This window comes from Podarcis tiliguerta, assembly GCF_965153285.1.
Source record: "Podarcis tiliguerta genome assembly, chromosome: 17".
NCBI lineage: Eukaryota > Metazoa > Chordata > Lepidosauria > Squamata > Lacertidae > Podarcis > Podarcis tiliguerta.
This window is the reverse complement of record NC_139550.1, coordinates 30824639-31065344: the sequence shown is the minus strand read 5'-3', so window position 1 is coordinate 31065344 and position 240706 is coordinate 30824639. Positions and strand designations below refer to the sequence as shown.

The window sequence follows — 240706 nt, the reverse complement described above, 5'->3', positions numbered from 1 at the left end:
ACACTTAAAATATAAATCCGGGGACATTAAATGAAATCCGGGGATGTTCCGGGGACAGATTTTGTCTGGGGACAGATTTGTAAATCCGGGGACTGTCCCTGGGAGACGGGGACATCTGGTAACCATAGTGTTTACCCACGGTGCTGGGAAATAAATAAACGATTTAATTCAAACCCGGGAATGGTGGGAGAGAGCTGGAGAGTCCTTGTGGCTCACGAGGAGACCCTCCCCAGAGCCTAAGAGGATGTCAGTAAGGGCAGAGGAAGCCTCAAATAGACTCAAGGCACAGCGGGGCTTTGTATAGGCTGCTCAGCCTCCCCACCTAATAGCTGACGTGCAGGAAAGTTCAGCAACAACTGTGCTTTCTTGTGCGTTCTTCAGCCTCCAGCTGGTCCCCGGAGCTTCAACTCTAGATATTTTAGTCTAGATTGGAGAGAGAGCTGGAGAGCAGGAAAAAAGCAGGTGTTTAGGTGCTTTTTAGCGAGTGCTCCCCATTTTACGTGATTTCAGTTATGAGCACGGTAGGCCAGAACATAACCCCTGCATAGGTGGGAGGGATGGGGACGGCGTTGCCTGTATATTGTGTCTTTCCTCCAAGTTTCTCAAGGCTACTTACATAATCCCCACTTCCATTTTATCCTCACCACAACCACTCCAGATAGGATTACTCTGAGAAATAGTGACTGGCCCAGGGTGCTGCATGGTTGGGTGGGCATTTGAGCCATGGTCTCCTAAGTCCTCGTCTGATGCTCTAACCACTATACTGCACTATACTAGTGTTTAGTGTATTTTTGGTTTCTATGGAAGCCGCCCAGAGTGGCTGGGGAGGCCCAGCCAGATGGGCGAGGTATAAATAAATTATTATTATTATTATTATTATTATTATTATTACTACTACTACTACTACTACTACCACTACTACTACTACTACTGCTGCTGCTACTACTACTACACTGGCTCTTAAATTGATGGCTTCACATACTCTGTAATGGAAAGGATATTCCAGCATCTACTTTAAAGAGGGCTATGGCACCTAAATGAATAAAATTAAAACAATAGCATCTTTCCTTTTAAAAAATGAATAAATGATACCAGGGTGGTTTGTTAAAAAGAGAGAGGATAAAATGAAATCAGTGTTAAGACAAGAAAACAGGACACAATGGTTAAAAACAGCAGGATGAAAACTAGCCGTTTCTTTTTTCAAACCTCTCTCAGTTTGTATTACTCACACCTAAATATATGTGAGTTTCACTTCTCCTCCTTTCTCCAGTCTTAAATTCCATTCTCTAAATTTTGCAAACAATTTGTGTGTTTTTTAAAAAAGAATCCTCCTTAAAATTCATCAACATTTGATGAATTTCTAATAAATGTGCCATTTTGACTACTGTATCACATTTTGGCAAGCAATTTCCCCATATGTAATGCATTTTTTGTGCCATTTTCATGTTTATGTACACTTTCCCCGAATATATGCATTTTTGTAAATACTGTCTGGTTGCCGAACTGCATAGCAATATTCAGCTATGTGCGAATTTCAAAGGATACCTGCACCTGCATTTTGGTTCACAAAGTGCAAATTTGACAAATTTGGCTTTAAATGGGTCCTGAGTAGAATTTCTTCACCAACCCCACTTGCACCACCCAAAATTATGTTCTGCGATATTTAACACACCTAAGAATGCAACCCACACTTTCCTGCGAGTAGGCACTATTGAATAGTGAGATTTTATGTGAGTCAGACATGCACAGAGTCGCTATGTACATCTTGACATATAAAAAATGAAAAGTCACTTTGCTGCTTCATCACATAGCCTGTATTTGATTCTTCTGAGAGGCTGAAGAAGGGATCAAGTTCTTCAGAAGATGAACCTAGTGGGATGATTCTAATGTGTTGAAGGGATCAAGGGAACAGAGTTTGTGTTCAGCAGGCTCCGAAATCCACCCCAGAAATCCAGCCTGCCCATTTTCCTGTTCCCACATATCATCATGGACACATCTGTCAACAGAGGTACACAAAACTGCATCTGACAGAGAATTTGAACACCTCATAAAGAAATCCAAGTTTCCGGTTCAAAGGGAGCTCCTTCCTAGCTCTCATAGTTGCTACACTGCATTTGAATTTGTGTCAATAGTATCTGGGGAGAAAAACTGTAGTTCAATGTAGTACCTAAGCATAGTGAACTGGGGTGTGTGGGCATCTGTGCAAAATTATATGCAGAACCATCCCAAGACATTTTGCTGCCTGAAGTGAAGGACAATACAGTTGTACCTCCACTTGCGTAGCCCTCTGGATATGTAATCTTCAGGATGCAAACGCGGCAAACCCTGGAAATATTTTTCCAGGTTTCACCACGCGCAGGTGCACTGAAGTGCTCTATGTGCCGCGCACATGTGCAGAAGCAGTCCTCTAGTTGCGAATTCTTCGGGATGCAGCTGGACCTCTGGAATGGATCCTGTTTGCAACTGCAGCTAGCAATGTATGGTGTTCCTGTGAGAAGTGGACTGGGCTGGTAGTTGACCTGAGGGCAACAAACTAAGTATAGGGCAAAAGGGACGCAGGTGGTGCTGTGGTTGAAACCACTGAGCCTCTTGGGCTTGCCGATCAGAAGGTCGGCGGTTTGAATCCCCGCAATGGAGTGTGCCAGCTCCTGCCAACCTAGCAGCTCAAAAGCACACCAGTGCAAGTAGATAAATAGATACTGCTGCAGTGGGAAGGTAAACGGCATTTCCATGCACTCTGGTTTCCATCACAGTGTCTTGTTGTGCCGGAAGTGGTTTAGTCATGCTGGCCACATGACCTGGAAAGCTGTGGACAAACGCCGGCTCCCTCGGCCTGAAACCGAGAGGAGCACCACACCCCATAGTCATCTTTAGTCATCTTGGACTGGACATAACCATCCAGGGGTCCTTTACCTTTTTTAAAAAACTTTTTTTAAGATACAAAGTGCAGGCCCAAACTGTTCTGATAGCACCGGTATCTCCTAGCATGCACTGCCTGAGGTGACCTCACTTTACTTAAAGGTAGGGCCGGTGCTCCCAAATGTGTGTGTGTGTGTGTATGTACACCCACACCCACACACTGTATTATACAGTCATACCTTGGGTTAAAGTCGCTTCAGGTTGAGTGTTTTCAGGTTGCGCTCCACGGCGACCCAGAAGTAATGGAACACATTACTTCTGGGTTTCGCCGCTTGCGCATGCGCATGCGCTCAAAATGATGTCACACACATGCGCAGAAGCGGCGAATCGCGACCCGCGCATGCGCAGACATGGTTTGCGTTCTGCTCAGGATGCGAACGGGGCTCCGGAATGGATCCCTTTCACATCCAGAGGTACCACTGTACACACAGATGGGCCAAGTCAATTGGCAGCTGCAACTTCCATTTCCTTTAGGCTGGCATCCTATGCATGCTTACCAGGGAGCAAGAACGCAGCAGCCCTCATAACCAGGCTGATGATGAAGCTGCACCTTTCCTTCAGGGCCTGGATTTTTATTTTAATGGTTTAATGAAAGTTTCTGCCTCACTATAACGTTATAGTACCATTGACCAGCTCATGCCAGAAGATCGATTAAAACAATAAACCCCTCGATCTCACATTTGAAGGGAAAGGGAGGAGCAAGCCATGAGTAGAATTGTTACGTTTTTGATCAATTTCTAGAGGACTTAACATGGTTTTATTTCAACAAATGTTAATTTTCAGCAGTTTATTTTGGTCTCTGTGTTTTAGCGTACAGCAAGAGGGAAGCGGTATATAGATTACGCTGGCTTCTAGGACTTGGGAGCTGGGTCCAATGGTCTCTGTGTTCCCACCCAGTTGGGCCCTGCAATTGCCTCCCTGCTTCCTTCTCCCTGTTCCTCTCTTGCTCCCCTCTTACTTCCTGGCCTCCGCCTCCATGTTTCTCTCTGGCAACAGAATCTGAAAACTCAAAACGCCCTGTTCAGGATAAAGGAGGCACAACTCTGGACGAGGCAAGTGTTTTTTTAGTATGCTGTAGTGATTAGCAAGGGACGCGGGTGGTGCTATGGGTTAAACCACAGAGCCTAGGACTTGCTGATCAGAAGGTTGGCGGTTCGAATCCCCGCAACGGGGTGAGCTCCCGTTCCTCAGTCCCAGCTCCTGCCAACCTAGCAGTTCGAAAGCACATCAAAGTGCAAGTAGATAAATAGGTACCGCTCCGGCGGGAAGGTAAACGGTGTTTCCGTGCGCTGCTCTGGTTCTCCAGAAGTGGCTTAGTCATGCTGGCCACGTGACCGGCTCCCTCGGCCAATAAAGCAAGATGAGCGCCGCAACCCCAGAGTCGGCCACGACTGGACCTAATGGTCAGGGGTGCCTTTACCTTTACCTAATGATTAGCAGACCTCATTCTGAGCAAAGAATCAGGTTTCTTTATAGTGCAGGATTTGGATCAGGGAGATTTGCAGTAGAGGATTGCCCCTATTCTAAATAGTAAGACTCGGAGATGTACGTGAGAACACCCTCAAGTCTTCTATTATGGGCTCAATTAATTCCAACTGTCAATCATGATAAATGCACACGGGACACAAGCTCTTTCTCTAGGTCTCTCCCATCATGGAGCAAAGGTTCTGGCTTCAACTGCCCTCCTTCCTTTCTTTTTGCATAACCACCGCACCACCAACGCCCCACCTAAAAGAACTGGAGATGACCCACCCCCCAGGGCAGCAGAACCACGTCACTCCCAAGAGATGCCACCTGTCCCAACTTTGCTAGCAGTAGGGCCGGGGCCATGAGAATCCGGCTGCAAAGATGCTCCGCTGCCTGCCCCCTCCTCCTCCTCCTCAGTCCAGCATCCCATCGCCGAGAGCAACTCGCCAGCCCCATGAGCCGAGATTAAGAGGCGAAGTCCGCCTGCTCCGTCTTCCTGGCAAACCGAATCTGCTTGCTGCTGGGCTGCGAAGAGCGAGCGCCAGCAAATCTGCACCCGTGTCTGTGCGTGTATATACACACACAGTGACAGACACACCAACAAACACAGACACACACATATCCCTGTGCCACCATCAGAGTGTGTAACTTAGCAACGTGGCCTTTAAAACAGAAATGCAGACATATATATATATATACATACACACACAGAGAGAGTGAGAGCCCAGTAATTGTCAAAGCTATGACAATGACTGTATGGATAACTGGGGTTTGGGGTGGGGGGAGAGAGGAGAAGGAAACAGAAAGAGGCAATTGATGCTTCGAAAACGGAGAGCCTATTTGACAGAGGATGAAGTGAGACTCTGCCCCCCCAAGCCCCCCCCCGCCATCACATCAGCCCCACAGCCCAGCTACTGCATCTCTCACCTTCTGTATGTCAGTGAGTGTTGTGTATTTTTTAGGCAGCAGCCATGGCTTCCTCGGCCCACATCCAATCTCTTCTCCTCCTCGCTCTCTTCCTCCTCTCCTAAGCAATTTCAACGGTCTGCAGGATGCAGCGGAGAATCCATGCTGATCATGCCAATATCCCAATTAGAAGCTGGACCGCTGGATTAAAACGTTGTTTCGTGTTAGCAGCTGGAGCCCTTCCAGGGAGAGGAGAGGAGGAGAGGGGGGAGCGACACACATATACACATGCATGCACGCGCACACACACACAGGGAGGAGAGAGGGGAGAGAGAGGATATTTCAAGGGGGAGAATTCATTGAAATGCTGCCTGTGTCCGCTCTGGGTCAGAAGGGCAAGAGGCGCAACCTAGACGGCTTCGCTGAAATCCATTCGATTCCCTGTGTCTGCGACCAGCCTGTACTTGCAATTGTGTTGGCCTCTTTCGCTCTGCTGTTGAAAAGTAACTTCCAATAGCTACGGGTTGCCCTCTTCTCTTGCCCTAAATGGTCGAGCCCTGCTTGGGAATTTCTTCCTATTTTACAGATGGGAAAGTTAAGGCACCAGCTGACCGAGCCTGGCTTACTTACCAGGCATGTACCAAGAGCAAGTGCCGAATCTTCACATTGTCAAGCTAGCACATTTGTGTCGAACCGAACAGTAAACTCCAAGGTTTAATTACCCCAGAGTGAAAACCGTAATTCAGCCAGGCACTGCGAATTAAGTTGGTATGAAAAGAACCTTCATCTTCTGAACTCTCAACAACAAGGCTTTAATAGGGCTTGCTGATCAGAAGGTTGGCAGTTCGAATCCCCATAACAGGGTGAGTTCCCGTTGCTCGGTCCCTGCTCCTGCCAACCCAGCAGTTCGAAAGCACGTCAAAGTGCAAGTAGATAAATAGGTACCGCTCCGGCGGGAAGGTAAACGGCGTTTCTGTGCGCTGCTCTGGTTCACCAGAAGCGGCTTAGTCATGCTGGCCACATGACGCAGAAGCTGTAAACCAGCTCCCTCGGCCAATAAAGCGAGATGAGCACCAGAGTTGGCCATAACTGGACCTAATGGTCAAGGGTTACTTTACCTTTACCTCATTTTAGCGCTTTAGCAAAAAATAAAATAAAAAAATCATGCCTCAGAAGCAGGAATCACCCTCTGGATACAGCACTCCCAAGGATGGGGCAAGCTGGACTCTGTCTTAGGGAACGTAGTTAGGGATCCAATTCTCTTGACTCCGATCTGGGAAAGTATTTGAGGTTGTTGCTTTTAAGAGCAACACATGGAACCCAGTTATGGAGAAGTTGCCAGAGGGATCAACCCTGTTTCCTTGGGGATCAGAAGGGTCCATTGGCGGAAGAAAGTAACTACCCTGACCAGAGAAAAATGGCAAACCAAGTTGGTGGACTATGCCAAAATGGCAAAATTAACTGGAAGCTCAGAAATCAAGAAGACAAGAACTTTAAGGAGGAATGAGGAAAGTTTGTAATGTATTTACGAGACCACTGTCAACAGGTTAAAACGTTAGCAGGATTTTAACCACACTTATAAAGTAATCACCTGCCAACCTAGCAGTTCGAAAGCACCTCCGGGTGCAAGTAGATAAATAGGGACCGCTTACCAGCGGGAAGGTAAACGGCGTTCCGTGTGCTGCGCTGGCTCGCCAGATGCAGCTTCGTCACGCTGGCCACGTGACCCGGAAGTGTCTCCGGACAGCGCTGGCTCCCGGCCTATAGAGTGAGATGAGCCCACAACCCTAGAGTCTGGCAAGACTGGCCCGAATGGGCAGGGGTACCTTTACCTTTACCTATAAAGTAATGGAAAGTATGGATAAAAATACTGTGAGGACCCATGGAAGGGATCGTGGGAAGTCAGGAGATTCAGAGCAATTTCAACATTTGGATTCGGAATTGCTTTTTGTTGTACGTATATACAGTGGACGCTTGGGTTGCGAACGTGATCCATGTGGGCTGCACGTTCGCAACCTGCAGCATTCGCAACCCGTGTCTGCATGTCTGCGCATGGGTTGCGATTCGGCGCTTCTGTGCATGCGCAACCGCCGGAATCCGGAAGTAACCCGTTCCTGCACTTCCGGGTTTCTGTGGTCCATAACCCGAAAAAATGCAACCTGAAGTGGCTGTAACCCAAGGTATGACTGTACTTTTAAAAATTAAAGTGTGTGTAGATAGATAGATAGATAGATAGATAGATAGATAGATAGATAGGTAAAGGTACCCCTGCCCGTACGGGCCAGTCTTGACAGACTCTAGGGTTGTGCGCTCATCTCACTCTAGAGGCCGGGAGCCAGCGCTGTCCGCAGACACTTCTGGGTCACGTGGCCAGATAGATAAGATAGATAGATATAGATATAGATATAGATAGATGATAGATAGATAGATAGATAGATGATAGATAGATAAACAGACAGATAGCTAGATAGAAGGGCCCCTTGGCATCCCTACTGCCACTGGGGGAACCTGCCTGGTTGTGCTGCACATTGATACACACACACACACACACATATCCAGGAAAGATCCCTGACTGACGTCACCAACAGAGCTTTGAAGTGGGAGGCAGGTTGGTGTGTGGCTCCAATGCATGTTGACCAGTCACCACCTCTGACACATTAGTAGCCCCTTTGCTGCATTTCAAGTCACATTTTTATGTTGCTGTAGACACCAGAGAGGTGGGAGGGGGAGTCTTTACCTGATGTGCCTTACTTAATTTGTTTCCCCCTCCCCCCCAAAAAAGCTCCTCCTCTGCAAGGAAGACGCCATCTGTGCGCAAGATTTTCTCATGGCTCAGCGGCTGTGCCTTGCCAAAATCCGATCCTACCCGCTGAATCGGACCTTGTCAGATGAGCAGAGCGTCCAAAGAGAGGTTTTACTTCAACTGAGTTTCAGTTCAGTGGGTGAGAGGGGACTTTGACAAAAACACAGCTGCAGAACAATGAGAAAAGCTCTCAGGCCCGGGGGGAATTAATTGGTACACGATGCGATCAAAATGTGGGTCAAGCAAAAAGTGTGGATGAGCTCATATGAAGTGGAAAGGCAAGATAAGGATAAGAGCAGAAATCTTTTTGTAATCCAGCTTCTTAGAAGCAACCTGACTCATCGTCACTCAAAGAGGTGAGGGGGGAATCCTTTGTAGGGTGGGGTCCAGAAGCAGAAGCCATCGAGAGAGATACAGTGGTACCTCGGGTTACATACGCTTCAGGTTACACACTCCGCTAACCCAGAAATAGTGCTTCGGGTTAAGAACTTTGCTTCAGGATAAGAACAAAAATTGGGCTCTGGCGGTGCGGCCGCAGCAGGAGGCCCCATTAACTAAAGTGGTGCTTCAGGTTAAGAACAGTTTCAGGTTAAGAATGGACCTCCGGAACGAATTAAGTTCTTAACCCGAGGTAGCACTATACTCAACATCAGAATAGATCCCAAGGCTGCTAAATTTTAAGCACAATCAAGAGAGGCTGAGAGGACAAAAGTGTGAAAAAATAACCAAAGGGAAGAAGAATCAGACCACGCTTTAAGTAGAGCAGAAAATCCCTCTTTGAAGCAGAAATAATGACATAAAGGTTAAAAAAATATGTTCGAAGGATATTTGGGGAAGGTAGATTCCACCCTACAGCTCATCAGAGGTTTGGGATGTGGATTCCCCTATGATGGATAGGATATTATGGGGTACTCAGAAGGCCTGGAGACAACTTGGGGGATTGCAAAGTTTGCCCCAATGAGCATTCCCAAGTATCGCAGAAAAAAGCAGAGACGATTGACTGCAGGCTGGAGACAGGAAAAGCTTTTGACACTGCTAAGTCCAAGGGGGAAAGCAAAATGGCCCGTTTAGAAGACCTTCAGGGAAATCTGGAAATAGAACGGAATGAAAAAAGCAGCAACACCTCCAAAGAACCCAGCGGAGTTTCCCACAGGCTTCTAGTTGGCCACTAGTTGTTCTACAGTAGTACCTCAGATTACAGACCCTTCTGGTTACAGATGCTTCAGGTTGCACACTCCGCTAACCCAGAAATAGTACCTCAGGTTAAGAACTTTGCTTCAGGATGAGAACAGAAATCGTGCGGCGGCGGCAGTGGGAGGCCCCATTAGCTAAAGTGGTACCTCAGGTTAAGAACAGTTTCAGGTTAAGAACGGACCTCCGGAATGAATTCAGTTCTTAACCAGAGGTACCACTGTACATGCAACAACTGAATTAGACGTGCCTGAATGATGCAAGATCATGCGCACACACACACACACACACACACACACACACAGAGCACCTAACCTGGAAATAGCCCTCAAGTGTCATAAAGACGTCACACAAGAAAGGTCGGGGTGCGCTTATGCGTGCTATGCCACATGGGGGTCTGGAACATAACCCCCACACAAAACAAGGATTGGCTGCACTAGATGGGCCACTGGCCTGATTCCAGCATGCTCTGCTTATGTTGTTAAGGAGAGCATTTGCTTTGAGTGCAGAAGTCACAGGTTCCATCCTCATTATTATTAATTGAGTCTATATACTGCCCTGTGGGGACACGGGTGGTGCTGTGGGTTAAACCACAGAGCCTAGGACTTGCCGGTCAGAAGGTCGGCGGTTCGAATCCCCGCGATGGGGTGAGCTCCCGTTGCTCAGTCCCTGCTCCTGCCAACCTAGCAGTTCGAAAGCACAAAGTGCAAGTAGATAATTAGGTACCACTCCGGCAGGAAGGTAAATGGTGTTTCTGTGCGCTGCTCTGGTTTGCCAGAAGCAGCTTAGTCATGCTGGCCACATGACCTGGAAGCTGTACGCCGGCTCCCTCGGCCAATAAAGTGAGATGAGCGCCGCAACCCCAGAGTCGGCCACGACTGGACCTAATGGTGAGGGGTCCCTTTCCCTTACTGCCCTATACCCGGAGGACTCAGGGCGGTTCACAGAAAAGATCACAACATATACAATCAGAATAAAAACAACAACCCAATAACACCCCCCCAAAAAAGAGCCACATTCTAAAAGGGTGTTGGATGTCAATAAGATCAGCCAAAGGCCTGGTTAAAAAGGAACGTATTTGCCTGGCACCTAAAGGTGTGTAATGAAGGTGCCAGGCGAACTTCCCTGGGGAACGCATTCCACAGATGGGGAGCCACTGCAGAGAAGGCCCCGTTCTCATGTTGCTACCCTCTAGAGGAGTGTTATCTCCACGTAAGGCTAGGAGAGACTCCTGCCTGAACCCCCCCCCCCCCCGAGAGCTGCTGCCTGTCAGTGCAAACAATACTGAACTAAATGAGCCACTGGTGTGACTCAGCATCAGGAAGCTTCCTATGTTCCTCAGCCAATTTGCATAGTCCTATTTCCCGGAGTAAACAAGAGGAGCAACCCACGCAAGGACGCCTTGGTGCATTGAAAGGCAGTTCCTTAACTCAGATCCCGCCTTTCCGCTGTTCAGACCAGCGCAGAAAGCTAAAAATAGTAAGCTGGTTCAAGCTCATTTTCAATGCAAAGGCACTTAAGGAAAACAAGATAACTTGACTAGCGAGTAGCCTTCTTTTCTTGCTGTAGCCTCGGCTCCAATGCTGGATCGTTAAGCCTTAATAATAATAATAATAATAATAATAATAATAATAAATTTTATTTATACCCTTCCCTCCCCAGCCAGAGCCGGGCTCAGGGCAGCTAACACCAGTAAAATTGCAGTAAAAACATAATGGTGGGGAACCAATTTAAAATACACGTTAAAATGCAATTTAAAATGCAGCCTCATTTTAAAAGTAGCCCATAGATCAAAAGGGGAGGGAAACATAAGGGTCAGACTAACTAAAGGCCAGGCGGAGCAGCTCTGTCTTACAGGCCCTGAGGAAAGATGCCAAGTTCCGCAGGGCCCTAGTCTCTTGTGACAGAGTGTTCCACCAAGTCGGGGCCAGTACTGAAAAGGCCCTGGGCCCTAGTTGAGACCAATCTAACCACCTTGCAACGTGGGACCTCCAAAGTGTTGTTATTTGTGGACCTTAAGGTCCTCCGCGGGGCATACCAGGAGAGGCGGTTCTGTAGGTACGAGGGTCCTAGGCCGCATACGGCTTTAAGGTCAAAACTAGCACCTTAAACCTGATCCTGTACTCCACCGGGAGCCAATGCAGCTGGTAAAGCACTGGATGAATGTGATCCCATGGCAAGGACCCCATAAGGAGCCTCGCTGCGGCATTCTGCACCCGCTGGAGTTTCTGGGTCAGCTTCAAGGGCAGCCCCGCGTAGAACGAGTTACAATAATCAAGCCTGGAGGTGACCATCGCATGGATCACTGTGGCCAGATCAGGGCAAGAAAGGTAAGGGACCAACTCCTTAATACGGTGGAGATGGAGAGATGCCACCTTTGCTGTGGCTGCAACCTGCGCTTCCATGGGAAGGGAGGCGTCGAAGGTTACACCCAAGCTCTTGACAGAAGGTGCTGGCACTAATTGAAGTTCACACCACACTTTAAACAAGGGAAGTAGTGTCTAGTGGATGGAAAAGGCACGAGTGGGGACTAAGAGGCAGGGTTCAGGTACCCACTATGGGGGGGGGGGGCAGGAATGTAGCTGACCAGGTGATCCCCAGCTGCCCAATAGCAAGGAGCTAGGGAAGCTATGGTTTTCCCAGTAGTGATGTATGGAAGTGAGAGCTGGACCATAAAGATTGCTTTTTTGATGCTTTTGAACTATGGTGCTGGAGGAGACTCTTGAGAGTCCCATGGACTGCAAGAAGATCAAACCTATCCATTCTTAAGGAAATCAGCCCTGAGTGCTCACTGGAAGGACAGATCCTGAAGCTGAGGCTCCAGTACTTTGGCCACCTCATGAGAAGAGAAGACTCCCTGGAAAAGGCCCTGATGTTGGGAAAGATGGAGGGCACAAGGAGAAGGGGACAACAAGGACGAGATGGTTGGACAGTGTTCTCGAAGCTACCAGCATGAGTTTGACCAAGCTGCGGGAGGCAGTGGAAGACAGGAGTGCCTGGCGTGTTCTGGTCCATGGGGTCACGAAGAGTCGGACACAACTAAACGACTAAACAACAACAGGAAAGGTCCATGGCTCAGGGGCAGATCACACACTCTGCACACCCCAGGGCTCCTAGTTCACCTATAGACATCTCCGGATGGGACTGTCAAAGACCTCTGCTAACCAGTGTGCAGGTGATATTGTGTTAGGCGAACCAAGGGCCTGAGACTTGGTAGAAAGGAGCTTTCTGGGTTCCTGTTCTAGTCATGTCCAGAACAACCTTCTTTCCAAGCAGCGCGGTTTAATTTCATCTGCACTGTCCATAATTCAGCCCCCAGGAAGGTGCCAGTCTTTCCAGGTTCCTGAGTTGAGTCTTGCTCTATACCTAAAAGACAGGACCGGAGGTGCAGTTAGTCTGCCCGGCGCCTGAGTCTTATTCATTTCTTTTACTTATTGCATTTATGCCCCCACTTTTCTTCTTCTTTTGTGTATAATTTTTATTAAATTTTCTGAGAATATTCATTTAAACGACTTTAAAAGGTCAATGACTTCCCTTCTTCTCTTTCCATGGTTCATTTTGCATAACATAAATCCCTGCATATTTTACATAAACTAAACCGTTCAGTATACCATTATTACAACCATCAAAACTTGTACTGGCTGTTGAATTTATTTTAATACTGCCAACGTTTTCAAGTGTACACAATCCCCCCCCCCATATATTCAATAAACATTTTCCAATCTCCTTTAAACGTATGTTCTTCTTGTTCTCTTATTCTATAGGTTAAATCTGCAAGCTGCACATGTTCCATCAGTTTAAGTTGCCATTCTTCGTTAGTTGGGACCTCGCTTGTTTTCCATTTTGGGGCTGGCAAAACACAGGGCGCAGTAGTGGAATACATTTAATAGTATTTTTTGACACCTGGGAATTTCCCTCTGAATTATCCCCAACAGAAAGGATTCTGGGTTTTTTGGAAAGGTACTTGAACCCCCCCCCCCCAATTCATTATATATCATTTCCTAATACTCTTTTACCCTTCCTGTTCCCCCACTCCTCAAACTGGCTCTTGCATTGAGAGTGTTGGGTATAAGCAACCTGTATACCTGAAGGAGCGTCTCCACCCTCATCGTTCAACCTGGACACTGAGAAGTGAAGTTACAGTGAACCAGGCAGAAGGCCTTCTCGGTAGTGGCGCCCGCCCTGTGGAACGCCCTCCCATCAGATGTCAAGGAAATAAACAACTATTTGGCGTTTTGAAGACATTTGAAGGCAGCCCTGTTTAGGGAAGTTTTTAATGACTGGTGTTTTCATGTATTTTTAATCCCTTGTTGGAAGCCGCCCAGAGTGGCTGGGGATGGGCAGGGTATAAATATTATTATTATTATTATTATTATTATTATTATTATTATTAATCACTTAGGATGAGGAGGGAGAGAGACGAGAAACAACCTGTGGACTTGAGGCATCTGATCAAGGCCTGTATTTTAAAATGAGCTTAAAGATATATTTGCAAATGTTTGTATGTTTCATGCCAGGCAGAAACCAGCTGGCTAAGTACTCTGGCAGTTGTTTTTCTTCCTGCTCTCCTGAACAAGGCCCCCCCCTGATTTATAGCAGTAGCAGGAGACAAGTTTCTCAAAGTTGTAAAAGGGAATTACAGGTTGGGAGCAAAGGTTATACTGACCCTACATATTACAGAATACAATCAAGCTGCAAAAACACTAATTAAGAGTTGGTAAATAGTAAGATTTATTGTTTAACAGAAAATAATACCATGTGCCTCTCATCAGATTCTAGCCATATTTCCCCAAGGTTTAAGGTATCCTGAGAAAGTTAAAGGGCAATAAATTTTGGGAAGGGCTAATGGGAAAAGCAGCTGGCTGGGAAAGGGGGGTGTAAACTGAAGAGGCTTCTTTTTATTGAGTTCCTTTTTACTTTGCAAAGGCCTTTTCTTCTAAAAAGCTATCTATGTTATGTATGAGATTTATTGGCTTAATGTAATTATGCAAAGGATTTAGAAAGTAAGAAATGTTAGATTCTTATGGTTAGATTCTTATTTCATTGATGGTGTGTGAGAATGTGAACCCAAGATCTCTGTTTAGATAGAATTTAATACCATGAGCCATTTGTTTTAGTCATTTGTTTTGGAATGCAGGGGCAAAAGGTGATCTGGTAATTAAGGTGCCTTGTTGAGGCAAATGTAAGATATGGCTACTTGTCTGCCATTTATGGATAGAAGGAAATATAGCTCTTTGTCTCCCATAAAAGGTAATAGGAAATGGGTGTATCTTTTATGATTGGTTCTAGCAAACAGCCAATAGGAATTTCAACCAGACTGATTGGACAGAGGCAGCCAAAGTAGGAGCAAGGGGGCTGGGCTGAGGAAATATAAGTGCTGGCCATCAGGGCTGGAGTGTGCAGAGCTTTGGTAACCATATACCACTGTGTCTATCATTTATTTGTCTGACAAATAAATTATTATTTTAATTGCTCTATTGCTGCGTTGAATATTTCATTCCAGCTAAGCGTTAATCACAAGCAAGGTGCTACAGACTCACCTCTGCATTCTACGAGCTGTGCTCTGAGCTACTGCGGGCCTGATACAGGGCTGAGTCCGATAAAAAGGCCTCAGGTGAGCTAGATTTCCGGTGATGTCGGCTGCCCCGACCTGTAAAAAGATCCAAGAGAGCTTTTTCCTCAAGCCCTGAGCCATACATGGCTGAGCATCTCACCCCTTGCCCCTACCTTTCCTGGTGTCTTCAAATCAAACTAAGCAAGACTTGCCTATTCTAGCACTTTCCTTTCCTTTTGACATCCCCTCCGCCCTTTCCACTAATTGTTATCACCAGAATGGTCGATACACACCTGTCATGGAATTCTACTCAATATTGATCTAGAGCAGAACTCCAACGTATAGTTAGCAGAGTAAAAACTCGAACACGTTGCGGGATTCCCAAAACATAGACGAGAGACAATTGCATTTCATCAAGCAGAGCTGTACTGCTACTGAAGGCAAATGAGCACAATGGTCACAAATCTAATACATTCAGGATTAGCACTGTCCATAAGAAATCCAGTTGCAGCAGACTTAATAAGAGTTGCAAGGGACTGCGAGGGCCATCTAGTCCAACCCCCTGCAATGCAGGAATCTTTTGTCCAACGTCCAATTCTTTCTAATCCGGACCACTGCTGCAACTTACCTTTCATCCTCTGAGACCCCTTCTTGTCACTCCAGATGCTGTTGGTGAAGGAGTTGCGCAGCGTGTTGACAGCTGACCTGTACGGGAGGAAGATACAAGGACCTCCATGTAGATTGCAGGGCAGAAACATGACCCACCCATTCATGGGTCTTCATTCCCCTTTGGTAGCTAGTATGGGAAATAAACTCTGCAGGCTAAACCCAGGCTCTCGATCACCGTGGTCACCAACGTCTAGCTCAGGGGTTCTTAACCTTGGGGCCGTGGCTAGGCCTCAGAGGGGCCATGAACTGGGTACAACCCCCCCCCATTTGCTTTCTTTCCTATTCTTTCTGCATCCTTGCGTGCATTTTTTTGTGACCCATGGCTTGCATCAGGTTCTCAAAGGAGTCTGTGACCCAAAAAAGATTAAGAACCACTGATCTAGTTGATCCCTCAGACCCAGACGACTTTACATTTTCATAGAGAAATCCAAGGTATGTATGTTGTAATGTAAAAACAGTAACTAGCTTCTATCTATCTATCTATCATCTATCTATCTATCTATCTATCTATCATCTATCTATCTATCATCTATCTCTATCTGATGCATGTGTGTGGGAGAAAACTGAGCCTTTCGTTTCCAGATATGTGTACACATTGATCCAAAATACAGGCAGATCTTTATGCGGAATTTGGATCTGCGTGTATGAAAATGTGAGGAGCAGAGGTGGAACTTCCTCGTACAGGAAATTCAAGTCCTGTGTCTCATCAGCCTACAGAGTTGAACAAGGGACACAACACCAAAGTCCAGAAAAGTTGAAGAGGGAGGGCTGTCCTTTCACCCCTCAAGGCAGCTCATATGGGCACGAAACAGAAGGACAGGGCAGGCTGAAGCTTTACAAAGTGTTTAGTGTGGGATTTCTTGACAGGAATCCCCAGATGGTGTACTTACCAGATATTGTTCAGCTCTTCAGTCACAGGCTTATTATCTGCAGGTTCTAAGGCATCGCCTGCTGTTCTGCACTTCAGCTGGCCCAGGAACTAGGAAGACCAGGGAAGGATACAAGTAAGGAACAAAACTGGGAGGACGGCAGCCAGCAGCTACCGTATTTTTCGCTCTATAGGACGCACCCAACCATAGGACGCACCTTGTTTTAGAGGGGGAGAGCAAGAAAAAAAATTCTCCCCCTCTCTGCTCAGCGCCCCTTCAGCGAAGCAGCAGGAGAAACGGAGCCCCTTCCATTTTTCCTCCCACTTGGCTGAAGGGGCGCTGCGCAGCTCTCCCTCTCTGCTGAAGCCAGGAGAGTCTTGCTCTCCTGGCTTCAGTGAAAAGAACCTGAAGCCTCCGGAGTGCAGCACGAGTTCCCACTGCGCTCCAAAGGCTTCAGGCGGCTATCCCTGAAGCCTGGAGAGCGAGTGGCGTCAGTGCGCACCGACCCCTCTCACTCTCCAGGCTTCAGCGAAAGCAACGCGAAGCCAAGGAGCGCAGAGGGAGCGCTCCCTCTGCGCTTCGGAGGCTTCGCGTTGCTATCGCTGAAGCCAAGGAGCCTGCATTTTCTCCATAGGACGCAAACACATTTCCCCTTAATTTTTGGAGGGGAAAAAGGGCGGCCTATAGAGCTAAAAATATGGTATTTCCTGCTGTCCAGTAGGGGTGCTCCAAGGAGGCAAATCTTTAAAAAAGGTAGTATAGACACTGACAACAGGGAAACAGTGGCTTGTGAGTGCTGCAATTGGAGAACAGCCTTTACCAAAGGCTTTGAAGACGCTCAAACTCAGGAAGAAAGGGAGAAATGTGCTAAGAGGAAGGCACGCTTGGCAAACCCTCACCGTGATCAACTCCCACCCAAAAACCTATGTCCCTACTGTGGAAGGATGTGTGGATCCAGAATTAGCCTCCACCGTTACTTACAGACTCACTGTTAGAACCATGTTTATGGAAGACAATCTCTCTCTTTTTTTTAAATAATATTTATTAGAAGTTTAAAAGTTACACAAAAAGGAAAAAAAGGAGAAAAGAGAAAAAAAGAATAAAAAATTACATAGAAAAAAAGCAAAAAAACACAATACATCAAAACACACACACACAAAAAACAATACATAAAAAACACAATACATCAAAATCCTTGTCTTTCATTAACTTATTTCCTCGACCTCCTCACACCTCCCATTTTTGTATTCCAGTTGTTAATTATATCAGCAAATCCTTTCCGTCTTTCACTGCTTTCTATCTTTTAGTTACCTTAATTTATTTTTACCTTATCATCAAAACCTTAAAGTTTATTTATACCTAACTCCTTATAATATTTCTACTAAAGTCATGTGATTTCATTCCAACATTTCCCAACATTCATTAATTTTACAATATTGTAAAATTAAAAGACAATCGCACTCAGCTACGAGTGATCACCAAAGAAGAGACGCTTCAAGGAGGAGCATGAATTTCTCAGGCTTATTGCCACAAGATCCATGGCCTGGATGGCCACACATCGAACAGGACACAAGTGTTGTGTGATCCATACGACACACACTTCGTCCCCCATCAAAGGAGCCGGCGCTTCCCTGTTTTCCTATTCAGCTCCTATTCATCTGGGTCAGAGATCTCCATCTTTGGGTCTCTAGGATCCTCAGAACCCCAGGTGGCCGCTTAGCCTCGGACACTACCTCACAGATGACCTATTGAAATTAATGAACCTATGTTAATCACAGCTGTTACCGTATTTTTCGCACCATAGGACACACTTTTTCCCCTTCAAAAATGAAGGGGGAATGTGTGTGCGTCCTATGGAGCGAAGACAGCATAGCCCCGCGACCCTCTGCCTGCTGGAGAGGTGACGCGCCGCTATGGCGCCACCTCTACAGCAGGGAGAGCGCGCACGGGGCTAAAGAAGCCCTGCTTACCCTCTCCCGGCTGGAGAGGTGACACGCAGCTATTGCAGCAGCCTCTATAGCCGTGCGCCACCTCTCCAGCCAGGAGAGCGCGCGCGGGGCTAAAGAAGACCCCCGCGACCCTCTCCCAGCTGGAGAGGTGACACACAGCTATGGCAGGAGCCTCTATAGCTGCGTGCCACCTCTCCAGCTGGGACAGCGCGCATGGGGCTAAAGAAGCCCCCCGCGACCCTCTCCCGGCTGGAGAGGTGCCATGCGGCTATGGCAGGAGCCTCTATAGCCGCGCGCCTTTGCGCTGCTCCCCAACCTGCTCTTTGGGGCTGGGGGTGGGCTTCCCCCCGCCAGCCCCAAAGAGCAGGTCGAAAGGAACCTGAAGCCTGGGGAGTGAGAGGGGTCGGTGCGCACCGACCCCTCTCAATCTCCAGGCTTCCAAGGTAGCCGCCTGAAGGCGTCTGAACGCACCTTAAACGGCACCTTGTTTTAGAGCGGGAAAACAAGAGGGGGGAAATTCTCCCCCTCTCTGCGCAGCGCCTCCTGCTGCTTCCCTGAAGGGGCGCTGGGCAGAGAGGGAGAGAATTTTTTTTTCTTGTTCTCCCCCCTCTAAAACAAGGTGCGTCCTATTGTCCGGTGCGTCCAATGGTGCGAAAAATACGGTAATTTATTTGAGTCTGCCCTGAGCAAGTTAGTTGAACACAACCCATTAATCTACAGTTGAAGGCAATGGGGTGTTGCTTCCTTTGATGCAGACTTGTGCAACAAACAGCACCGGCTCCTTGCAGAGGTCCAACAAACAAACCCACCTCTCGATGCTGGAATTCTCAGGAGAAGCTACTCACCTTGGTGCACTTCAGCTGATTCGCCTGCATTTTCTTAATGCTGACCAGGTTCCTGGTGATATCAACCTCCTGGTCCTCTACGGTAAGAGTCCAAACACACTTGGGTCAAGATTTCTCCCTCTGCATTTCAACATTTCTGTTTCTTGCCCAGGAACTGTGCACCCACGCCCTCCTTCTGCCAGCTAGACCCTGCAAAATCCACTTCCGTCCTACGAAGGAGGTGGAGTTGTGCAGTGGGTGGAGGCCAGCCCCACGCGATTGGGGGGATTCCTGGCCGCGTCACCCCCCTGGCCGGCCAATCGGCTGGTTCAGGGAGCATGGCCTGCCCTATAAAGGCAGGACGCGCCGGCTGGGGATCTCCCTCTTTGCTGCTCATCAGCTGTTCTGGTTTCCCATCCTCTTGCCCTGTAAGGTTTTTCATTCATTGACCTTGCTATGGACCTTGGTTGGTCGCTGTTGAGGGGCCTGGTAGGAATTTTTTCCACTTGGCAAATTGGCACCAGCCACTTGGTTTTCGACTACCTCGTAGCAAATCCTCACAACTTTCTGGGGTTGGCAGTTAGGCATTGGTATAGTTCTGTAGATGGAAGAGGGGAGATAACGCCATCACCTGCCCCACATATTGAAGGGTAGTCTGTTAAAGGATTCCGGGGGGCATGGCCTTGTCTGAAGCATAGGGAGGTGAGGGCCTAAGGCACGCCCCCTAACGGTGACTCCGGGGGAGTTCCTAGCTGATGTGCATGCCTAAGCCAATACAGTAGTACCTTGGGTTACATACGCTTCAGGTTACAGACTCTGCTAACCCAGAAATAGTACCTTGGGTTAAGAACTTTGCTTCAGGATGAGGACAGAAATCGTGCTCCAGCGGCACGGAAGCAGCAGGAGGCCCCATTAGCTAAAGTGGTACTTCAGGTTAAGAACAGTTTCAGGTTAAGAACAGACCTCTGGAATGAATTACGTTCTTAACCCGAGGTACCATCATCACCTGTAACCAATAAAGTTGTGACATTTTTTAGCCCATTAAACTTAATACTTGTGCCATGTGTCATTATTTCCATGGGGGGGGGGGACTCACCACGCAACAGCCACATCCAAGACCCCCAGCTGGCAGTAGAGGCCTGAAGGTTTCTGGAGTCTGGTGCCGCAAGGACCCCTTGCTTGCGCTCTACTAGATGCAAAGGGGTGGAGTGCGCTTAACCCAGAGGGTCACCAATGTACCCATCAATGCCTGCTATGGTGCCCGCCAAGGTCTCAGCAAATAGCCCCTTCAAATTCAATGATGCACAAGAGGTTGCTTGCTCTCAGCTCCTGCTTGCATTGGCTGGCCTCTCCTGCACCAAACTTTCCCCGTTAAACATGCCCACATTTCATTGGATTCTGGGATTGGACACTCATCTTCCCGTTCATTTGGAACTGGGCAGAGGGGCAAAGAGAGGTGCAAATGATATACAATGAATTGAAAAAGATGTTCAAAATACCGTATTTTTTGCTCTATAAGACTCACTTTTTCCCTCCTAAAAAGTAAGGAGAAATGTGTGTGCGTCTTATGGAGCGAATGTAGGCTGTGCAGCTATCCCAGAAGCCAGAACAGCAAGAGGGATTGCTGCTTTCACTGCGCAGCAATCCCTCTTGCTGTTCTGGCTTCTGAGATTCAGAATATTTTTTTTCTTGTTTTCCTCCTCCAAAAACTAGGTGCGTCTTGTGGTCTGGTGCGTCTTATAGAGCGAAAAATACGGTAACTTTTATTAAAAACAACAACCTAGAAGCTTTTGTTTTGGGAATTATAGGGACAGAACTATCTAAATTGTATAGAAATCTACATCAGCAAGAATGCTACTTGCCCAAAAATGGAAAGAAGGAAGAAGTCCCAGCAAAGGAAGAATGGATACAAAAACTTCTGGAATATGCAGAAATGGTGAAACTTACCGGAGGAATAAGAAATCAAGATAACCAACTTTTTTATCAAAGAATGGAAATGGTTGATTGAATATTTACAGATAAATTGTAAACAGATAAAAACATTAGCAGGATTATTGTAATAACCTGCAGTTTTATAAGAGTATAATTAAATGAGCAAGATAAATGAATTTGCATATGCAGAAGGTATTAAAAAATAAATTTAAGGAACCGCAGAAAGAGGGCGAAGGAAGTCAAATTTTGAAATGATAAATTGATTGTAAAACTAATAAAATGTATAAATTTGAAAAAAACAAAACAAAAACACAACTCCTCTCCGAGAGTGAATGTGAAGATGGTGGTGGCAGTTGACGTAGGTCTCCCCCCCCCCCTTTGGTGGTGGGGCTACATCGTTCTTTTAGAGGTGGCAGCCATTTTGGGACGGGCTCCCCATAGCGCTTCCTCAGAATTCCCAAAATTCCCACCCGCTGGTCCCTAGCTTAGCCCTTCTCTAGAAAGCAGAACAGCTATAGCAAGGGAGGGGAGGCAGGCCTGCCTGAATCTTGACACACATATACAAGAACCTAGTAGACAACATGGGATTTGTGTCATTCAAATCATGCCAGCATCAACATACCGTATTTTTCGCTCTATAGGATGCACTTTTCCCCCTCCAAAAATGAAGCGGAAATGTGTGTGCGTCTTATGGAGCGAATGCAGGCTCCTTGGCTTCAGCGATAGCAACGCGAAGCCTCCAAAGCGCAGAGGGAGAGCTCCTCCCATGTTCCAGAGGCTTTGTGTTGCTTTCGCTGAAGCCGCCTGAAGCCCCCGGAGCGCAGGGAACTCCCGCTGCGCTCCGGGGGCTTCAGGCAGCTATCCGCAAGCCTTCGGAGCGCAGCAGGAGTTCCCAACACGCTCCAAAGGCTTGCGAATAGCCGCCTGAAGAGCGAGAGGGGTCGGTGCACACCGATCCCTCTTGCTCTCCAAGCTTTGCTTTGCTGGAGAGGCGCTGCACAATTTCCCCTCTCTGCGGAGCCCCTTCAGCGAAGGAGGAGGAGAAATGGAAGGGGCTCTGTTTCTCCTGCCGCTTCGCTGAAGGGACGCTGAGCAGAGAGGGGGAGAATTTTTTCCCCTGTTCTCCCCCTCCTATGGTCCGGTGCGTCCTATAGAGCGAAAAACACAGTAGTTTCCCCTTTGTTAAAGTCACTGGTGGTTTAACAACAATCCTCAGACTTAGGAAATACAGTTCCAATCAAGGAAGAGTGGCAGATAAAATTAACGAACTATGCTGAATTGGCAAATCTTACAGGAAGAATTAGGAGCCAGGAAGAATCAAACGGCCTCGGTCCAGTTAATCTGAAGGAGCGTCTCCACCTCCATCGTTCTGCCCGGACACTGAGGTCCAGCTCCGAGGGCTTTCTGGCGGTTCCCTCACTGCGAGAGGCCAAATTACAGGGAACCAGGCAGAGGGCCTTCTCGGTAGTGGCGCCCACCCTGTGGAACGCCCTCCCATCAGATGTCAAAGCGATAAACAACTACCTGACATTCAGAAGACATCTGAAGGCAGCCCTGTTCAGGGAAGTTTTTAATATGTGACAATTTAGTGTATTTTTCATCTTTGTTGGAAGCCGCCCAGAGTGGCTGGGGAAACCCAGCCAGATCGGCGGGGCACAAATAATAAATTATTATTATTACTATAAACTTTAATAAAGAATGGGGGAGGTATATAATGCACTTGAAAAACTATTGTAAATAGTTATTGGTATCTGAAGAAGTGTGCATGCACACAAAAGCTCATACCAATAACAAACTTAGTTGCTCTCTAAGGTGCCACTGGAAGGAATTTTTTTATATTGTAAACAACGACATTTATTAGTAGGTATGACAGAAAAGCTGTATTAAAATTTGAAGTATGAATGAGGACTTGTAACATTTTGAGTTAGTGAAGAGATGCAGAATGAAAATTAAAACATACGGGTCTATAAAAAGGGGGGAGAGAAGTCAAAGGGAAAATGATGTTTGTATTTTGTTTCTTTTTTGTTGTAAAATTGAAAACGCAAAAATAATTTTAAAAAATAAAATAGCAGCCTTTTCAGACCCAGGATTGAATTTGTTCTAACATGTTGTGGGGGACCCACATCTCAATGACCCCCTGACACCCCTTTTGAAGGGTGATTATGCTGCTACTGCAACCTACCTTAGGCCTACTAGCAAAGATATGGGACACATCCAACTCCCACTGTTATGTACTGAAGTTCTCACCCTGGGCCAGCAGGGGGATACTGTAGATAGTTTTCACTGAGGTCCACGTCAGTTATTTTAGGCGGGAAACCCTGGGTTGTTGTTGCTACAATGTTGACAGCCGGCTGCCTATAAAAGTAGGCCGGCTGAGCTGTTTGCTGTTCAGTACTGTTCCAGCTTACAAAATAAAGAGCTGCTTTGGAGAAATCGCTGTGTCGTCTGCCATGTCTACCCACTATTCAACACCCACCCTCCTTGACCATTGGCTGGGCCTGAAGGGAGGTGGATCTCAAAATCTGCTGGTTCCCCATCCTTGCCCTAGTGGATCCTGACTTGAAGGCGGAAGGGAGGCTGTGCCAAGAGTCTCAATGTCTGGGGTCTCGACATTGGTCACAATTCTCCTAAGCAAACCTGAGATATGTAGAACTGGGGGGACGGGGAACCTCCTGCAAGGGGAACAATTAATTTAAAAACCACATTCCAAAGGTCAACCGCTGATGTTACAAAATCAAATGGAAGACAGGCGAATGAGAGAGTTCACCGCTGAGGACGAGACGAGATTAAGCAAGAGTGTTAAATTAAAGGAAATCTTTCTAATTAAAAGGAGCAGCTCGGCGATAGAACAAGTCGCTTTGGGAGGCTGGGAAAGTCTCCTTCCTCCAAGATTTTTAAAGCAAAGGTTGCAAAAGGTCCAGAGAAAGCTTTTAAGTCTATAAAATATTCAGTTGTAGGAGGGAGAGTTTGGCTGAATGAACACATGTGGACTTGGGAGATTTTAATTCTATTACCCTAGTTGAGTGGGGAGGGCAAAGACCCTTCCCCTCTATATACCCTGAAGGTGGCCCAGCAGACAGAGTTAGGCTTGAGTCCAAAGCCATTCACATTTGCCACCTGCTCAGATTGTGGGAGGATAACGGAGGGTCTGCTATAGAGGAAGATTCTGGATGGCTTGAGTTTGCAGAAGGTAAGGAATGCTGGCTGGATTCAAGTAAAGAGCCCAACTAGCAGTCAGAAGCAGCAGATCCTTCCACTAGTGCAAAGGAGCTTTCCTCCTCTCTCCTCCTCTGTACCTCCCCCCCCCCAATATATATATATATAAAGGTAAAGGGACCCCTGACCATTAGGTCCAGTATTGGCCAACTCTGGGGTTGCGGAGCTCATCTCGCTTTATTGGCCAAGGGAGCTTCCAGGTCATGTGGCCAGCATGACTAAGCCGCTTCTGGTGAACCAGAGCAGTGCAGGTAAACGCCGTTTACCTTCCCGCCAGAGCGATACCTATTTATCTACCTGCACTTTGACATGCTTTCGAACTGCTAGGTTGGCAGGAGCAGGGACCAAGAACGGAAGCTCACCCTGTTGCAGGGATTCGAACTGCTGACCTTCTGATCGGCAAGTATTGGTGCTGTGGTTTAACCCACAGTGCCACCCGTGTGTGTGTGTGTGTGTGTGTATACACACATATATATATAATTAAATTTTCTAATTTACATTTCAAAATATTCATTTAAACAACCTTAAATCAATGACTTCCCTTCTTCTCTTTCCGTGGTTCATTTTGCATACCCAACATCCCTGCATATTTTACATGAACTAAACCATTCAGTAATCCATTGTTACATCCATCAAAAGTTATTTACACTGTTGAATTTATCTTAATGCTGCCAACGTTTCAAATGTACACTATTTTCACCCATATATTCAGTAAACATTTCCCAGTCTTCTTTAAACGTATATTCTTCTTGTTCTCTTATTCTATGGGTTAAATCTGCAAGCTGCACATGTTCCATCAGTTTAAGTTGCCATTCTTCTTTAGTTGGGACATCACTTATTTTTCATTTTTGGGCTGGCAAAACACAGCTGACACCTGGGAATTTCCCTCTGAATTATCCCCAACAGAGTGGACCCTGGGTTTTTGGAAAGGTACTTCTAAACATTTTTTCCAATTCATTATATATCATTTCCCAATACTCGTTTACCCTTCCTGTTCCCCTACTCCTCAAACTGGCTCTTACATAGAGTGTGTTGAGTATAAGCAACCTTGCATGGCTCCAGCCAGCAGAGGGTAGGGTTCCAGGGCTCAGCAAACTTTTTCAGCAGCAGGCTGGTCCACTGTCCCTCAGACCTTGTGGGGGGCCAGACTGTATTTTGAAAAAAAAACATATGAACGAATTCCTATGCCCCACAAATAACCCAGAGATGCATTTTAAATAAAAGGACACATTCTACTCATGTAAAAACACGCTGATTCCTGGACCGTCTACGGGCCAGATTTAGAAGGCGATTGGGCTGGATCCGGGCCCCGGGCCTTAGTTTGCCTACCCATGGTTGAGATTAACAGATAGTCAAGGCAAATACAGTGGTGTCCCACAAGACGAATGCCTTGCAAGACGGAAAACCCACTAGACGAAAGGGTTTTCCGTTTTGGAGGTGCTTCGCAAAACAAATTTCCTATGGGCTTGCTTTGCAAGACGAAAATGTCTTGCGAGTTGCTGCGATTTTTTTCTGCTCCCCACCCCCTTTTTCTAAGGCACTAAACTGCTAATAGCCTTTTAGCAGCTAATCCGCTAATCCCTTAAACCTTTAATAGCCGCTAATAGCCGCTAACCGCTAATAGCACTAATCCGCTAATGGGGTTGCTTCACAAGACGAAAAAACCGCTAGACGAAGAGACTCGCGGAACGGATTCTTTTCATCTTGCGAGGCACCACTGTACACTGTGTGCTGTCCCACTAAACACCTAAGCTACTCTCCTTCCTTCTGCGTGTTCTCTCTCTCTCTCTCTCTCTCTCTCTCTGCTGCACAAGGGAACCTGGAAACCTCCTCCCACAATCCAGACTCAGAATCCAAAGCCATCCTTGCAAATATTTATTTATTCGTTCATTTAATATAAAGCACAGTCAAACCTTGGTTGTTGAATGCAATCCATTCCAGAAGCCCATTTGGCTTCCGAAACGTTCGACAACCGAGGCACAGCTTCCGATTCGTTGCAGGAGCTTCCTGCACTCAAGCAGAAGCCGCGTCAGACGTTCGGCTTCAAAAAAACATTTGAAATCCAGAGCGTTTTCGTCTGGGTTTTCGGCATTCAGGAGCCAAAACGTTCCAAAACAGAGCCTTTGGGCAACCGAGGTTTGACTGTAACAGGAAGTAAAGAACCCTTTTCCCCCTTTACAAATAGGACCCTTGCTTAATTTATTTTACCCTTTTTAGCAGTGCTAGTGATGTGTGAATGGGTTAGCTCCGGTTTCCAAGCTTCTTTTTTCTTTCTCTGATACACACACACACACACACACACACACACACATACATATGCAGTGGTGCCTCGCAAGACAAAAAGAATCCGTTCCGCGAGTCTCTTCGTCTAGCAGTTTTTTTGTCTTGCGAAGCAACCCCATTAGCGGATTAGCGCTATTAGCGGCTTAGCGGCTATTAAAGGCTTAAGGGATCAGCGGATTAGCTGCTAAAAGGCTATTAGCAGCTTAGTGCCTTAGAAAAAGGGGGTGTGGAGCGAAAAAAAATCGCACGAACTCGCAAGACATTTTCGTCTTGCGAAGCAAGCCCATAGCAAGTTCTGCGAAGCACCTCCAAAACGGAAAACCCTTTCGTCTAGCGGGTCTTCCGTCTTGCGAGGCATTCGTCTTGCGGGGCACCACTGTACAGTGGTGCCTCGCAAGACGAAATTAATTCGTTCCACGAGTTTTTTCTTCTTGTGAATTTTTCGTCTTGCGAAGCACGGTTTCCCATAGGAAATGCATTGACGGTTTCCCATAGGAATGCATTGACGGTTTTAAGAAAAAGGCGCAAGACGTTTTCGTCTTGCGAAGCAAGCCCATAGGGAAATTCGTCTTGCGAAGCAACTCAAAAAACAACAACCTCTTTCGTCTTGTGAGTTTTTCGTCTTGTGAGGCATTCGTCTTGCGAGGTACCACTGTACATATACATATATACACAGAGAGTCATATCTCGGGTTACAAACGCTTCAGGTTGCGCATTTTCAGGTTACGGACGCGCTGAAACCTGGAAGTACAGGAACGGGTTACTTCCGGGTTTCAGGACTCGGGCATGCGCAGAAGCACTAAATCGCTCTCTGCACATGCGCAGAAGCGCCGAATCGCGACCCGCACGTGCACAGACGCGGCGCTGCGGGTTGCAAACACTGCGGGTTGCGAACGTGCCTCCCGCACAGATCACGTTCGCAACCCGAGCATCCAGTGTGTGTATGTGTGTGTATTATAAGCCAACTCATTTTATTTTTGAAACCTAGGAGGGAAGGAGGAGAGGGGGGAACGCTACGGGTGCTGCAAAGGACACAAGGGAAATGAGCGGAGCAGCTACATACTCAGTTTCTGATGAATGCGCCGCAGTTCGCCCTGCACGGCTTCCAGCTCCTCCCAAAGGAACTTCTTGCTGCAGGTTGAGGGAAGGTGGGTAGGGAGAGGGGGAGAAAAGAAAGAAGGGAGACCTTCAAAACCCAGCAATGGAGACTCACTGAGAAAGTGAGAGAACAACACTCTCTTCCAGCACACTGTCACTCCAATTTGGTCTGTTGAAGGTCTCCAACATAGAATCATAGAATCATAGAGTTGGAAGAGACCACAAGGGCCATCGAGTCCAACCCCCTGCCAAGCAGGAAACACCATCAGAGCACTCCTGACATATGGTTGTCAAGCCTCTGCTTAAAGAACTCCAAAGGAGACTCCACCACACTCCTTGGCAGCAAATTCCACTGTCGAACAGCTCTTACTGTCAGGAAGTTCTTCCTAATGTTTAGGTGGAATCTGCTTTCTTGTAGTTTGGATCCATTGCTCCGTGTCTGCTTCTCTGGAGCAGCAGAAAACAACCTTTCTCCCTCCTCTATGTGACATCCTTTTATATATTTGAACATGGCTATCATATCACCCCTTAACCTCCTCTTCTCCAGGCTAAACATGCCCAGCTCCATGGTGCATGGCACTTGTTCTAGAACTACAACTCCCATCAGCTCCAGCCACTATGGGCATAGTCAAGAATTATGGGAGTTGTAGTCCAACATCTAGAGTTGTAGTCCAACATCTAAAGCATACCACCTTGGTTACATCTGGATTAAGATCATCCACCAAACTCCTTCCACTCCAACCTGACACCTAAGCCTGTTTAGATGTGTCAGTGGGTCTATGGAGACCCAGGTCAGCCAGGGGTGCCCTTCATCAAGTCTTCCTCCCAGTATTTATTTATTTATTTATTGAATTTATATACAGTCCTATACCCTGAGATCTCAGGGCGGTTCATAGAAAAGATCACATTCTATAAAATCAAAATAAAAACAATAACCCAATAACACCCCACCCAAAAAAAGAGCCACATTTTAAAAGGGTGTCAATCTGGTCAACCAAAGGCCTGGTTAAAAGGGAACATTTTTGCCTGGTGCCTAAAGGAGTCTAATGAAGGTGCCAGGTGAACTTCCCTGGGGAGAGCATTCCACAGATGGGGAGCCACTGCAGAAAAGGCCCTGTTCTCGTGTTGCCACCCTCCGCACCTCTCAAGGAAGAGGCACACGAAGGAGGGCCTCAGAAGTTGGTCTCAGGGTCTGGGTAGGTTCATATGGAAAGAGACGGTCCTTGAGGTATTGTGGTCCTGAGCCATTTAAGGCTTTGTAGGTCAAAAGCAGCACTTTGAATTGGGCCCGGAAACTAATTGGCAGCCAGTACAGTCGGGGCAGGATCGGATATGCATTGGACACTGCATTGAGGACTGTGAAATATGACCTCGCACTCCACCCAACAGCCCCTTCCCTCTTCTCCCACCCCCTGTGTTTTCTCCCACCTCTCGAGGACCTCTTGTGAGAGGTTCTCCATGGAGCTTTCCTTCTCAATCATGGATCCATGGAGTCCTTGGACCTCTCTGGTCATGACTTTCCATACATCCTGGATCCTTTTCTGGATGAGGCTATCAAACATCTCCCCATGAGGTGAGCGGGCAAAAAACTGCACCTCCTCTGGACAGGAAGAGACAAAGGAGTCGTTGGAGCAGAGCTTTCCAAGACCACCAAAGGAGAGGCAGGACAAAATGGCCTGCACTAATCTGAGGAGGCGGCAGGTATGCAGCACACCTTTGATCGACCTGCGCAAGTGTGGGGTTTTGCATCAGGTGCAGAACTTAGTCTGCCAACATTCTTGGCTTTCGTTTTTTTTAATTATTTGGTTTCTTGTCCTTATGGCTGTGGAGAGAAGCTTGAAAATATATTGGTCTTGCTAGGAGAGCTGAGCAGGGTGGACTTCAGGAGGCTACAAAGTTCTTTGTAGAACGGATGCAGAATAGAAGAATTTGGCCTTTCCATCATATTCAAAAATTTGAATAAGATGTAAAAGTATGTTTAATTACTGTTGAAAATGATATGTTAAAAAAACTAATAAAAATTATATTAAAAAAAAAAAAAGAATTTGGCCTTTCCGTGGTGCAGCATTTCAGGTTTTCCTTTTAACAGAGTAGGGTAATTAATTTACAAAATCAGTATCAACAGGCTATATATAGAATTGTGAAGAATACCCAACTCATTAGCACACACTGGAACACAGAGCATGACCTGCGATTAACATGGGACATTGTAATAAGTTACTTTCTTCCAATTGTTCAAAGTCTTAGTCGTTATAGACTTGGGATCCTAAGGAAAACTGCATTAGGAATTTTTCCAGATGGAGTTACACTGAAATGAATGGATATTGCGATCCAGTTCACTTCTGTGGTGTTTCTGTAGAAGGCGTGCAGAAATTTCATAGCCATCAGGACCAGACACATTAAGACACCAAGCTTCATGGGGAATTCTGAACACACAGAATCCCTAAAGGTGATCATCATTCCTCCTTTGCACAGGTAAGTGATGCCCCCTTTGGAGCTATACTAAATACTAAGCAGACCACATTCTGCAAAGCTGTAAGCAGCACCAATGCATTTTAAAGCCATGCTCCAGATTGGCTAGTGCTTACGAGTCTCCACAATTCTTACCTTCCAGCTCCTTGATCCGACCTTGTTGCTGGTTGCTCTCCTGCTCCAACAAGGTGATTGAGTGGCTCAATGCCTGAAAAGCCTGGCAGGGAAACATGGCACAGACAGGGTTAACGCACACAGCCACTGCCTTTGTGTAGTAGTAGTAGTAGGGACATGGGTGGCGCTGTGGGTTAAACCACAGAGCCTAGGACTTGCTGATCAGAAGGTCGATGGTTCGAATCCCTGCGATGGGGTGAGCTCCTGTTGCTCGTCCCTGCTACTGCCAACCTAGCAGTTCGAAAGCACGTCAAGTGCAAGTAGATAAATACCGGTGGGAAGGTAAACGGCGTTTCGGTGCGTTGCTCTGGTTCGCCAGAAGCAGCTTAGTCATGCTGGCCACATGACCTGGAAGCTGTACGCCGGCTCCCTCGGCTAATAAAGTGAGATGAGTGCTGCAACCCCAGAGTTGGTCACGACTGGACCTAATGGTCAGGGGTCCCTTTACCTTTACCTTTAGTAGTAGTAGTAATATTTCATTTATACCCCCCCCCCCCATCTGACTGGGTTGCCCAAGCCACTCTGGGCAGCTTCCAAGACACAAAAACATAATAAAACAATCTGATCCAATACAAAAATCACAATAACTTTAAAATAATCAACTTATATCAAACAAAGCAACATTCAACAATCCATCAGTAAACTAACAGAAACAGTAAAATTAAACACCAGCAAATAATAATTAAACAGTTCAACCGCAATAAAGAATTACCAATCTATAATCAACAGAAGTAACAGCAAGATCACAATGCATAAAATACCGCAAAACCATGTAAAAGGATCAAATTGAGAAACAAAGAAGCACAATTTATAAAACTATTTTTTAAAAAAATATCCCTGAACTCCTCTCTTCCCAGCTGCTGCTGCTGCTGCTGCTGTTCTCAAAGTCATAATCTGGGTGTAGCCTTATTGGAGTTCACCGATTGGGTCTGTGTTGCTCCGGGACAGGAGGAAGGAAGTCAAAATGACACCGAGGTTGCTTCAAAGAAAGAGTTTATTCTGCTCTCCGGATAGCAGAAGGCACCTGTGTGGTGAGTCCACAGCAAGTACAAAGAAATGACAAGTTTCTTTTTAAAAAAAATAATAATAATTTTTATTAATTTACAACAAAAACAAATCATACATTATTTTCACATCCAAATTTTCACAAAATCTTTCTTTTCTGGACTTCCTTCAGCTTTTCCGTAAATCTTTTGTAGTCATTATTGGTTTACGCATTTCTTATATTTGTATTGTCATTGTTTAAACCTTTTTTTTCTCTATTCCCTTTAAACAATACCTCTCACGTTTCACAGTGCTTTTTTAAATCCCTCTAGCGTTATTTGGCCCTCACTTATACTCTCCAGGTATTCAACAAATTTTCCCCAGTCTTCTGTGAACTTTTGGTCTCTTAAGTATCTGATCTTCCCAGTCATTTTATCCAACTCAGCATAGTCTAGCAGCTTCCTTCTCCATTCTTCCATTGTCGGTATTTCCTGTTGTTTCCATTTTTGCGCCAGTAACACCCTTGCAGCTGTCACTGCATATTGTAAGAACTTACTATCCTTTCTCTTTATCTCTTTTCCTAGAATGCCTGACAGAAAGACCTCTGGCTTCTTTGTGAATGTATATTTTAAAATCTTTTTCAATTCATTGTATATCATTTCCCAGAAGCCTTTCACTTTCTTAAATTCCCACCAAAGTAATGACAAGTTTCATGCAGTATATATATCCTCCAGGCATCCTCTCCCCCTTCCCCAGCCACGTCAACTTGTATACGCAGGTTGACATCACATATGTTCCTGCTCTGGTACTCTCAACCATAAAAGGATCTTCCTTCCTGTACTCCTGACCATAAAAGGATCTTCCTCTTTCTACTCTTATCTGGGAAGACGTCATAATCTCCGGGAACACGCTTTTGGCGTTTTTCCCGGACATTGGTCTTGCTCGTATTTTGTGGTCAGCACATAAGATAAAGTTCTGACATGTTTTCTTTGTTCCCCTGGAGAGCCAAGGCCATCCCTTGCCTGTCCTGATAAAGGACAGAACTGTTTATGCAGTTGTGTCCTTATTATGGTTTTGCTCAACAGTTCAAGTTTTACGCATTTAAAAGTGCTCTCTTTTGAAATAACAAAAGGGGGAGGGTTTGAGTCAGTTTTAAACTTGCTACACAGAAACCCATTCCTTCATGGGAAAGGCTAGGTGGGGCAAGGCAGGTGGTAATGCCATTGCCTGATGAGGAACAGAAAGTCTCTCTCCTCTGTGTTAGGGTACCAGCGCGGGGGAGAGAAGAGGCTGCAGACTGGAAGACAGCCCTGGATGATTGGCATGAAGACACAGTCCTCTTGTAGTCAAGGTCCTTGACTTCATCACAGAGCAGAGAGAGAACTCTTGCCTTCATGCTCTGCCTGTGAGCTTCCTGGGGGTTATCTGGTAACAACTACTATTACCACTATTATTGTTATTATCATTACCATTATCATTATACTCCACCCATCTGGCTGGGTTTCCCCAGCCACTCTGGGTGGCTAATAGCACATTAAAAATCGCAAAAAATTAGACATTAAAAACTTCCCTAAACAGGACTGCCTTCAGATGTCTTCTAAAAGCCAGATAGTTGTTTATTTCCTTGACATCTGATGGGAGGGCGTTCCACAGGGCGGACACCACTACCGGGAAGGCCCTCTGCCTGGTTCCCCGTAATCTCACTTCTCGCAGTGAGAGAACCGCCAGAAGACCCTTGGAGCTGGACCTCAGGGGGTGGAGACGCTTCTTCAGGTATACTGGGGCCAAGGCCGTTTAGGGCTTTAAAGATCAGCACCAACACTTTGAATTGTGCTCGGAAACGTACTGGGAGCCAATGTAGTTCTTTCAGGACCGGTGTTATACGGTCTTGGAGGCCACTCCCAGTCACCAGTCTAGCAGCCGCATTCTGGATCAGTTGTAGCTTCTGAGTCACCTTCAAAGGTAGCCCCACATAGAGCGCATTGCAGTAGTCCAAGCTGTTGGCCATGTTAGATACATTTTCGATATTAACTGTGGTGGAATAATGTGGGAAAGGTCCCAGATTAAATTCTTCCAAGTCTCCAAGTAGGGCTGGGAATGTTCTTTGCCTGAAACCCTAGAGATTACCTACCTGTTGCTGGAGCCAGTGCTAAGCTCTATGGACCGACCAATTGTCTGGCTCCTTCCCTTTCTACTAAGCCAAAGCTTCCCAACTCCAATGGTTAAATGCCCAGTGCTATCCCAAATGTACCTGGATCAGAAACGAGCATCTTCCACAGCCTTAGCTCCACCCAAGACCTTACCTTGGTTTGAGCATGCAGCTGAGCTTTGATAAGATCCACTTCGTTTTTCACCATCATCTGGGATTCTGGGACCATCACTGCAAGAGAAAGGCAGCAGCTATGCATAAGAAACACCAAGGGTGGAATTCAACATCTGAAGCTCAGGCTGAAGATCAGAAAGCCCAATTCTCTCTTTTTTATATGAAATTATTTATTTGGTTTTTCAAATTAAAATTTTACATATCCAACATACAACATAAAAACAAGAATCCAAAGAATCTCCTGGATTTTCCTCCTCCGCTTTGTTGGTCCTATTGTTAATCATTTCCTCCTGAATCTTTTATGATAATCCAAATCTTTTACATCTCCATTGTAGCCGAAATTCACCATTAAGCTACAAATGTTATGTCAATCTTACTAACAATCTTAGCTGTTTACAGTGGTTTTTAAGATATATTATACTGTATTTTTCGCTCGATAACACGCACCCAACCATAACATGCATGTAGTTTTTAGAGGAGGAAAACAAGAAAAAAAATATTCTAAACGAAACAGTGGATGTATGATTTTTGTGGTTCATGCTGTGGCCACAGACATGTGATCTGACGGTGAGTTTGGGGTAGCCCAATGCAAAAATCCTGAGGATCCATGTGGATTCATGTTTGTAACCACGTTTTTGCACCACTGCAGCCCCAGGGAACAGAGGGTGCGTGGTTTTTTTTGGTGCAAACTGTAGCCATGGACATGCTATGTGATTTGATGGTGAATTTGGGGTGACCCAGTGCAAAAGTCCTGAGGATCCATGTGGATCTGTGCTTTGTAACCACGTTTTAAGTGGGGAGGGAAGGAAAAGCACTCAAGGGACAAGAAGCACGCGTGGAGCAGGCTCTGCTTCTCTCCCTCCTCCCCCACCCCCTTAGCGAGCTGAAAACCTTTGCTGGAGGGACAGAGAGCCTGCTTGCTTTAAAGGAGCCTACTGGACAGGAGCCGCTTACACGAGTGTAAGCGGCTCCTGTCCGGTAGGCTCCTTTAAAGCAAGCAGGTTCTGCTTCTCTCCCTCCTCTTCTTCCGCTGGAAACCACGGAGGAGGGAAGCATTCGCTCCGCAACACGCACAGACATTTCCCCTTACTTTCTAGGAGGAAAAAAAATGCGTGTTATGGAGCGAAAACTACGGTAAATTCCCCCCATTCCTTATTTAAAAAATTGTCTTCCTGATTTCTGGTTCTTCTGGTCATTTTAGCCATTTTGGCATAATCCATCAACTTAATCTGCCATTCTTCTCTGTTAGGGACTTTATCTCCTTTATCTTCCATCGGAAGCCCAATTCTCATTGCAGCTGGAGCCTGGGACTGCAATCCAGAAAGTGTTGGTCCAGCTCTGCTGTTTTCCCTGCTTCCTTCCAGATCACCTCCAAGCGGGAGAGACACTTGGCCTTTCCACATTTATCCCCATTTGATAAATTTGACGTATTGTTTTCGATATGCGCAAATGGCCGCAAATTAAAGGAATTAAATTATCCCCATCACCAGTCAACTAAGTTTCTGCAAGGTCACAAGGCAAAGAGCATCGCTTACCAGTTGGCTTCATAGTAGCTGTCTCAAGCTGGGTCTGGGCGTGCTGCACAAAAAGGAGCAAAATAATAATAATAATAATAATAATAATCACCATCTGCCTCATTCCAATAAGCTAACTCCTTAACAATTGTCCACAAGAACTCCAGACAACCTGGTGGAGGCCTGTGGGATGGAATCAGATGGCCTGGCACCCAGTGCAAGCAGAGGGTTTTCTCTGAAGTTCTGCCAGCAAAGGTACCTCTATTATACAGGATTCCTGATTGAAAAGCCATGCAGTTGTTATCCCTCAATTCATACGCAATGTGTGGGGTGGAGGGAACAGGACTACATACATTAAACCCGCTCTTCCAACATTCACATGCAGTCCAGCTCTCCCCTTCTGACAGCCGCCCATTCGACAAATCATCAGGCAGGAGAGACCGTGTGAATATCTTCTCTACTCACTCGATAGCCTTCTGCATCCCAGATTCCCGATGAGTGGAAAGCTTGTGTGTGGTCAGCTGTGTATAACATCAGTTCTGCACCTAGTCTGTGTCAGGAGACAAGCACCTTTGCCTCCCGTCATGGAAGAAGGAGAGGAAATGTACGAAGTAGAACAAATTCTAGACTCCAGGATATGAAGAAAGAAGTTGCAATACCTGACTGCGTGGAAGGGCTATGGCCCTGAAGAAAGATCATGGGAATACACAGAATATGTCCATGCGCCAGACTTGCAAAGGGTGTTCCATACACGCCACCTCAACCGACCGAAACCACCAGGTTGGGAGGAAGAGGGCTCTGGAGAGGGGGGGGTGATGTCAGGGACTGGGCAGAGGAGGAATAGTGGAGACACCTCCCCATCCTGACTTGATGGCCTGGGAATCCGATTCAGAGGCTGAACCGGAGGAACCCCAGCCTGCACAGGAGTCCCCGCCTCCAGGGCCGACTGAGCTGGGCCGGGCCTTGGATCTGAAGCGCCTGCACCTGTGCCGGATCCTCAGGAGCAGGCACCAGGTGATTCCACTCTGGCTCCGGAGGTGATTGAGGACACAGTGCCTACAGGTGCGCCTCTCCCAGCCCGGTCAGGGGGAGGTGAGTCTCCCCCTGGGTCCAGTAACCCTCCAGCCTCTCCTGAGCTGCAGAGGCTCAGGGCAGAGAGGCGGAGGGAACTGGTTTCTCCCAGGAGGAGTGCTCGCCTTAAGGCCAGGAGAGGTCGGTCTCCTGGGGGCCAGGACCGCCCCTGGCCTCAGAGAAGATAAAGGCCAGTCAGCCCGGTCCCAGGTTGCGGGAGCAACGTTGCTGAATACCTGCTTCTGCCCGGACCCAGACCTGTCCTTCCAGAGTTCCCGTCCCCGCCTGGCTTCCTGCTTCAGACCCCGCCTCGCTCTTTGTGAACTGTTTCCAGACTCGTGACCCAGGACCAGACTTTGACCACGCCAACGGTAACCTTCCTCCTGGGATCAGCACACTGACCCTCCCAAGGAGGAGGGAGCGGAAAACAGTATAGATTTGCACCGGGGCCTTGAGGGAAGTCACAGCTCAGAGGCAGATGAGGGGGAAAGCTGGGAAATCGTGGGAGAGCCAGAACAACACTCGGCTGACACGTTGTCATTAGAAAGCATTCCAGACCCTCCACCTCCCAGATCCCAGGGAGCCTTAAAAGTCAGAGAGCCAAGAGCTCAAAGACAGAGGGCATGTAGCAGCACCCGTAGAAGAGATGAATGAGGAAATAGGAGAGACTGGGGGTGGAGATTCATTTGAGACAACGCCATTTTCCAAGAGGCTGGGTTCTATAGCCTCTCTCTGTTAGGATTGAAATAAAAAAGGACAGTAAGAAACTTTTCCTTGTCCTTATACTTTCCTGGGCGACCAGACAGGAGCCGGTGATAGCATTCTGACCGTCAGGAACTGGGTTTCTCATGGGATGGATGCCTAAATCTTATAGGTTGTACAAGCATAAGCTATCCTTTCTAGATGGAGCAAGCTTGTTTTCAGAGGACAGGATGCAAACCAATGCCTTCAAGTTACAAAAAAGGAGAGTCCCCCTAAACCTCAGGAAACATTCAGCAGTGGAATGGATTCCTCTGTAAGTCAGAGGCAGTGCTAGAGGGTGCAATCCTGCTTCTTCCTGCCACATAGAGGGATAACGACTGAGCATGCCACGGTTTATAGAAGGGTGGATTTGATTTAAATCAAATCGATTTAAATCATGATTTAAATCACTAGTCAGTAAGACTTGATTTAAATCAGTAAGACTTGATTTAAATCAGTAAGACTTGATTTAAATGAAGCTCCGCCACTGAGCATCCCCCACCCCACCCCCCGTGGCCACATGTCCAACATCGGTAATGTTGGCAGTATAGCTTGGTGGGTGCAAACCTGCCTCCCTCTCACACATATGTCAGGGATAACCAGAACAGGCTTGCCTGCCCACCCGCAATGCCAGGACTGCAACAAGAAAATCCAAGCTGGCAATTCAAGCCACCTTCAAGCCAGATACTCAAGAGCCCAGGCTACAGTTCTGGCTTGTGGGTCACTTGTAGCTTTGGCAGGCTCTCTATTTAAGCAGCCCCCACCAAGGAGCCAGGATTGCCACTCCCAACCTTCCCTTAGCAGAACACAAGCGCTTTCCGCCAGCCTCTTGTAGCCCACCCACGACACTTACCATTGGCACTGTGCTGCCTGCCCGAGACAGGCACCAGCTAGGAGAGAGGTTTCGGCACATATCATTGTGGGAAACTGGCATCAACAATGGCTCCTGGGAGAGAAGGAGGCAGGGTTTACATTTGATTTGGCAGGAGGGTCAGAGAAAGGAGGCCCAGACCAATTACCAGCAGAACGCTGGGACCTGAGCAGTGAGTCCCTACAGTGCCCCAGTTTCTTGGTTTCCAAGCCCCTGGATTGGAGGTCTGAAAACTTGCCAATAGGTGGTGATGCAAGTTTCTATTCCCAGGGCCTACAACTGAACATCAGACGGACGCGGGTGGCAATGTGGGTTAAACCACAGAGCCTAGGGCTTGCCGATCAGAAGGTTGGCGGTTCAAATCCCCACGACTGGGTGAGCTCCCGTTGCTTGGTCCCTGCTCCTGCCAACCTAGCAGTTTGAAAGCACGTCAAAGTGCAAGTAGATAAATAGGTACTGCTCCAGCGGGAAGGTAAATGGCGTTTCCGTGCGCTGCTCTGGTTCGCCAGAAGCAGCTTAGTCATGCTGGCCACATGACCCGGAAGCTGTACGCCGGTTCCCTCGGCCAATAAAGCGAGATGAGCGCCGCAACCCCAGAGTCGGCCACGACTGGACCTAATGGTCAGGGGGAGTCCCCTTACCTTTACCTTACAACTGAACATCAACTTCAGCCAGTTCAAAGTCTGGAGAAGAGAATCTCCTGCACAGTTGTCTTAATATATGTACAAGTAGAAGGGCTTAAGAGAATTAGTTTCAATCAATTTAGAGAAAGGCTTGTTCAGAGAAACAAATATCCCACTAAGCTATTTGAGAGATTCCTCCTCTTTTTGCCTACAGGCCTGACTGGGTGGAGGTCGTGTGCATGAAATTAAGTATAAATAGGCAGCTACGGCAATTTGTTATTGTTATTGTTAAATTGTATAAGTTGTATCTTTGCTTTCGATGTGCATTGTGATGTTTTATGCACTGTGAGTAGCTGTTATTGATTACAGTTTAGTACAGCGTTTCCTGAAGGGGGCAGGTCACCATTTGCTCTGATTTATGACTAAACAGCGGTTTCCCCCTCAAAAACATGAGTCAAGCAGAGAACTGCACAGGGTCCCTTCTTTCTAGGCAAGGGAGACCTCAGAAGTGCTTCTTAAAACCGCCTGAAACAGGCAAAGAGGCAGCAGCTGCCTTGGTCAGGCGCCTCTCCCAATCAGCAGCAAATTCCTTTTGGGGGTGAGGTGTATAATTTTTATTAAGTTTTTCTATTTTACATTTTAGACTATTCATTTGAACAACCTTAAAATATCAATGACTTCCCTTCTCCTCCTTCTATGCTTCAATTTGCACGCCATAGATCCCTGCATATTTTACATAAACTAAACCATTCATTAATCCATTGTTACATCCACCCAAACTTATTTACACTGGTGAACTTCTCTTAATGCTGCCAACGTTTTCAAACGTACACAATTATTTCCCATATATTCAATAAACGTTTTCCAGTCTTCTTTACACGTATGTTCTTCTTGTCCTCTTACTCTATAAGTTTAGTCTGCCAGCTGCACATATTCCATCAGTTTAAGTTGCCATTCCTCTTTAGTTGGGACATCGCTCGTTTTAACATTTTGGGGCTAACAAAACACGGATGCAGTAAAGGGACCCCTGAAGATTAAGTCCAGTCGTGGCCGACTGGGGTTGCAGCCCTCATCTCACTTTACTGGCCGAGGGAGCCGGCGTACAGCTTCCGGGTCGTGTGGCCAGCATGACTAAGCCGCTTATGGCGAACCAGAGCAGTGCACGGAAACGCCGTTTACCTTCCTGCCAGAGTGGTACTTATTTATCTGCTTGCATTTTGACGTGCTTTCGAACTGCTAGGTTGGCAGGAGCAGGGACCGAGCAACGGGAGCTCACCCCGTTGTGGGGATTCGAACCTCCGACCTTCTGATTGGCAAATCCTAGGCTCTGTGGTTTAACTCACAGCCAGCTGCACCTATTCCATCAGTTTAAGCTGCCATTCTTCTTTAGTTGGGACCTTGTTCGTTTTCCACTTTGGGGCTAACAAAACACGGGTGGAGTGGCATACATAAATAGCCTTTTTTTTTTTTTTTTTTTGAAACCTGGGAATTTCCATCTGAATTATCCCTAACAAAAAGGACTCTGGTTTTTTGTGTTGTTGTTTCCATCTGAATTATCCCTAACGAAAAGGACTCTTTTGTGTGTGTTTGTGTGGTGTTGTTGTTGTTGTTGTTGTTGTGTGTATGTTTTGGAAAGTACTTTCCCAAAAAGATACTTTCCCAACCACCACCAGCTTCCATGGCTGACCGAGTGCCTGGGATGGACGTGATGCTCAGAGCTTCAGGAGGAGAGCGCCCCTTGATCCGGATCCTGCGCCGCTTCTGGCCCCCCAGATACCCTGTCCCCGGCGGATGCTATTCTTTCCCACCCCACCCCCCAGCCTCGCCCCACCTACGGGGATCATCTCCCCCTCTTTTACCGTCGTGGCCAACACCACCTCCTCTCTCGAGTCCATCGCGCGGCTCTGCCCGAGCGCCCTCCACTTGCCCTGCCGGGCGCAGACAGGAGCTGCCTGAGCGCAGCCCGTAGGATCCCGCGCGCCGCCTCCAGGCGTGTAACAAAGGGGCGTGGCCCCTCGTGGCCTCGCCTCCCTTCATGACGCTGCTGTTGAGCACAGCCACACACCCCCAATTGCGACCCGCCTCCGTGGGGCGGAGTCTTGGTTACCGTGCTGCGGAGGAGCTCGGCCGCCAGGGCGGAAGAAGCGCATCAGGTAGGGGAGGCGCGATCTCGGGGTCCGGCGTGTAAGGGGACGGGGCGGGGGTGCAGGAGCATCGAAGCCCCCCTTTTCCTAGCCCCCCTTTTTTTTAGGGGGTGGCGGGGAGTTCCAACGACCCCACCCCCGATTTCCCTCCCGCCTCCTTCCGATGCAAATGCTACTGTTGGGACGGGGGCTGCAGGAGCATGGAAGCCCCCTTTCCCTCTCTCCCCTCCATCCAGAGATGCACCTCGTCTTGAGATCGATTATGCGGGGCGGGGTTTAACTGCGCCGCCCCAATATTTCATTTAATTCAAGTTGGCATCCCTGCCCCCACCTCTTGTAGGGGTGCGGGGGTGGGAGGGGTTTTCCAGCAGCCCCCCCCCTTGCTTTTCTTACTCCCGCGGGCCAGCAGCCCGGCGCCCTTCCTTCCAACGCTCGACACGCGTCTTTCTTGCAAATACCATCAGAGGCTTGAGCTGCTGTCCTGGTGTTGTGTTGTGTTGTGTTGTTTGCGCTTTCTCTGGAGCAAGCCTCGCTGAAATAGCAGGATCTTGCCTCCGCTGACACGAGCTGGGTTTCGTAACGACCAGACGGCTACTGGCGCCTCCTGTTCGTGGTGGCATTACAGTGGTACCTCGGGTTACAGACGCTTCAGGTTACAGACGCTTCAGGTTACAGACTCCGCTAACCCAGAAATAGTGCCTCAGGTTAAGAACTTTGCTTCAGGATGAGAACAGAAATCGTCCTCTGGCGGCGCAGCAGCAGCAGGAGGCCCCATTAGCTAAAGTGGTGCTTCAGGTTAAGAACAGTTTCAGGTTAAGAATGGACCTCCGGAACGAATTAAGTACTTAACCCGAGGTACCACTGTAATAATAATAATAAATTTTATTTATACCCCGCCCTCCCCAGCCAAGGCCAGGCTCAGGGCAGCTAACAAGCAATAATAAAAACCAGGTTGAATGAATACAACTTAAAAACAAGATTAAAATACCGCAAAAGCGGGTCTTAACCCCATTTCATTTACTGCTATAGAATGAGTTGGCAACCTCCCACAAGGGGGTGTTAATATTGGGGGACAGTAGGTAATCATCGCAGAATTGATCACATGACATAGCACACACATACCATTTGAATGGCAGTGTCCATTAACTTTTTTTGGAGGGGCGAAGACACACCAGCCCCCCTAGGAGTTGGCTCCTATGTTCCCACCTGCCAGCCCACCACCTTCCTTTGTGCTCCTGGCATGCAGGAAAGTGTCTGCCCTTTGCGTTTGGACTTTATCCCCATCCCTTCCCCTCCACTCACCGCCATGCGCCCTGCACAGGAAACATAGCACCCTTGGGTGGGGAGGGCCAGCCAGGATCCCTGGGCTCCATTCCAGCAGACTTCTATAACTCTGGGGCTGTCGGCCTCTTCACCCCCTGCCAGACAGCAAGGTTTGTGTAAACCAGGGGTCTGCAAACTTTTTCAGCAGGGGGCGGGTCCACTGCCCCTCAGACCTTATGGAGGGCCAGATTATATGGGGGGGGGGGGGAGAATGAATGAATTTCTGTGCCCCACAAATAACGCAGAGATGCATTTTAAATAAAAGGACACATTCTACTCATGTAAAAGCACACTGATTCTCAGACCGTCCGTGGGCTGGATTCAGAGGGCAATTAGGCCGGATCTGGCCCCTGGGCCTTAGTTTGCCTACCCATGGTGTACACACTTCAAAGCACATGCTTCCCCTCAGAGGATTCTGTGAACTGTACAGTGGTACCTCGGGTTAAAAACTTAATTTGTTCTGGAGGTCTGTTCTTAACCTGAAACTGTTCTTAACCTGAAGCACCACTTTAGCTAATGGGGCCTCCTGCTGCCGCCGCGCCGCTGGAGCACGATTGCTGTTCTCATCCTGAAGCAAAGTTCTTAACCCGAGGTACTATTTCTGGGTTAGCGGAGTCTGTAACCTGAAGCGTATGTAACCTGAAGCGTATGTAACCCGAGGTACCACTGTAGTTTATTAAGGATTGCTGGGAATTAACAACTAAGGTTGTGTCTGCGTTGTTTGAGAAGGGAAATGTGCTTTCAAAAGGCACACTGCTCGGTTTCCTTCAACACAACAAATGTGACTTTGGAGTAAACGTACGGTTTTTGAGCTGGGAATGGAACAGCTCTGGCTGACATCCAATGGTGTTTTTGTTTTGTTTTGAAATGGGAAAGCAATTGCGGAATCCTGGGATTCTACAGAACCGAATTTTGGGCACCATCCAGACCTCCCTTAGGAGAAAAGAGCAAAGGCTTTTGGAGGCAGTGTGGGCTGTTGGGAGTGAGTCACGTGAAACTCCGTCAGGCTTGCATTTGTGTTGTGCTTTTGGCAGAGCCAGGCTCCCATGAGGTTGAGTTAGGTGGCTGCCTTGGGGGGCAGGGGAGCAAGGGTGGAGAGTTGGGCAGAGCAGCGTGTGCCACATGGCATGGCCATTAAGCTGGACTGCTTCCCTCCCTTGTGTGTCCCTCCAGGATGCACCAGTATATTGAATGGGACGGGTGGAACACTGTCTTGATAATGGATCTATATAAGGCTTACTTGCCCAAATGCCTCCTAAGAGGTTTACTATAAAAGCAGTTACAAAAAAATAGAGCAGCACACCATTAAAATGCACAATAAAACTAATTTGTTAAAATAAGCACCCTTCATTAAAAAGTAGGGTAGGCCATTATCATACGACGTAACAATTAGAACAATTTAAAACAAGTGGTTAAAACAATTAAGACAGGAGGTTCGTGCATGAGATCAGGGTAATGCTTGTCCGAAGCGCTACGTCTTCTTTCAGACAGAACTGATGGGGCCTCTCGCATTTCAGCAGGGAGACTATTCCACAGCATTGGGGCCACCACAGAAAAGGCCTGCCTCCATGTTACCCCAGGGTTAGAAACTGAGACATGAAAGCTAGGAGCTAAATGGTACCTTAAACTTAGGTTATGGCTGCAGCAACGGAATGTCAAGGCGTGCTTTTTTATAACAAGAACACAAAGCTGGAAATGAACAAACTGCAGCTAAAATATTAACTTCATTTTTCACATGGTCTAGTCCTTCCCCTGCCCATCCCCCCAATATTCTTAAGAGGCTCTCTTCTCTGGTCTTCAGAGAGTAGCTGGAAGTGGGGAGGCAGAAAAATGTCCTTTCCTTCCCCTCTGCAGTTTTACTCTTAGGCGCAGTACTGCACCCAGAGCTCAAAAATTGCTCACTCTCGTGAAATTCCCTATCGCAAAATGAGCCTAGAATGGGAGTTTTGAACACTGTTTTACCCCAATCATCCAGCTGTGGTAGAACCACTTGTTCAACTACATGCCCTTACGATGGAGGGGAGGAGGGTACTGCCTGTTTTGGGTAAGAAGGCTTTATATGAGGGTAAAGGTAAAGGGACCCCTGACCATTAGGTCCAGTCATGGCCGACTCTGGGGTTGCGGCGCTCATCTCGCTTTATTGGCCGAGGGAGCCGGCGTACAGCTTCCGGGTCATGTGGCCAGCATGACTAAGCCGCTTCTGGCGAACCAGAGCAGAGCATGGAAACACTGTTTACCTTCCTGCCGGAGTGATACCTATTTAGCTACTTGCATTTTGACATGCTTTCAAACTGCTAGGTTGGCAGGAGCAGGGACCAAACAACGGGAGCTCACCCCATTGTGGAGATTTGAACTGCTGACTTTCTGATTGGCAAGTCCTAGGCTCTGTGGTTTAACCCACAGCACTACCCACGTCCAGGATCTTAAGACTGGATTGGTGGTTAAGAGCCAGCCACTGTGACAGATCCTGTAATGTTGGTGTAATAGGTGATCGATAATGGGCTCTGCTTACCAGCTAGGTTGCGGCATTCTGTGCCAGCTGCAGACTCTCCAGAACAGCCACAAGGGAAGCCCCACGAAACACACATTACAGTAGTCTAAATGTGAGGCTACCACTAGAGCTGGGTGTCATCAGCACACACGGGTGACACTATTCCCCAAACCTCCTGATGGCTGCTCCCAGTGACTTCATATGGTGGCACTAGAGACAAAACACCTTGTTTGTGGCATCTTGTTTTCTGAGGCCAGCCATGCAGGTATGAGTGGAACGACCATAAAACAATGCCTTCCGACTCCCAACCAGTTCAGGAGCATAGCATGGTCAAGGTCTGCAAAATGCCTTGAGTCTGCTCTGCTTTTGAGTATTCAAAGTACTTCACATCTCCCATATTGTCAAGTAAGTTAGTCTTATGATCCCCATTCCATGGATGGGGTCAGTGTTAGAAATTAAGATATAATAAGGGAACATTCTTTCATATGTGGTGGACTTATAAAAGGGTAAAAGAGTATTGGGAAATGACCCATAATGAATTGAAAAAAAAGTTTAAAAGTACTTTCTCCCCCCAAAAACCCCAGAGTCCTTTTTGTTGGGGGTAATTCAGACTGAAATTCCCAGGTGTCAAAAAAGGTCATTTATGTATGCCACTACTGCGGCCTGTGTTTTGTTAGCCCAAAAATTGAAAACGAGTGAGGTCCCAACCAAAGAAGAGGGGCAACTTAAGTTGACAGAATATGCACAACTTGCAGACTTAACACATAGAATAAGAGAACAAGAAGAACATACGTTTAGAGAAGATTGGAAAACATTTACTGAATATATGGGAAATAGTTGTGTACAGCTGAAAACGCTGGCAGCATTAAGATAAATTCAACAGTGCAAATAAGTTTTGATGGATGCAATAATGGAATAGTGAATGTTATAGTTTTTGTAAATATGGAGGGATTTGTGGTATTTAAAATGAACCATGGAAAGAGAAGAAGAGAAGTCGTAGATATCTTAAGGATGTAAAAATGAGTACTTTAAATTGTAAAACAGAAAATTTACCGTATTTTTTGCTCTATAAGACTCACTTTTTCCCTCCAAAAAAGTAAGGGGAAATGTGTGTGCGTCTTATGGAGCGAATGCAGGCTGTGCAGCTATCACAGAAGCCAGAACAGCAAGAGGGATTGCTGCTTTCACTGCATAGCGATCCCTCTTGCGGTTCTGGCTTCTGAGATTCAGAATATTTTTTTTCTTGTTTTCCTCCTCCAAAAACTAGGTGCGTCTTGTGGTCTGGTGCGTCTTATAGAGCGAAAAATACGGTAATAAAAATTATGTACAAAAAAAGAAATTCAGATATAATGGCTCTTTAAAACCAGGGTTACTGTTGCCAGAACACAATGCCTAGTTGACATTTACGGGCCAAAGGTCGTCATTTCAATAACAACTTTTTGGTTCCTGACATTCCAATTGTACAGATGAAATATCACAGACGGAATTCTACAGGATGTGTTGCTAGTGTGTGAAAACGGTCAAGATCCAAGGATCCCCAGGCATGCACTTCCGGATGGTGGAGACGTCAGGCGCCATCTTGGCGCCCGGGCATCCTCACTTGGTCACAAGTGGGCAATAGCCAAGTGCAAAATGCACCTGGCAAATTTTGAATGCTGGGTGGTAGAAGGGGACTGAGGCTGGGGGTGGGGAGGGGAGCTTGCCTAAGACCACCTGGCGAGATCATGGCAGAGGTGAAATTCAAACTTGTTCGCTGTGGCACAACTGCTTTCAGTAAACACAAGACCAGATCGCTTTGCACGTGACTCCTGTGTGGGGCCTGCCTCTCCCATCTCGTCTTATCACCTTCTGCCAGCTGCTGTTTGGAACAGTGTGGGGAAGGCAGTAGAAACTTACCCAGGCCTTCTGAGTGTTTGTTTTTCAAATGCTAATGATTTTTAATACTGTTAGCATGATGTGAGCGGATGATTTCATTCCCAATGCCGTTACAATACATGATTCACAGCTCAGTAAAACATACAAAAACAGAAACATCTGTTCTTCGAGCCAACATGTTGAAAATAAAATAAACGAGGAGAAAAACAGTTGCAATAATTAACCAAAATATTGAAAGAACTTCTGTACTGTTGCTGATTCCTTGGCTAGTCTTGATATACAGTGGTACCTCGGGTTACAGACGCTTCAGGTTACAGACTCCGCTAACGCAGAAATAGTACCTCGGGTTAAGAACTTTGCTTCAGGATGAGAACAGAAATTGTGCTCCAGCGGCACAGCAGCAACAGGAGGCCCCATTAGCTAAAGTGGTGCTTCAGGTTAAGAACAGTTTCAGGTTAAGAACGGACCTCCAGAATGAATTACCGTATTTTTTGCACCATAACACTCACTTTTTTCCTCCTAGAAAGTAAGGGGAAATGTCTGTGCGTGTTATGGAGGAAATGCCTACAGGTGGCATGCCTACGGATTTTCCTCCTCTAAAAACTATGTGCGTGTTATGGTCGGGTGTGTGTTATAGAGCGAAAAATACGGTAAGTACTTAACCCAAGGTACCACTGTACAGCACATCCAGTTATATATCCATAGTAGTCTCTGCTCATCTTCCTCTCTTATCAGGAATTGTGTATATATTTTTAAGCTCTTGCGTTCTGATTCATGGGGTATTTCCTGTGTTGCAACTAACCATATCCCCCTATCTTGGCTTGCCATAGCACAAAGAGCAATGCACTTTTAGAGCACAACAACGTTATACTGATTACGGCTCATCTTGCCAGAGAGCAAAGGAGTCGCCTGAGTAAGAGTTTCCTGCTGTCTTTGGGCTGGGGCTGAAGTGAAAGATGAAGGGCATTGTGCTAATATCTGCGAAAGCTGTCACAATGCATAAGGCTGCCCTGTTGAACTGACCTGTTCCCTGCTTCCTTCATTTCCATCCATGGCAACGGAGTTAAGAACACGAGAAGAGCCTGCTGGGTCCAGCCAAGAGCTCCCTGTAGCCCAGCATCCTGTTCTCGCATGGACCAACCAAATGCTTATGGGGAGCGCATAAGCAGTATGTGGGTCCAACTGCCCTCTCCATCCCTGTGGCTCATCGCAGCAGATACTCAGAGGCATTCTGCGTCCGACACCGTTATGTTAGGCTGATTGAGACTTGCCAGAATCCCTTTCTAGATGTATCTTGAGGTTCCATGTCCCGAGTTCTTTTGAGTATTTCTGACCCTGTTAATTTCTGGAGCTGACTGCCATCCTTCTGTGATGAGGCTAAGGTCGGCCAAGTTCCCAGGGTAGACTGCCGTGATCACCATAAAACACACACACACAGAGAGAGAGAGAGAGAGAGGTCCGTATGTCCTATTCGTTTACAATGGTACCTCGGGTTACAGACGCTTCAGGATACAAACTCCACTAACCCTGAAGTAGTACCTCAGGTTAAGAACTTTACCTCACGATGAGAACAGAAATCATGCAGCAGGTTAAGAACAGTTTCAGGTTAAGAACGAATTAATTTCTTAACCAGAGGCACCACTGTACTGCTGTTCTCATTCCTGAAGGAGCGTCTCCACCCCCATCATTCAGCCCGGACACTGAAGTCCAGCTCCAAGGGCCTTCTGGCGGTTCCCTCACTGCGAGAAGTGAGGTTACAGGGAACCAGGCAGAGGGCCTTCTTGGTAGTGGCACCCGCCCTGTGGAATGCCCTCCCATCAGATGTCAAGGCAATAAACAACTCTCTGACTTTTAGAAGGCATCTGAAGGCAGCCCTGTTTAGGGAAGTTTTTTATGTTTGATGTTTTATTGCGTTTTTAGTGTTCTGTTGGGAGCCGCCCAGAGTGGCTGGAGAAACCCAGTCAGATGGGTGGGGTATAAATAAATTATTATTATGATTATCACAATCATCTTCGTTTCTGTCTGCCCAGTCTTAGGTCTCTTACCGCAGAGATGGCAACAGAGGGGGACCCGAGCAGCTATGTCAAAATCATCCAGCTTTTTGTGCTCTCCACTGCCTGGGGGATGCAGATATGGGTTACCTTTATTGCAGGTACGTTTCCCTGGGGTGGGATGGGGGTGGGACAAAGCTTACTTGAATTTTTAGCCTGCCCGGGGAGGAAATGGTATGTGCTTCTCGGATCCTTTTCTTCAATGCAGCCCTTCATAACCTGGTGCCCTCCAAATGCTTTGGACTACAAAGCAGCTGCTGGAGAAGGCCTCTGTAACACATTCGTTTCAGATCTTGTTGTGCCCACTGCCTCTCACTTCCAGAACTCAGGGCTTATTCACACCTTTGTTTGCCCTGCTGCTTTGCCCAGTGCCAGATTTACGTATAAGCTAAACAAGCTATAGCTTAGGGCCCCACTCTCTTGGGGCCCCCCAAAAAAATTTAAAGGAAAAAAAACTGGGTGTATATTTCCAAAATATAAAATAACAAATAAAATAAAACCTACATACAGCAACAGTGTTTTGTATTGTATAGGCTCCTGTGATGTAAGTCATGGGCCCTGCCTGCTAGCCTGCTCCCTAAAATACCACTGGTTTGCTTATTTCTCTATACAGTATAGGGTGCCTACGTTTTGCTATTCCGAATTATTAGTAGTTTGCATCGTATATTTACACCTATTATTATTTAATGTTATAGCAAGATTCTAGAGACTAGATGATGAGTCTTTGTAAATTGTGTTTCTAAAGGAACTTTTGTTATTGCCAAATGCCAACGTGTTTGCATTACTAAGTTTGTTATGAATAGAAAAGCATTTTAAGTTAGAGCTTAATAATTATTTCACTGTTAATATACTTCTTAATTGCATTTCAGTTCAACAATTACTTTGATAAAATACATATTTTGTTAGGTGCAAATGGCTTTAGATACCTATTAGGTCCATAAATTACCATATAGCATATATTCAACACGAAAAACAGCAACAATTTGTTGTTTACAGATGGACATATAAAGGGTCCCATTACCTTCAGTAGCTTAGGGCCTCATCAAACCTAAATCCGGCCCTGGCTTTGCCCTTTGGTTTAGCAATGAATTGGGGGGGGGGGGCAGCCACTGGGTTTTCCATGGACTGCTGTTTGTTCCGATGTAGCACTAAATAGCAGGTTTTCCTGGGCGCAAGCAGTGAGGCAAAGGCAGAATCACTTGGACACCTGCCTTAGAAAAGCACAGGACAAGCGAAGAATCGCTCGGACCTGTGCTCTCCAGGCCCGGGACAATTGGAAGTGTGGACGAGCCCTTTGTCCACCTGCCGTAACCCACTCCCTTCTGTCGCCTGCACAGGGTTTGTTCTCTTCCGGGGTGTGAGCCGCCATACCTTTGGCCTGGTGCAAAGCAAGCTGTTTCCTTTCTATTTCTACACCCTGCTTGGCTGCACCTTCCTCAACCTGGCCATCTTTGCTTCGTACCACCCGCGGGAGCTTCTCAGCGCCTGGGATACGGTCCAGGTAGGTACCAACCAATCATCTACAAATCTTGCAGCTTTTCGTTTAGGGCCTGTGGGCAGGAAGTGCTCCTTCATGTAGCTTCTTGAGAATGTCACAAGTCAACTATGGACCTGCTGTCATGGTCCGGTTCATGGGCGATCGAAGTCCTGGCTGGGGTTGTCGGGACCAGGGGCAAGATGGCGGGGAGGGAGCAGGAACGGGAGTCCAGAAACCAGGAGTCAGAAAGCCAAGAGTCCGAGGGAGGTCGGGGGGTCAAGAAGCCAAGGGTCAGGGGGTAAGGAAGGAAGGAGTCAACGAAGTCAAGGGTCCGAGGATCAAGAAGCAAGGAGTCACAAAGGCAGGGGTCCGAGGATCAAGAAGCAAGGAGTCACGAAGGCAGAGGTCCGAGGATCAAGAAGCAAGGAGTCAAACACAGCTGTGGCAAAGGAAAATGCTGACCTTATATACCTTCCCAGCTCTTGCCACCAGGTGCTGTGAGTTACCAATCAGCCTCACCTGTGCAGCCGCGCCTTGCCTCTTCAGAACAAACTTAGGAAGGCCCCAGTCCTGCAGAGTCCTATTGGTCACAGTGGCCTGGCTCCTGCACCCACACCTGACACCTGCAGTTTGAAGACGTGAGCCCCCCAAACCTACAAGCCAGTGTTGATGCTGCGAAAATGCCTTCCTCTGTGGAATAAGTCTGGCCGCTTCACTGTTCAATGTGGGTCTCTTAGAAGACCTCCTCTTTCCGCCCTTCGTATTGTGTATGGAATTTCCCTCACCCTGCAAGGCCTTTCTGTCACGTGATCCTTTGCAGGGTTTATCCGTGTTCTTCCGGCCTCCCTAGTTCCATCGCAGCGCAGGCAGGCTTAGGCCTAAGGCAGGGGTTCAGCAAGGTTTACCTTGCCTGGCCCAGTTCACTCCAGCGGAGATCCCTCCGTGGGCCAGATCGCGCCCGAGATTTCCGGTGTCTGCGCAGACGTGATTTTCGGCACTGCGGAAACGAGTCCCCGTGCTGTGCTGCGCCGGTTTAGCGCAGCGTGCAGGGACTCGCTAAGCAGGCGGCTCAGTTCGGGGGCGGCTTGGGGGCCGGTTAAACGACCCCCAAGGGCTGCTTGTGGCCCGTGGGCCTTAGGTTGCCGACCCCTCGCCTAAGGCAATCACAATGCATTTAAAAGTTTTATATTTATAAAGGAACCCCAGATCTATTCCTTATTCAACCCTGCTGCTACACAAACCTCTGCCCACCCCCCAAACACTTTAAAATTGTTTGTACAGTGGTACCTCAGGTTACATACGCTTCAGGTTACAGACTCCGCTAACCCAGAAATATAACCTCACATTAAGAACTTTGCTTCAAGGATGAGAACAGAAATCATACTGCGGTGGGGCGGCAGCGGGAGGCCCCATTAGCTAAAGTGGTGCTTTAGGTTAAGAACAGTTTCAGGTTAAGAACGGACTTCCAGAACGAATTAAGTTCTTAACCCAAGGTACCACTGTAATTAAATCTTGGGACATCATTTACCAAAAAGACCATTGTGTCTTGTGCTTGGCAGGGGGTTGGACTCGATGGCCTTTGTCCTTTGTGGTCTCTTCCAACTCTATGATTCTATATGAGGAAGGTGGGGAACAAGATATAACATTCCAGCAAGGAAAGCAGTCAATGTATCTGGGAGGCTGGTGTGAGGAGGAAGAGGAGCAGTTTTCACCTTGTGTGCTGTGTCCAGAGGAGGGCCACCAAAATGGTCAAAGGCCTGGAAACGATGCCTTATGAGGAACGGCTAAGGGAGCTGGGCATGTTTAGCCTGGAGAAGAGGAGGTTAAGGGGTGATATGATAGCCATGTTCAAATATATAAAAGGATGTCACATAGAGGAGGGAGAAAGGTTGTTTTCTGCTGCTCCAGAGAAGCGGACACGGAGCAATGGATCCAAACTACAAGAAAGAAGATTCCACCTAAACATTAGGAAGAACTTCCTGACAGTAAAAGCTGTTCGACAGTGGAATTTGCTGCCAAGGAGTGTGGTGGAGTCTCCTTCTTTGGAGGTCTTTAAGCAGAGGCTTGACAACCATATGTCAGGAGTGCTCTGATGGTGTTTCCTGCTTGGCAGGAGGTTGGACTCGATGGCCCTTGTGGTCTCTTCCAACTCTATGATTCTACTCAAGACACAGCAGGTTTCATGAACAGCTACCTCCCTGTTTCTTAAACCTGAGCGCATCAGGAAGAAATGTGAGCAGTCCAGCTCTGGAAAAACCCGTTCAGTTGGTAAAGCACTGAAGTACAGCCTGTCCTTTTAGAGGACAGGAGGTGGAACTATTTGATCTACCAGATAGGAGCCATAGGTAAAAGGTAAAGGACCCCTGGACAGTTAAGTCCAGTCAAAGGCGACTATGGGGTTGCGGCGCTCATCTTGCTTTCAGGCCAAAGGAGCCGGCGTTTGTCCACATAGCGTCTTTAGTTTCCACCAAATGTCTTTTGTTCCAGTAGTTCTTATCCATTGAAGATAGGGTTTTTCCATCTGTTCCTTATCGTGGTGGACTTGACCTTCCACGTTGTTTCCTGTGACGTGACCAAAAGCATTTTATTTGAAAATCCAATTTAAATTTTTAAGAAATCTGATTTAAATAAAAAAAAACTGAATTAAATTTTAAAAATCTGATTTAAATTAAAAAATTGAATTAAATAAAAAAATTTGAATTAAATAAAAAAAATTGAATTAAATAAAAAAAATTAAATTAAATAAAAAAATGAATTAAATAAAAAAAAACTTCTTGATTTATTTATTTTTAAATAATAATTGATTTTTATCCACCCTGGTTTTACCCCAGAATTCCAGAAAAGGTCACGGTATACTTTGTGTCTCCTCTGCAGATTGTGTCCTTTTTTATTGGCCTCGTTCTGGCGGCTTCCAATGCTTCCTGGCTCTCCCAAGTCACGACCAAGACCATGTTCAAGATGCAAGAAATTGAAAGGGAGCATGGCCTCGGGGATGAGGTGGGGCTGTCGGCTCGGCGGGAGGCTTACCAGCTTCTGAAGGAGAAGGATGCCAAATACCGGGGCCTGCGCCAAAAGTTCTTCAAGTTCCATGGCCTGTCCTCTCTCTGCAACCTGGCCGGCGTCTTCTGCACCGGGGTGAATTTGGCATGCCTAGCACTGCAGCTGGACAGCCTTTAGACTGCAGGGGGCGCTCTACCCATCCACTCCTCCTGTCGCTATAGGATTGTTTTCTAAGACAAAACCGAACTTTCTCTCAAAGCAAAGATGACAGCCTGTATTCTGAGCTATGATTGACCACTTGGAGAGAAGGAGTTTGACAGGGGCCAGAAATCAATTCATTGGAGTGAATGGTTGTGGGGGAAACTATCCACTCCCGAAACAGCCAGATTTCCCCCCCTCCCTAAAGGACAGAATTGGATAATCTGTGTTGCAATCTAGAATAAAGCCTGTTTGGTCATATTCCTCAGTACCCAGACCTCTGGGCCCCTTCCAACTCTTTAAGATTCTATGATCTTGTTTTGGACACTTTTGCATAAATAAAAGCCATTTCTATTTCTGCATCTCGGATTGCCTAGCAGCCATTTTTTTAAAATAGTTTTTATTAAGTTTTATATCCTACACAAATATCATTATCACAAAATACATACAGTGGTGCCCCGCAAGACGAATGCCTCGCAAGACGGAAAACCCGCTAGACGAAAGGGTTTTCCATTTTGGAGGTGCTTCGCAAAACGAATTTCCTATGGGCTTGCTTTGCAAGACGAAAATGTCTTGCGAGTTCCTGCGATTTCTTTTCGCTCCCCACCCCCTTTTTCTAAGGCACTAAGCTGCTAATAGCCTTTTAGCAGCTAATCCGCTAATCCCTTAAACCTTTAATAGCCGCTAATAGAGCTAATCCACTAATGGGCTTGCTTCGCAAGACGAAAAAACCGCTAGACGAAGAGACTCGCGGAACGGATTATTTTCGTCTTGCGAGGCACCACTGTATATAAATCCCAATCTCCCCTCCCTCCCGTGACTTCCCTCAACTTCTGGTTCTTTAAATATTTCCTTCTCCTGCCTGCCCTATTCTACCTTAATTTTGTAATCTTTTAGTTAAATATTGTTATATTCTTATCATTTTTGTACCATATTTTTTCAAATTACACCTTACATTTTGTTATTTTCCCTATTATTACATCCTGTTTCCTTAATTGCAAGTGCTTACTGAAACTCTGCTGGTGAGTCCACTTCTTTACAATGTTTTTGTAAGTACAACATAAATGGTTCACAGTCCTTTTTGAAATCTCTATTGTCCTTCTCTCTTAATTTTCCAGTTAGCTTCGCCATTTCATTGTATTCCATCAGTTTTTCTTGCCATTCTTCTTTCATTGGTGTCTTGTCGTCTTTCCAACTTTGGGCTAGTAACATCCTAGCCACTGTTGCAGCATACATAAATAGTTTTTTTCCACACTTTTGGCAAGCCTTGACCTATAATGCCTAACAAAAAAGCTTCTGGTCTTTTAACAAATGTTGTCTTAAACATTCTTATCATTTCCCAATAGTTTTTGATTATTTTACAATTCCACCACATATGATAAAACGTGCCTTCTTTCTCATTACACTTCCAACACTTAATTGGTGCTAGTAGCCATTTTTAACAATAAAAAATTACTGAAAGTCCTCTAAATAGAGGCCGCTTAAATGCCAGCCCATGCTTGTTCCAGTCACAGAGTCCTTTAAAAACCAAAAAAAAGATTCGACCCTGCTTCTGATAAAATGTCAGACTTCCAAAATTTGCGCCCACCTAAATTAGGGGCAGTTGATGGTGAGCACCGAAAACCAACACACCAGGTATTGCGTGTTGCAGGTAGGGCAATCAGCAGCTACCAAGATTAATAATAATAATAATAATAATAATAATAATAATAATAATAATAATAATAATAAAATTTATTTATACCCCGCCCTCCACAGCCTAGACCAGGCTCAGGGTGGCTAGCACCAGATATAAAAACAATTGATTAAAATACAACTTAAAAACAAGATTAAAATACAACATTAAGGTGCAGCCTCATTTCAGTAGAGACTCGAATCAAAAACTTCCTGGGGATGAAAACGTCAAATCTTCACCAAGGCCAACTATCCAGATTGGTCCTACATGGGCCAGAAAAAAGCCAGGGAAGTCCCCAAATAGGAGTTCCATCACAGAAGGAAAGAGGTGAAGTGGATCAAGTTGATTCCAAGCCAAAGGCCAGGTGGAACAACTCTTGTCTTACAGGCCCTGCGGAAAGAAATCAAATCCTGCAGAGATGACCATTGATTGGTCAAAACTACCAGAATGGCAAGCCGTGTCCCCTACAGAAATCAAATCTCATAGAAAGCCTGAAACTAAATAATGCGCCAGGTGAAAATATGATGCCACCAGAGAGCTCTTTAAGGCACACACAGATGGCTGGCATCCCATCCTGGCTAGGCTATTACCCATATAACACAGCCCAAATGCCAGCAGGCTGGATATCGAATATCATTGTCACAATTCATAAGAAAGTGTATACCCTGCCCCCAATTATCGTTTACTGGGTGTTCCTTCCAAACTCTTGAGTTAGACACCCGCTTATCAAACTGACAGATTTTGGCTCCATGAAAATAACATCCTATATGAGGAACAAACAGGGTTTAGAGCTAGCTATATTAGCGAATACATTAAGCAAAATAAATGCAAGCTTTATGATGCCTTCATTGAGCTATCCTACCTGCCCCTCTATTTTTTTGAAATCATTTTTACTGGTTTTACAAATGTAAAATTGTAAGAATCCTAATACATATCCATATATAGAGATTCTGAATCTCACAACTTCCCCCCACCCCCTTTGTGGGTCTTATTATCAACATTATAAACTGCATATTATTCCATAATCTATATTTTATATCAATCCATATTATCCATGGTATTTGTTACATTACAAGTGGGATTAAATTCCTACTACTATTTTCATCTGCTTGCAGTGGTCTAGGTAAATTATGAATTTTTCCCATTTTTAAAAAAAGTTTTTGTCCTCTTCGTTCCTGAGCTTTTCAGTCAGCTTTGCCATTTCGGCGCAGTCCATCAGCTTAGCTCGCCATTCCTCTCTGGCAGGGACTTTGTCCTCTTTCCAGAGCTACCTGCCACTTTTGACTCAATCAACAGATTGTGGGAGGTGTCACATGTACTTAAGAACGTAGGCTGACCCCGCTAGATCAGACCAGTGGCTCATCTCATCCAGCCTCCTTAATGGCCAGTCAGATGCCTATGGGAAAGCCTATAAGCTGGATCTAGTGCAACAGCACTGTGCCCACCTGGGATACCCAGACATGAGCATTCAGAAGCGTGCAGCCTCTGACAGTTAAGGTAGGGTGTAGCCATTTTGACGTGTAGCCATTGTTAGCCTTGTTCACACTTGCCGTCTTTCGTTGCCAGAGTGCCTCCTTCCTCAGCAACCTCTCTCCGTTGGAAGTGCAGCATTCCTTCCCTTTTTTGTCATAAAACAGCTGTTGGGAACTTCTGGCCTGCTGGGCCTCAATTCACAGAGACCATCCTACCTGCCCATCACCTGACATCAGGCACAGGCCAGGTAAACCCGCAGGGATGTACAGGGCTGGATTTAGGTTTGATGGGCCCCTAAACTACTGAATGTAATGGGGCCCTTTATATGTCCAGCTGTCCTTTGTCAACAACAAATTGTTGCTGTTTTTATGTGTTGAATATATGCTATATGGTAATTTATGAACCTAATAGGTATCTAAAGCCATTTGCACCTAACAAAATATGTATTTTATCAAAGTAATTGTTGAACTGAAATACAATTAAGAAGGATATTAATAGTGAAATACAATTAAGAAGAAGTATATACCAGTTCATGCAGAATGTAGGCACCCTATACATAGAAATGAGCAAACCAGTGATATTTTAGGGAGCAGGCAAGCAGATGGGGCCCATTACTTCCATCATAGGAGCCTACACAACCCAAAACACTGTTACTGTATGTAGTTTTATTTTAGTTGTTTTTTATCTTATATTTTGGAAATGCACATCCAGGTTTTTCCCCTTTAAATTTTTTGGGGTCTCCCAAGCGAGTGGGGAGGGACACGTGTGGCACTGTGGGTTAAACCACAGAGCCTAGGACTTGCTGTTCAGAAGGTCGGCTGTTCGAATCCCCGCGACGGGGTGAGCTCCCATTGTTCGGTCCCTGCTCCTGCCAACCTAGCAGTTCGAAACCACATCAAAGTGCAAGTAGATAAATAGGTACCGCTCCGGCGGGAAGGTAAACGGCATTTCCGTGCGCTGCTCTGGTTCGCCAGAAGCGGCTTAGTCATGCTGGCCACATGACCCGGAAGCTGTCTACGGACAAATGCCGGCTCCCTCGGCCAATAAAGCAAGATGAGCGCCGCAACCCCAGAGTTGGTCACGACTGGACCTAATGGTCAGGGGTCCTTTAAGCGAGTGGGGCCTTAAGCTATAGTTTGTTTAGCTTATACAGAAATCCAGCACTGGGGACGTATTGAAACGAGAAGAACCAGGAGCGCACCCCTGACTCTTTCACTCCGGTTGCTGGTATAATTTGGCACCCCTTTTCTGACACCTGTTCAAAACGCGCTGGATTGCAGCTGGAAAGAAGGAACCTGGAAGTCACTTCGATCTCGATTCTCCGTTTGCAGACCCGGCTGTCGCTTGGATTTGGGCTGCGGCTGCAAAGCGATGTCAGAAAAGGAAGCACGTCTTTTCTGCCACCAGCTGGGCTAGCAGCTCTGCCTGCTTCCATGATTGTCATCCTTGTCTCCTGACAGAAGCAATTGCCCCAAAATGCTTCCTGCATCCGCTGTCTGACCGGGGCCATGCAGCTCACCAGATCCCACTAGCGCATCAGCTCTGGCAAAAGTCTTTCCTTCCTGTCTGCAAAACCTGACAGCTTTAACGAAAGGCCTTTGACTCTCGGGGAAGTTCCCATCTTTCTTAGTTTATAGGGACACTGGTGGCAAACTCTGGGAGGCCTGCTACAAGTTGGGAATACAGCCTTTTCCCACAAGCCTGCGCCCACCTCAGCCTGTGTGAGACAAGCTTTCAAGTACCGTATTTTTCGCTCTATACGACACACCAGACCACAAGATGCACCTAGTTTTTGGAGGAGGAAAACAAGAAAAAAAATATTCTGAATCTCAGAAGCCAGAACAGCAAGAGGGATCGCTGCGCAGTGAAAGCAGCAATCCCTCTTGCTGTTCTGGCTTCTGGGATAGCTGCGCAGCTTGCATTCGCTCCAGAAGACGCACACACACATTTCCCCTTACTTTTTAGGAGGGGAAAAGTGAGTCTTATAGAGCAAAAAATACGGTACTTGCTGCAGAGGCAAGTTTGCATGGGAGAGCCTGCCATTGCAAGGCACACCAACAATCCATCTTCCCTCTCTTTCTCCTCTTCCAGCCCAGGGGCGAAACTGGGCTTCATTTCTTGCCCAGTTTCGTTCCTGGGCTGGAAGAGGAGGAAGAGAGGGAAGAGTCTTGATGGCACAAGGATGGAAGAATGAGGAAACCATGACAAAAGAACAGCGGCAAGAGAAATGGATGAACTATGCAGAACTGGAGAAACTGACATACAAACTGTGAGATAAGGACAACTGTGACTTTAAAGAAGAAGGGGAACTTTTTACAAATTATTTAAAAGGACAGCGAAATGAACTGGACTCCTTGGCAGGTTTTGAATAAACATACACAAATTTATTGAGGGTTAATATAGTAGACAGATAATAAAAGGATATGTACAATTTTACAGTATGCAGAGAATAACATGAGAAATCAGAGAGAGCTGAGGGGAGTCTTGGGGGAAGGGAGGGAGGAGGGGGAAAAGGGGGGAAATAATGAAGATGATTTGTTTTGATAATTTGTTATGTTGAAATTGTTAATAAAAAATTTAATAAAGAAAAAAGAAACAGAAACTGGGCTTTATTTCACCAGGGTCACAGACCCAGTTTGGCCCCCTCATGTGCATTTGTGTACAAACACACACACACACACACACACACACACACACACACACATGCCAGGAGCCTCGATGGGGCTCTTTGCAGGCTTTGACCAGGGCTAAAAAACCTGCCAACTCCCCCACCCCACTCCCCGTAGCTATAGCTATGCTCCAGCCACCAGTAAGTTCCCTTGAACAGCAGACAGTTCTGAAGAAGAAAGATTGCAGCACTTTAGCGCTGCGTAAGAGGAAGCTGCAAAAGCTAAATTCCCGGTTGCTTCCCTGGGGATGATCTGAGATGGATGGAACGCAGTGGCAACGATCACATACATAGCAGCACATTCATCACAACTGCTGGGCACAATTTCCTGTTTCTCTGAAAACAGCTGGTGACTAGTTCCATGTTTCTTCTTTGCATGATACACAACTCAATTAGAAAACTTCAAAAAAAGAGATTTATCTCCCTCAGCCCCAGAATAACCTTTGGCCTATCCCATATCATATCTCCATGAACAGGGGCAAGTCCACCGAGATCCACAACACTTTTCTCAAATCAAAACTGTATAATTGGAAAGGAAATTATATTCCAACCAAAGAAGAATGGTTGAATAAATTATGCGAATACTTGGAATTAGCAAAGTTGACTGATTTGATAAGATAAAACCCAAAAAATATAATCCAGAAACAATGGAAATGCTTAAATGATTATCTATGTAGGCAAGGATTAAATGCAAGTACTGGTTATGTTTACAATAGATTTATGAGAGATTTAGAAAACGTATTGATTAGAATATTTGTGTGAGATTGGGAAAAATATGGTATAACAGATACAATCTTGCTTAAAATGTATATAGGAAGTGTAGTGTAAGCAATGGAAGTCAATCAATGAAATTTTATTACTATTATCATATTGAGATATTTGTAGAATAAAGAAATTCTTCCAACTTTTCTTCTTTTTCCCTCTTTCTTTTTTCTTCTCTCCCCCTTTTTTGTATATATGCGCTTATTAGAAATATATATATATATATATGTATGTATTTGTAATATTTTGCTTATATTTTGTAACAATTATGTTAAATAAACAATAAAATTATTAATAAAAAAACCTGTTGTATTTGTGCGTTGCTCATAAACGCATGGTGATCTTGGATGACAACAGCAAATAGGGAACTGGGGGTGTGAACCCCGTAACACACTTGGGGCCATGCCGAATCTTACATCCATACCTCTAGGAGAGCTCCCTTTACGAGATGCCAATGAATTACACCTGACTTGGTGCTTTTCTTGGGTGAGACACACTGTTAGGGCTGTTTGCTCACACAAATAGTAGCCAAAAGAATAAGGAATTGGAGGTGTACACCCCCCAAGCTAAGAGGTACATGGGATGAAAACAGGGGTGGGGAGAGAACTAATGACTTATGGGAAGGCATTTACAGTAAACACCCCGTAAGCAAATTAGAAGGAATGCTCATTGTCATAAAACCACCCTTTAAACAAATCAGAACGGGGGCTCAGTAAAGGCCAGACATAGTCTAGACACCACGTAAGCTTTGTACAAGCAAATCAGGATGAAAGCTGATGAAATATGTTGCCTGGAGGAGTCCCATGAGAGGCTTTGAAGGAGAGATCCATTTCCTAACCATTAGCTCCCAATGAGGAAAAACAGTAGATAACAAGCAAACAAGTACCGTATTTTTCGCTCTATAAGACGCACCAGACCACAAGACGCACCTTGGTTTTCGAGAAGGAAAACAAGAAAAAAAATATTCTGAATCTCAGAAGCCAGAACAGCAAGAGGGACCGCTGCGCAGTGAAAGCAGCAGCCCCCTCTTGCTGTTCTGGCTTCTGTGATAGCTGCGCAGCCTGCATTCGCTCCATAAGACGCACACACATTTCACCTTGCTTTTCAGGAGGGAAAAAGTGAGTCTTATAGAGCAAAAAATACGGTAATTTACAACATGGAAAAGTGTTCCTCTTTCTTTTGTGTGAAAGTGTGCAGTACCAATGAGTGTGCTTGCCTTGGCACTATTCTGTGATTGTTGGTGGTCCCTGTCCCCACCCCCCCGAATTAGGAAATCATTTTTTGCTATGGAGCAAAGAGATTCATTTGACCCATTCCTCTTATGCATTGTTTGCTGTGTTTTATCACTATACAAAGCAGATGATTGTTTGCACACTATCAAAAGTGAATTCATACTAATAAAGTTTTCAATAAAACATTTGCCCATCATTTGTAGGTCAAGTTTCTAAATATGAAAAATATTGGGATGTATGCAGTGATGCGGGTTTCCCAGCAAACTTCAGAGTTGATTTTTCCCCCCTATGCAAATTTGAGAACTTTCAGTCTGCACTGAAAATTTTCAGTTTGCTGCGTCCAGGGATTAAGTGGCTGGTACCCAGTTAAGCACCCCGAGCCTTGATTAAATTCTGACACTTACTGGATCCAAGAATGTATTGGAGTCTGGCACACACAAACTGACTGAGTTGTGTGATAACACAGTGGACAATGCAGTAGAAAACCCTATCAACATTGTAAGCTGGTTGAAATGTACCATATTTTTCGCTCCATAAGACGTACCTGACTATAAGATGCACCTAGTTTTTAGAGGAGGAAAACAAGGAAAATATATTCTGAACGAAACAGTGGATGTATGATTTTTGTGGTCCATGCTGTGGCCACAGACATGTGATTTGACGGTGAGTTTGGGGTAGCCCAATGCAAAAATCCTGAGGATCCATGCTTTGTAACCACGTTTTTGCACCCCAGGCAACAGTGGATGCATGATTTTTTGGTGCAGGCTGTAGCCATAGACATGCTATGTGGTCAGATGGTGAATTTGCGGTGACCCAATGCAAAAATCCTGAGGATCCATGTGGATCCGTGCTTTGTAACCACGTTTTAAGTGGGGAGGGAAGGAAAAACACTGAAGGGACAAGGAGCATGTGTGGGGTGTGTGGAGAAGGAGGCGACTAACAATCCAGGAGAGGAGTTTAAGGGGAGGGAAAGAAAAAGCACACTCGCTTTAAAGCAGCCAAACTGGACAGGAGCCACTTACACCTGTGTATCAGAGAATCAGAGAATCATAGAGTTGGAAGAGACCACAAGGGCCATCGAGTCCAACCCCCCTAAGCGGCTCTTCTCCTCTCCCACTTTGCTGCTTCAAAGTGAGCCACGGAGGAGGGAAGGAAGGGGAACCATGGATCCTCTGCTTGCGACTGCAGCGGGATCCCCCCGCCATCTGTAGGCATTCACTCCGTAAGACGCACAGCCATTTCCCCTTACTTTTTAGGAGGAAAAAAGTGTGCCTTATGGAGCGAAAAATACGGTATATATTATCATCCCCAAATAGATCTAATATAGGGACAAATCTATATTAAACTGTAAATGAATACACCATAAGAGGCCAGAAATGCCTTTTCAAGTCATTTCTACCAGTCATTTCTCTATTAATGCAGTGACAGACCTGCATTACCCAGTCTTCTGTGTGCAACCTCTTATGATAGAGCTGGCTTTTGAGTGACTGTTTTGCTGAAATTGCTCAAGCTGGGAAGCCAAAGCCTGCAGCAGCTGTACAGTATAACTGTCACATGTTGTAGATGCTTTCTTTCCGGCTTCTGTGGCAGGAAATATGTCACGTGTGAAGAGGTCCCTCAGATAACTCAAGACCAGCGATAAGCTATAGCCAGGAAGCTTCTTGAGCCAGCAAAGATTTGAACTCAGATCTTCCCAGTGATGCATAAGATTGAATGGTTACCATCTTTTGTCATGATCAGAGCCCAGTGCACACTTTGTGTTCCATTTGCTGCACAGAGGCCACACACTTTCCCTACAGTGATGATGTTGCAAGGTGAAGTCTGTGCATCACATCTTATTCCTGGAACACTGCACCAAAAATTAATACATTCACTGGTAGCATAAATCTTCCATCGGATATGATTGTGCAAATCTCCTGAGCACCGAACTGGCTGCAATTTCTGATGCAAGGAATGAATGTCACAATATCCCCCTCCCTGACCAATGGTTGCTTGAACATGCTGCATCTTTTTCATTTATCATTTCTTCGCAAAGGCCCAAAGCGAATAACAAAACAAAAATTATTATTTTTTAAAAAAAGATTACAGTGGTGCCCCGCAAGACGAATGCCTCGCAAGACGGAAAACCCGCTAGACAAAAGGCTTTTCCGTTTTGGAGATGCTTCGCAGGACGAATTTCTCTATGGGCTTGCTTCGCAAGACGAAAATGTCTTGTGATTCCTGGGGTTGTTTTTTTCCGCTCCCCACCCCCTTTTTCTAAGGCACTAAGCTGCTAATAGCCTTTTAGCAGCTAATCCGCTAATCCCTTAAGCCTTTAATAGCCGCTAAACCGCTAATAGCACTAATCCGCTAATGGGCTTGCTTCGCAAGACGAAAAAACCGCTAGACGAAGAGACTCACGGAAAGGATTCTTTTCATCTTGCGAGGCACCACTGTATAATTAACTGAACAAACCACCCAATCAATTCAAGTGCAATCTGAAATCTAACAATTTGCACAACTAGTACAAAACCTTAGCAGAGATTAAGACTTCCTAACCTCCTTAGGCAGGGTCTAAAAAAGGTAAAGGTAAAGGACCCCTGGATGGTTAAGTCCTGTCAAAGGCAACTATGGGGTTGTGGTGCTCATCTTGCTTTTTGGGCCAGGGGATCTGACATTTGTTCGCAAACAGCTTTCCGGGTCGTGTGGCCAGCATAACTAAACCGCTTCTGGTGCAACGGGACCTTGTGACGAGTGCCAGAGTGCATGGATACACTGTTTACCTTCCTGCCACAGTGGTGCCTATTTATCTACTTGCACTGGCGTGCTTTCGAACTGCTAGGCTGGCAGGAGCTGGGAGAGAGCAACGGGAGCTCAACCCCCTGCATGGATTCAAACCACTGACCTTCCAATCGGCAAGCCCAAGAGCCTCAGTGGTTTAGACCACAGAGCCACCGCTCCCCTAACAGTGCCTAAAGAGTAATAGTAGCAAGGGTTCTGCTGTTTAAAGAATTCGTGGATCAGGAAAGAGGCCTGCCAAATTGGCTATAAGTGGGAGAATTCTTAATCAGAAACCACAAAACCCAATATAAAAAGAGGGGTGCTCAAATTTCAAATGTGTGTCATATTTGACTGACAGCAGTGGTAGCTGAGCTTTAAAGAACCCAATTATTGCAGAATGAGCCACAAGAGATACCAGGGAGAGCATTAATGCACAGCAAACGTAGTTTATTCTGTATCCAAGATCCACTTACAGTAGAAAAGGGCTATTATCTAAAACCCAATGGCAACTCAGCCCTCGTGACTCAAGAGCTACTCCTGGGTATGAGGTGCAAGCAGAATTTGTTGAAAGAGTGAAGCTAAAATTGGAGGTTAAGAAGACAGGGAAGCAAAAAACAAGACTGTAAATCAAAAAGGAAGAAATGAAGTGGGATGGATGAGAGGGCTGAGAGCTGGAGGAAACTGGGACCAAGCAGGAAGAGCTCTGAAAGCAGCATTGAGGGATGCAGCAGCAGCAACAACAACAGCAGCAGCAGAGAGCAGAGGCTTGAGGAGCCTATCAGCCATAGATTGGCAAGGAACACCCTACATTCCCCAATTCTGGCTTTACAAAAAAAAAAGCAACAATACTCAAACTTCCACTTCTTCCACATCTCTGGTGCTGAGTGCACAGAAGATCTGCAGCCCCTAACTTGTTGGAGGGACGACATTGTTAAATTATTTTTAGTATATAAAATGTTAACATCAAATGGGGGCGGGGGGATGATACTTCAGCAATAGGGAAATGTTTTCTACTTCAAAATGATTTCCACTCTAAGCACCACTAGGTGGTGCTATACAGCTGTATCCGGTTTCTTCCGAAAATTGCTACAGACCTGCAAACAAATATTTGCTTAGTTAATGAAAGCCTAGTCAGCCTTCCTCAATGCTTCAGGTTTTCTGCTGCTCTGGGTCTCTCTGCCCCTCATCTCATTTTACTCTTCTTTCAGAAGCTGGCGACTGAAGGTCTCAACTTGCCTTGACCAGCCTCTGCACCTGTGAGTTTAATGGCAAAGTACAGCAAGAGACAACATTGACCACTAGATCGTGAAGAGCACCTGCTGATTTGTGCAAAAAAACTGGCTGCTAAAGGCAGAAGAGCAAGTCAGTTAGCAAGCCAGGCAGTCTTCACAATCTGGACACTGGCTGAGCTGAGACCTGTTTAGGGCCGAGCAGTGGATATAAGGAGCAGTGGTTTCCAAGCACAATTCAAAGTGTTGCTAAAGGTAAAGGGACCCCTGACCATTAGGTCCAGTCATGGCCGACTCTGGGGTTGCGGCACTCATCTCGCTTTATTGGCCGAGGGAGCCGGCGTACAGCTTCCAGGTCGTGTGGCCAGCATGACTAAGCTGCTTCTGGCAAACCAGAGCAGCGCACAGAAACGCCGTTTACCTTCCCGCCGGAGCAGTACCTATTTATCTACTTGCACTTTGACGTGCTTTCGAACTGCTAGGTTAGCAGGAGCAGGGACTGAGCAATGGGAGCTCACCCTGTCACGGGGATTCGAACCGTCAACCTTCTGATCGGCAAGTCCTAGGCTCTGTGGTTTAACCCTCAGCACTGGCCTTTAAAGCCCTAAACAGCCTCAGCCCAGTATCCCTGAAGGAGCATCTCCACCCCCATCGTTCAGCCTTGACAGTGAGGTCCAGCTCCAAGGGCCTTCTGGCAGTTCACTCACTGCGAGAAGTGAGGTTACAGGGAACCAGGCAGAGGGCCTTCTTGGTGGTGGCACCAGCCCTATGGAATGCCCTCCCACCAGATGTCAAGGAAATAAACCAGTATCTGACTATTAGAAGACATCTGAAGGCAGCCCTGTTTAGGGAAGTTTTTAATGTTTGATATTTTATCGTGTTTTTAATGTTCTGTTAGGAGTGCCCAGAGTGGCCGGGGAAACCCAGCCAGATGGGCGTGGTATAAATAATAAATTATTATTATGGGCTGAAAATAACTTGGCATTGGTCACCTGTAGACTCCGATATTTCACGGTGCTAGACAGCTGGAGAAAGGGCCACAAAACATCATGTCTTTATCCCACAGCAAAGTTTGGTCTTTAAAGGCGTACTCCCCCCCCCCCCAAAAAAAAACACTGTCTATATCTACACTATCAATTTTTTATTTTTATTCTTTTAACTATTCCCCCCAATGTTTTGAGCTGCTCTTATTTTTATCTGTAAGCCGCCTTAAGTCCTTGTCTAGAGGAAAAGGTGGGGTATAAATAGAATTAAATAAAATATGAAACACCTGCTGGATTTTGCCAGCCACTGGCAGTAACTAATGGTGCCGACCTAGCCATCTCTACTCAGAAGGAAGCCCTACTGGATTCAAGTGCGCTTACTCCCAGGGTCAGCAGGGTAAGGATTGCAGCTTAAAGCTACAGGTTGTAAGTTACTCTGGGTTGCCCTGGACATGATAAAGTGACTTAACAAATCTAATAAATAGTAAGAAACCATAAAACCTCTCTCTCTCTCTTTGCAGGAGAAATGGGTCCACCCTGTGCAAGTGGGGATAGGAGAACCTCTCCGATTGTAGGTCTGGCTGAAGCAAAGGTACAGCGGGCAGGGCTGGCCCATCTTAGCAGCAAGGTGAGGCAACTGCCTCGGGTGGCAGGATCCACAGGGACAGCAGATCTGGCCACGAAGCGGATACTCTTTTTGGTGGCCAGATCTGCCTCCTCCTCAGCAAACTACGCCTCTACAGGGCGCCCCTTGTTCCTGATGTAGATCTTTCTTCCCCGCTTGTTCCGTTTTGTGTTCCGCCTCGGGCGCCAAAACGTCTTGCTCCAGCCCTGACAGCAGGCTTCGCCTTGGGCGTTTTCTGCAGCCCGGCTCCTGCTTGCAGGCGGCGCGCATGTTCCCAACATTAGCCAAGCCAAGACATGGGCGAGGGCGCACGGACGAAAGCAAGCAAGCAAGCAAGCAATCAGAGAGGCAGGCTGGCTGCGCGCTTCTCGCCGCCGCCGCCCTCCCCTCCTTACCCGCTCCGGGAGGGAGGGAGTGGCTGGGTGATGTGGAAGGTCGATTGCTGAGGTCTGCAGCGGAAAGGCAGCCCGGGCACACCTTCCTCCTTTCGCCAGGGAGGCTCCGCTCTCGTGCGCGCAAGCCAGGAGCTGCCGCTGCCTCCAAAGACTCCGACATCCGGCTGGGGAGGCGGAGAAGCAACTTCCAGCAGCAGCTGCGGCAGGAAAAGCCCCAAAAGGCTCCGCGCCCCCCGCAGCAAAAAAGGTAACTTTGCTTCTTCGTTATGGTTATTTTTGCTTGCTCATTCATCCTGAGGGAGTTGGGAGTGTGGTTTGTTTTTTGCAAGGGGTGGCGGCGAGGCAGCTCTTCCCTGGGAGACCAAAGGCGAGGTGATGCCAAGCCAGGGCTTGGGGGGTTGCGTCGCGCAATAGCGCAGCCGGCTTTGGACCTACCCGCCTGCCCTGCGCGCTGGTGGAGAGCCGCCTTGCCCGGGTGAGAAACGCCTCCTTGGAGACTCTTCGGGCTGGATCCGCCAGGCGCAGCCGGAGGAGAAAAGGCGTTGGTTTTTTGGGCAGCGGAGGCGAGCTCCGGATTAGCGATTATGTGGGCGCGCGGGTTTTCTCCCCTAATAATAATAATAATAATAATGCGGTTAGTGGGGAATATTTGGGCAGCACGATTTAGAGCCCAAAGATAAAGAGATCAGGAACGGGTGCCTGAATGACACTGTCTTTATTTTGAAGCTGGGGGTGCGTTGGCCAGCGAGGTTTCCGTGCCACCCCTCTTTTTGGAAAAGATTTAGGAGGGATATTAATTCTGCCCCTGGACAATGTTGGATCCAGTTCAGCACCTGAGTCAAGAAACAAAGGCAGTGTGGGCTTTACTCCAAAAATGAAGGGGGTATGAGTTGGCCCCTCCTTTTTAAAAAAACAAACAAACCCCAGCCTCTGCTCCTGTGCTTTTGGCAGCAGCCGGGATGTGCAGAGGCCAGCAGGTGACAGTGCTTATCACCTGCTGAATTCAGCCCTATGGTGCATAGAGGTTCACCTGCTGAGTTCTGTCGCGAAAGGCGTAGGAGCAGGACGTGCCTGGCCTCTTGTGATTAGTTGGCAACCACTTCCTATAGCTAGGAAGGTGGTTTCAGGAAGTTGAACGTCTGATGCTCCTGGCAGGTGGCCAAAACTTGCTAGGCAGTAGCAAGCTAAATATATATGTAAATATATAAGTTCCAGGCAGTGCTCACTGGGGTGGGCAGGGCACCCGCAGAACTGAATTCCTCTTCCTGGCTTTCGGTAATTCAAAGTGGCATTCCCAAAGCCAGGACAGCTTGGGTGGGGTATACAGATAAGCCACTGTAGGTATAGGTTTATGCACCTTTTTCGTTACCCTACACTGCAATTGACATTTAGGGCTTCGACTTTTTTAAATTCCTCATTGCGGTGCTTTCCAGATGTTGTCAACCCCAACCAGCATGGCCAAAGCTCAGGGATGATGGGGAGAGGTTTTGTAGCCTGGCATAATCTGGAGGGCACCACGATGGGCAAGGCTTGGCTACAGCTTGAGAGCAGTGTTGCCATGCACACATACAAAGGCCACGGCGACAAATTGGAGAAGTATTAAAGCATTTGTTTATTTGTTTTATTAAAGCCCAACAAAATGAGCCCAAGTCTAAGGCCTTCTTAAAAGGTAAAGGGGCCCCTGACGGTTAGGTCCAGTTGCGGACGACTCTGGGGTTGCGGCGCTCATCTCGCTTTATTGGCCGAGGGAGCTGGCGTACAGCTTCCGGGTCATGTGGCCAGCATGACTAAGCCGCTTCTGGCGAACCAGAGCAGCGCACGGAAACGCCATTTACCTTTCCCCAGAGCGGTACCTATTTATCTACTTGCACTCTGGTGTGCTTTCAAACTGCTAGGTTGGCAGGAGCAGGGACCGAGCAACGGGAGCTCACCCCGTCGCGGGGATTCGAACTACCGACCTTCTGATCGGCAAGTCCTAGGCTCTGTGGTTTAACCCACAGCGCCACCCGTGTCCCTTACCCAGGTGTTAAAGCTGCATCTGTACTGTAGCACTTCAGGCAGTATGTGAGGTTTTGGAAAACTTGAATACCCATAATAAAAATAAATCCCTGAATGTCCTGTTGGTCAAGCGGGATGTATGTATGTTCTAATTTAGCGTCCTTGTGCTTTTGAATGGAGAAGCATTCTGTCATGCATTCCCCCATCTGCTAGCAGAAGTGGTACAGCCCAGGCACATCTTCAACACCCCTGTAAGATCCATGCCTCAAATTCTGCCCATTTGCTTCACTGCAGTTCAGTAGTTCAGAGATGTCATATTTGCCTGGAAGTCACAGTCTCCTTAAAAGACTCCCAATTCAACCTGTTTGCGCTCTGGTTGTGGCTGTTTACTGGAAAGGCATGTTGCACCTACCATGTCCCTGGCATTGTGATCAGGTTCAAATTAAGCCCTGTTACCATTTGATAACCATTTGATAAGTTGGGCTACCTGCACAGTACACTCTCATTTTAACTCGGTGCCCCCTCCCTAAATGACGGGGTCCTCGCCGCGGGATCACATTCACCCAGTGCTATACCAGCTGCACTGGCTGCCGGTGGAGTACAGGATCAGGTTTAAGGTGCTGGTTTTAACCTTTAAAGCCCTAGGATCCTCTTACCTATGGGACCGCCTCTCCTGGTATGTCCCACGGAGGACCTTACGGTCTTCAAATAAAAATATCTTGGAGATCCCAGGTCCACAGGGAGGTTAGGCTGGCCTCAACCAGAGCCAGGGCTTTTTCGGTTGTGGCCCCGATCTGGTGGAATGCTCTGTCACAAGAGACTAGGGCCCTGCGGGACTTGACATCTTCCCGCAGGGCCTGCAAGACAGAGCTGTTCCACTAGGCCTTTGGTCAAGGCACAGTCTAACCCCCTCTCTCCTTCTGTAATCCTCATAGAACTCGAGCCCAATGGTTGCCATTGATTTGATTCTGAATTGATTTTAGAATGTGTTTCAATTAATTGACTGTGATTTTATGTAAACTGTGCTATTTTTACTGTTGTTAGCTGCTCTGAGCCCAGCTTTGGCTGGGGAGGGTGGGATATAAATAAATAAATAATGATAATAATAATAATAATAATTAATGCACAGTGGAGCATTCCATTGTCAGTCATAGACAAATGTGCACAGCAGCCTTCATCTACTTCCTGCCATAGAAGCTATCTGTGGCAATAAGGAAGGCCTGGATTTTGGTTAGACTCCAGCCGTGCAGAAGGAGGGGGTCTGCTTTTCACAGCATGGCCCTGTGACACTTTTTGACACTCAGGTTTTGCCACTGGTGTTTTGCTCAGTGGCAATCCAATTTAATTATCTGCTGTGGAGCTAAGCAGCGTCCTGGGGGAACCAGTCTTAAATGGTTAGCACTAATGCCTATGGGCAAGGGTCCACAGTTCCTCTCATCATTGTGCTTCCTTCCGGCAAGCAGGATGAACCTCACCTCAGACTTCCAGCCTTGGGGGCTGGAGAAGCAGTCAGGGGATTGCCCTGCAGTTTCAAGTCCACACTGGGAGCGCACTGGGCTTGCTTTCCTTCTGCACTCCTGAAGCATATGTTGCAAGTGTCTCGGAAGCACAGCAGCCGAACGTTCAGCCCTGCCCATCATATCCCAGAGTGGAAGGTCAGGTCTTCTAGTTTGGCTTTGCCCTCCTGTGGCCTCCAAGCATCCCCACAACTGCAGCAAGGTAGCGTAAAATGTAAGGGGCGATCCTTGTCTCCCTTTCCAGCTCCAGATTTCTATTCTGCCTGTCGGGACCAGTATCCTCATCAGGCAGTGTGCAGAAACAGTCACACAAAACCGACAATTTAAAATCCACGACCACACCTCTTTTAAATGAGCAGTTAATCAGAATTAATGAAAATCAGATTGAATAAAGGCATCATGAGAGTTTCCATGCTCCGAGTGTGCAACACAATTCTACCAGTGCAAGGGGTTGTTCTCCAAAATGCAGCGTTTTAATCTGGTTTTACCTTGTTTTTGATTTTAATTATTTGTGAATGTTTTAAATACTTGTTTTTAAACCCCCCACCGCAATAATTTCTTTCTTTCTTTCGTAATCCACCTTGAGGTTTTATTACAATCCAGAGGCATGTAAAATAAAAATAGGGACAAGATCCCACCCTTTGGGGTAAGGGGCCTGGTGACCACAAATTTTTGGTCGGTCACCCAAACCAGTAAAAGGTTTTAGAATATGGCTGTGGGATTTAGAAGAGCTACCGGTAAATGGACAATATGTATCAACAACACTACGGTCGTACCTTAGTTCTCGAACACCTTGGTACTAGTCCGTTTTGGCTCCCAAATGTCGCAAACCTGGAAGTGAGTGTTCCAGTTTGCAAACGTTCTTTGGAAGCTGAACGTCCAATGTGGCTTCCACGGCTTCTGATTGAGTGCAAGAAGTTCCTGCAGCCAATCAGAAGCTGCACCTCGGTTGTCGAACGGTTCCAGGAGTCGAACGGACTCAAGTTCGACAACCAAGTTTCCACTGTACTGTATAACCCTTTGAGATCTGTTGGAAAGACCTGTCTGAAACTCCTTCATTGTGCCATGAGAGATCTCTGAAGGTTCATAGGAGGGCCATCTACATAAATTTCTGCCCACTGGCCCTGAGGTTGGCCATATTTAGGCCATATAGTTTTTTTCTCTCAGGTATGCACTCTGAACGCTTAATTTGGCTGCAGGTGTTTAATTTTATTATAACTGTGTGACTATACAGCTTTATAGCTGTAGGATTATTTTTAATTGCATTTCTTGTTGAATTGTTGTACGTAGGCTCCCTTTACTACATCTTGGGCCTCTGTAGAAATGTGCACCAATTTGGTTATCCTTTTAGTGCTGGGTGAAGACCTGTTAGATGTTATACTGAGAACAGATTGGATCTTAGTTGGCTCTGGTTTTAATATCTGTTTCTGTTGTTTTAAAGTTAGCATTTTTGCTTCTGATTTTCATTTTTAGAGGATTGTTAGGTGTTCTGGGAGTCGTTCACAGCTGAAGTGTGGGACAGAAAAGTGTAGAATTAATTTCAAAACACACACACAATATATATATGTTCAGCTCTTTGAAATGCACTGTCCCCAAGATGCTTTACAAATGCAGATTTACTATTTATGTAGCACTCCCCTATGGTGATTTATACATTGTCAGCGGTTCCTCAAAAAAGTGAGGATGCTCCAACCAGTCTTATTCCTGCATGTCCTTCTGTTGCCCATAATATGTCCAAAGCTGTAGTCCAGTATACTTGTAAGTTACTAGATGCTAGAGACAAACAAACAGGGAAGGGCAGATTCATCTCAATCTGTCTGGACCAAATGTTGAATTAGATAGATAATAATTTTTAATAATAATTTTATTATTTATACCCCCCCCCCAATCTGGCTGGGGATCTTCTTATGTGCTTATAGAACAATTTAAACCAGTTCCAACTCTTCTGCCCCACTGCCATTCCTGCTTAATCTCCTTCCCAGATCCCTGCACATAATTTCTGCTTCCAAAAACCACTTCCCCACCAAATTCACCTTCTCACAATATCCCCCCCCCCTCATTCATATTATGCCACCATTTCAATGTTTCTGCAGCCCAATCCAGAATGCACCTGTTCTCTTGATGATGTGTTGAGCCTCATTTGCAGCTAAGGAGGGTGTTATGTATTGACGTTCTCACCCTGGCCACCAGGGGTATTGTGTATATACCGTATTTTTCACTCTATAGGACGCACCCGACCATAGGACGCACCTTGTTTTAGAGGAGGAGAACAAGAAAAAAAAAATCTCCCCCTCTCTGCTCAGCGCCCCTTCAGCGAAGCGGCAGGAGAACGGAGCCCCTTCCATTTCTCCTCCCGCTTCGCTGAAGGGGTGCTGCGCAGCTCTCTTCTGAAGCCAGGAGAGTCTTGCTCTCCCGGCTTCAGCAAAAGGAACCCAAAGCCTCCGGAGCGCAGCAGGAGCTCCCACTGTGCTCCGGAGGCTTCAGGCAGCTATCCCTGAAGCCTGGAGAGCGAGAGGGGTCACTGTGCACTGACCCCTCTCGCTCTCTAGGCTTCAGCGAAAGCAAAGCGAAGCCTCCGGAGTGTGGGGGGAGCTCTCCCTCTGCGCTTCAGAGGCTTCGCGTTGCTATCGCTGAAGCAAAGGAGCCTGCATTCTCTCCATAGGATGCACACACATTTCCCCTTAATTTTTGGAGGGGAAAAAGGGCGGCCTATAGAGCGAAAAATGCGGTAGTTTTCACTCAGGTCCACGTAAGTTAATTTAAGTGGGAAACTCTGGGTTGTTGTTGTTACAATGTTGACAGCCGGCTGCCTATAAAAGCAGGCCGGCTGAGCTGTTCAGTTCAGTTACAGCTTACTATAAAGAACCATTTGGATAAATCTCTGTGTCGCCTGCTATGTCCACTCACAACTTAATAGAGGGGAACTGTAGGGCTTCTTCCGATCTGCTTTGTTCCGCTTGTCACTGCTTCTCCATGATAAGGCACATAAGGGCAAGAGGTGTGGCAAGAGTGGCACAGTCCCGGTCAGCCCTGGCTCAAAGAGGGTTGTACATACTCTGCTTCCTAGAAAAGGGGCTAGCCTATTTTGACAGAGAGCTCACATTTCAAGGTCTCCCTTTCTGTGCTCAGAAGAGAGCAGACCTATTGCTTCATGTTGTTATGGAGGAGCAGGCAGGAAATGAATCCTGCTTGCCCTTTTTGCAATATTGTTTTGCACATAGCTTGAGAAAAAAACAAACCTGCCCTTCTCAGCCTTGCCCTATGCATGTACAGTACTGTTGTAACTTGATTTAGGTGCTGCATTTACATAGGTTATATTTTTCTGAAAACTGTTCAGTGTTTGTACTTGGGATTGGAGGCAGAAGAGGCAGTGCGTTTTCCTATTAGTGCTCTGTGTGTATAAGAAGCCACAAGTGTCTGCTCTGCTGCAGAATCATATGAGCGTCTCTGGATTCACCAGTGGAAGTTGCAAGTTGGTGGCCTCGCCTTATTGGGGGTCCTTGATGAGGAGTTCTCAAATGACCCTAGTTTGTTTCCTTCAAGGCGCATCTTCAAACAAATAGAATCATAGAGTTGGAAGAGACCACAAGGGCCATCGAGTCCAACCCCCTGCCAAGCAGGAAACACCATCAGAGCACTCCTGACATATGGTTGTCAAGCCTCTGCTTAAAGACCTCCAAAGAAGGAGACTCCACCACACTCCTTGGCAGCAAATTCCACTGTCGAACAGCTCTTACTGTCAGGAAGTTCTTCCTAATGTTTAGGTGGAATCTTCTTCCTTGTAGTTTGGATCCATTGCTCCGTGTCCGCTTCTCTGGAGCAGCAGAAAACAACCTTTCTCCCTCCTCTATGTGACATCCTTTTATATATTTGAACATGGCTATCATATCACCCCTTAACCTCCTCTTCTCCAGGCTAAACATGCCCAGCTCCCTTAGCCGTTCCTCATAAGGCATCGTTTCCAGGCCTTTGACCATTTTGGTTGCCCTCCTCTGGACACGTTCCAGTTTGTCAGTGTCCTTCTTGAACTGTGGTGCCCAGAACTGGACACAGTACTCCAGGTGAGGTCTGACCAGAGCAGAATACAGTGGCACTATTACTTCCCTTGATCTAGATGCTATACTCCTATTGATGCAACAAGCCAGGAAGCACCTTAGGAAAAGGCAAAAAATCTTCCCACCCTTCTCCAAAACTTGCTGTCCTGCCTGCATGGTTTTTTTTTTTTAACCCAAGTTCAGGCTCTGAGAAACTGGAACAGATGCAAAGCCATCACTTCAACAGTAGTGAGAACAGGTGGACATAACAGAACCAAGCTAAATAGCAAGGAAGTTGCCGTTGGGAGTAGCAAGAGATGCAATTACTATGAGGGTACGCGGGTGGCACCGTGGGTTAAACCACAGAGCGTAGAACTTGCCGATCAGAAGGTTGGCAGTTCGAATCCCCGCGACGGAGTGAGCTTCCATTGCTCAGTCCCTGCTCCTGCCAACCTAGCAGTTCGAAAACACGTCAAAGCACAAGTAGATAAATAGGTACAGTGGTGCCCGGCAAGACGAATGCCTCGCAAGACGGAAAACCCGCTAGACGAAAGGGTTTTCCGTTTTGGAGGTGCTTCGCAAAACGAATATGCTATGGGCTTGCTTCGCAAGAAGAAAATGCCTTGCGATTCCTGGGTTTTTCCCCCCCTCCCCCCCCCTTTTTCCAAGCCCCTAAGCCGTTTAACAGCTGATCGCTAAGCCGCTTAACAGCTGATCTGAGACGCTTATCAGCTGATCTAAGCCGCTAATAGCCTTTTAGCAGCTAATCCGCTAATCCCTTAAGCCTTTAATAGCCGCTAAACCGCTAATAGCGCTAATCTGCTAATGGGCTTGCTTCGCAAGACGAAAAAAACCGCAAGACGAAGAGACTCGCAGAACGGATTCTTTTCGTCTTGCGAGGCACCACTGTACCACTCTGGCGGGAAGGTAAACGGCATTTCCGTGTGCTGCTCTGGTTTGCAAGAAGCGGCTTACTCATGCTGGCCATATGACCCAGCCAATAAAGCGAGATGAGCGCCGCAACCCCAGAGTCAGCCACGACTGGACCTAATGGTCAGGGGGAGTCCCTTTACCTTTACCTTTACTTTGAGGGGAAAGGATAAATTTGAAGGTGCCCACATCTGCTGGAGTGTGGTGGCAAACTGAATTTCAGTAGGGACAAATACAGCATTCTGCACTTAGGCAAAAAGAACCAGATGCGGGACATTTGGCTTACTGGTTGTACATGTGGAAAGTATCTAAGGGGTCTTAGTAGACCACAAGCTTAACATGAGTCAACAGTGTGATCAGGGCTGGATTTAGGTTTGATGAGGCCCTAAGCTACTGAAGGTAATGGGGCCCTTTATATGTCTAGCTGTCCTTTGTCAACAACAAATTGTTTCTTTGTGTTGAATATATGATATATGGTAATTTATGGACCAAATAGGTATCTAAAGCCATTTGCACATAACGAATAGGAGCCTACACAACACAAAACACTGTTGCTGTATGTAGGTTTTATTTTATTTGGTTTTAATCTTATATTTTGGAAATGTACATCCAGGGTTTTTTCCCTTTAAATTTTTTGGGGGCGCCCAAGTGAGTGGCGCCCTGACCTATAACTTGCTTAGCTTATACGTAAATCCGGCACTGAGTGTGATGCACAGGCAAAATAAGCTACAGTAATGCTATTCCAGACTGCATCACAGATGTATTGTGTCCAGAGTGAGGGAAGTAATGGTGCCTGTGTATTCTGCCTTGGTCAGACCACACCTGGAATCCTGTGTCCAGTTCTGGGTGTCACAGTTTAAGAAGGATGTTGACAAGCTGGAAAGTGTGCAGACAAGGGCGATCAAGATGATCAAGGGTCTTGAAACCAAGCCTTATGAGGAACAATTGAAGGAGGTCTGGGTATGTTGAGCCTGAAAAAGAGGAGATGGTGTGATGGCCATCTTCACATATCTAAAGGGCTTCCACATGGAAGATGGAGCAAGCTTGTTTACTCCTGCTCTGGTGGGTAGAACTCGGAACGAGTGGCTTCAAATGACAAGGAAGGAGATTCCGAGTAAATATTAGGAAGAACTTTCTGACAGTAAGAGCTGTTTGACATGCTGGCATGTTTAGCCTGGAGAAGAGGAGGTTAAGGGGTGATATGATAGCCATGTTCAAATATATAAAAGGATGTCACATAGAGGAGGGAGAAAGGTTGTTTTCTGCTGCTCCAGAGAAGCGGACACGGAGCAATGGATCCAAACTACAAGAAAGAAGATTCCACCTAAACATTAGGAAGAACTTCCTGACAGTAAGAGCTGTTCGACAGTGGAATTTGCTGCCAAGGAGTGTGGTGGAGTCTCCTTCTTTGGAGGTCTTTAAGCAGAGGCTTGACAACCATATGTCAGGAGTGCTCTGATGGTGTTTCCTGCTTGGCAGGGGTTGGACTCAATGGCCCTTGTGGTCTCTTTCAACTCTATGATTCTATGACATTGGAACAGACTCCCTTGGGAGGTAGTAGACTCTCCCTCATTGGAGGTTTTTAAGCAGAGGTTGGGTGGCCATCTGTCATGGGTATTTTAGTTGAGATTCCTGCATTGCAGGGAGGTGGACTAGATGACTCTTGTGGACCCTTCTAACTCTATGATTTTATGATTCTATGACTCTCTTTGCCTGCCTCTTTCCCTCATTTCATGTACATGTCCTGCTGCTGTTCTTTATTATTATTATTATTATTATTATATTATTATTATTATTATTATTATTATTATTATTATTATACCCCGCCCATCTGGCTGGGTTTCCCCAGCCACTCTGGGCGGCTTCCAACAGAATACAGTGGTGCCCCGCAAGACGAAATTAATTCGTTCTGCGAGTTTTTTCGTTCTACGAGTTTTTTCGTCTTGCGAAGCACCAATGTGTATTGATGGTTTCCCATAGGAATGCATTGGCGGTTTAAAAAAAAAAAGGCACAAGACGTTTTCATCTTGCGAAGCAAGCCCATAGGGAAATTCGTCTTGCGAAGCAACTCAAAAAACGAAAAACCCTTTCGTCTAGCGAGTTTTTCGTCTTGCGAGGCATTCGTCTTGCGGGGTACCACTGTATTAAAATACAATAGTCTATTAAACATTAAAAGCTTCCCTAAACAGGGCTGCCTTCAGATGTCTCCGAAAAGTCTGGTAGGTGTTGTTCTCTTTGACATCCGGTGGGAGGGCGTTCCACAGGGCAGGTGCCACTGCCGAGAGGGGCTGAATTGTGTGTTGTCTTGAGGGGATGCAGAAGATCATTTCAGCTGTCCTCTCTTAGAATTGCAGGCTCAGATCACGGTCTTCTTGAGAATCATTTCATTGAAAGGCAGGGTGCAAATAATCAAATTAGACGACAGAGCATTTTGAGTGCACTCGCAGCTGCACGCCGGAGCCCGTTCTTTGCATGGAGAAGGCCCTAAATTTGACCTGAGCATTTTGGGTAGCAGGGCTGAGAAAGTCCTCTGTCCCAGGACTCTGACGGCCACTGCAAGTGCCAAGCTGGATGATGAACCAACATTAGTCTAATTTAGTATAAAACAATGTCATAAGTGCAGAGCACGCAGAACCTGGTTCATCTTTATGCAGACTCATCATGCAGTCATTCATGCATTTGCCTAGATTACATAATGTAGTCTGAGTATCATCTAAATACTGTACATTTTCCAGCATTCAACCTGTGAGCTCCCAGGGACACTGTTTGCATGGTGAGGACTAGAGCAACGCATTCCTTTTTTTTTTTAAAAAAACTATTTTTTAAAATAACACGAGTCTGAGAGGCATCCAGTATTAAATTAGGCATTGTACCGGCTTTCTCTCCGGGATTAACCAGGAATACCTTTTTAGATATATCACCCGGGTCCCATGAGGGCCCTTGCATTGCAATCCTATACATATCTGCATAGGAGCAGAGTCCATTGAGTTCAATGGAATTTACTGCCACGTACATTTATATGCCCACAGACCTCAAGAGGCTTCCTGACTTTGGAATTCTGTCCTCTAGAGATTTGAGTTTTGTTTTTAATTTTATCAGGTACCGGATGGCAGTGTGATTTTGTAAAGGTTTTCTTTTTCTTTACTATTTATTTGTAATTGGACACATCAAACAGCATTCCTCTGGGTTTTTAAAGAGGATGATCATAGAATCATAGAATCATAGAGTTGGAAGAGACCACAAGGGCCATCGAGTCCAACCCCCTGCCAAGCAGGAAACACCATCAGAGCACTCCTGACATATGGTTGTCAAGCCTCTGCTTAAAGACCTCCAAAGAAGGAGACTCCACCACACTCCTTGGCAGCAAATTCCACTGTCGAACAGCTCTTACTGTCAGGAAGTTCTTCCTAATGTTTAGATGGAATCTTCTTTCTTGTAGTTTGGATCCATTGCTCCATGTCCGCTTCTCTGGAGCAGCAGAAAACAACCTTTCTCCCTCCTCTATGTGACATCCTTTTATATATTTGAACATGGCTATCATATCACCCCTTAACCTCCTCTTCTCCAGGCTAAACATGCCCAGCTCCCTTAGCCGTTCCTCATAAGGCATCGTTTCCAGGCCTTTGACCATTTTGGTTGCCCTCCTCTGGACACGTTCCAGTTTGTCAGTGTCCTTCTTGAACTGTGGTGCCCAGAACTGGACACAGTACTCCAGGTGAGGTCTGACCAGAGCAGAATACAGTGGCACTATTACTTCCCTTGATCTAGATGCTATACTCCTATTGATGCAGCCCAGAATTGCATTGGCTTTTTTAGCTGGTTCTGTCACACCAAAGGGCCACAAGAACCCAGTTGGTGCTACAGTAGTTGTGCATTGTTCTTATAACAGTTACTCCAAAAACTAATTTTATTTTTAAAATCATACCTTGTTCTTTCTCCTGAAGGAGCCAGATTTTGTGATAAATCTTACAGCTCTCGGAATGCGTGTTCCTCTTCCCACTATGAATCCTTCGTCCTTGTTTATTTTTTTTCCTCCAGTTTACCTTATCTGTAAACGAGAACCCACCCCTTCTCAATCAAAAAGTTAGTTTGTGCTGCCATCATATGCCAGCAAGTTGCTTACAGTGCAACAGATTTCAAAATCTATTTCTGGCTTATAATGCAGTGGTACCTTGGGTTAAGTACTTAATTCGTTCCAGAGGTCCGTTCTTAACCTGAAACTGTTCTTAACCTGAAGCACCACTTTAGCTAATGGGGCCTCCTGCTGCCGCTGCACTGCCACTGCGCAATTTCTGTTCTTATCCTGAAGCAAAGTTCTTAACCTGAAGCACTATTTCTGGGTTAGCGGAGTTTGTAACTTGAAGCGTATATAACCTGAAGCGTATGTAACCCGAGGTACCACTGTAAATAGGATTCCCTCCGCCCAGCCCCCCCCAAAAAAATATTTGAGGCCTTCAGACGCTACTTGTGCCATGTGTGAAAACTGCTAATACAGGACAGAATGTGGAGAAGAAAACTAATGCACATTCTCAGCAGCGCAGGTTTTGTATTTATTGATTAAAAAGAAAATACCCCATTTAAACCTTCCCCACCCCAGTTTGTGCTGATGCTGAGATCTCCAACCCCTCTGGCTCCCTGCTCCTCTCTGTGATGTGCGAGAGGTGATGAAGCAGCAGGATTATCACAGCGCTGAGCTGTGCCGTGTTGTTGCCAAGAAAAGACGGATCTGCGTGGCTAGTTAAACTGACTCCCATTCCATACTGCAGCACTTTCCCCGCAGGTTTGTGGCTCTTAAGTAATGTATCTGGGAACACCTAATGAGGAACAGTTAACATCTTACCGCACTTAAACGTTCTAATTATTAGAGTGGTTAATGATTTCACGGGGTGTTCAGCGTGGCTCACATTCAGCAAAAGTTAAAATAGTATTCCATGCTTCACAGTGCTCTAAAAAGCAGCATTTTAAAAAGGTGTGTTTGTCCCTTGCACTTTGCTTGAAGAGGAGGGGATGGGTCAGGTTATTGGTTGAGCCTGAACGTATCCTGGCAATTTCACAAGCAGAGGACAGAGAACAGTGAATGTGAGTGAAGTGGTTAAAAGAGCCAATGGAACATAATACATTTGCGAGTTTGGAAGATGGAAAGGTTTGTTTAAATGGTCTTCTAACAAATTCGGCACTTCTCACAAACTGTGCATGCGCAAGTCTGTTGAGCCCTCTAGTTTTCTTCTAAAAATACCAACCACCTCAAGCTAAGAGGCCTTGTGCGAGGTTTATCCTCTACAGTCAAACCTTGGCTACCAAACGCCGAAAAACCTGAAGTAACTGCTCCAGTTTTCTAACGATTTTTGGAAGCCAAACGTCTTCCAAGGCGCATTTTTTATTTTTTCCCATTGACTTTGCAGCCAGCCATTGATCCTCGGTTTTTGAACTTTTCGGAAGCCGAACGGTCTTCCGGAAGGGATTAAGTTCGAAAACCAAGGTTCCACTGTACAATGATCTGTGTTGATGACATAGCAGGTCGCTCTTCGTCTCACGTTTATTTATTTCATTACATTCACGTTTTGCCTTTCTTCCAAGAAGCCAGGGGTGGTGTTCTGCCCCCTACCATTTTATGCTTACAATAACCTATGAGGGAGTTTAGACTGGGAGCTAGGAGCTGGCTCAAGAAATGGCCCAGCGAAGATTTGAACCTGGGTCTCCTCAATCTTCGTCTGATGCTCTAGCCGCTATTGTTGGCTGTTTTCATCAATACTTGACTCGTCTTTTCAGATTCAGGCTGGATGTAGTCACAGCAAAAAAGCTTTTCAGGAAAATGCATTGTAAAGTGGAAAATCGCATTGTAAGTGGAAAATCATGTCGGCGGAAGACGGGACTCCACAGCGCTCTCTGGTGTCACAGTGTTATAACACATTAAAACGCTTTTTCTTTACTAATGTAGCTGAGTCCCCAATGTCTCTCCATGTCTTATTTCCTCAGCCTATTCCCCCCCCCCCAGTCACCCAGTTTGGAGCCTCCCTCCATTCCTTCAAGCCTTCTCTTGTCTTACCTGTCTCTCTTTCATTCCTTCTCCTTCTTTCTTCTCTGCATTCTGCCCCTCAATCAGCTTCTGCGACTCTCTGGGGGTTAACTATATTAATTATATACATATGTATATAAGAGGGTGCCCATATTGTTTTGATTTTGAAGATGAGTGGCTTAGGATGGGGACAGTCAATGGTGATTTTATTCTTAATAGAAAAATGGTTAAAAAAAATTGACATTTCCTTGCTTCCTCCCCCCCCCCCCCCGCTCACCCCCACCCCAGATTCAGAATACATTAGGATTCAGGCCAGTGAAGCTTTTCTAACAAATTTAGAACACAGAACCATTTCAGTATAAAACACGTCATTCATATTTATTTATTTATTTATTCATTGTACTTACGGCTCATCTGACACCAAATGCCCCAGGGCAGGTTACAAGAAGATCCTAATTAAAAATAAGTATAATTGACGTTAAATGAAACCACAAATAATGATGATGATTTGCCTCTAACATTTCTCCAATGAAGATAGGGATGTTCTAAGAAAAAGCGGGACATTTTGAAATCAAGTAAGTACCGTATTTTTTGCTCTATAAGACTCACTTTTTCCCTCTAAAAAGTAAGGGGAAATGTGTGTGCGTCTTATGGAGCGAATGCAGGCTGCGCAGCTATCCCAGAAGCCAGAACAGCAAGAGGGATTGCTGCTTTCACTGCGCAGCGATCCCTCTTGCTGTTCTGGTTTCTGAGATTCAGAATATTTTTTTTTCTTGTTTTCCTCCTCCAAAAACTAGGTGCATCTTGTGGTCTGGTGCGTCTTATAGAGCGAAAAATACGGTAACTAAAACAGCTTCTGTAAATCCAGGACTATCCCTGGAATATAGGGACACTTGGAGGGTCTGTCAGAGATGTGGAGTGACTTTTATGAAGTGATAATGAAAGGAAACCAGGAAAACTTAGAAACTGAATCTGGGTTCTCACATACAAAACATATGAAAGGATTCTTGCAGTGCAGAGATGATTTAGTGGCAAACCGGTAGTAAAATGTGAAGTGCTAAGTATATTGTCTCATTCTTGTCAGTCAGTAGAACTATTGGTAGCTGAGTTTTTCTACTCAGCTGGTTATTTAGACGAATCTTAGTACGAGGGATTTAGTTGGTAACAGTTGGTTCCAAACATAAAAACTTGTGGGGGAATCTGCTGTAGCTGCAGAGAAAAAAGCCAGGACTCGATTCAGAATTCAGGGCTAGAGGCTGCCTGTGTCCCAGGTTTTCTTTGGCCCCGAACTGGATTTGTTTCTGTTCAGAAACCCTGGAATCAGTAGGCCTGGGTGCTGATCACACTTGGGGAACTGGAAAGGTGGCTTTTCTGAGCAGCACTTTGCCACAGAGAGCTAAACCTGTCAGGCTGGTTGGATTGCATGCCTGCTCTATGGGAAGCCTGCCCAGAGAGGAAGGACCAGGTAAGGCTCAGGTGTATCAGTGCGCTCATGCATCTGCATCACTAGCATACTGGGAAGGCTGGCTAGCCTAAAATATAACTGTGAGTAGACAGTAATGGATAAGAAGATTAAATAGTTCAATAATTATTATTTGTACCCAGGGCTGAATTAAGGTTTGATGAGGCCCTAAGCTACTGAAGGTAATAGGGCCCTTTATATGTCCAGCTGTCCTTCAGTATGCCCATTACCTTTCCAGTGAGAGAAAATCTGTTAGCTCTCTCTCTTCCAGTTCTTCTTCACTTTGCTGTTCAACCCCCAGTTCTTCCCAACTTTTGTCTTCAGAACTATGCCCTTCTGCAAACCACTGTTCCAAATCTATACTGTCTTTCTGCTCCTGGGCAGCTTCAGGATCCTGGTCGGGGGGGGGGGGTGGAGGCTCCCACCATTCCTCATCAGAGCAGTACTCCTCAGCCTGGTCTCTGACACCAAGTGAAGATGCCCGGGTGCCAAGATGGCGTGTGATGTCTCCACCATCTAGAGGTACATGCCTGGGGATCCTTGGATCTTGACTGCTTTCACCCACCCTGTAGAACTCTATCAGTTACATTTTATCTGCACAATCAGAATGAAGTTCAGGAACCCCAAAATTGTATTGAAAGATAAGACTTTCGTGCCGTCTGGCCCTGAAGGGCAACTAGACATTCTGTTTTGGTGGCTGTAAATGTGGTTCAAGGGGCCATTTCGCGTCCAGCTTATATAACACTGGCCACTGACTCTGTTTGCAAAGAGCCATCAGTCAATACCTTTCTCTGAGACAGTGGAGGTGGGGCTTTGCCTAAGGAGAAGCAGTATAAAAAAAGGTAAAGGACCCCTGACAGTTAAGTCCAGTCGCAAATGACTCTGGGGTTGCGGCGCTCATCTTGCTTTACAGGCCGAGGGAGCTGGTGTTTGTCCGCAGACAGTTTTTCCAGGTCATGCGGCCAGCATGAGTAAGCTGCTTCTGGCGCAACAGAACACTGAAACCAGAGCAGCGCACGGAAACACCATTTACCTTCCCGCCAGAGCAGTATCTATTTATCTACTTGCACTTTTGGTGTGCGTTTGAACTGCTAGGTTGGCAGGAGCTGGGACCGAGCAACGGGAGCTCACCCTGTCGCGGGGATTTGAACCGCTGATCTTCTGATTGGCAAGCCCAAGAGGCTCAGTGGTTTAGACCACAGCGCCACCCGCGTCCCGGAGAAGAAGCAGTATAGTGACAGCTAATTTCATAAAGATATTCTGTCATACCTGAGCAGGGTTCTCCTCATCTTCCGACTGTCTTAGGTGCCCGTAGTCATGCCAGGGTGGGGCTCCTTCTGGGTGGATGTTCAAACACAGCTGTTTGCTATTTAGGATGTGTCGAGATGTGTCATAGTTTGGTGGGGGGTTGCACTCGCTTTCACAACAGGGAAGAACTCGGTGACTCCTTCTGTGTGCTTTCTTAGCCTGAGGTGACACACCTGAAGAGGGATTCCGGATGTGGTGAGGGACCGGAGCTTTACTGCTCCGCCCTGTCAGAAGGAGGTGGCCGCCTCTGCCTCCTGGATTTCTGCACTGTTTGGTCTGCAAAGAGAAGAGGAAGAGAGGCTGTTTCTTGCACCAGCAGCTGTTGAAATGGGTCTGTTTCTCTGTGTGTGAATATGTGTGCGTCAGGGGAAGTAGACTCTGCTTTGGATTTGACAATCTACGTAACTTAAACGGGAAGTCCAAAGGCTGACAAACCAGTGTAAGTAAAGTAATGTATTTGCTAGGGGCAACCCAAGGGCACAATGCACTGTGCAAGCTTTAGATTTGCACAGTATGCTTCTTGAGCGTAAAGTTGTTGGGTTTTTTAAATAGCCTTTCTTAAGGCTTGGCGTTGGGGGGGGGGACGACCCAAAGCACATGTTTCTAAATGAGGACAAGGTTTTAAAAGTTCTTGACTACACGGGTAAGTCCTGTTGGATTCAGTGGGGCTTAAAGGTAAAGGGACCCCTGACCATTAGGTCCAGTCGTGGCTGACTCTGGGGTTGCGGCGCTCATCTCGCTTTATTGGCCGAGGGAGCTGGCGTACAGCTGTGGCCAGCATGACTAAGCTGCTTCTGCCAAACCAGAGCAGCACACGGAAACGCCGTTTACCTTCCTGCTGGAGCGGTACCTATTTATCTACTTGCACTGTGACGTGCTTTCGAACTGCTAGATTGGCAGGAGCAGGGACCGTGTAACGGGAGCTTACCCCATCACGGGGATTCGAACCGCCGTCCTAGGCTCTGTGGTTTAACCCGCAGCGCCACCCGCATCCCTCAGTGGGGCTTACTCCCAGGTAAATGGGGTTAGGTTTGGAGCCCTCTTTGCAGGTGTGAACAGAATTGCAGCCATCAATAGGTTGGATGTGGGTTTTTTGTGGTAAGGTGGGGTGTGGAATGTCAGCCCCCCCCCCCCCAGGGCCTCCCTCAGCACCCTTCCCAGGCCACAATCCTCACTGCTCCTCCTTGAGTGTTTCTGCCTGTCTGGAATATGCCCTTGAACTTGGATATTGGCTCTTGATTGCCCGGATGAAGGATGGAGGCTGGTGTCTGTAGAAACGAGGCCAGGCCACCGTGCAAATGTCAAATTTGCATGCATTGTTCTGCCCACTTTCAAATCTGACCCTGCAGAGAGAGCTTATATTGAAAAAGGTGGAGATCAGTGCTTTTTTTCTGGGGGTTCTCAAGCATACGCAGTACTGGCACTTTCTCCCCCCCCCCCCAAAAAAAAAAAAATGTTAAAAGTGTGTCACTTATTGTAAAAACTTCATGCTGAGTACCGGCACCTGTTTCCCTAAAATAACAGATAACACTGGTGGAGATCAATTCTAGAGAGCATGCTAGGCACAAAACTGTAGAAACCAAATAGGGTGGCACTATTTAGTGCTTTGGTAGGGACGCAGGTGGCGCTGTGGTCTAAACCACTGAGTCTAGGGCTTGCTGATCAGAAGGTTGGCGGTTCGAATCCCCACGACGGGGTGAGCTCCTGTTGCTCAGTCCCTGCACCTGCCAACCTAGCAAAGATGTCAAAGTGCAAGTAGATAAATAAGTACCGCTTTGGTGGGAAGGTAAACGGCATTTCCGTGCGCTGTTCTGGTTCGCCAGAAGCAGCTTAGTCATGCTGGCCACATGACCCGGAAGCTGTCTGCGGACAAACGCCGGCTCCCTCGGTCCGTACAGTGAGATGAGCACGGCAACCCCAGAGTCGTCCGCGACTGGACCTAACGGTTAGGGGTCCCTTTACCTGTTTAGTGCTTTGAGGCAGAGGTGATGCCTCGGGCCCAACGTTTTGGGGGCTCAGCGCCGTGCCACACCTTTGACCTTGCACACCTGTGACGTTGTATATTTTGGTTCTCCTGTCATTTCGGAAGGTATGGGTAGGTTCCATTTTAAATGTGAACCCAACTGAATTTGTCCCCGTTCCCGGTAGAACACCTGCCTTGACACGTAAGTAATCCTGCAGATATCGGAGCCAGCCACAGGATGTGATCTAAAGAGTCACACAGATTGCCCCCAGCACTTTTCTCTGACTGATGGCCCTGGTTTTTGTCCCTGGCTGCCTATGATCTTCCAGAGCAGGGATCAGCAAACTTTTTCAGCAGGGGGCCGGTTCACTGTCCCTCAGACCTTGTGGGAGGCCGGACTATATTTTGAAAAAAAAAAATAATGAACGAATTCCTATGCACACTGCACATATTTTATTTGTAGTGCACAAAAAACAAGAAAAACAATACAATATATGGGGAGAGAAAGCAAATGTGAGAGCGCGGCGGGATATACGCGGACAAGATGGCGGCTGCTCCCAGAGGGATTGACCAAGCAGGCGGCAGGGTCCACGGGCCGTATTTACGAGCCTGGTGGCCTGCATCTGGCCCCTGGGCCTTAGTTTGCTGACCCATGTTCCAGAGCGTTCAGTCTTCGGGGTTATAACGCAACCTGACACATCGCTCTAATATTATAGCCGCAGGGACAATGGGAGTCACTAGGTGTGGGCATGTTCCTTTGCAAGAATCGATGGCAGATTGCCCAGAGCTAGTTATGCAGGTGTTGCTCTTTTATTGCCACCAATGGCAGGATGCGCTCTCTATCTCCTACCACAATCCCTATGTCTACTGCCAACAACTATGGATTGAACCATGTGAAGGGCAGGGAGGCACGTGATGCTGTTTGGGGACACTTCCTTTTAATCAAAGCTTCAGAACAGAGTCTGTGAGTTCTGCCGTCTTTAAGATTTGAGAGGAGGGGGGGTCAGGCAAAGCCCCCTCGGTGGGCCCCCTCCTACAAGTGGCATGCATACCATGGCTGTAGCCAGGATTTATGTTGGGGGGGGGAGGACACCCACCTGCTGTCATCCTCTGCCTGGCTCTGTCTAGCAGATTTGGAATGAAATGTCTCAACAACAGTTGTTTTAAATGGGTGGGGTATAAATACATTCGTACCTCGGAAGTCGAACGGAATCCATTCCGGAAGTCCGTTCGACTTCCAAAACGTTCAGAAACCAAGGTGCGGCTTCCAATTGGCTGCAGGAAGCTCCTGCAGCCAATCAGAAGCTGCGGAAGCCGCATCAGACGTTCAGGTTCCAAAGAACATTCCCAAACCGGAACACTCACTTCTGGGTTTGCAGCCAAAACGTTCAAGTCGCAAGGCATTTGTCAACCAAGGTACAACTGAATAATAATAATAATAATAATAATAATAATAATAATAATAATAAGTTGTTAACTTTCTTTTGACCCCAAGTGCTCAGGAAAAAATCTGTCAGACACTTCAGTCAATTGAAAACTAGTAAGTTTTTTTAAAAAAATTAATATCAGGGAGTAACTTTTATGCGGTTAATGAGTATATTTTGCAAAATTACAAAGAACATGCACCTTTTTAAATCCTGCTTTTAAAACAAGATTTATTGGATTGGATGAAAACCTTTCACAACATTATCCAAGTGACCTCAGCAAGCATTTCAATTTCAGATATTCTGATAATTTATACTTTGAGTTAAGTATTTTGTATTATTATTTACTTGATGGGGTGGGCATCTGCCCCCTACACACACAGCCTCCCTGCTATGCCCATGATCCATACTGTAGGGTTGCCATATTTCAGAAAGTGAAATTCCGGACACATAAGTTGAGTTGAGTTTTTTTGGCAAAATCGGGGTTTGAGCTGTTTTTTAAGAAAACCAGCAACCCCCCCGCCCCTTCTGGCATGGGTTGCCATACGCATGGGTTTTCTTGGACATTTAAAGCAGTTCCCGAAAATTCTGCCCGGACACAATTTTTGATGGCTAAATACCAATGATTTCCAGAAAATTCTGGACGTATGGCAGCTCTAGAATACTGAGGCTTCCTTCTCTGCATTAATCCTGATCTTCTTGGGTACCTCATGTAAAGTGCCACTCCTGGAGCAGTGAGCAGTTTGGTTAAACTCGAGGGCCAAACAGACACCTTGACTCTCTGGAGCTGGTTTTCTCTGTGAGCTCTGGAAAGAGCGGTGGGAATTTGACCCTTGGAGTTTGAACTGCCTTCCTCTCGTCTCACAGATGGCCTCTGCAAATGACACCCGGCAGGCGCCCAAAGATGCTGCCGACCAGAATTTTGACTACATGTTCAAGCTGCTGATCATCGGCAACAGCAGTGTAGGCAAGACGTCGTTCCTCTTCCGATACGCTGACGACTCCTTCACTTCGGCCTTCGTCAGTACTGTGGGCATCGACTTCAAGGTCAAGACTGTCTACAGGAATGAAAAGAGGGTCAAGCTGCAGATCTGGGTAAGAAACCATTCTTGGCAAGGGGTGCACAGAAACTTGGCCAGTTGTATGTATCCTATGCAGTAAAAGGGACGCGGGTGGTGCTGTGGGTTAAACCACAGAGCCTAGGACTTGCCGATCAGAAGGTCGGCGGTTCAAATCCCCGTAATGGGATGAACTCCCATTGCTCAGTCCCTGCTCCAGCCAACCTAGCAGTTCGAAAGCACATCAAAGTGCAAGTAGATAAATAGGTACTACTCTGGCAGGAAAGTAAACGGTGTTTCCGTGCTCTTTTCTGGTTCTCCAGAAGCGGCTTAGTCATGCTGGCCACATGACCCGGAAGCTGTATGCCGGCTCCCTCAGCCAATAAAGCGAGATGAGTGCCGTAACCCCAGAGTCGGTCACGACTGCACCTAATGGTCAGGGGTCCCTTTACCTTTTTTATGCAGTAAATATGTCAAATTAAATTTCTATTCCAATCCCAGGGAATCCAAGCCCTGCAGGTGTCCCTTCTTTTGCTAGGCTTTTGCTTTTGCACAGGTGAGAGCCGAGTGCAGCTGGGAACCAAAGGTGAACAAACTGCCCCAGAAGGAGCACGGTGTGTCCCCACCCCTCCCCTAACACACCCCCACCCTTTGCCTGGGCCCACTGTAAAGTGGTGCCAGAAAACATACTGTTCTGGTGTGCTGTTTTTGGAGCTCAAGCTTTCTTGGAGCATTGTTCCAGAGCGTTGGCTGACATGGGAAAACAAGCCACTTGGCAGCTGTGCGATAATCCTGTACAAATACTAGATACAATGGGTCTTTTGCAGGTGGCGGCAGCAGCAGCTGACACTGGTCGCCAAACGGGTCAGGGCTTGGTGGAGGGGGCTGCGTGGAGAGTCTTCCTCCCTAATGGGCCTCTTATGGTCTCCAAGGTAGTGACATCCAGCTGCGTAGGGACCAGCCATTCACACAGGATTGACAAAGAAAGGCATCATATGAGGAAAGGGAAACTCACTCAGGAAGCTGTCCTTCGGTTGGCACAGAATGACTAAGGCCAGATTTACTCCTGAAATACGGTGCAGACACTGACTCCAGAAAGGTGTTGGTGCTGACCTTTAAAGCCCTAAACGGCCTCAGCCCAGTACAGTGGTACCTCGCAAGACGAATGCCTCGGAAGACGAAAAACTCGCAAGACGAAAGAGTTTTTCGTTTTCTGAGTTGCTTCGCAAGATGGATTTCCCTATGGGCTTGCTTCGCAAGACAAAACGTCTTGCGCCTTTTTTTTTAACCCGCCAATGCATTCCTACGGGAAACCGTCAATACGCAGTGGTGCTTCGCAAGACGAAAAAACTCGTAGAACGAAAAAACTCACAGAACGAATTAATTTCGTCTTGCGAGGCACCACTGTATACCTGAAGGAGTGTCTCCACCCCGATCATTCAGTCCAGACACTGAGGTCCAGCTCTGAGGGTCTTCTGGAGATTCCCTCCCTGCGAGAAGTGAGGTTACAGGGAACCAGGCAGAGGGCCTTCTCAGTAGTGGCACCCACCCTGTGGAATGCCCTCCCATCAGATGTCAAGGAAATAAACAATTATCTGACTTTTAGAAGACATCTGAAGGCAGCTATGTTTAGGGAAGTTTTTAATGTTTGATGTTTTATTGTGTTTTTAATATTCTTTTGGGAGCCGCCCAGAGTGGCTGGGGAAACCCAGCCAGATGGGCGGGGAATAAATAATAAATTATTATTATTATTATTATTATTATTATTATTATTATTATTATTTTATTATTACTAATAATGGCACCTACCTGCTGTGTAGGTGGCCTTAGCATGTCATCTCTACCTTAGACCGGAAGAAAGAAGCCCACTTTAGAGAGGGACCTCATGTGGTCCAGCTCATGGGATGTACAGTCACTGGTTGTTAGAAAACATTATCTGCAATGTCTCTTCAAATGGGCGAAAGCATCTCTCTGTGGGAAAAGAGTGAGTCTGTGTGGATGAGCTTTCTCAGTCCTCCTCGCTTCTTTTGCCCCAGGAGATCGTTCTGGGATTGGGGAGATGGCTGGTTGTTGGGTAGGATTACTCTTTCACCATCTACAAATATAAAGAAAAAAGAAAACATAGAACCACAAAAGGGCCCCAAAGTATTCCCCACAAAACCACAGGATAGAATGGCTTTTTAGAAGACTGTTTTGTGGACTGTGGCATGATTACTCGTCAGCAGTGGGGAGAAATCTCCAATCCTGAGAATCTCTTTGATCAAGACTTGGCTGTTTGGCTCCCAGTTGTCCTTCCAGCTAAGTCTGCTGCCCTCCCCAGAGCTTCTCCCTGACTCTTGGTCCTTGGGTGGTGCCTGGTAAGACCTCGCTTTCCTTTTAAATGCTCCATTAAGCTTTGCACCTCTTTAAATTTTAATAGCAGTCAAATGGCAGTCCTTACGCACATCAGAGCCATCATGGAAACTCTCCCCTGAGCCTGCTGTCAGCATGAAAGGAAACCTATGTCATAGCCCTGAAAAGTAAGCTCTGGTTTCCACAGTAACGGCAAGTCTCCGGGCTGCAAGGGAGCAGGTGTCCAGGAAGAAGCAGGGACGACTCTTGTCTCCAAGGCTAAGCAGCTGGGGATGAGCTATCCTTCCACAGCCTTTCTGCATCTGTGCTTTATGTGTGACCTTAGCTCTTGCTCCATATCTCACTTGGTCATCATTGTGTATTCCTTTAGTGCTCTATTAGATGTATTTATGAGTCATGTTTCCCACACAGAGAGGGCTCACAGTGATGCACAAATAAACATGGTGGCCTTAAAATTAAAATATAGATTTCCACCCCAAATGAGAAGCCTGACCTCTCGAGGAGTTACAAAAAGCCAAGTGTATAAAGCTGGGCGGGTATGGCATCATCTTTCAGCCACAAACCAGTCTGGAAGGTGTATGGCTGGTCAGGCAGTAACTGATTCTGCTTGGTTGTGTGGGTGGAAGGGAAGGTTTCCGTGTTTGGGGAAAGTCGGAGAAATTTTCTTGTCACTTTGAGAAACAGGTTGCCAGACAAGATGGAAGCTGCCTAGAGTGGCTGGGGAAACCCAGTTCAGATGGGCGGGGTACAATATTATTATTATTATTATTATTATTATTATTATTATTATTATTATTATTATTGAGTTTTGATCTGATTCAGTAGAGCTCTTAGGATTCCTTGCAGTGGGTGAAGTGAGATGGATCCTTCCTGGGGATTTTGGCTGAAAAGACTGTATTCTTACTGGCTAACCTTCTTCTTTCTCTCTCTTTTTTAAATATATTTTTTATTAATTTTTCTGTTTTACAATTTAGAATACTCATTTAAACATCCTTAAAATATCAGTGACTTCCCTTCTTCTCTTTCCATGGTTCATTTTGCATAGCATAAATCCCTGCGTATTTTACATAAACTAAACCATTCACTATTCCATTATTACATCCAGCAAAACTTATTTGCACTGTCGAATTTATCTTAATGCTGGCAAAGTGTACACAGTCTTCCCCCATACATTCAATAAACGTTTCCCAATCTTCTCTAAATGTATGTTCTTCTTGTTCTGTTCTTCTATATGTTAAGTCTGCAAGCTGCATATACTCTGTCAACTTAAGTTGCCACTTTTCTTTGGTTGGGGCCTCGCTCGTTTTCCATTTTGAGGCTAACGAAACATGGGCCGCAGTAGTAGCATACATAAATAACCTTCTTCTCTTTCTCTAAGGACACAGCCGGCCAAGAGCGATACCGGACGATAACAACAGCCTATTACAGGGGAGCCATGGGCTTCTTACTCATGTATGATATTTCCAACCAGGACTCTTTCGGTGCTGTACAAGACTGGTAAGGAACGCTGCACAGAATCCTAGGATGAGACTGGGATCTGTGTCTTCCTCTTTCCCAGGATGTGGATTTCCAACCTTACCTGTGTGCCTTTAAAACAGAAAAGGTGGTGTGCTCAGGTAGAGGTGTAGCAGGGTGTGCCTGGGGTCCTTTCTTTCATTATGGCCAGTGGATTCTCTACTTTTGTATCGAGAGAACTGTATTCAAATGCTATGACGCAACCCACTTAGTCTTCGGCTTGCCTACACCCAGTTCCCAGGAAATGTATGGAACAGGCCTTTATGGAAGTGCTCAGTGCCAAAGCCCCTTCTCCAGTGGGCCAAAGGCACCATAGCTCAGTGGTGAGATGCATCCTTTGCACCCAATGGTCTCCAGTTCAGGATATTGGATAACAGAGCTGGGGAAGACCTTTCCCTGTTTGAGGCTCCAAAGAGACACCGACTGCCTGAGTAGACACCACTGATATAGGTGGGCCAATGGTGCGACTTGGTTATAAAGCAGCTTCCTATGTAGGATATATGTGCTATATAAATGTCCCTGTGCTGTCGGATAAGGTTCTGGCATGTATGGCAAAGTCCTTGAAACCTGTAAAGACCTGGCATGCATGAAGAGCCAGTGTGGTGTAGTGGTTAAGAGCAGCAGACTCGTAATCTGGTGAACCGGGTTCGCTTCCCTGCTCCTCCACATGCAGCTGCTGGGTGACCTTGGGCTAGTCACACTTCTCTGAAGTCTCTTAGCCTCACTCACCTCACAGAGTGTTTGTTGTGGGGGAGGAGGGGAAAGGAGATTGTTAACCTCTTCGAGACTCCTTCGGGTAGTGATAAAACGGGATATCAAATCCAAACCCTCCCTCCCTCCCTCCCTCCCTTCCTTCCTTCCTTTCTTGTGCCTATGCAGCAAAGCAATGGCAAACCTAGATAGCATTTTAAAAAGTAGAGACATCACCTTGCCAACAAAGGTCCGTATAGTAAAAGCTATGGTTTTCCCAGTAGTGATGTATGGAAGTGAGAGCTGGACCATAAAGAAGGCTGATCGCCGAAGAATTGACGCTTTTGAATTATGGTGCTGGAGGAGACTCTTGAGAGTCCCATGGACTGCAAGAAGATCAAACGCATCCATTCTTAAGGAAATCAGCCCTGAGTGCTCACTGGAAGGACAGATCGTGAAGCTGAGGCTCCAATACTTTGGCCACCTCATGAGAAGAGAAGACTCACTGGAAAAGACCCTGATGTTGGGAAAGATGGAGGGCACAAGGAGAAGGGGACGACAGAGGACGAGATGGTTAGACAGTGTTCTCGAAGCTACAAACATGAATCTGACCAAACTGCGGGTGGCAGTGGAAGACAGAAGTGCCTGGCGTGCTCTGGTCCATGGGGTCACGAAGAGTCGGACACGACTGAACGACTAAACAACAACAACAACATGCAGCAAAGCATTGGGTTACCCTTTTCCAGGGTTCCAACCCCCGGGTTCCTCAAACTTACTCCCTTTTTATGGATGGCCTTTTAGAAGAAGAAGAAGAAGAGTTTGGATTTGATATCCCGCCTTTCACTCCCTTTAAGGAGTCTCAAAGCGGCTAACATTCTCCTTTCCCTTCCTACCCCACAACAAACACTCTGTGAGGTGAGTGGGGCTGAGAGACTTCAAAGAAGTGTGACTGGCCCAAGGTCACCCAGCAGCAGCATGTGGAGGAGCGGAGACGCGAACCCGGTTCCCCAGATTACGAGGCTACCGCTCTTAACCACTACACCACACTGGCTTTTAAAGGAAATGAGTTGCAAGCAGCTCTTTTTAGAGCCTGCTGGGGCAGGTCTGCATGGGGATTTTGCCGCGGCTTGAACTGCATGAAATCCTCACGGTACCAGAGCCATCCCCTCTGCTGATCCCGGCTAGTCCTCCAAGCCGACTAAGAGACTTGTTGGGTTGGACTGAGGGTTAAAAGTTGCAGCATCCTGCAATCAGTCACTGCTACTCTCACTTCTGGCTTGATAACTAAAGCCCCCAAAGCTCTTGCACAGACACACCCAGGAGGAGTTGCAAGCCTGCTCAGGTTTTGTTGTGTTGACAGAGATCTTTCAGGCATCAGCTGCTTAGCTGCAAGCCCATCTCGGTTTCACGTCTGACGTCTGCCTTGAGAAACATCTGGAGTTTATCCACCTGAATAATTATTGTATCCCTCAAAGCATCCAAGAGTGGTGTCTGTACATATGATGCCCAGAACCGATAAAGAGGACTCTGGTCCCTGAAAGCTCAAACCCACAATAAACCTGTTAGCCCTTACGGTTCCACAAGGCTCTTGGCTGTGTTTGTTGCACCAGACCAGGATAGCTAAACACCCCTGTTAAATTTCCAAACAGAGAAACCACATGCGCTCTTGCCTGTTTATCCTCATTCGTTCTTAAACAAATAGTGTGTGGCAAATGATGTGTCTGTCTACATTCCACATGCTGAAGAGTTCATTTAGCCTTGTTTGGTTGGTGCATTTGACAATGCAGTATGCTACGTGGAAGCATCTTTTGCATTACTTTTTTTAATGCTTTAAAGGTAAAGGTAAAGGTACCCCTGCCCATACGGGCCAGTCTTGACAGACTCTAGGGTTGTGCGCCCATCTCACTCAAAGAGGCCGGGGGCCAGCGCTGTCCGGAGACACTTCCGGGTCACGTGGCCAGCGTGACATCGCTGCTCTGGCGAGCCAGAGCTGCACACGGAAACGCCGTTTACCTTCCCGCTGGTAAGCGGTCCCTATTTATCTACTTGCACCCGGAGGTGCTTTCGAACTGCTAGGTTGGCAGGTGCTGGGACCAAACAGCGGGAGCGCACCCCACCGCGGGGATTCGAACCGCCGACCTTTCGATCGGCAAGCCCTAGGCACTGAGGCTTTAACCCACAGCGCCACCCGTAGCCCTTTTAATGCTTTATTAACCGTAATTGCAGCCATGCATCAAAGACATTTTATAATCTGTAAATCAAACTTATCAAAATAAAAATCCCAACAAATATACAGTGGTACCTCGGGTTACATACGCTTCAGGTTATATACGCTTCAGGTTACAGACTCCGCTAACCCAGAAATAGTACCTTGGGTTAAGAACAGAAATCGTGCTCCGGCGGCGTGGCAGCAGCAAGAGGCCCCATTAGCTAAAGTGGTGCTTCAGGTTAAGAACAGTTTCAGGTTAATAACGGACCTTCGGAACGAATTAAGTTCGTAACCAGAGGTACCACTGTATATATAAGTCTTCCTAGTATAAATTTAGTACATAAATTTGACTTCCCGTCCTTCTCAACATCTTTTCACTCTAATAAACCTATTATCTAAACTTATCAACGTATTCATAATAAAATAATAATATACATCTATGTATATGTATCTATTTTAACCCATTTAACCTTTATTTGCAGAGATTATTCCTGGAACACAGGAAGCTTCTTGTAGGGGAGACCAGATAGCCTTCACCCTTGGGTCAGTGGCCACAGCAAGAAGCCAGCCATGCTTCTTCCATGATGCCTGTGGTCAGGGATTGTGTGACTTGGCAAGAGCAATATGGGTGGCTGGAAGCAGGGATCAGGAAAGCTGAGAGCATTCTGTGTACACTCTGATGGCTCATTCTGATCTCGTCCATACTCATACAACTCTCAGTTCTGAGGTTTCTATAGGCCAAGGATGGGGAATCTGTGCTGGCTAGGCCTGATGGGAGCAGGAAACAAACAATATCTGGAGGACTTCAGATTCTCTATCCCTGCTGTAGGCGCTGAAACTGGAATCCCATTCTTTTTAGCCCAAATCACTATTGTTTTTCACAAGATTGATGTAGTGAAGGGCAGCGGTGCTGTTGTGTGATTTTAGAGTTGGGTGGTTTCATTTACAGTGGTACCTCAGGTTAAGTACTTAATTCGTTCTGGAGGTCCGTTCTTAACCTGAAACTGTTCTTAACCTGAAGCACCACTTTAGCTAATGGGGCCTCTTGCTGCTGCCACGCTGCACGATTTCTGTTCTCATCCTGAAGCAAAGTTCTTAACCTGAAGCACTATTTCTGGGTTAGCAGAGTCTGTAACCTGAAGCGGATGTAATCTGAAGTGTATGTAACCCGAGGTACCACTGTACAGTGGTACCTCGCAAGACGAATGCCTTGCAAGACAAAAAACTCGCAAGGCGAAAGAGTTTTTTGTTTTTTGAGTTGCTTCGCAAGACGAATTTCCCTATGGGCTTGCTTCGCAAGACGAAAATGTATTGCGCCTTTTTCTTAAAACCGTCAATGCATTCCTATGGGAAACCGTCAATGCATTTCCTATGGGAAACCGTGCTTCGCAAGACGAAAAATTCACAAGACGAAAAAACTCGCAGAACGAATTAATTTTGTCTTGCGAGGCACCACTGTATTTATTTCACAAAATTCAGAGTGGCTGGGGAAACCAGCCATAAATATTTTTTTCCATTATTATTATTATCGTTATTGTTATTGTTATTATTGTTATATTTATTTAGATACCACTTGACCATAAAGAAACAAACTCAAAGCGTTTGTCAAAAAAAGAATTACAAGATCAAAAAGTCCCTTTCTCCTAAATGCCTTCTCTGTCCCTCTCGCAGGGCAACTCAGATCAAGACTTACTCATGGGACAATGCGCAAGTGATTCTAGTCGGGAACAAGTGTGACCTGGAGGATGACCGAGTGATACCCACTGAGGATGGCAAGAGGCTGGCCGATGAGCTAGGTGTGTCCTGACCTATCTACACAGCTCCAGATTAGATTGGACCCCTCCCTCAACACCCCACCCCTCAAAGCATTTCGCCACGTAGCACATAGTGAACCATGAAACTCTCTCGCACAGGAGGCAGGGATGGCCAAGAACTTGGAACAGCTTAAAGAGATGGTTAGGCAAATTCACGGAAGCTAAGGCCAGAGGCAGAGCTAGCTGCTCCGGCACCCAGAGTGGTGCGAGTGTCCCGGGGAGTGGGGCAGCGATGTCCCTGTCAGGAGTTCAGCCTACACTCGAGTAGGACCCTGGCAGAGACACATGCCCAACTGGCATGTTCCCTCCCTCCTGGTCGATCGTTTGGGAGCTTCAAAAGCTTTCTTCTGCCCGAACATCACAGCGACCGATGCCAACTGACACCGGCACACTTAGGGATCCGCAGAGTCTTCACAGCTTGTGTGGCAGAACCGCAGCAACTCTGCATTTTGGCTAATCTACTTTATTTACATATAAACACACACAGAGCACTGCAACATGGCTCCCTCTCTCTCTAGCATCAGACAGCAAAGAGAAAAAGAACAAAGGACAATAGTCTCACTTCACGGAACACAGTAACTCATACATCCTGTCTCCGTCACTTCCCCCTCTGTGGAGTCAAAACATATACCGTTATGTGAAAGACAACAATCCCGTGACTGCAACCATGGAGCAGGAATTCTAACAGTCCCCCCCCCCCCCAGGGATGACACCTGGGGCCCACCGCCCCCCCTTCCTCCACCAGTGGCTAACACTACTAGCCATACTTCTAAAAACCAGTTGTTGGAAACTCCAGGAAGGAAGAGTTTTGTTGCTCGCAGGTCCTGCCTTCGGTTTTCCCGCAGGCATTTAGTTGGTCACTGTGAGTACAGGATTCCGGATTAGATGGGCCATGGGCCTGATCCTGTAGGGCTCTTATTTTCTGTGCTCCTCTGGCCCCCCTCTTCTTCTTTTTCACAAAATGCTTTCCCCCCCCCTTTGCAGGTTTTGAATTCTTTGAGGCCAGTGCGAAGGACAACATCAACGTCAAGCAAGTCTTTGAGCGCTTGGTGGACATAATCTGCGAGAAGATGAACGAGAGCCTGGACGCCAGCCCTGGCATGGCCAACAACAACCACAAAAACACTGCCCTGAATGAGACCCCACCTGCACAGGCCAGCAGTTGCTCTTGCTAGAAAGGACTGTGCCCACCCCTTGGACCCTGTAGCAATTCATTGTCGTACATAGAGAGGAAGGCTCAGCAGCTGTGCACCTCTTCACCTGACCTCTGGTTGGCTGATCTGCCCTGTTTGCCTCTGGCTGTACCTGTTTTGCCTCTGACAGCATGTGCCAGCTGCCCAGTCCCCCTCTGCCCACCCCCACACCCCATAGCATGATTGGCATTTTCTAACAGAGGAGCATGATTGCCTGTTCTCTCTGCCCTTCTCTCTCTCTCTCTCTGAGACACACACATACACCCTCCCTCCAGTATACAACCTGTCTTTGCATCCCGGGTGATGCTGACCCACCTGAGTGGAGAACTTCCCCCAACTTCTTTTCAAGTCTCCAGCCAAACTCCAACCGTTTACATACATTACCAGCCAATCCTGCCTGTATCGCTGAAGAGATGGGGAGGCCAGTTCTCTTTTTGCCAACTTCAGCCTTTTGCCAACTTCTCCGCTATTTAAAAAAATAAACCCAGTGGCAGTTTGATGACGGGTATCCTCATTCCCTGAGCATTTAAGGGAGGGAGAAATACAACTTGAAGGGCTGTCACAGTGGGGTGGTGGAGGGGCCTGTTCCTTTTATTTTATTTTGGTTTTTCCGGAATTTCAATACATACATGCATATTCTACATATTTTCCTTCATCTGTTCCCTTTAGACTTCTCACCCCACACTTTTCTTGTTTATGCTGCATATTCTCTGACAAGAAATTAGCACCCATTATTTTTCTATTCATTAACCTAGTTGGAGGGGCCTGTTCCTTTCAGGGTGATTCATAGTGGAATGGATGATTGATTGATTGATTGATTGATTGATTGATTGATTTTACCAACAACCAAAACACAAACAGTGAAAACAAACAGTGGAAAACCCCAGGCAGCTGATACATTGGGTATACATAACCAATAATAACATATTCAAATCAACCATATGTGCAATTCTATATACCTTAACACTCCTCCCTCCACAAGGTTTATTTAACTTTTAACATTTTAATTGCTGCTTGGATAATAGACAAACAAACCTGTTTTTATCCTCACCTGTTGGTACACACAAGGAATAAGATATGTCATTGAAATTCTACTCAATATTGATCCAATGTATAGTTAGCAGAGTAATAACTTAAACACAATGCCGGGTTCCCAAAAAATAGACCAGAGGCAATTGTATTTCATCCAGCAGAGCTTTACTGCTACTGAAGGCAAGTGAGCATAATGGTCACAAATCCTGGCACTGTCCATAAGAAATCCAGTTGCAGCAGACTTAACTTAAACTTACAATAAATCATAATAAGACTAAACCTGAACACTATCTATGTGCAGAACACCACACCAGAAGGAAAAGAGATAGAAAGAGAAAGTGAAACCCAGACTCCTTGTCAGACGGAGATAAGAGAACCAGTTTAAGCCAGCTGTACTCCGCTTCTCTGAAGGAATAACCCAAACATCAGGAACCTTCTGCTTGTTTCTTTCACACAGAGAAGCTTCCAGAAGAATTAAGTAGAATAGAAACGATCTCTACACACCAGATCAGGGAACTTTCTGCTCTAACAAATGCAAACTGACAAGATATTGGCAGGGCGGGTAAGAGGGAGGCAGTTTGACCTTGTGCTCCTTGTTCTGCTGCATCCTTCCAAATTGAATGTATGCAGGAGACATCTCCAAGCCTTGCTGATTACTCAGTGCTGGCTTGCTATGGAGGCATTCCTTTTCCTTTTCCAAGGAACATAAAGGTAAAGGGACCCCTGACCATCAGGTCCAGTCGTGACCGACTCTGGGGTTGTGGAGCTCATCTCGCTTTATTGGCCGAGGGAGCCGGTGTACAGCTTCTGGGTCATGTGGCCAGCATGACTAAGCTGCTTCTGGTGAACCAGAGCAGTGCACGGAAATGCCGTTTACCTTCCCGCTGGAGCTGTACCTATTTATCTACTTACACTTTGACGTGCTTTCGAACTGCTAGGTTGGCAGGAGCAGGGACCAAGCAATGGGAGCTCACCCCGTCGCGGGGATTCAACCCACGACCTTCCTATGCCCCACAAATAACCTAGAGATGCATTTTAAATAAAAGGACATGTTCTATTCATGTAAAAACACACTGATTCCAGGAGTGTCCACGGGCCAGATTTAGAAGGCGACTGGGCCCCCAGGCCTTAGGTTGCCTACCCCTGGTCTAGCCCTAAGCTGCATGGGGCAGCAAGGGATTCTGTGGACTAGAGGGAGACAGAAACCTCACCCATTGCATGAGCGCTGGTGCCCATTGGGAATGGTGGGGTAGAAGACAGGGAGAAGGAGAGTAGGAAGAGTCAGAGCCAAATACAGTGGTATCTCAGGTTACATACGCTTCAGGTTACAGACTCTGCTAACCCAGAAATATTACCTCGGGTTAAGAACTTTGCTTCAGAAATCGTGCTTTGGCGGCGTGGCGGCAGCAGGAGGCCCCATTAGCTAAAGTGGTGCTTCAGGTTAAGAATAGTTTCAGGTTAAGAACAGACCACCAGAACGAATTAAGTTCTTAACCCGAGGTACCACTATAATGTTCATTGCTTCTGCATCCTTCTTCCTGCTGACTTCTACAAGGACAACACTGAAGACAAAAGCGAAGGAAGCTAATGGGCAGTACCACCCCATGGCAAGGAAGAGGGCAGGCAGGTGGGGACTGGAGGAGAGGCAGTGCCCCATTGGCTCTATCAGACCAGCCTGCACTGCTAAAGGACCTTGGTGTGAGGATGGTCACACAAAAGGTGGGCTTCCTAGATCTACTGGGGATGAGAAGGTAACCGAGGAAGCCACATTTCTAAAGCAGGACAGATCAAATGCTACTAAAAATGGTTTCAAATACAATTTCTGTAGGTTTATCATCACAGTCCCCTTCCTGGGCAGACCCAGGAGGGAACCAAAGAGGAAACAGACATGTGTCAATATGCTTGAGGAACCCTGTCAAGAAGACAGGCATTTAGTATTCCACCTTTTCTTTCTTGGCGTTCAGAAGTTTAAAAGATCTAACCCTGCAAGTTTGTTATCAATAAAGCTGGTTTGGTATAGGTCTCCCCATGAGTTTATGTAGCGGAGAGCCAAACCCTACATGACTGAGGACCCTGTTTTTCAACTGTGTGCACAATTCCTTTGTCCCCTCTGATCAGATAAGCTCTTTCACCTCCCTCCAGAAAACAAAGGAAGACTGTCTGGGCTCACAGGAGCGACAGGAGTTTCAAATCAGCTTATTACGTGTATGAGGATGTCTGCTAGAAACTTCTCGTCAGCTCAAATACAGGATTTCTACTAAGTAGCCAAACAAGTTTTAAGTCTATCTCTGCCCCCCACCCCTCTCCCTCTCCCTGTGTGTTTGTGTGAGAGAGAGAAGATAAAAGACATATTCACTATTCTTAACCACAGTAAATTGATTGTCAACCAGCCAAGATCAACACTCAGGAAGGAATCATGTGAGGTGTTGGTGCACAATGTTACCAATGATGGCTCACAGGTAATAGAAAGGGCAAGCAAGTGCTCATTTTGGGAATGCTGTTAAGCTAGCCACTGTTAAACTGTGCCTACAGGTTCCAGATTTTGTGAGCTGAAGAGCTCTTGTGGTTTTTGAAAAAGGCTTTGCTGTGAAAGTCGAACCTCTGCTGTCAGAGACACATTAAGGGTGCCTACAGACATTTTAAAAAGAGTCACATGGCCTTTTCTCCAATGAGGCGATCACTCCAGAATGCAAAAGACTGACAAATAAGCAGATCAAACAATCATTTCATCAGTTAGAGATTATCCACACTTACCTTTTGTAAGGCAAAGGTGTGCACTTTAAACCTCTGTGTCCAAGTGCTGGTTTTGTTTCTTTTTGGTTTTTGCCCTATAGCTTTGCCTGTGAAAACCCACTCTTTAAAACTGATTTGGAGAGAATGGCAATCAGCAGAAAACCCAAATTGCTATTTGTTGTGCTTCAGCTTTAAAGAGCAGGTTTTCACAGGGAAAGCTATGGAGCAGAAAGAAAGAAAAAGCACTTGGACACAGAGCCTGGAAAGAGCAAGGCAAAAGGTAACTGTAGGCAAGCCCTCTCCTCACCCCAGGCAACCTGTCCTGAAGAATGCTGAAGAAGCTCTCTTGAGACGTTCTAATACATGGGGAGGAGGCTACCAGTGTTATGCCCCCTACCTGCATATTAATATTAATATTAACACCTAGAATCATTACATCCCAAAGTGGGGTCCACAGCGAGTACAGTGGTACCTCAGGTTACATCCGCTTCAGGTTACATCCGCTTCAGGTTACAGACTCCGCTAACCCAGAAATAGTACATCGGGTTAAGAACTTTGCTTCAGGATGAGAACAGAAATAGTGCTTCGGTGGCGCGGCAGCAGCGGGAGACCCCATTAGCTAAAGTGGTGCTTCAGGTTAAGAACAGTTTTAGGTTAAGAATGGACCTCCGGAACAAATTAAATTCTTAACCCGAGGTACCACTGTATATGCCTTCACCTTCAGATGAGGCTGATCTAATGAGCACCATTTGACATTATTTACTGACTATTTGCAAGATATCCATGTTGTCCAGCTTCTTCTGGAAACTTTTCATTTGAATAGCTAAGGATAGATGCTTACAATACAGTATTTGTAGGCCAGGGATGGGGAACCTGAAGTTCACCAGATGTTTCTACAACTTGCATAATCCCTGATCATTGGCCATGCTGACCAGGACTCATGGGAGTTGCAATCTAACAACATCTGGAAGGACACAAGTTTGCCATCCCTGTCATTGGACCTTAAGTGGCAGGTCAAAAACCCCATCTGGCCAATCAGGCGCTGTGAAGGATTTGCTTAATTTATGCAGTCCCCTCCCCTATTTGTTTTGAGTGGAGGGCCCAAACCACACATCACTTAAAGGGCTCAGTGGAGAAGCAGGGGTGAGTGCCTCCTACTCTTCCGTGCAATTTCCAAACAGGGAAAGCTAAGGAGCTTTGAAAATAGGGGATGTTGTTCCATTAGTGCTACAACCTGCACACATTCAAATATCTTTGTGCCAAACATGGATTTTTAGAGTTAATCATCTTCAGTCATAATTGTATTTTTGTTAATCAGGAGCTGAAATGAGTAAAACACAGGGTGACTTTCTCATTGGGTTTTGTTATGCGAATTCTACAGTGTGCATCAAGGCCACATATCATGTTTTGGAAACCCTTTTTAAAAAAACTCCAGGCTGAGTCAGATGACCTTGATCTAGGAATGTACTGAAGGTCTCACCATGCCAAGAACAACACACTGCTCCAAATCACTCCAAAGGCAGCTAATGTTCATAACTCCACATTAACAAAGTGGTTGTGTAAGGTCTGGAGACACACAGGCTGGTTGGGTTGACTAAAGGACGCTTTATATTTATCGACTGAATTATGGATCAGCCACTTTTCTACATTAAAACCTCCTGTAAAAAAATGAGCTGCAGATATGAATAATAGCTCATTAAACTTTAAAGCTAAAAATATAGCATAATGAATAACCAATCAACTAAGAATAGCAACAATAAAGGCATTTGCAGCAGCGGGCACGGAACCAAAGTCTGTAAAACATATGTGATCAGACAAAGCACTCTACTTGTCAATGGAAGCCTCCTAGATATTGCCAGGCGGAAGTACCCTGCAGTTATTTCACTGCTTTAACACTGTAAATTAGATGACGCAGGACAAGGCCACAGACATACATTAATGTATTATTACACACCAGCCTGATCTCTGAGCAGTGCAAGATTCCAGGGATCCAGGCACTTACCCAGGGTATGTGTTTCCTTTGGAAATGAGGCACAACGGATGCTGTGGTGACTTTATGATAGATGGTTTATTTCAGGGGTCCTCAAACTTTTTTAGCAGGGGGCCGGTTCACTGTCCCTCAGACTTTGTGGGGGGGGGGCGGACTATATTTTTAGAAGAAAAAAATGAACGAGAGATGATGAGCGTCGCACAAAAGGGCTCTGGAGAGGGGCTGCTTTAAATGGCGGCTGCTCGAGAAGGGGGCGCTCAGCCAACTGCGGCTCCTGTGTCCTATGAGCAGCAGGGGCTGGCGATGGAGGGATGAAAGGGCTCCAGAGAGGGGCTGGCACCAACAAAGCCCAGCCCCCTTCCTCCTCTAGGCAGGGCAGGGAGAAGCCAGGAGGAGGGAGGGAGGAGGCGCCACCACTGCCGTGTGAGGGAGAAGGCGGGAGAGGGAAAGAACGCACTTGCTGGCGATCCATGCACTGGCGATCCACATGGTGATTCCCGGACTGTCTGTGGGCCGTATTTAGAAGGCAATTGGGCCTGATCCGGCCCGCGGACCTTAGTTTGCTGACCCATGGTTTATATATACCGTATTTTTTGCTCTATAAGACTCACTTTTCCCCTCCTAAAAAGTAAGGGGAAATGTGTGTGCGTCTTATGGAGCGAATGCAGGCTGCACAGCTATCCCAGAAGCCAGAACAGCAAGAGGGATTGCTGCTTTCACTCCGCAGCAATCCCTCTTGCTGTTCTGGCTTCTGAGGTTCAGGATATTTTTCTTCTTGTTTTCCTCCTCCAAAAACTAGGTGCGTCTTGTGGTCTGGTGCGTCTTATAGAGCGAAAAATACGGTAACTTGAGCCTAGATGGAGAATCCCAACATTGCACCCTGAGGGTCCTTTGCTTCTCACATAGGTGCAGCAGGCTTGGGTCTGCCAACAGAGAAATCAGTCATGCTGTCTGTGTCTTCATTACAGCCTGTCTCAGCCAGCTCATGTAGTGTTCCAGCCCCTTTCTCCATCTTGCAAAACTAGCACTTCCTCCCCTGTTCTTCCTGATGGCTCCTCTGCCAGGTAATTTCTGCCAGCCAATTTCCTGGATATGGAAAAAGTGGCTTAAACTCCTGCCCCTACTGGACCTAAGGATGCAGGGGTCAGCAAACTTTTTCAGCAGGGGGCTGGCCCACTGTCCCTCAGACCTTGTGGGGAGCTGGACTATATTTGTAGGGGGGGGGGGAATGAACGAATTCCTATGCCCCACAAATAACCCAGAGATGCATTTTAAATAAAGGACACATTCTACTCATGTAAAAACACAATGATTCCTAGACTGCGGGCCAGATTTAGATGTTGATTGGGCCGGATCCGGCCCCTGGGGCCTTAGTTTGCCTACCCATGATTTAGGGGGTTGCTTAAATTCTAACTCTTTACTGAATCCTGAAATTTTTGGGGAGTCTTGCCCCCACAAACTTATAACAGTATATATAGCAGGAGACAAAGGTATTCAGGACTCCAGCCATTTCTCAGAGCAACCAGGACTCAGAATCAATCTCAAGAGCTGACTGGGAGTCAGTGCAGACAGTTTGTTCACTGCAACCCCCACTGTCCACCAGCATTTTGACCTAGCTGAAACTTCTGCCTGCACTGTCTTCAAGGACAGCCCCACATAAAGTACATTGTAGTTGTTAAGTTGTGGGCGAACATAGTAGATGACACAGTGATTTCTCCAGAGCAGCTCTTTATTGTAGCTGGACAGAACTGAACAGCAAACAGCTCAGCCGGCCTGCTTTTATAGGAGCCGGCTGTCAACATTGTATCAATAACAACCCAGGGTTTCCCGCCTAAAATAACTGACGTGGACCTGAGTGAAAACTATCTACAGTATCCCCCTGTTGGCCCAGGGGGAGAACATCAGTACATAACAGTAGTAGTCCAGTTAGATTACGACTGCACGGGTAACTGTAGCCAAACCCAATTATAAAAGTAAACAATGAGTGTACAGTGCTGACTACCAAATCAGCCCATTTTATGTGATTGTGTGGAGGCTGCTAGTAGCCAAGGTATGTGGAGAAATAAAGGGAAGTGGTAGACTGAGATATCCCTTTTTTCAGATAATTAAGGAAGAATCAGGTTAATCACAGCCCTGGGCCCAGTTTTAAGGCTTAAAAGGATGGGTGCTATAATTATTCAAGCTGAGAGCTAGAACTGTATTTTCTAAGTGCTTTATTTCAACTAACTTTGTGGCTAAAGCTCTTCCCTGCAGGTGGAAACATTAACCAAAGATCCATTTTTCAGTGTTGGCTTTTGATTTTATCTTGGCATTCTGCTGTTGCATTGTTTTATTATGACATCTAGTGCTTTTTTTCTGGGGGGACGCAGACCCCTAAACATTTTGTGACTCTATAAGTTTGGCCTCATTGAGGGGCAGCATTTTAATATGAGTAGGAAAATGAGAGTACAGTCATACCTCGGGTTACAGACCCTTCAGGTTGCGCGTTTTCGGGTTGCACACCACGCCGAAACCAAAAGTACCGGAACGGGTTACTTCCGGGTTTCGGTGCTCGCACTCGTGCAGAAGCACTAAATTGCACTTTGCACATGTGCAGAAGCGCCAAATCGCAACCTGCGCATGTGCAGACGCAGTGCTGCGGGTTGCAAATGTGCCTCCCACGCGGATCACATTCACAAGTGATCCACAAGTGTCCACTGTACCCCTAAACATTTTTTAAGAAAAAAAGCATTGATTACATTTGTATTAGTGTAATTTAATTGTGTCCTGCTTTGGAAATCAATACGATTGAACATCAGGCTAAAAATATAGCCTAAATGAATACAATTAATATATTAAACTAAACACCAGCCAATGAGGCTCTTCTAGGTGCTTTGTTTCATACTAACCAAATATCAGGTCTGATGACATCAGCCATCTCTGTTGCTGAACAGGAAGTGCACCTTTCTTTTTTTACTACAGGTGTTTGTCTTTTCATTAAATATACATCAAAAAAGCTTGGGCTGCACAGGAGCAAAGCTTTATTTGCTCAGTGGAAACACAGCTGTTCTGCAAATACATTCACAGTGTTCTTGTCAGACAAATCATATTCTCCCAGACTGAACTCAGCGAAAACCACTTCGCAATCATCCCTAGGGCCCTTTTTCAACCAAAAAAAATGTACTCTTTCTTTAAAAATTAGACAAATCTATAGTTTAACTGAATAAATGCAGTGTTTCAGGAGAAGGAAAAAATAAAGACAGGCTGCCTGAGGCCTGGAGAGATGGGCAGGATCAGGGATGGGGAAGTCTGTCAATTTAGGGCTTATTTCAGTATCTCCTCTTTCCAAATTTCTAGTTTGCCTAATTTCTCTATTAAGTTGTGTGAGGGGGGAAAATTGTGCTAGTATTCCTCTGCACTTCCAGGCACATTTTCCCTAAAATAATGCGCTCTTAGTGCTGCTTTCACATATGTATAATTTTTATTCACACTTTCCCACAATATACAATTTTTTTCTGTGTGGTTTTTTTTTTCTTGGAGAATTGCACTGCAAAATCAGAAGTATGACTTTCCAACATTATAACAATACCAAATCATAATACAGTTGCTAATACCAATTGTTCATATACCAAATTATATTATTTAGGTGGCCTCCCATGTGCTAGAATTGATGGTTTGATGATTTTCTATTTGGGTTGGCAAAATGGTGGAGAGATGGGAACCGGGATGTACCAATAAGAAGATAAATGAGCAGTTATACTTCCAATTAAATTCCAAGTACTTTTAGCATTATTCAGCATGTGCCTGTACTTTAGTCCAAATTAAGCTCTATTTAACAGGAGAACCTGTTTCTTAATGGCGGCGTAGGAGGGTTTTTGGCAGGTGAAGTGCTTTTGCACTCAGCGCCTCCCTGCCTCCCGCATTCCATGCTAGAGCGAGAGCCAGGTACTGAGATGAACTGCGAGTGAAGCCCACATCCTGGGGGGGGGGGGACTTTTAAGGATAATGACCCTCAATCATCCTTGTTTTTCCTTCGCCAGTGATCTTCCACTATCATGGGAGCTGCCTCCATTAGGACAGACCAGAACCGGAAGCCAAACAATGGCACTTCTAATACAGTCTCATAATGTGTCAAAGCCAACCAAGCTTCCCTGCTTGCCATGCCGAGGTTGTTTGGGTCAAACAGGACAAAATAATCTCCTGGGGCAGGGACCACAGAAGAGGGCCTGGCTTGAAACAACGAGGGAGTGATGGAAGCATGATGTCGGGTGTTCTTGTCCTCTGTAGTGCTCCAAGGATTGGTGCATCTTGCTTGGATTGATCAAGGGAAAACAGATTGGACTTGATTGTACTTTGATGGACGTGGTGGTTATTCCTCTCCGATCGGTACATCCCAGTTCCCATCTCTCCACCATTTTGCAAACCCAAGTAGAGCTTTTTGCCCAAGATTGAAAGCCAGACTTGTATGTTACATTCCCTCCATCAACATACATTTTACTCAAAGAAGGTAGAACTAGACACCCGGTACCTCAACACATCAGGGAAGTTCTGGATTGAGATCATTAAGGGAACTGACGGTTATTATTTATTACACTGTAATAAAAACACTTTTTTTTTTTTACTTTGTTATGTGGATAAATGAAGTCATATAATACATACAGATTAGCTTCCCTCCTATCAATGAGCAGGAGCCTTCACTAATTAAACATTTCAACAAAGTATACTGAAGTTCTGCTCATATGAAAATTATTATTTGTTAAATTTGTATGCTACCCTTCAATTGACAGCTGGTTAATCAGCTAAGCATACTTTAATAAGCTGACACCCTTAAATAACTAATTTCTGTACTTTCAACAGATATTGCCTGCAACAATCTCAGTTTATTAAATTTGAGATGGAATTACAAATTATGGGAATGAAATACATTTTGGCAATCTGGGAAGGGCCTGGGAGCAGAGGCAGGCAGGCATGGAGGAGAAAAAGTCCACAGAAATTGCTCTGCCCAAAGGGCATATGCAGCCTCAAACAGATTGCATAGCTCCCTTCCCTCCCTGAAATCACAGGAACTTTGCAGTGGCACTTGTGCATCTGTCATGAACGAGCCAACCCCCAGGGAAGGTTTGCAGCCAGCCCTCAGGGAAGGGTTGCTGCCAATTGAAGGAAGCAGCCAGGAACAGAGAGGGTTAACTGCCATGCAGGGTGAGCATCGTCCCCCGCCCCTTGGAATGCAGGCTGATAAGGCAATGGCAGGGAGCCAGCTAGAACACAGTCAAAGCTCACCGGAAGCACACACAGGTGGGAAAGAGTTAAGAGACAGCCTCTCAGCGAATGGGGAAGGGAAGGGAGCTGACCCCCTCTCTCCTGAGGTCTCGGCGAATGGGAGGGCTCCAAGATAGGAAAAGAAGTACAAAACGTAAGCTCAGTTGCATCTGGTATCGCCGGAAGCAGCTTTCAGAAGGGTCATCATGATTAATGAGAATGGCGGCATGTTAGAGTCATCTGGAGAACTCTGTTTTTGCAATAAATCTTCCTTTTTAGTTAACCACGCTTGCTATGTTATCAAGTTGGAAACTGGGACTCCTGACAGCATCCCTCAGCTGTTGGGAGGAAGGCACATGATGATGATTGTCCCTTTGTACCTTCCATCTTCCCCATCACCATCCTGCTCCCCTCAGCCTGCCGCACATCTGAGAGTACGGCAATTGTGTGCACCGATCAGCTGGGGACTGGGAAGAAGACAAACAAGCGATTTGCTGAGATCCTACCTTGCCCCTCCCCACTGCCCAGCTGATTGGGCAGCGAGCGCTCCAGTTGAAGAACAGCCTTTACCAAAGGTGTCATGGGCTTTGAAGATGCTCGAACTCAGGATGAAAGGGAGAAACGTGCTAAGAGGAAGGCACGCTTGGCAAACCCTCACCGTGATCAACTCCCGCCCGGAATCCAATGTCCCCACTGTGGAAGGATGTGTGGATCCAGAATTGGCCTCCACAGTCACTTACGGACTCACTGTTAAGACCGTGTTCATGGAAGACAATCTTACTCGGCTATGAGTGATGGCCAAAGAAGAGGAGCATTGCTGAGTGATATACTCCTCAGCTCTGTCCAGCGCCAAAAAACTGGGCTGCATAGAAGCATGAGAAGAGATCTCAGCAATCTCTTCATGTCTTCTCCCCACCTAGCTGATGAGCATGCTGAAGCTAGTGTGTGTGTGTTCATAAAACAGTTGTTGGTGGGGTGTTATATGTGTGTGTGTTTGTGTGCATATGTGGCTCCCGACTCACTGGCTCATCCTCATGTGGTCTTCAGGGCCATCAAAGTTGGTCCACCCCTGATTTAAGGTCCCATTGCTGCACACAGTGGTACCTCAGGTTAAGAACTTAATTCGTTCTGGAGGTCCGTTCTTAACCTGAAACTGTTCTTAACCTGAGGTACCACTTTAGCTAATGGGGCCTCCTGCTGCTGCCGCGCCACCGGAACACAATTTCTGTTCTCATCCTGAAGCAAAGTTCTTAACCCGAGGTAATATTTCTGAGTTAGCGGAGTCTGTAACCTGAAGCATATGTAACCCGAGGTACCACTGTATAGTTTAAATCTCCCCTTCACTAAAACTGCACACCTGATCGCCCTGCATACCCAATAGCAGGCCTGTACAGATCAAAACACAATTCAGCCTACATCACAAATCAGAAAGCAAGAATGCAGGTTTGAGGTTTCCCACAATCAAGCAAGATATCCCTTTTACAAAGTAAAATAAAATTTTCATTCTCTATTACACCAGAGCCAAAGGACCTTAAAAATGAGACGTCTGCCCAAATTATAGCCTCACAAATGAGACACATTATTATGTTGAGGGACAGATTCCAGCCAGGCAAAAGAATTCAGGGAGGGTGCAGAATAGGGCTGGCCTGAGAGAGTCCCAAGGGAGAGATGGAGAGGCCTGGGAGGCCATATTTAGCCCACAGGCTGGATGTTCCCAACCCGATATAAAGGCTACCCTGGATTTCCCACTACGTAAGGTAAAGGAAGCACAAAACAATAGGTGTACATAATTTTCAGGACATTTTTTTTTAAGCAAGTACTGTTAAACTAGGGTTTAATGATTAGTGATGGATTAGTAGCTAATAATTATGAATGAGGATGAGGATCATGTCGCTCTTTTGATCCAGTAAAAGTTATTGCCACATCTGCTCTTTGAATAAGGATGCTTGCGATGTCTCTTTCATGGCTGGTGCAGAAGCCAAGAGCTGGAGCCAGAGCTGTGCGGTAGGTAGCCAATTTTGCTTCAGGCGTATGTACCAATCTGACAGTACAGGATCAAGGAGACAGCCAGGGCAGCCAGCTAGGGGGCAAAAGGACAGGTGAGACAGCATTTTACACACAGGACCCTCCTTGGAGACATGGAACAATGCTGTTGGCCATTTTTACTATCTCGTCACGACGCTAACATTTCCTGCAAACACATCAATTGGGAACCGGATTACAGGAGGAGGAGGTAATAGATTGCACAACGTTCACATGGAAGTGATACTGTTTATATACACATCCTGCACCGTCTCGCAGAAGAGCCCACAGCAGCAAACTTGTCAGTACTAGAACAATACAGTTAAGACTCCTAAAAATAGTTTAAAACTCCTAAAAGCAATCACCTCCTTTCAAACTAATCATTTCAGGGTTGCCATGGACATAACTTTCAACCATCAAATATCTGGGTAAACAGGAGTGATTTTAAAGTTCTCCTAAATGTTAGTACAGTGGTACCTTGGTTCTCAAACTTAATCCGTTCTGGAAGTCTGTTGCAAAACCAAAGTGTTCCAAAACCAAGGCGCGCTTTCCCATAGAAAGTAATGCAAAACGGGTTAATCTGTTCCAGACTTTTAAAAACAACTCCTAAAACAGCAATTTAACATGAATTTTACTATCTAACGAGACCATTGATGCATAAAATGAAAGTAATAATCAATGTACTGTACTATAAAAGAAATAAGACAGTATTGTAGATGATAAAATTTAAAATTATTATTTTTCCCTTATCTGCATTTTTCCCTTATCTGCAATAGTCATTGTTTGGATGGGGGGCTTTTATCCATTTCCGCAGTCACACAATTTATCAATCAGTAGCTGAACTGGGTTCCACAAAAACAAATTAATCGAAAAAAGCCTCAAAAACAAAAACACAAAATAAATAGTAAAAACAAAAGTGCCAAACTTAATCCATTGCGGAAGTCCGTTAGACTTCTGAAATATTTGGTACGAAGAGGCTTTCTAAATCACATTTTTAGAGGACCAATATTCCAAGTATGGGAAAGAAATAAAAATCTATTGGAAAGGAAGACACCTTGGTGGATTTCACCAATAGAGGTTTTAACTGTCAAAAAAATCAATATGGAAGGGAAGAATGCTACCTATGAAGAACTTACGCGCAATACTGATCAAGGCATCAAACTCAGACCATATGAAGAGATAAAAAATTCATTTACAGGGTGGTTGCAATAAAGGTAAAGGTACCCCTGCCCGTACGGGCCAGTCTTGACAGACTCTAGGGTTGTGCGCCCATCTCACTCAAAGAGGCCAAGGGCCAGCGCTGTCCGAAGACACTTCCGGGTCACGTGGCCAGCGTGACATCGCTGCTCTGGCGAGCCAGAGCCGCACACGGAAACGCCGTTTACCTTCCCGCTAGTAAGCGGTCCCTATTTATCTACTTGCACCCAGGGGTGCTTTCGAACTGCTAGGTTGGCAGGCGCTGGGACCAAACAGTGGGAGCGCACCCCGCCGCGGGGATTTGAACCGCCGACCTTTCGATCGACAAGCCCTAGGCACTGAGGCTTTAACCCACAGTGCCACCCGCGTCCCTGGGTGGTTGCAATACCACCAGGTAAATGATGTGTTAAAAGAAGATAAAAAGAAACTAGGATTTGAAGACAAAAAAATCTAAATTTAATGTGGAAATTATAGAAGGTAAGAACAAAATATTGTCTAGGTCATACGATATTCTACTGGAGTGGTACACAAAAGACGAGGAGGTGAAGGAGGTTATGACTAAATGGGCGATAGACATTGGTTATAACATCGACTTTGAGAAGTGGCTGGAATTGTGGAATACTAATATGAAGTTCACAGTGTGTACGGCACTATGGGAAAACTTGTGGAAAATGATCTATAGGTGGTATCACACGCCAGTGAAGTTGGCCAAGATTTATAGGTTGAAGAACAAAAGATGTTGGAAATGTGGAGAGGTAGAAGGCGACTTCTATCACATGTGGTGGTCATGTAGCAAAGTGAAAGGCTTTTGGGAATCGATTTATAACGAACTTAAAAAAAATTTGAAATATACTTTTCCCCAAAAGCCTGAAGCTTTTCTGCTAGGAATGACAGGTAAAGAAATTAAAAAAGAAGATAAGATATTATTTCTATATGCCACTACAGCCGCAAGAATCATGTTAGCACAAAATTGGAAAACGGAGGTTATACCCAATATAAGTGATTGGCAGGTTAAAGTGATAAATTATGCCGAGCTCGCTAGAATAACAGGAAGATTAAGGGATCAAGACGAACAGAAATTTCATGATAATTGGAATAAATATTTGATCCATATTGGAACCAAATTTCAGACGACACTGGCGGGGTTGAAATAACTCTAACAGTAAGTGATTTGTAAGTAAAAGAGATAAAATACATGACTGTAAAACCTATCTGATACTTACCAAAGGAGTGGAGGGAAGTTCAAGGCTCGGCAGAGCCTAAAACAACTTTGTATTATATTTATGATTTGTGGAGTGGATATGATATGTGCAAGTTATGTAATGGATTTTGTATATGTCTTTATGTATATATATATGTAATATCAATAAAAATTTATCGCAAAAAAAGAAAATAAGAAAATGAAGGCGCAGCTTCTGATTGGTGCAGGTGCCCCGGAAACAATAGCCTACAACCTCATCGGATGTTCGGCTTCTGAAAAACTATTGAAAACCGTAACACTTACTTCCAGTTTTCGGCATTTGGGAACCAAGGCGTTTGAGAACCAAGGCATTTGAGAACCAAGGTACCACTGTAGTGAGGAAGACTGATGCACCTTCCTAGAGAGGGCATACTAAAAACAGAGGACCACCACCTAGGAGGCCATGCCCCAGGTCTCTGCCAACCGGGCAACTCCTAATGGCAGCACCACCAATGGGGCCTCATACAATCTACAATCAGTCCAAGGTGGTTGATATTGGGGGAGGTACTGAGGTCCCAAACCATTTAGGGCCTTGAATGCCAGCAGTGCAGTAGCTCAATAGCAAGCAGTGTAGTACTCTAGGGACTAGATCAGGGGTCAGCAACCTTTTTCAGCTGTGGGCTGGTCCACTGTCCCTCAGACCTTGTGGTGGGCTGGACAATTTTTTTTGGGGGGGGGGGGAATGAACGAATTCCTATGCCCCACAAATAACCCAGAGGTGCGTTTTAAATAAAAGGACACATTCTACTCATGCAACAACACGCTGATTCCCAGACTGTCCACGGGCTGATTGAGAAGGCAAATGGCTTAGGTTGCCTACCCCTGGACTAGAGAAACATAGTCCCATTGGACTATGTCTGATTTTTATTGAACATTTGTTCCTGTTTCTTTAAGGGGTGGTTTTATGCCAACGAGCATCAATCCTGATTTGCTAATGGGATTGTTAAGCATCTCCCCATTAATCATTTGTTCTTGTTGTTGTTTAGTCGTTCAGTCGTGTCCAACTCTTCGTGACCCCATGGACCAGAGCACGCCAGGCACTCCTGTCTTCCACTGCCTCCCGCAGTTTGGTCAGACTCATGTTTGTAGCTTCGAGAACACTGTCCAACCATCTCGTCCTCTGTCGTCCCCTTCTCCTTGTGCCCTCCATCTTTCCCAACATCAGGGTCTTTTCCAGTGAGTCTTCTCTTCTCATGAGGTGGCCAAAATATTGGAGCCTCAGCTTCACGATCTGTCCTTCCAGTGAGCACTCAGGGCTGATTTCCTTAAGAATGGATGCGTTTGATCTTCTTGCAGTCCATGGGACTCTCAAGAGTCTCCTCCAGCACCATAATTCAAAAGCGTCAATTCTTCGGCGATCAGCCTTCTTTATGGTCCAGCTCTCACTTCCATACATCACTACTGGGAAAACCATAGCTTTTACTATACGGACCTTTGTTGGCAAGGTGATGTCTCTACTTTTTAGAATGCTGTCTAGGTTTGTCATTGCTTTCCTCCCAAGAAGCAGGCATCTCTTAATTTCGTGGCTGCTGTCACCATCTGCAGTGATCATGGAGCCCAAGAAAGTAAAATCTCTCACTGCCTCCATTTCCTTCCCTTCTATTTGCCAGGAGGTGATGGGACCAGTGGCCCATTTGTTCATCCTACCCCTTTTTCAAGGCATTTCCCTGGCACTTTCCAAAACCACAAAAAGCTCTTGTTTTGTGGACTTGTACAACAATGTCCTTTAATCCGCTTTAAACTGCACAAAGCTAATGTTCTGGTATGCAAAATGCTGACATTCTGGAAGCACCTGGGGCGATCAGCCATATATGTGTGAGCTTACCTCAAGGGCTCCAATAGCTAGAGCCACCCCTCCAACAATTTTCCCATTGCGGCTCAGAAACACCTGGAATTCATTCAGGCAGCCCTGGAAGGAGACATAAATACATTATGCAAAGGAGATTGCTTCAGAAATATGCTCACTACCACTGATACTTCCATCTTAAGCTTACATATCTTGACTTTTAGTAATGCTATAGACACATCAGTTCTTGGATCAGGTTGCCAGCAAATGTAACTTCATGGATTTTCCTTAATAAGAAGAATAGGGCATAACAGGAAAAGACTTCTAAAAGGCTGCAACTTTAATGGTAAAGTGTATTATTATCTGTCTGGTAGAAAAGAGTTGAGGTTTTTTGGGATGAGCTGATAGATTCTAATGACTTTGATTTACTTTCGTTTTGGTATGCCTAAGAAACTTGCTTTCCTTTTTTGTCTTTGTTAATATTCTGAAATTCAATAAAAGCAATTTGGAAAAAAGGATATAAATTACATTTTTCTAACTATAAGAAATTCATTTTTTAATAAAAGGAATTATTACGTGTCTTTAAAGGCACCACGTTTGGGAGCTCTGGAACATAAAATATTGCTTTGAGGGTTAAATTGGAGGATTATGCGAAGTTTGTATGTTTTTTTAAAATTGGTTAATGCATGTTGGCATATTGGCACAGACACCATAGAAGCCAGTCTGTTTCTTCTGCTGCCCTGACTTTGCCTCCCTTGCTCATATGGGGAATAAATATCTCTTTGGTGTGTCTGTAACAGCACCCGTGGTTGGTGGGGTATGTTGTGTTTTTGCAATTATGTTGACTATCCATTCTGAATACTGCCAGATCATAATAACCTCTGGAACTCATTGCTACAAATAAACCGGTTCATTGGTTAGCAGCACTATCAGCACCATTCAGAAACATGTAAGCAGCCTCCACGCTCTTCTCCCCCATTGTAACACACGGATGATTCCAACTTCAGCCCGATCAAAAAACTACTTTGGCCTCTGATCTTCTCTATTGACAGAAGAGAACTCCTACTATCATTTCTTATTTTCCAGATCAGTCGTAGCTGACCCAGAAGGTTCTGGCTTGCCAGTTTTTCCCTGCCACAAAGATTGATGGGGCTGAATTTGCTTTAAGCTCCTTGTGATCCCATGACACACAATAACACAAATACATGGAGTCTGTGCTCTCTGGGAAGCCAAGTTACCTGTTTGTTGTGGTCTACTTCGGATTCTTGGCACTCTTTGTTGTCTGAGCAGCAAAAGGAGGGGTATTTCTCAGTGTGTGTTTGATAGAAGTAGGAATTGTTGAAATCAGTGTAGTTGTTGAATCCACAGCATTTCAGCTGCAAACAGAGAAATGACCATCTTGTTTTATAGTAGCCGTTTTATATCGCATGCACATTTGAGATTGGGAAGCAGCTGTTGAACAAAAAAGAAATTCTTGCACAGTGACATGCAATGGGGTGACCATCCAGATGTGGACTACAAGTCCCATTAGTCCCTGTCAGCATGGCCAGCAAGGATGATGGGAGATGGAGTCGTACAACATCAGGAGGGCTGTAGGGATATCACGGAGTGGACAGTGAGGTCCGGAGGGAGCACACTCTCCACCAGCAGGTAGCCACGGTCTGCCTGCACATGTGACCCTGGGGTGCAGGAAAATCTCCCCCTCAGACAAGCCACAGGTGTCTGGAACATGGTTCCCTATGTCTGACCTTTTGCGGTCTCAGCAGTCAGCGGTGTCCTGTCTGTAACCTTTGTCCCTGAGACCTTTTGTCTCCTTCGTCATACACTGTGCAAGGGGAAAATGACGCTGTGGAACAGGTGCCAAAATAACTTTGTACCACCCCACGATCTCGGGACGGAAGATGTGTAAAGGTCACAGCCCCAAAATGTATTTGCCTGGCTTGCATATTTGTCTCAATAAAAGGAGGCTCCACAGGAATGGCAGCAGCTCGCTTCAGCCCACCTGTGCGCAGCTCACATGATGATCAACACCTGCCTTGGGCCTTCACTTCAGAGGGCAAATGATTTCCCCACCCCTGATCTAAGGAGAGCAGTTGTGCAGAGCAGCTACCTGCTCTGTTAGCTTAAGGCAGGCACCCCCAAACTTGGCCCTCCAGATGTCTTGGGACTACAATTCCCATCATCCCTGACCACTGGTCCTGTTAGCTAGGGATGATGGGAGTTGTAGTCCCAAAACATCTGGAGGGCCAAGTTTGGGGTGCCTGGCTTAAGGTGTACTCGCATTACTGCCTTAAAGTGCAATGAAATTGTCCCCCACAACATGTTTCACAGCTCTACCCCCCCCCCCAGCACTTCACAAAAGCACAGCTTCAATTTATTTCTGTCTGTGTTCACACCAGGGGATGCTGTCAGGGCAGGAATGCCTTTATCGATTGCAAAGGTGTGCACACCTTGGCTATTTGAATTAGGAATGACTTAAGGACTCCAATCCTTGTGAAGCTGGCTTGAGAAACAATAAATCAAGCAGCAGTATCTTAATCAAAGTACAGTCATACCTCATGTTACGTTTGCTTCAGGTTGCGCGTTTTCAGGTTGCATCCCGCGGCGACTCAGAAGTACCGGAGAGTTACTTCTGGGTTTCACCACTCGCGCATGTGCAGACGCGCAAAATGACGTCACACACATGCGCAGAAGTGGCGATTCGCGACCCGCGCGTGTGTAGATGCACAGAGGTGGGTGGTGTTCTTTTCAGGTTGCGAATGGGCCTCCGGAACAGATCCCGTTCTCAACCAGAGGTACCACTGTACAAGATACATAAACATTTTGGGCAATGTCCCGTGGAAATGGCTTAAAAAACCCAGCACTGGAAACACAAGTGAGTGCACAGTAAATGGAAGTGTTGTGAACACGGCCTTAGAGTTGCAGTACAGGAGGCGCCAAGAAAGAAGTTCGCTGTAATTTTTTTTTTTTTTAAAAAAAGCACACGTGTTCATCTTCCTTCAGGCACAAAACTGGTTACACCAGCTGTTCAGATGATAGTTGAACTGCCACAAAAATCAGAAGGAGACCAGTTAAGGACTATCTGTTAGGGAGTCATTCATCCAGAAACAGGGAGAAGATCCCAGAACAGTCGTATGTAAGTGGGAGTGGTACTTCAGGCATGCGCAGCTTCAGCTGGAAGTGCCGATAAAAGAACTTTCGTTTTTTATTTTTGCAGGTGACTGACCAACAGATGCTGTCTGCAGACTGCTGCATCATGACAGTGTCTGCCTGTATCTTGCTGTTCAAAACAGAAAGAGGGACTGAAACTTAAGTATGCCATTAAAGCTGTTGCTATAATGATTGTGGGACGTGGGTGGTGCTGTGGGTTAAACCACAGAGCCTGGGACTTGCCAATCAGAAGGTCGGCGGTTTGAATCCCCACGACGGGGTGATTGTAAATAGTGCTACTGTGATGCGTTTATGACCAGTCAAGCAATAAATCTCTTGACTGCGTTTTACGGCATCCACAAAGCTCAAGGCACATTTCAAAACATTTCAAAAAGTATTTGGAGGCTCTTTCAAAACCTCCGTCTTACAACACCAGAAATTAGGATTTATCCCGAGATAGATGGATGCCCCCAACAACAAACTTCACTCACCTCTTTCATTGTTGTTGCCCAAATGCCTGTGATGTCCTCTTGCTTGCCGTAGTCCTCTTTTAAAGTCTTCAGGGCCCAATTTTGCAAGTGCTCAACAAATATATCTGCCTGCAACCAGGAAACAGGTGAGTAAGAAAATCATAACTTCCATAAAAAACCATTAAACCAGGACTTACTTCCACTCATGTTTTATACAATAGGTTAAAACTGTTGCTTGCCCTTCTTCTCTGACACTGGATGAGCTATGGAAGTCATGGAATGTTCACAAACATACTGAATTTAGCAGATATAATGAAACAGAATGTTGGGGGGAAACACAGCTTTAGGAATAGTAAGATCAATTTGGCTGAAGAAAATAGTGCCCAGCCAAGAAGAGTGCTGTAGCAGGAGGCAACACAAATATAGGGCGCACTTGGAGGCTGACAGCTAGGAAAGTAAGTGGGGAGGAGGCCCAGAAGAGAGGCTAAAGGACTGGGGAGACAGCAGGAAGTCAGGAACCACAGGAAAATATGAGTGGATCATGCACAGACTTGAGGAACTGACAGCACTCCCAAAAAAGAGGAGAGATGGGGAAAGGTTGACAAGACCTTTCTTGTTCAGGAAGGACTATTTAATGTTGGCAACAAGTGAGAGACCTTGCTCTGCATTTCATCATTTTCTGTAGCATCATTTGAGCATGGAGCAAAGACGTTTTTGTTTTGGTGCCCACCTTATGGAACTTCAGTCCACAGGAAAACACACTAGCCCTTCCAATACCCTCTCCTGGTATGCCCCGCGGAGGACCTTAAAGTCCACAAATAACAACACTTTGGAGATCCTGAGCCTCAAGGAGGTTAAGATTGGTCTCAACTAGGGCCAGGGCCTTTTCATCACTGGCCCTGATGTGGTGGAATGCTCTGTCACAAGAGACTAGGGCCCTGCGGGACTTTACATCTTTCCGCAGGGCCTGCAAGACAGTGCTGTTTCGCCTGGCCTTTGGTTTGGACTCAGTCTGACCCTTATGTTTCCCTCCCCTTATGGTCTTGATTTATCAGCTACTTTAAAATGAGGCTGCATTTTAAATTGCATTTTAACCTGTATTTTAAATTGGTTTCTTTTCTTTTCTCTCCCCCCTCTCTTTTCCCCCCATTATGTTTTTGTTGTTGTTTAGTCGTTTAGTTGTGTCCGACTCTTCGTGACCCCATGGACCAGAGCACGCCAGGCACTCCTGTCTTCCACTGCCTCCCGCAGTTTGGTCAAACTCATGCTGGTAGCTTCGAGAACACTGTCCAACCATCTCGTCCTCTGTCATCCCCTTCTCCTTGTGCCCTCCATCTTTCCCAACATCAGGGTCTTTTCCGGGGAGTCTTCTCTTCTCATGAGGTGGCCAAAGTACTGGAGCCTCAGCTTCAGGATCTGTCCTTCCAGGGAGCACTCAGGACTGACTACCTTAAGAATGGAGAGGTTTGATCTTCTTGCAGTCCATGGGACTCTCAAGAGTCTCCTCCAGCACCATAATTCAAAAATTATGTTTTTACTGTGGTTTTATTGGTGTTAGCCGCCCTGAGCCTGGCTCTGGCCGGGGAGGGCGGGGTATAAATAAATTATTATTATCACTATCACTATTATTATTATTATTATTATTATTATTATTATTATTATTTAGCTTCTGCTGGCTACTAAGTGCCACTCTTTGTTGCTTATGCTAAGGGGGTGCTAACCCTCCCCCTTTCCTGGGGCAGACTTTTGTAATATGGAGTGCTGAGAAAGGATAAAATTTGGCACCCTTTTCCCTTTCCCCTTTCATACTGTGCATGCTCTTGTCCACTGTATCATAGTTTTGCATACTCTTGCATGCCCTGTGCGGGGGAACCGCCCCCATCACCCTAAATCTGGTGCTGCCCACCCCCCGGCCTTTTTCAGAAGCTAGTGGGACACCTTAATCCAGAAACAATGTGAGAATTAAGAGGTGGTGTTCTGTTGCCTCCTGCTGGTAAACAACACAGATTCTACTTCTAGTCAGGGATCCTTTTTGCCGCAAAATTCGAATTGCAGAAGCCACAAACTCCAGATGCCAGCACTGACTTACCACAGAAGAGAAGAGAAGCACCACGATAGCACCGGCCACTTCTGCTATGAAGAGAATCAGTATGACCACAAAGAACTGGAAACAGAGGGAAAGGGAGGAGGAATCCACAATTAGCAAAAAAAGGAGAGAGCTCATAAATGCCAGGGGAGAGATCACCTGAGGGTGCTATTCAATGAAGATTTACTCAGAGGAGACTCATTGAAATTAATGAATATAATGAAGTTGAGCAAGAACTGTGAATTAAACTTAGTTGAATATTACTTGGAGCTTGGGGGACTCAAAGTGGAACGGTTGCCCATTCTCTTCACCATTCAGCATATAATGGCCTACAACTTCAGGTTAGAAAGCCTTTGAAAAGGTTTGTTCTCGTGGTGCCTTTCTTCCTCTGAGGTAAACCAGGTTTTTTGGTAACATCTGTCATAGCCCAAATATTTCCACTCTGCTTTCATGCTGTTTTTAAAGTCATCAACGCAATTTGAGGTCATGGGCAAACCTGGGCACATCACCTCTAACATCTAACCCCAGATAATTTAATAGGTTTAAAAGCATCAGTCCCCAGTACAGATCTTAGTGGACCATAGTTTAGTACAGAGGTGGGGAACCTCAGGCCTGGGAGCCAAATGCAGCTCTCCAAACTCCGTTATCTGGCCCTTGGGACTCTTCTCAGGCTACACCTCCTCTGCCACACCCCTCATTGGTCCTATTTCACATCGTCAAGTGTCTTTGCCTGACTGGAATGTGTCTTTGAACTCTGATGATACCCGTTACTTCTCTGGGTGGAAGATAAAGGGGTGCATTTGAGTGTGTGTAAAACTAGCCAACATTAGGTAAAGGTAAAGGGACCCCTGACCATTAGGTCCAGTCGTGGCCGACTCTGGGGTTGCGGCGCTCATCTCGCTTTTTTGGCCGAGGGAGCCGGCATACAACTTCTGGGTCATGTGACCAGCATGACTAAGCCACTTCTGGCAAACCAGAGCAGCGCACGGAAACGCCGTTTACCTTCCCGCCAGAGCGGTACCTATTTATCTACTTGCACTTTGATGAGCTTTCGAACTGCTAGGTTGACAAGAGCAGGGACCGAGCAACGGGAGCTCACCCCATCACGGGGATTCGAACCGCGGACCTTCTGATCAGCAAGCCCTAGGCTCTGTGGTTTAACCCACAGTGCCACTCGCGTTCCTAGCCAACTATACAAAGGTGAAATTTAGATTAGTTGCTGTCACTCTGAAAAAGGTTTCCTACCCATTGTTTAGCACGAGAGCAAGCTGTAGTGAAATTTGGATGAGCTATGGAAGTCATGGAATGTTCACAAACATGCTGAATTTCGCACATATAATGAAACAGAAAGCACAACAAAGAGATCAGAAGTTTTCCCACAACTGCAGCTAGAATTTTGTTAGCTAAGAATTGGAAATCACAAGAAGTCCCGGCAGTGGAGGAATGGCAGACGAAGATGATGGACTTTTCGGAGCTAGCTGACCTGACTGGAAGAGTCCGCGACCAGAAGGAGGAGGAGTACCAGGAGGAATGGATGAAATTTAAAGACTATTTAGTTAAATATGCTAAGATAGCTTAATTGGGAAAACTTGCAAATTCCAGATAGGCTTAGGATTTAATTATGTAATTTTAGAGAATAATATGTTTAAAGTTAAAATGAAAACAAAGTAAGAGGTTAACTGATTAAGTTAATTTTATGAGAAAATAGGTTTTGGAAAACTGTTACAATGATATACACTGAAATTCAGCCAGGGGAATTTGAGGAAGTCACTTAACAATGTTACTAAGATTGGATCAAGAACAGTTAAGATGTATGTATGTTTGTCTGTCTAAAAATTTTGGAAAACCAATAGAAAAATTTTGGAAAAAAAAGTTTTCACCACTGAATTTGAAAAAACCACTGTTTAGAATGCCACCCAGCTTCTAAACTATGGTTAATCTTAGCTATGTAGAAACAAGCCAGCTTCAGAATCTTATGGTTTTAAGCTGGCTTGTTTTAAACAAAGATGTACTGCAATTTGCCTGGGGGAAGAAAAACATTGCCATTCATTTTCACCAGCTTCCAAGCTCCTGCTTGTGGCTGCGCTGGAATAGGGCTGGGGGCACATACACCAAAGACAGCTTGTTCTCGAAATGTTAAACAAATGGTTTAGCATAACATCTGCAGTTGCCCATTACGTCACCTATAAATTATGTCTGACCCTTTACCTCTGAAGTTTTAAAACTCTGATGGTTATGATCTTTTATAAAGAACTTAGGTTGGAGAGGCCTTTGTACCACTTATGAACATTTTCAGTGAATTCAAAACTTCAAAGGCAGTCGGTTCACCGCCCACCTGACCAAGGGAGTCTTGTTAACATTGGTTAAATCTAATTAGTTCAGCCGTCCTGGGAGCCAAATGTAGCAGATCCTAAGCTCTTCTTTCAAAAGAGTCTATGTGCACCTATGGAAAAGGTCAGATTTCACTCATTCTCAATATAACTGAAAGTTTAAAGGTGCTTCGGAAAGGGAAGCCTTATATCACAAACGAATCATAAAGATCAGATTTTTCTGTGACAAGTTTCTTCCACCTTTGCACATTTCTAGTTTTTTTAAGCCATGGATATTAATTGCTATTCTGCGATGTCATCCCTACCAACAAGTGAAGCTTAACAGAATGTACGTGGGCTGTGTTTTTTAGGCCCTTCCCTCAATCACTCCTTCCCAACCTTCAGGATAATTTCTCTGCTCTGGGCATGCATGCATGCATGTATTTCTGTACCTGTAAGTGTACACCTTTTTTAAAAAATCCCTGGAAGTGCACAACAGCATTGGTTATCATGTTTCACACTGGGCAAAAATTAGGTTTTTGTGGGAGAGCAACATCCATTTCTTTTTTACTTCTACTTTTTAATTCTGAGGTTTTATTTGACTTGTGTAACATGAACCCTCCTCCTGTCCCCCAAGATACACTAACAAGTTTTCAAATTGTCAGTGACTATATGTATATTGAGGGACGCGGGTGGCGCTGTGGGTAAAAGCCTCAGCGCCTAGGGCTTGCCGATCGAAAGGTCGGCGGTTCGAATCCCCGTGGCGGGGTGCGCTCCTGTAGTTCGGTCCCAGCGCCTGCCCACCTAGCAGTTCGAAAGCACCCCCGGGTGCAAATAGATAAATAGGGACCGCTTACCAGCGGGAAGGTAAATGGCGCTCCGTGTGCTAAGCTGGCTCGCCAGATGCAGCTTGTCACACTGGCCACGTGACCCGGAAGTGTCTGCGGACAGCGCTGGCTCCCGGCCTATAGAGTGAGATGAGCGCACAACCCTAGAGTCTGTCAAGACTGGCCCGTACGGGCAGGGGTACCTTTACCTTTATATGTATATTGGGTTTTTTTTACATGTCAGAATTTTACACATCAGATGTTTACATGTCCCACGGAAGGGAAATGGGGCTTAAATGTAAAAAAAAATAGGCTGACATTTTTATGATGACTACATCATGTGGACTCTGTGAAAAACATGTGCATTCATGAGCAACACTGATTCCACAAAAAATACTTCCACATGAAAGCACTCCAGGATAGCTGAGCACACCATCAACCTTTTGCTACCTTTTACAGTGGTACCTCAGGTTACATACGCTTCAGGTTACACACTCCGCTAACCCAGAAATAGTACCTCGGGTTAAGAACTTTGCTTCAGGATGAGAACAGAAATCGTGTTCCGGCGGTGCGGTGGCAGCAGGAGGCCCCATTAGCTAAAGTGGTGCTTCAGGTTAAGAACAGTTTCAGGTTAAGAACAGACCTCCGGAATGAATTAAGTTCTCAACCCGAGGTACCACTGTATTCTCCTGTTCAACAACTGCCTGTGCTGGTTGGTGGATTTCATCTCTTGCGGTGCATCATATACATTCTTGATTTAAAAGAACTGAGTGGTGATACTGCAGCTCAAAGCCATCCATGCTAAATGCTCTACATGTTACTGACCTGAGAGGAATGTGTGCAGGGAAGCCTGGGAGGAACTCCTGCAAAGATCAGGAAATGCAGGGACCAGTGCTTTTTCCTGGTAGTATGCAGTACCAGCAACCCCCCCCCCCCAAATCAGAGCCTCACACCCAGTGGCGTAGCGTGGGGGGTGCAGGGGGGCCCGACCGCACCGGGCGCACCATCTGGGGGTTAGGGTTAGGGGGCACAAATCCACGGGTTAGGGGGCGCAAATCCACGGGTTAGGGGGCGCAAATTACTTGCCTTGCCCCGGGTGCTGACAACCCACGCTACGCCACTGCTCACACCTCTTTCCCAAAGCCCGCCCAACTTTGGAAAGGAGGCAGGAGGGCTGCAAGATCTCCTGTCAGACATCTCTTGCCTCTTTCACAAAGCCCGGGAAGCTTTTGCCCTGCTTAAGGAGGGAAGCGCAACGCTCTGGCAGGGTCCAAGAGCCAGTGGCAGAGCGACATCTCTGGCACCCAGAGCAGCGAACAGGCGGGGGCGTGGCTCCCGTCACAGGAGTGCGCGGCAAGTGGTGCGCATCACAGGGGGGGGGGCGGCCACGATGGAACCCCTCGGAACGGCACTCCCCCCGCCTCCACGTTCATCCGCCAGTGCCGAGAGCCCTTCCTTGCCTGGTGCATACCAGCACCATTTTGTCCTAGAAATAAAGCACTTTCAGGGACCTTGTTCAAACGCATCAACCCCTTAGGAGCCCCTAGGCAAGATAGTATATTGGAGCTACTAGCTCAGGGGTCAGCAAACGTTTTCAGTAGGGGGCCGATCCACTGTCCCTCAGACCTTGTGGGGGGGGGGGCAGACTATGTTTTGGGGGGGGAGGGAATAAATGAATGAATTCCTGTGCCTCACAAATAACCCAGAGATGCATTTTAAATAAAAACACACATTCTACTCATGTAAAAACACGCTGATTCCCAGACCATCTGCAGGCTGGATTTAGAAGGTGATTGGGCCGGATCCGGCCCCGGGCCCTAGTTTGTCTACCCGTGTACTAGCTGCTGCTAACACTCAGAGACTCGACCCAGATGCACAAATTTCACTCAGAATGTGCAAAAGCCCTTGTGTAATCCCATAGCCGAGCAGAAGAAGAAGAAGAAGAAAAAGAAGAAGAAGAAGAAGAAGAAGAAGAAGAAGAAGAAGAAGAAGAAGAGGAGTTTGGATTTGATATCCCGCCTTTCACTCCCCTTCAGGAGTCTCAAAGCAGCTAACATTCTCCTTTCCCTTCCTCCCCCACGACAAACACTCTGTGAGGTGAGTGGGGCTGAGAGACTTCAGAGAAGTGTGACTGGCCCATGGTCACCCAGCAGCTGCATGTGGAGGAGCGGAGACGCGAACCCGGTTCTCCAGATTACGAGACTACCGCTCTTAACCACTACACCACACTGGCTCTCGTTCCATGACACCCAAGCCTGGCCCAGGGAGAGTTTCCTTCCCAATTTTAATTAGGGCACTTACCACAAGCAAAAGGCATTTGCTTTCCTTCATGGCCCCCCAGCATCCCATGAAGCCCATGAGAAGGAGGAAGGTGCCAACAGCAATTAGCAGGTAGCCCACATTGATCAGCTGCATTAACTGTGGAGCTGCGGCTCCCAGGACCTTCGCAAAGGAACCACCGTCCACCTTCACCCAGATGCCGATGCCCAGCAAAGCCAGGCCCCCCAGCTGGACAGACAAGGGAGAGAACAGAGGTAAGAAAGTGCCATTTTTCATCTAGGAAGCTGTCATTCTGCAGTGAACTCTGTCATTCCGCTAGCTTTTGTACATATAAAGAGGTTTCCAGCTTCCTTAACTCTTAACATCCACTTTTGAGGATGTTAACATGTTAAAACATGTTTCTAATCACATGTTCCTGCCAACCTAGCAGTTCAAAAGCATGTCAAAGTGCAAATACAGTGGTGCCTCGCAAGACGAAATTAATTCGTTCCGCGAGTTTTTTCGTCTTGTGAATTTTTCGTCTTGCGAAGCACGGTTTCCCATAGGAAATGCATTGACGGTTTCCCATAGGAATGCATTGACGATTTTAAGAAAAAGGCGCAAGACGTTTTCGTCTTGCAAAGCAAGCCCATAGGGAAATTCGTCTTGCGAAGCAACTCAAAAAACAAAAAACTCTTTCGTCTTGCGAGTTTTTCGTCTTGCGAGGCATTCTTCTTGCGAGGTACCACTGTAGATAAATAGGTACCGCTCCGGCGGGAAGGTAAACGGCGTTTCCATGCTCTGCTCTAGTTCACCAGAAGCGGCTTAGTCATGCTGCCCACATGACCCGGAAGCTGTACGCCGGCTCCCTCGGCCAGTAAAGCAAGATGAGAGCAGCAACCCCAGAGTCGGGGACCCCTGACCATTAGGTCGAGTGGTGGCCAACTCTGGGGTTGTGGCGCTCATCTCGTTTTATTGGCCGAGGGAGCCGGTGTACAGCTTCCGGGTCATGTGGCCAGCATGACGAAGCCGCTTCTGGCGAACCAGAGCAGTGCACGGAAACACCATTCACCTTCTCACCGGAGTGGTACCTATTTATCTACTTGCACTTTGACGTGCTTTCGAACTGCTAGGTTGGCAGGAGCAGGGACCAAGCAACGGGAGCTCACCCCGTCACGGGGATTCGAACCGCCGACCTTCTGATCGGCAAGTCCTAGGCTCTGTGATTTAACCCACAGCGCCACCCGCATCCCATCCACCTTGCATACTCACCATCCACCTTGCATACTCACAAATATTATGCCGTTGAATACAAACATCATCACCTTCAGAAGGGAGTAGCAAACCATCTTTCTGCACCTGTAGCAGCAGAGATGAAGCCATTGCTTAGCCATTGACCAGTCCTGAGTTTGTCATCTAGGTGAAGAGACCACAGAAGAGCTGACATTTGCACAGGTAAGTAATGCTGGCTTTGGCTAGGTCAGCAGCAACTACTTCTACTGGCTTTGGACAGGAATACGTTTTGGAAGGTTAACTACTCATCCCACCCCCACCATAGGAGCCAACTTCTAGAAGCTGAGATCCCGTCCCCCATAAAATATTTGACTGAGCCGGGGGGCCCTAAAGTTGATTGCCATTCAAGTGGCATTGCCATTCAAATGGTGTGCATGAGCCGTGACATGTGATTGATTGTACAGGGTGGGGCTTACCTGCCCCCCTATTTTATTCAGGTTAGCACCCCTGACCCCAACTCAACATCTTCCATTGCTTGCTAGCAAATCAAGCAACCATTCTCCATCTTCACCCTCCTACTGCATGAAAATTGGAGTGAGGTGAGAAACAACAGCACTTACTAGGGAGAGTGGGTGCTTCCTCTTCTTAAGCGTTTGTTTTCCTTCCTATCTGCTCACTTTGACCCTTTCTTCTCCAGGAGTGCAGTGGGGGAAAGGCTGAGTCCCTAAGCTGCCCACCACTAGGCTAGCTGCCCATACATGTGCTTGCTGGGTTAATTGCAGGTTCCTTCTAAGGCAATTCTTTCAGGATGCTGAAAGGGATGAAGCTAACCCCATGCTTAGCCGTTGACTAGATCTGAGATCGTCACTGCAATTGCTTCATATTGAAATTGCAACGGAGTTCCAATCTGCTGCATAGACCACACCTGATACCTGCCATTGACATGATGGCCAAGAGAGGACCCAACATTTAATGTTTCTTTTAATTTGCCATGTGGTTACTTAAAATAAAATTTAAAAACCAGCAGGGTGAAGCATCAGCCAGCCCTGGGGTGTTCTGCTCATGAAGAGTTTTCAGAGGCAGCTGCTTAGCTGAGCACCCGCTAGTTGTGACTCTGCAGTTTATTTTGAGGGATCCGCAGCTTGGCATTTGTAACGCTAATCAGTATTCCAAAGCAATTCTCTGAATCTAATTTGAAAATTATAATTAAATCTGAAATTGACACTCAAGTTCAAGGGGAAGCATGCGGGCCGACTCCTAGGGGCTGAGGGGGTCTTTGGGACCCCCATAAAATATTTGAGGGGACCCCCCCCCCAGGTGATGGGCACTGCCATTCAAATGGTGTGTAATCGATTATGTGCCCCCCCCAATATATTATTCAAGTTGGCACCCCTGCAGGGAAGGACGGATGCAGGATAAAGAAAAGTATTAGTGGTGGCAACATTGAATATTGCTAGCAGTTAGAAGTAGGAGGAGTGTCTCTACCCCCATCGTTCTGCCCGGAAACTGAGGTCCAGCCCCAACAGCCTTCTGGTGGTTCCATCGCTCCGAGAAGCCAAGTTACAGTGGTGCCTCGCAAGACGAAAAGAATCCGTTCCGCGGGTCTTTTCGCCTTGCGGTTTTTTCGTCTTGCGAAGCAAGCCCATTGACGGAGTAGGCTATTAGAGCTATTGGCTAAAAAAGGGCTAAAAACGGCTTTTTAACACTTGGGAGATTAGCGGTTTTGCTGCTAAAATGCTTTTAGCAGCTTAGCGATTCAAAATAAGTGGTTTTGGAGCAAAAAAAAAATTCATTTTTTTTCGTCATTTTTCGTCCTGCGAAGCAAGCCCATAGGGAAATTCGTCTTGCGAAGCGCCTCTGCAGACGGAAAACCCTTTCGTCTTGCGGGTTTTCCGTCTTGCGAGGCATTCGTCTTGCGGGGCACCACTGTACAGGGAACCAGGCAGAGGGCCTTCTCGGTAGTGGCACCCGCCCTGTGGAATGCCCTCCCATCAGATGTCAAAGAGAAAAACAACTACCAGACTTTTAGAAGACATCTGAAGGCAGCCCTGTTTTAGGGAAGCTTTTAATGTTTAATAGATTATTGTATTTTAATATTATGTTGAAAGCCGCCCAGAGTAGCTGGGGAAACCCAGCCAAATGGGTGGGGTATAAATAATAACTTCTTCTTCTTCTTCTTCTTCTTCTTCTTATTATTATTATTATTAAGGAAATATGTCTGAATCACTCAGCAAAAGGGGTTGCAACCACATCATCCACTGAGCAAAGACACAAGCGGCAGGAAAGGCCCTCGATGGGAATTAACATGGGAACAAACCTTCCACGCCAGCAAGCAATGCTGTTTGGGGACTCTCTCTCTCTCTCTCTCTCTCTCTCTCTCTGCTGAGTCTCCAGTATCACAATGTTGTGACTACAACTAAGACACATAGCACGTGGGGCTGACCCAATCTTGATGAGTTATGTTTTCGTCTGCAAAGTTGGTAGCAGAAATTACAGAGGACAGATGTGCCCAGTTACCAATCAGACAGGATTTCATCCACTCTGTGGTGGGAACAAGAAAGTTGGCTATGAGGGTGGCGCTGTGGTCTAAACCACTGAGCCTCTTGGGCTTGCCGATCAGAAGGTTGGTGCTTCAAATCCCCGCAACAGGGTGAGCTCCCATTGCTCGGTCCCAGCTCCTGCCAACCTAGCAGTTCGAAAGCACACCAGTGCAAGCAGATAAATAGGTACCACTGTGATGGGAAGGTAAATGGTGTTTCCGTGCGCTCTGGTTTCTGTCACAGTGTCCCGTTGCACCAGAAGTGGTTTAGTCATGCTGACCACATGACCCACAAAGCTGTCTGTGGACAAACGCTGGCTCCCTCAGCCTGAAAGCGAGATGAGTGCCGCAACCCCATAGTCGCCTTTGACTAAATGTAACCGTCCAGGGGTCCTTTACCTTGTTTACTTTTTGTCACTGAAAAGTTGGTCAAGTGACATCACTGCTATAGCTACTCCCCAGTAAGTTTGTCAGGGCCTCCCTTTTCCTTTTGACCATGTCTTGCCACTCCTGTATTCAGTTGGTATCCCTTCCCTGGGATTTCCAACCTGTTACAAACCATTTCAGAGCCAGGGACGTTATACCAAGTGTCTGTGTAACTGTCTGCACACATCAGATTAGTTATCACATATTGACCTCCTACATGCTTAAAGGTAAAGGGACCCCTGACCATTAGGTCCAGTCCTGACCGACTCTGGGGTTGCGGCGCTCATCTCGCTTTATTGGCCGAGGAGCCGGCGTACAGCTTCCGGGTCATGTAGCCAGCATGACTAAGCCGCTTCTGGCAAACCAGAGCAGTGCAAAGAAACGCCGTTTACCTTCCCGCCGGAGCGGTACCTATTTATCTACTTGCACTTTGACGTGCTTTTGAATTGCTAGGTTGGCAGGAGCTGGAACCGAGCAACGGGAGCTCACCGAGTCGCGGGGATTCGAACCGCCGACCTTCTGATCGGCAAGCCCTAGGCTCTGTGGTTTAACCCACAGCGCCACCCGCGTCCCCTCCTACATGCTTATTGCACAGCAACTCTGAAAGCAAGGCAAACAGCTAAGTTCTAGCCCTCACATGTGTCAAGCTCCTCATATCTTCCTCGGAAGATTTCTCAATGGTTGTACGACCCCCTCAGTCAAGGCTGCAGTGGCTGTACCTAAATCCAGACATGGAATGTGTTGGTTCTGGATTGAGGTCTCCAAGAGGGTGTGGACAGCTTGCCACCAGACTGCTGGCAACAACAGCATTTGCTGCTTTGCTGGGCCATTTTGCCAGCGTCCTTTTGTTGTTCAGCTTGGGCCCTTGTTTTCCTTGTTGCTGAAGACAAGCCGAAGCTGTTGCTTAGCAGCACAGCAGCAACTGATCTTTTCTCGGAAGTGCCTGGCTTTGGTTTCTCAGAGGAATCTCCACCAGGAGCCTTCGCTGCTGAGCACACTTGGTGCATCCTGCAGACCAGGAAGCAGAAGCCTCAACCGGGTGCCTGGCTTGGAGGCCTGAGAAAGGAAGCGTCCTTTCGCAGGGTCTCTTGGAGTGGAACTATGCATTATTTTATAGCATTTTATTAATTACATTTCTAATCCGCCCACGCTGCCAAAGGAGCCCAGGGCAGCAAACAGCGAAGTGGTAAAAGCAATGCAACGAAAGACAAAATTCAAACATATTTTAAAAGGTTTTAAGAGCATTTAGAGGCACCATAAACATCTAAAAATATTCCCTTCCCTTCCCCTGACTTTACATTCCCCTAACTTGCATTCCCTTGACGGACTCCTAAAACACCTCACTAAACTCACACAAATGTCAACCCTTAAAACTGCTACTGAGAGAATTACATATCTGCTCCTTGCAATATTGGGGCTATATGGGATGACTCAGTGATGAGGCAGGCAAACCGGTTAGGACCAGACTGGGCACTAGTTGAGGGCCCAGTGGCTTAGAAGAGTCCTTCACTGGCCCATCGCAGCCATGCCATCATTCATAGCTTTCCCTGCTAGACCACTGGGTGCTTTTCAGTGGTGGCTGGTGAATAGCAATGCCCATCAACTTTGGGGGAGCAGCACCCTCAAATATTTGGGGGGGGGGCTCCCCCTTAGCCCCTAGAAGTTGGCTCCTATGAACCTAATAGAATCTATGGGACAAGATTACAGTTCCTAGTTTGTTATCTGTATAAGAGATTGGAGTACAGCTCCATTGGAAAACTTAAAAAGGAACTGTACCCCTACTAAAGCTTTGGCCCATTGCATATTGCCATAGCCAGAGAATTCTGGCCCAAAGCTTATTGTGGGGTGCACAATCCAGTTGCTTATCCATGTATACACAGTCAGGCTATAGTAGACATGAGATGCTGTGCTTGATGGTATGTTGTAACTAAACAAAGCACTGGGCCAAGCACAATTCTTTGTCACATGTAGAGGACTCTCTCCTGTAGGAGGGGTACGATATGGAGCAGCCCAAACCTTAGTTTGGCTTGCACACTCCCAGTTACTTATTTGTAAAATGTCATGTGCATCCAGGTGTGCAAAACCAATTATTTTCATTGCTGAGAATGGTTGTGGATCTCAAAGGGGAAAGTCTGCCAGTTATGAAGATATATGATATGAGGGGGACAAAGCTCGTTTTGGGGTGCAGGTGCATATAAACCTCAGTTCCTCACGAAGTGTCCCTGCTGAGTTCTGTTTAGAACTTTTATGCTGATTAATCAGCAACTTTAGCTTTGTAGCTAGAAGTCTAAAGCTGCAACGGTTGACTGGGCTACACAATCATTGACTGAAGTCTTAGTATGCTGCAAGCAAACATTAACCAAACTCTGACTGAAGAATAATTCTGGATAGTAAGTCCTCAAGCCTGATCCCATCTATTTGAAGAAAGAGAGGGTGCGTCTCTGTGAAACTGCTAGTTCAATCTCTCCCCTGAGCCAGCCAGGCTTAACCTAAAGCACCCCAACTACTGCATTGATTCCCCAAGTTAGACCAGGACTCTGAGAAAGGAAAGGACCCTGAGAACCTCAAAGTAGGGCTGCTTGATTTGCACCCCTCACTTCTACTTGTTTGAGCTGCAGAAACCAGCAGGTCAAACTTAACAAAGCAATGTGATGAACATTATCACCTGTTAATATCTGCAGATAAAGCTACTATTAAAGGCACATCTACAGGGGCTGGGAAGGAAGCTGGTAACTCTACTTGAGAGTTGGCAATCTCACAAGCACCTTAAACTGCTCCGGAGGCCAGATACTGGTGTCAAGAAACACTGACATACCACATATCAGTTCAGTTTTACAGTTCTCCCTTGCTGCCACCTGGATGGGGGATAAGTATAGGTAAAGGTACCCCTGCCCGTACGGGCCAGTCTTGACAGACTCTAGGGTTGTGCGCCCATCTCACTCAAGAGGCCGGGGGCCAGCGCCGTCCGAAGACACTTCTGGGTCACGTGGCCAGCGTGACAACGCTGCTCTGGCGAGCCAGAGCCGCACACGGAAACGCCGTTTACCTTCCCGCTAGTAAGTGGTCCCTATTTATCTACTTGCACCCGGGAATGCTTTCGAACTGCTAGGTTGGCAGATGCTGGGACCGAACAACGGGAGCGCACCCCGCCGCGGGGATTCGAACTGCCGACCTTTCGATCGGCAAGCCCTAGGCACTGAGGCTTTAACCCACAGCGCCACCCGCGTCCGGATGGGGGATAGCCTTGCCTTTATTAACCAGCTTCTGATGGGACCCCCATCCTTAGGTAAAGGAAAGCAGTTATCCATGTGATAACAATCCATGTCAACCAGAGATCAGATTAGATGTAGGATTGGGCAGACTGGGTACTGTGCCTTGAATCACAGTGTCCATGAAGCTATTTCACTAAAATTCATCGGCAGCTCCTGCTGATTTTTGTCTTATCATACAGCTCTTAAACATGGAGGTGCTTCGCTGCCCTTCTTTGCGTCCGGGCACTCTAGATCTGGCCTAACACGTCTTTCGGTAGAAATTCAACACTTTGCACTCATTTCAACGTATCCAGGTGAAGCAGCTGTTCTACTCAACTTACCTTTAGATGGTTTTCAGCTATGAAATGTGCTGCCGTGCCCCCAGCACCACCTGTGCTTCTGGTTTCCAGGGTGTGGCCAGCTACTTAACAGGCACCCATATTCCTGCTGCCTAGAGCTGTACTTTCTCTCCCTGCCCTGCACCTGGCTCTGCGACAGTTTTGTCTCTTCTCCTCTTTGCTCCTTAACTCCCAGGCTGGAAAGAGGGAGGCGATTGCATAGCAGTCCCGGGAGATGAGACAGTTCCTTAACCCTTTATTTCCAAAACCCAAAGAACCAAAGTGACTGCTGGTTTATATTTGCACCCAAGTGGCTTGGCTATCCCCAGAAGAGCTGCACCCAAATATCTTATCAGACTTTGGAAATTCTGACTGTTATTGCTCACATTACAGCTATAGGCAATGTGAAAGGTGCTTTGTAAATATTGAGCACAAGAGGCCATAGGCACCAACTTGAACAAAATATGGGGCCTCTCCCCCTGCTGTTCTTCTCTCCCCACACCACCTTCCGCTGTGGGGAGCCAAGCCAGGAAAAGAGGGCAGCTTCCGGCTAGTGGGGAGGTGGCTGCCCGCGGTTGTGAGGGAGGAAGTTGCCAACTTGCAGAAAAGATTGTGGTGTATGCCCCCTCTAAACATTTTATTTGGGTGAAGGGCCCAGGGCCCTATAGAGTCAGTCCCTATACAAGAGGCACCTTGACACCCATATAATGTTACAGTAAAAAGGTGACACACAAGTTGTGGTTAATGAATGTGGTTGATGCATTTCAGTTTGTTGTTGCATGCCTCTGTGGTAGATGCCATTGTGGCGTGTGCTCTGCATCACCACGAATGTAATGATGACACAGGGTGTTCCTTTTAGGGTAGTGTTATAAGAAAAAACGGCTCCCTTTCCCTTATGGGTATTGTGATGGTAAATGCTTTAAATGCTTTAATTCCTGAATCCAGCTCACAGGCTCACCCTATTCATACACACATACACCCTTAAGACAGCTAAGCAAAAGGCAATGGAGAGGCGTTCCCATTTCCTTCCTCCTTGCAGAGAAATATTTGTGGTCAGTTTGGGAGAGTCAAAATGGTTTCAGGACTGCTCTCCTGTACTATTTCAGACACATGGTTTATATACTTATGTATGTGTTTGCCTTGTAAATTTATGAACATTATATATATATATATGAATGAGACCTTAGAATTCCTATAACAGCAGAAACTTCCAACACTCCATTTTTAAAAAGGATGTTGTGTAGGAAACTCATAATTTGAATCCTAAATGCTAATTGGGCATTTATACATATGGAATCCCCTATAACCAAACTAATATCCCAGGTAAGGAGGAGGAGAGCATGAGAACCAAGCTTTGTTATGAATAGAGATGGAAAATGATTTACACACAGGCTTCTGGTATAAAAAGTAAAACACCTGACAACCTGGATTTAGAAAGGGAATCAGAAATGCACAGGTGTTTCAGTACACACCTGAATGACTGCTGCTGGGGATTTCTCCACCCTTTCAACCATTTTTTAAAAATGAAAATAAATATGACAACTGAACTCAAAATATCTTCTAGTCTAGGAAGTTGTTTAACATATATTATTATTTTTATAACTCATATTTAAGACTATTAGTAAAATAGTACATGCAATTTTACTTTAGATACAAGCTTAAAAGAGCTGTCATGAAGCTTGCATACGTGTGAAATTTAGTTTTCACAATTCAAATGTTTTTAGTTTAACAACTTGCATTTAAACTTGAACATATTAACAAACTTTGATTCGGATCCCATGTAATTATTTATCTACCTCTGTGACTAGTCTACAAGTTTTACATTTGACTGACTGTTGCTATGTGAACAATTTAAAGCATTTTAATGGTTAAGTCTCCATCTAGTGGAGACATTTGACTTGAGGCAAATCCTAAGAAGAAAATAGAAACAGAATTGTGGTATTTTTTGAAAAATAAGTTTAAAAGATGCCAGCGATCAAAACTTAGGCCCAGCTCTGAAGCCAAGAACTGAAGCTTTAATTTGGATAATTAGATAAAAGTGAGAAAGAGTGCTCAAAGGCAGGGTCTGCTTGATAAGTCTCCACTAGGAGACATGATTGTAAAAAGATACCTCAAAGCGGTTTACACAAAGATAAAACAACAAAATCAAGAAAACATCACAACCATACTTTTAGAACTCACAAAAGTTAAAATACTAAAGCAGATTAAAATTATCCTGGCTTTCTAAGCATCTGGGTATTTTTCTCTAAACAAGTGCGTTTTTTAGCAGGTGCCGAAAAACGTACAATGAAGGTGCCTCCTTGATCATTTACTTTGCCAAACCTTTATTAGGCATTACAAATATAGGGCATCATAAAACATCCATATATACAATTTTAAAGAGTATATACAAATAAACAGCCCTGTAAAATATGTAATAACGAGGATTTTCATTGGTGTTTCTCTAAGAGATACTCAGAGATACCACTGTAAGAGATACTATTGACAAAAACTCAGCCACCCTTGCAGTTACTTCCAGGTTAAAGTCAGACAGATAGAATGTGATACTTTCATTGTGTCCTGATGTTAGAGACCTGCTTGAGCTCTAATAGACAGGGAGTTCCCAAGTGCTGCCACACTAAATCATCTTGTTCTTACAAATGCAGAACGGTTATTACGTGGCACCTGTAGTAGCGCCAATTCCACCAATCAAAGCAGTCGAATGGATGTTATGTGGGGTAAGGCGATCTTGTAGGTAAACCGGCTCCAGGTTCTTATGTGGTTTACATGCTAACAGTAACTTGGCACGGTAGCAAATCAGCAACCAGGCTGTTACATGCTGACAAAGCCTATCCACAGTCGCGCTGCAGCATTCTGTGCCAAACTACAGCTTCTGGGGTCAAGAGTGATCCCAGGATGCTGAGCCGAGCGGGCGCAAAGGAATAATAAATTTTAAAAGGGTTTTTTTGTGTGCAAATAAGAAATATGGGGGGGGGGGGAATAAGAGCCAGTGTGGCACAATGTGTTGGAACATATGACCTGGGAGAGCGGGGTTCGAATCTCCACTCAGCCATGAAGCTCCCTTGGGGACCTTAGGCCAGCCATCTTTTCAGCCCAACCTACCTCACAGGGTTGTTGTGAGGATGAAATGAGAACCATGTGCACACCACCTTGAGCTCCTTGTGGTGTGTGTGTGTGTGAGAGAGAGAGAGAGAGAGAGAGAGAGTTATATAAAGGGTGGTGTGTGTGTGTGTTATATATATATTGCTATATAAAGGGTGGTGTATATATATATATATATATATATATATATGTGTGTGTGTGTGTGTGTGTACACCCACCCACCCCAGTGCTTTTTTCCTGGTGGGACGAAAGGGTACACATACCCCTAAACATTTTGAAAATCTAAGTTTGGCCTCATTGAGGGGCAGTATTTCAATACGAGTAGGAAAATGAGAGTGCCCCTAAACATTTTTAAAGAAAAAAAGCACTGTGTATGTGTGTGTATATATATCTATACAGTGGTACCTCGCAAGACGAATGCCTCGGAAGACGAAAAACTCGCAAGACGAAAGAGTTTTTCGTTTTCTGAGTTGCTTCGCAAGACGGATTTCCCTTGGGCTTGCTTCGCAAGACGAAACGTCTTGCGCCTTTTTTTTAAAACCGCCAATGCATTCCTATGGGAAACCATCAATACGCAGTGGTGCTTCGCAAGACGAAAAAACTCGCAGAATGAATTAATTTTGTCTTGCGAGGCACCACTGTATATACATGTATGTATGTAATAGGGTATAAGGCAATACAGTGGTACCTCTGGATGTGAACAGGATCCGTTCCGGAGCCGCATTCGCATCCTGAGCAGAGCATAACCTGCGACTGTGTGTCACAATTCACTGCTTCTGCGCATGCGCATGACATCATTTTGAGCGCCTGCGCATGCACGAGCGGAATGCACGCGCTCCGTTACTTCCGGGTCGCCGCAAAGCGCAACTCAAAAATACTTAACCTGAAGCTACTTCAACTCGAGGTATGACTATATAAATTCAATATATAGAGCATTTATATCCCGCCCTATACCTGGAAGTCTCAGGATGGTTCACAGAACAAAATCAAAATATAAAATATTTTGAATATGAAACTTGTCCTCGCGAATGGTGCCCTATGACCAGAGTCCGCACCTGCTCCTGCGAACCCTGCCGCCTGAGGCAGCCACCTCAGCTCGCCTCGAGGGCGGGCCGGCCCTGCCACCGAGACAACCTGAGGCACCTGCCGCCGGGCAGGATCCCGACTGAGGGAAGGAAAGAAGGCCGCCCCATCCTGCCTCGCGCCGTTCCCGCCCTCCCTCAGGCAACGATCCCGAGGCCGACGGGAGAAAGCGAGCGAGGGAAAGAGAGAGGCTGGGGTTGCCTCGGCCTCCTCAGCCGCCAGGGGCGGCCCTGGCCTCCGAGGCGGGGCTTCGGGGCCGGGGTCCCGCCTCCTCCTCCTCCTCGGCCGGCCGCTCCTTCCCTGGCGCGAGGCTGCGCCGGAGAAGCGGAGGGGCGCCCAGGCACCTTTTCTGAGGGAAGCCACCCCAGAGCCGAAGGCGCGCCGGGCGCGGGCGACGCCAAGGCGGAATGGCGGCTGCGGAGCGGAGGGCCTTCGCGCACCGCATTAACCGGTGAGGGGCGACGGGAGAGAGGAGGGCAAGCGAGGGGGAAGGCGGGCGGGTTCGGGCACCAGCAGCGACCGGGGTCGAGGGAATGGCGGGGCTTCCTACCCCGGGGCTCAGCGGCTGGCGAGCGGGGGGTGTGAGAGTGGCCAACCCGACCCCTCCCTCAGTCGCTCAGCTGTTTGACAGCGGAACAGGCTCCCACGAGAAGTGGCGGACTCGCCTCCCTTGGAGGTTTCCAGGGATGATCTGGTTGAGATTCCTGCATTGCAGGGGGCCTGGACCAAGTGATCCTCTGGGTCCCGTCCAGCTCGACCCTTCCATATAGTGCCTATGATTCCAAAGGTTCCCTTGCCTTTGCATTTCTTTTATTCCTTCCACACTCCCGGAAACAAACGAAAGCCCATTGGGAATGCCCATGAAACCTGCTAGACCTCCGAAAAGTGGCTGGGGAAACCACTTTATTATTATTATTATTATTATTATTATTATTATTCCTCCCTTGCCTATATGTATGCCAGCGCTAAGCTGCTTGCGGTTCATTGGTATGTTGCGGGGGAGGGAGGAAAGGAATAGAAACTAGTCCTCAGGAAATTGTTCCTTGCCTATGCATGCTTCTGCTAAGACTTTTGGGGTTCGCTGGTATGTTGTAGGGGAGGTAAGTGTGGTTCAAAAGATTGACCATCCCTGATCTTGCCCTTTTTTGTTTCTGCTCTGAGTGCCACTACACGGGCTACCTGAATGGATGCTCTAGTTACTAAGTTACTCCAGTCTTGGGGTTAGAATCATAGAATTGTAAAGTTGGAAGGGACCCTGAGGATCATCTAGTCCAACCCCCTGCAATGCAGGAATAATTGTATGTACAAAAGTAAGGTCAAAGAGGAATAAGAACAGTGAGCCCATCCATCCAGACACTATCACTTTCGGTATGGGTTCAGTCCTGGAGGGGTGTGTGGGCAGGTGCTAATGGCTGCTCTAGGTTAATTCATGTGCAACACAAGGATGCGATCTTGTGTGCTCACCTGTTCAAATTCAGGGTGTCTGCTGCTGTTTTCTTCATTCTGTATCTTGCCCGAAGAATTGATGCTTTTGAATTAAGGCGCTGGAGGAGACTCTTGAAAGTCCCATGGACTGCAAGAAGACCAAACCTGTTCATTCTTAAGGAAACAGCCCTGAGTGCTCACTGGAAGGACAGATCCTGAAGCTGAGGCTCCAATACTTTGGCCACCTCATGAGAAGAGAAGACTCCCTGGAAAAGACCCTGATGTTGGGAAAGATGGAGGGCACGAGAAGAAGGGGATGACAGAGGATGAGATGGTTGGACAGTGTTCTCGAAGCTACCAGCATGAGTTTGACCAAACTGCGGGAGGCAGTGGAAGATAGGAGTGCCTGGCGTGCTCTGGTCCATGGGGTCACGAAGAGTTGGACATGACTAAACAACAGCAGCAATAACAACACAGCTTACAGAGTAATACAAAAGGCCAGGTCTCTATCCCAAGCAGTTTACATGTTAGCATTTTAATATGGGTGAGGCCACAGAGGTAGCAAGGGTTAAACAATACAGTGGTACCTCGGGTTACATATGCTTCAGGTTACATACGCTTCAGGTTACAGAGTCCGCTAACCCAGAAATAGTACCTCGGGTTAAGAACAGAAATCGTGCTCCGGTGGCGCGGCAGCAGCGGGAGGCCCCATTAGCTAAAGTGGTGCTTCAGGTTAAGAACAGTTTCAGGTTAAGAACAGACCTCTGGAACGAATTAAGTACATAACCAGAGGTACCACTGTACATTTCAAAGCTGAATATATATTTTAACGACAAATGAGTGGGACAGTATATGTAACTGTTAAATGCATTGCTGCACTCCCTTTCTTGTTGCTGTTCTAATGGTCTCTTCTTCATCTGTACACTCCCATTTTTCCACCAGAAGTAGTGGAACAGAGGGAGGGCTTGATTTGCCTTTCAGAAGAAGTATACTTCATGGTGGAACAACAGCCCTACAAACAAGGGTACAGCAGATTATCACCATTATAGAGGTGGAGGCAAAACGGATTGCCCATTCTTGTGATAGATGAATGTGTAATCATCTTCCACATTCCCCATCCTCATAAAGTGAAGCTACTTTGAATTGGTTGAGTTCACATGACAGGAGCAGTAGGGAGAGAGACAGACAGACAGACATATGGTAACTTTCAGGGAGGTAGAGTGCAAGACTACCAGAATCAGATTATAGATCTTCAGTGTCAATCTGCTGTACTCATTCTGATTGATAGCATGGCATATATTGTACACTTTGTATCTTACTTTTTCCTTTTTCTTGGAGTTAATTTGGGATGAAGACATGGTATTCTCTTTCACTCCATCTCTGCTCTACATACTTAGTTTAAAAGGTTCTTTTTTTGATAAACAAATGGGAGCTTCTTAGCAAGTCAAGGCAAGGCTAAGCTTTTAATAATTAGCTTCAAGTTTTTAAAAAGCTAGACAAGTAGCTTTTTAACAAACGAAGCACATGCATACATTTGTTTGTAGGGAAAGTTTTTCTGCAGACTACTAAAAATGTGTATGTCCATACTATACTGGTAGCCTGAATATGTATGTATGTATGTATGTATGAATGAATGAATGAATAAAGTGTTTTTCAAAATCAAGGTTGTTCATATACTTCAGTGTGTGGATCTGTGAAATAGGTAGATGTTTAACAATATGAATCTGTAGGCTATGTTTCAACAGTGAAATAGTTGATAGTAGAATATACTGTTGTTTAATTGTAATGGTCATTTTTATTATCTATTTTGAGAGCTAGTATAAGATTGTGGTTAAGAGAGCTGCTTGAAGTCCTATTGCTACAAACTTACTAAGCATCCTTAAACAAGTCACTAGTCCTCAGCCTCTGTGAGCTTTTGTGGCTTGCAGTGGGGGTGGCGATTGGGTGATCATGTGGACCCTAAACCCCCCCAATAGATAGCCTTTTCCCACTCTGTTCTCCCCCCTTTTTTGGTTACAAATGTGCCCACATGCGATAGCACTCATTTTGCTAACATAGTGAATGACTCGTAGCTCAGTTGGTTAGAACATGGTGCTGAAAATGCCAATGTTGTGGGTTTGATCACCATATGACCATCTGTATATTCCTGCATTGCAGGGAGTTGGACTAGATGACCCTCAGGGTTCCGTCCAACTCTACAATTCTATGAGTCTGTGATTATATGAGTAGAAGCTCCCATGAGTCTACTAGGAGAATCTGTCTGCTGTGTCTCTGCATGATACACTGTTCTGGCCTTGTCCTTCTATTCTGAAAACACACTCAGATCAGTGACTTATTAGGAAACGCAGAAAGATGAGAATGTATACTCTTACAAACTTTTTGAGCTGCAGACTTGGAATGTGCCTCCAATTATAATTCAGAAAAACGTGTACTTCAGCTATCAAAATGTGAGGGGCCCTAGCACAATGACAGAGAGCCTCATTTGCAAGCAGGTTGTTCCTTTGCATCTGCTGGTAAGGGTGGGAAAGACCCCTGTTGGAAACCTTTTGAGTACTGGACATAGTGCTAGATGAACCAGTGGCTTTAAGGCAGCTCATAAATGAGTGTTAATGCTAATTGATGGTTTGGATTCTCAAGTCTCATAATTTTAACAGTGATAACCCCTCCCCCAAACTATCCTGGCGAACCTTTAAGCGGATGGAATGTTTGTTACTATTGCTATACTGTATTCTGCTTATAGATGTTGGGTTATAAGTGTAGCATCATTTACCTTTGTATACTCATTGCGTTACTTACCTGCACTGACTTAGCTTCACACAGCATACAGTAAATAAAGAAAAAAGAAAAAGAAAGAAAGTGAGGATGCTTTAGTTGGATGTGAGCCACTTTTGTTTATGGGAAGATTTGAAGTACAATCTTGTGTGTGTCTATTTGGGAATGAATTTGGTAGTTGATCGGCATTCAGCTATATTGCTACACATTACAGACCAGCCTTTCCCAATCTGGCGCCCTGCAGATGTTTTTGGGTCCAACGACCTTCAGCTCTGCCAAAACATCTGGAGGGCTCCAGAATAGGGAATACAGGTATATATGGTATTTTCAGGATCTTGCAAGTCTAACATTAGGGCAGAACTTTTTGTCTTGGATATTCGGAAGCTGTCTTTGGAGAATACTGAAATGCAGCACATTTCTAGCTCTGTGGAGGACAAATAGACTGTGCACAGGCTGACAATAGGTCTCAGTTTTTGTGGGGACGCACCTTTGCCTGGGGATTCTGAGAAAGAAGAATGGTTTCTGTAATTATAAGGGCTAGAGGTCTGGAGCTGGAGGCTTGCCAAGAAGAAGCCCAAATGCATATTAAGCTGGACTTTAATACTGAAGAGCAAGGAGAGAGAATTTTGCTTTCAGATTAGCAAAGCTAATCTCTTTCTTGAGGGTGTCTGCCTGAATAAGCCTGAGACTTCTCAGGAAGCTCTCATGTTGCAAGCGTGGGAGGAAACATGTTTGTGGGAACAGATCCTTAGTGGATAAGTAGCAGCGCATGCTTAAATCTCAGTCCCTGTTTGCAGTGTGTTTTATGGAAAGGAAGGAAACAGTATCTTCCTTTTGATGGGAGGAGCCTTGGCAGATGTGCTCTGATTTTTCTTGCATGTATTCCCCCCCCCCCCATTTGCTTCCTGCCTTTGCTCCTTTTTGACCGCTCACTGGAAAGTTCAAGCTAATGTTTTTGGAATGCAGCCTAATGGTTATTGTTGTTGCTTGAATGGTTCTTGAGTGAGCCCTTCCAGTTGCAGCTCATTTAAACTTGAGCAGCAGTTTTTGAAACCAAAATGTTCTCTCTCTTCCTGCCACTCCACCCTTTCTTCCCTTAAATGCTAGCGGGCAACAAATAACTAAAATGCGTCTGGTTGCCTGTTTGTGAAGCACAAGGCACTGTGGGGAGCCTCAGGGTGACTTCAGTGCTGGCAGAAGTTGAGGGTGAATAATTTCTGGTACTCTGGTTCTGTGGCCGCTCTTGGTTTTCTCTTTCTTTATCAAGGCAGCGATAGACCTATAGAGGAACATGGGTGCAATAACAGGTCCTCAATAGTTGCTTTAGATGGAGGAATGTACACCTTTATTCCCCACAGGGAGATTTAGATCTCTTTTTTCCTAGTGTGTCTGTGTAATATACTGCCAGTTTAGGATGCATCTGATGTGTAGACACTTGTCTATGAAAGCTTATGCCATAATAAATTTGTAACTCTTTGAGGTACTACAAGACTTTGTATTCAAGGGTAATTGTGAATAGATGAGGAGATAAGGTTGTATTTGACTGTACAGTGGAACCTTGGTTCTCGAACCACTCCATTCCCGAATGTTTCGGCTCCCGAACATCAAAAACCTGGAAGTAAGTCTTCTGGTTTTTGAATGTTCATTGGAACCTGAACGTCCAATGCGGCTTCCAATCTGCAGAAAGCCTAGCTGTCAACCAATCAGAAGCCATCCCTCGGAATTCAAACGTTTTGGAAGTCGAATATCCTTCTTGAATGGATTACGTTCGACTTCCGAGATTCCACTGCACTATTTTATTTTATAGGGATGATGGGAGTTGTCCAACAAGAGCTGGGGACACAGGTTTGAGAAACACAGGCTTATAGGATGAGGTGAACATTGATGACAGAAACTCCCTTCCTTTCCGGCTACATAAATATAGCAATAAAGCTCTTGTGTTCAGGGCTGGCAGTCTGCCCTGAGCCATTTATCACAGCAGAGAATGATTTCAGAAAGACAGAAAAATGTGAACTCACCTTCAACCCAAGAGTGCCAGCAGTAGGTATTGCTTAGAAATCCTGGAATTCTTTCTTCTTAATATCTGAGGATTACACCCAAGACAACAGTCTCTGAATATTATTCATTGTGTTAATAGCTTACACATTCTCCCAAAATGTGGGAGTTTTACGTTAGCCTTGCAACAAACCTATGAGGTTCCTCATTGGTTGGCCTGTGAGGTTCTCAAGAGAGTTGTGTCTTTGTTCAGTACTATTATTGTTACTGAGGTTAGATTAATTGAGCATAGCAATGACAAAGGGGCAGGAGAGGAAGACAGAGAGATGCCCTCCACAAACATTGGGGCTTTTTACATCCTCACCACCTTGAGATAGTATCTGAAACACTGCAGGAAAAGTGGCCAGGTCAGGCTGTGGGACAGCCTGTTGGAAGGTTGGTTGCTTGTGTTCTGGGCAACTTGGAGAATTTGTTGAGTCATGAAATCAGTGTAGGTAGTCTGGACATGGGGAGGAATTCAACCTAGTGCTATGGCAATTGTAATGTCAGTGCAAACCTTTTTTAGCTTGCCAGATGGAACAACACCCCCCTTCCCCTTCATGCTGTTTCTGGGGATTCTCCAGACCCCACCGTGACTAATTTCAGAGGCGAATGGTGCAAGGAGCAGGGGAAAGCCCTGCTGTGCTAGAGCAAGTCCTTGTTGCTATAGCGGGACTCTCATTAGTTTGAAACCTGAATTCGTGGGTGGCTATTGTTACATGTGAATCTGAGAATGGTAGCCTTGAATCCAGTGGAAGTTGGTTGAAACTTCAACTGCCCCTGCAACCTGGCTTTCAGGAATGATATTCAAGTATGACAAAGTTGAGAGAACTTTGAAATATCTTCTTGTGTGGAATGGACTTGGAAACCAAGACTTTAAAAACCAGAGGTTCTTTTGGCTTGCTTCTTTCCTGTCCTTTAGCTATATCATCTATATCCTTAGATAGTCCTTTCCTGAAGGTGGGTGGAGTTTCTCAATAATAGTTTCAAGGAGAAGGCTGAGGAGTCTATATTCTCCCCCTGTTCTTGATAATACATAAAAAAATAAAAAAATATCCTGGAGAACCTTCAGATAATGTTCTTCTTGATAATGTTACTTGCAGTGAGCATGGTTCCCTTTTCCTTCTGGGAGGCCAGTGTGTGCAGAAGAAATGAACGAGGCATTAGTCTGTTTGGCTCAGTGCTCTAGAGCACACAAAGGCATGGTGGAGGTGTCACTTTGGAAAATGTTTTGCTTTATTTAGCTTGGCAGGCCACAGCACAAGCAGAGAATAATTTATGGCTTGTGGCTTTGGTTAGTCTCCCACCTCAGAAAACAAAAACAAGCCCCCAAACTGTTAGGCTGCTGCCCCAGCAGGGGAACCAACTTGAATAAAATATTGGAGGGACCCAGGTAAGCCCCACCCCACATAATCAGTCACAAGATGCAGCGCTTGCATGCCATTTGAATGGCAATGCCCATCAACTTTGTGGGAGCCCAGCCCCCTCAAATATTTTATTGGGGGGGGGGGCTGAACAGACCTTGACCCCTATGGCCTCTAATCTTTTCTTCTAGGCCATTTGGGCTGGGGAGCATCGCAGTTAAATCAGCAGGAACTGATTCAGGGTAGAGCTACATATTACTTACAAACCTGGGTAACCCAGCCAGCAACTGCAGTTAGGAAAAAAACCAGTACTGTATTGGGAAAGGGGTATTTGGAGTGGAAAAGTGATGGTGAGTGGGTGGTGCTTAACCCTTTCCCTGCTTGCTGTTTCCCCCCCCGGTGCAGTTACTCTCCCTGGGGGGTCAAACTAGAAGTTATATGATGTTAAATGACTCTGTGTGTTTTAAGTGCAGGCTTTTTTATTTATTTAATGCAAATATTATCAGCTTTAATGCGTCTCTGTGTGTGAGATATAGTTATCAGGATTACAGCAGGTGCATGGGAGGAATGTAAACATTTCCTCCATGTGTTCCTGAAGAGATTGCTGAAGGTGCCGCTGGGGGATTTCTCAATGGAAGAAAACATTAACTTCAGAAGAAGGCTTTTCCTCAGGACTGTGGCAGGGAAGGACGGTGTTAAAATTTCCTCTCAGTGTTTGTTCCACTCTCCTTGCTGATGCAACATGCATTTTTAAAAAGTCCATTCTCATTAAATTGAAAAATCTCATCTAGTTTGGCCCTGAGCCCTGCTTCCATGAGATTCTAGATGGTTGGCTTTGATGGTAAACATTCATCTTGAACCTTGCAGGGGGAATGGGGGGAAACGGCAGATGCTTCTGTGTTCCAAATCACCCCATCCTGATAGTGCTTTCGCCTAATAGAAGCAGCTGTCGGAGTTTTGTTATATATGCCTGTAACATATAGTAATAATGCCTTCACTTTAGCATTGGAGAGCTAATCTCTGGGTCCTGCAGGCCAGGATTCTTGTTTTGTTTTGAACACATATTCAGTTCTGAACAGGAAAAAGGAAAATAAGAATCCTCAGCCCTGCAACTGGAAACTATAAATTCAAGATTCTAGGGGAAATTGTGCCAATTGGCCGTAACTTCCTGATCAGGTAATGCGAGAGGATTATTGGGGGAAATCTGCTCAAGGGTTGTGCCAAGCAGTGATGAGAGAGAACCTGCTGCCACTGGAAGGTTTACTTAGTCTCTGCTTTGAGCTTGCTTCGAGCTGTAGTTGTCATGAATGTTAGAAACATGTCTTTGGGGGCCAGGGAGGTCTTGGGAAAAGATCTCTAATGAAATCTTCATGTGCACGGTGACCTTCCGTCTTCGCTCATGAACCCTGGGTTGCTTTGGCCGCCCAGATCCCTAGATCCTTTGGTCTGTTAAAGGGACAGCCCTCCTAGCACCATCAGAGTTGCCTGCACACTCATAAAACTTAGAACAATTGTTCCGTGTTCAGATTTTACAGCACTCTGAGAACTTGCGTGCCCAATTGCTAAACTGCCTCATAGGTTTGTTGCAAAGCTAAAGTGCCACTCCAAGCTCTTTGGAGTATATGCGGGATAAAAAAACAGAGGATATTATTCAGAGATGTTATTACTTCAGGCACTCAGTGTGATCTGGTTTGATGTGGAACTGTGCGGGTCTTTCCATGAAGCAGGCAGTTAGACTTGTTTGCTTTTCGGACCATTCCCAGTCTGTGATGTGACTTTGCGGTGTTTTTGTTCTGCTCGGAAACTGTGTGCATTGTTCTGCATGGATTCCCTGATAAAACAACTTCCTTATCTAAAGGAAAGGGTGAGGTAGTTTCCTGGACCAGTCCCCAAGAACCTAAGGCCTTGCCTGTTTCCTTCCAGGCTGCAAGGTTCTCGCTTAATTACAGTTTATTTACAACCTCCTGCTTCCTCTCCCTTCTTCTCCAAATGCCCTTTGATCTTGTTAGGGGATTTAGTGGTACATCTGTCTGTTTTTTAAGTAGCCTGCTTGGAGGCAAATATATGCTAACTGGGGATGGTGAGTGTGGTGGAGAGGAGAAGCAGTTCCTGCTGTTGATCTAAGAACAAGTTTCCAAAGGCGTGCCTTGCTAGAATATGGAATGGGATGTATTCTCTGCTCTTTCTCACTCTGTTTACAAACACAGATCCCACAATAAACCGGTTAAGCTCTTCAGATGTCCTTGTTTTGTTTGAATTTGCACAGTCTTTACTGTCTCTGTTCCATTATTTCACTCACTGAAATTCCATCCCATGCCAATTGTTGTCAAATGTATATCCCACCCCTTTCCTAATTCTCAGATGGTCTTAAGACTGTCATGCAGGCATTTTGTGTGATGCATTAAAAAAAAAAAGGGATCCGGGAAGCCATGGATCTGAAGTGTGGATTTCAGAAGCTGGAACTCAAGTCTTTTGAGATTGTAGCCATTGGCTTAATTTTACCTGGGCGTGGGGAGTCTAGAGGAAGAGAAGGTAGGCGCATTGGGCAAAAAAGCCAAAAGGGATGCAGTAATGGAGGGAGGAGGATGGGAGCCCTCTGTAAGCAATTGGTTCAGACCCCTGGCAAGAGCAACCTGTCCCATCCCTGGAAGCCCTTTGAATGGGGAGGAGAGAGAGAGAGAAGATGCAGACAGTGCACAGGATTTTCATCTTGTGCAGCTTTACCATAGGGAATATTCCTTAAAAAAAAAAAATTAGCCATAACAAGCTGCTGAGATTATATGTGGTCACTAGCTTTTCTCCCAGTCCAGGCCCTCACAGATGGCACAGAAAGCCCATGATTTGCTCACGATTACTAGCTTGTCTGCCTCTTAATTTGTATTATGCCATGTAAGAATAATTGGAACCACTTGGAACTGGGGCAGAACATGGGGCTGGATTATTATTAGGCCATTAAAGGAGGAGAGATAAACTTTGTTGTGTTAAGGATCCAACAAATGTCATGGCTTAATAAAAAATAATAATTAGGCAATCAAGTCTGTTGCCTATATTTGACCTCAGTCTTTGTAAATTCTGCCCTGATAAATTTGTCTTGATAAAGGAAAGAATGCCCTGCCTTCAAATGGTGCCGAGATTTGTTTTGATTTCAGACTTCAATTGGTTAAGAAGCCTGGCTTGTTGGTGTGGAGCTGGGTTCCCACAATTTTATCCAGCAGAGTGAGCAATTTAAAGTCTTAGGTTGAGATTGCTCCAGCCTCCTATCAAACCCTTAATGGTGCACCTGTGGCTCTATCTTATGTTACACAAGTGGTATGGGAGCTACTATATTGTGGCTTCATCCTGTACCACTGAGGTAATGCGAGAACCAGGGCCTAAAAGGTTATTGGGCATGGTTTCTGGGCTCTCACGCCATGTGCAACATAAGATGGGGCTATGCAGGAGCCTCCAGAAAAGACTAAAGTAATAAAGAAGACAGGAATGATGGTAGGTACTCTTCTCTTTCCCTCCCTCTTACACAGAGCTGCTGCTACATGCTGAATAGGTTTCTTTGTACAGTTGTACCCTGGTTCTTGAACCTAATCCGTTGCGGGAGTCTGTTTGACTCCCGAAACCATTTGAAAACCAAGGCTTCCTGCAGTCAAACGGAAGATGTTCAGCTTCTGAAAAACGTTTGCAAACCGGAACACTTACTTCCAGGTTTTTGGCATTTGGGAGCCAAAACATACGAGTACCAAGGCGTTCAAAAACCAAGGTACGACTGTACTTCCACACGCTGACTCAGCCTCTGTGATGAGCTGATCCCCTTTAAGAGGGTGGGATGGGTCGGAGGACACAGAGGTCAGATCAGAGACCCTCCCAAAGTAGTTCAGGTGGTTGAATGATGAGCTGCAATTTGTTTTTTGTTGTTGTTTTTTTGTAATAATATTTTATTAAATTTTTCACAAAAAGAAAAAAGAAAAGTACAAAAGTAAAAAGCATTTAAAAACAATTCCATCTTTCATGACATATCTTGCATTTGCTTGTTTCTTAGACTTCCCCACACCTCCCCTCTTTGTATTCCAATTCAATTTATTTATTCAGCAAATCCGTTCCCTCTTTACCTTTATCTTAATCTTGATCTTAATATATTATAGCTTTAACTTTCCACCTGTTAATATTCCATTTTTGCATATTCTTCCATAGCATTATTGCTAAAAACCCCTTAACCTCAATCCAACATCATTCTAACTTTCATTAATTTTGAATGACGAGCTGCAATTTGAACATGCAGTAAAGCTAGCAGACTGGGTGCTTTTCCAAAGGTGCAGCATTTGCCCACTTTCCGAGTAATTTAGTGAGCTGAGCTGATCCTTGCGGAGGTCGTCTCTGGGATGTCAGTTTCTTTCTGAAACCCTCCAGTAACAAGGCACTTGGACTCTAAGAGTTCTCTGTCTCTTGTCTTACAGCTGGCTTTCTGAACTCATGGAAGAACAACGTCCACCAATCTTGCACGGCAGTTTCATAATTGTAGAACTACTTTGAAAGGCAGAGAAAAGGCGTCCCCTTGTCTTTTTCCATTTTGCTTGTACTGCCTGTTTGTGCCTGGCACATCATGATACCTCCCAGTTATCTATTGCCTTTAGTGTTGTCCCTGAAGCCAGAGGGTACTGAAAGTGTTCCCTTTCAGTAGTTTCCAGTGGATTTCTACAGGGTCCAGCACTGATTTTTCACTGGGCTGCGTCAAAGCCAAATTGAATCTGCCTCTGAGTCGGAGTTCTGTAGCTTGGCTGGTCTCATCAGTTGTATTAAATAAATCATTACAACCCTGAGTTCCATTTTGGAACATAAGAAATGAAAGTATATAGAATTTGCAGCTGGATTTAGATACTTAACAGGTATTTGACAGCGTGTAATTTGGTGGCCAGCGGGTGCTGAGTCCGGAGAGCTGTAGCTTTTTTGTGGTCTCTATGCAGGCCTGCACAGTCCTGTGCACTGATTTTAATAGGACTATTTTTTGAGATTGAGTGTGCATAAAACTTCAGCCTTTGTCCAAGAGGAGTTTGCTTGATGAAGCCTTGGAGTCGCTGGATCATCCTGATTACTATTTTTACCCTGCTTTTCTGTTCATGGATACACAAAGTGATTTGTAAGAGTAAACACAATAAATCAGTGGGTCTTCCTCAGCAATATGGGAAAAATATAGTTTCGGTGGGAGCTTCCCCCTCCCAGGCTAATAGTCAGGTTGCGGTGGGAGGGAAAAGTCCTATCTCCACACCATCGTCGCCATCCTGATCAGGTCTCTGCACCTTCTATTTGTGAAATAAACATTGTGCACTTAAGGGCAAACCACGTGATTAACATAACCAATGGTTTGGCTGTGGATCAAACAGGACTTTCAAGACTTCTTGGTTCATGCTCATAAAACTTGCTCCCCATTTTCTTTTAGTATTCCTTATGAGAAATGTTTTCTGCTTGATGGCTATCTTAAGAATTTCTTACGTTGCAAGTTACAACGTAACTCCCCCTGCCCTTTCAGATTAAATGCTTTTGGTTTTTCAAAACCAAGCCTTCCCCTGCTCACCGCCTTTCTGGCCTCTGCCTGATAGTTCAGGAAGTTGTTATGTTATGTATTTGTGGTGGTAAAGATTCCTGCCAGTGGCAGAGAAGACCTGGAAGGAGCTGGTGAAATGACACTAATTTTCTTGCTGCAGGGATTGCGCTTCATGAGTTGCTGAGGTTGATTATTATTACATTATATTTGTGTTAGACTCTTCTGTATAGTAATTGCACCTGGGGTGTTCTTAAAAGTTGGTTTTCAGACAATAACAGTAAAAGCTGCTTGTGCTCGACAGCTTTCTTAGGGAAGTCTAATGTGGGTGGGCAGAAATTCTGCTCTCGTTTTTGCCAGACTCTCTCCAGGGACGCAGTGGGGCATACCTCTCAGGACAGCTTTTTGAGACCCAGAAAAGTGGATGTTTTATTGTTTTCTTCCTCCCCTACAGGACGGTGGCAGCTGAAGTAAGGAAGCAGGTGTCCCGAGAATATGGCAACTCCCCTCAGCTTTCCAAGAAGCGGGGTGGCCCCCCACAGTCGGTGAGTTATTCAGTAGTATGTCATGGTCTGGGGTGGAGATCTGGCAGAAAACACTGCAGCTTCTGGCTAATAAGGCAGGGAAGAAAATCTGTTCACCCGAAGAAAATAGGCAGTATCAGACAACCATAATTTGGAAACTGCCCATTTCCAGGGCATTTTAGAAATTGCTAGTAATCCAACATATAGCAGGGACAACCATTTTGCTCGTGCTTTAGGAAGTACTCTTAGTTAGAACTGGGGTTGTTTTTTTTAGAAAAATAACAACAACTGAATTAAATGATATCTATATTTAAACATTCCTAATTAAATTCTCTAATCTTTTAAAGCCATCAAGTTGGTGGCGACCTCTGCCTTCTCAGGGAGTGTTCCATAGTTTGACTATGTGCTGCATTTCTGTCCTAAATCTTTCCCTTTCTTAGCCAATTGCTACCCTTTGCCAGTGGGTTGCTGACTTCCACTATTTGCTCATGGGAGACAGGATTTCCTTTTGGCTTACTGTCACTGTGGACCTACCTGAGGCCTCTTCGGAGTTGGAAAATTGGAAGAAGCATAAGAACCACTAATATCTCCTTTCATTTCTGCAAGAAGCATATTGGGGAACAATGGTTACATATGAATTGGTTTCCTTATTCCTCCAGTCGCAATCCAAATAGTAGAGTCCCAATCTCTGATATCGGCTGCATTTTATTTGTTCTTCCTGGGTGGCATAAGGACCAGAACAGCTGCAGAAACTATGCTTTATTTTCTGGAGTTTCAGCATTAAAACAAACAAACAAACATCTGTGGCCTTCTAAAAACTCCTGGGCTTCCCTTATGTAGTATTTCCTAAAGCACTTATTGGGTGAGGACAAGGTGGATTTCAATTTCCCAGGTGTGAAGGAGTTTGAAATTGGAAACTTTTGGGTGGGGTTTGGCTGGGTGTCTTTGAAAATAGTTTTAGTCTCCCAGACCTCTGTGCTTGTGTCCTCTCCCCATTCTTCCCTTCTTGCATGTCTGTCATTTAGCCTCTGGCTTTTTCAGGGGATTCCTCCCTGGTTTCATTGTGCCTGAGAAGCTGTCAGAAGAAGAGAGTCTAGCCTCTTAGTAGCCTCTCTCCCTTGCTCAGCTACAGCAAGACAGTTGGTGGAGATGGGAGGGAGAGAAAATTTAGCTTTTGCCATTTGTCATAAGAACAAATGCTTGCATTTGGACAGTTTCCAAGTGGCCTGTGACATGCAGTGTTAATTGTGCCTTGAGGAAACGAAGGGGTCTTTCTTCTCCTCCCCACAGCACCGGTTTCTTCTTGCTCCTCTCTGAACAATAGTGCTCAATAAAGTCACTTAGACTATGTTGTAATTGTAATAATTTAAGAGCAGAGCTATGTGTTGTGGCGGCTCAGATGACTTTTGTGCTGGTTAGTTGGGCATTGTGGTGGGAACTGGAATACATTTACTAGTCTTAAAGATGAGCTCCTGCAGTCTTCCTCACCTTGGTTTCTGCATTCTCATCTTGGAAGGACTGCAACTCCCTCAGGCCTGTTGTTGTCCTTCAAGATGAAGGGAGGCGCCTCCGTCAGAAGCTTCTGTGAAGGACCAAGAAATGCCCCCAAACCTCTGTATTTCTCTGACTCCTCTGTTGGACTGAGGGGAAGAGGTGGGAAATTCACACACTTTTTTCTTAGCTCTCATAGTCTAACTTGGTGGTAATGGTGGGCATTTACCTGAAACATGTTGGAATCATGGATTCATGGGGAGGTGTTCATCCATTTCCCAGTCTATAAAATGAAGAATACCAGACTCAGGCCTTGGGACAAATCCTTATCATCCTTGTTACGATGTGCTACAGCTAGGAGTGATTCAGGCACACCAGACAACTTCAGCAAGTGAAAGCTTGTCCACACTCCTGCTTGTCCCGTGCCTAGAAAGAAGGGACCCGGAGCAGTTTTCTGCTTGACTCTTGCTTTCGAGGGAAAAACTGCTGTTTAGTGAACAATCAAAGCAAATGGTGATCTACCCACTTTGGGAAACACTATTCTGAACTGTAATCAATAAAAAGCAAGTCACAGTGCATAAAACAACACAATACAAATTGAAAACAAAGACACAACTTATACAATTGTGTTCGTTTGTTTTTTTAAAAAAATATTGCTGTAGCTGCTTATTTGTACTTAATTTCATGCCCAGTCAGGCCTGTAGCCAAAAAGAGGAGGAGGCATATCTCTTGGATAGGGAAAACTCTCTGTTTGGTTCTAAATCAGAGCAAACATCAATCTGGAGAAACCCCAAATGGCCATTTGTTCTGATTGAGCGCTAAAGACTTTCTGACTTGTAGGTTCCTCTTCCTTACCCCACTCCTTGACCTTCTTCTCTAAGGTGCCTCTGACAGAAGTGGTGGAGCCCGTAGACTTTGAGGAGTACCTTGACAGCCACGTGCCAGATGCTGAGCCCGGTCCACTTCGTGATCTGGTTGAGTTTCCCACGGATGACCTGGAGGTGATCCACCAAACGCGGGACTGTCGAACACTGGAACCTGGCATCCCTGAAGATGAGTAAGTGGTGGGATTATTAATTGTGGATTGTGGTTATTCTGATACTTGTGATAAGCACCTCTGCTTCCATTTACTCCTGCAGCCTTTCACTGCAGAGCCCCCTTCACCTCAGGACAGTCGTATGTAAGAGTTGCCAAGGAAAAAGTACTTGGCAATTTGCTGGCAGTTTTCTGCATTAGAACTTGCTAGTTCTGCAGTATTGACCAGTGAAAACGTGGTAGGCAAAGACTATTTTTTAATCTTCACATTAACAATTTCAGCGTGGCTGAATGCTGCTTTGGAAGACTGATTTAAATGGCAATATAACTGACTTTTGACATCTGCACAAAGCTTTTGGGAAGGCATCCATTTAATTCCCAAAGGAGACTTAAGTGTGAAGAGGTGTAGGTCATTCTTGAAAGTCATCTGGGATTTTACAAGATAAACCCCGGGTGGGTTCTGCTTACAGGTCTTTCCCCTAAGATGTGTGGGAAAAAATTCTGAAGGGTTTTCACAATTCTGCCTTTTTGGTAATTCCACAGAGAAATAATATATTAATAGGGAAAATAGACTTCAGTGCACTATTCATCATGGCACTAAGATGCAGAAATCATCACAAAAACTATCCAGTTCACCATGCTCATAGGAAGGAATGACCAGCTTTTCAAATACAAGGGGGGAAAACCCACTCTTGACTGCTACTAAAACCCAGGAACACCTGTAGGCTCAAAGCACAAGGAGGCTCTTATTGTAGTGTTTACCAAGCACTAAGGCTAGTAGTTTTCAAGGGCCACATTTTAAATTTGTTTCTATGTGAGAAAAAAGAATATCCGGGAGGTATTATCTGTTGTTTAATAAAGGTGTGGAAGCAAAACATGTGGAGAGAAATTTGATACTTATCTCTCCTTGCAGATAAGTCTTTGGATGTTACTAACCTGTCAACATTTTTACTAGCCTGGTTTTCTTCCTCTTTCATTCTTCTCCAGGAAGCAGGATGCTCGTGTACGAGATGCTGTACAAGTCTACACAGAAGACTGGGTCATGGTCCAAAGAAAGTAGGTTGCACCTCTTATTTGAGAAAGGATAGCAAAGACTGATTCTTTGTTATTGTGGCGGTGGCGAAATTTGCTGACAGTGCTTAATCTTTTTGGATGTGGATTAAATATGGACCTAACAGAAAGAACCTTTGGTAGGGGAGTGCTACATTTCAAACTGAAAAAAGATTTTAAACAAACATTCTTCTAACTAAAGGAGCCTATTAGACTTCTCTTACTTCCAGCTGGTCTAGCCTTGACTTTCACCTTCCCACAAGCTGTTATTCACCCATCCTCCAGCCCTCAATGGAAGGGCTAGAGAAGTTGGAGGGAAAGTCCTAACTTTCTATGGAACTTCCTTAAGATTGCATTGGAGTGAATCCTTGCACTGTAATAATTGTATCTGCTTATAATTGACCATTTGATAGCCAGAGCCCTAGTTGCCCAAGTCCTTTCAATTGCTGCATAATTATTGCTTCGGCAGTCATTCTGTAGTGGTGGAAAAGTTGTTTCATTCAGATGAGCCATAGTATATGTTGTGGATTGTAATCTCAGTTTTTGGGAGCCTTTCAAATAGAGTTCACTGTTAAGTAATAGTGCCTTTTGGTTCTTGCATAACAAGCATTTCAGTGCCCTGCCTTGCAGCCTGTGATTGATGACTTGCCTTCCTAACCAGGTAAACCCAGTGAGTAGATACAAAATACTAAAATACTAAAACTAAATATTAAATACTAAAGCAGATTAAAATTCACACAAACCTTTCTAAGCATCTGGGTAGGATTGTCTAAACAAGAATGTTTTTAGAAGGTGTCAAAAAGAATTTGGTGAAGGTGCCTGCTTGATATCAACAGGCAGGGAGTTCCCAAAGTGTAGGTGCTGCGACACTAAATGATCAAATTCTAACAAATGCAGAACAGGTGGCACATGTCGCAGTGCCAGTTCCACTGGTCAAAGCAGTCAAAGGGCACATTGGGGTAAGGTTATCTTATAGGTAAACTGGTCCCAAGTTATTAAGGACTTTGTAGCCTAAGAGCAAGGGACGCAGGTGGCACTGTGGATTAAACCACAAAGCCTAGGACTTGCCGATCAGAAGGTCAGCGGTTTGAATCCCTGCGACGGGGAGAGCTCCCATTGCTCAGTCCCTGCTCCTGCCAACTTAGCTGTTCGAAAGCACGTCAAAGTGCAAGTAGATAAATAGGTACCACTCCGGCGGGAAGGTAAACAGCATTTCTGTGCGCTGCTCTGGTTCGCCAGAAGCGGCCGGAAGCTGTACGCCAGCTCCCTTGGCCAATAAAGCGAGATGAGCGCCGCAACCCCAGTCAGCCACGACTGGACCTAATGGTCAGGGGTCCCTTTACCTTTACCTTTTAGCCTAAGAGCAACACCTTGAACTTGACCTGGTAGCTGATCGGCAACCAGTGCAGAGCTCTGAGTTATATGCTGACAAGTCCTCACTTCTGTCAGCAATTGTGCTGCAGCATTCTGCGCAAATGGTAGCCTCCGGCTATAAAATATCCACATATAATTTTTCAGAAAGTTCTCAAAGCATTTTAGGGCAGCAGTTCCAAAACGGCTTGCTTTTTCATTTAGACTGTTCCACAAATGACATACAGGCCATCTTGATAATATCACAATTTCCCTCCCTTCCAATTTTTGGTTTTCCTTCTTCCTGCCTTTCTGGTGCTGCCATGCTGTCTTCCCCTCCCCCACTCACTCAACCAAATTGTGCTGGAAAGTTCCTCTAGCTTTATGGCAATGGAGGAACCCCAATGAGACACCCTACAATAAACTGTGTTGCCCAGAAGTATTCATACAAAACATCAGGAAGCAGCCAAAGTTTGCATACAAAAAAAGAGAAATGAATCTCTCCTTGTTAGTGAAGTTAAGACATCTGTGTTTGGCAGAAAGTATTTAAATGCACAGCCTTAGGTTGTCCTCCTACAAGCTTTTTTGCCCTATCAGTTTCTTTTAACAACACAAACCTTTGAGCTTGGTTTGGTAAGAAATAAAGTTGGTCTTTTGTATTAGGTTTTTCTTTTTTATTTGTTATGGCTGCTTCCAGTTTAACATAAGTTTTTCATCGTATATCTGACTTGCTAGAATTTTTAATATAATACATTCTCAGTTTTTTAACCATTTTTATTTTGTGACTGGACAATTGTTTAATGAATATTGTATGATCTTTTTAGAGAAGCCCTTGGCAGAGGCATTTTTGGCTGAAACACATTGGGCACATTGTATAATGGGAAGAAGCCCACCCCCTTTTTGGGGATCTCTGGGATTAAATTATAATCCTTTTTGCATACCTGAAATAGTCATAGCAAGGTGAATGGCACCTTTGTAGAGGTTGATGTGATTGTCTTTTAAAGTCTCTGCATTTTAAGTTGCAAAGGTTCCCAGCAGGCATTACCATCACAGTTTCTTCTACCCTGGTTCAGGTACCAAAGGCTGAGCACCATGTACAATGCTATTACGGCCGAGAGGCAAAGGGAGAGGCAGAAGGGGCTGCCTAGGCAAGTCTTTGAACTTGATGAAGTAGCTGAAGAGCGGAGCAGTCAGGGGGATTCGGTAAGTCAAGTCAGACTTGTAAAATCTAGCATGTTGGTGTAGCTCTTCTGTGTCCTCTATGGCAGTGTTTCCCAACCTTGGGCCTCCAGCTGTTTTTGGACTACAACTCCCATCATCCCTAGCTAGCAAGACCAGTGGTCAGGGATGATGGGAATTGTAGTTCAAAAACAGCTGGCGGCCCAAGGTTGGGAAACACTGCTCTATGGGATCCATGAGCAAAGAGTCACAATATAATATGAACGACCATCTTTGGGGGGGGGGGTGGAGTTTTGTCAGTTTGCATTTCTTTTCTTTTTAAAAATTTTATTTACGCTTTTCAGGTTTATACATTTCACTAATTTTACAATCATTTTAACATTTCAAACTTTGACTTCCTTCCCCCTCTTTTTGCGGTTCCAAATTAACTTAATTGCTTATGGAAATTAACTTAATTTGCTCATTTATTCATCTACTTTAAATATATACTCTTATAAAACTGAGGGTTATTGCAATAATCTTGCCAATGTTCTTATCTGGTTACAATTTATCTGTAAATATTCAATACACCATTTCTATTCTTTTGTAACAAGTTTGATTTCTTATTCTTATGGTAAGTTTCACCATTTCTGCATATTCCACAAGTTTTTGTATCCATCCTTCCTTTGCTGAGAGTCACTTTGCATTTCTTACTGCAGAAAGTATTGTTCAGATGTTTAGAGATCTTTCCTATTCTACTTAATTCAAAAGGGTTCTGGAAGCTTCTCTGTGTGAAAGAAACAAGCAGAAAGTTCATGATGTTTGGGTTATTCTTTCAGAGAAGCTGAGTTCCAGCTTAAACTTGTTTTGTTATCTCTTCTGTGAAGGTCATGCGGAATATAATAATAGGCCAGAAGGAGCCTGGGTTTCATTCTCTCTTTCTACCTCTTTTCCTTCTGGTGTGGTGTTCTGTACATAGTATGCTTAGTGTTAAGGTTTAGTCTTACTGTAAGTTATTGTAAGTTTAAGTTAAGTCTGCTGCAACTGGATTTCTTATGGACCATGCCAATCCTGAATGTATTAGATTTGTGACAATTATGCTCACTGGCCTTCAGTAGCAGTAAAGCTCTTCTGGATGGAATATTAATTGCCTCTGGTCTATTTTTTGGGAATCCTGCAACGTGTTTAAGTTTTACTCTGCTAGTTCTAGTGCGAGTGACTGGTGGCTGTGGCAATGGCTGCTGTCGATCGGGCGCTGCTGCAGCATTTGGGCGGGTGATTGGCAGCTGCTGACGGCGAGCAGAAATATGACTGGATGCTTCTGCATCATGTCCCCCCCAAAAAGCTCAACAACTCTGGGCAGTTTCCCCCCATTTTCTTAATTTTGAGCCCCCCCCCAAATGGTGTGGGGGGGTGTCTTATACACGGGGGCGTGTTATACATGAAAAAATACGGTATTCTGAGCCTGGCGAAATGCTCTGGGCTGCTGTGCATTTGCTAGATACTCTGTGAAGTTTGCTGTTGTCAGCAGGAAGACAATGCAGCTCTCGGCAAGGCAGTGCCGTGGACAACAAGGCCTTTTACTATGGTACATCAGGTATTCCTTGTCCCTTCCAGGATGACCTGAAGCGCTGCTCCACCTCCCTCGATGATACACCCCGTGGCAGCTGGGCCTCCAGCATCTTTGACTTGAAGAACTCCGCGGCCGACTTCTTGTTGCGCTCTCTCTTGGTGCGCACTGCCATCGAAGAGACTGACCGCACGAATGAGGAGCTGCGCAAGAAGAACCGGCACGGTGAAATCCTGGCCCTTTACCCAGCCCCAGATGAGGTGAGTGCAGGCCCTGAGATTCCAGTAGCTTTTGCATGATCCTGTAGCATCCATGAAATGGCAGGTATGTTTGGATGTGGGCTGATGAGGATTAGAAGGTGCCTGTTTTCCTCTTGGGGGCAGATACCAGGTTGTGCAGAGGATGCTTTGACGGCTACAGACTTTGCTGAGTGGTAAAGGTTGGAGGAAGAACCACCACAGTCTTGTCATTCTTTTTTAAGTGGTTTTGTCAAGAAAGAGGAGTGGGAGGGATCATTATTTTGCCTGGCACCCCTCCTTTCCTCCTCCTCCAGAGATCTCAGAACTGTCCAGTCTCTTCCCTGCCCTACGACACTCTGTTTGGACTCACCTTTGTTCTAGCAAGCTCCGATACTGTTTTCCTAACGCTAAGCACATGGTTGTATAGATGACGTGCTTCCCTTTATCTTTTCAGGATGAGGCAGTAGAACGCTGCAGCATCCCAGAAGTTCCCAAGGAGCACTTTGGTCAGAGGATCCTGGTGAAGTGTTTGTCTCTGAAGTAAGTCACTTTTTATTTGCCAAACCAAACTCAAAGTAGGACATACATGGAAGTTTGGGTCCATTGCACTGCTTTTCACAAATGCTTCAGGGTGCGATGCTGTGCAAAGGGTGTGAGGCCCTGGCTGAACTTTGTGTCAGTTTGCATTTCTTAGTGCAGAAAGTATTGATCAGATGTGCAGAGTTCTTTCCTATTTAATTAATTCAAGAGGGTTCTGGAAGCTTCTCTGTGTGAAAGAAACAAGCAGAAGGATTGTGATGTTTGGGTTATTCCTTCAGAGAAGCTGAGTACAGCTGGCTTAAACTGGTTCTGTTATCTCTTCTGTCAAGGTCTTGCTGACTTTAATAATAAGCCAGAAGGAGCCTGGGTTTCTCTTTCTATCTCTTTTCTGTCTGGTGTGGTGTTCTGTACATAGTATGCTTCGTGTTAAGGTTTAGACTTACTATAAGTTACTGTAAGTGTAAGTTAAGTCTCCTACAACTGGATTTTTTATGGACAGTGCCAGTCCTGAGTGTATTGGATTTGTGACCATTATGCTCATTTGCCTTCAGTGGCAGCAAAGCTCTGCTGGGTGAAATATTAATTGCCTCTGGTCTCTTTTTGGGAATCTTGCAACGTGTCTAAGTTTTACTCTGCTAACTATACATTCAAGTTCTGCTCTGGATCAGTATTGAGTAGAATTTCATGACACTTTGCTGGAGGATTTCAAAGCTGTCTCCGCGGAAAACCAAATTCTGAATCCAGGGGTCCATTTCTTATGCACTGTTCTCACCGGAGGGTGTGCATGCCTCTGTTTCCAATCATCTCATGGTGGAGAGCAGCACTGGCACTAGGTTCAGTCCATACAAGAGGCCCCCATGCTAAATTGCAAACAACCTGCAATTGCCTTGGGAAGAAGGCACCTTGTTGCTTTGTCAGGAGATGCCCGTGTTCATGGACAGCACATGGTGCACTGCTGGCTATGGTTGATGTATGGTTGTTTTCTCACTGAACCATCTCTCTTCTCCTCTCTCTCTCTCTCATACCCTTCCATGGAGCAGGTTTGAGATTGAGATCGAACCGATCTTTGGATCGCTAGCGCTTTACGATGTGAAGGAGAAGAAGAAGGTACTACTCTGTGATTCTGAGCAATACTTGTCTTTACAGCTAGAAGCAGGACCATTTTTTAAAATGGGCAGAGAGCAAAGCATAGCAAGGTAGGATGCAAATTGGTCAGTTGCCTAAAATTGCTGAGATGTTTGAAAGACTAGTTTGATAGACATAGGAAGCGCTGGGTTGGAGATGCTCTTGATTATGTCCATGCAGCACATACACAAGGCTACTTGATGTGTCTTCTTACTAGTTCCCCTGGAATCAGAGCAGTCTGCAGTTTCTTCCTGTTCTGGAACAGGTAGAAACTGCCTCCAGACATTTTGGAGGAAAGGGGGCATTTTCTCCCCTAGCTATTGCCCTGCCTTCAGTTAGTGCTGCAAACTCTTGTGGGTTCCTGCCTCAAGCGCTTCCTTCTAGTTAGAGGAGTTTCAAAGGCAGGAGAATGAACTGCCTCAGCTGAGCCAGGAGGGAAAGGTGGATCAGAGCATTCCGCAGGCAGCAGCTATGCAGGCGCCTTCAGATTGTGCTTTACCTGACCCCTCACTCCCATCCCAAGGACACAGGGTGATTTCAGCTGCAGTGACAAGCCTAGCCAGCTGCATGCCCTGCTGCCTTTAGTCTCTGTGCCTTTAGTTCTCTCTGGCTGGATCTGTACAGATTTTAAAAAACGCTATAAAAGCTCTTAATGGAAAATCCCATTGGTGACGGATTGCTGCTCTAAAGCACCAACTGGTGCCGCATGTTTATAACGCAGTTATAACCCGATATACAGTAGTACCTTGGTTTATGAACTTAATCTGTTCCAGAAGTCTGTTCTTAAACCAAAGCGTTCTTAAACCAAGGCATGCTTTCCCATAGCTGCAGGGGACTCAATTTACAAATGGAACACACTCAACATGTTCTGCTTCCAAGGCAAAGTTCGGAAACCAAAACACCTACTTCCGGGTTTGCAGTGTTCTTAATCCAAGTTGTTCATAAACTAAGTTGTTCTTAAACCAAGGTACCACTGTAATTGACAAGTGTAGCTGAGGCCCCTCTCTTCTACCACTGCACAGTCTCCTAGGTTTGACTTTAGTAAGCGCCTCAGGAAACTACTGTGTGGAACCAGGCAGATCTGGCAGAAGCCAGTGGGAAACAGGGCTGGTGCTCTCTGGCTGCAGGAAAAAGAAGGCCCAGGTCTTGTTACAGTAGTGGTGGCAACAGCAAGCCAGATTTCAAGACCACAGTGGATAGGCCTTGTCTAGATGTAAAGTGCTCTGACTGTTGTGGTGCTCCCAGCTTTGTTGCTGTGTCAGGTTAGGAGTGGATCTTGAGTGCATGGTAACTTTGCCTTTCCCCCAACTTTTCTAGATCTCTGAAAACTTCTATTTTGACCTGAATTCGGAGCACATGAAGGGGCTTCTGCGAGCGCACAGTGCCCACCCTGCTATCTCCACGCTGGCTCGCTCGGCCATCTTCTCCCTCACACATCCTTCTCCAGATATATTCTTAGTGATCAAGGTGAGATGTTTGATCTTCAGTCATGCCTCCAGAGCACATCCCCCTTTGCAGCCATTCTGGAGTGAGGTCTGCAAGCGCTGTGCCTGCGGTGGAAGCACATATATTCTGCCTCCTTCTGTGAGTGCAGGAAAATAGCTTGTTTGAGCTGGGCTTCAGAATTAACAACCTGAGAATCTCAGCTGTCCTTAAAACAAGACAAAACATGTTTCGAGTTCCCATGGGTTTGGAGGGAGATTTGAATGTGTGTGGGCAATGTCTAGCAGACTCTCTGAAACTGGAGTGAGGTCTGGGAGGGCCCATTCTTTTTCCTTTTACTTATGGTTTTGGTTAGCTGAATGAATAATGCAAAAGAAACATAAGCAAAAGAAAAGTAATTACATAGTGCAGAACACTATTTTTTTCTCCTTGCCCCATATTTTCTTTTCAAGCACTGAGTAAGCCCAGCTCTACGTGCAGGACTTTTCATCTTTCCTTAGCTTCATGGACAGCTGAGAGGGCTCTCTGGTTGCAGGCCTCTCTCGTCAGGGCTAGTTGTAGAACTTGAGGTAGAGCTCACAGCACTCTTGGTTTAATATTTGGGAACTTCCAAGGCATCTGCTGGACTTCATCACCAATAACTTGCTTTTCCTTTTCCTGCCCAGCTGGAGAAGGTGCTGCAGCAAGGGGACATCAGTGAATGCTGTGAGCCATACATGGTCATGAAGGAGACCGATGCTCTGAAGGTAGGTAGATGGAAGCAAGATGAGGAAGCAGTTGGGTTCCTGGCCTTGCTGTGTGTGTGTGTGTGTGTGTGTGTGTGTGATAAGGAAGCAGTTGGGTTCTTGGCCATGCTCTCTCTCTCTCTCTCTCTCCCTCCCTCTCTCTCTCTCTCTGTGTGTGTTTTAGTTAGCTAGCTAGCATGCTAGGCTTGACCCGGGTTTCAATTCTACCTGTATCATTAAATCCCTGGATGCCCTGGGATGACCTCTTGCATGTTCTCAATGGAATGAAAATGGCCTGCTTTACAGGTTTATTTTATGGGTGAATGTGGTAGGGGGTTCAACATTTACAGTTTGGTCACAGTCATGGTGAAGTTTTCCCCCCCTGTGCTTCCTTTTTAAATTTTTATTTATGATTTTCATTTTTATACATTTCACTAATTTTGCAATCATTTTCACATTTTGAAAATCGACTTCCTTCCCCTTCTTTCTGTGGTTCCTTAAATTTATGTTTTTAATATTTTCTGCATATTCCAAATTAACTTAATCATTTATGCATCTGTTTTAAATGTATACTCTTATAAAACTGCAGGTTATTACAGTAATCCTGCCATTGTTCCTATCTGTTTACAGTTTATTTGCAAATATTCAATAAACCATTTCCCTTCTTTTATAAAAAGTTTGCTATCCTGATTTCTCCCCCCTTGTGCTTCCAGAACAAAGAGAAGCTGGAGAAGCTGCGGGTGGCAGGAGAGCAGTTCTGCACCCGTCTGGGAAGGTATCGCATGCCATTTGCCTGGACTGCCATCCACCTTGTGAATATAATCAACAGCACTGGGATGCTTGAGAGGGATGCTTCTGACTCGGAGAGTGGTGAGTATAGTGCCGTGACCAAGCTCTGTGAAAAAGGATGCTTCCTGTCCTGTGGGGAGTTGGCTGCTGACGCTGCTTTTTCCCAGTTACATGGAGCTTTTGTTCAAAGGAACCTTGGGAACTGAGGCAGTGTGATGTAGTGGTTAGAGCATGCATAGGCAAACTTGGCCCTCCAGATGATTTGGGACTACAGTTTCCATCATCCCTGACAACTGGTCCTGTTAGCTAGGGATGATGGGAGTTGTAGTCCCAAAACATCTGGAGGGCCAAGTTTGCCTATGCCTGGGTTAGACTGTCAGACTGGGACCCAAGTTCAAATTCCCAAATGGTCATGAAGCTCACTGGGTGACCTTGGGCCAGTCACACACTCTCAGCCTGATCTACCTCACAGGGTTCTTGTGAGGATAAAACGGGGAGGAGAACTTTGTAAGCCACCTTGAGCTCCTTGGAGGAAAGGTGGGATACAAATGTAACAACAACAACAACAAGGCATTATTGGATGGGAACTCCCTGTGTCTAGGCTGCCTGGTAGGTGAGGATCATGGTACAAGGTGGAGTAGGTCAAGGAAGAGAAGAAAATGCCAGAAATTGCACCGTATGTTTATAATCAGAAATGGGATGACTTGTAACTGGCAGTTGTGCATCACAGGAGTAGTTTAAAGCTGACTCACCGCATGCTAGCATTACAAACAGAGTAAAATCAAGCCTCAAATTTGCAGTCATGTCCATGCAGCCCTAAAGCTCACAAAACAGAAATGTAGAATGAGGTAGTTTGTTTATGCTCATGAGCTAGAGATTGAGACAAAGGAAGCGGCAGTTTCTACGTTTTGCTCTCCTCTCTTCAAACAAGAATATGCTGACTCCTTCAACCTATCAGCAGAGAAAAATTGGGGATGAGGAACTTCTTCCGAGTGCTCTGTACGGCAGACCTCAAGTGTAATTTGCTACACATTATACACATTATACACAAAAGGGTTTTTTTTTATTTGGTGGACTCACTGCAGGGGCCTCTCGGTGTCTGTACTGTACATCTGCCTCCATAGAGCACAATGCAAAGTACCACCTCTGTAGCAGACTTTGACAGATTAAGGGTTTAGTTTTCTTGGCCACGATCAATCATTTATCACTTAAGTGTAAACCTGCATGACATGAGTGATACAGCTCCCCTTTGTTGGGCTGGAGATTCTGAAGTTCGCTTCCATTGCAAATTGTAAGGTACAGTGGTGCCCCGCAAGACGAATGCCTCGCAAGACGGAAAACCCGCTAGACGAAAGGGTTTTCCGTTTTGGAGGTGCTTCGCAAAACGAATTTGCTATGGGCTTGCTTTGCAAGACGAAAATGTCTTGCGATTCCTGGGGGTTTTTCCCCTCCCCCCTCCCCCCCTTTTCCCCAAGCCCCTAAGCCGCTTAACAGCTGATCTAAGCCGCTTATCAGCTGATCTAAGCCGCTAATAGCCTTTTAGCAGCTAATCCGCTAATCCCGTAAGCCTTTAATAGCCGCTAATAGCCTTTTAGCAGCTAATCCGCTAATCCCTTAAGCCTTTAATAGCCGCTAATAGCCACTAAACCGCTAATAGCGCTAATAGCGCTAATCCGCTAATGGGCTTGCTTCGCAAGACGAAAAAAACCGCAAGACGAAGAGAATCGCGGGACGGATTCTTTTCGTCTTGCGAGGCACCACTGTATTTGTCAAGGGACAATACTGCACTACTTTAGAAAAGCTGCTTCCAGTGTTATTGTGGGACACCTATTGGTTTTGTAGAAACAACTCTTCTAAGTTGTTGAGGAAGCTTGTGGGTAGTTTCTGCAAAATGCCTATTAGCACTACCATTGCGCTGTTGTACAGCGTTGTGGTCTCCATTAGGTTTGCCCTCACAACAACCTTGCAGAGTAGGCCACACCCCCCTCCCCAGTGCTGTGGACATGATGCTGAGAGGCAGTGATAGCCACTCACCTAATACCAAGCATGAGTTCCTAGCAGAGCCCGGTTCTCTTCTCACCATTGCCTATTGCCAAAATATGACTCCTTATTTGTGCATGTGTGCACTTCACCTATTGAACATATCTTCCTCTCTTCTAGACCGCAAGGGAACCTGGAATGAGCGCAAGAGGAAAACATACGAGCGCATGAGTGTTGGGGAGGAGATGTGCAGCTTCAGCAACTTCCGCCCAGCTACCCTCACCGTCACCAACTTCTTCAAGCAGGTGGGAGGCTTGGAGTCTGGGCTGTCTGGACCGATTCATAATATCCCTGTCTTTTGGTTTTCACATCTGTAGGAGTGCAGCTAACAGGACCAGAGATTTGCAGGCAAATACCTGTTTGTGCTAGAGAATTTTCTCTTTCCTCATAAGAAGCTGTGATTCTTCTTTCATTGTTTCCCCCACTCAGCATAAAATGATGGGAAATGGGTTGAAGGTGGGGTATGGTCACAGCCCAGGGCCCAGCAGGATTCTGCGCCTTTATTTGCAGGATTCCTCCTTTTCTTAGAACTGCAAGATTCTCAGGCACTTTCCACCAGTGGCGTAGCGTGGGTTGTCAGCACCCGGGGCAAGGCAAGTAATTTGCGCCCCCTAACCCGGGGCAAGGCAAGTAATTTGCGCCCCCCCCCCGCTGCACTGTCCCTCCCCCAGATAGTCCCTCGCTCTCTCTCCGCACCGCACCGCATGCCTGGCACCCTCCCCTCCACAGTGGGCGGCGACCCGGCGGCTTGGATCGGATTCGCACAGTCAGCACTGCAGTGAGAGAGAGTGAGTGAGTGAGCCAGGTAGGGGCAGAGAGCTGCGAGTGCGAGCACGCCCCGCCAGATGTTGCGCCCGGTGCGGCCGGCCCCCCCTGCATCCCCACGCTACGCCACTGCTTTCCAGAAGAGTCTTCAGTGCATGTTCAGAACTTGTACGCTCTAACAGAGCTTTAGATCCTTGACAGAACCTTCAAGTGACTTGCAATTTATGACTTTGAAAGTTAAGTTGTATACAATGAAGTATACGTTCTGGCAGAGTCTTAAAATGAACCTGAGGAATATCGCAGGTGCCTCTCACATCTACTTGTTTGGCAACGCCTTCTCTGTAGTGGTGCCCCAGTCGTGAAATTCCCTGTCCCTAGAGGCTTATACTGCCTCTCTGTTAATGAGTTTCTGATGTAGGTTAAAATCCAGTTCAGGGCATCAGGTGAATTGCTTTATTTCAGTCTGGTGTCAAGATCTTATCTTGTATTTTACTGCTCAAACAATCATTTGTAATGGTTTAAGATTGGATTTTATCCTATGTATGCTTTGATGTGTTTCCTTGTATTATGTTTTTAGACTTATTGGAAATAGTCCTAGCAGTGCAATGCAATGGACAGTCTATACATAGGGTTAATGAGTAAATTGGAACAAGTATTGCTAGAGCAGTGCCACATCCACTGAGGAACTCACAGGGGTCTTAATGCCTCTGTCTTGGTGGATGTTATTCTCCTGTTCTGGTTCAACTCTCCCCTTCTCTTTTCCTCTCCCCCCCCAAAAAAAAACACCTCTAGGAAGGTGATCGCCTCAGTGATGAGGACCTATACAAGTTCCTGGCAGACATGAGGCGGCCATCATCTGTCCTAAGAAGGCTCCGACCAGTCACAGGTAAGGTGGGTGCCTGTAAATCAGCCTGTGACAAGGCACTGCCTCTTGTTGAGAGCTCTGTGGAGTGGGAAATTCTGGAGCTGGTGTTGATTGTGGTAGCCATGTGGTCTGTTGTGACAAAAGCAAGAAAACTCTTTGGCCAGATCCCACTTTTGCCAAGAGCAGGAAATGGTTCCTGAGAACAGAAAGCGGAGAAAAAGTCTGTGTGTGTGTGTGTGTGTGTGTCTGTGTCTGGGTTTGTGTTCAGTTTCCTCCCAAAGTGAGGCAGAAAGATCAGTCATTACAAGAAATAGCTGTAGGTGCTTCAGAATCCAGTCAAATGAGAGCAAGAGCAAATCAGCATAGTTTATTATTATTTTAAAAGTTTTTAAACCATCCTTCATCATTGTTCTCTGTTTGAGGTGAAGGAGGCCTCTCCATAGTTTCTGTTGGCCATTTCCATTCCTTGTGCAATCTGTGTGTGTGCTCATTCTTCTTTGTGATATAATAGAGATCAGGAAACGCAAGCACCCTAGAACTCTCCAGCCCTCTACCACACATTCTCAGTCTCAGAGGTCTGTCAGTTTTGTCATGTTGGCTTCTGTATGCAAACTCTCCTTACACGCCCACACACACTGTTGTTTCTGCCTCACAGCCCAGCTCAAGATCGACATTTCTCCTGTGCCGGAGAACCCCCATTACTGCCTGTCGCCGGAACTTCTGCATGTGCTGCCCTATCCTGACCTCCGAGTCCGGCCCACCAAGGAGATCCTGGAGTTTCCAGTCAAGGAAGTCTACACACCGCACACAATATACAGGTAGGTTTAAAGCAGCTTTGCTGCCCAGCGGGTGCAAAAGCAGCTCTGTTTTGTGTGCTTTGTGGTGCTTAAATTCCATGCTTTTCAGCTCTGATCTTTTCAGCCTTGTGGTACTGAATTCCTCTGTATTCTGAAGTGGCAGAAACAAATGCTACAATGGCAAACTGATATTGGTTGAACAAGGTATTGGTTGCAGCTTTCCTTCCCTCTCCTTCTCCACCAGTTCATCTGTAACCTGTTTTTTCTCAGTTGCCAACAAGCTGCCTCCCTTTATAGGAAACTCCACTCAGGACTTCCACTCATTATCCTAGCCCTCTGTGAATAATGTGTGTTGACTGCTTAAAACTGTGTGCTCAGGAACAAAGGGATGAGTTTCTCCTTGGTTGATCTTGCAGTTCTCAGTACTAATTTTAAGTAAACTGTGACAAGCTGCCAGCTTCCTCCCATCCCCTGTCAGGCTGCAGGTTGCTATGTAGCAATATGACCACAGGGTTGTCAAGAGGTCAGCACCAAGATTCTGGCCTTAAGTGTTCAGCTGCCGCTGTCATCATACTGAATAATGACCCAGATCTCTTTCGGCGCACAGTAGATAAAACTGTAGTCCTTTGGCAGCAACTGTTGCGGCTTCCTTCCAGTGTCTGATCTGGTGAAGCACTAATAATATTGTACTCTCATTCCTGGTAAGCCCTGGCAGCCAAGGCACTATTGCAGCACAGAATGCCCATCCACACTGAAAAGCAGATGTTCAGTGTGTACACATAATGCGCTCTGCATAATGAGATCCATCTCTGATGCAGCAGTCAGTAGCCTTGGGTAAGGCAATGTAGCTTTCAGAAATGTTGCTTGTTTTGCTGATACTGCGACTTTTCTAAAGATCCTTTGGAGGACTCGCAGTTCCTCACTTCAGAAGGTGAGGATCTACATATTTAGATTAGGTCAGGCAGGTGTTAGACAGTTCTCGTCATGAGGCTGGATGATTCTTCTAGCCTGCTGCTGATCTCCTCCTGGCCACCCTGTGGATGCTATGACACAATCAGCCATGTTTCAGGACAGGTGCAAATAGTTGCCACCAAGCCGCTGTGAGCAGAAGGTTTTCTGCTCCAAAAATCACGATCCCCTCTTTGGCATGAATGTTGCCGTGGTGTCTCTGTCCAAGTCCCCCACGTTCAGCTTCACAACTTTGTGATTCTTCATCTGGAAACAAGGACAAGTAAGGCGGCATTAAGCAAGCGGATCTCAAAGATCAAACCTACATTCCCTCAAGTGGACTTCCTTATTTGTGGCCCCAGAGGCCTGGGCTCTTAGCGTATGTCCTCGTCTTTGCTTTCTTAGCAAGTTAGAGGCAGGTGTGTTGCACTTTGTGTCTTGTGGATCAGACTTGTTTCTTCCCTCCTCTCGTACCCTCCCATGATTATTACTATAGGATGGGGTTGCGGCGCTCATCTCACTTTCAGACCAAGGGAGCCGGCATTTGTCCACAGACAGCTTCCGGGTCATGTGGCCAGCACAACTAAACCGCTTCTGGCATAACAGGACACCGTGATGGAAACCAGAGCACATGGAAACGCTGTTTACCTTTCTGCCACAGCGGTCCATATTTATCTGCTTGCACTGGTGTGCTAGGTTGGCAGGATCTGGGACAGAGCAACGGGAGCTCACTCCGTTGCGGGGATTTGAACCGTCGACCTTCTGATTGGCAAGCCCAAGAGGCTCAGTGGTTTAGACCACAGCGCCCATTACTATAGTAAGGGTACTTTACAGTACTGAGATCTTGGCATGAGTGCCCTGCATCAGAAAGATGGTTACCACAACTAGCAAATGGCAGCAGCTTTGAGCCAGGAGCTGCCCATATCACAGCAACACACTAACTTGATCTTTGTTTATGAAATGTCCCCAAGAAGCACCTCTTGCCTTGCTAGTCTTTGGATCCAGAGCAGCTGTTCTGTCTGCCGAGCCATTTGCTGCTGCTGCTGTTGGGTAGCTCTCAGCAGGGACCAGATGGTGAGATTCTGTTGTTGCATGTGTGCCTGAGGGGAGATGATATCGGTTAACCGAGAGGTGGGGGTTCTTTTATCCATTGCTTGCAGTTTCTGATGTTTTAGACCCCTTAATCTCAGTCTGCAACCCTGGGGAATTCCTCATCTCATTTTTCAACCCTGGGGACTCCTAAACCATGACTTCATTCACTTCCCATTCTGGGCCATCTATTCATACAGTTACCAGGCCTTCTCTCTGCCCCTTCCCCTCACAACCAGGCCAGAATATGATCCCTCTTCAGCAGGACTGTGCCATAGGGATGTTTTCCGGTTGTAATACAGTCACAGTTTCAGCCTAGTACTCTCCTTGGCCCAAGAAGTCAATCCTGGAGAGCTGTTGCAGCCATTACTAATGCTTTCTGCAAGGGGTAACATTCTCACTTTACTAGCAGTGCTAATAGAGAGAGGAGTGTGGTGCTCTTATGACAAGTTGATATCAAGAGCCAAGAGGAGACAGAAGTACTACTGCTGCTGCTGCTGCTGCTTACATGCAGGTTTCCCTCTATAACTTAACAATAATTTATTATTTATACCGTGCCCATCTGGCTGTGTTTCCCCAGTCACTCTGGGCGGCTCCCAACAGAATATTAAAAACACGATAAAACATCAGACATTAAAAACTTCCCTAAACAGGGCTGCCTTCAGATATCTTCTAAAAGTCAGATAGTTGTTTATTTCCTTGACATCTGATGGGAGGGCGTTCCACAGGGCAGGCATCACGACCAAGAAGGCCCTCTGCCTGGTTCCCTATAACCTCACTTCTCGCAGTGAGGGAACCGCCAGAAGGCCCTCAGAGCTAGACCACAGTGTCTGGGCTGAACGATGGGGGTGGAGACACTCCTTTAGGTATACTGGGCCGAGGCCGTTTAGGGCTTTGAAGGTCAGCACCACCACTTTGAATTGTGCTTGGAAACATATTGGGAGCCAATGTAGGTCTTTCAGGACCAGTGTTATATGGTCTCAGCGGCCACTCCCAGTCCCCAGTCTAGCTGCCACATTCTGGATTACTTGTAGTTTCCAGGTCACCTTCAATGGTAGTCCCATATAGAGTGCACACTAGTAGTCCAAGCGGGAGATAACTAGAGCATGCACCACTCTGGCGAGACAGTCTGTGGGCAGATAGGGTCTCAGCCTGCATACCAGATGGAGCTGGTAGACAGCTGCCCTGGACACAGAATTGACCTGCGCCTCCATGGACAGCTGGGAGTCCAAAATGACTCCCAGGCTGCGCACCTGGTCCTTCAGGGGCACAGTTACCCCATTAAGGACCAGGGAGTCCTCCACACCTGCCTGACCCCTGTCCCCCCAAAACAGTACTTCCCCTCTTGCCTAGTCTTATTTATGCACTGCGCTCGGACAGCCCTAATCCTTACCCTCTCTGCCTCTCCACGCACACCCCTCCCTGCTGTTCATGCTGTTAAAGCAGACGGTACCTTAAAAGAGATTTGGATAAGCTGAAAATAAGCTTATGAGTTTAAAACGGGTTGGGATCTGGCTTGATATTTCAGAGCAATGAGATCCTGCCACTGAGCTTTCGAGCATCTGTGTGTTGCTTTTGAGAGAGCTGGAATGTTACGCTGTGCTTGGTGTGAAGCTTTCCTAGCTCAGGCCTGGATGTGAGCTTTGGGGCCCCATCAAGCTTGGCTCAAAGAGGAGGAAAGGGTTACAAGGCTCCCGAATTCTTATCTGGCTTTGAATAACACAAATTCCCAACTTAACTCCTTCTCACCCAGCCAGCCCTCAAAACGACAGCTTCATGGAGCCCACAGGGGTTCTGTCAGGACTTCATCTGGCCATGGGAATTATTATTGCAGAATCATAGACTTGTAGAGTTGGAAGGGACCCTGAGGATCATCTAATCCAGCCTTCTACAACGCAGAAATCACAATTACATTGGCTCAGCTGCAAATAACAGCTTTGCATGGCACAAAGAGGTTCCAGTAGGGCTTCTCCTGATCATGGAACACTGTCAAAGGCTTAGAAGGTTCCATGATCTCTGGCTGCCTTTGATAGCAGTGCAATGCCAGGTGGTGGCCACTGTGGCTTCTTCTGTCCATGCCGAAGAGTTTGCACATAGTCGGGATTGTGGAGGCTTGCAACCTCCTAGGATCCGTAAATGGTGGTGAGGAAGTCCCCACCTCCACTGGGACATTTGGAGTAAGACAGTCCCCATCACTGCCAGTTTCTTTCAGGGGTGCAGCCTCTTTATCTTTCCCCTTTGCTCTCCCTGTGGCTGCTTGACTAAGCTGAACCATCCTCCTCGGCAAGTTCCCTGTGGCTGCTGGCTGACTAGCTAGAAGCCTCTGGTGGAGCTGTGGTTTCACTACCAATTGGATGCCTCCTCCTATGGAGAAGGCCCATTCAATGATTGCACCCTCTATGAATGGAAGAGCTAGAGGGGTGAGGGGCAAGATTGTCTATATGAGTGCATGTCCATTGACCTATGCATGAGTTGGTTCATTACCGTATCTGTAAGTTTGAGTGTAGTGATCAGTGGGGCTACATGGAGATGGCTTCTCATGCTGTACAGATTAGCTCAGAGTTCACTTGTCTAGGCACTTCTTCAAGCCCCCTAGAGATTTTGGAGAGCAAGGGGGCCAGAACAAGTGACTTAGGGTGCCACCTTACAGAGGAGAAGGTGGCGGATTACCTTCAAAGCAGAAAATTCCCGTCCCTTATTTTGGAAACCTCGCTCTTCCATGACAGCCAGCATCCCTTCGAGCGCCTTCACTTGTCGCACTAGGTCCTGCTGACCCGCAAGCATCTTCTGCAACGTTTCCTTGTTGCTGTGAGCCTGCTGCCATCTTGCCAGGCTCTCATCCTATCAAAGAAAGAGCAGGAATGGTGGATGAGGAAGACTGACCAAAGGGGCTCTCTGATGAAGATGGGACCCTGGGGGTGTGGACTAGGTAGGGAAACTAACATTGTATGGTTGGAAGATTACAAGATTGAATATGGAGCTATAGGTGTAAGCCCCTGCCTAGGTTTCATTATTCATTTGTTTTTGTTTTTAAATTGTAAAATGCTTAACACAGAATATCCAAACTGTGGACAAGAGCATATACCGCATTGGCCTGAATATAAGCCGCACCCGGAATATAAGCTGCACCTTTAAAATTGGAGAGGGGGAAATGTAAAAATACCCAAATATAAGCTGCTCCATTTCTTGCTGCTCCTGGCTGCATACTGGGGGGGGGGGGGGGGAGAAGCTGCATTGTTTTGCTGGCAGCCTTTCCACTTCCTCGCTGTCTCCCTTCCAGGCCTTGGGGGAGAGGATGGGGGACTACATGTGGGGCAGGCACCGCTTTGCCACACTCCTGCCGCTGTTTGCTCCGTGCTCCTGGCTGCAGGTCACGAATATAAGCCGCACTTTAACTTTTCACAGTCGGAATTTGGGGGGAAAGGTGAGGCTTATATTCAGGCCAATACGGTAATATAAAAACCAGTCAGTAAGCAAAATTACAGTGCACAATAAAAATCCTCATTTTAAAATAAAAATCCTGCAAACTGAAAGCAACAGTTCAGCTGGGAGGTTTTTTAAAAAGGAAAAGTTTTCAACAGGCATCTGAAGCAAAGGATCATAGCTGCCTGTCTAATCAGCAAGGGGTGGGGGCAGCATTTCATAAAGCTGGTCAAGGCCCTGTTGTCCCACCAACAAAATATGGCTACCAGTTTGCTCTAGTGTAATGCCTTTTAATCTGGGCTGGCACTGTCTTCCCTCCTTCCCCTGGTCTTATAATTTAAACACAGTTACCTCCAGCCCCTCAACAATCTCTCTGATCTCTTCCTGCTTCTGCTGGGCTCTTTGGGTCTGACGACGCAGCTCCTCCAAGCCCCGCTCGTAGAAGTCGGAGCTGCGTCTGATCTTGTCAAGCTTCTGCGTCGTGGACTCGTAGAGGTCACTCAGCGTGCTGGCGAACTGCATTACCCCGTAGAAAAGAATGTTCACCTCCTGCTGAGCTGCTGGCTGCTGCGGGCCTGTGAGGATAGGGGCAAGCATGGCTGCAGAAGGCAGCAAGATACTCAGGAACAGGAAAGTCAGCATGGCTGTGACTTGCAAGCCAATGGAAAAACCGAAGGAAGTAAGCCTGCCGCTTTATATGCAGAAGCGAGGGAGGGGTCCGATGGGGAAAGAGATGATTGAGCTGGACTGAGCAACCCACTCCAGCATTTAATGAGCCAGCAGTATTTTAATCCTGGGCTCTCATCCCACATTTAGCATGGGCGCAGAACTTCTGACCTGGGGCAACAGAGTTGCACAATGCTGGCAGATGGCAGCTTATTGCAGAGGTGTAGAGGCACCTAAAGGCTAACTTTGGATTCTGGCACCTCTTAAGGGTTGCAAGAGGTTGCGGGGAGGGGAAGGTGGCGTGTCTGTCCAAATGCTGGCTATGTTTATCCTGGCTGGGCTGTGGGATGGAGCAACATTATGTAATCTGCTGCCTCTTGGAGAGGGTGGCATGAAGGACTGGCGTGATGCAAAGACTTGATGCTCCAAAGGTCTCCTGCTCTTTTACCTTTATGCTGCATCTCTTGCCATTTCTGTGTTCTCATCCCCCGCTCCATGCAAACACTTACTCTCTGCACGATGGTGAGCTGCGCAGGATCCTATGTTCTCATTGCAAACTCAGTCTCGGAATGTGGATCATTCTGTAGCCAAAAGGGCACTGCTCGTTCGCAAAAGGGAGACATGAGACAAGTTGCAGAAATGCAAAAATAATTAGGAGTAAACTAAGTGGTGGAGGCGGGGAGGAGAAAGGATCCAAGACAGTTTGGTGTGGACTGAGCATGCTCTGTGCATATGGAACTCTGACCAACTGCAGGCGGGGAATGGGAGACCAGAGGGGCAGTAAATGGAGTAGGAGCTGTTGGTGGGCTGAAACTGAACACAACACATTTTAAGATATCTGCAGAGCCTGTGAAAATCCCTACTAAGTGGTTCCTTAATCTTTGAGTGCAACTGATTCCCAGCAGGTGTACATGGATTTCTTTTGCAGATAAGGAAAAGGTGTTCTGGCAATCGCATCAGTTATGGGTCTCTCTGCCATGTACACATTTGCTGCCGCTCTCCCTCCGAACTGTAAAGATTCGCGTTCTCTTGCAGGAACCTGCTGTATGTTTATCCCCAAAGCCTGAACTTCAGCAGCCGTCAAGGTTCAGTGAGGAACATCGCGGTGAAGCTCCAGTTCATGGCTGGAGAGGACCCTGGCCAAGCCATGCCAGTGAGTGAGGCAAACTCCCTGTGGCTTCCCTACAACTTTTGCAGCTCCACTGGTCTTCTGGAGCAAAGATCTAGGCTGTGCTGTGGGGGAGCAAGGGAGCATCTGAATATAAGAAAGGAAAACATAGAGCCCAATATGCCATTTTGCCCAAAAGTTTAGTCTCCTAGCCAGTCCCTCTCTGTATTTTGAACTCTCCCATTTCTCTTAATTATACATACCGTATTTTTCGCACCATTGAGCGCACCGGACCATAGGGCGCACCCAGTTTTGAGGGGGCGGAAATCAAGAAAAAAATATTCCCCCCCCCCAGCCCCAAAGAGCAGCGTACAGGCTGCACACAACCTCTCCCTGCCAGAGGGGTTGCGCGCAGCTATGGAACAAGCCAAAGCAGCGAGCGGGATGGATCCTGCTCGCTGTTTTGCCTTCCCCTTTAGCCCCGTGCAGCCTCTCCCTCCCGGGAGAGGCTGCGTGGGGCTAAAGAAGCCATAGCCCCGTGCAGCCTCTCCTTGCCAGAGGGGTTGCGCACAGCTATGGAAGAAGGCAAGGCAGCGAGTGGGATCCATCCCGCTCGCTGTTTTGCCTTCCCCTTCAGCCCCGTGCAGCCTCTCCTTGCCGGAGGGGTTGCGCGCAACTATGGAAGAAGGCAAGGCAGCGAGTGGGATCCATCCCGCTCGCTGTTTTGCCTTCCCCTTTAGCCCCGTGCAGCCTCTCCTTGCCGGGAGACGCTGCGCAGGGCTAAAGAAGCCATAGCCCCGTGCAGCCTCTCCCTGCCGGAGGGGTTGCGCGTGGCTATGGCACAAGCCTGCATTCGCTCCATAGGACGCACACACATTTCCCCTCAATTTTTGGAGGGGAAAAACTGCGTCCAATAGAGCGAAAAATACGGTAGTTTTGGGGGAACAGTTTTGCTAAGCCGATTCACAGTTTCTACTCTTGTGAGGCCCTCTTGGGTCAAGATCCTAGTCCTCATCTGTGGGAAAATGTAGCCACATCTGTGGCAGATCTAAGCCTCCAGGGGTGGTGCTTTCATGCTAAGGGTGGGCAGCTGGTGACCTTCCATGCTGAATTCTAGCCAATGACCGAAGTAACACCTTCTGTAGCCTCCCTGGTTCAGGTGGCAGATGCTGCTGTCGCCACCACCCCTTTTAGTTTCTCAGGGGGATTAAGGAGAGGGCAGTGGCATTGGTGAGTCTCTAGCCAATGTGGAAAAGCGTTGAGACATACCGGGTAATTTTTTTTGTAAGCAAACATTGAAAATTGCATAGCCTTTCCAGGTGCCCCTTTGACCGTCGCGTCCTCAGGCTCCCTCCCTGTGGTCTGCTGGACTTCAGCCTCCCTGTCTCTGACTAAGTCTATTTCTGCCTTTCCTAACAACCCCAGGTCATCTTTGGGAAATCGAGTTGCAGTGACTTTGCAAAAGAAGCTTACACAGCTGTTGTATACCATAACAAGTGAGTCCTAAGTAACTATGGCGGCAGTACGGGATAATTGTTGCAAATGAGGCAGGGAGGGGAGAGTTGCTGCTTTGATCAGGATGCACAGCTCCCTGGATAAGGAACCAGCGGTCTCCCAAACTAACTGCCTCATAAAAATAAGCATTGTTCTCCTGTGCAATCTTCTTCCTGGCAGTTTTCTTTCCCAGGGAAATTAGAAATTGTCTGATGCATTCAAGAGCAGTTGATCCCCTGTGGGTGGGTGAGGCTTAGCCAGTGCTGGCTCCTGGTAGACCACTGTGACATCCCTCTTGTATCCTGCAGGTCCCCTGAGTTTTACGAGGAGTTCAAGCTAAAGATCCCAGCCAACCTGACAGACAACCACCACCTGCTCTTTACCTTTTACCATATCAGCTGTCAGCAGAAGCAAAATACGCCTTTGGAGACCCCAGTTGGCTACACAGTGAGTGCTTTCAGAACCCATGGCGTTTTGTAGCTCAGAAGCCGAGCTCATGTGCAGAAGCTCCTCTGTTCAAAACCCATGTCTCCGGTGGCAAAAGATTTCTGGTAACTTTAAGACTTTGATGAACCCATATCCTGACACTGTGGAAGGCCTAATAATAATAATAATAATAATAATAATAATAAATTTATTATTTATACACTGCCCATCTGACTGGGTTTCCCCAGCCACTCTGGGCGGCACCCAACAGAATATTAAAAAGATGATAAAACACCAGACATTAAAAACTTACCTAAACAGAGCTGCCTTCAGATGTCTTCTGAAAGTCAGATAGTTGTTTATTTCCTGGACATCTGATGGGAGGGCGTTCCACAGGGCAGGCATCACTACCAAGAAGGCCCTGTAACTTGGCTTCTTGCAGTGAGGAAACTGCCAGAAGGCCTTCGGAGCTTCACCTCAGTGTCCAGGCTGAACGATGGGGGTGGAGTCGCTCCTTCAGGTATACTGGGCTGAGGCTCTTTAGGGCTTTGAAGGTCAGCACCAACACTTTGAATTGTGCTCGGAAACGCACTGGTAGTCAATGTAGGTCTTTCAGGACTGATGTTACGTGGTCTTGGTGGCCACTCCCAGTCCCCAGCCTAGCTGCCGCATTCTGGATTAATTGTAGTTTCCGGGTCATCTTCAAAGGTAGCCCCACATAGAGCGCATTACAGTAGTCCAAGTGGCAGATAATCAGAGCATGCGAGACAGTCTGCGGGCAGGTAGCGTCTCAGCCTGCATACCAGATGGAGCTGGTAGACAGCTGCCCTGGACACAGAGAGTGCCCTTCCATCTCCTGTGGGGGATTCCTGTCCTTCCATCCACCTTAAGTACTGAAGATTTACAAGGTGGGGTACAGTAACAAATCTTCCTTCTCAGCGGGCAAGATTTGATTTGCTGCTGTCCCCTGCTCAGTAAAGGCAGTCTGTGGGCAGGGAGGGGCAGGTGAAGGACTGACAAGGGAAGACATGTCATCCTGCTAGGACTCACTCAGGCCTTTTCTCTCTCTCTCCAGTGGATCCCCCTCATGCAACATGGCCGGCTGAGAACAGGACAATTTTGCCTGCCTGTGTCTGTTGACAAGCCTCCTCCCAGCTACTCAGTACTCACCCCTGATGTAAGTAGCGGCTGTTGTAAGTAGCCTGGGGGAAAGGAGAGTCCCTTGAAGGGCTTCTCCTTGCTTATGCTGAAGTGGGGAATGTTCTCTTCTTCTTTTCCTTGCTGCTTCATCTCCAGCTTTCCTTCTTCTCTCAGTCCTTTGCAGACACCCTTTAGTGGCATTATATTTTATCCCCATTGCTTCTTTGTAGGTACAGCTGCCTGGCATGAAGTGGGTGGATAACCACAAGGGGGTCTTCAATGTGGAGGTGCTGGCAGTGTCTTCTGTCCATACTCAGGTGAGAGGAGGTGGTGAGGTTTTCATGTTGCAAGGAAAGGAATGTAGAGCCAAGTAGAAGCAAGACTCAGTTGAGCCATGTTCTTGCATGCCAGCTGGGATTTTTGCTCCTGCATCAACTGTCCTGTCTCCAAGCCTCGAACTAAATTAAAGCCTGATGCTAGCTCACTTTCTAGCATCATGCTTATGGAAAGCTGTTTGCAATGTTTTTTTAAAAGCTCAAAAACAGTTGCCTTATTTTTCAGTTTGGAAAAATCAAGGAGCATCTCAGAGAGAAAAATGGGGTTTTCTTGGTTACTTCATCAAAGCAATGCATGTTGGGAGAACATACATCTGAGCCATTTACCTCTCTGGGGTTTAGGATACTGAGCTAGACTGAACATCAGTTTGGTTCAATTTGGCAATCCTTAATCTTTCCAAGAGAAATTATCAAAGACATGCAAAGGATTCTTGAGATAGCACATATCTGTTCTTCCATTGATGCTGAAATGAATAAAGGACACTCCACATTTAAGAGATGCTTTGAACCCTAAGTTACACCATAGTTTTCTTATCCTTTATCCTGGCAGGACCCATTTCTGGACAAGTTCTTCACCTTGATCCATGTGCTGGAAGAATACACTTTCCCCTTCCGCCTAAAAGACGTAATCCTCACAGAAAACAACATGGATTCTGAGCTGAAATCCAGTGTGGGCAACCTACGGGTGGCTAGCTTGGAGTCCCTGGTTGTCTTTAGCCACCAGATTCTCAACAAGCTCATCCAACTCATTGTGTACCCACCTGTTATCGCAGGGCAGATTGGTGAGTGCTGTGCTTCTCCTCCTATTCCACTCCCTGTCCCATGGTTACCATTGTCTGGGCCATATTGAGTTCTTTGGTTGAGCATCTGGGATGCTTCACAAAGGGTCTTCAAAACCTGAAATTGAAGCATTCTCACATTTTGCACAGTCTTATGGTAAGAGACAGGGTTTTCCATACTGGCATCACTTACTCCAAGGATAGGGTAAGGGAAACATGCGTTGTGATAGAATCCCGGCTTCATAACTCTGGAAGTAGAAGGGTGTGTGTTAAAATGAGTCAGCTCGCAGGTTGGGAAGAGTCGAATGAAAAAGAAATACACATAAAACAAGTCATAAATATAAGAGCGCACCATTCATTTGGTTAAATTTGGGTGGGGTTCCCCAGGAAAAAAGAGACGACTTTTGAACAAAACTCCTTTCTTAATATAAAAGTGGAGGGCTGTTATGTTTGGGGCATTTCAGTATCACAGTTGTTTTAACCATTCATCTACAGTGGTACCTCGGGATGTGAACGGGATCCATTCTGGAGCCCCGTTCGCATCCTGAATGGAACGTAAGACGCGATGGCATGTCTGTGCATGCGCATGTCGCGTTTTGCCACTTCCTCGCATGCGTTTTGAGCGTTTGTGCATGCGCGAGCGGCGAAACCCAGAAGTAATGTGCTCCATTACTTCCGGGTTGCCATGGAGCGCAACCCGAAAGTGCTCAACCTGAAGCACATTCAACCCGAGGTATGACTGTACTGACAGTTGCTTATTACTTTTCCATTTACGTGATTGCCAGTGTTGCTGTCACAATTAAATTCACTTCTCTGAAAGATCTGCCTTTTGCTAGGGACAATGTGTTTTGTTGTTTTCCCCTCACCAAAAACTGCCAAAAACTGAGAACTCATGGGAAGGGGAGAGGTCTTTTCTTTCAGGGTCAAGAAGCCCTCCTGATGTTTCCCACCCCACCCCACATCATGCTTTCAAGCAGATGTTGGAGGCAGTGAGTGAGAAAGATTTACGATGTGCCTTTCTTCTTCTAAAGTACAGCACACAGCAATAAAGAAGACCAAAGTCCCATTTGTATCTGTATTCTTCTGCGCCTAATTTTAGCTACAGCTGCATCTTTCTATGTAAGGATTTCTGAAGGAAAACATAATTTTTTGGAAACACATTCACTACATTTTTGGCACAAGGTCAACCTTCTTTCCAGGTTAAACGTAGGGAAGTGTTTTCTTTTGGTTTTTAGTTTTCAGCAGCCTGTGCATTTGTTAGCTCCTTGAAATGAGGAGCTACAGATGGGGAGGAAGAACCACAAGTGGTAGACCTTGCAAACTGGGCAATAAAAAAGCCCGCATTTGCTCCTTTTTTCCAAATTTATGCACGCCCTAACACACTATGAATTCCCAAGATCAAGCAGCCTTTCATCCTTCTTGTTTGCTGAAAACCATCTAACCTTTGCTTGCCCTTTCTGTTCCAGTGTTTGGTGTTTTGAGCCACTTTTTGGTCATTAACACGAGTCCACACATCTCCCCATTTTCTCAGTGAACCTGGGCCGTGCTGCCTTTGAAGCCATTGCCGTGATGGTGAACCAGATCCACAAGAACCTTGACAGCAGCCAGGACCAGCATGGCCACAACCATCTGCTGGCCTCTTACATCTTCTACGTTTTCCGTCTGCCTGTGGCAGAGCCAGGCTTACCAGGTATAGCACGGAGTGTTTAGTTCCATGTGTGTGAAGGAGGAGGGGTAGGAGCAAGTGCCTGGCTGTCATTCATGTTGCCTTGAGTGCCATTTTCCCTGGTCTGCAACCCAGGCGCTCCAGAGTTATGACAGATGCCCAGCTCCTTGTGCTGATAGCAGTGTGTTTCTGTCCCAAGGAAAACAGTGGCCTGATTTGATTGGCACCCAGCTGACACTGTGAGATGTTTGCAGTCTTGGAGTCGAGAGGCAAAAATGAGCAGTGCTCCTTCCTTCTCTGTCTACCATCTCTTTCCTTCCACTTATTCTCCTCCTCCCTCTATCGCCATGAAATTAGTCAGCAGGTTGCCTGCGCCTAAGGGATAGATGGGCATGTTCAGGGAGGTGCCTAACTTGGCTCCATGAGTTTCCTCCCAGGAAAGGTCATACGTGGGACAGATGGGACTTCTGAATAATTTAAGGCCAATTGAAGCGGATGAGTCATAGCAGTAGACTAGTAGCTTTTAGGGACAGAGTGCATAGCCCAAAATGGAGCACAGGAAGTTCAGGCTGATGTGCTGAGGGCAGGGGTCGGCAAATTTTTTAGTAGTGGGCCGGTCCACTGTCCCTCAGACCTTGTGGTGGGCCGGAGAAGCAGCACGGGGGGGGGGGGGCTGGAAGAAGAGGAGAGGGGGGCAAGTAGTCCTCCCCACTCCCCCGCCCCAGTCGCTGTGTTTACCTTCCCAGAAGCTGCTGCCACCACCACCACTGCTGCTGCTTCTTGTGGATAGGCGGAGCAAGCTCGTCCACTCTGCTCTCTGGCCCATAGGAGCACCTGGGTGGCAAAGGTGGGAGGAAGAGGCCGAGCGATGGCGGCTCTGCCAATCAAATACAGCGCCTGGTTTACCTCAGCACGGCGCGGGAACGTCTCTGCCAAACGCCGCTGAGGTAAACCAGGCACGGCGTTTGAGTGGCAGAGCCGCCACCGGTTGGCCTCTTCCTCTCGATGACATTGCTGGGAGTCTTGGTTTCGCGGCAGGTTCCCACTTTGCGGTGCGGGCCGGACTCAGGTGGGCCTGATCTGGCCCAGGAGCCATAGTTTCCCAACCCCTGGCTTAGTACATTGGAAGTTAGTCCATTAGGGCAAATGGGGTGCTACCCTCAATTCTTCCCCCAGCCAACCCCCAACTTACAACCAGCTGGCTCTCAGCTTCTTCCTCCTTTGTTTCAGTGCCTCCTTTGTAGAGCTCAATAGGGAGCAGGATGGAGACTTGGAGTTAGATGGCTTCACCCATCATTGACTCCACTTACTGTTGACCTCCAACCCTACTAGTCTCAATGCATATCAGCTCTCTCCCCGCCTCCATGTAATAGTTGCACCCCCTTTTTTCGGACCCTAAAATAAGTCTCCAGAGCATTCCCCGCATAATAGTCACAGGGGGTGTCAGTGGGACGTTTTGTTTTGCTCTGAAGTGTTTTGTTTTGCTCAACGGCATTTCCCTGCTTTTGTAAATGGAATAGCTCTTGGCACAGCTGTTTCCCACCCTCTTTCTGTTCCGCTGCGGGCCCAGGCTTGTCTGCGGGACTTGCCTGTTGGCCAAGTCAGCCCTCAGCCGGTGGAGGTTGAGGCAGTTTTGCACGGGGAGCAAAGGCGGTGGCAAGCGGGGAGGCCTGGCTTGAGAGCCAGCGATGGAGGAGAAATGCAACAGCAGCAAGGTCCTGCCTGGAGGCGGGCAGCTGGGACCTGTGGATGTGCCCAGCGCCTGGTAACTGCCTGAGTGGCAGAAGGGTGCATGCCCACAACAGCACCTGTGCAGCTGGCCTCCTGCTTCTCTGTGTGGGGCCTGCAGGACCGGGTTAGAGACCTAAGCTAAGCTATGCATTTACCGCATTTCACTGCGTAATGGTCGCCACTGCATAATAGTTGCACCCTGCTTTTTTGAAAAGAAAAATCATCATTAATCATGTGACCATTATGCAGTGAAATATGGTACTCTCAGCCAATATTAACAGTATCACGAGATCTTCATTCTCTTTGTATTCTTGACAGGGGTGGGGTGAGAGGAATGAGCTTTATTGGTGGTAGTGAATGTATATATATGATGGAGGAGGTTTTTAGAGCACCCCCCCCCCTTGGAAAAAGAGGACCAATCACTTCCCTTCCATCCCCAGCCATCATCAAGAAGTTCTGATAGTGAAATGACGTCATAGTAACACTCTTAGTGAGATGCATAAGGGGAGATTATTGGTTGCGGTTTGCAGGAGATGGTGGGAAAGACGTGGCACATATTGAAATTGGTGAAGGAAAGTCCACTTGCTTCGAAACAGGCTTGCTCTGGTGAGGGGAAGAGAGACTTTGGTCCTTCCCCACATCCATGGTCATACATGTGAAGGCCATTGCACAGGGCACTGAAGGCAGTTCCTCTTCCCAGCTAGCAGCCCTTCCTGTTCAGCCAACACACTGTGACGGGTGGTGAACACATCCTCCTTAATCTCAATTCTGTCATCATTGGAGAGGACTGAGATTCTCCCTTGTGCATGTTTCTCACCCAGAAGGGAGACAGCATCCAGTTATGAGCTGGCTCCTTCCACCCAGCACTGGAAAACCCAGACTCCCAGGGGCCAGGGGAAGGGGGATCATTCGGTGTTTGTCCTCCATGGACTGCAGTACTATCAAAAGTCTCTTGGGGGACAAAAATAGAAAAATCTCAAGACTTCCTCATCCTCTAACTTTTCTAGCTGCAAGGGTTGGGAATTTCTGTTTCCCCCTTCTTTTGGCACCATGCCTGGCAGTTAAAAGCGCAGATTAGATCTGGCACCAAAGAGCAAGGGAGCTGGGCAGCCACCGATGTTCTGAGCTTCCTTCACCAGGCCCCTGGATTTTCTTCTCAGTGTAAACACTCCCTGCACATTTTCATCCTAGCAGTGACTCTTTTACATTCTGCCTTTGGCGTTCAGTGGCAGCTCTGTGCCAGGAACAAGGCAGTGGGGATGGGAAACCAGACTATTGGCCTTACAGAAAAAGGAGTGGACTAAACACAGCTACTTGCTCTTCAGTGGTCTCTGGTATGCAGAGAGGCAGGATCGTCCTCGTTTTTGAGGAAAGCGACTCAGAAATTTGGGTGATGGTCTACCCTCAAAAAGGGTGGAAAAGATTATTAGGGCTTGCCAAAAGACAGTGAAGGTTTCTTCTGCTCTGCTGGAGAGAGGAGGATATCCATTTATGGCAGGTGTTGGCAAACCCCAGTCCTCCAGATGTTTTGAGACTACAATTCCCATCATCCCTGACCACTGGTCCTGTTAGCTAGGGATGATGGGAATTGTAGTCCCAAAACATCTGGAGGGCCGGAGTTTCCCTATGCCTGATTTATGGGCAACTGACGGTACCCACCAGGAAAGGCAGGACTTGTAGAGCCTTAAACCTCCATAGGGATATTAGGGAGTTGAGGACAGAAAGTGCTACAGCTTAGGAAGATGCACCAACTAATAAAACCCAACAACGAAACATGGCCATTCCACCGGAACATGGAGGAAAAACAAGGATTGAAAAGAAGGTATCCCAGATCCTATGGGGGAAGCAATTCTGGAGCACAGAAGTTTGTCCCGGCCAGATCACGCCCTCTGGCTGAGCCAGAAGGACTGTTTGCTTGAGATGCTCCATTCTGGTGCAGGGAGGAGGCATCCAAGGATAAAAGAATGGAGGGTAAATTGGGACACAGTGGCAGCGTATCGTCTTCTCATGGCCATAGGAAGCGGTGGCCTATTTGTGACTGCTGGAGGTGTCATCCCTCAATAGCATTCTTCCCACCCCAGTATGCCCGTCTGTCCTTTGACTTAACCTAGTGGTTTGTGTGTGTTTGTGTTTTACAGAGGCTGGAATGCCACCCCACAGTGGCCCCATCCAGTATGCCACCTTGTCCCGCACAACTGGGCGCCCTGTCAGCCTGAATCTCTCTCGCTCCAAAAGCATCAGCAACAGCAACCCTGACCTGACCACCACACCAAACTCCCCAGATGAAGAGGTTCAGAAGATTGTTGGCAGCAAGGTAAGCGCTGCTGAGGGTTCTTGTTGTTAATTTCTTTATACTTAACCTTTCCCCCTGATGGGGGCTCAAGGTGGCTTACAGATAGAATAAGAACAGCTAAAAACACAGAAGAAGAAAAAACCCCAAAATGATAGAATTAAAACTATATATAGGTATAAAAGATCAGTTAAAAATCATACAAAGAGTTGCAATAAAAACACGACAGCACCACCCTTTCATCAAAAGCAGTCAGTTCCCAAAAGCCTCTTGGAATAAGAAAGTCTTTACCTGTTGGCAGAAGGACAAGGAGGAAGCCAGTCTAGCTTCTCCAGGGAGGGAGTCCCAAAGTTGTCCGAGCATCTAATAATAATAATAATAATAATAATAATTTTTTATTTATACCCCACCCTCCCCATCCAAGGCTGGGCTCAGAGCGGCTTACAAGCAATAATAAAAACAAGATGAATGATTACAACTTAAAAACAAAAGTAAAATACAACATTAAAATAATGGAACATTAAAATATTAAAATGTAGCCTCATTGCAGGAGGAGAAGGAAAAGAAAAAAGAAAGAGAGGGAGCGAGGGAATCAAATTGGCTCCAAGCCAAAGGCCAGGCGGAACAACTCTGTCTTACAGGCCCTGCAGAAAGAAATCAGATCCTGCAGGGCCCTGGTCTCATGAGGCAGAGCGTTCCACCAGGCCGGAGCCAGAGTTGAAAAGGCCCTGGCTCTGGTTGAAGCCAATCTAACTTCCTCAGGGCCCGGGACCACTAGGGTGTTGTTATTTATGGACCTTGAGGCTCTCCGTGGGGCATACCAGGAGAGGCGGTCCCGTAGGTACGAGGGTCCTAGGCCGTGAAGGGCTTTAAAGGTCAAAAGCAGCAGCTTGAAAAGCACTGGGTGAATATACCACAAAGATGTGAAGCTGGATCCATCCCTTGGATCAGAGCCTTATCTCCCCCACCCTCCATCGACCAGGTTTGATAGAGGAGCGGGACAGCTTATGTGTCAGTCACCAGATGGCACAGTGATGTCAAGTAACCCCCCCCCTTTTTTTTTTTGCCTACATGGTTCGAAATCAAACCACGCAGGCAAAGACACATTTAATTGAAAGCCCCAGTAATTAAAGGTGGTTTGCAGGTGCAGGATTTTATGGGTGCTTGCAAACGCCATCTTTTTCTGCCTCAGGCCAGATGTCATTTATGACTTCAGGTGGAGGTGACATGAGATGTAGGGCAGGTGAAGGCAGTTTGACTGAAACAGCCTCATGGGCCAAGTGGGGAGGCCCGGTTGGGATACTCCCTGGGAGACGGAGGCATCAGGCAGGCCCCCAGTTGTCTCCGGACGATCACCAGTCTCCCATGGAACAGCATCAGTCAGTTAGCGACACGAGCCTCAGAGACATTCCAAGACCCGTGCACACCCTTTCAACAGAGTCTCCACAACGAAAGATGCAGACAGAGCATATTTACAGCTTTATTCAACGTAGTTCAGAACAAAGGAAAAACATGGCTGCTTGCCTCCGTGTCCAGGAAAACAGCTGGAATACAAAAGCTATATACAAACAGAAGTTCCCAGCAGACAGTGCTGGGAGTAAACAGGCATGTGATACACAACAATCATTCCTGACCCTTTTAAGGTGGAATTGAACTATATCCTAACAGGGCCAGAGGTTTCCCACTGGTCAAAAACTATCTGTATACATCTGGCATTTTAATAATCACATAAATAAGACCCCAGTAGTCATTGCAACAGGGAGCTTTGCCATGACTGCCCAAGCGCCACCCTCCTGGGCCCAGCACCAACTTGTACCACCCTGCCACTAATCCTAATTCTTTGCTCTGAAGAACAATTGCCTGAAATAATACTTTCGCTGTTTTGAAACATTGGAGGGTGATCACTGCCATTAACGGCTTAGCGGCTATTAACGGCTTAGCGGCTTTAAGAAAAAGGAAAAACAACTTGCAAGAACTTGCAAGACGTTTCGTCTTGCGAAGCAAGTCCATAGGGAAATTCGTCTTGCGGAACGACTCAAAAAACGGAAAACTCTTTCATCTAGCGAGTTTTTCGTCTTGCGAGGCATTCGTCTTGCGGGGTACCACTGTATGTCACAATATATATTTATATACTGTCTCTGAGGCCCCTAGAACCATATGAAATGCAAAAAAAACCACTGTTAATAACTCATTTTCGAATTGCCCCCCCTTAAAAATCAAATGTCCCCCCTGTGGGGTGTGTGCCCCACGTTGGGAACCCTGGGAATAGACCCTTACAGGTGATTCATGCCATGTCCTCTCCTATTATTTGTCCTTCTTCCCTGTCTTTCCTACAAATTGGTGCCCCACTCTGTGACCGTTAAACCATATGGCACACAACTCCCCAAGTCAATGGGCTTTGTGGCAATGGAAAACCTGGGCTTCTAATGCATTATGATGCTTTGTGTGCATTCCTTTGGTCACTTGCATGGAAATTGCAGGCCCTGGTTTAACTAAGGCTCCTCCCCCTCCTCCTCCTTCTCTGCGATCACAGCAGCAATGGTTGTGGTTCTTTACCCTTGGTTTCTTGGTTCTGATTGTTTTTCCTTTCCTGCTCTTCTCTTGCACGCTACCTAGGGGATTGACCGCTCTCACTCCTGGGTCAACTCAGCATATGCCCCCGGAGGCCCAAAGTCTGTGCTTCGTAGGAATCATCCGAACTCCAGCATGGATCTGAAGCAGGTGCCTTTGCCTTTCCCCTCCTCTCCCCTTGGTGCTCCGACCCCTTGCTCCTCTCCTTGACTTGCTCACCAGAGGGTGCCTGCCATTAATGCCTGCGTTGGGGTAAAGAGTAATGTTTTCCCAGAAGGCTTGAGTTGGGGGGGGGGGCTGTTGAGCACCACACTGGGCATCAGGGGACATGTTTTTCATGAAAAAATGAAAATAAAAGCTGCCTTCTTGGACTGACCTTTGAAATTCCCAAATGCCTCTGTTTTGGAACATTTTGGCTCCCAAACACCGAAATCACAGAAGTAAATGTTCCGGTTTCCGAACGTTTTTCGGAAGTCGAACATCCGCCACGGCTTCCGCTTGAGTTCAGGAAGCTCTTGCAGCCAATCGGAAGCCACGCCTCGGTTGTCGAACATTTTGGAAGCTGAACGGGCTTCCGGAACGGATTATGTTCGACAGCCGAGGTTAGACTGTATTATTATTCGTGCCTTTTTGTGACAGAACTCACCTCCAGCTCTCTGTCTCTCAGTCCCCATGGCAGCCATTTTGTGCTGGTACCCACGACACTTTGATCGAAATAGGAGTACTGGCACTTCATTTTCTGCCCCAAAGCGCTGATTGTTATTAATATGAATTGTTATTTATTCTCTTTATATTCCACCCTTCCCCCCAAAAGAGCCCAAGGCAGTATTAGGTTTTAGAGACGTAGTCCCAGCGTTATGAGGTGGTACAATGAAGGTTGCACTGCCTGACATGGGAAGCATAGTTTTGATATCGGTAGCCTTCCGTCATCTGAGGTTTGGTAATGTCAGGGGAGAGGTTTGTTTGCAAAGGTCTGTGCAAGGTTTTATTTATTTTCCTCACGCAACTGACCCTTTTGCGCTCGCTGAAAGCAGTTTGGAAGAGCGTTTGAAAGCAGCTCAGATATAATGCTGTCTGACACCCAGGGTGCAGTTAGGAGACTGGGCAGCACCTCACCTCCTCCTCTGCTTCTTCCTGGGCAGGGCTGTCGTGAAATCTCCTTTATGGATTATTTTATAAATGCCACCTGCATTCTCTTCAGGCTTTGGTTTCCCTTCCATGATGGATCACAGTTGGCAGGCCTCTTTGCACTTGACATTTGGTAACCCTGCCTGGAAGGCAGAAGGGGCAGGGGAAGACGGCAGGTGGATCACGCATGCAGAAGAATGACTGGCTTGGTTTGCAGGTGTAATTTGGGCCAAAGCAGCGACTAAACTATTGACGCAGGAATTGCTGCTTGCCAGGGGCCACACTTCAAAGCGGGAAGGGAGAGTGGGAGGAGCCGTTGTGGTACAGTGCAGAGATTGCGGAAGCTGGACTAAGGGGATTTCAGTTAAAAAAACACCCTGTCAGCAATTATAAAGTTTCCAGGATATCCTTGAACCAGTCTCCACCTCACAACCTAACGTGCCACAGGATGATGCATGAGAATGAACAGGGGTTAACCCCATGTATGCTGCCTAGAGATCCCTGAGGAAAGACAGAAGCAAAATTGTGATAGATAATTTTTTTAAGTGTCTTTTTGTTTTAAGGAAACAGTAGCGTGGATTGTTTGCTCCCTAGCTTTTTTGAGCTTTCAGCCTAAGCATATGTGAGGTTCAAGGTTTCCAAGGTTCTCTCTGCGTCCATATAATACCCACCTTCCAAAGTCCTTCTGCACAGTGAAATTAGGCAGTTTCTTGGCTTCCACAGCTGCTTCCTCCACCATGCGCAGCAAACATATGGCCGGTATTATGCTTCTCTGTGAAATTGTTAATGTGCGCTGGATGTTGGACACTCCTGTTACATGGGAAAGATGCATCTCTCCCACCTATCCTATTCTATCCTATCCTACCCTACCCTACCCTTGGCGGTCAGTGAATATTATTGGGAAGAAACCATAACTCGTGTGATTTTATGTAGCATTCTCAATACAGGGTGTGTTAGGTACAGTGTTACCTTGGTTTGCAATTGTTTTGGATTACAACCATGTAAAACACTGAAGTGTGTGTCCCTTTTTTTTTTTATTACAACCTTTTTTTTTTTTTTTTGGATTGCAACCCTTTTTTTTTATTGGAGGCCCCATTGACGAAAGCACGCCTTGGGTTACAACCGGACCTCCGGAATCGATTATAGTTGTAAACCAAGGTATCACTGTATTTTCCTTATCAGAGTTCTCTAAATTGGGCAATTGTCTTTCTCTCTGCAACAGTGTCATCTAATGGCAGCTTTGTGGACTGCAGGTACCGGTCTCGCCTAACTGCTGATAGTTACACTGCTTAAGAAAAAATAGCTGCTATGATGAGAACGCATCCTATAGCTATAAGCAAGCGCTCTCCATATATTTGCTGTACGTTTGCCTTCTAATCTACTGAACTGGACAGTAGTGCACCACTAAAGAGGCAGGCAGGAGTGGAGGCCTGGGTCTTTACTTAAAAGCACCCCATGAACCCTCCTGCTCTTCCTCTGTGCAACAAGTACTCATCCTGCCAGGGCAACAGGTTGATTACACTTGGTGTTTATTGCTCTTCTTGAACGTGCTCTCCCCTTGTGTGTGGGACGTAGTCCTGTTTGAGTTGCATATAAGCATTGGTTTGGTCTATCTGATCGAGGTTATGCAGCCCTGAGTTTGGTGACCTTGCAAATCCATTATAGACTCCTGCTTCCTTCCAAAGTGTGGTTTGCTTTCAAATTCTGAGCTCCTTCCTCTCAGTAAGGAAGCCGGTCACTTTTCCTGCAAACCACCACCTCGCTCCTCCTTCCATCCTGAGTAATGCCTCTTCACCACCACTGTGTCCTCTTCTTTTCTCTCTTGCTTCTGCTCATCTCACAGGCTGCGGAGCGAGCACCTAATCGTATCTCCTCCTATCTTGAGAACTCCACTTTTCCTCCGGCCACCCCGATGAGATCAACAACCAAAAAGGTAGAGAGAGACTGGGAAGCACCCCAGAAATGTCGCCCTGGAAGACAAACTTAAGACTAGGATCCTATGCACCCTTGGGAGTAAGTTGCATGGATTTAAGTGGAACTTCCTTCCAAGTAGACATGCATCGAATCCATCTAGTATAAACAGTGCTCCCCCCCCCCCAAAAAAAATGTTTAGGGGTACTCTCATTTTCCTACTCATATTGAAATACTGCCCCTCAGTGAGGCCAAACTTAGATTCGCAAAATGTTTAGGGGTATTCATCCCCCCAGAAAAAAAGCACTGAGTATAAGTATTTGGTTCAGAAGCAAGTGGCGCTGGTTGTTGTGAATGATGTTATGTGCTCTGAATAGCAACAGAAGCACAGGCAGCTCTATGATGTGGCATTGCCTTGGGTAAGCCCTTTGGGTGGAGATCATGTATCTGTGGTTGGTTTCTGCCATGAAGAAATTCAGGCCCTGCTGATTTTGGTGACCAAACCAATTAAGTCATGATAAAAATCCCACCCTCCTCTGAATGCTATTCCGCTTGCTCTCATACTTCCATTTCTACTTTCTTTCCTTCAGTGTTATTTGCCACCTTTTTGGCTTTTTCTCGCAGAGCTGCTGCTCTGAGTCTTCTGTTCATAATACACAACTCACCTGAACCTTCCTCCCATGTCTATGGGAGACATTCAATGTGTCTGCCAGGAATAAACATGTAGACTTGCTTCTTGCTTTTAGGCAGTCCTAGATGGGAGCTGCTCCTGGCTGGAGCTCAGTGGGAGGGAGGACAACTTGAGACTCTTGGCTACTTCAGCTTTTGTTATTTCACTGATAACATATTTAACATTATATGGATTAAACCCCCCCCCAACCTAATCAAGAGGAAGGAAGTGGGTCTGGGCTGTCAAGTTCCGAATGCAGATTGGTCCGGAGTCCAGACTGTGCTGTTGTATCCTGATAATAGTGCTTTGAGAACTACAAGGGATAGTTGGATGCTGATAACTCTGTTTAGACACGAGAGCAGTTTTGTGTGTGAACAACACAACCAGTCGCTAAATGGCTGTGTTTATAGCATGTATGCTACAAGGCTTCTGGCTCCTTGGCCACTGACTCAGATGAGGCAGTGATCTAAGTGAGATGAGTTGGGTGGGTGTCAGTTACACCAAGAAGCATCCATCTGTGTAAATTGACTGGGGAACGAATGACTCCCCAGAAATCTCATTAGGGATCTGTTGTTTTTCAGACTAGGCCTGTATTCCAAAACCTGGCCCATTTCCTAGTCTTTGTCAGTTATTGTTTTTCTAACCTAACAGCATCTTCTGAAGATCTGTGACTTTTTTTTGACAGGCAATCAAACAGATTCTGAGCTGAAGAATAGGGTGTACAGATGAGGGCTGTATTTTTACTCCCTCTCTCTTTCCCTGGTTTGAAAGCAGCTGGTAGCTCCAGAAGCACCAGCCTGTGACTCTGTACTCAGTCCTGCAATGGTTGACCTGAATTTCTGCAAGGGGCATGCTGAGTGTTTCCTCTCCTTGTAAATCTCTTTTAGCTGCTTCATGAAGAACTGGCCCTGCAGTGGGTGGTGAGCACCAGTTCCGTGCGGGAAGCTGCCTTGCATCAAGCCTGGTTCTTCTTCCAGTTGATGGTATGCCCCTTGCTGCTGATCTCCCTAAACAAATTGTTTGCCTTCTGGCCAGGAGCATCCATGATCTGGCTTTATGTGTTGCTTTATGTAGACTGTCCCTTTGCTGTCCAGCTTCCAAATTTCTGCTTTGCACAGTGTCACTACAGAAAGTTATGAGAGAACTGAGTTGTCCCTCAAGGTGTATCCTAGATCAGCCTTTGGGGAAAAAACAACCACCTTCCTTAAAATATTAAGCAATGAAAAGAACTGATGTGCACCACACCTAGGTACAAATTTCATCATTTTGTATTTGGAAGTGGAGGAAGGTTTCCGAAAGGAACAGAAGTATGAGTGGCTCAGTCGCTCTGTGATAATCCCAGTGGCAGACTTCTCAGATTTAAAGTGAAATTCTTTTCTGCCTGTCTTATTTTGCCAGTTCTTTTTAGGATATTTAACCTCTCTTCAGTCAGGCTAGCAGCTTTGGCACAGTAGTTTAAGCAGCCTAACTGATTTTCAGCTGCTCATGTGCAGATAGTCCCAAATGGAGTGCACTGTTGTAAGAGAGGATTTGCCCAACTACGGTCAGTCTAAATTGGAATTCCCAAAGGGGTTGGAATAATTGGGCAGTGGCTGCTGATCCAGGAGGATGAAACACCCTTGATGCTCTTCTTAGGTGAAGAGCATGGCACACCATCTGTTCTTGTGTGACAAGCTGGAGGCACCTCGCAAGCTGCGTTTCCCTGGCCGTTTTGTTGATGACATCTCAGCCCTAGTGTGCACCGTCAGTGCCGAAATCGCTAGCCGTTGCCAGAAGGTTTGTGCAAGGTTTCTTTTGTTTGCTTGCCTCTCCATCCATTCCCTCAGAGTTTCCTATCCTCATCACTCCACAAACAAGCCAAGTGACTTAATTCATGTTTGCATGTTTTAAACCTTGACCTGCATTAGAGTGCAAACTTTAAAAAGTGCAATGTTGGGAGCAGCAAGGTACAGGTTTCTCTAGTTTCCCATATTCTTCCTCCTAAACTACAGGTGTAAATAAATAAAACCCAAGCTTTACATTTTAATTTACCGTATTTTTCGCACCATAGGGCGCACCTGACCATAGGGCGCACCTAGTTTTTAGAGGAGGAAAACACACAAAAAATATTCTGAATCAAATGTTGCACTAAACTATTTAAAGCAGCAAAGCGGGCGGCTCCTGTCTGCTTTGCTGCTTTAAATTGAGCCTCAGAGGAGGGTAGGAAGGGGAACCATGGCTTATCTAAGTCCAGTTAATAATGCTGAGCCTGACTTATGGCCATCGAGATTAGCCTGGCCGTCTCAGTGGAAATCTGGGGAGGCTGAGGTGGACTTTCCAGTGGTCAAAGTGTGGTTGAGTCTTCCTGCCCGGCATCTATTTCCTGCCCTCTTTCCCCCCTGCACCCCCCATGCACATATATTACATTTGAGTGACTTTAGCTGTACTAACCCCAACCCCCCCTCCCCACAAACTACAATTTTTTAAAGTGGGTTTTAAAAAAGAAATGGTTTATGTGATTATATAACACACACACACACAAAAATCCAAAGATGGCTAGTTGTTCTTGATCTCCCTTTAAAATTCACAACTGGAACAAAATGGAAACCTTTGTGTATAATCTGCTGAGAACTTCTATACGAACCTCATTGAAATGTGTGGGAATTCTGTGAGATAGCTGCCCCATTTTGATTCTGTGCTAGCAGTTTGCACTCGCTCACGTGGTCTTAATCCCCTCTCCCACTTGCTCAGTTTCTGACCCTCCATTCGGGGTTGCCAGAGCCGCACGGAAGCCCCTTCAATTGCCACCTCACATACTTCTGTGCTCCTTCCGCAGGATATTGAGCTGGTGGAACGTCTCAACAGCAGCCTGGCCTTTTTCCTCAATGACCTACTATCCCTCATGGATCGCGGCTTTGTCTTCAACCTCCTGCGTTCTTACTACAAGCAGGTAACAAGAGGAACCCAGTGGTTCTCTTTTCCCAGGCTGCTAATTTTACCTCCTGGAAGAGGGCACAATAACTAGGAGAGAGGGCAAGAGTTTTATTTAGATAGGTGGCTGCGGAAAACTTTCTGTACATGCAGAACTCAGATCCAGTGTGTTGTAGGGGTTGGAGTGTTGGACTAGGACCTGAGAGACCAGGGTTCGAATCCCTGCTCAGCCATTGAAGATCATAGGGTGGCCTTGGGACAGCCACAAGTCTACTTTGTAGGGTAGTTGTGAAGATAAAATGGGGAAGAAGAAAAGCATGTATGCTACCTTGAGCTCTTTGGATGAAAGGTGGGGTATTATTGAAAATAAATACATAAGTAATTGGTTAAAGCTTGAACCCTCCCTCAGTTGTAATCAGGGCTTTGATGTTAGACTGGACACTGGGGAAGGAGATGGTGACCCTGGGTGGCCTCTGCTAGAGGCTGGAGGGTTCACAATGCTGTACCAAGCCTACAAGGGATGCGGCTGGTGCTGTGGTCTAAACCACTGAGCCTCTTGTGTATGCTGATCGGAAGGTTGGCGGTTTGAATCCCTGTGACGGAGTGAGCTCCCGTTGCTCTGCCACAGCTCCTGCCAACCTAACAGTTCGAAAGCACACCAGTGCAAGTAGATAAATAGGTACTGCTGGAAGGCAGGAAGGTAAACAGCATTTCCGTGCGCTCTGGCTTCTGTCATGGTGTCCCGTTGCACCAGAAGCGGTTTAGTCATGCTGGCCACATGACCCAGGAAGCTCTCTGTGGACAAACGCCAGCTCCGTTGGCCTGAAAGCGAGATGAGCGCCGCAACCCCATAGTCACCTTTGACTGGACTTAACGGTCCAGGGGTCCTTTACCTTTTTTTACCTTTACCAAGCCCATAACAGCTACTTTCCTTCCTCCTCTCCAGATCAATAACAGGCTGCTGACCACCCAGAACCCCAATGCTCTCATTGCTCTGAGGATGGACTTCATCCGTATCATCTGCAGCCATGAGCACTACGTCACTCTAAACTTGCCCTGCAGTGGCCTCTCCCCACCTGCTTCCCCCTCCCCCTCCGTTTCTTCAGCAACCTCCCAGGTAAGCAGCCCACCATAAGGGAAGAGAACGTGAGAAGAGGATGCTCTTGGTGTCAGAGCATGACTCCATCTGGTCCCACCAGCCTGCCTTGAACAAACCTGAGCCAGGTGCCTCCGCAAGCGCACCAGCTGGGCACGAAGGCGGCAGCTGCCCTGTTGCCCCCAGCCTCTGCTATCCTGAACAGCTAGCGGATGCCCTCTCTGTGAAATAGTCTGATCCCTTTTAGAACTGCCTTAAGCAAGTGGCCAAGTAGCAGATACCACTGGGAATTGGGGTAGGGGTGTGTGTTGGGGTGATGACTGCTGGCTCAAAGAAGGTTTGCCGAAGAAGTAGGCTTCCAGGAAAGACTTGAAAGAGACAGAAAGTTTTTACTGGTAGCGAGAGGAATCAGCATGTTGAAAAACCAAGAGGCAAATGGCAGCATTGGAGGGACAGAAAAGAAATTGGGAGCATTGCCATGGATTGGGACAATCAATGGATTGGGGATGTTAGCTGACTCTCCCTGGGGAGGTCAGTCCCCTGCCCCCATGGCTGAAAGGGGCAGCATTTTCACCCCTAGGAAGTCATGAAACACTGCAGAGGATTGATTCCCTGCCCCTTAACTCTCCCTGCTTCCCTTGCTCCTGCAGAGCTATATATCAGTGTGGCGATCACACAGGGTCCCCAGACGTTTAACGGTCTATTGATCCCTGTGCCACCACTGTGATCGCTTCCCTGCTGCCACCAACCAGTTACTCTCTGGTAAAACACTGAGTCCAGTCAGTTGTTAAAAGTGAACCACAAAAAAAAAACAAGTTTATTTTACAAACGTTAACAAGTTTATGTTTTCTCCGATGATATTCCTGTCAGTATCTTAACTTTAGTTTCTTTACTGGCCTATACCTTCCTATTACCTTCTAACTTTACCTTCTCACACCAGACTAGCCCAACCCACAGACTTACCTTCCCTCTCTCGTCTAACTCCAGACTGTCTTCTCAACCACTCTAACCCTAACTCTTCTTAACAAATTCTCTCTGTGCTGAAACCTTATACACATTTAACTCTGCCCCTTGGGTTCCCATTGGTTAGTCATTTTACAATTAGTTAACCCTTTCCCTATGAAGCCAGTATGATGTCACACACATAGGAGGGCAAACGCCACAATCACCTTTTGTAGTTGACACTTGTGGAACCTTTCCTTTCTTCTCCTTGCCCCACTCCCCTTTAAAGAAGTAGTTCACGAAAGCAACAACTGAGAGAGACTGACTCATTTGAAAGGCTACCAATAAATGATGGCAACTGAGATGTGAAGCTTGGACGCTATTCTTTTCTATGCAATGATAAGGAAAGGAACCGTTCACGACATGCTAGCTGGGGCCGGCTCTGCCTGATTTCTCATGGCCTTTCCCCTTTCCCAGGGCTCAGCCTTCTCCAGCCACACACAGGACCAACGAGTGGCCAGCATGTTTGAGCTGTCGGTGGCCTTTCGGCAGCAGCACTTCCTGGCAGGGCTGGTGCTGATGGAGCTGGCTCTCATCCTGGAGCCGGATGCAGAGGGGTAAGTGCAGTCCTTTGGGATGGTTCCCTGATGCCCTTGTAGCCAGAGCCCTTTCTGACATCCCTGCTCTCTTCCCTTCCCTTGCCTCAGAGCCTTCTTCTTGCACAAGAAGGCAATCAGCACTCTTCACAACCTTCTGTGCAGCCACGACTCGGACCCTCGCTACATGGACCGTTCGGTACGGGAGCACGTGGCTCAGCTGTACTTGCCTCTGATTGGCATCGTCATGGATGCCCTGCCCCAGCTCTACGACTTCACAGGTGAGGCCAGGGGAGGAGGGTGATAATGGGTGGAGGTACCAGTGTGTGCAGATTCTGAGCCAGTTTTCAGAAACGACAGCCTCTCCTCAACCTTCCTTGCTGCTGGCAAGCCTGCTGTCTTCAGTTTTGTTCCACATACTTGGAATAGAGCCAGTTAAGCAGAGGGCTTGGGTGGCCATGGCATCAATCCCAGTTGTGTCAAACTCGCTGACTGTAGCTGCTGCCCTCCCAGGCGAAGGAGGAGAATCTAACTGTCCAGCATATGAGTTTCGCTATCTGAGGTTTGATATGGTGTTCATTCTGTGAAGCAAAACCAAGCTGACATTTTAAAAAATGCTTTGCTGTTCTGCATTGGGTCAGTACTTTGGCCTTGTTATTAAAACCAGGTCTCTCTTTATTTTATATTGTTTTTAGTATCACTGAGGATCTCTCTGGCTAGGTATTATCACATCTGCCATTAAAACTGTTTGTTCTGTCTCCTTATCTAAGGTTTCTCCAAAAGTAATCACACTCTTGGTGAGAGGTGCAAATGGTGACATCTCTTTGTATCTGAAAATTCAATCAAAGAGATTTCCGCATACATCTGATGTCATTTGAGTCCTATTTGTAGTTTATGAAAGCATATTAGCTTTCTGTCTAGCTCTGAAATTATAAATTCTGAGCAACTTGCTGCATTCATTCTTTCTAATATCAAAGTCAATGAAGTAAATGTTCTCTGATTCACAGGATACAAAGGATTTGTTCCAAATACAATGCCTTTTAATGTGTTATGATTTGACACCCAGCTATAAGACTAGAAAAAAATATTATTTTATATTTCTTTGCCTTCTGTTTTTTCCTAGTTAATTCCTTTTGTACTCTGTCCTTTAATTCCTAACTAGAACATCCTTAGCCAGCTTCCCCATCATCAGTTCAGGACACACTTACTGAACAACACAAAAGCAAAAATATAAAGCCTGTCAGTTGAGCAAATGCAATTTAAGTGAGCTTAAGAGTGGCACTTAAGAAGAGAGAACCAGTCTTTGAATATTCAGAGAATATTCAGAAACATGTCAATCTCACAGCTCAGGAAATCCTGGAAAAGAGCCACAATTTGAGTGGTGATTTGTGGCTTGGTTGTGTGTCATAGCTTCCCATGTCGTTTCTCATTTGTTTTGGGGAAACGTACAACATTTGAAGCAGAGTCAGAGCCACAAAGGAAGTCTCAAGTCATGCAGATTTAAAGACTGCATGGTATAGTATAGAGAAGCTAATGAAAGGGAAAACAAGGAAGTTGTGAAGGAACAAAAGAAAAGAAAGCCAGAGGAAGAGTCTGGGATTAAAGTCTGGTGCTTATAATAGAATCCAGAGCTTTAAGCAAGGAATCTCACAGCCTGACACTTGGAACTGGCTTGATAAGCTACCCAGGACTGTGTGAACTCGGTCCTAGAACAGCCTTCCGTATCTGTGGATCTCGAGAGGTTGTTGGACTACAACTCCCATCAGCCTCAGCTGTCCTGGCCCAGTGGTCAAGGATGGCGGTGGGAGTCCAACAAAATCTGGAAGGCACTAGGCTGAGAGAGGCTGCCCCAGAGCTTATATAAGGGAAAAGAAGTGTGTGTGTGTTTTACCCCAATAAATTGCAGGTAGCTTGAGGCCCCTGGAATGGCCAAGTATACACTGCTAGGAGTCTGGCCCTTCTTCATTTCCATGGTCAGCGTTGCAGAAGTTCTTGCCTGCAGGGATGGTTCATGGCCCCGGCCTGGCTTTGGCTCTGATTTAGCCAGAAAACGCTTCAACAAAATCAGTCTGTGAAGTCAACCAAACAAAAAATCTTGGCTTCCCCATCACCTTAGCTTGCATTAGCTTTGGTGGGTTGCTTAGCTTCCGTTGCCTTTATTGTTCATTTTAGCTGCTTGGAATGTCTCTGAAGAGGAAAATGAGAGTCAAACCTTATTAAGGAACATTTGTGCAAATTAGCTGTCCATCTATCTATCATCTATCTATCTATCATCTAAACAGAATATCAGTATCCAAAGTTATTGACTGGGTGATGGCAGCTGGGCTATCTTTTCTTCCCTTATCGGGCAATTAATTCAACTTTACAGAGAACCTCAGCCAGCGAGGGCGGCTGGCCTCTGTGACGGTTGAGGACGGCGATGGGGATGGCAGCACCATTAGCCAGTCAGTTGCAATGGCCATTGCTGGCTCTCCCTTGCCCCACGCTCATCGGTCCACTGTCTTCCAAATGCCATCGGTGGTGAGTGTACACTGTCCTCTGGGGCTAGAGAACGAAACTGAAACTTGGGTGGGGAATACTTGCATATTAGAAGGGGATGAGGGTTTGTATAGCTCTCCAAATGCTGTTGGACTCCCGACTCCCTCCCTTCAGCCCAGTGGTCAGGGGTGATGAATCTAACATCATCTGGAAGACCATAAGGTCCCTATCTCAGCTTTAGAGACAGAAATCTCAGTGATAATAATACCTGGTATTGGACAGCCTCCCGTTTAGGCCAGAAGCCATGTCTATTAGGAACTCGTGGAATGAACCCAGGAGCATACAGCTCTCAGTCCTCAGCAGGAAAGTCTGTGTGTTCAGATTTGTAACATGGTTGATCTCAAACACAATAGGAGATTTAACAGTACAAAAACGATTAGTTGATTGCAGTGAGTTTTGTTCGTTTATGTGAGGGGGGCGGTTATTGGGTCAGATTTGCCTTATCAATTTGTATGCTGTTGTGGGGTTTATATTATTATCTTCTTGGGCTGTGTATGTAATAAAGGACAGCCATTCTGGGGTGAAGGCATCCTCTTTTGTAACTGAAAAATCATTTAATAAAAACAAATACACAAACACACGCAACACCCTACAAGGACTTGCATGAAGCAGCCAATTTTAAAACTCCATTCAGCTACTACTTGCATTTCCTATTCTGACATAGTGATACCATTAGGCAATGTGGGCCCAAAACATTGCTCCTCAAAACCAGAGGAAAGGAGGTCATTACGAATAGAGAGCAGCAGGGCACCACTACTGCCTCTGGCTTCTTTGATGCACTGTGCCATTTAGGCATGCTTAGTTGGGAGAGGGGGGAATGGGGAGTCTGGGTCAAGTGAGTTGTAAGAGCTGCGCTGAGCTCATCTCTTGCTTGTTTGCAGCCGCCACGCCAGTACAGCATGCTGTCAGCTGAAGCAAGTCGCAACCTGCTGGTGTGTCTCCTGTGGGTACTGAAGAATGCGGATGGAGCTGTGCTGCATCGCTGGCTTGCTGACCTCTCTGCTTTGCATGTGAACCGTCTCCTTGACCTGCTCTACCTCTGTGTCTCTTGCTTCGAGTATAAGGTTAGAGTCCAGGCACTGAGAGAACCAAACGTGGCTCCCCTGCTTCCCTCCTGCCCATCCCAGGACTTTGGGGGACAGAACGCAAGAATCCCACCTTTAGCTGGCTGGACTCCTCACCTAGACAAACTCCTTAGTGGTTGCAGATCTCAAAGCATGCAGTCTTTGACAGAACGTGGCCAGCAAAGAGCGGAGAAGAGGCAAGAGAAATGCAGCCTCCGACTGCAACAGTCAGAGGCTGCATTTCCTTCCAAGGAGAGCCTTCGAAAACAGTGGTTCTACAACTTGTCTTAAGGCAAGAGCAGACAGGCTTCAGGCTGTAGGATCTCTCTGTTGTTTAATAGAACCCCAAGAGTTCACCTGCTGGAGCCTTAGGCAAAAGACATAAAGGTAAAGGTAAAGGGACCCTTGACCATTAGGTCCAGTCATGGCTGACTCTGGGGTTGTGGCGCTCATCTCGCCTTATTGGCTTCCAGGTCATGTGGCCAGCATGACTAAGCCACTCCTGGCAAACCAGAGCAGCACACGGAAACACCATTTACTCTCCCACCAGTGCCTATTTATCTACTTGCACTTTGACATGCTTTCAAACTGCTAGGTTGGCAGGAGCAGGGACCGAGCAATGGGAGCGCACCCCATCACAGGGATTTGACGCCAACCTTCTGATCGGCAAGTCCTAGGCTCTTTGGTTTAACCCACAGCACCACCTGCATCCCAGGCAAAAGACATACACTTCAGTTAAAGAATTCTAAGTCCAGGAACTTGTACTGAGTACCAGAACTGAGTCAAGTTCACAGTGCTTCCATATACAAAATGCACCCCCTGGTTCACACCCATCTAAGCACAACCACGATCCATTTCAGCAGGGAAAGTTGTGTTGTTGTTGTTAAATTGAGGGGGCATAAATCCTTGCCAATCTGCTTCATGCCACACAGAGATTGACCAGTAGATCCTGATCTACCTTCTTCCCACCCCTGCTGTAAGAATTCTTCTAACGTGGAGATTGACTAGGAAGCAAAATGTAAGAAGCCACTAACAGTTTATAGTGAAATCATTCCTATAAGATATTGTGAAGTCCAGTAGAGCAATTCAGTTCAATATAGTGCTGTTGTTGGCTATGAGCTAAAATGGGGAGTGGTGGGAACCTTGCATTGCCCCAAAATACCTCTTTGCCAGATGTGAAGTGTGGCAGCTTAACAATTCTTGCCTATTGTATTTGGGGCTGATGTGGCCCTAGCCAGAAGCATTCTCCATGGTAAAAGCTGAAAGGGCTTCACATCCCACTGCTCAGCGCCTGTTGAAATGAGCACTCGGCCACTTTCTTCAGTGAGCAATTGCCTGCCTGTTCTATGAGTTCTGGGCCTGTCAGGTTTTGCTCCTGCAGCCAAACTCCCCCTCTTGCTTAGCAGCGAGGACTTTTAGACTCACTGCCATCCACAGGGCAAGAAGGCCTTTGAGCGCATCAACAGCCTGACCTTCAAGAAGTCCCTGGACATGAAAGCACGACTGGAGGAAGCCATCCTGGGCACTATTGGGGCACGCCAGGAGATGGTGCGACGCAGCCGAGGTGAGAATGAGAGAGGGCAGAGCTGTTTATTATGAGCTTGCTTCTGGAAGTCTGGAAGTAAGCAGAAATAAACTCTTTGGAGTACCATCTGTGTGATCAGAAGAGAACTCTATTCATTCCCTAGAAGGCTCACTCTAGCTGAAGCATCTTTCAGACATTAAGGGCTGGCTTTTGGTGACTGGAACTAGGCTTGGTGGGGAAGAGTTTTCTGATCTGTCATGGTACTCATGCCTTTTCCCCCCTTCCGACACAGAGCGGAGTCCGTTTGGAAACCAAGAAAATGTTCGCTGGAGGAAGAATATTGCCCATTGGAGGCAGAATTCGGACAAGGTGGACAAGTGCGTTTGTGGGCAACTCGGGGGGGGGGGTCAGGGGAGAAATAGTACCTTGTTTACATGCTTATTATTCCTACTCCTATCTTTTATGGGTTGTTGTTTTTTGTTGTTGTTTTTTTGGTAATAAAAATAATAATTCTTGACATTTTTTAGCACCTTCATGTGATCAGTCTCCTAGTGATTCACATTTCACAGTTAGTCTCTAAGGCTATACTTTAAATGTATTGTGGTGCCTGAAGAGGACTAGGGTCATCTGATGAAACTCATTGACAATAGGTTCAGGATAGACAAGAGAAACAACTTCCTCACTCAACACATTGTTAATTTGCAGAACTCATCACCACATGATGAGGTGGCTACTGTTTAGATGGCTTTCAAAGGGATTTAGACAAATTCATGAAGGGGAAGAGATCTGTCAATGGCTGTTAGGCTGGCTAGCTCTGCTGAACCTCCTTGTTCAGGCACAGTGTTTTTTCACTCAGTATCAGTGTCTGTCAGTATCAATGTCTGTGGAGCAAGAACAGGAGAGAGGTACTGCCTCAACACCCTTTTGCCTTGGGCTTCCAGGAGTCATCTATCTGGATGTTGGGAGAAAGAGGATGCTCAACTATATCAAGCATCCCTTGGCTTAGTGCAAATGAGCAACCCTTTTATTTTATATACTGTGATTTTTTTATGTGAACCCCCCTGAGACCTTCGTAATAATAATAATGATGATGATGATGGTGATGGTGATGGTGGTGGTGTGGTGGAGAGAAGATGGTGGCTGCTTTGCTCCCCCTCCGCCCTGTTGCTGTTGCAAATGAAGCCATTATTTAGCATAGCATTAATGCTGAAATCCAGGTTCATGGTTTATCTCCTCCAGACAAACCGCGAGCAGTAAGCTATAGAACAGTCCCCACAGTGCAGGCAGTTACCCTAGAACAGGAACCAAACTTGGGCCTGAACACACAGTGACCCTCATGGTGTGTGTGTGTGAGTTGTGTGCAGTGCCTTAATCATAAATTAGTGTGTTTGGTTTGTCACATAGCCATGATCACATGGCATTCAGGGCATCTACTAGATTATTATTTTTTTATAAAAAAAATTAACTCAGGTTTTAGTTTTCATGATTGTGTTGGAAAGCGTATAGAAAAAAAATACTGTGTGGGATAAAGATTCTGAGTCCAAGAAAGGGATGTGCTTTTAGTTCTTTCTCATTGGCTTGCCATCATCCCATATCCCAGCTTTCCCACCCTTATAGAGAAGGTGCTGCAGGCCCCTTTGGGCTGCTCCTGATCTTTGGCAAGAGCTAATTGCAGGAACCAGCTACCTGTTTCATGGAAACCAAATGACTTTGGCTTTGCATGTCCCTAGTGTAGCTCCAACCTTTGGCAGGCCTGTACGAGCAGCACAGTGAGCAGAAAACCGGAATAACCATGCAAGCAAGGATTGGCATCTGGTGACTCTAAATGTCATAAACCCACGCCCTTTTTTGTCCCTTGCTCAGATCCAAGGAAGAGATGGAACATGAGGCTCTGGTGGATGGGAATATGGCCACAGAAGCCAACATGGTGGTGCTGGACACCCTAGAAATCATTGTGCAGGTAGGATCTGATGGAGGCTGCAGTCTTGCACCCACCCGCCAGAGCAAGGCTCTGGGATTAATTTGTTCTTCCAGGGTGAAGTTTGCATCTCTTATCTATGCTCTGCACCGGTACCTTCTGAATTGTAGGAGCTTCCCCGCCCCCTCACAGTTCACAAGCCACACCCACAAGGGAAATTCAGTTTCTTGATGAAAACTGCTGGAGACAACTTTTCTCATCCAGCTTCCATAAGCAGAATCTGGTTTGGCGAGCTGGAGGACAAAGTTGTCTCCAGTTTTTCTATTATTGATAAAGTGTTTCCTTGGAGTGCATTGAGAGCCACATCTGTCTTCTTTGTACTTGGCTGTTTTGATCCTCTCTGTTGCGGTTATGCTGAACTGGGCTCTCCTAGGTGGTCCAGAATTCACTGGCCAGCATAACTCTTGGTCCTTTGCCATCTTTAGCAGAGGCAGCGGAACACCTAAGGCATGCAGATGATAAGCTTTGCTTGTTCGTTTTACATAGTCACATCTCTGCCTCAGCCACTCATGTCCCAGTGACTTCCATGGGCTTCTTGGTGCAAGATGAAGTCTGGCCTAGATAAAGCAATTGTGACAGCCTCACCATGTTACAAATGGGGCTACACATTCTTTAATGAAGGGGTTCCTAATTTGAGTACAATTTCCCACCTCTCTCCCCATTTATTTTTTTCTTTCTTTCTCTACCTCCCGCTCCTCCCCGGTCTCCTCTCCACAGACTGTGATCTTATCGGAAGCCAAGGAGAGTGTCCTTGGCGGGGTGCTGAGGGTGCTTCTGCACACAATGGGCTGCACTCCCAGTGCTGCCTTCCTGCAACACTGCTTTGCTACCCAGAGGGCGCTAGTCAGCAAGGTGAGTGCTGCTTGGTTGGGAAAACTTGGCGGAAGTGAATGTTGTGGTTGAATTCCAGCTGATTTTGCAAAGCGTCTTGCTCTGCTCCTAAGAGGACAGTGCAGGGAGACTATTGACTTGTCTGCATCCAAGCTCACCAGCTCTGGTTGTAAGTGGAGCCTGGCTACTTCAGGAACAAGAAGGGCTTACCTATCCCTCAGGTTGTTAGCTTCTATCTGCCACCACTCATGTTCTCCAACCTTTAACTCTACTGAAGGTGCTTTTTCTCTCCAGGGTTTTTCTGAGATTGTCCACAGCAGAGCCTGCTTACTTAAGTGTGTGTGTGTGTGAGAGAGAGAGAGAGAGAGAGAGAGCACACACACACACACACACACACACACACACACACCAGAATATGAATACCAACCTCAGTCCTACAGAGCGTATACGCCATGTTTGGGAATCCTCCAACTTCACAATGCGTGTTTCAAAAATATCTTTCAAAACATGATGTCCAGATGTAAGACCTGTTTCACGCCTCCTGTACTTGTTAACCAAGCCAATGTATTCTTCAGAAATTCCACCTGTGGGAGCAGGGGCCTGGATTCCCTGGGACTGGAGTTGATTTATGAGACAAATCTGAAAAGGCACCCCATTCTATTTCACCCCTAGTGAGCCAGCATGGCCAAAGGGTAATGTCAGCAGCCAGCAGTTGCCATATTCTATCACCCCACTTTCCCAAAGCAAACTCTTCCTTGCTTTTCCAGAAATAAGCTGTTGCCATGCCAAGGTGGATTATTGAATAAGTGCTTTATTTCAGCTTTGAAAGATAGAGACCAAAGCCAGCCCATTATTATTTGAGTCTACTTAATTATGATACTGCAGATCTGGAACAACCTCTGTAAAAGGGCCTGACAGACGCTTCCAAGGGTTGGGTGAAAACCTGATTCACAGAGGCTTTTAATATTAAATCTTACCACTCTTGTGTGTGTTAATACCTTGCTTTTAAGATTATCAACCTGTTGGGTTTTATGCATCTATTATACATTGCCTTCCTTGCAGTCCATAGGAAGGCCAATATTATCATTATTAGATAAAATAACTCCAGTCTCTTGCTTGCAGTTTCCCGAAATGCTTTTCGAGGAGGACACAGAACTGTGTGCTGACCTGTGTCTGCGCCTTCTCCGCCATTGCAGTAGCAAGGTGGGCATCATCCGCACCCATGCAAGCACCTCGCTCTACCTTCTCATGCGACAAAACTTCGAGATTGGCAACGTAAGTGCTCATTGGAGTAAGGAGGTGCAAGAGCTGTTCTCTATCTCTTCTGCTGCAAGGGTGCTTTCTAGGAGCAGGCCTGGGTCATCACCAGAGTCCAAGCAGTTGTTGTTGATGATGATGATGATTGAATAATAATAATGATGATGATGATGATAATTTATACCCCGCCCATCTGGCTGGGTTTCCCCAGCCAAGCTGGGCAGCTTCCAACAAAGTATTAAAATACAGTGGTCTGTTAAACATTAAAAGCTTCCCTAAACAGGGCTGCCTTCAGATGTCTTCTAAAAGTCTGGTAGTTGTTCTTCTTTTTGACATTTGATGGGAGGGCATTCCACAGGGCGGGTGCACTACCGAGAAGGCCCTCTCCCTGGTTCCCTGTAACTTGGCTTCTTGCAGTGAGGGAACCGCCAGAAGGCCGTCAGAGCTGGACCTCAGTGTCCGGGCAGAACGATGGGGGTGGAGACACTCCTTCAGGTACAGTGGGCCGAGGCCATTTAGGGCTTTAAAGGTCAGCACCAACACTGAATTGTGCTCGGAAACATACAGGGAGCCAATGAATGAATGAATGAATTTATATACCACCCTATACATGGAGGTCTCAGGGCAGTTCACAGAAAAGATCAACATAAAACCCACAATATATATATAATCAAAATAAAAACAACAACCCAGTAACACCCCCCGCCCCAAAAAAGAAAGCCACATTTTGAAAGAGCATAGGATGTCAATCAGATCAACCAATGGCCTGGTTAAAAAGGAAAGTTTTTGCCTGGCGCCTAAAGGTGTATAATGAAGGCGCCTAGCGAACTTCACTGGGGAGAACATTCCACAGACAGGGAGCCACTGCAGAGAAGGCCCGTTCTTGGTTGCCATCCTCCGGACCTCTTGAGGAGGAGCCGCACAAAGAAGGGCCTCAGAAGATGATCTCAGGGTCCGGGTAGGTTCAATCAGTTCATTGATCCCTGCCTCTGCTCTTTTCCCCCACCTCTGTCAAAATTTAAATTGTTAAGCTCCTTGGGGCCAGGGGCCCATCTCGTGATTTGATTACTCTGTAAAATACAGCATACACTGATGGTATTATGTAAATAAAAATAATACATTTGTACCAGCCTGGATGTCCCAGCTGACGTCCTTCAGTTGCTGCTATGGGAAATGGGAGAGGACCCCCTCTGAGACTCTTCCAGACACCTGCTTCTCTCAGAGCCTTATGTGCATGACCATCCCTAGCAGCTTCTTCAAAGTGTTTTGGGATTGTGTTGCCATGAGTTGCCAAAAGCAACAATTTTGGATTGTTACCTAACTTGTATTCCTGGGGTGGGGGTGGTCTTAGAGAAAGGCATGTGTGTAGGAAAGAGGAGTGGAAATGAAACAAGGAGCAGCAATGCTGAAAAGAAGCGTGCTATCCTAAATAGTGTAAACCTTCTCTTTAATTTTAACTTTCTCTTTAGTTTTAAACAGTTGGCCAAGCAATTACTGTTCGCATTTTAAAAGAAATACCACCAGTGGGAAACTTAAATTTTAAAGTGTTCTGAACTAGCCGTTTTTCTAGGTGATTTTTAATTCAAATCAGTCCACTCTAGAACTGTGTTCTGCAGAATCCATTCCAAGCATCGCCTCCGCTTTTATTTGGTTCAGGCTTTGAACAATCTTGCTTGCTTTCCCTGCCTTGCTGACCCCTGCCGTGTCTCTCTTGCACAGAACTTTGCCCGAGTGAAGATGCAAGTCACCATGTCACTTTCCTCGCTTGTGGGAACGTCACAGAACTTCAATGAGGAGCACTTGCGGCGCTCATTGAAGACCATCCTGACCTATGCTGAGGAAGACCCGGAGCTGCGAGAAACCACATTTGCTGAGCAGGTACATTGCATGGCAGACCCATAAACATCAGACTAGGGGCCTCTGGAAGTGCCAGAAGTTGGGCTGTGGCTTGAGCTGATACCTTCTGACCCTGGCAGTCTCTTCTACGGCTTCTGCATTTAATTATGAACAATTTAATCTTCATTGGGATTTCTAGGCAATTTTTCCAATTTCTCAACAATACATGTGTGATAGATACAGTGCTTTTTTCCTTTAAAAAAATGTTTAGGGGTACTCTCGTTTTGACTCAAGAAAATCACCATTCTGTAGTTCAAATCGGGGGAAATAAATAGAGTAAAAGGACAAAAGTACAAAGATTCACAAAATGTTTAGGGGTATGCGTACCCCCAGAAAAAAAGCACTGGATAGATATATTGGATTTATTTTAAAATATTACAATGCTTTATTTACCAGATAACAACGTATGATCAAACTAAAGCAAACATTTTGCTATTATTTTTAAATAAAAATATTTATTTAAAAAACTGCGATGTGATACTGTACTACAAGACTGTTCACTAAATTTGAAACATAATTTTTCCAAGGAAATAAAAATGTTTCCCAAAATACAAAACAATATACTATACATATTGTATAGTCATATTGTAGAATCCTATAGAAATATAAAGTGTAAGCCTAAATGAGAAAAAAATGATCACCTCCTATATCAGAAAATTTCGATATTTCTTCTTGAACCAGAATTACAGTATTCAGTAGAAACAGTGGTGGATCTTGGGGTCTCAAATTTCAGCAGCACCCTTTGTGACACCAGAATTCAGCACTCCTCTGTCTCTCACGTTCCATTGTAAACCATAGTTGTGTCCCTGGCGGCACCAAACTGGTCACGCTCCCCTAAAGCTGCCTCTGGTAGGAACCTGAAAGAAAATTGCTTAAAATGGTTATATACCCTGGGAAATGGTTAGAGCAGGCATAGGCAAACTCAGCCCGCCAGATGTTTTGGGACTACAACTCCCATCATCCATAGCTAACAGGACCAGTGGTCAGGGATGATGGGAATTGTAGTCCCAAAACATCTGGCGGGCCGAGTTTGCCTATGCCTGGGTTAGAGTATCTAAATTTGAAAATGGCTACTTCTGTCTTAGATACAGCTAAGCCAGTGTCTGCCAAATGTGACGAAAATGCAAGAGATTAATTATTGACCTAGTTTTGCTGTTCTTTCTCCTCCTGAAAAGTGAGCAGATTGGGGGGGGGGGTACCAGGATCAAGGTGAACACAGCCCATAAGTGAACAGGGCTATGCCCATCTCAATCCTGTCGGCAAGTATTGCGTCAGGGATGCCCTCTTTCACAAGTGCCTTTACCTGAGTGCTTGCGGCATCCCCACTCTTGATGGAGGCAATTGTGTGTTCCTGTTCCTGCTCTCCATGCTTGTGACTTAGAAGATGCTTCCTCTTTTCCCTGACCAGGTTCAAGACCTCGTCTTCAACCTGCACATGATCTTGACAGACACAGTAAAGATGAAGGAACATCAGGAGGACCCAGAGATGCTGATAGACCTGATGTACAGGTGAGACAGTAGCCAGCGCTCTGGGTACGGAAGCAGCAGGAAGGCTCAGAGGCAAGCAAGGCTTGCTTTCTTCGCCTCAGTTTCCCAAAGGGAGGGTGTCAAAATGCAGGAGCCAACATCACTGTGTTTGCACCTGAGACAAAGAAGATTTGTATCTCAGATCATCCACAGACTCATTGGCTGTTGGCAAGCCTGTTGCAGCATGAGATCTCTCCCTGCTTTTACACCCACCTCATCTGTTGCATATGGTGAGAGTTCCTCTTTCTGCTCCCACTCAGCATGTAATGGAAGTGGGTGAGCTGGCCTTCCAGCCAAGGAGATAGCTATGCTGTCTGGGATAACCTTCTTCATATGAGGGGACCAAGCACTCTGGGGCTGGAAAAGTGTGGTCTAGGGAGTGCACACCTTCCAGAGAATATTAAAGGAAAAAGTCACACTAAGTGGTAACATTACTGTGGGGTTGGGGAGAGCCTTGCAGGCGTTCCTCGCTTGGTGGATGTGTGTAACCTTGTAGGCTTAATCAACCCAGGCAGAAAGCACTGACACAAATGGGACCACATCATGGAGGTGAGGAATGTCTGTTGCTCCTTGTGTTGATGTAAATGTATTGAGATGCATATGTCCATGACACAAACACAGCCACTGTTCATGCATCACTCACTCATGTCCAACAACAACAACAATTTATTTATACCCCACCCATCTGGCTGGGTTTCCCCAGCCACTCTGTGCAGCTCCCAACAGAATATTAAAAACACAATAAAACATCAAACATTAAAAACTTCCCTAAACAGGGCTGCCTTCAGATGTCTTCTAAAAGTCAGATAGTTGTTCATTTCCTTGACATCTGATAGGAGGGCGTTCCACAGGGCAGGCATCATTACCAAGAAGGCCCTCTGCCTAGTTCCCTATAGCCTCACTTCTCGCAGTGAGAGAACTGCCAGAAGGCCCTCGGAGCTAGACCTCAGTGTCTGGGCTGAACGATACCTTCAGGTATACTGGGCTGAGGCTGTTTAGGGCTTTAAAGGTCAGCACCAACACTTTGAATTGTGCTCGGAAATGTACTGGAAACCAATGTAGGTCTTTCAAGACGGGTGTTACATGGTTCTGGCAGCCACTCCCAGTCACCAGTCTTATCTGCCACATTCTGGATCAGTTGTAGTTTCCGGGTCACCTTCAAAGGTAGCCCCACGTAGAGCACATTGCAGTAGTCTAAGCGGGAGATAACCAGAGCATGGACCACTCTGGCGAGGCAGTCTGTGGGCAGGTAGGGTCTTAGCCGGCATACCAGATGGAGCTTGTAGACAGCTGCCCTGGACACAGAATTGACCTGCACCTCTATTGAACTCCATTGACCTGAAGCAAGTCACCTTAAAGTGAGTCAGTAGCAAAGGCGGCCATAGAACTCAGGACTTCCGTCCCTGAACATTCATTACCTGCCTCTCAGGATAGCCAAGGGGTACCAGACATCACCGGATCTGAGGCTGACCTGGCTGCAGAACATGGCAGCGAAGCACTCTGAGCGTGGGAACCATGCAGAGGCCGCTCAGTGTCTGGTGCACTCCGCTGCCCTGGTAGCCGAGTACCTGAGTATGCTGGAGGACTGCCGCTACCTACCTGTGGGCTGTGTCACTTTCCAGGTAAGAAGAAGGGCAAAACCAAGGCATCATTCAAAAAAGGCTGGTCTGCTGCATCAAGGCATTGACCAGCTCTTCTCTGTTCTTTCTTACCTTCAGTACTTACCCGTAGCCCCAGTCCTACTTTCCTGCGGGAGATGAATAAACAGAGGGTCTACCTCCCATTTCTGCTTCCCCTAAACCAAAACTTGGGGTGATGCCCAGATGTTCCCTGCCCCTAGCAAGATCTCTGCTTCCCTCAGGCCCTGGAGACCTCGAGTTCTTGCCTTGTTCAACTGACAGGCTGTTTGGGAGGGCAGAGTGAGAAGATTTGTGTGCCCCCCCCCAACAATAACATCTGTCCTTTTCCAAGAACATCTCTTCCAACGTGCTGGAAGAATCTGCTGTCTCGGATGATGTCCTGTCCCCTGATGAAGAGGGCATCTGCTCTGGAAAGTACTTCACCGAGCAAGGACTGGTTGGGTTGCTCGAGCAGGCGGCTTCCTCCTTTACTATGGTGAGAACTTGAACTTTCTACTTTCAGTGTACAAGAGCCTTCCCTGTGCTTGAGGGTGGCAGCTGCCTTCTCTTGCTGCAGTAGGCGGCTGAATCCCAGGTGTCTAGACTCCTGGAGATTGGGCACCAGCGCCATAGAACACAGCTTTTTGGGCACAAATTTCTGCTTCCTTTTAAAACTGCAAATGACTTAGAAACCTGAATGGTGTGGATTGTGGGTGGGTGGGTGGGTGAGTGGGACTTGAATGGTCGCGGAGAGGCTGTGTTTTCTGCCCTGCCCATAGCAGCCAATTCTTGTAAATTCTTTCCCACCTGTTTTCTTCTATCTCTGCTATTGTCTGTTTTTCTGTAAGCTTCAGCTGTCTTTTCTCCACACGTTGGCTGCATTCCTTCACTTTGATTGTTTCCAGATGCTCAGTTTGCAGAGCATTAAATGCACCACTGCTTATCTGGGGTGCCTTTCCTCAGGGAAGGAGCACTCTGATTTCAGGGGTGTTGCTTTTTCCACTTCTCGGTAATACATTTAGGCAAGGGGCCAATTGTGTTTCCCTGCAGGTATCTCAGTCCCTCTGTTTTTAGTGAAAATTAAAGTATGTGGAAGACCGCAGATCTCTCTCCCCCTCCCACACTGCCTTTAAAACAACAGACACACACACACAAAAGCCACCTCCTGGCGCATGAAGCTGCAGTAGGTGGTGATTGTAAATAAACAGTTGTGTGAAGTAGTGTGAATTCATACAGTTCGTTTCCAGAAGCAGAAGTAGGAACCTGGTTGTAACCCACAAGTAACAATTAGCTGCTTCCCCCTGCCCCATTGGACCAAAACTGCTCAGGACCGTAGTACCTCAAGGACTGCCTCTTTCCATTTGACCCTACTCGGACCCTGAGATCATCTTCTGAGGCCTTCCTTTGTGTGCCTCCTCCTCTAGAGGTGCAGAGGGTAGCAACATGAGAACGGGGCCTTCTCTGCAGTGGCTCCCCATCTGTGGCATGCTGTGCAGGGAAGTTCTCCTGGCTCCTTCATTATACACCTTTAGGCGCTGGGCAAAATGTTCCTTTTTAACCAGACCTTTGGTTGATCTGATTGACATCCTATGCCTTTTAAAAATGTGGGGTTTTTTTGGGGGGGGGGCTATTGGGTTGTTTTCATTTTTATTATGTATTTTGTGGTTTTATCTTTTTAAGAAACAGCTTTATTGAAAGTTCAAAAAGTACATAATTATATGTGCACTAAACATGGTGAGACATAAATAAAAGAGAGAAAAAGAAAAAGAGAAACAGAACCCGTGTAGAAGGGAAAGTAAAAGGGGGGGGGACGGGACCGGGACCAAAACTGTATATTTTACAAGGTTGTTATTGTACTTCACCAGATCTCAACCTATTACAGTATTTGTAAGAATGGATTCCAAATATCATTGAATTTGTCCATGGCAAGTCTGCGTTTATATGCAAGTTGTTCATATGTTGCGAGTTTGTATAAATCTTCAAACCAATCGTAGAAGGGAGTTTTATATCTCGAGTTTGTTCTCTGAACCGACCTGAGACCTCCGGGTATAGGGCAGTATATAAATTCATTTAATAATAATAATAATAATTGCAGACTTAGTAAAGCTTCATCCCTTAGGGGAGACTTAACTGCCTTCCAATGAAAATTAAAACCTTTTTCAGGCAAGCTCTGCTCGCATATTTCCAAACAGACCTGCACCTTGACTGGGGGCTCTGTGAGGTTCTAGCCGTGTGTGGTCCAGCTGCCTTACCCCCTGCAGCCCCATGTTAGGTCTTCCCTGAGGACCGAAGTGACTTTCTGAATTCCTTCTCGCTCTCTTCAGGGTGGGCTTTATGAGGCTGTCAACGAGGTCTACAAGATCCTCATCCCCATCCATGAAGCCAACCGCGACTTCAAGAAGTTGGCAGTGCTGCATGGCAAGCTGCAGGATGCCTTCAGCAAGATAACCAACCAAGTGAGTGCAGCTTCTTGGACAAACTTTTTCAAACCCATGGCCCCGTTCTCTCCCCCCTAGGGGCCACATTCTCTTCCAGGGGCCGCAGGCAGTCGGAGGCAGTAAATGTAGATCTTACCTTTGTACAGTGGGCTAGTTTCTATACATAATGCACCCACCAGTCTCTGCCATCCAGACTATCATTATAAGCGTTCAATGACATATTCCAGCCAGGCAAAAGCACTTGGGGTATGAAGCAAAAGCCAGTGAGGGGTGTGGCCTGGGGAGAGGGGGCGTGTCCTAGGAAGAGTTCTGAGGGCACGATATCAAAACCTGGAGGGTCACATCCCTGAGGCCTGAGATTCCCCACTCCTGGTCTCTAGACCTTTTTTGCAATGCCTTGTTAGGGCGATGGCTGAAGCAAGAGAACCAGCATAAGCTCTCCTATCCTCCATGGTTGCCTAAGTGCTTCTCACGTTCCATTTCGTTACGCATGTCAAAATAAGAAAACGTGACATGACTCTGGCGGATTGGAGACCGAAATCTGAACGGTCTGAATGTCAGAGCCCAAAAACCTTTATGCAGGGGAATCTTTGGGTCTGTGGACTGTGGCTTGGGAGTTCTGAGTTTTGGCATACTGTAAATCAAGATGCTGTGGGCAATGTTCATAGTGGAGGTGCTATTTATGCACTCAGTTGAATGGACAGTCCTGCTTTGAGGCAGAGAGTTGCAATGGGAGTCTATAAAGTCCTCTAGGGCCTTGTGACAGTAGAAGGAAAGCATCAGCACCCCATTTGCTGAACTGGAACCCATAGCCTGTCCCCCGCCCTCTGTTGAATCATAGAGAGGGGAATGTGCCAGTATGGGTTCGGTTCGGTATAAAGCAGCCAGGAGTCCAGAATTCTAGGATTTGCTCCATACAGGATTAGAGCCTAGTGAGGATGCTGCCAAGCCAGAACTTATGGCTCTCTGTTCTTGTAATCAGAGCTAAACAGGGAGCTCCAGATTCATATAGGATTCACTTGGGTATTTCGTCAAACGCCGACAGTGTCAACCCTGGAAAAAGGTGAAAAGAGCTATTGGGAGCTGATGGATCTATACTGATTGCAGGTGGCATTTTAAACCAAAACATCCCTCCCTGCCCTCCTGGGCCAAGGTCAAAGTTGTGTTCAAGGTCTCAGGTTGGCAGTGTGCTAGTCTTTGCGGCTGGATCTTGCAGATGATGGTAGAATACACTTTGAAATGAGCTAGGATTATAGTGCCATCTCCTGCTTGCTTCTTCAAGAAATTGGCAGTGGTTGGGATGCCTCACAAGAACAGGAATTGTTATGTTCAGATCGGCCTGTGGCCATTCAGGGTTATGCCTGGGCCTAGCCTGTGGTCGGCTTGTGACAAGACGGGTGCTGAGTTTTGAAAACAAATAAATAACCACCTTCTTCTTCCTGTTTTCTCTGTTCCCTTCCTGTCCTCTCCGTCCTGTCAATCAGGCCTCTGGCTGGGAGGTAGGCTGCATCATGTCTTACATTTTCTGTGTCAGTGTTTGTGTGAGTGTGCATGTTGCTTCCGTAATCTCCACTCTCCTCTGTGCACTTACGGCCAAACTCTTCCTCTAGCTGGCATTGTTGGTGCAGTTACTGCAACTTTTAAACTCGTGTGTGTGTGTGTGTGTGTGTGTGTGTGTGTGTGTGTTTGTGTTGTCAGGGGGTGGTGGTTATTGTTTGTTGCTATAGTACATATTTTTGTGTTTCTATATTGTGAGCTGCCCTGTGATCTTTGGATGAAAGGGAATATGGAAATGTAATCAATGATAATGACACCTGAGTGGGAGACCCTGAACTTTCCTTGTGCAGGCTGAGCAAGGCAAATGTTCGTGCGTGCCTCAAAATGGCAGCAATCCTCAGGGAAAATAGACAGAAACAGTGCGGTTTCATGGTCCCACCCAGGATCATAGTTCCAAATCTATGCCATTATCCTGCACGCTACAGTTCTCTTACGAATAATGTTTGCTGTAAATGTTAGAGGCTGGCCACTCTAACAAAAGGCCTGCTGGACGTGTGGAGGCTGTATCTTGCAGCAGCAAAACAGTCTTACTTTTTCACTTTATGAGACATATCTGTTTTGCTATAAGGAAGATTGCAGATGAAGGCCTAGCGTCTGGGAAAGGAGCACCACTGTGTGGCAGAATCCTACAGAATCCCAAGAGAATGGACTTGACCCTGTCTGCAGAGACCCCAAAGGCCCTCTCTGTCTTTTCTGGGCCCCCTCCAGTTAATATGTTTGGTGTAGGCTAGGAGCGGTCAGTTTGTTCCATGACTAAAGTGATTCATATTTTCACAAGCCTTGTGCCAAGACTGCAGTTGGTATAGGGTGCTTTCTTGTCCTTTTGGAGTGTGTCTATTGAGTGGCAGCTTCCTGTACTACAGATTCTCAGCAAGACGCACAGGTGGCCAAACTCCCCATTCAAGAGAAGCCCATCCTTTGAAACTAGGAATCTTGCGATTCAGATTGAACAGCCTAAACTGCTTCTGTGCTGCAGAGTACCTAAAGCAAGCAAAAAAAAAAAAAAAAAGTGTGTGCCTCCTTGGAGGTTCAGCCCCTTTGAAAAAGCTTGTGCTGGCAAGCTTCTTTGTCCTCCCACTATCCTGGCAGTCTTCCAATGGAGAGGAAACACACCACGACACAGGTTTGCAAAGGGCAGCATGTTTTGCCCTTGCCTATTATTTATTATTAACTAACTGCCCTCCAGCTGCCACTGGTGGCCCTTTCCTTCTCCTGTTGCCACACCAGGAGCTTATGCAGAACCATAGCTCTGTGATAGAGTGTCTGGCTTGCAAGCAAGAAGTGGCAAGTTTAATCCCCAGAATCTCCAGGTATGGATGGGAGAGACTCCTGCCTGCTGGTCAGTGCAGACATTTCTGAGCTAGATGAGCCAGTGGTCTGACTCAGTATAAAGCAGCTTCCTGTGTTCCATCTTGCCCAGGGAGGAGAGGGAAAGAAGCAGAAGCAACTTTTTATAAACAACAACAATAAGCAGTGGTTTGCCTTCTCTGTTTTATGAAATAATGTTTATTAGTTATCATTTAAAAAATTAATTTTTTATCTAAACTGCTCTGTGAGGTCTGAAAACAGCTCTATAAATGCCTTAGATCAGCCTTTCTCCACCTGTGGGTCCCCTGGTGTTGTTGAACTACAACTCCCATCACCCCTAGCTAGCAAGACCATTGCTCAGGGATGATGGGAGTTGTAGTCCAACAACATCTGGGGACCCTCAGGTTGAGAACCGCTGCCTTAGATCATAGTTGGGAGTGGCATTCCTTCCACACACACCTGACTGAGGCAGGCAGGTAGCCAGCATCACGTCCCATTGGTCCAGCTCACCCTGCAGATTTGTGCCCCTGGCCTTTGTCCCCTTCCACATATCCTGCAGCTGGTGCTGTCCATGCTCCTCTTCCTGCTGCTTTGCTGAGGCCCTTCCTGTGGCGTCTCTATGACACCTCTGTCAGCTGGTGGGTCCTTGCATAGTGTGCAACTGGAGAGCTCTGTGCCTGCTGCTCACTCACTGCTTTCAGTTGTTGGGTGGAGAAAAGGAGCTGTCCTGGCCATACTCTTCTTGCCCTGCCGTTTCCATTCTCTTCTCCCCATCCCCATTTCTCAAAACAGCTGCTTGGGGATGGTGACTTCTGCCCGGAGGCCTGCCCTGCATCCCATATGATTTGGGGGTCTGGAAGTGTATGCTCAGAAATATTTCTCTATAATGAGATCCACAAGTGGATAACCGGGTTTTGTTAAGGTAACAGGTTAGGGTCGTTGTGACTTCTACTTTTGCAATCCTTTGTCAAGCAAAGTTAATAAATGATCCAGCACCAAGTGCCATCCATTTAAGCAGCTTGAAAAAATGCAGTGTAAATAATAAAGTTGTTTGCTTGTTTGAAAATTTACACCCAGACTTACAATGTGCACTTCTCTTTACCAGAGCCGAGGCGGTAAACATATATGTAGTAAGGAGACATCAAAGTATGACTTCAAAGTACAGAATGGCTCAAATCACATTCAGTTCAGCCCTCCCGTAGTTGGGTAATAACAAGGTGCTTAAAAGCTGTTCTGAACAGGGAAGCCTGCTGGGGCCACTCTCAAGAAGGCCCCCATGCAGGGCATAATGACCGTCATTAAGAGACTAGATACTAGCTTCCGATGCTAGAGATAATATATAGCCATCGTGTCTAGTGACATTGATGTCCTTATTCCCTGTGAATATGTCAGATCCCCCTTTGAAGCCCTTGTACGTTGGTGGCCAACTCCCCATTTTGTGGGAGTGAATGCCATGATTTAACTACAGTACATACTGTGTGAGGAAGTGCTTGCTTTTGTCTCTCCTGAATCTTCCCAGTATTCAGCTTGGATTGTTCCAGTGTAGTATGTTGGGGGGGGGGTACTCTTTATCCACATCCCTTTCTTGCCTTTTTAAATATAAATTAAAATGTCCCAAAGCGTTATCTTCTCTGAGTAGGCAGGCCTCTTCCCAGACAGTTCAGTATTTTTCATTTAGCAATCTTATCTTGGCCTACTGAAATACTCAAAGCAAATTTAGTGCATTTACTGAACTTTCATCTGGTTTAAATATTACACTTGTACACCAGCATGTCTTATTACTAAGAGCAGCACCCCAATCCTGAGTTTTGTGTGTGTTCAGATGTATGCACCCACACACCCCACTCAAAACAAGCATGCACAGAGTGAAAGAATGGAAGGAATGGTTTTTTTGGCAGTGAAGTGCTGTGTTGACATCGTAGCCTGCACCTCTACAGTGGATCCAAAGTATTTTAGGAATAGAGGTTCCTAACGTTCTTAACCTGTTTGGTATTTGTTAGCTTTTACCTGTCCCAAAACTGATTTTCCATTGAAAAGATAGACCACAAGGGAACCATCACTTGTTTTAAGCCTCTTAGTATCACAAAAACACTGCATTGTTGGGTGTTGTGGGGACTCAGAACAAGAGCCGAGTAGATAAATACTTTGTTTCTTACTGTCACGGGACAGATAAGAGAAGTGGAGGTGGTCCATATGGGGATGCTAACTCCACATACCAAAATCTTCCAGGTCTTTAGGGATCAGGGCCATTCTGGAGAGCTAATCCCAAGCCACTGCTTGCTTCGAATTTTGTTTCATTCTTTCAGTCTGGGTAACTTACAGCTGGCAGATGCCACCTGGCTATATCTCTGTCCTTTTGGTTGAATTGTCTACCTACCTCTTGGTCCCTCTGCTCTACTTGCTTTTCGAACCACTGGATTAAAATCTTGCCTGCACTGAGGCCTGTGTACTTGGCATAGACATTAGCTGACGCAGCCTACCTCTGAGACCAGTACAGCTTCCTTTTCTAGTGCATACAGATTACGGGGAAATCTACCCAAGCTTTCTCTTTCCCCCCAAGCACTGGTTTTGAAGTAACTTTATCCTACCTGTGCTCTGAAAATGCATGTTATCACGTGGCGACATTGAGTTGCACGAATAGTGGAGAAAGCTAGTCCATCCTTAACTACCGTGCAAGTCGTCTTTGCTTTCATTTTGGACCCCAGTGAAGCTACTCTATATGACCACTGTGTAGAGCAGACACACTCTTAATATGGAACATTTATGTCGCGCTCTGTAATATCCAAAGTGGTTCTGAAAATGGAAGGCACCATTCTAAAGCCCACTGCTGCCTTTGCTTGGCAAGGAATCGGGGGATCAGGAACAGCCTCAATTTAGGCTGTGGCAGAGGGGCCAGGAAGTGGCCTTAAGGCAGCTGGGTCTAGTTCTAGTTATGTGGGGGTCTGTTGCATACTGTGCATCATTAATGCAGTTTCCCATGTGCACACCATGCAATTTAGCAGACAAGTCTGCATAAGATCTTCGTAGGCTGCCAAAGCCTTCCAAACCCAGATCTCCCTGCACTTTCCAGGGAGAGAGAGAGAAAGTGCTATGCATGGAGAGGAGTTCAGGGGTGAAAGGTGCTGGTATTTGGATGTGGGAGTGGAGGCATGAGAGTGTCTGTGGGTCCCTAAGCCAGCCACCTGCTTTGGAGGAGGCCCCAAGACACCACTTATTGGTGTCCTCCAGCCACTGCCCTGAAAGCTCGAGGTAGGTAATAGAATATCTCAGAAACATTAAAATAGAAGTGATTTAAACAGCTCCAGCTCAGTCACCAAGTGCTTCTTAAACAGGGCCGTCTTAAGCATATCTGGCGCCCCGCCCCCTTTCCCAGAGTTGTCAACTTTTTTTTAGGGCTGGAGGAGGCGGAGAGCAGCTGGAGGGCGGCTCCTCCGGTGGGGAATGAGGTTGGATGCAGGGCCACCCAGCTCAGCTGGCTGCTTCGTGCCACAGTGGCCATGGCAGGCAGCACACCGAGCGAGCGGGCCTGCGGCAAGCGAGTGAGGGAGGGCGTGTGTGCCGAGCATTGGCTCCGTTTTTTCCCTTTTATCCTTCTGGTGCCCCGCAGAATTTGGCGCCTTCAGGCTAAAAGGGAAAAAACCGAGCCGACACTTGGCGGGAGCCGTGCATGCACCCTTGCTCAGCACGCTCATTCAGTGTTCCCCGGACTCTTGCCTGGCGCCCCCCAGAACTTGGTTCCTTGGTGCCCCTCCCCACTAGCCTCTATGGGTAAGACGGGCCTGTTCTTAAAGGACTCTGATGAATTTTCAGGAGAAGTGGTTCCATAAATGTCAAGCAGATGCTCAGAGCGTGTTTGAAATACAGATGATGCTGTGGAGGGGGCAGTTTCGTTCAGTTTTGGGCTGTGTGCAGGCAGTCATTTCTAGGGCAGAAATGGAAGCAAGGTCCTCCTAACCATTGCTGTGGCTGTAGCCCTGATCTGGCAGCAATGCCTTGATGACTGTAGTTGTGAGAGGGAATGCTTTTGTTTAATTGCACCTACTTCTTCCAGACCCAGAGGAGTCAGCACAACTTCTTCGGGCATTGCATGTATCAGTATAGAAGGGTGTGCCACTCATCACCAGCGCTATTGTGGGTACTAGCCATGGCAGTATAACCATCTGTTGTGGTATATCAGGTTGTGCTCCTGGGGGCAGGTTTTGGTTCTTCCCAGATACTGCTTGAAATGTCTCAGAGACCTGTCAGACCAATTTGGACAGGGAGTATGGTGGGAGAGGGGAGAAAATAGCACAAGGCAGGTAATGATAATTCTGCAGTACAACTGAGAGATCTCTGGAGAGAATTTTCTGCACACAGTTGTAGGGATTGCAGCAGCTGTTAGGGATGAGGTGGTATTTTGAACTTTGTAGAACAAAAAAATAAATGGAAACAGTCCAGCTTACCCACCCCCTTTGGACAGTTGCTGTGTTCCAGTAGCTGACATACTCTTTCTAACTTCTTTTTTCTTATTTTGCTTCTCTTTCAACTTTGCCATCTGCTTGTGGTCCTGCTGGCCTGATTTGGTAAGTTGGAGTGCCCTTCTTGAAATTTTGTCTTGGGGAGCAGTGGTCTGGTTCATTTGTGTGTGTATTAAGGAGAACTACTTGCTCCTTACAGTGGTACCTCGGGTTAAGTGCTTAATTAGTTCCGGAGGTCCGTTCTTAACCTGAAACTGTTCTTAACCTGAAGCACCACTTTAGCTAATGGGGCCTCCCGCTGCTGCCGTGCCTTCGGAGCATGATTTCTGTTCTCATCCTGAAGCAAAGTTCTTAACCCGAGGTACTATTTCTGGGTTAACAGAGTCTGTAACCTGAAGCGTCTGTAACCTGAAGCGTCTGTAACCCGAGGTACCACTGTACAGGAATTGAGGTGGAGGCTTCAGGGGAGATTCTAGAACTGTAGCAACTGTATTTCAGGTGGGGTCACTGGTGCAGATTTTGTGATTTAACCCCAGGCAAAGATCACTAAAGCAAATTGTGAACCCAGTGGTGATTGAGTTGGTTCTTTATGGACTCAATGACAGTGGGAACATGAACGTAGGCTTCCTGGATCTCAAGCACCAGATTCACCCATAGTGCATATGGAAGCCTCCAGGGAGAGAAGTGGTTGGGAATAGGGCAGGTATTTTGGTGGTTGATTTAGTAAGCCGTGCTTACTGGGGCTTTAGAGTCAGCATTCAAGTTACCTGCCTGATTTGTTGTCACGGTTAACTCTTACCATGCAGATCACTTAAGAGAATGTTTGGAACGTATTTCCGTGTTGGTTTTTATGGCTGCAAGTTTGGGGATTTGGATGAACAAGAGTTTGTTTACAAGGAACCCTCCATCACCAAGCTGGCTGAGATCTCTCACCGGCTTGAGGTAAGAGTTAAAACATCCTTGAAAAAAGGTATGGATCAAGCATGAAGGTTGAGAGTCGGTTTGGTCATTCATGTCGTCATTGAAGTGCTTCTCATGAAGCATCCTGAAGCAATTTACATATACAACAGTTTCATATAAAAACACTTTTTAAAAATAAATCACATATAAAACCTTTTTTTATAAAAACAACAACAACAACAATAAATATAAAAGCAGTCTAAAACACAGTCACAAAAGCAATTTGTATCTGGGACAGAGTCCAACAAGGATAAAGATTTTGGAAGACTTGTTGAAAGAGGAATGTCTTCATCAATATTTTTATTTATTATCATTATTTATTATTCAGTTTATATACCACCCTTTATGAAAAGGTCCCATGGTGGTGTACATTAAAAATATGTTACAGAACATCAATTATATAAAACATAATAAAAACATTGTAAAACGCATAATGACAGACAGCCTAATAATAACATAATCATCATAATAACAGGCACCAAAAGGCTAATAGAGAAGTAATGCAACATTTTCCTTGGGGGAAGTGGGGACGATGTAGGAGATGGACAGGTCAAAAATACCTGGCATAAATGTGCTGAGAAGATGCTGCTAGGCTTGGCTTTCAAGCACATGTATGCAGCTCAGATATTCTACGTGCAGGGAACCCACAAGTTGTTGTTTAGATCACATTATCAGAGTACATGGTGGTCTACACGATAACAAGCAAAAAAGATAGATTCTGCTGCCCAGAGGCACACAAATTAGACACTGAGGGAGGCAATGAAAGCCAGGGGAGCCAAGGAAAGGTGCACTCAGCTCAGTTACATTTCCATGTGGGGATTCCATCCTATGTGAAATAATAGCCTTTACTCTCAGCTACCTGCAAGAGTTTACACTTAGTTGGGATGGGATGTTCCACTAATGTTTGACCTCTGTATTTGCATGGATTCAACCTGTCTCTTCTCCTTGTCTTGCCAAGAATGGTACAGCAGTTAACTTGGCTAAAGCAGTGTTGAAGGAGGGAGGAAGCTGTGGCTTACAACAAGCAAGACTCACACTCACTCCTACACACGCGCAACCCCTTCCCTTCACAACCCATCTTCCCAAAAGCTCCCTCGCTTTAGCCACGGCAGCTGTGGCTTTTGGCAAAGGTGTCTCTCAGCTGTAGTCAAAGCAGAGCCAAAGGGAAGAGGCTTTGGAGTCAGTTCTGATGGAGGCGGCTGCCTGCTTTCTCAGGGCTGATTCATGGCACCTGTCCATGCAGATCGTCGTGTCCTCGGGGCTTTTCCCACCATTTACTCTGAGGACCAAGGAGAGCATATGTCTCTTAAAGGCATCCTTCCCTATTTGACAAAAGCACAGTTGCAGTAGGGTCTCCTTTGTATATCAAACTGAGCATCGGGATGTGGCATGGAAACTGAAAGCCTTGCTTGCCACACTCAGATGCTTTAAGTTATTTCTCACACCCAGCCTGGGTCTGAGCTGGGAAGGGAAAGAGGTGGGCTTTCTGCCATGCACTCGCTTTGATAGGAAAAAGGACTCCTACCTACCCCTTCTTTATACCCAAATTGGCTAGTGCACACTTAATAAAACACACATACCGTATTTTTCGCTCTATAAGACGCACTTTTTCCCTCCTAAAAAGTAAGGGGAAATGTGTGTGCATCTTATGGAGCAAATGCAGGCTGCGCGGCTAAGCCAGAAGGCAGAACAGCAAGAGGGATCGCTGCGCAGTGATCCCTCTTGCCGTTCTAGCTTTTGGCTTAGCTGCGCGAAGCCTCTTCAGGGCAGGGGGAGCCTTTATCCCACTGCCCTGAAGAGGCTTCTGGGATTAAGAATGTTTTTTTTCTTGTTTTCCTCCTCCAAAAACTAGGTGCGTCTTATGGTCTGGTGTGTCTTATAGAGCAAAAAATACGGTAATTCTGGTTTGCCCTTCAGAAGCAAGCACAGAATAAGCCTCTCTCCACGATAGCTGCAAGGAATTTTCCTTGGTCTCAATGGCTGGAGAAGCCCAAATGTTCACCTCTGTCCCTTTTGTCATGCTCTGAAGAACTCCCCTGTATCCTTTCCCCTTTGCAGGAGTTTTACACTGAGCGCTTTGGGCATGAAATGGTAGAAATCATCAAAGGTTCCAACCCTGTGGACAAAGCCAAGCTGGATCCTAACAAGGTAGTTTCGCTCTTTATCATGTGTTGGGAGTGCCTTGCATTAGCAAGCCAGACACTGCTGAGGGACTAGTCTGCATATTTTGTTGGGCTGGAATAACTATAGCGAGGAGGGGGACTTCTGCCCCATGTGGTCTGGGATTGTGTCTCATGTTCAGCAAGGAAAGAGATCTCTAGAAGATTTGAAGCATGCTATTCCTTCTAGCTGGGACGCGGGTGGCGCTGTGGGTTAAAGCCTCAGCGCCTAGGGCTTGCCGATTGAAAGGTCGGCGGTTTGAATCCCCGCGGTGGGGTGCGCTCCCGCTGTTCGGTCCCAGCGCCTGCCAACCTAGCAGTTCGAAAGCACTCTCGGGTGCAAGTAGATAAATAGGGACCGCTTACTAGCGGGAAGGTAAACGGCGTTTCCGTGTGCGGCTCTGGCTCACCAGAGCAGCGATGTCACGCTGGCCACGTGACCCGGAAGTGTCTTCGGACAGCGCTGGCCCCCGGCCTCTTAAGTGAGATGGGTGCACAACCCTAGAGTCTGTCAAGACTGGCCCGTACGGGCAGGGGTACCTTTACCTTTTATTCCTTCTAGGCTAAATGGCCACCTTCCTTCTCCCTGCCCCGTATATCACAATTAAAATAGGATCTTATTTCCCCACTACTTCCATAACCCTTGGTTTGTTCATAGGAAGCTGAAATTATGGCGTGACCCATGCCATAGCAATAGTTTTGGCAGCAGGTAAAGGCATTTTATTACCGCAGTCTGCTAAGGTCATTTTTATCTGTAGTCCAGCCTTTGCAGCGCCAAGAGATGCTTTCTCCCATAGTCCGTTGGCCCCGGTGTGTTTGGTAGCTTAGATGACAGTCAGGACAAGCAGACCCCTTGTGTGGCAGAGGAGAATGAGGTGGTGCTGCCCCAGCTTTCTACTGACTGCCCCTGCCGCCTTGTTGTCTTCCTTGCCGCAGGCCTACATCCAGTTGACTTACGTGGAGCCGTTCTTCGACACGTATGAGCTGAAGGATCGTGTCACGTACTTTGACAAGAACTACAACCTGCGCACTTTCATGTTCTGTACTCCCTTCACGCTGGACGGGCGAGCGCACGGCGACCTGCACGAGCAGTTCAAGCGCAAGACTCTGCTCACCACCTCCCACGCTTTCCCCTACATCAAGACCCGCATCAATGTCATCCACAAGGAGGAGGTACTCTGGGGTGGGGATGGTGAGTGGGTGGAGGCATATGAGAATGGGGAGCAGGGCCGCGGGGGCTACAATTCTCAAAAATAAAAAAATAGTGTAGTTGTCAGGTGGTGGTGTGGTTGCTCGAGAGCAAACAGGCAGGACTCCAACCTGTCTTTTCCAGCTTTATTATTAGTGCAAACTATTTACAGTGCAGAGTGTCGCAAGTTCATGTCTGGATTAGTCGCTAGCAGAATCTGGGAGTAGCCAGTCCTTGTACCTCCCCCAGAATAACAGCCATGTGACCCGCCTTCCTTCTCCTCCCCTCTCTGCGCCGAAACCTACTGCGCAGACTGGGTGCTGGCAAAGGGGTACCGTACTTCCCTCCCCTCCGCTTTGCTCAGGCTCCGTGTTGAGATTCTCCCTAGCATCTCCTGGTCGCTGCACCTCCTCCCCACTGGAACTGCTTCACAAGATCTTCGGAGGTTCCCTGTAACACAACTGCCCTTCCACCTCTCGCCTCTGAGCTGATGGCAGTTCCCTGACAGTAGTGAAAAAATTCAGCTAAGCAAGAATCTCAAAAAAATTCAAAAGCACATTTTGAGTCCTTGAGCTTGTAAGCAATGCATTCCGCAATCTCAGAAACCAGAAAAAACTGTGACATGTTTTCCAGTGGGGTGGGGTCCAGCATTTCTGCTAAAATGTCTCTCCCCACTCCCCTTGTGAGACTGACAAAACTCAAAATAAATAATAAACATTGCAGAATAAATTATAAAAGAGAAGCCATGCTTGCTTGCTTGCTTAGTTACTTACTTGTTTGTTTATATTTCATGGAATTTATTCACCACTTGATAGTAAAACAAACAAACAGACAAACCCCAAAGCATAGTTCTTTAACTTAACACGCTGCTATTATTTTCTGCCATATAAATATTATGACTGACTTTTGTTTTGTTTCTGGTGACGAATACCATTATTTGTTGTTCATAATGTTTCATGTTACTCTTAATAAAGATTATATTACTAAGACAACAACCTCAAAGCAGTTTACAAAAGATAAAACAGTGAAATAAAGAAGAAATCGTAACTATACTTTAAAGCATATAAAAATATAAAACAGATTAAAATGACCTCAACTTTCTAAGCATACATGCAAGTCCCACGATCTGCTTGCTCATTATGCAAAATTCACTTATCGAAACACAATGAATCATGCCCAGACCTCGCTACGTGCATGGCTGATTCAGATATCTGAACAGCCAGAGTTCGCTATCTGCCTTGCTCGTTTATGCTTTCCTGGTTGGCGCCTGCCATTTCCAGGCAGAAACCATGGAGCAGAGGCGGATTTAGGGGAGCGCGACCAGTTCAGTCACACTGGGTTCAGGGGTGCCACAGGGGGTGCTGCAATTATGATGTAGAATGGAAGGCAAGAGGAAGTGGGGCCCCTGAATTTTGGCATCGCACGGAGCACTGCTGAAATTTGAGACCCCAAGGTTTGTCACTGCATGAAGGGAGCCAATGGAGAGCAAAATTGGACAAATCAAAATCAGGAGAGATTGGACAAATCAGTTTTTCCTTTGTCTTTCTCTTGCTAGTTGACTGCAGCCATTTTAAGAAGAAGCCACGGTAGGGAGGGGTAGAGAGATCACAGATTAGAAAAGTTCCCATAATGCTCTTATTATGTGAATGCTCAAATTCCTGGGAACGTATTGCATTTGCTAGGTGGGACTTGCATTTACAGTGGTACCTTGGGTTAAGTACTTAATTCGTTCCGGAGGTCCATTCTTAATCTGAAACTGTTCTTAACCTGAAGCACCACTTTAGCTAATGGGGCCTCCCGCTGCTGCCGCGCCACCGGAGCATGATTTCTGTTCTCATCCTGAAGCAAAGTTATTAACCCGAGGTACTATTTCTGGGTTAGCAGAGTCTGTAACCTGAAGCATATGTAACCTGAAGTGTATGTAACCCGAGGTACCACTGTACAGTATATATACTCGATTTGCTTAATTTTTGCAGTTTGCAGAACTGAGCCTTTTTTTTTAATGCAGAATTTAGATTGGGCCCAGAATGTATTGCTTGGAGTTTTATATGAATGGCACATGCCCATCTCCTGACGCTTCAGCTGTGTTTCTGTTGTTTGGTCTCTTCTCCCCAGATTATTCTCATTCCCATAGAGGTGGCCATAGAGGACATGCAGAAGAAGACCCAGGAGCTGGCCTTTGCCACCCACCAAGATCCACCTGATGCCAAGATGTTGCAGATGGTGCTGCAAGGATGTGTTGGCACCATAGTCAACCAGGTAGTTGCCCACGGAATGGGAATAAGTGATCGATTTGGGGGGAAAGGGAAGCTTCCAGCCAAAGTGGACTGTGGAGTCAGCAGATCACAGGTGTTGGGTGAGAACAGAAATTAATTCAGGGTCTGATGGGGGTAAGGAGTTCAGGTTAACACGGAAGTAGAGGGTAGGGGAAGGGAGCCTGAAAGCAGGATGGAGACCCTTGGTGCCATTGTGATAGCTAAGAGTGAGTTACTGAGTCAGAATCAATGTGGAGGGCAGTAGGAGGACTTCTCCTTGACCCCAAGCCCCTTGTGTTCCAGGGACCTCTGGAGGTGGCGCAAGTATTTTTGGCTGAGATCCCCGAAGACCCCAAGCTCTACCGACACCACAATAAGCTGAGGCTCTGCTTCAAGGACTTCACCAAGAGGTACCGCACAGCACACCTGCCCTGAATCTGCAGCTTGAAATCCTTTTCCGCCTGTAATGCCCTTACATGGCTATATCCACTCAATCTTGCTCTGCTTCAAGTGCCTTTTCGGAGAATTGAGGTTGCTTATTAGTACGTTTTGTTGTGGCTGCTGATGTCTGGCATCCTGCTGTGTTTAATTAAACACCCTGCCAAGAGCTTCCTGTCGCAATTTGAATCTTGTTGGATGTGAAGTTTCTGTTGGAAATTTAGCTTACCTTCTTTCCAGGAGATTTGAATGTCTAAATTTATGCTGAATGCTTTGAAAATGGAGGGCTAGGCTAAAAATTACTTCCTATCCCATTCCCACACATCAGCCATTGAACAGGAAGGGGCTTTGCTCCTGTTTCGTTCTCTACTTTGATCTGTGACAAGTCCCACTAGTATTCACAGAATCATAGAGTTGGAAGGGACCCTGAGGATCATCTAGTCCAACCCCCTTCAATGCAGGAATATGCTGCTGTCCCTTATGGGGATCAAACCTGCAACCTTGGCGTTATCAGCGTCGCACTGTAACCAACCGAGGCATCCAGCTGCATGATCTTGGTGCAATTCTTGTTGAGCGAGGGGGGTGGGAAAGTAGGATTGTTTTTCATGAAGCTGCCTATTCCTTAATTGTAAATGCAGGGGGAGACTGCGGAAAGCACCTGCCGGCTGCCTATATTATATTTCTCATTAGACTAGTATCCTGCCCTTCACCTGAAATGCCCCAAGGCATCTTAACAGAATAACAAAATACAAGAATCCAGAAAATCATTTAAAAACATTAAAATCAGTCAGTCCAACAAGAAAACCACAACACATCATCAGTAGAAATCAATATGGAGGTTTCACCAGCACCTTAAAGCATGAAGCTTGACAAAATGAGGATGTTTTAACTGCCAGCATACTCAACATTACTCAATATACTGATAATGTATATTCTGCCCCCTGCAACCACTTCCAGAGCAGTTTAATAGCTGCTAATAAGAATGACCACTCTTTTTTAAGAAGGTGGTGCCTTCAGAGAATATCCTGTAATTTTTAAGCCTCTAAATGCTTAAAAATACCATGAAGATGTTATTTATAGTTTATTAATGGTTCACTTGTCTGCATATCTACTCAGGCAAGTTCCATTGAGTTCAGAGGGACTTACTCTCATAGGATAGCAGTTTAAGAATCATCTGAGGAGGCTGAATGGTCCTGGGGTTTCTTGTGCCAGAGAACAGACCTAGCTCCCCTCTGTCCAGAGGATTGACAGTTCTAATTCCTGGTTGTGCTTCTCTTTAAACTAAGGAAATTTAGATGGTCTGCTTTTCAGCACTTTATGCCTGGAGTCTGTGCCTGGAGTGAGTGACAACTTCTTAAAGTCAGCCCTGAGCTGGTTCCACCACGAACCTCTTACTCACTGCCAGTGTGGTGTAGTGGTTAAGAGCAGTGGACTCGTAATCTGGTGAACTGGATTCGCTTCCCCGCTCCTCCACATGCAGCTGCTGGGTGACCTTGGGCTAGTCATACATCTCTGAAGTCTCTCAGCCCCACTCACCTCACAGAGTGTTGGTTGTGGGGGAGGAAGGGAAAGGAGAATGTTAGCCCTTTGAGACTCATTCGGGTAGTGATAAAGCGGGATATCAAATCCAAATCCAAACTCCTCTTTTTTTAGGTGTGAAGACGCCCTTCGCAAGAACAAGACGCTGATTGGACCAGACCAGCGGGAGTTTCTCCGAGAGCTGGAGAGGAATTACCAGCGCCTCAAGGAAGCCCTGCACCCGCTTCTCAACCGCAAGATCCCTCAACTCTACACCCCTCTGGCCCCCCATTCTGCACACAGGTGAGGGAAACCTTGTTGCGCATATTCCGAAAAAGGCTGTGAGCAGAGACTCAGATCGAAGATGCTTCGATCAGACCACACAGGCAACTTTGGTGGTGACAGCTGCCAGGATTCCACTGGCCACCTACTTGTCCTTTTGGCCTCTGTCTTTCCCCCTTCAGCAAAGATCTTTATGAGAAGCCTAGAAAGGACTACTAGGGTTTCTCTGCAGACATGGCACCATCGACTGGAAGCGCCTTCCCAAGCCCTTGTGCTGCTCCCCAGGGCAGGAAGCTCCTGTTGGGATTTTGCCCGGAGGTCTGGAAAGAAAACACAGACTACAGCATGAGCTCCATACATTTCATTTCATATTTTTTTTAAAGGACATGTTCCTTCCTGAACCTGGAAGTCCATCTGTAATTTCTGCTAAATGTTGGTTTTATTCCTTTATCCCATTTATGTCGTTTTTGTTTGTTAGGAAAAGGAAGTTTTGGTCCCGGTCCTTGCTCACAGCCCCTGGTCAGAGAGTTGGAAGGCACCAGAAGGGCACCCCAACCAGCCTCTTAAGGCAGAGCCCAGGGCCATCTGCTCACCAGCACAGTGGAAAAAACCTCTGGGGTCCCCACAATCCTGTACACCAGTTCTGAAGGGCCGTTCCCCATCCCCCAAGTATACTGCACTGCGGCACATAGCCGGTGCAGACACTTCCTTCATGTGCATAGTTTCAGCCTAGCAGGTTTTGCTAACCAGTGGCTCTGCCCTTAGAAGCTGCTGGACTATAGCTCATGTCATCCTTGACCATTGGCTATGCTGGTTTTGACATGGGAGTTAGATTCCAACATCATTTATCTGGAGGACCACCTGTCTGCCCACCCTACTCCAATTCTAAAGTGTAAATACCTTGGGGCTTTGACTCTTCAGTGGTTTAGACAATACTGAACTAAGTGGACCGGTGGTTTTTGAGCTTGCATAGGCAGCTTGCTCTGCACCTTTTATAAAGGTGGCAGTTTTTTGGAAGCTGTGCTTCGGGCTTTACTAGTGTGGCTTTTATCCTTTCAGGATGACTTAGATTTGGACAGTAAATGTGTACTGTCTTCTTATCTGCCTGAACCTTCAGGATGAAGCCATTTGCCCTGCTGTTATCGTTCCCTCCCAATCCCCAGTTACAGAACATGCTTTTTCTTCTTCTGAGTCTTGCGCTGTGCTTGTTTCCTCCTGCCAGAAACTCCTTCAGCAGACTGAGTTTGCGGAAGACTGAAGCCTAGAAAGGGAAGCCCCCGCTGGAACGGACCACCTGAAAAACTGCAGGGACCATTCGCGGGAGGGAACTACTGAGCCTTGCATCCCCCAGGGTTGCCGCCAAGCAGAATGACAGGCTGCTTGCTCTGTTCTGGGAGGCCAACGCTGAGACTTGGAGTACCCTCCCGTGTCATTCCAGGATGTGGGCCAGTCGGACACTTCAAGAGGAAGGAGACATCTCTGTGGGAGCTGGCGGTGGGAGTGATCTGGCTCCCACATTTGTGCAGCTCAGAGCTGTGCCCCACCCTCAGGAAGCCTTGCAGTGCACAGCTTTCTCGATGAAGCACCCCAGCTGTGAGACCATCTGCAGATCCTCTTCCCTAATGAACCGAAGATTTGCTTTTGCTCTCATGGGCCTTTGACTTCCACAGAGAATAGCCAGATTTGAAACTCTGGGTATGGTTGCAGTTGGAGGCCCACCCACTGTGGATTTTGTGTTGTCTTCTGTCTTGACAGCTGGGCTCAGCCCAGAATCTTAGGTTTCTCCCTTTCTCCTGATCTGTTTTTGACACTCCCCTTTGTGGCTACCAACCACGTAGAGTTGTCAGCTATTTGTTCATGAATCAACAAGAATGACAGGACCAAGTTCTTGTTCCCATTCCTGACTGGAGAGGGTGGGGAGAAGAGAGAGGCAGTGGTCTCTGAGGTTGAGTTAGGGGGCTGAAACCTAGGACACCTGGGTTCGCTTCCTCACTTTTGGAGGTGAACACATCCTCTTGCACTAAGAGCTTGATATGTCCACCCAGTGCTTGGGCTGAAACCCAGGAGTCCTGACCCCATACTTTCTCATCTCTTCCCTCCAGCCCCTTCCCAGGAGATCCTGACTGCCGGTTTTTATGTAGCTGGTCACCAAGTGATGGCCTTCTGCCATCTGCCTTCTGGGACCCTCAGCTTCCTCACTTGCAGCATGGGCCAAAGACCCTTCCCTATTTCACATGCCTCTTGCTATACCCTTTTCGAGGCAGGGGCTAGTATTTGCACGCACACTTGATCACAGCAGTGCCTTCTAGAGTGAGCAGAGGAGTTCTGTTCCCCTCCTTCCGCCCCCAAAATGCCAAGGGGGAGGGGCTGTGTGTGCATTTGTTCGTTAAGAGGATGAATGAACTCTGAGCATCCCTCACCTTCGTCAGTGCCTCTCCCCCACCTTCCCAAGCAAGCGGTAGCGAAGGAAAATCACCGCTGCAGGCTTGAGTTGAGTTTAGACTTTGATCTCACTCTTATAGGAATGAACAGCCTTCTCCTGGGGGAGTAGTGATTAGCCCCTGCCCATAGTGGCAGAGCAAAGTGTATTTGGGAGAAATGGGTGTATTCTGCTTTCTTTAATAGGGCATGATTTGAGGATCGAGGGCAATGGCAAAATGCTCTTGTGTTTTTACTACTGGAGAGAGTAAATCCAGATTTACTTGAAAGCAATGGGGAGCATTTCATTCAAACACATAGGATTAATCCAGACGATATTTCTGTATGGACTCCCTTGATTTGGACTGAGTATTTTTTTTCCTTGCTCAGTTTAGCATCATTTTTTGCAAAAGCAAAATGAGCTAAAACAAACAGATTTGTGTAAGTGGTGCTGATTTGGTTCCAAGTTTCTCCTTTTTGGTTTTCTTAGATTCGTACAGGCACTGGACCAATCCAACAGGTGAAACTTCCCACTGTTTCTCTCCCTTGCTCAGTAACCCCCTTCACATAACCACCCAAAGACCTTTTTTAAAAAAAATAAAAATTAAAGGTTGGTGCTCTTTCCTAACAGTGGAAGACAAAAGGAGCCAAGTGCTAGAGTTCAGTTGCTTCCTTATAACCAAAGCTGCAACAGTTCGGATTCAAAATGTCACGTTCTCATGTTTAAGAAATATCCTTCTCTCTGGATCAGAGTTTCACTCCTCTTACCTTGCTCCAGGCCAGATATTCTGGACATGGTAAATGCTACGTTTGTGCTATGGCCAGGCCAATGGTAGGCAGCTGAGATTTGATTTCTGTATGTCTTGCTCCTTGGTGGAGAAGTTTGTAAACATTTTATTTATAATGCCATTAAACAAAATCCAAAGAGACTGATTCTGATCTTATTAATGAATAGGGTTGTGTCATTTGTTCACACTCAAGTCACCTAGGAATCTGTACTAGCTACAGTTGTGTCATAAGCTTCAGAATACAGGAACTAATCCAAGAGCCTAGTGAATCCAGAGAACCCAACTTTCCATTTTTGAACTGGTCAAGTTTTAGGTCCTCATTGTTAGCAAGAACCCACGGATATGGACAGAGTTTGCTTTGTGCTTTGAAATTTTAGGACACCCTTGGGACAGGGCTGCTGTTGTCCCCTAATCCCTGTTCCTTCTCTGTTTTGACAGACTTGTTTTTCTAACCACCACAAACACCCTTTCTGCTGCCATTGACAAAACTCAATGGCTCTGAATCCAAACATTTATCAAATGCAAACACTTAACTTCGGCTGTCTGTATTTTCCAGGTGCTGATTGTGGCTATATTTCTAGGGCAGCCTTTTAGCCCTCCCTGCACCAATGTTTCCGAATCACAAGTGCTGCCATGCCAAGGATGGGGCATTCAGGGGCCTAGAAAAATAAGCTGAGGAGCTGTTTTGAGGAGAGGCATTTGCAAACAAGGAAGCCAAGAGAGGAGGAGGAGTGTGAAACAAAAAAATGTAACAGGGAAGAGGCATGTGTTACGCAAAGCATTCCCAAGTACCGCCTTGGTACTCTGCTGTCCAGGAACAAAACAAAACAACATAGGGCAGGAGGGCTGACAGTTACAATGGGAAGAGCTTGAATCCCAAGGTGGAAGATCCAGCTTACAGACAAGGTTTCCCAATAGCAGTGTGGGTTTGGTGCCCAGGTGCACGGCAAAGGCGTAGCTGGTTCTCAGTGGGGCCTTGTTTGCAGACCGTGGGTTGGTTTTGCAATTGTGCGTGGGCTTCTGCAAACCATCTGGCCAACAAGCTAGTGAAAGAAGAGAGTGATGGAGGAGTTGAGCCCAAAGATAAGTGAGCCACAGGAAATCCCACAAGCGAGTGCTGGGAGTACCTGGTGTCTTGCAGTAGCACAGGCAATTTGAAAAGAAGAAAAGAGTACAAGGAGCTTTCATCATTGAAGCTGCCATGCAAACCTATTGGCCCACTGTGGGCTCTGTAATCACACTAGACCATCCATGGCACTTCAGTGCTTTCATGGTTTCCAGAGCAGTAACTGTGCCAGCTTTTTGCATTAGAAACAACAAAGTGTGTCTATGCATTTGCCTGTAACTCGAGATCACACTTCTTGATGAACCCTTCTCATGGGTTGTAGTCTATCCCATAATAAATGTGTACAGGTGCCACAAGGCTCTCTGCTGTTTTTAATGAGCATCCAAGCCACAGCCCAGGTGGGCAGCTGATGTTTTGCTGCGTTGGGAAAACTGGGCTGATATGAAGTTATTATGCACTGGAAATGGGTGGAGGGAAGAAGAAATCTCGCTGTTAAGAACGCTTGAATTGTGAAAGTGTAATAGGGAAGGAGGCTAATGGCAAAGCCCCAGAAGGGGGTTACTCGTGTGTCGGGAACGTGGACAGCAAATACCGTACTTTTCTGTGTATAAGACTAGGTTTTTTCCTAAGAAGTGGGTACCGTCTTATACATGGATAGTGCATAGGGTGGACATTTGATTGGCTGCTGCCACGGCTGTCAACGGCTGTTATTGGTTGCTGCGTCAATCAGTGGTGTTGATTGGCTGATGCTCCGGCAGTTGGGTGTGAGATTTGCAGCTTCTGTCAGTTATGGGACAGACAGCGGATTTAGCGATGTGAGCGGGTGAGGAATTTTCAGCAACCCCCCCCCCCAAAAAAAAAGGTTTAGCAACTCTGGGTAATCCACACCCCCCAAAAAAGCTCAACTCTGGGCAATCCTCTGCAAAAGAAAGCTCAGCAACTCTTTGCCATCTCTCCCCATTTTCTTAAATTTGAGTCCCCCAAAATAGGGGAGGTCTTATACAAAGGGGCGTCTTATAGGCGGAAAAATATGGTACTCCAAGGGTGGGTCTGTTATTATAATAGTACCTCAATGTCCAATTGGAGAGGTCCTTCCATGTCTTGGCATAATTCTGAAGGGATGCTTTCATATCTGGAGAGGGCCTCCTGGGTCCTGCAGGAGTTAGCATTGCTGGCCCAGAACATTTAATGGGAACCCCATGACTTTGGGATGTTTACAGCAAAAGCAGAAAATAGCATCTTGTCCTTGTCTGATTATCTTAGCAGAAATAAAACAGAACAGTGAAGGAAGCGCTTTGCTAAGGCAGCTCAGAATAGAACTGTTGTTTGGGTTCACACACAACCTGTGTTACTTTTTTTTCTCCCATGCACAAATTACTTTAAAAGCCAGAAGCGCCAGCAACCATTTCTAGACACTGAGAGAGAATAGGAGAATATCTGCAGAAATGTGAGCTTTCCACTACAAAGGCCTTTGCTCAGAAATTTGTAACTGCGGTGACTCCCTGCTAATGGGGACAGGAGGTAATGTTAAAATTAGTGATTTGTCTTTAAATGGGGCAATTGTGGTTAAAAAATAAAGCAGGGGTGAAAGGACTATGGACTCCTTTTGACCCCCTCTTATTCCACGAACCAGGGGACGCAGGTGGTGCTGTGGTCTAACCGCTGAGTCTCTTGGGCTTGCCAGTTGGAAGTTTAGCGGTTCGAATCCCCACAACGGGGTGAGCTCCTGTTACTCTGTCCCAGCTCCTGCCAACCTAGCAGTTCGAAAGCACACCAGTGCAAGTAGATAAATAGGTACCGCTGCAGTGGGAAAGTAAACAGCATTTCTGTGTGCTCTGGTTTCCGTCACGGTGTTCCATTGTGCCAGAAGCAGTTTAGTCATGCTGGCCACATGACCCGGAAAGCTGTCCATGGACAGATGCTGGCTCCCTCGGCCTGAAAGTGAGATGAGCACCGCAACCCCATAGTCTCGTTTATTGGACTTAACTGTCCAGGGGTCCTTTACCTTTTTACCTTGTTCCTTGAACCCTTTCATATTGCAACAGCAGAATGGGACAGGGACATGCTCCCGCAAGGTCCTTTGTCCCACAGTGGATGATGGAAATGTCCTCTTCGAAAAGCCAAGCAGAGGAGGACTGTCAAAAGGGGATTATTTTGCACATGCCTAAATCAAGCATGTAGAGATGTGTGCTCTTGTTCTCTCTTGCTTCCTCTTAAGCCATCACATATAGAACCCTCTGCCTGTTACTGGGTGAGAGACCAAACCAATGGTTCTTAGCACTCCCTTATCACTGTGAGACTTTGGCAGGGGTGTAATTTATTTTCCACACTTAATTGTGGAGGAGAGTTAGGTTTTTTCCTTTTCTTTCTCGCCTCTGTGTACATCTCATTATATTTCATTCACACTAGTGGATATTTGACACCCGTCTGGGTGGGGAAGAGCAAATTCACTTTGCAATACAATCTCTGTTGCTTTTTAATTTGCACTGCTGGAGCACTTTTTAGGGAGGCAATGTTTTGCAATTTAACCTTTCCCCTTTAAAATAAACAGCAACACCAAACAAGCTAAAAGCATTTTTATGGTAATTGAACACTGGGGGATTTAAAAATAGTCCATTTTTGAAAATGTATGCTAAAATGCCTTTTTGTTTAACCACTATTGTGCAGGATTTCTAAATATTTTAAAACTAACCGTAGGTGAAAAGGCATGTCAGTGCAAATTTTAAAAATCAACAAAAAAATCAGCATGCTGCTAAAAGGGTACTTCAAAGGGTGCTAAATGGGAAGGTTGAGAGATGATGAATGGATTCACCTGCTTCACTTATCACATCCCTGTTCATGTAAATAAGCTCTCCTCTTTCTCATAAGCAGGCCCCGAGAGTGCAGTACATGGCCTCTGAACATAGCCATTATGGCCCTTGATAACCTTTAACCTTCATCACGAATCTGTCTGTAATATTTTGGTATCTTTTTATCGTGGAGGCCTGGATAAACTCCAGAATTCAGCACCGCAAGGGCAACAGAAAGATCAAATGTCAATTTTTATTGTATCAAAAAGGGAAGTAACATACTTACCAAAGATGTTTGAACAGAGGAAAGAGTTAAAAACCAATTGTTCCAAAAACATGCCTGAAAACACAGAAAAGGTAAGGAAAGAGAAATGGGGGGGGGGGGTAGGGTGGCGGGGGGGGTGATGTTGGCTGAATGAGAGAACAGGGAAGATTAGACTGAAGGATCTGCTTGTTTTGAAACAAGGGATTCAGAAAAGGAGAAGGGAGTTTGGGTAGCAATTTTGGAGAGTTTTGGCAGAGGCAAATCTAGGCTTTATTTCATTCAGGTAAAAGACCCAGTTTGGTACACACACACCCCGCCCACATAGGGTTGCCATATAAAAATTCCTGACACCTGCAAAAATAGTGATGTTATGCACTTTGAGCTGTTTCCATTGCTTTTTCCATCGCATTGCCATACATCCAGGTATTCCCTGACATTTTGCCAATTTGGCAAAATTCACCCATGACGCCATTTTTACACCCAAAAACCAGGACATGCGCGCACACAGGCTGGGAGCCTCAATGGTACCCCTCTGGAGGCTTCACCCAGGGCAACCCCCCCCCCCCCAGCTAGCACCCCACACGGTATTTGTGACTCTGGCTTTGGGAAAGTTGTTAGGTAAGAACCAGAAGAGAGCCAGGAGGAAACTTTGGGGTAACAGCTGAGAATAAAAGCCCAGTTTTTGCAGTGAGTGGCTACAGATAGTGAGGGAAGGAGGATCTGAGTTTTGGGGCTGAAAAACAGTGGAAAGAGGGAATGAGCACAGATAACGAGAAGAGACAGCTGATTCCCACCCCACCCCCCCAAGCCAACAGGGTGGGTTGAGGAACAGGAAATGTGGAAAGAATTATATATCCTTAGGGACTCCAAAGATTCCCTGTTGATAAGGTGAAATGCATCACTTTTTATGTTCAAGATGCACTTAAAGACAAAGATTGCTAATCCGGACTTCCTGGCAGTGAGTGGGCGTTAAAAGTTTTCAAATGGTGCCAGCCAAGAAGAAGGCATCCTAAATGCCAGGGAAATGACTTCCAAAAAATTATTTCGCTTTACAGGTAGGATGGGAAGAAAAAGGTTGGCATACCCTTTGGGCTCATTTGGTGAGAACCACAGACGACTGATTCGTTGCAAAAAAAGGAGTGACATTTTAGGTGATCGTACCTTGCATAGTTAAGGGACACGGGTGGTGCTGTGGGTTAAACCACAGAGCCTAGGGCTTGCCGGTCAGAAGGTTGGCGGTTCGAATCCCTGCGACGGGGTGAGCTCCGGTTGCTCAGTCCCTACTCCTGCCAACCTAGCAGTTAGAAAGCATGTCAAAGGGCAAGTAGATAAATAGGTACCGCTCCGGCGGGAAGGTAAACGCCGTTTCCGTGAGCTGCTCTGGTTCACCAGAAGCGGCTTAGTCATGCTGGCCACATGACTGTACACTGGCTCCCTCGGCCAATAACGCGAGATGAGAGCCGCAACCCCAGAGTCGGCCACGACTGGACCAATGGTCAGGGGTCCCTTTACCTTTACACTTCTAGAAGGAGCCCAATGTTCTTTTGTTTGCTTTAAATGTACAAATGATAGTGGAGGCTGATGTGCAGGCGAGAGCAACCCAAGGATTTAGCAGGAGGTGTTGCAACTCAACTTGCTGGGAATGCAGTGTGCTTGCGTTCCCCCAGGACAAAATTGAGCTTCCTTTTCAGGTGAAGGCTACCGTAGCAAAAGCTGGATTTTTTGGTGTACTTCATAACAGATGTCTGTCCTGAAAGCTGGAATATCATGCCTCCCACCGTCCTAACCACTGCCTGAAAAAACAAAACAAAGCACCAAAGAAGAGAAAACAGCATTGCCAGTGATTTCCATATTTGTCAAGAATGTTTTTAGCAAACAGGACCTTGGTTTTGAATTAGTGGGAAGCCACACCCTACCCTAACAATCTTTAGGCTGCAATCTTAAACATGCTGGTTTGGAAGGAAGGCAGGAAATCTCCCTGGAATCCATGGCCCATAAGATTAGGTCATGTAGCCTAGTGGACATGACGGCTTAGAAGGCATTGTGTGTGACGGGGAACGTCCCCAGATACACTAATCTGCTTTATGGTAGCCATTTCAGCCCAGAACTTCAGGAACCAACACTGTGATAGCAGAAATCACTCCAGGAAACTCAGATTTTAATCTGGGGACATGTACTGCATAGTATTCTTCATGAGGGTGGAGAGGCTCAACCAGCTTTCTTCTCAGACCCTCCAAGTGTCCCTATTTCCAGGGGCGTCCCTGATTTAGAGAAGCTGTCCCGGTTTCATATTTGATCCTGGAATGTCCCACTTTCCCTTAGGATGTCCCTATTTTCATTGGAGAAATGTTGGAGGGCATTATGGAGTTATCCGACTCCTGAGCCGTCTGAAGGCAATCCTATATAGGGAAGGGTTTTGGGGTTTTTTA

The 240706-nt window shown here is 46.3% G+C and overlaps 7 protein-coding genes across 25 annotated transcripts in view; 3 read left to right on the top strand and 4 right to left on the bottom strand.

The window, feature by feature from the left end:
* The window catches only part of PLPPR2 (phospholipid phosphatase related 2), a 46422-nt gene extending 33884 nt beyond the window's left edge, over positions 1-12538 (bottom strand). For 2 of the 4 annotated variants that reach the window (XM_083420463.1, XM_083420465.1), the window contains exon 1: positions 5314-6084. The gene's annotated coding sequence lies outside the window, so the exon portion shown is untranslated. Of the gene's footprint in view, positions 1-5313; positions 6087-12408 lie in introns of those variants that run through there. The other 2 variants (XM_083420462.1, XM_083420464.1) reach the window with 2 other exon arrangements.
* On the bottom strand, positions 10904-40456 carry CCDC159 (coiled-coil domain containing 159). 2 transcript variants are annotated; one of them, XM_083420514.1, is made up of 12 exons: positions 40313-40456; positions 37813-37905; positions 35169-35211; positions 33614-33690; positions 30288-30369; positions 29109-29280; positions 27646-27713; positions 19173-19249; positions 16400-16488; positions 15469-15545; positions 14827-14936; positions 10904-12652 (listed from the first exon to the last, which is right to left on the bottom strand). In XM_083420514.1, exons 1-11 carry the CDS (start codon positions 40346-40348, stop codon positions 14836-14838), a joined length of 915 nt encoding a protein of 304 aa, XP_083276640.1. In that variant the 5' UTR covers positions 40349-40456; the 3' UTR covers positions 10904-12652; positions 14827-14835. The 2 variants fall into 2 exon arrangements, with proteins under 2 accessions (XP_083276640.1, XP_083276641.1); XM_083420515.1 differs by having other exon boundaries at positions 40331-40430.
* A 42-nt stretch (positions 40457-40498) lies between these two features.
* On the top strand, positions 40499-53378 carry TMEM205 (transmembrane protein 205). Its single transcript, XM_083420773.1, has 4 exons — positions 40499-40606; positions 48317-48438; positions 49675-49838; positions 52689-53378. The coding sequence occupies exons 2-4, from the start codon at positions 48339-48341 to the stop codon at positions 52989-52991; spliced, it is 567 nt and encodes a 188-aa protein (XP_083276899.1). The 5' UTR covers positions 40499-40606; positions 48317-48338; the 3' UTR covers positions 52992-53378.
* Positions 53379-66839: 13461 nt separating this feature from the next.
* On the top strand, positions 66840-98796 carry RAB3D (RAB3D, member RAS oncogene family). Of its 2 annotated transcripts, XM_083420749.1 has the most exons (6): positions 66840-67061; positions 84238-84518; positions 88334-88561; positions 92255-92373; positions 96962-97086; positions 98089-98796. In XM_083420749.1, exons 3-6 carry the CDS (start codon positions 88334-88336, stop codon positions 98277-98279), a joined length of 663 nt encoding a protein of 220 aa, XP_083276875.1. In that variant the 5' UTR covers positions 66840-67061; positions 84238-84518; the 3' UTR covers positions 98280-98796. The 2 variants fall into 2 exon arrangements, with proteins under 2 accessions (XP_083276875.1, XP_083276874.1); XM_083420748.1 differs by lacking the exon at positions 84238-84518 and having other exon boundaries at positions 66842-67061.
* Positions 98797-110171: 11375 nt separating this feature from the next.
* Positions 110172-144888, bottom strand: TSPAN16 (tetraspanin 16). 4 transcript variants are annotated; one of them, XM_083420683.1, is made up of 8 exons: positions 144824-144888; positions 127929-127995; positions 126679-126885; positions 121245-121319; positions 119177-119284; positions 116774-116911; positions 115575-115658; positions 110172-111370 (listed from the first exon to the last, which is right to left on the bottom strand). In XM_083420683.1, the coding sequence occupies exons 2-8, from the start codon at positions 127983-127985 to the stop codon at positions 111314-111316; spliced, it is 726 nt and encodes a 241-aa protein (XP_083276809.1). In that variant the 5' UTR covers positions 127986-127995; positions 144824-144888; the 3' UTR covers positions 110172-111313. The 4 variants fall into 4 exon arrangements, with proteins under 4 accessions (XP_083276809.1, XP_083276810.1, XP_083276808.1 ...); XM_083420684.1 differs by lacking the exon at positions 144824-144888 and adding an exon at positions 128441-128467; XM_083420682.1 differs by lacking the exon at positions 144824-144888 and adding an exon at positions 134427-134588 and having other exon boundaries at positions 111093-111370.
* On the top strand, positions 138918-234298 carry DOCK6 (dedicator of cytokinesis 6). 10 transcript variants are annotated; one of them, XR_014506268.1, is made up of 50 exons: positions 138918-139059; positions 152185-152275; positions 154627-154802; positions 155768-155836; positions 158254-158383; positions 159956-160168; positions 160602-160687; positions 161728-161794; positions 163130-163279; positions 163921-164001; positions 164694-164850; positions 166930-167054; positions 168367-168460; positions 169095-169257; positions 176398-176515; positions 177896-177966; positions 178273-178411; positions 179466-179567; positions 179761-179847; positions 180416-180647; positions 182176-182334; positions 186180-186355; positions 188948-189052; positions 191874-191963; positions 193499-193594; positions 194247-194387; positions 195427-195540; positions 196468-196638; positions 198037-198176; positions 198267-198436; positions 200524-200675; positions 201575-201757; positions 203195-203321; positions 203575-203659; positions 205146-205242; positions 205978-206112; positions 207214-207366; positions 209068-209226; positions 210653-210753; positions 212201-212393; positions 212743-212886; positions 214715-214846; positions 216313-222255; positions 222957-223092; positions 225169-225258; positions 226206-226442; positions 228574-228717; positions 229017-229123; positions 230805-230972; positions 232174-234298. XR_014506268.1 is itself a non-coding variant. In XM_083419236.1 (50 exons), the coding sequence occupies exons 1-50, from the start codon at positions 139016-139018 to the stop codon at positions 232214-232216; spliced, it is 6348 nt and encodes a 2115-aa protein (XP_083275362.1). In that variant the 5' UTR covers positions 138918-139015; the 3' UTR covers positions 232217-234298. The 10 variants fall into 10 exon arrangements, 6 of the variants coding, with proteins under 6 accessions (XP_083275362.1, XP_083275364.1, XP_083275363.1 ...); XM_083419236.1 differs by having other exon boundaries at positions 216313-216327; positions 222967-223092; XR_014506267.1 differs by lacking the exon at positions 216313-222255.
* On the bottom strand, positions 169266-176039 carry LOC310667793 (uncharacterized protein). Of its 2 annotated transcripts, XM_083420745.1 has the most exons (4): positions 175048-176039; positions 173944-174114; positions 171162-171284; positions 169266-170451 (listed from the first exon to the last, which is right to left on the bottom strand). In XM_083420745.1, the coding sequence occupies exons 1-4, from the start codon at positions 175336-175338 to the stop codon at positions 170365-170367; spliced, it is 672 nt and encodes a 223-aa protein (XP_083276871.1). In that variant the 5' UTR covers positions 175339-176039; the 3' UTR covers positions 169266-170364. The 2 variants fall into 2 exon arrangements, with proteins under 2 accessions (XP_083276871.1, XP_083276872.1); XM_083420746.1 differs by lacking the exon at positions 171162-171284.
* Positions 234299-240706: the final 6408 nt, after the last annotated feature.

What these genes read in the sequence shown, in the direction of transcription:
- TMEM205 (XM_083420773.1), top strand. Translation starts at nt 48,339, where the DNA reads ATGGCAACAGAGGGGGACCCGAGCAGCTATGTCAAAATCATCCAGCTT. An exon ending in ATGGGTTACCTTTATTGCAG is followed by an intron (nt 48,439 to 49,674) that starts GTACGTTTCCCT and finishes TCGCCTGCACAG; the next exon opens with GGTTTGTTCTCTTCCGGGGT. An exon ending in GCGCCTGGGATACGGTCCAG is followed by an intron (nt 49,839 to 52,688) that starts GTAGGTACCAAC and finishes TCTCCTCTGCAG; the next exon opens with ATTGTGTCCTTTTTTATTGG.
- DOCK6 (XM_083419236.1), top strand. Translation starts at nt 139,016, where the DNA reads ATGGCGGCTGCGGAGCGGAGGGCCTTCGCGCACCGCATTAACCG. An exon ending in TCTTCCAAATGCCATCGGTG is followed by an intron (nt 200,676 to 201,574) that starts GTGAGTGTACAC and finishes GCTTGTTTGCAG; the next exon opens with CCGCCACGCCAGTACAGCAT. An exon ending in AATTCGGACAAGGTGGACAA is followed by an intron (nt 203,660 to 205,145) that starts GTGCGTTTGTGG and finishes TCCCTTGCTCAG; the next exon opens with ATCCAAGGAAGAGATGGAAC.
- LOC310667793 (XM_083420745.1), bottom strand. Translation starts at nt 175,338, where the DNA reads ATGCTGACTTTCCTGTTCCTGAGTATCTTGCTGCCTTCTGCAGCCATG. An exon ending in GGGAATTTTCTGCTTTGAAG is followed by an intron (nt 171,285 to 173,943) that starts GTAATCCGCCAC and finishes ATCTCCCCTCAG; the next exon opens with GCACACATGCAACAACAGAA. An exon ending in AAAGACTAGCAAGGCAAGAG is followed by an intron (nt 170,452 to 171,161) that starts GTGCTTCTTGGG and finishes CCTTGTTTCCAG; the next exon opens with ATGAAGAATCACAAAGTTGT.
- CCDC159 (XM_083420514.1), bottom strand. Translation starts at nt 40,348, where the DNA reads ATGGACTCGAGAGAGGAGGTGGTGTTGGCCACGACG. An exon ending in AGCTGCATGCTCAAACCAAG is followed by an intron (nt 30,370 to 33,613) that starts GTAAGGTCTTGG and finishes TTTCCCTGCCAG; the next exon opens with GCTTTTCAGGCATTGAGCCA. An exon ending in ATCAGCTGAAGTGCACCAAG is followed by an intron (nt 16,489 to 19,172) that starts GTGAGTAGCTTC and finishes TGGTCTTCCTAG; the next exon opens with TTCCTGGGCCAGCTGAAGTG.
- RAB3D (XM_083420749.1), top strand. Translation starts at nt 88,334, where the DNA reads ATGGCCTCTGCAAATGACACCCGGCAGGCGCCCAAAGATGCTGCCGAC. An exon ending in GGGTCAAGCTGCAGATCTGG is followed by an intron (nt 88,562 to 92,254) that starts GTAAGAAACCAT and finishes TCTTTCTCTAAG; the next exon opens with GACACAGCCGGCCAAGAGCG. An exon ending in GAGGCTGGCCGATGAGCTAG is followed by an intron (nt 97,087 to 98,088) that starts GTGTGTCCTGAC and finishes CCCCCTTTGCAG; the next exon opens with GTTTTGAATTCTTTGAGGCC.
- TSPAN16 (XM_083420681.1), bottom strand. Translation starts at nt 128,030, where the DNA reads ATGGCTAAGCAATGGCTTCATCTCTGCTGCTACAGGTGCAGAAAGATG. An exon ending in AAGTAGACCACAACAAACAG is followed by an intron (nt 115,659 to 116,773) that starts GTAACTTGGCTT and finishes GTCTCCTTCCAG; the next exon opens with GGCTGCCTGAATGAATTCCA. An exon ending in TAGCTATTGGAGCCCTTGAG is followed by an intron (nt 111,371 to 115,574) that starts GTAAGCTCACAC and finishes TTTGCCCCCTAG; the next exon opens with CTGGCTGCCCTGGCTGTCTC.